This window comes from Plecotus auritus (assembly GCF_963455305.1).
Source record: "Plecotus auritus genome assembly, chromosome: 8".
In the NCBI taxonomy this organism is placed as follows: Eukaryota; Metazoa; Chordata; class Mammalia; order Chiroptera; family Vespertilionidae; genus Plecotus; species Plecotus auritus.
Genome location: NC_137782.1, coordinates 160,880,631 through 161,168,988, shown reverse-complemented (window position 1 = coordinate 161,168,988; position 288,358 = coordinate 160,880,631). Strand labels below are relative to the sequence as shown.

Below are 288,358 nucleotides of genomic sequence, written 5' to 3'. Positions count from 1 at the left end.
TGTTTTGTTCTTATAAAGAGCACTGCTCCAAGCCTCATTTTACGTAAATCTCTGCCTAGTTCTGGTTCGTTTCCTTGGAATAAATTCCTGGAAGTAGAGTTACTGATTCAAAGAGATTCAACATTATTAAGCCTCTTGATTACCTTAAAAACAGAAAACAAATCAAAGAGTTTATCCAAATATAAGCTCCTGGCATTGACGGCTCTAGCAAAGAGGATCTCCCGGGTGTCAAATCTGTAGGGATGGAATAATGGAGGAGCTTTGTGGATTGAGTCAGAAAAGTGCTTGGTTATTTTGAAGTGGTTAGGAGATGTTGTACATCTTCCTCTAGTTTGTTAATTGCTTATTTTGAGCAGAGATGATAGCAGTTGATGATGTTAGGCAATTAGCCAGCATTGCAAAATAGCTGGTGATCATATTCTTGTCCCACAGTGGGTGTGCGGACAAAATTACACATGTTTATTTGTACAGGCCCTACATATCTCCTTTATTCTGTTAATGACATCAGAGTGCCATGTGACCTTAAGGAGGACCAGTGACGTTGCCTCAGCCTGGCGTCCCATGAAAGTTGGACAGATGGATGCTCCGTCCCCTGAGCCATCTTGGTATTTCTGGGGTTCCAGGTCTGGCTCATGAATGGTCATGGTTGAGAAATACGGCTTCCCTGAAGTCAAGCATTGACTGTGCTTTTAGAAGTAGAGCTGAACATAATGGGGACTTGGGCCCAGGGCTCAGGCCCCAGGTGCTTTGCAGCGAGTAAGCAGCCTTGGCCATGGTCCAGGGTCCACATACTCCTGATGGTTCAAAAAGTTCATTTAGGTGTTACACAGACAAACTTTAAAAATACCAGTGTAACTTTATGGTTGCTACCTATAATAAGTAATACTAGTTTCCCATTTGTGTGGTGATAGTTTTATTTTTTAAACAATGAGTAAAGTAGAAATAGAATTGAGCCATATGTGTGCATGGGCGGGAAGGGATAAGGACTTCCTGAGGCTGACATCACCGTTGTCACCACGAAGGAATTTTTTTTTCTTCAAGAGTTGAATGTAATCCTCTTAGTTGGAAGCATTCTTAAAGGTTCGCTAGTCCTCAGTGTTGAATTCTGTATTCCTTTGGTCATTTGCCCCCTTGGATATAACAGTTAAAGGTCAGATCCTTCCTAGCTGTTTTCCTTGGCATCCTAATACTGGAGTTTTCACGCCAGATTACTTTTTAATACATAGAATGTTCTATGTATATATTACTTCATGTTTTAACAAAGTGTTAAAACAGGAGGACAGCTGCCCCTGGGGTTCACAGAAACTTTCCAAGGGATATGACAGCAGAGAGCATTTTCGGAAAATCAATTTCCACATCTTCAACTTCCTTCTGTTGCTTTTCTAAAATTGCATTTCCTGGAGACGGGCTTCATCAGTTTTCTCTTCCTACCTTTCCTATCACAACTGCCCGCCTCCCCCTTATGAGGAAAGGACCTGCCCCTCCCCTTCCCCAATATTTTAAGGTGCTTTTCTCCAGGATATAGAAACCCTGGCAGCATCAAACAAATGAATCATTCAAAATGTTACTGTCTAGGAAGCTCCATAAATCTTCCTATCTATCACATTAAGAAACCAATCTAAATAATGTATCATTGTGCTTAATAACTATTTACGGTATGTTTACTGATCAGTTATATACTAATAGCCGCAATAAGCCAATTCAGAATTTTTTAAAATTAATAAGCCTTAGGGTCATGGGACATAAAACCTTAAGTCATTTTATATACACAAATACATCTTTTTATTGCAGTGAAGTATGAAAAGCTAATGACTTAAAACTTTCAAACATAAAAATATATTAAGGAAAATCCTATAGGGAAGTAGACTGGAAATATAGTTTCAAGTGGAGAAAGGAATAAGATTTGGCTTAAGAGCTTGTTTATGAGTTGTTGTTTTTTTTAAATAGGTGATTGTTGATATCAAATGGCTGTGGCCATCTGAGTGCATTGAAAAGAGTGGTATAAAAGTTTTATTTAAAAATTTATAGTATATCAGAAGTTTCAGGTGTCAGTTTAAAAACACGCGAAAGGAGACACAGTTTTTCAAAATGCTTTTAGGAGGGACCCAAACGAAATTGTGGATGTATACACTGTTCTTAGAACCAGAACTGTGGCACTGTAGTCTCGCGGGGTGGGGGGCACCTGTGCGGTTGTGCCAGTCTCCTGTCCGATAGAGGGATGCACACGGAAGCATGGCGCTGGGTCACGGAGGTGCTCTTCGGATGCTGCCAGTGCCGTGGCGCCCAGACACACTCGGCACAGGGGGATTATGGACCATGAGTCCGGGTAGCTGGTCTCTAATCTTGGCTTTGCCACTGTCTGTGTCAGCTCGGGCAACTCACGTCACCTCGTTGGGCCTTGGCTCCTCTGTCTTTAGGGGAGGGTGGATTGTATCACTTTTGTTATTAGAACACTGTGTAGTGAGGTGAAATCCGCCATCCTGATCCTAGATCAGCCCTGGAGTTAAAAAATCGGCTCTCTTCCTTGTGTCAGCCTTTCTGATACTGAAGGCAGCTTTGGGGTTCCCTTTAAAGCTTTTCCAGTTTTAAAATGTATTGACCTTCAACCTTGACTTATAGGATCCTCCTCCTGAGGGTTCTCTAGGCCAACGGTTCTCACACTCTGGTCTCAGTCCCTTTCACATTCCTAGAAATGATTGAGGGCCCATGGATATTTGTTCATGTGCATTATATATTCTGATGATGTCTTCTGTGGATTATGTCTTTTTAAATTGTATTTATTAATTCCTTTAAAATAATAAAACCATTGCATGTTAAACATAAATACGTTTATCATAAAAACAAATCTGTTTTCCAAAATAAAAAAAGTTTTGTGAAAAGAAAAGCATGGTTTTTCATTTTTGTAAATTTGTTTGGTGTCTGTCTAAATAGAAGATAGCTGGATTCTGATAACTGTTTATGCCTCAATCTGTTGTCGTATGTATTATAGTAAATAAAGAAAATCTGGCTTATGCAAATATGTAGTTATAAAAAGAAGAAATATTTAATAGCCTTTTAATATGTTCTTCTTTATTTCACCTAGACTCAACAAGTGATGGTTTCTTAAAGGTTAGTGGCCAAGTGAAATCTGAAACCTTCACAAATGAACGTTAAAGATCTTCCAAATGTTGACACATTTCATTATATAATGTAAAAAAAAATCATATTTGTTAATGTCTCCACTGGCTTCATCAGAAGTCCTTCAAGTATTAGGAAACTGTCAAGCTTACAGTGGCTGATACATGTTTTCCAAAATTCTGATTTTTGTTTGAAAGCTCAGTTTTTATCATAGGTAACAAAGACCATCAGTCATTTTCTTTGAAGTGAGAAGCTCATTTTATTCATTTTTGAGAACATGTCTGCTAAATAATCAAGTCTGGATAACCATAGTTCGTTGGTCATTTTCTCAAGTAAAAATAGTGTTCTGTGGAAAAAGTGGCTAGTTCAGTTTGCAACTCAATCACATAAGTGCTTTTTTCTCCTCGAGACATCCATTGTGCTTTGCTATGCAGCAAAAGTGTTTTATGCTTTCCATTTAAAAAAACAACATGCACTTAAGAGTCAATATTTAATAAAATTTCTGCTCTGTTGCAAATATTATTATTTTTTAATTGTGAGCATGAGATGGCGAAAAATAGAATGACTACAAGTATAGTTAATATCACTGCATTCATTAATTCTTGCTAAGGGGCAGCAATTTCACCCACCATTGTTTTTCATACCACTAGTACAAGTGTCAACCCAGGAGAAAAGGAAAGTAACATCTTAGTATTGTTAAGAAAATATGTAACTCCATAGACACTCCCTCTCTGAAAGAACGTAGGGAATTGAGCTTTGAGAACCATTGCTCTAAACTGAACAGAATATGTCTGACCAGAGGACAGCAGGGCCTTCGCCTTCCTGTGAGTGTGGACGGCCTCCATGAGAGGAGTGGACCGCTGGGAATATAGCCCTGTTTACTTCGGGTTTTTTTTTTTTAGCATCAATACTGCAGTTATGACCAACTGAAATGTCCAGGCCTCTTTTACAGGACCTACTATCAAGCAAGGCTTCCTGCTTGGGAGGAAAAAAAAAAAAGTTTTAACTTAAAGACACGGAAATCAGCTGATGACCTCAGTGTGGGACAAGGTGGATTGGAGGTGATGGATATCATCCAAGTGGAGATGTTTCACAGAGCGTGGGAAGGTGGAAATGTAGCTGTGGACTGGGGAACCAGCAGCCTAAGATGGACAGGTGAAGCCAGGAAGCTGCCTGAGGGTAGAGAAGTCCTAGAATGACTCCAAGTCCAGGGAGGCATGGGGAAGATGAGGTTGGACAGGTCAGGTGAACCTGGGAAGGGTCTTGAGAACCAGGAGAGTGTACGGCCCAAAGCAGGCTGGCTGGCCAGGTCGTGTGCTGCAGAGGTGGTGCCGACTGAGGCTGAGCGAAGGCTGTGGGCAGGACAGTAACGAGGTCCTAGAAACTAGAAAGAGTTGTTCCCATACAAGGGTGGGTTTGGTAGGGGTTAGGAAGGGAACCCTAGTCAATGATGGGAGGGCTGTGGGACCAGGCCAGGTCTTCAAGATTTTTGTCTCCAAAATGAAAAATGAGGGAATGGTTGGAAATGGGAGCCACATCAATCTGGGCTTTCTGAGAGAAGAGGGTGGAGCTGTGGGACATTTGGGTAGCACCAAAGGAGAAAGAGAGAAAGGGATCTGTCATTCTGCAGAGGCCCAGAGGTGACTGGGAGGCGTGTCTTCTTTCCAAAGGGCAATGATAGTATAGTTGATAGGATGTGGGTATTTTCAATCATCTAAGCCAGATAACTGCAGTCTTTTCTCATTGCCCTGGAGAACTTGGAGAATGTTCTTTAGCATTCCAAAAGCCCCATCAGCTCGCTGGGCCAGTAGAGTTATCAGTAGCAATTAGTGCTAATTAATTGGAATTTGGAACTCTCATCTTGCAGGATGGGTGTGTGTTTGAGAGATGTTTATGAAAGGTGGTGTTTATCCAGAGGATTTCCTTTTCTTTTAAGTCAAGGCTAGAGGCTTAAGCATCTTTAATTCAAAGGAAGGAGATCCAACAGTTGTTATTTAGCCTCAAATCTCTGTTGGAGTCTCCTATAGGATTAGAAACACCAGAGCAGGGTAGGAGAGGGTGAGGTGGCTGTTCCATAGCCGCAGTCCAGGCGAGATCTGAGCCAGGTGAGAGTCTCAAGGATGGAGAAGGAGGTGACTTGCATCTCAGTGGAAGCTGGAGAATGTTCTTCCCTCCCTGAATCCAGGCAGCAGCCCCTCTGCCCCTTTGCTGTAATTTTTCTGTTCTTACCAGCCACATTTCACTTTGAAAAGTCAGTAAAATGTAAATAATAATAATGATGATGACGATAAAATAGCAGGAGGGAAGTATTTCAAAGAACATATTTCTTGCCTTCACTTATTGTTAGGGGGCAAAAAGCAGGGAGTACTTTTCATTTTAATTAGTTGCTGCTGCTCATTCATTCAGCCCTTGGAGAGCAGGATACTGGTAGAGATCTGCCCGTTGTTAGAACCCAGCCCCTTCTAGGAAGGAATAAACACACAGAGCCAATACATTGTTGTTCTGCAGGAGAAGTAAGAAACCCAGACTCTGGGGATCCGAGGGGCAGGAGGGGCCTGACTTACCCATGCAGTAGGCTGAGGGAGAGGCGCAGAATGGAAAGACCTCCAGCTCTAGGACTTCCACCGAGAGACCAGGATCTGGACAAGGCAGTGGCTTCCATCCCAGCTGGCGAACCCAGGCCCTAGGGAAAACGGGGGCTAGGAGGGAAGCAATGAGGTCAAACCATTTCTCCAAAGAACCTGTCCTAGAGTTTGTGAGCACAAGCCCAGGAGTGCTGCTGACTTGCTCCTGTCCTAAGCCATAGCTATTGACTTCCCAGCCCCTCACTTTGAACCAGTGGTTCCCAAGGTGGGGCACATGCCCCCCCAGGGGCAATTTGATTTTTAAGGGGGGCAATTTGAGAATGAGTTATTAACAGTGAATTATTTTGCATTTCTTATGGTTCTAGGGGGCCTCGTATACAGTATATAAAATATATATTGTGACATATTTATGCATTTCAGTTCTCTATTATATGTTTTGAAATTTATTTGCTATTTTTTCATATCACTTTATATTATTATTTCTTAAACAATTTCTTAGTGATTTCTTCCTCAGTACTTCAACTGTCCTTTCGTTCTTTTATTTTTCTCTCTCATGGATGCCATGTTCTTTGGAAGCTTGTTTAGACCAAGTTAATGGCCTCTTAGGCTTCCTCCACACGAATAGGAGTTCACTTTTTGAATAATAAGAATTATATGTCCTGCGGGTGGTGGGGGGGCGGATATCAGGATTTTAGATATGCCTAGGTGGGGCACGGCCAAAAAAGGTTGAGAACCACTGCTCTAAATGGTCCCTGGAGACCCCAATTTTACCTAATAAGAACCATCGTTAGGAATTTAAAGTTTACAGAACATGTTCACAGATCCCTGTATTTTAGTCTTTCCAAAGCCCCATGAAATGGGAATTAGCATTAACCCCAATTTATAGAGGAAGGGCTGGGGGATGGTTCTCCACTTCTTTGATCCTGACAGGTACCATGATGGCGCTCAACATGCAGCATCATGGAAATCTTGCAACAGTACTGTAACATGGAAATTCCCTCCTCATTTTACTCAGGAAGCAGCTGAGGCTCAGAGAAGTTAAAATGATGTGACCTTGGTCATGGAGACAATATGCCTTGGGGCCAGGTCAAAGCCATGTTTTCAGACTCCCGTGGGAGTGGCCATTTCCATAGCAGGTTGGAGGTGACGTTTTCCCGCTCTGGAAGCAGAGAGGGGAGAGGCATACACAGAAGCAGATCACTCTCAGTTCCGTGGGGAGCTACCTGATTGTTTATCTCAGGCCCTCTGCCCTACCTCCCCTTTCCATCCACCCCGGCAAAGAGGAGCAGGGTGTTTAAGCTCCCGAGGTCTCAGCTTGCAGAGCTGGTAATTAGTCCTTTGTGTCCAGTTAGCCACCTTTCATCCCCTCTACCTGCCGGTGTCCGCTTTCCCCGTTAGCATCTCTCAGCTCTTTGCCGAACCCTCCGCCCTCTCTGTGGCCAGCTCAGGCTGTTTGTCAGGGATGATGGCTGAGGGACGCACACATGCACACGGGGACGGCTGGTCCAACCAGAATCACTCACATTTTCCATCCCAGGTGCCAGACATCTCTCTCCTCTCTCTACCCCAGAGACAGCCAGGTTTAGGTCACCTGGCTTCGAGGCAGACAGTTGATAGCTAGGCCCCCAAATTTCAGGCCTTTGGAGCCTGGGTGTTGCCTTACAGGTCCCTCCATGGCTGAAACGGGAGCTGACTGACTGGCAACTTTTATACTTAAGCCAAAAGCCTGCCGACCAGCTCCTCATCTCCAGGGCTCACCCTTAACCCCAGACGTCTCCACTCCAAGGCCACCTGTGTTGGTCCACCAGCCAAACATCCCGAACTGGTCCTGCTTTCATTGTCCTCCTATTTACACGCTTATGTTTGTGCTGTCCAGTGCAGTTGCCACAGGTATAAACGTAGGATATTTAAATATATCCTATACATTTATGTTCATAAAAATGAAAGAAAATTAACACTTTTAGCCTTGCTTCAAGCGCTCAGTGGTCACATGTGACTAGTGGCTACTGTTGGGCAGCGAGGTAGGAAATGTTTTCACTATCACAGAAAGTTCTGTCAGACAGCTCTGATCTACAGCCAGAAATTCTAGTGTCCCGGCATCCAAACCACATCTCACAGGCCGTTTCTTCCTCCTGGAAGGGCCTAAAGTTCCCTTGACCTTTCGACTGAACCGATTTGAGTTCCCAAAACATCAGGGCCTCTTGGCATCAGAGGTCACCAGGCAAAAGATGCCCCGAAGACGTGTCTCCCATAAAATTCACCAGGACCATGTTTGCGTACCTGCTGTTTCTACACAGCGGGATACTTGGGGCCCGGGGTATTCTTGATGTGTTTGATCTTCAACACATCACTTCATTTATAAAAGAGGGAACTTGGTGTCTATTAGTTTAATCCAGACCATCAGCCCCGACAGCCGAGGGTGACAGCTGGATTGTGGAATCCAGCACTGGCAGAGGGAGGAAAGGGCAGAGCTGAAAGAACCACAGCCTGCCCCCATCCCCTGCCCCCAGGCCTTCACCACCCTGTTGTCTGTGTCCATGGGTTATGTATATATGCAAACAAGTTCTTTGGTTGATCTCTTCCTGCCCATTCCTTTTTTTCTTTTTCTTTTTTTGCTTTTCCTTGTTCAGAGAGAAGGGGCGCTTTGGGGTAAGCGGTTTAACCAGAAGCAGTTTCTTTTTGGAACAGGGGCAGTTCCTTATTCCCTGCCAGTTCCTGCAGGCAAACGGCATGCCGGGCTGGCCTGCCGCCTCGACCCTACCTGTCATGTGCTTGGCAAGGCTGACTTGAGTCCTTTTTTCCACTGCCTTCCCCACCCCGTCAAATAGCAGTGGCAACCTCTCATTTTTCTGCTGCCCAGATGATTAAAAAGCATGACTTAGTGGAAAAATCTTGACCTCCTTAGGGTCAGCCTCTTCAGCAGCTGTCGGAGATAAGAGTGCGCTGGCGGGATCCTGCTCTCCGCAAGGCTTTCTGTCTGTGTGCAGGGAAACGAGGAGCTGTTGGTTTCTGGGTGCCTTTTGTTTGTCTTTGGAGAGAGCTACAATTTTCAGGGTCATAAATTGGTATTATCTCCTAATAAAATAAAATCTCTGATGGAAGGGTTGGATTATCATAGTGATTTTTAAAAATGTAATTAACAGGCTTTGTAAAAAAAAGGTTTTATATTGTGTGTTGTTGTTGTTTTTTATGGCGCCTGCTTTGAACAATTCAGGGAGCAAAGTTCTCTGGCAGCTAAGCAGTATCAGAAGTTCACTGCTCAGACTTCCCCCAAGGACGTCAGAGACTTAATTGTGCAGCTGCTGGTATGAAAGGCATTGTGTGAAGTTATGGTAATTGCTGCGTTAGCATGGCTGCCTCTTGTTTGCAGATTGAACGCTTACGGAGTCCTGTTGAAACTGCTCCAGAAAGGACATTCAGATTTGACTTGAGCATGTGTCCTCAGAGCCTTTTATTATATTTGTATTTGCCAAGCACTTGTACCCATCTAGTGAGATACAGAGGTCACTTTGCTTCTCAAAAGGAGAAACTGAGGAACGGGTGATTGAGAGGACTTGGCTGGGGTTATACAAGTGATGTCAAGGACATAATGAGAATCTGGGTTCTTTGGCGGGACACTGTGTTATCCACGTAACACATTACTTTAAGTCCTTTAGGTCTGAGTTTGGGTCCCAGATCCGCTACTTCCTAGCTCCGTGGCCTTGAGGAAGTCGCTTGCCCTCTCTGTACTTCAGTTTCCTCATCTATAATATAGGGATCACACCGCTGCTTACCTCAGAGGACTATTGCGAAGATGGAGAATCTGATCTGGGATGTGCAGATATATGCCTGGCATGTCTCCCATCATCATCATTATTTTAACACCTCCACCCCTGCCTATTTTAGCTAAAGACTTGCTTCCAGCTTAAAACAAACTTACCCTTATTACCCTCCTCCTCCTCCTCCTCCTCCTCCTCCTCCTCCTCCTCCTCCTCCTCTTCCTTCTTGTCCCTGTCACTCTTGCTCAGATGGGTGATCACAGTTAGATTCATATGGGAGTCACAGGGTGGGCACAGCCCTGGGCTTGCGGTCAGAGGGTAGAGGTAGGGGGCCAAGTCTGTCCTGGGCCAGGTGTCCATCTTCTCTTGATATTTCACAGCTCTTTCTCGCATTCTGAAGATTTAGAACAACCATCCGGACTAGGAAGCTCAGCTGCCCAGAGGGTCATCATGGGGCCCCCAGCAGCCGAATGAGCCATGGAAACCCATAGTCTTGTCCACCCTCCCTGGTCAGTTTTCTGTCTGTAAAATTGACATGTTCACCCAGTGGCATCCATTCATTCTTCAGAAGGTACAGGCATTGAAAATAGAAGATCTGGGTTTGAATCCTGGCTCGTCCACGTGGCCCTCAGAGCCTCAGGTTCTCACTGCTCTTGTGGGTGGTGAGGCCGGAAGGAGGTGATGTCTGAAAGCTTCGTAGACTGTAGCATGCTTTCCACTTGTTGGGGCTCCCCTCACGCTCTCTGAGCTTGTGCTTGGAAGGGTACCTTGTATGTCACCCACGGGGAGGGGCTCCCGCTGCACATGAAGAGAAGTGAGGAGCGGCCCAGAGAGGCCCTTGACCCGCTCCCGGCTCAGCACCGGCGGGTCTGTGTGCACAGCACAGTCCGAGGGCAGAACTGCAGGGCTGGCCACATCAGGAGGAGAAGCCCGCAGTTGGGTCAACCTGCCCTGTGCTTTCTTCCAGCCCCACTCCCCCAACCCCTTCCTTGCCTTGTTTTCCTCCTGGCTGCCATTAGGGTACTTTTTATAAGGCTTGTTAAGTCTTTAATGATGCCTGGTTGTGCAGCTGGCTTAAGGCTTAATCCCCAGCAATAGGGCTTTATTGGATAAATGGTTAATAATCACTTGTCTGCAGGGATTGGGGACGTTTCAGTGAGGCCCATGACTCCCGGCAGCCCCGTGTGACCTGTGACATGTTGGTGACTTGACTGGGACAGCATTGCTTGGGGTTGGTGTGCAGAAAGACGGGGCAACTTCATAGCACCACAGAAGGCCTGCGATTGTAGGAGAGCATTTCTGCCTCTAGGGAATGGAGGCCACCTGTCTTTGCCGTGGGCCTGTCTGGATCTGAGCCAGGCATCTCTTCAGATGTGTGTTTCTACCCACTCCTGGTTTTGACTTTCTTTCTTTTGCTATTAACAAGGTGTGTGACCTTGAGCAAGTCTCCCGACCCCTCTGGGTCTCAGTTTCCTCAGCTATCAAATAGAGAGGTTGGAAGAGATGAGATGGCCTTGAAGGTGCCGTGTGATTCTGAGAGCCCTGGGGTCCCAGACAGAGGCTCCTCTCTCCAGCTCTGGGATGCGTCACCGAGGACTGTGAATGGCAAGGGACCAGCAGCCCATCGGATTAAGTACCTAAGCTGCTGGGCAAAGAATTGGGTCAGCTGTAGTCACAGGGCAGTGTATTCGAAGGGAATACACAGAGGCCTCGATTTTATAGTCTGGTTTGGGGTTTCTCCCACTTCTGGGCAGGACACACAGTAGGCATTTTTAAAAAGCCTCGTTGATGGGACTCTGGAGAGAGACGTCAATTCTTTCAGGTGTGGAGCCATCAAGGAGCCAGGAATTGTTCACAGGTGAAAAAGGAGCCTGGGGTTTTGTCCCCAGCCTGCCTGTGGCTGGGAGCCACACCTCAACCCTTGCTTGGCCTTGACTGTTCAGTTGAAAGGAGATCAGGACCCATCTATTGGAGGAGCGGGGGTGGTACTGGGGCGTGGGCACACGAGTCAAACAGACCTGGGTCTGAATCTCCTTCCACCACCCATTTCCAGGCGGCATGGCCTGGGCAGCCTCTTTCTCTAAGCCTGGGATTCTTTACGATAGTATCAAAAACACCTCTTTGTCAGTATGGCTATGTTAGTTCAAAATTATATATGTAAAGCACCTGGTAGCTGGCTCATACAAGGTGTCAGTAATGATCCTGGGAGGAACTGTTTTTTTAATTTAAAAATTGATTTGAGAAAGAGAGAGAGAGAGAAACATTGATCTGTTATTTATGTATTGATTGGTTGATTCTTGTATGTGCCCTGACCGGGATCGAATCCATACCCTTAGCGTATCAGGGCAACACTCTGACCAACTGAGCTACCGAATGAGACCTGTCAGACTGGCAGAGTGAAGTTCTTGCTGTAAACCGATGTGTGGCTTACTGAGGATGACATAGCTTTGAATTATTTTATCAGAAATAAAAGAAAACAAACAGTGCAAACAGAGCTGCCCCACCTTTTAGACTTGGTGCTGCTGCCCTGAAACCTTTCAGCTTCAAGCTGAGGGATGCTTTCCCATGTTGCCCAGAATTCGCTTCCCGGTAGCTGTACCCCTGCTTAGCACAGTCCATGGCATACCGCAGGTGCGCAGCCAGCCCTGCCCGCAGGTGTGGGATGAAGGGAAGGAGTTGCACTTTTTAGATCTGTACATGACCGGGCGCTCGCTCTGCTTTTATTTCAGATCTTCCCCGACCCGTCAGACTTTGACCGCTGCTGCAAACTGAAGGACCGCCTGCCCTCCATAGTGGTGGAACCCACAGAGGGGGAGGTGGAGAGCGGGGAGCTGCGGTGGCCCCCCGAGGAGTTCTTGGTCCAGGAGGATGAGCAGGACAACTGTGAAGAGACAGCGACAGAGAACAAGGAGCAGTAGATTCCCACCGACTCCCTGCGGGTCACACCAGACAGCATCTGTACCTGAACTGTGTTCTTTCCCATTGTGATGGATGAAGAGAGTGGGCCACCATCATTCTGACACGTCAGACGAGGCTTCCGTTTTGCTCCTGCGAATCACTGAGTTGGTCTTCTTTCCCTTTCTTTTCTTTTTTTTTTTTTTTGAACTGTGTCGAGCCCTGGAGCCCTCCGGGGCACTTTGCAAGGCCTTCTGAGAAAGGAAGCTGCTTCGAGCAGGGGTTGGGGTGTGGGGAAGCTTTGGTTTTTGAGATCAGTATCTGAACTCAGCACCTAGAGGCGGTGTTGGGATTCCAGGGGGGTCTGCGGGTGAGGGGATGGGGCGTGCACAGCGAGCAAGGAACATTTGGGCTAAGAAAACAAAAGGGACAAAAGAGAAAATGCGCGGTTTAAGAAAACATTGAGCAGAGAGGTGCAGCCAGGAAGTACTTACTTCTCAGTGAGCGATCTCTCTGCTGCTGGGGCATCAGAAAACCAAGTCTTCATCTCTCTCCAGCTTCGCCCACCGCCAGCCTTTGCTTTCCTTTCAGGTGTGTTGCCTGTTACAGGGGAGGCGGGTAAAGGAGAGCAGGGCACCCTGGCTGCCTGCAAAGCCAGCTGGAGGTGATGCTCGGGAAAGGGAAAGGCCCCCCCATTCCTTCTCCACGGCCCCTCTGCTCCAGGCTGTGGCAGGTTGACATACCTGTGGTAAGCCGGAGTGGTTGTTTTCAAGAAGCAGTGCTTTTGAGCTTCTCTTCCCTTATTTATCCTTTTTGCTCTGTCCTCCCCTCCCCCTCCTCCCCCCCCCCCCGCCCTTTTGGGAGTAGTGAGAGTACTTCCTGCCCCTGTCGATGTGGACAATTGGATGTGAAGGTCCCCCCACACTTGCTCTCAGTCTGAGCAGAGGCACAGAGCGAGTCGGGTGGGGGGGGGGCTCTCCCAGGCTGGCCCTCCTCTCTCCTTACCATGCCCTCCCCTCCCCTGGCCACAGCCAGGAGGCTCAGGTGGCCCCCAGCCCTGCAGGGGGTTCCAGCCAGCCGAGTCAGCGCAATACCCACTCCCACGTGAGCCTGTGGCCTGCTTTCCTGGTGGAAGCTGCGTGAAGAGCAGAGGAGACTTTTTATGTTTCTTGTTGGGTAGGTGAGCTGATGTAGTGTACATCCCGAGAGCTGGCGAAGCCCGGGAATTATTGGGTGGGTGAGGAGGCTTTTGTGCAGCAGCCTGGGGATCGAGTGTGACACTAAAGGGTGTCACGAGATCCCTGGCTTCTCCCCTTGCGTTCCTGGATGCAGGTGGGAGGACGGCGTGGTGAGGGAGCATTGAACAGTGGTCCTCCTCACTCCCCACCTCCCACCTATCCCCTGAAAGGGCACAGTTACCCGAGAAAGTTAGCCTTGGACTTAGAGCTTCTTATCATAGCTCAGAACCACCAGGAGCCGCACGATGCAGGACACTCTTCATCTCTATCTCAGAGCGGACGGTGCCACTAAGAGGTGGGCTCAAGAGCAGCCCTGGGCTGAACTCTGCCCAGCGAGGCACCCCGGTGAGCCCTCAGGTGTCCAGTCAGTCCAGGTTGACCGGGTTTGGACTTGCATAAAGGTTGTATTTAATACCTCAAGGTTCGTGTGGCTCTGGGGAAGGTTGGGCAGGAGGACCAGGGTGTGCTGTTGATATGCCAGCAGGGTTTGGTTCTGGGCAGCCAACACTCTCCCATCCCCCCTGCTCCCTTCCTCTGTGTTGACTGCTTGTGTTACTCACACTGATCGATGGCAATAACTTCTTCCAGCTCCTCGAGGAAGTGGGAGAGCCTGCAGCCTGCACTGGGGGTGTTTCTCTCTTGCTCTCCCTTTCCTTCGGTTTTGGCTGCGAAGACCCTTCCCTCCCACTCTCATTCCCTCACAGCAGCATTTCTCATTCTGTGCCTCCCTTGTGGATGGGGTCTCGCCTTTTAAAATCCTGTGTTTCCCTGTCCCCTTCCAATGTGCTCCCCTGTATCATCTGTCCGTGTGATGGGAACGTGCTTGTAAACTGCATAACAGATCTACTTTGTGTACATGTGTGTTTATGGGGGTGGTTTATTATTTTTGCTGGTCGCTAGACCCCTTTGTACGACCATGTGGAGTCTGAGCAGGCCAGATGCTGACAGCTAAAGTCAGGACCCTCAGCGGTGAGCCTGTTGGGGGGGGACCCAGTCACTCTTGGACAAGTGGCTGAGCTCCTGTCTGGCCTCCTCTTTTTTTTTTTTTTATTTTAAAGTATCTTGTGTGTATTTCTAACTGATCGTATTGAAAAAACAAACTAGTATTTCAGTAAACATGCCTGTTGTAAGATGAACCTCCTGTAACTTCTATCTGTTCTTTTTTGAGGCTCAGGGAGAAACTAGCTTTTTTTTTTTTTTTTTTTTCCAAACTACTTTTTGTCACTGTGACAGTTGTAAATAAAGTTTGAAAATGCTTTCCACTCTGGTCTGGTTTCCTTCTTTCCTTCCTGCTCCATTGCAGCGGAGAGAGTGCGATAGAAACCAAGGTACAACTCTCAGAGGAGGCTGGGTAAGGGGGGAGCCCCATGTGAGGTTCCTTACATATCTCACCTGCTGGACCTTCCAGGTGAGCCCATCCATGTTTTTATTTTATAACTTGGCTGAATGCAGGCAGCCTGTTTTTCTATGCCTGTGTTTCTCAACTCTGGATGCACATCAGAATCACCAAGAAATATTTTTTAAAAATATACCAATACCTGTACCCTACACCCTGGAGGTGGCTTTCAATAGGCTGGCATGAGGCTGAAGCATTAGTATATTTTAGAATTACCTGTGGAGATTTTAATACACAATTTCAAACCACCATTCTAATGGAAGAAAAATACCCAAGATCCTATATAATAAAAGGCTAATATGCAAATCGACTGAACAGCAGAACGACCAGTCGCTATGACGCACACTGACCACCAGGGGGTAGACGCATTATCCCCTGGTGATCAGTGCGCTCCCACAGGGGGAGCACCGCTCAGCCAGAAGTGGGACTCACGGCTGGTGAGTGCAGCGGTGGTGGCGGGGGCCTCTCCTACCTCCGCGGCAGTGCTAAGGATGTCTGACTGGTAGGGAGAAGGCCTAAGCCATCAGTTGGACATCCCCCGAGGTCTCCCAGACTGCAAGAAGGCGCAGGCTGGGCTGAGGGACCCTCCTGAGTGCACAAATTTTGTGCACCGGGCCTCTAGTATATTGTAAGTTTGTTCACAAAAACTAGGGGTGAATGGAAGAGTGTGTATGTAGCTAAAGAAAGTGCCAGCACTTATTAAAACCATTTATTGAGTGCCTACCACTTATTGGGCATTTTGAGAGGTTTGGGCTAAACAAAATAGCAATGGTCCCAGCCCTTATGGCATTGCTTTAGTGTACATTTCAATGACAAGTATGGTTAGTACAAGGCAGGAAAAATAGGGTGCTCTGATAGATCAGTTGGATCTAAGATCAATATATTAAAAATTAACTGTATTTCTATATAATAGCAATAAACAATTAGAAGTTGAAATTTAAAATACAACTTACATTAACCTCAAAAAATATAAACTTTAGTGATAGATCTTCAAAAGATGTGCAAAATCTCTTCAATGAAAATTACAAAACACTGCTGGGATGAATGAAATAAGACCTACATAAACAGAGAGGTATACTATGTTCATTGATCTGAGAACATAATGTTAAGATGTCATTTTCTCCAAGTTGTCCTATGGATTCAACACACTCAAAATTCCAGCAAGCTTTTAAAATTGACAATCTCTGAAGTCCATACGGAAATGCAAAGAACCTAGAATAGTTAAAACAATTTTGAAAAAGAACACAATTTGAAAAAGAACAAAGAATTCAATTTCAAACCTTATTACAAAGCTACAGTGATCAAAACAATGAGTAGCATCTAGACAAACAAATAGATTCATGGAACAGAATAGAGAATCCAAAAATAAATGCACACATAAATGGTCAATTGATTTTGACAAAGGTGCCAAGGCAACTCAGTGGAGAAAGGTTAGTCTTTATAGCAAATGGTGCTGGGACAATTGGATATTCACCTGCAATAGTCCCAGGGGATAGGAACCTGTGTCTTCACTTCTGCTCCCATTGTTTTCATGTAATTTTCTAAATAGAAAAATTATGCATTTATAAATAAATTTCTTTTTCCTGGTAGGCCAATAGCTTCAGTACTGTCCCTATGCCACCCCAGGCTGCTTCCTCTCGCCCCAAAGGGGGAGCATTGGGTGGCAACTGGTGACCTTTGTTGTGTTATTCAGGCTGACTTGCATTCAAGTTCTGCTCTGCCCCTCCATGTGTCATTGGGAGCCAGTTTCTTAATGTCCAGGATCCTCAGTGTCCTTTATGAAACAGACTAGCCCTCCTGTACAGGGGTGTGAAGCTGAACACTCAGTAGGTGCTCCACAAGTCAGGATTTTTTCTCTCTTTCCCTTGAAGATCTGGTGTCTACGAAACTAGCTCCTGCCTTCTCTTCCCACTTCTTGCTCCGGGACATTTGTGCACAGCAGAGTCAAGGGAAACTTCAAGATGAAGACATCTCCCTATTTGCAAACCCAACTCCCTTAGTCTTTACTGGGGGAGGGGAGGCGCGAAAGCAGGGAAAAGAAGGGAACTCTAATGCCTTCTTCCCACCAATTAGTGGGGAGAGAAGTGGGAGACATAACCCACTAAATAGGCCTGATGCCTGGCTCCTTTGTGATCCTTGGGCAGAGATCTATTTGAAGTGATGGTTGGGCTTTGTGTATATTGTTTACTGGGGAGAGCTTTCAGGCAGGGATTGGGGAGAGTTTTCAGGCAGGGACTGGGGAGAGCTTTCAGGCAGGGATTGGGGAGAGCTTTCAGGCAGGGAGGACACCCAGTACGAAGGCTCCACGGTAGAAATTGACCTTTTTGAGGAATATCTGAAGCTGGCATGGCTGGAGTACAGAGAAGAAGGAGTAGCTGAGGTCAGATACCACAGAGAATCACTATTGCCCACTGTGAGAAGCCCCCCGGGGGAAGGAAGCAGGCTCGCCAGGCATCCCAGCCCCTACAAGTCTACTGGTCAGTCCATCCAAATTTACCTGACTCGTGACATATGGTAGTTAGTATTGATGGACCTGAGGCACTACCACATCCTGAAGGGACTTCTGGGTCATCAAAGAAGAATTAAATGAGGTAGAGTTCAGTTGGTTCATCTGTCCTCCAATTACTGAAGGGAGCTTGTGGCTAAGAGAATGGGCTCTGAGATTATACTCCCAGACCTGTAGCTCAGTCCCACCTCTTACTAGCTATGTCCAGTTACTTTTGTTTTTTGTGCCTCACTTTCTTCATCTGTAAAACAGGTACATAGGGTTGTGGTAAAGTTTAAATGCATTATTACAGGTAACATGCTTGGAATTGTACCAGGCACATAATAAGTGCTCAAGGAACGGTAGCTAGAATAATGGTGGGCAGAATAATGCCCCCCCTCCCTAAGATGTACATGTCCTAATCTCAGGAACCTGGATGTTACATTACATGGCAAGTGGGAATGAAGGTTGCTGAATCAGCTGGCCTTGATTTGGGGAGAGCTTGGCTTATCCAGGTGAGCCCAATCTATCACAATTGTCTTTACAATGAAAGGGGGAGGCAAAAGAGAAATTTGAAGAGTTAACGCCGCTGGTTTTGAAGATGGAGGAAGGGGCTACTAGCCAAGCAATTGAGGTATGCCTAGAAGCTGGAAAAAGCTAGGAAATGATTCTCCCTAAAGTTCCCAGAGACACCTTGATTTTAGCCAAGTGACACCCATTTCGCACTTCGGACTTCGAGAACGGTGAGATCATAAATTCATTTTAAGTCATTAATTTTATGGTAATTGGTTACAGACACAATTGGAAATGAATACAGCCATTGTTATCGTAGCTACAGTGATGATGATGATAATCACATAGACGTTTCCTGTGTGGCCTCACAGAGCTGGGTGGCAATGAACAGGAGGGGGTCCCATGCAGGCCCGGGCCACTTTCCAGCAGTTGGGGCCCACACCGTCCTAAGGCTCAGCATCTTCTCTGGGCATCACCGGGCAGAGGTATCTGTCAGATGGGGGGAGGGGGGCACTACCTCGCTGGGACTGTATAAATTTGAGACTGTAAAGCCCTTATTCTGGAATTTTGAAAATTAGTAATTTGTGATATGTTCATCAGTAATAGTCTCTGAATCAGAAGATTCCTCAGAATACTCCCTTCTCTCCATTTACCTTGATAGAAGGTCCTACTTTGAAATGTGATTCATTTGGAATACTTTCTTTGCCATCCCCCTCCCCAAAATTCACTATTTTCAAATATTAGTTACCATTTACAGAGCATTGGCCTTTAGCCGTGGTCGGCAAACTGTGGCTTGGGAGCCACATGCGGCTCTTTGGCCCCTTGAGTGTGGCTCTTCCACAAAATACCACGGCCTGGGCGAGTCTATTTTGAAGAAGTGGCGTTAGAAGAAGTTTAAGTTTAAAAAATTTGTTTCTCAGAAATTTCAATCGTACTGTTGATATTTGGCTCTGTTGACTAATGAGTTTGCCGACCACTGACCTATAGGTTTACCTTCATTTCCTCTAATTCTCACAACAGTTTTGCAGTGTGGGTTTTCATGTATAGAATTTTTTTTTTTTTTTTTTTTTTTTTTTTTTTTTTTTTTTTGCAAAAACTGCATTTAGCAATGATGGAAATCATACAAGATGGTGAAATTTGGGGACTTCATCTTTCAAGTCCCATTACTATAGCAATCAATTATTTGCATTTTTGTTTCTTGCCAGTCATTGTCCCTCTTACTTACCAGAATGTGCTCAATGAATATATTTTTTTCTATAAAGTAGGCATTTTACATGTTATTTTATAGATGAGGAAGCTGAGGTCAGAGGGCTTCAAAATACACCAACATTGGAACCAGAAAGAGCCAGGTTAGAATCAGTGGTGTGCTGGTAAATGTGTAAAAGCTGGCTTCGCAATGGGGGGACAATAGCCCTGATTTGTAGCATTTGCCAATTTCTCTGGTATAGATGCCCTCATCGTGGCTGATTCCATGGGCAAGCTACTCAGCCTGCTGCATGTTAACTTCCTTTTCTGTAAAATGGTTGTAACTCCAAAAACCAGGACAGCGTCTAGTTCAGAGGCCTGTGTACACGCTAGCACCCTTCCTTCATTCGGAAAAGAGAAATCCTCCAGAAAGAAATGTCTGGAACAGTATTTTTCAAACTGAATCACGAATCCTTCTTGGGTTGTAGAATCGATTTATTTGTGGGTTGCAGCTATAATTTTTTTTTTAAAGAGAAAAAAAGAATAGGAAAAAAAAAACACACCCTCAAATAGAACAGAAAACAACTCGAGTGCAGCGGGCGTGGGAAGCGTACGTGTTATTCCCTGAAATCTTTGTTTTACGCCTACATATGTACAGGTGTGTGTACCAGATCACGGCAAAGGTATTCTTCTTGCTGTAGGTTGAAGCCAGAACAGTTTGAATTCACTGAGTTAGTGAACCTAACTTTCTAGAAAGCAGTGCTTTTACCTTACAGAGTGGTGAGGTGAGAGAGAGGCTGGCATTTCCTTCTCTGCAGAGAAAATGGGGCTCCAAGGGCAGACCCTGGGTGGCCAGTGTATAATGTGTGTTTGGGGGGCAGGGGGTTAGGCCCCAACACCCTTGGCCTCCGCCACGGCCAGGGTAGGCTCCAGGCAGCCCTCAGATTGCCTCACCAGCACCAGAGGAGGGAGGTAACCGTGCATGGGGGAGGAGGAGGAAGCTGCACAGGAAATCCTGGCTGCAAGCTCGCTGCTGCTGGAACCCACCACAGCAGCTACCAGACAACCAACAATAGTGCCGTTAGGTAAAAATAACCCCTGGGGTCTGTGGCTCTGCCATGCAGGGGCAGGGGCATGCTGTCTAGAGCTGAAATGTCACCAGGCTACAGCCGGGGTCCTGCTGCTTGGTGCCAGGCTATGCCTTGATTTCCTGATTGTGAATTAGAGGGCAGTTTTCCCGGTGCAGATCACTGGGGCTGGTGCCAGGGATGGGCCCCTTGGCCCAGGGTCCTGGCTCCCCTGCTCTCTTGCACAGGGAGATATGCAAATGCACTCATGCTACGACCTTACGTTCTGAATGCACCACCTCTCCCAGGTGGATTTTCATCTTACAAGAGGGTCCCAGGAGGACCTCCCCAAAGCTTCTCTCACACGGGGTGATGTTGGGCACCGTGAGGACGGAGGCCTCCCCGGTAGTCCTCCAAGCCTCTCCTTGGCTATGGCAGGGTCTGACCCTGGGCTGAACCCAAAGTCCCTGTGTAGGCTGAAGAGAAAGGCTCCCGGGCCCCTCAGTGCCCAAGCTCTGCCAGCTGTCCCTCCTCCAGCACTGAGGACTGGAGGGAGGAGGTGAAGGTCACACCAAATGTTACTTTACCACAACAAAGCCATGAGGATCTGCAGCCAGCTCTGGGACACAGAGAGGGCTCCCCTGTCTGTACTGGCCTTGAAGTGTGCTTACTGACTAGCAATCTACTGAGAGCCTGCTTCTCAGCTTCCCCTGCCCATCCCAGAAGCACCCACATCCCTCAAAGACTCACAGAATTCACCCCAACTCTGTGCCCTCCGTTTGCAACACAAATACACACATCTGATCTTTCATTCACCTAAGCGGCATTTTTCCAACTGGGCGCATGGGTAGAGTTCAGGAGTGTGTGTGAATTTGGATGGGTTAAAAATGGCACTTTTATTTTCATTATCCACCAAGTAATTTAGCATCCCCTGCTGTGAGGAAGGTGAGCAACCAGCCACAGTAGCGTCAGCACACCTTTGATTGTCATCAGTAACAATCACGTGGATTTTCATTCTCTCAGGACACTGTGGCAGCTATCATGAAGGTATGGCCACTCAACATCACACCTCCTGCCAGATCGAGTTAGGTAAAGCATTGATAAAGGAGGACACAGGATTTTATCACAAGTGTGTTTTTAAGAAATCTTTTGATAGCTGTATTGCAGCATGATTGATTTTCTTTGCAACTCTTTGCACTTTATTTTATTCATTTAAAGCATTATTCTAAGAGGATTAAAACTCCCTCAAGTTGCCAAAAGGATCCAGGACACAAAAAGATTAAGAACCCCCCTGAGGCACTGGTGCTGGGGCCCGAGCTGAGCTGGAGAGGAGTGTGCAAAAGTGAGGAAACCTCACCCAAGCCCCAGGGGCTCAAAACCAAGAGAAAAACCCATGAGCAAACCAACAACTGCAAACTCGCCTGGGTGCTGGGCAGGCGGAGGTTACACAGACAAAGGTACACTTGGGGAATACCTGGGAAGGCCACTACCTCATTTCAGACTCTCGGGGGTGGGCAGCCACCTCTGACCAAAGAGGAGGGAGCCCATCGACCTACCCCATCCTGGGCTCCTCCTGAACATCTCAGGGCCCTGGGAGGATGGCTTCTTTCTGGGCCTCAGCCCTTGGCCTGGGAGCAGTCCCCTCTGCCTCTGCCTGAGACGTTTCTCAGAACTTTCGGTGCTAAAACCAGGAGTCCCGGGCAAATCAGTATGGCGGTTGGTCACCCTGTTTGGACAACCCCACCCGCTTTTGACCTAGGACTAATTCAACTGCCTGGAATTTGGGTCAACTTATTCCCATAAACACCTGTTCTGTCCGTTTGTCCATCTCTCTTTGTACCTCTCTGGCTCTGGCTCTCTTCCCTTCTGCCCTGTTTCCCAAGTTGGTCAAAGTCCCCAGCTCCCAGCTGTCAAGTGCTTTGACTTCCAAGGGCCTGTAAAGCACCACTCGCTCTTTGTTTTTAATTGAGGCATAATTTACATAAAGTACTCAATTCCCATGTGAATAGCCCAGTGGAGGCTTACACACCCATAAAACCACCACCGAGGTCTAGATATAGAATGTTGTCACACCCCAGAAGGCTCCCGAGTGTGGCTTCACTGTCAATTACTCCTCCAAGGAGTGACCACTGCTGGGACCCCACCACCTTCATGGAAATGGAATCACGCCCTCTGTACCGCGCAGGTACCACCAGTGGTGCCAGCGTTGACAGCCTGGCTGGGAGGAGCCCTTCTCAGTGGGATCATAAACAGGACTGGACAGAGACTGTAGGGAAACATCAGACCTCGTGGCTGAAGGGAATAAATAGCCTCACTTTCAATTCAGGACTCCAGGGCTCTAGGACTCCTCAGAGAGGGACTGGGCTCAGGAAAACAGCCCTTTTGGGGAAGCAGAATTGAGATTCAAATCCAGAATCCCAGGGCAACGACCTTCCTTTAAACCTTGCTGCCTCCTTAAACCTTGCAAAAGCCAGGGCTGAGTCCTGCCCGCTGGAGGTTTTTGCCTGGGAGAGGCCGAGTGGGCATCCTCTGTTTGCCCTGCTTCTCCTCCGCCCAGGTGCCCCTGGCGCCGCCTGAAACTGCAGGGCTGCAGAGCTGTGGTGCTCAATGCTCGCTGCACATCAGAATCACGGGCGAGCTTTAAATCATGCTCAGAGCTCAGGCCTCACCCAGACCAGTGAAATCAACGTCTCTGAGAGGAAGACCCAGGCGCCACTATTTCTTAAAAGTCCACAGGCGGTTCCAACATTCTCAGCCAAGTTTGTAAAGCAGAAGCACTTCTCAAACCTTACACGTGGGTCCTTGGGGGCTCTTGTTACAAATGCAGGTGTGGTGGGGCCTGATCTTCTGCATTTCTAACAAGCTGATGCTGAGGCCGATCCTGCTGGTGAGGTCCAGGAAACACGCCTAGAGGAGCAAAGATATTCTGCCCCATTCTTCCTGCCTCCCAATTCTTCTTCATAGAAATTGGTATTTTGCACTGATTCATTTTCAGTTTGTCTCCTGAACATAAGGCTCACCCATCCACCCAAATAATTATGTATACCTTTCCTAGGGTAAGGGTACCATGATTTACCATGTGATCACTATGGGCCAGATATTATCATCAACAACTTCGAGGGTAGGGAAATAAAGAGGTTTTAAAAATATGACAATATTGGGTGTGGGGGATGGAAAGAGATTAACCCAAGAGCTTATATGCATCCATGCACAGCCCATGGGCACAGACAATAGGGTGGTAAAGGCCTGGGATGGGGTGGGGGCTGGGTGGTGGGGGAGGAGAGGGGGAAATGGGACATCTATAATATTGTCAACAATTTAAAAATATATATGACAACATCGAGTAGAGACATAGGGAGCAGGAATAGAATACTTAATCACATCTGCTGGGGCTTCCAACAGAGATTAGAAAGAAAATAAAGGTGCATGATATTCAACAAGAAAATGATTGAGAATTTGTCATAAATGATTAAAAGCAACATTCCAAATATTTGAGAAGGCCGTTAAGTCTCCCCCAAAACACACATCTAGACACAACAAACTAAAATATAGAAAACCTAAGACAAGAAGGACATCCTAAAAGCAGCCAGAAAGAAAAAGACCGTTGACTTCAGTGGAATTAACAGTAACGCGATTTCTGAAGCCCTCACCCCTCACAAAAGGAAAACACTTTGAGATGTGACAGTCCCATTTTCGTGATGAGAAACAGTAGCTCAGAGGCCCACAGTGCTGTTGGCAGCTTTAACTCCCAGGTACGAAGGCTCTCTTGGCTAAATCACCTGCCCCTCCCTACCCACCCTTCATAAAATTTGTGAGTACTGTATTAAACTTTTGGATCCAATTAAAAATTGACCTTGGAGGTCCAAATCTCACCTAGTCTTTAGTACAAACTTCTCTAGGAAAGGGTCCTGCCATCTTTCTAATCTCTGCCTCCAATCATGTGTTCACTTCTGAGCCCCCTGAGTCCTTGCCTGGCCCAGTCAGACTTTCACCAAAACTTCTTCCCAACCCCTCTTCCTTCCTCACCACTGCCACTGCCCACCCCTGCCCAGCCCAGTGCCCCGCCCAGGACTATGGCAGGGCTTCTCACCTAGAGGGTTAGAGAGAGCTGTCCAGCTAGAATGCCCTTAAACAGCTCCCCTCAGAACACCGCAGTCCCAGCTTGCCTCTCCATCCTTTACCCAGCACCGCCAGGTAGGTTGGGGTATGGGATACTGCAATAGTCCTGCCACCAAAGAGCATTTCCCTATAGAGGTGAGGGCTATGTCCCCAGCATTGTCATAGCAATTTAAGAAGCCATCCTACTGTCCCTTCACAGAGGGCAGGACAGAAGACAGCCGATAGCAGATAGCAGACAGCAATGACACCCAGCAGGACTTGCCGGCTAGTTTTGCCCATTGCCATTTTCTAGCAGGTCTGTTAATAGGGATCAGAAATGAGTAGAGCAGGTTCTCTTTGGAAGCCTGTGTCTTCGTGGTTGGTGGGAGGGAACCATTTATGAACTCTCTGGGAGGTATGACCAAATCACCACCGATGGGCATACAGGGCCATCATGAGCCAGCGAGGCCAGCTGTCCAGTGGGGGCAGCCTTGTGTGGTAACAAGAGAATGGATTTTAGAGTTGGAAAGCCCTAGGTTCAAATCCCAATTCCCCCAGCACTCACTAACCGGCCCTATGACTTAATTCTCTGTGTTTTCATTTCCTGGCCTGTAATTTGGAGAAAGACAATAATAGAGTAATTATTGTAAAGATCAGGTATGTATCATGTGTGACATCTAACATGCATCAGGTTTAAACAATTCTCTGCCACCGCGAGGGTTGCAGGGACCAGTGCATGTGGAAGGGGTCAGTGAGCTGAGCCTCTGGCTCACAGAAGGTGCTCACCAAATGTGGCCTGTCTTCTGTCCCTTTCTTGACAGCCATCTCTCTGATGCAGACCAAGCCATTTCCCTGCTCTTCCTTTATCCCAGGTAACAAAGGGGTGTGTGGTGGGGCTGAGGTTCCTGGGAGCCTCCCTTGACCATTTGCAGCCTGCACCTTTGCTAAAATTCCTGGGACCAAGGAACTTCTAACCCAGGCATACAGTGGTTCTTGCAGGTGAGAGAGAAGAATGTTGGCCTGTGGACTAGTTCACGGTGGCCCCAGCTCACAGGCTGCCAGGGATAATCACTGTTTATCAACTCAACTTGTTGGAAAAACTGACTACAATTACATTTTACACATCAACAGAAAGGAAAAAAAAAAAAAGCCCCATTGGAATATCTGAGTCACTCTTCAGAGCCTCTAAATTACCCATTCATTCGTCATGACCCTTCTCCTTCCCGCCTCCCCTCCTGTGCAGGGGAAAGTGCAGGGCACTGCATCAGGCTTTTGCCAGGTGCTTGCCGGCCTGGCCAGACGTCCCTGCAGATCACCTAAGATTTGTTCGGGCCCTTTAAATAGCCGCCAAAGAGTTAGTTATAAAGAGATCAGTGGGGCGTGGAGGGTCTTTTACCGGCTCAGTGCTCTGGGCTGCTGGTGACTCGGGTGTATCACTTACACACAGGTACAAAAGCTGGGAGGAATCACGTTGACAAGGAGACTTGGGGTCAGCGTTTGTGCCAAGATGTAAACCTTCGTTGTTTAAAAACCAATCGCTTCACTTAGAGAAAGGGTGAGAGGACTGAGAGGTGTCTCCTTCCCACCCCAAGCCTTGTGCCTCTAATGCCTCCAGAGGTGAGCCATCTAACACATCATTTGAAACAATCCATATGCCCCCTAAAAACTGGGCATAAGTTAAACTCTGGTCTCTAAGATCACAGGTAAAATGTATAGAAACAGTGATAGTAAGAGTATTTTGGGGGTCCCACAAAATAGCTTCGAGGATCTAATGGGAGCTTTGGTATAGACTTTCTCCCCATAAATACTACATATGGCACACACAGGGAATTCACAAGTTGCCCTGAGAGGCAAGGTGTTGGGGAACCCAAATTGACCTGGGCAGATATATTATCTGGAAAAAAACCCGAAAAAAACAAACTTGGCGGTGAATTTGTTGTGAAGTGTCCTTCTGTTCTAGGAATCCCTCTCCCACTTTCCCCCTTTTGTGTGTTTTCTAAGACTTCTCCTCGACAAGCAGGGCCTTTGCTTATAGAAAGAGAAGCAGCTTGGATACTGAGGCCTGTGGGTCCCTGGCCCAGGTCGTAATGCCCCCGGATCTCGCCTTTCAGCTCATTCAGATACCAGGACATTCTTTCCAAAGGAGGAAATCAGATCAGGCCAACCTCAGCACAAAGTGCCTACTGTCGGCGCCTGATGCGTAGCCTGGCCTCTCCCAGGTCATTCCTTGTGCCCTGACAACAGGACTGTCTCTCCACCAAGCCCGTAGTCCCCGGTGCCCCAAAGGGAATGCTACTGAAGGGCAAGGCAAGACAGGTTTTCAGGATGAAAGTGCACACTGTGATCCCTAGTGCTGCCAGAGTCTTGGCTATTGTCCATTCATTCTTGGATTTGGTCATTAAATCTGTGGGCTGCAGTGGGCGGTAAGCAACAGGCCTGGGCTGGAGGAGGCTGTTTGCGAAGCAGTTTTATGCCCGCCAGTCTGTCTGTGAACTTTGGACCGCTTGTCTACCACCGCAATACAGTAATTATCAATAACGATAATAATGATTTATTTCTTACATTTGTATGACATTTTACCTTGTGCAGAGTGCTCGTGAATCTATTTTGATTGTGGTGAAATATACATAAAATATACCATTTTAACTGTTAAGTGTCCAATTCAGTGGCATTAAGTACATTTGTAATATTGTGCAACCAGCATCACTATCCATTTCCAGAGCTTTTTCATCATCCCACCCAGGAACTCTGAACTTCCTTGTCTCTATGAATTTGTCTGTTCTAGGCGCTTCATATAAGTGGGATCATATAACTCAAATCCCTGTGTGTATATGGTTTATTTCATTTAGCAAAAATGTTTTCAGATTTACCCATGTTGTAGAATTTCATTCCTTTTTATGGCTGAATAATATTCCATTGTATGTACTCGTATATGGTACTGCATTTTGTCTATTCGTCGGCTGATGGACATTTGGGTTGTTTCCAGCTTTTGGCTGTTGTGAATAATGATGCTATGGACACGCGTGTGCGAATATCTGTCTGAGTCCCTCCTTTCAATTGTTTTGGGTATTCCCTAGGAGAGGATTTTCTGGGTCATATGGTGATTTTATTACATTTTCCTATTTATATTGCAAGAAACTACTCTTACTTGATTATAACCAATTAAACATGAAGATACTGAAGCTCAGAGAAGTGAAGGAAATGAAGTCACTCAGTGGAGGTTGCTACTCACCCCCACTTCACAAGACAGTCATTTTACGTTTACTTCTCCAGCAAGAGGGCATGTGGGAAGATGGGATATTTTTCTTGTTAATTAGTTCATTCAGCAAATCTTCCTTGATCACCTACTGTATGTTTAAGCTCTGGGGACACAGAAGTGAACAAAATAGCAGGAAGTCCCTGCCTTTGCGGAGCTAACATTCTAGAAGGAGGAGAAAGACAATCAAATAAATACGTAACAAAACGTCTAGTGGGCCTGATAGTGATGTGTAATGGGAGAGAATGAAGCAGGGGATAAGGAATGCTGAATGGGTCTGCGAGTGCCGTTTTAGATTGGGTGGTCATAAGCGTTCTCATAGGGAAGGGAACATTTTAGCCAAGACCTGGAGAGTGTGAGAGAAGGAGCCCCAGAATATCTGGGAAGGGCATTCCAGAGAGAGAAAACTGCCAGTGCAAAGGCTCGAGGCAGGCCAGGAGTGTGCCTGGCCAGGTGAGTCACTCTTGTGGCCCTGGGGGGGTGAATCTTCTGTACAGCATCAAGCAGTCTCTTAGACTTGCCACTGAAGATGCAAGTCCTCAGGTCCCAGCTCCCACTGACCCTCTTCTAGGAATCACAAGGGTGGCAGTTGTGTTTGCTCTTCCTTGGCCTGTCGGGTCCTGTTTTCCAGGAGATTTTCTTAATGGTCTGGTCTGGTCTCAGAGCTGTGGTGTGGCCCCCTAGAGCCATGGGATGGCCCCGTTAGCACTCCCCCCTCACCTATACACACAGAAGTGGAGGAAACGGTTGGTGAAGAGATGGCGCAGCAGATGCACAGAAAGGGGAGAGGAAGGCCTGAAGCAGAGATAGATCAACATGATAGATAGACCAGAGGGACTGACACAAAGACTGGCAATGGGTGTCAGGAGAGAGCCTGCCTTTGGGGTTCCAATAGCTTCAGGTTCCTGCTCTCCCTGCAGAGGCCCCACTGGGTTCCTCCCCTTGGATTTCACCAGCTATCCCCATCTCCATAATTACTAGGACTCCCACCCACCCCTTTGTTTCTCCTAAGTGAGCTCCAGAGCCCACCTTCTGGGATTCTTCTCCTTCTTGCTGCTCGTTCTTCATAGACCAGCAAGCACTCTCTCTTTGGCCATCTGTGTCCCTGGAGGAGTGGGACTCCAGGCCAGCACCCTGCTGGCTTTAGGCACCACAGTGAAACAAAGAGGACACTGGCCTGAACTCAGATGCCCGACTTCACTCTCCAGCCTGGCCACGTACTAGCCACACAACCTTGAACAAATCATGTGAATTCCTTGAGACTCTCTTCGCTTCTAACGTGGAAGTGGGGGCTGTAACCATACCCGCCCTGCCTGCCTCTCCACATTGCTGTGAAATGACTTAGAACCTACGTGGACATGTTCTCCAGTTGTCAAATGCTATGTAAATGCAAATAGTTATGACCCTGCCCAGGTCGACCCTCTCTCCCCCCAGCCCCTCAGCCACAAGCTCATGACTTAGCTGGCTTCCTTGGCCCAGTGCCCTGTCACTCAGCCCTGCGGCTGAGCCTCCACCTCAGACCCACCCAGCCTGGGTTCCACCCAGCTTCTCTCTCCTTCCTGTTTCCTCCTTCTCTTACCTTTTAAGTTTTCCTATTGAGTTGGTTTCTCTGAATCAGTCCACCCTTCACTGGCTTCTCAAAAATCTGCATTTTTTCCCTAAGCTCCTTTGCTCTATGAAAGTCCCCACCTTCCCTGAACGAAGGGGCCCATCTATAACCCCACCCACCCTCGCAGAGGCTCCCCACCATCTCTCTCCACCTGCCTCCTGCAAGCCTGGGTGTCCTATCTGTTCTAGAATACACTCGGAGACTCTGGACCCTATGCTCTTTTCACTTCAGAACCGTCACACATGCTGTTCCCTCTTCCAGGAATGCTTTGCCTGACTAATCCCACTCATCCTTCAAGAATCAGCTTAACTGTCCCTTCCTCAGAGAGGTCTTGCTTGATTCCCAGATCAAAAGGGCCCCTCTCTCACCCCACTCATGCTCCTATAGCTTCCTCTTCCCCTCCACAGACTCGGCATAGTTGTAAGTATAGTTATCTGTGTGATTTTTGTTTGTTTAATGTCTGATTTTCCACTAAAATGAGAAAAGGATCATGTCTATCTTGTTATTTCTACCTAATTACCTGCAACCTAATAGATTTTTAATAAAAATTTCAAAATAATAATAAACAAGCACATGTTCCTTCATACCCCCTAGTTTGGTACATTTTTTCCATTTGCCTAGAATGCACCAACCCTGTCCACAGCCTCCATTCTTTCCCTCCTAGAAAATTCCTACTTATCCTCATGACCCCGTTAAAAAAGCCCATCTCCACAATTCCTTCCTGGTTCCCTCAGGCAGAAATTAGTTTCCTCCTTCTCTGTAAGCTGGTAGTCTTTTCCTTCTTGTGGTATTTTAGTGACTTGCTTGTGGACCTTCTTCCCTCTGCAGCTGGACTCGACGGTCCTGTCCCTTTCTTCCAGTGTTGTTCATTCTTTTGCTGGGTGATCAGACAAATAAAGGAGCTAATGTGAGCACATTACTCAGCTGTAATTTTAGAGTAATGAATGTACATATGAATTGCCCAATAATATGTGCTGAACTTGGATCACCACAAAGTTCTTATGCTGCGCTCCCTCTGGCCAGAGCTTTTGGGACCTTCCTCCTGTGCTTCTCTAGTTGGGTCTGGAGCAGGTCTTTGACGCAGGCTACTGGGTGGGCTTCCAGAGTGGGGAAGGCCATGGTATTCTCTGCTCCTGAGGAGTGGAAAGGGGAGGTGCCAGCCCCATCTCCTCCCTGCCACCCCAATTACTGGTGAGCTGTTTTCCTGGGGGAGCCTGATTTGGCTTAAGGCCCCAACTGGCAACCATGGAACTGCTCACAGCCAGCAGGCCTTAGTTCCAGACTGCGGATGGTAGGTGGAGACCAAGGCCAGAATGGGGCGAGGTGAGGGTCTGCACCAAGGATGAGAAAATGAAGACATGCTGCACAGCCAGGCTCCTGGAAGGCAGTTCCTGGAATTTTCCAGCAGCTGCTCCCTCCTGCCCGAGGCACTGGTCCCCAGGAAGGGCCTCTGCATTCTCAGGACTACCACTGTGTAGCGTGGGTCCCGGCCCCGGGCAGCTGGTGAGGAGCCCTCTGTGTTGGTTCACGTCTGCTGACCAAGTGGAGAGAAGAGCAGCCTGGCAGGGCCAGGGGAAGTCATCTGGGAACGCAGCTGAGGGCCCCCCACCCAGCACAGCCCCGCCCTGCTGTCCTCAGGCCCACTTTCTCTTCCCCTGACCAGCTCCCCAGCCTGAATTATAAGGGGAGTGGGGGTGGAGGGGCGGGAATGGCCTTTGGAAAAGAACCACCTGCCGCGTGTTAGGAAACAGTGCTGGAGAGTGGGCAGGAGACCGCTGTCCCAGGTCAGCGCAAGGTTTGACACTGCGCATAATAGTAACAGTAGAAGCCAGTGCTTAGGAGCACTTCCAAAGTACCAGGCAAGTCACTTACCTTACACAGATTGTCCTGTTAAGGACTACCCCTCCTCACATGTTTCCTAAGCACCCCCTGCATGCAGTGGATGCGGGGCTACAGTGTAGGGGGCTCCTCTCATGGGCCACCTCGGCCCTCTGAGCCTCACTGACGCTGGGGCTCTGGGCTACTGGCTGCGCTCCAGCTGCTTCTGGGGCAACCAGCTCAGCAGCGGTTCTGGCAACTTTCAGGGGATGCAGTCTTCCAATCCCTTCACCTCATGTCCGCACAGTACACCTCTCCTTCCTACCTCTGGGCTTCTATGTTTCCTCTGAGGTGTGGGATGCCAGTAATGGGCCCATACTCACAACCCCAAAGGGTAAGGGTGGGCAGACCTTTGACCAATGGATGCAGGAGGCTGGACACATTCTTCCTCTTCCTCCCCGCTGAATGGACTATCCTGAGACGGGGCGCTTCACACACCTCTAGGAAGATGGCCCCATAATGTCAGGCAATCGGTTTTTTCAATGTGAGCGGGGGCCAGTCCAGTAGCAAACTGAATGTTGGTTCTCCTGGCTTCCTGCCTCTCCCCCACTTTTCATTTGCTCTTGCTTCCCCAAAACTCACCCCCCAATAAAACGTAGCATATCAGTGTGGGCCTCTCGCTCTGCTTGCTGGGGCAGGCTAGTGGGAAACAGATACGAATGCATTTGGCTTATGCTAAGGGGAAAATAAGATTGACAGGGAATTCCAGGCTGAACATGATGAGTTTTGTTCTGTGATAGGAGGGAGCTGTGATTTGCAGAAAGATAAATCTCATGGGTGAGTGGAGGGGAGAAGTGAGAAAATGGAGACAGTCTGGCTGGTAGCTGTGGCACGCATCTGGGAAGAGCTGGGCTGCTCGGACAATTTTGGGGTATTACTTGCGGGGTGGACTGTGGATGACCACTCTATTCTGGAAGAATCTTTTAGGACTTTCTTGAAGCTTTTTAGGTGGGAGCAAAATAAGCCTGAGTCGAGGGCCAATTTTCCCCATTCCTGGGGCAGACAGTGATTTGTAAGCAAGAGAAGGACATGCTAGGATTTGCATTTAAGAAAACCTTTCTGGCAGCCTGAAGGATATGAAGGGAGAAGATGGGGAGGGCAGAGAGAGACCCAAGCAGAACCCACTGCTTCTCCAGGGAAGGGAATGAGGACCAGCTCAGGCAGCAGCCGTCGCAGGGGTTGGGTACACCAGGCTTGGAACCCACGGTGCTTCATGTGGGCAGAGTAAGAGGGAATAGGGCAAGTCTAAAATGATCCAAGATTTCCATTTGGGCTTCTGGCTGGTTCAGAAGAAGTGAGATCCACATGAAGCCTTAGAGGGGTTACCAGAGGCCAGGAGTTTGCAATCACACCTTCTTGAGTCGTCAGAACCAGAGGATCAATTCCAGGAAGGAGGCAGTGCTGGGACCCATACAACCTAGCACTTTCCCTCTGGGAATCTCTTGGCTGGGTTTTTTCCGCCGCTGGCTCAGAAGAACGTCAGCATTCACATCAAGATCCTGAGCATCTGCGTCTTCTCCTGCCCATGACATCACAGACTTTCTCCGGTTCAAGGAAAAGATTTCTCTGTGTAAATGTGCCATCTGGTGCCCTGATGAGCTTGGCATTTTTATAATGTGTTAGGATGCCTCAAATTTACATTAATACCTCTGGTACTGCAATTATATTAGTCTAGGATCAGGTCTGTCTCTTTTGAATGAAAAAATGTTAATGAAGAATTTCATTCATAAAATGTTGAAATAGCCTCCCTAGTTCTCATTGAATGATCCAGAGAAATTTCCTCAAGGCCCACAGAGTCTATGTTTAGTTCCAATCTGTGATCCACCCTCTTATCTATTTTCAGAAGAAAATGTTCCTCCATCAGCTATCTACCACACATATCATTCCCCCTTTCTTTGATGTAGCAACATGTTTTCTTGGCAGGAGATCTAAGAACATTAACCAAGTGAACTGTTGGAACCATGACTTTTGGGAGGAAATGTACTTTGTCCACACCAGGGTAAAGAAAGAGTTAAATTTTTTTAAAATTCGAGCAAGTGAGACTCATTTACTTCCTCTCTCTCCTACCTCCCCAGGCTGTGAATTTGAACCAAGAGTAAACAGTGTCTCTAATGAGCTTGTCCAAGTAACAAAGCGCCTTCCCCCTGCCAGGGGTCCAGGAAAGCCAGCAACCGGGGTGCTGAAAGGGCTCTTGTTTCCCCCCAGGATAATAAATATTTGGGGCCCAACCCTGACAGCTGAAGAAAACGGGAATTTTAAATGTAAACATCACAGTTTATACATTTTGCAAATTGTTGGGGCATTCTCTCATTTCCTCTATCTCCCGTGTGTTTCACACATACATGTACACCAAAGTAAGCCAATTAACTGTACTGGTAAAGTCACATTCAGGGTTTGTTGTAGTTCTTAAAGACACTAAAAAACAAATACCGCCCCACCCCAAACATTAACTGAAGGTAACAGAGATCCACCTCAATATGAAACCCCCTCAATTACTAGGTGAAAAAAAAATCTGAAACAAAGGGTTAAATTATGTGCACAATGAATGCCCTACAAGTGATCTGCAAAGATGCAGGCCCTACCTGCCTTACAAAGCTAAGAAAATGCTAACTCTGGTCTCTGTCTCCTGGCATCAGATAGGCAGCTCCTAAATGATCCCAAATACCAAAACATGCCCAGGCTGTATTTCTTAAGCACTGATGCTGAAATTTCCAAAATAACAAACCCCAAAACAGTTGGTTTCCAGCAGTGCCTGTATATGTTCAAGCCTGATTCTGTACAAATCTAGGGGAAAAGAACAGAAGAATCTAGAAGGAGCAATAAGTGGGGTGGGGTGGGGAGGGGGTGTGAGGGGGAATTGGTGAGGATAGGAGAGCACTGAAGTAGAACAAAATTCAAATGATGGGGTGAAAATAGAAACAGTCTCCTGAAGGTTAGGAAGAGACAATATATTGTTAAAAAATAATTCTCAGAGAAAGGTAAAATCATGACTCGCATCCTATATAATAAAGCGCTAATATGCTAATTAGACCGAGCAGCCGAACGACCTTCTGGACGTCCTTCCGGACAACCTTCCAGACAAAGCCGGGGCTGCAAGGGCCGGGCTTCTTGCACAAATTTTGTTCATCAGGCCTCTAGTACAGATATAAAATTGTACATATTCAAGAATTTATTTTCTTTGTGATAGCAACTGGGCAGATGTTCAAAGGAAAAGTCAAAAACACACAAATTTATATTGGGTGAAGGAATGTTGAGATGAATTGGAGATAAATGGAGATAAAACTGGTTTTAGGAAGTCAATTAAATCTCTATCAGTTCAGAATTTACATACCTGTCACTTACAGAACATTGCAAAATAGCTCAAAGACAATAGAATTTGAGAACCAAAAAGGTACGCTATAGACAATGCATAATTTTCTACAATATTCATAGATGTTTGTTAAGCAGAAGTTGTTTCTTTGGGGGCTTGCAGTGGGCAGGGACATCCCTTCCCAGAGAGGATGAGGTCGTGGAGTGGTTATACCCACAAAGGGTCAGGGTAGGGGTGTTGATGGGGGGCTTCTAAGGCAAGAAGAAAACAATAGATGCAGCCTAGTACTTTCATGATGTATTAAATTTGGCCACCTCTCTCTCTCTCCCCCCCCCCCCTCTCTCTCTCTCTCTCTCTCTCACACACACACACACACACACACACACACACCCTAGCACTAATGTGGACTCAGAATATGAAAACTAGTAGAGACCTCCTTGATCTAGTCCGGGCTCCCCATTTCACAAATGAGACACTAGGCTGGGATTTGCTCAAGGTCACTCAGCGTCTTAGTGGCTATGGGCTTGGTTGTTTAAAGTATGTCAGCCTAGTGGCCATGGCCAGGTGGCTGCAGAGGACCCACCTCCTTCCTCACCCTCCACAACACCCCCCACTCCCACGTGTGCAAAGTTTATAAGCATCATCAAAGTGCAGTTTTCTAGGGAAGAGACTCTAGAATGTTCATCATAACGGTGACCCTGGCTTTACATTATACTCAGCAGTACACAAGATACACATCTAAATCTAGTTATAACAAATGTAATTGTCATGTGGCTACCTTCATAGAATTTTCAAAAAGCTTTTTTTAGAGGAAACATTTTAATAGCCCACATCTCTTAAATTAAAAAGGAAAAAAAAAAAAAAGAGGCTAAGAAATTTGAACAATGCATTCCTTTTCCCTGTAACAAGGGAAGGCATTCCAAATAATTCCCTTGTTCCTTCTAAAGTTAACTGTTTCAGCATTGAGTTGAAATCTTCTGTTGTGAGAATGTGGAGTACAGGAATGTGGTTTAATTACTCAGTTTCTTGTGTGCATTCTCTTTCCACCCCTTCTCCATCTCTTGCCCTATCCCCTCCCACAGCAGAAATGGTACTAGGGGCCTTTATGGGCAGAGTGGGTGGGGGGAGTGAGAAGAAGGCACTCCTTCCCTGTAGCACACTAGCGAGGGAGGTCAACATGATCAAATGGCCATCAGACTGAAGGATTTCTTTTGGGATTCCAGCTGTCCCCAGTCCCCTCTGCCTGCCTAGCTTTTGTTCCCTCCATGAATCCAGGGCTGGTGATGCAGACCTTGCTGTAGAAAGTAAGTCAATGAATAGAAGAAATTGACACGGGACAAACTGAGAATGAAGTGCAGGCATGGTGGTCAAGAACTTGTTTATCTAATGTATGTACTCTACGTTGATGATAATCAGTTCATTCCAAAGCTCCTGTGAGTGGATCCCTCCAGCTGGGCATTTAAAATAAGGGTTCATCTACAAATCACAGGCACTCCCCTCAGAAAGAAGCAGGCCAGGGCCAGGGCAACTGGGAACCAAGCAGGGGTGAGTGGACATTCCTGGGGCAAGGCAGCAAGGACAACAGGGCGGCTGCCAAGGCTCTTCTGTACCCCACTTCAGGGCTACTATCTGCTTTAGGAGTGAACTTTGCATTCAGATGTCCATCTTGGAGCCTCTGGTGTGAGTGCTTAGTGGCTGCTATTATTAACCGAGACAGTGGACATAAGAGAAAGCAGAAACTTTGAGGGAAGAAGATACTGAGAGAAAGTTTGAATATAGTAAACCCGGGGAGTCTGAAGGACTCCTGGATAGATATATCTCAAAACCACGGGATGGAAGAGTCTGGAATTCAGGGGAGCAGGCAGACTGCAAATATGCAATGGGAGTCATCCATGCCAGTTGGGCATGGGTCAGAGTTTTCTCTCCAACAGCTGTGAGGAGTTGGACTGACCCCCGCATCCTGCCTCCACTGTTGTTCATAAGCATTGAGTGAAAGGCAACGGACTACAATTAGCAAGCGGAATACAAAGGCCCCCTGCCCACCACAGAAGGGCTCGCGGCTGTCAATCCTCACTTCTTGTGGAACACTGTGGTCCATGTGGGTGAGTGGGATGCTCTGATTCATCCAGCAAAGGATGGCAGTGTTTGTGAGGCTGTCATCCGGTAGCTGGATTTTCTGTCCATATTAGGCTGGGAGTAAGGGTGTTCTTCTGGGCTGTGTAAACCACTAGTGGGTGATCCGATCCGTTTGCACCTGCCGCATCATTCACCGATGACTTCAAGCAGCTATGGCAGCCAAAAGAAGAGAAGGAATGTGTGGGCAAGACATTGAGTCACCTGTCTATCTGCCCTCTGAAGACTCAAAAATGCCCCCTCTGTGCATCCTGAGTAATTCTGTGCCAGGTTCCCAGACAAACATCGCCCCCAGCTTCCTCCTTCCCTCTTTCTTTCTCTGCGCTCAGCCCTGCCTACTCTCAGTGGACTGAGCCTGCACTCAGTCGTAATGTCCAGTCATCTGCCTCCAGGACTGGGAGTTTAAAGAAAGGGGTCTGGGCTCCAGGAAGCAGTGAGACCTGATTTGTAACGAGCCCTAACTATGGAGGTAGAAGACCTGGGTTCAGATCCTAGGTCGGGTTCTGATGAATTGCATGGTATCTCTCATCTTGTTGACCCTGAGTGTCAGCGTCTGTAAAATGGAAATGATGGAAACGACACTGTTAACATCTAATGGTCTTTTGACAACTAAAAGAGAGGATGTATTTTAAAAGTGTAGCATGTACTGACAGCTGACAGTTCTGAGTGTTTACATTTTATCAGGCACTCTTCTAAGCATTTACACATTTACTCACTCGTTTAATCTTTACAGTCCCTACAACAATCCCAAGGTCCAATTATCCTTATAGGTGAAAAAAGTGAGATACAATGACGTTACCTAAATTGTCCACGCTCCCAGAGCTAGAAAGGGGCAGAGCCATAATTTTCAATCATTCAAAAGCAAGTGGCTGAAGAGCCCACAGGCTTAGTGTTTATAGTATGGGTGGTTCTCAAAGTGTGGTCTTAGGGCCAATAGCTCAGGAAGCAGCAGCAGCAACATCTAGGAACTTGATAGAAATGCAGATTCTCAGAACCCACCCCAGAGCTACAGACTCGGAAATTCCAGGGGTGGGGTTTGACAAGCCCTACCAAGTAATTCTCATTGTCAGGATTGAGACCCACTGGTCTACACTATTCATTCTACCTCCTTAGCAGACAGCTGAACAAATTAAATCCTTTTTCCTCCCCTTCTCTCCTCGCTCCCTGTGTTAGGCACTTTGTGTGTTATTGCCATTCAAGGCTCACAAGAACCTTTCAAGACTTGTTTCCACTCCCATTCCACAGACAGGAAACCCAGACCCGTGGAGGAGCAGTGTCTTGCCCAGTCCATACCACCAGTAATTCCTGATTCTGAAGTCATGCTCCTCGCTGCTCCCAACTCATGACATTCCTCACGCTGGCCATGTCATGTCACCCCCCAACCCCCTGCCCCTCTTCCTCGCTCAGTCTCCCAGTAGGGCCTCTGGACCCCAACTTGCAGGTCCAGCACCATTACTCCAGGCTCTGGGGCCAGTCCTGGCTCTAGGCCCTGATGCACCAGCCCCCAGTTGGCTTTATTGGAATTTTCCTGTGACCTTCTGCTTGAGGGCGAGCAGCAGAGATGCCCCCCAGGTTCCCATGACCAGCCCCCACCCAGCTCCTGATACAGAGATGCTGTATGGTTTCCCCTGGGTTTGGGCCAGCTGATGAGTTCTCCAGTCTCTTAGTGTCTTGAGCTTATCTCTTGGAGTCAATCCCTCTGGGACACAAACAGTTGTTCCTTAGTCCCCACCCACCACTGGCACAGTCCCTAATTCCCTTTCCTGACCTCTTTTTCCTGCCTGTCTCAGGCTTCTGGTCACCAGGCTCCACCATCCTTCACTTATTGCCAGTCTCTCCAACCCATGACATTGACTCTTACTTATTCTCTGCCTCACTGAGGAAATTAGGAGCCTGAGACCCTGCCCTTGAGACCATCTTCATCCAAACTCTTCTCTCCTTTCGAAAAAGGAGACCTTTGCCCAAGGGGTTGCAGCTATCCCATGGGCCCACCCTATTGCACCCAGGCCTGTCCCTTTTGCCCACAGGCCCCTGACCCTGGTCCTCACTCCCAGTGGGACTTCCCAGCAGTGGCTCCTATGGAGGACCCCTGACCGGATGCCTCATATGTTCTCTGTGGGCCCAGAGTCAAGATTAGGTCCACATGCAAAGAGGTCAGGGCCTCGAAAATGTATGCTGAGGACTCTGCCAGGTGAAATTCAGAATGAGACTTGTTGGGGACATCTGTCCATCCATCCGTCTGTCCCTTCACCAATACCACAATACCCATTACTGTGCTGTGCAGTGCATCTTAATGGCAGGTAGTGTGAGTCTCCAACTTTGTTCTTCTTTTTCAAAATTGCTTTGGCTTTACCTCCTCACATAAATTTTAAAATCCACTTCCCTATACCTCCAGAGACTTCTGCTGTGATTTTGATGGGGATTGTGTTAAGTCTATAAGCCAGTTTGTGGAGAACTGATAGCTTAACTCTGGTGAGTATTCCAATGCATAAACATGCTCCCTTGAGGAAGCTGGAGGATGCTAAGACCCAGCCTGGGTATGAGGCGACTCCTGGCCCAGCTCTAGCTATAACATCTGAGTGATCTTGGAAAAGTCACTTCCCCTCTCTGGCCCTCCATTTTCTCAGCTGTAAAATGGAAAGGTTGGGTTAGATCAGTGGTCGGCAAACCGCGGCTCGCGAGCCACATACGGCTCTTTGGCCCCGTGAGTGTGGCTCTTCCACAACATACCACGGCCTGGGTGAGTTTATTTTGAAGAAGTGGCATTAGAAGAAGTTTAAGTTTAAAAAATTTGGCTCTCAAAAGAAATTTCAGTCGTTGTACTGTTGATATTTGGCTCTGTTGACTAATGAGTTTGCCGACCACTGGGTTAGATAAACTGCAAGTTCCCCTTTTAGCTCAGATATTCTGTGACTCCCAGCATAACCTTTAACTGGCCTGCCAGGAACATAAGCAATGTTATTGGGTCTCCTCTCAGGACCTATCTGATGAGATGGCCCTACAGCCACTGTACCAGAAAGGTCAGCTCCAAACGAGAGAGTTCATGTGGGAGCCCTACTGAGTCAAGAGCCCGGGGGCTGCGGCCAGCCAAGTGCCCTTTCTTATTCCTGGGGCACCACTGGTCAGACGAGGAGTCTCCCAATGACAGCCCTGGCAATCTGGTGACTCTGGAGGAACCTATTGTCCCTGAGGACCCCATTGCTTCTGGTGGATGTTGGTGTCACTGTAGATCCAAGCGTCCCTGGAAGACCCAGTGTCCCTAAAGGAACCTGGTGCCACTGGGGGATCCTGGTGTTAATAGAGGGCGCTGGTAGATACTGATGTTCTTAGTAGATCCGGGTGTCCCTCAACACCTGATGTCCCTAGAGGTCCCCAGTGTTTTTTTTTTTTAATATATATTTTTATTAAGGTATTATATGTGTACATATCTTACCATTGCCCCCCCACACCCCACTCCTATACATGCCCTCACCCCCCAATGTTTTGCATCCGTTGGTTACTCTTATATGCATGCACACAAGTCCTTCGGTTGATCTCTTATTTCCCCCACCTCTTCCTAACCTTCCCGCTGTAATTTGACAGTCTGTTTGATGCTTTACTGCCAGAGTCCTTGGTGGACCCCAGTGTCCCTAATGGATCCCAGTGTCCCTGGTAGAGCCAAGTTTCTCTGGAGGACCCCGGTATCCATGTGGACTCCAGTGTCCTTGGTGGATTTGGGAGGCATGATGGACCCCAACCTGTCTGTGACAAAGCAGCAGACATGGGCTTCTGTTTCCCCAGCCCAAGGAAGCAGAACAGACCTTTTCAGGAACGCAGGAGAGAAGAGGTTCCTGCCCCCATCCCACCCTCCTCCTCCTGGCCAGGCGAGGGGGAGAAAAGCCAGGTGGCCCAGAAGTGCTATTTATAGTGTTCAAACACTGGAGGCAACCCAAATGCCCAGCAATCAGGAACCGCTTAAAGCGTGAGACGCACAGACCCTGGAATCCAGTGTAGCCACGAACAATGACAAGTATGCGGGTTATGCATCAAAGTGTGCAATAGATAAAATTATGTCAAATAAAAATTTTGAGAATCAAATGGCACTTGCATACCATTATAGGGATGCTAACATGTTTAGAAATTACATTGACAGATTTGGAAAGAAATCAGTAGTAATGCAAACAGTCTGTGATTGATAGTATAATCCAGCAGCTGCTCGGCTGAGGCACTGTGCTAAGTGTTTTGGGAGATCCAGAAGGGACTGTGGCTTGAAGCTTGTCCCAGAAGGACCTCACAGCATAGTTGGGGGTCCATCACCAAACATGAGACTGTGAGCAAATTCTGACCAGAGGCTGCTTCTGCCGTTTTCTGGAACCCGGGTTCAATGGCCTTGGGCCTCAGGACCAGGGACTGCAGGCTGAGCCCCCTTCAGCTGTGCCTTCTGGAGTTCCCCAGATCCCCGCTGGGGCAAATGGGCCTCCAGCTCTTTGCCACTTGGAGCTCCTGTCCTGCCACCTTTGGGCGGAAGGAGCGGAGAGTCACTGCAGCCTCGGTGGGTCTGCTGTCCTGAGAGCAAGGGCAATCCAGAGGCCCTGCTCAGCCAGCAGCAGTGGGCCAGGCTGGCTGGGCAGGGCCCTGGGTTCTGACTCGGGCTCCCCTGGCCTGCTGGTGGTCTCAGGCGAGTCACTTAATACCCCGACTTCGGCTTGCACTGCCCTACCTGGAGGGCTTGTGTAGTGCTTTACAAAGCACTTTAACTTTCACTAAAATATCGGCTTCTGTGATGTCTGTTTACGGATGAGAGACACAGGGAGCCTCAGGGAGTAACCCTGGGCCACGGCCCTGGGTGCTTCCAAAGCCTGCAGGGGCCCTCAAACTTTTTAAACAGGGGGCCAGTTCACTGTCCCTCAGACCGTTGGAGGGCCGGACTATAGTTTAAAAAAAGAACTATGAACAAATTCCTATGCGCACTGCGGACCCGGGACGAGTCGGCTGCTAAGCAGGACAGGCAGCGGCACCTGGTGGGCTGGATAAATGTCCTCGGCGGGCCGCATGTGGCCCACGGGCCGTAGTTTGAGGACGCCTGGGGCTTGAGGGTTTCTTGAGAGTCAGGTGTTCACTCTCAGGACAGTCCCAGCCTGACCTCTGGAATCAAGAAGAGCATTGTGCCGAAACCGGTTTGGCTCAGTGGATAGAGCGTCGGCCTGCGGACTGAAGGGTCCCGGGTTCGATTCCGGTCAAGGGCATGTACCTTGGTTGCGGGCACATCTCCAGTGGGAGGTGTGCAGGAGGCAGCTGATCGATGTTTCTCTCTCATCGATGTTTCTAGCTCTCTATCCCTCTCCCTTCCTCTCTGTAAAAAATCAATAAAATATATTTAAAAAAAAAAAAAAAAAAGAAGAAGAGCATTGCCTTGAACTCCGCAGAGTGACCTACGCTGGCACCTGCAGACATCGTGTTTAACTCAGCCCCCTGTGGATTCTAGGGGCTCAGTGGGTCCTTTGGGTAGGAGGTTGAAGAGCCAGGCTCTGTGTCATAATTACATCACCCCCTGGTTGATAGTTAATTAGTTAATTACTGTGGGAGAGGCAGAAACGCCAACTCTAGGCTGGAAGCAGCACTTAAACCATGAGTAACTCTTGTTAATTCTGATACCAGGTCTGTTCTGCTGGGAGCACGGGGGCGAGTGAGGCTCCCAGGAGGCCCCTGGATTCCCAGGGCAGCTGAGCACTGGCCAGCTTCCAGGATGAGGGGGCAGGAGAACAGGCATGAATGGCCCCACCGTGCAAGCCCTGACCCGGCAAAAACTGGGGTTGGAGGTTTGGGTGGTGCCTAACTAGGTTAGGTGGGTTTACACACCATCCCTCCCCACCCTGGGCTGAAGGAAGACCCTGCCTGCTTCCTGCCTCTCTCCTGAAGGAAGTGCTCCCCAGGCTTCTGGGATTCTTCCTCACTGACCCTTCAGAAGCAAAGCATTCCAACTTTAAGCCTCTTTGGGTGGCTAGCAGAGCAGCTGGTGGTCACAAAGAAGCTATGAGACTAGGTAAGAACACAGTCACTTCTGATATTTACAAAATAGTTATCGTAAAGGCAGAAATGATCCCATTAATGTTGGGAGACATGTCAGGCTGTGCCCACACCCCTCACATCATAAAGGATCGGAAGATCTCTCCCCCAGCCCCCAGCCACTGCCTCCTCCACGACCTCCCCACCTCCATAAGTAGAGGCGACCTTATTTATCATCCAACCCTGGCAGTGTTGGAGAGTGAAGGAAATGGTGCTATTCATCACTCCCTCAGGCAACAGGCATACACCATGACCAGCTCTAGCAGACTGGTCACCTTTCCTCAGGAGGACATCCAAACTGCTCTCTATGGCACATGGAGTCCTTCAGGACAGGTCCCTGCTGGCGCTGCAACCCCTTCTCTGGACACATCGCCCCTGCCCTCCTTCCCCCTGACCCCAATTTCTTTCTTTTAGTTCCCACCCACTCTCTCCCCACTGCACCTTTGCATATGCTGTTCCCTCTGTCCCCCCTCCCCCACTTTTTTTAAATCCTCACCCGAATACATGTTTGTTTTTTTATTGATTTGATAGAGGAATTGAGAGAGAGAGAGAGAGAGACAGAAACAGAGACAGAGACAGAGACAGAGAGACAGAGAAACATCGATTGCCTCCCAGAAACACCCCAACCAGGGATTGAACCCACACTCTAGTATGTGTCCTGACAGGCAACCCTTCAATGTACAGGGGACACTCCAACCAATTGAGCCACACTGGCCAGGGCAGGAACCTCTTTGACTCACACTCCCACCCCTTCCAACTTATTTCAAAGTATCTTCCAATTACCAGTGCAAATAGCACTTCCCCCCAAAGCATTTACCAACCTCCACTTCTACCCTCAAGTCTGGGTGAGATGCTCCTGATTGGTGCGTCCATGTCCCCCTGTCCACCCCTTATCACTGCACTTCCTCCCTCTCTTGCTGGTCCAATGTCTCAGGTCTCCACTGTGGCTCCATGAGCACAGGGGACATGTCTGTTTTGACCACCATTGTCTTCCAGAGCATCTTCCCATACAGAGTGATGCTTTGGAGTGAAACAGCTTATCAGAACTCGTGCCCTTCTCAGAATTTATACCCCACCTTGGTGAGAATGAGGGGTGTTTTCACCAACGTGGGGTATTTTCATTCAACAGGTGGCAAAAACCCAGCTGGTTTAAGCTGAAGTGATAACATTTTGATTATAGGTTTCAAATGTCAGCAGCCAGTTTGGAAATCACTTCCCTGTAAGTGGTGGCAAATTCCACTTAAAACTGACCCTCGTCTGGCTGAAGGTCATAGCTGGAAAATTGCCCCTCTCTTTTTGACATGGATGCACTTGAGTGTGCTTGTCGCTGTTTGAACTCTCTAGTCCTTGGGAATCCTTGGAGCATTTTATTTTTTTAAATACTGACCTTTAGTCTCAAGAATAATAACAACATTTTAGTACTATTTCTAGGTTGCAAACTATTTGCATGTATATTAACTTATCTACCTCACACAACCTGGCAAGGAAGCCAGGTAACCCTCTTACACATGAAGAATAGAGACCCAGAAAGGGTACAGCTTTTGCTGGAGGCCTCACAGCCAGCATACAGCTGAATCTGGAAGCCCATCTGGGGGACAGTGTGGGGGGTGGAGTGCTGAGTACAACCCCAGAGCTCTCTCCACTATATGTCCTTGTCAGCTCAGACGATGTTCTCCCATGTTTTATTTTCCCCATTCAATTATAACTCCTTAAGATAGGACACTTATTATTTTCACATTTACATATTTTCATATTCCTACCATAGTTTCACATGCTTCTAGAATGTAAGTTCAGAGGAGGCAAGGACTTGCCTCTTGTCCGCAGACACATTCCTACACATGGTAAGTACATGATACATATTTTTTGAAGGGGATTATTTTTGTGTTGCAGGGAGAGGCCTACCACAGAGCTTGTGGGCACAGAGGGTCCTCAGTAGATGCTTTAGAACCACACAAAGGCAAACACTGGCCCCTCCAGAGAGTGATTCTGTGAGGTAGGTGTTCTGTGAAGAAGGCTGGCTACTGAGACTGATGAAAGAGCCTAGATATTTGGGAAGCAGCTGTGCCCTCATCTGTACATTCCACCTATTGAGAGAGAAAGGTTTTAATAACAGCAAATGGTAGGAGCAGAAAGGAGGCAAAGCCCAGGGCTCAGGCTTTGGAGCACTTAAAATGCCCTCTTCCAGGGCAGAACAATTGATTTCACAACAAGATTGCAGCTCAAAATCCTCCCCTGTAAGAAAGTGTATCAGGACCATGAGAGCTGGGCATGAGAGGGCAAATCAAGACTGTGAATCAGGGGTAGAAGGCTTGTGTGCTGACCTGAGAGTCTAAAGACAGGAGTGTCTGATTGGGTCAGGCCCATTGTTGGTCAGATTACCTGGGCTATGTCACTCCCCCTCTGCAAGTCTTAGTATCCTATGGTTATGTCATCTTGGTTCCATCAGAAGAAGGTGCTGAGCTGGTGGTATTAGAATAGATACTAGTTTCCTAAACCCTGGCTGATTCGGGGGAGGCAGGAAGAAATAAGAAGACCTGAGCCCAAAACACTCAAACATGAAATATTTTTCTATAGACTACCTGCCCACAGTGTCCCTTCCTTAAATAATAAACCCTGGGCCTAGGACAAAGGGCGAGTCAGTGCCTGGTGGCAGCCAGCAAGCCTCCCTCCTGTGGCCTGTGATCATCTGTTGGCAAGGAAGGAAGCCTTGGCCCTCATGTCAGAGAAGCAGCCAGCTCACTCAAGTGGATCTGAGCCTCGGCCAGGCACTAGGAATGCTAGAGTTTCTTTGCTTCCACAGGTGACTCATGGTCTGGGCTGTCATTTGGACCTCAGATATGGGTAAAGCAGACCTTGAAAACCATTTGGGGTCAGGAGCTGGTGGACTGTGACCCAGGACAGAACCGGGAGCCTGAGCACACCCAGTGAGGGGGGTACCTGATAGAAAGGGGTGTCATGTTAGAGGAGTAAGGTAGGGAATTCCCAGGAGTGAGGCCTAGGGTAGGGAAGGGAAGAGAAGGTGGGCATACTGGAAAGTTCAGGGAAATGCCACCACTCATCACTTCCTCTCTACCCTGACACCATGTTGGAAAGTTGGGCTCAGTTCAAAAAATACCTAAAATTAAAGGACTTCAAAGAGCATCTGATCCTATTCTTTCTTCTACAAATGTGGGAAATGAGTCCCCATAACATTAAGTGACTAGTCTAAGGACTTCCTGCTGTCAGAGGCAGAGCTGTGGGGAGAACTGGCTCCGACTGGTCTCAGGGCCCCTCCTTTACCACACTCCAACCTGACAGGATGTTGTGTAGCCAGTGCTGAATGGAGCTGGAGGGCCGCCAAGTCTAGGACAAGAAAAAGCATGTCAGAGGGTATCAGGTGAAGACAAAAACACAAACACCAGCATCCTGGAGGATGACAAAAGATTGTGGGAAGAGACAAGGAAGGGCAGACTCTAAGAGTTGGTTATACATCAAGGACAACTTGATGAATAACTTGTCCAGGACCTTACTGTAGTACTCATCGTGATTTAATATGAATATTTGTTCTTGCAGGTGTTTCTCTCACTAGCCTGTGAGTTCCTTGGGGCAGGATCTATGGTTTTTCTTTTTTTCTTTTAATTCATCATACAATCCATGACTCAGTTAATGTCTGGTGGGGGAATGAATTAAAGCATGCATGCATGCATGCGTGAATGAATGTCAGTAGGGCTTATGGGACAGGATTTCCAGAGTTCCATCCTCAACTCTGCCACTTACCAGCTATAAACCTAGGCCAAGGAACTGAAAAATAGGAGTAATGACAGTACTCACTATATAGGACTGTGTGAGGATTAAAGGAGATTGGGGATATGAAGTGCTCAATAAATATTAGCTATTTTTATGATGACTCTTTTCAGGAAGCAGAACCAAGGGGGAAATTGAATTAGATGAGCCTGGAGGAAAAGTTTAGGCTTAGGTGCATTGTGTATCTTGGTTTCCCTCATCATCTCCACTTTCCTCTCCCCTTGCAACCATAATTTTGAAAACCACCTCATCTTTATTTGAGATGATCTTTATTTGAATCGGCCTGATCTTTGTTTAGGAAGATCTTTATTTGAGGATCAGGGCTACCTTCCCTGTGTCCAGTTTATATGTTGCCATATAAACACTTGCTTTAGAGGATAACATCCTATATAATAAAAGCCTAATATGTAAATCGACCGAACAATGGAACGACTGGTCGCTATGATGTGCACTGATCACCAAGGGCAGACGCTCAACACAGAAGCTGTCCCCAGCCCTCAGGCCCCAGGCCAGTTAAGGTGGGTGCCAGCAGGGCCCCTCCCCCCCCCCCCCATCGCCCCACTGGTCGCTCCGCAGAGGGAGGCGACCAACAGCGGCAGTGGGGGAGGAGTCCGCAAGTGGGCAGCACCCGCAAGTGGGCGGCGCCAAGCCGGCCAAGGCGTGTGCCAGTGGGGGCCCCCTGATCACCCCACAGATCGGCCCTGATTGCCAGCCTAGGAAACCCTACCTGTGCACGAATTTCATGCATGGGTCTCTAGTAAACAATAAGCACCCCTGCTTTTACGATTTGGCAAATGATGACATTCAGACTGCATGGCACCTAGGAGCAGCAGGTCATTGGGGGCCTTACTCTTTTTGAATCAGATCATAAAATGATGATGGGTGGCTTCACTGTATACCTGCTTCTAAGGCTGTCTGAACAGGATAGCAAATAGGCCAGTGAAGGTCAGTTTCCTGTTTCGGACCTCTTCTCCTGCTAAGCTCTGGAACCCTACCTAATATACAGGGAAAGCGTCTATTTCCTTTTGGCCAGGGATAGGAATATGACAGCTGATAATGGGGCAGAAAATAAGAAAGATACATTAGAACTAATACCACATGTTGGCGAGAACGTTGAGAAACTGGAACTTTCATGTTGTAAAGGAGCAGTGTGAAATGGTACAGTCACTTTAGAGAAGTTTGGCAGTTTTCTGTTTGTTTTGTTTTTTGTTTTTTAAAATATGAAGTTAAAAATATTTGTACCATATGACTCAAGAATTTGACTCCTGCCTGGCCAGCATGGCTCAATGGTTGAGTGTTGACCTATGAACCAGGAGTTCATGGTTCAATTTCCAGTCAGGGCACATGTTTGGGTTGGGGGCTCAATCCCCAGTGGGGAGTGTGCTGGGGGCAGCTGATCAATGATTCTCTCTCATCATGGATGTTTCTATATCTCTCTCCCTCTCCCTTCCTCTCTGAAGTCAATAAAAATATATATTTAAAAAAAGAATTCTACTCCTAAGAGAAATGAAAACACGTGCCCACACAAAGACATATATACTGTATATTCATCACAGCTGTATTCATAATAGTTCCAAAGTGGGGAGAAAAACAAATGTCCCTTAGCAGATGAATGGATAAAATATTCTGTGGCATATCCATACAATGAGATCCTACTCAGCAATAAGAAGGAACGGACTATTGACACATGCAGCATCATGGATAAATCTCTAAAACATTGAGAGAAAGAAGCCTGATACTAAAGAGAACATACTCTATCACTCCTTTTAGATGAAATCCTAAAACTGGCCAAACTAAATTATAGTGAGAAAAAGCACACTCGTGGTTTCCTGGGGCGGCGGGGGAAGGGGCGATTTGAGGTGATCGAAATGCTCTGTTTTCTGATGGATGGCATTTGTATGGGTGTATATACATTTGTCAAAACTCATAGAACTGAACACTTAAAATGGGTACAATTTTTGTATATAAGCTCCATCACAATACAATAGGTTTAAAAAGAGAAAGCAACGCAACTTGCTTGCAGTCGCCCATATCAGCAGGGGCTGCTGGGGCCTTAAAGAGGAGTCTGTGTGCATCAGCTTAGGTGAGCTGGCTTGGGGGAGTAAGGGAAAGGATGGGTGGGCCCCACACAAAGAATTCAAAGGCCAAATCAGCCACCGGCGAGCAGAAACATAAACCAGCCAGAGAGTAACGGCTTCTAGCAGCAAGTGGCCGTGGAAGGGAGCAGGGGTGAGAGAGGGAGATGGGAGGTTGCAGGGCAGTGGGTGGTGAGTGGAGGCCGCTGCCAAAGAGCTCCACGGAGGAAGCAGCTTCTCTTTCTGGAGGCTGGATCCAAAATGCTGCCCAGTTTCCTGTAAGAAAAGACCACGGTCCCTGTAAACTGGATTTTTATAGCAAGCTCAAGGGGCCGAGGGAGAAACATGGTTTTCACCCAGGGAAGTGAGGTGCCCCCTCCCTGGCCCTACCCCTGCAGGCTTGCTTGATTTCATTGGGCTCCTGGAGGGCAACTGATATTGGGTTGTCTGAATCCCACATGATCTTACGGTCCTCTGAGTCTGACCATCGTCTCGACTTGTCATTTGATTTTCAGGGCTGTGATACCATAGCAAAGTGCCAAAGATCAGTGATTTCATTGCTGGCTACCATGCACTTACCAGGCAGCAATAGTGTGCAGTTCAATTATTAGGAATGTCCTGGGGAGAAAGATCAGTAGAATGGTTCCTTCCCTTGAGGCCTTATGATCTATTTAAGACACAACTATCTTGGGCAAATATTTGAGAACTAGAGGCTCAGTGCATGAAATTGGTGCACTGGAAGGGGGGTCCCTCAGCCCAGCCTGCGCCCTCTTGCAGTCCAGGATCCCTCTCGCAATCCAGGACCCCTTGCTCCTTACCACCCTGCTCACTGCTCCTTAGCGCTGCCCTGGAGGTGGGAGAGGCTCCCGCCACCACTGCTGCGCTTGCCAGCCGTGACCCTGGCTTCTGGCTGAGCAGCGCTCCCCCTGTGGGAGCGCAATGACCACCAGGGGGCAGCTCTTGCTTTGAGCGTCTGCCCCCTGGTGGTCAGTGCACATCATAGCCACTGGTCGTTCTGCTGTTGGGTCAATTTGCATATTAGGGTTTTATTGTATAGGATAATTAGAAGGAAGAAAAGAATGGATTAATGACTATATATTCAAGATCTTTGACAATAAAGACTTTTGCCACCTCATGGGAATCAGAATATGAGGAGAGGAGGACTATGACATTAGGTCACTGCATGTTTGGGATTTCAGCATGTAAGTGGTTGGGCTACTTCATATATTTAGGAACACTGGCCCCAGATACAGCAAGGCATTATTTTTTTTAACTTTGTTATCTTTAAAAGAAATGTTAGGTAGATTTGTTATTGATATATCTGACCATGATAACATTGAAAGACAAGGGTTAGAGAAATGAACACCTGGATATGACTCTCACATCAGCCACCAGCACAGAGCTGTTGTGAATCTCGTCAAAGGTTGACCTCTCCCCTGTAAGTCACCCACCCGGTGCTCTGAGAGGCCCAGGCTCAGGTCCAGGCTCAGGGCTTTGCCAGCTCTGCCAGGGGTCAGAGCCTCACGTCCAGGGACTGAAGTTCATAGCCCATAAGGCCATGCATGTTAGCTTTTCAGAGGGAAAGCCCTGGGTTAACTCCTCCAAGGTACATGGGAGCATGATGCCATGGAGACGAATTTGCTTTACCCTCTATCTACTCTTCTATTTTCTTCTTTGAATGACCTCAATCCAAGCAACCACTACTTTTCCAACCACATCTGGTATAAAACATGCAGTTACAAAAATCTCAGCTTCCACCAGAAACAACTAACATATGAGTCAGTACAGAAAAAAAAAAAATCTATTTAAGGACCAACACATGACAAGGTTATATGTTGGCTAATATAAAAAAACTGTCCAATAGATTTGTTCCTCATTTTGAATTTTTCTTGTATTTTTTTCCTTACAAAAATGTCATAAAACATAGTTACCTCACTTAAAGAAATAAAATATAAATGACATTTATTTAAAATTATGATTTCACCAACTTGATGTTCATTTCTTACTTGATTTCTCATTACGTACAACACTGAAAATGTAAACTTTTTCATATACAATGTTTTCTTTTATGGTAAATTTAAAAAAGCTTTTTTAAAAAAATTAATAAAAGTGCTAAGGCTTTTTGCAAGAATTGAGCAGATAGGGCTAATTTTTTTCAAAACAAAAATTGCTTTTTTTTAAGATTTAAAAAATAAAGTACGCACTCAGCGTAAGGAAAAGATACACACACACATGCACAGGTTCAGGTTCTCAATGCTGGTGGCGTGTCCCAATCACCTGGGAGTTTTAAAGAATCCTGAAGCCTGGGCCCCACACCTAAGAGATTCTGATTTAATTGGTTTGGGCTGCGTCCTAAGTGGTAATAGTGACTTAACAGCTCCCTGGGTGATTTAAATGTACAGCCAGGGCTGATCTATAGAGAGGCATAAAAAAGAGACGACCACGCATACTCCCATTCTCTGGAGCTGGCTCCTTTTGATTTTCAGTGAGGTCAACCAGACAGGTCATAGATGCGGGCTTTGGGAACTGGATCAAGGAATGAGAACATTGGTGTCTATACCTGTCAAGGAGCATCAGCTAGGGTGCTCCAGGTTTCCTGTACCAGAAGAGATCATCACCCCATTGTCCTGCCTCAGGAATCAGGTTTTTAAGACCTGTGTGGCCCTATTTGTTTTTACCTCCTAGGAGCCCAAAGAAGCCAGAAAACGCAAACATCTAGGTGGCATTTAAAGTCTGTGAAACAAGACTCCGGGAGAACTGAAATGGGAGATGTGGGAAATTCCACAGTGACTCCAGGGCACTGGGCATCCTCCTAAGCTCACCCAGCCACCAGCAAAGGATGCTTCGCTAAACCCAGAGCTTCTCCACTTGGTTGACGACTAAAAGCAGGGACACGGGCTTGGAAACACAAAGGTCTAGTGACGTGGAGAGGACTGACATCAGAGGAAAGGTGGTAGTGGTGGTGGCGGCGGGGGGGATTAGAGATGGATTCTAGGAATGGAAGAATCTGAGAAACCCCCTGTGCCCCCATGTTCCTGGCACTGCCTGGAGTTAATCAACTGTTCCAAAAAATTGGTCCACCACAAGCCCAGTTCCAGCCCTGAACTTGGGTAGCAGACCTGGAGAGTGAGCACCGAGTCCCACTGTATTTATAGAATGAGGAGATCGGAGGCCAGATTGGTGAACACAGGGAGTCCAACCACCCACTTCCCAAGATGTTGAGGATTATTCAGGGAACAGAGCAAGGCGTTGGTAGTCCTGGGAGCAGAGCCATTGTCTCCTGAGCCCCAGCCCAGTGGCCTTTCCTAGCACCCTGGGGCTGTAGCTCATTTGTCCTTACCTTGTGTTGTGCTGGAGTATCTTGAACTATCATTTACATTTGCTATCATTTAATTATACATTGGTTATGAGTCTTGAGGTTTGTTTTCTGTTTCTATTCTAAGACGGTAAAAATTTTTTTAAAATCCTCACATGAGGATATTTTTCCATTGATTTTTAGAGAGAGTGAAAGAAAGGGAAGAGGGGGGAGAGAGAAAACATCGATGTGAGAGAGACACATTGATTGGTTGTCTCCCACACACTCTCCCAAGCCTGCAACTGAGGTATGTGCCCTTGACCGGGAACTGAACCCAAGACCTTTCAGGTCATGGGCCAATGCTCTAACTGGGCAACAGCAGCCAGTGCTCTGAGACTGTAAATTTGGGGAGCGGGGAGTGAAGAACAATGAGGCAGTAGCAATATTAATAATGGTGACAATAATAATGAGCAACATGTATTGAGTGTCTCATATGAACTTGTGTATTTTTCTGTGTGCTTTGCGTGTTCAGTTCATTTAATCACACAGTGACACTGAGATGTAGGTAATGATATCAATCCCTATGTTACAGATGAGGAAGCTGAGACTCAGAAAAATCAAGCACGCCAAGTTATACATCTAGGAAGTGCTGCAGTCAGGGTTTGAGCCCAGGCAGTCTGAATGTGCCATCGGGAAGGCTGGCACTGGTGTTCCAGCCTCTATGAAGGATGTGGGGTGCAGTCTTCCCAGGGACTGGAGGCCAGGCTCCTGGGTTCCCAAGGCTGGGGAACAGCTCAAGACCGAGCAACAAGCAGAAAAGGGTGGAGAGAAGGAGGAGGAGGCTAGCTGGCTACTCTTTTGTTTAGGGCACACACATACCTTGCTGATTAGCAACGATGGGAAAGGAAACACACACAGAGGGCCCTTGACAGCTTAATGGGGTTTTAGAAAAATACACATCTATATTTTTAAACTTTTTTTTCCATTCAAACATTTTTAGCTTCAAGTTCTGGTCTGAAATAGCAACTATCTTAGATAACTCTTCATCTTTAGGCTCCCACATTTGGAAAAGGTCTTGGCTCAGCTTGGGTAAGAATGAGAGAGAGCAAAAACACAAGCTTAGTACAGCATCTGGCATACAGGTAGTAGATGTTTAATTGATACTGCATGAATGCATGGATCATGGATGGATGGATGGATGGATGGATAGGTGGGGGGAAAAATATGGTTATCCATGAGACACTCTGAGAATTTAGAGTAGACCCTTCTGGGGAGATATACTTGGCAATGACCAAATCCAGGGTCACAACTAAAAAACAAGGGCCTGACCCCTTAGAAACAATTTAAGCTAAGCCTGGAAAAAGAAGGGCACTTCCAATTCGGTTCCCATCTGCTGTCACTTTCACAGCTTCTGACTACTCTGGACCTCTCAGATCTTTCCTAAACACACTGTGGCAGATTCCATAGTTTGGTTTGATCAACATCCATTTCAATACCCTTCTGCCTTGCCTTCCTGTACTATAGGAGGTAGAAAGAGAAATACTCAAATTCTTGTCTTGAAAATTAGGTACCAGGTTAGCTATCCCATCCCGGCTGGTTCAAGGTAGGTAAAGGTCTTGGAGGAAGGCTGCCCACCGATACAAATGGACTAAGCTTTGCCCATCATTTAGCCCTTCTTCCTGACTGGAGCTATGATGCAATGTTTGGAGGAGCAGCAACCATTTTGTGATAAACAGGGCAAAAGCCTTGAGCTAAGGATGTCAGAGCAGGAGGACAGAATGAGTTGGATCCCCAATGGCCTCATTAAATTGCCACACTAGCCCCGTGCTCTCTCCCACTGGTCTTCCAGTTATATGAGAAAAGTGAACCCCTTACTTATTTAAGCCACAGGGTTAGGGTTTTCTGCTACCCCCTGCCAAACACAATCTTAACTGACACACAGATCGTTCATATTAGGCCTGCATACCTTTGTGCATGTGACCCTCCCTGCCTGAAATGCCATTCCCTGTCTTATTCAGTGAACGCTTATTTTCCATTCATCTTAAATCTCTGAAGACTTCCCTGAGCCCCTCCCTTCCCTCCAGGCTGCTCTCTTTTGTATCCCCATATTACCTAAGGCAGTGGTTGGCAAACTGCGGCTCCCGAGCCACATGCAGCTCTTTGGCCCCTTGAGTGTGGCCCTTCCACAAAATACCATGGCCTGGGCGAGTCTATTTTGAAAAAGTGGCGTTAGAAGAAGTTTAAGTTTAAAAAATTTGGCTCTCAAAAGAAATTTCAACCGTTGTACTGTTGATATTTGGCTCTGTTGACTAATGAGTTTGCCGACCTCTGACCTAAGGAGACCATTTCTCCTCATCCATAACATCCCAGCCAGAATCTCTCATTTCTTCCCATCTTGGTGTTTCATCCACATTGTCTAAAGAAATGCTCAGGTCTCCCCAATCTTGAACAAACCTAGGTTTGTTCTTGTTGCCCCTGTAAGCTATCAGATTCTCTTTACCCTTGCACTCTGACCAACTGTCCTTGGTTTTCCTCTGATAGGGAATATGGTGTAAAGGAAGTGGAGTTGAATCCACTAGGATTGCATCTGATCTCCACCATTAACTGCTCATTTGTGTACATTTGGGCACCTGACTCTGAATTGTTAGGCCTTCATCATTAGCATGGGAATAGTCATCTCAATTTTGTAGGATTGTAGGGAGAAGTTAGCATGGCCATGTACACAAAGTGTGTGGCACAAAATGGGTACTGGAGGATTCATTTCCTCACCATTTTGATTTCTTTCCTTCCTTCCTTTCCTCCCTCCTTTCTTCCATTCAAGGCACCTGACTGGTTTAACTAGTCAACAGCAAGTTGACTTAAGCATGATTTTCCTCCTTCTGTCACTCCTCAGCGTGATCTACTCCAGGCTTTCATCCATAGCATATTTTCAGTTCCAATAGTCTGTTTCTCAAAGAGCTCATCTACTTTCACAGCTTCACGCTTCTGCTCATAGTGAATCAATCATCCCTGATTTTGCAAATCTAGGGCTGACTCTTCTAAACCTCATACCCATCCCCTACTCCCTGGAGACATCTCCCCCCGGAGGTCCTGCACTCGGCTGCATTCCTCTTTCTTCCCAAGCAGGAAACACTTGATAAACATTGACCTGTCCAATGTCCCTGAAGGTGATAAGGAACAGGCATGATGAATGGCACCACCTCATCAAATCATGACAGCTATGAGACACAAGACACTCTTAACAAAAATGATGTAAATTGGTACGGTGTCCATTGTAATGCTGTGTATGAACCAGTATAATGGAGTTGGATCTCTTGTTAATATTGTAAACCTTGGCTCACAGCAGGAAGAAGGATGGGAGCAAGGTGGAGCTGAGCTTGCATGTGTGGCCTTGAGCCTATTAGGGGGATTCTGGACTGCCATCTTGGGAGAGCTCCATCCCTGTGCACAGAGGGAACACATTTATCCCTTCCCTTAGGGGTGAGCCTTAGGCCTTGGCAGTGCTCACAAGCACCTCTCCCACACCCCTCTTGGACTTTTTCAATGCCTAGTTTGCTCCAAACAGTCCCAGTTCTCTGCAGCAATAACCCTGGAGCCCCCATAAAACACTTGGAGGTTTTGTATGGAAGGCCCCACCCCCACCCCTGGGCCTTTTTCTCTTCTTGGAGGACAGGACTTCTTGCCACTGGCCAGGCCCCTTGCTCAGCTCCCCCAGCTGACCCACTAAAGAAGGGCAGAGGGCAAAAAATAACTCATGAGAACCAAAAACAAAACCCCATTGGAACCACAAATGGAAATGGCTTAGGGAAACAGGGTCCTGGGATGCTTGGGCTATTAATAAAGCCATCTGTGCCTCAGCCCTCTTCTCCCAGGGAGCAACCCAGGCCAGCTCAGGGACAGGCATGTTCATTCTAGGAAAGACCCCAATTGATCAGATGAAATGTGCTCCAGACCCTGTTCACTCTGCAAGCCCCTCCCAACACACACACATGCACCTTTCTATCAGTCTTCTAGGCACTACCTTACCTTTAACCCCTTCTTGGCCCCAGTAAGGGAAGAAGGCATGGGAACCAAGGGTAGTGTACAAGGGCTTGGAGACCTCTGAGGACTTGGTCGGAGGTAACTCTGTCTTTGTATTTATTCTCTATGACTCTGGAAAGATTGAACCACCAGGTCTTGTTCTATATTCTCATCAAGGACAGACAGACAGACGACACATACACTTGCTCACAGATTAGTAGGGGATAAAAAAATCCCTAGAACTTTCTTTCCCCAAAGTTGTCTGCTGTGTGCAGCTTGAGTAGCCAATAGAATAATAATTTCTACTCCTGGCTTGAATTGTCTACCACTTCTCTCTTCCTCACTACCCCTCCCCCATGCCCTGCCCCAAGATCATGGGGAACCCTAGGGAATACTCTGGAATGGACTGCTGCCTGCAGAGCTAGCCCTTCCCAGCTCACATCTAGGAAAACAGCATGTGAACCAATTAGCACCTCAGCCATGAAGAAGCTCTGAGTCACAGGCTCTAACAGAGGTTCTGAGAGGGAGATGGGACCACAGGGGGCCGTGCAGCCAGCCCCCTGCCCTCAAGCAGAGAAGGTGTCAAGCCTGTGGTATAGATGAGGCTACTGATACGGCATGGAGGTCTACATGGCTGCTGGATCCACCTGCTTCCTGAAAGTGTCACAGCCTTGGACTTGGTCCTGGCTTCTCACCTCCTGATATCCACTAAACCAACCTGGGAAAGGGAGGGGGGTAGAGGCATGCCATCCCATCCATCCCACCATCCCCACAACATTTAGTGTGGTCAGGAAACCCAGAGTTAGCCGCTCTCAACCTGATTCAGGAATAGTGTGTATTTTTATTAACATAGTCAGGAGATTAAGTTCCATTCAAACCACCCCATGTGTGGGAAGAGAGTGTGGGATAGAACAGTGCTGGACTGACCTGGGTATGAGTTTCTCTTCTGTCCCTTACAAGTGAGATGGTTGACCTTGGGTCACCATCAGTTTCCTGATCCATGTACTGTAATGTAGATACTATTGTTAAGCTCCAGATTCCTCAAACAGCAAAACAGATGGCAGCAACCGCTCTGCTTTGTACGTTTTTCTCACCACTGGACACCTGCGCACAGCTCTAAACTCATCATAGGCATAGAAAATTGTTTGTCAAAGAAATGAACAATGAACCCATATCAACCTATTATTTCAATAGAAAATGCCTTCAGCATAGCTCCCTGTCATGTTAAAGCTGGTGATTTATCTCACTGTTGGTTGGGCTTTGGTGGCCTGGAGCATAAGAAGGTTTAAGCTTTGGTTCAGGGCTGGCTGTTTGGATCAGAAATATCAGACTAGGCCACTTGGTGTAGTAGGGTGAGTGCAAGCTACCTGTGTTGTGAGCGCTGCTGTGTGTTGGTGTGGGCACCTCTCATGCTTTATCACAGCAGACATTATAACAGAAGTACCTTGGCCAGGCAAGTTGCAAGTCCCTGGTGGTGGGCAGGGCCACAGTAATAATGCACATTTAGTAGGTGCCAGGAACATCGCATGCCCTGTCTAATTCAATGTGCACAAGAGGTTAAGACACTTGCTAGAGGTCACCCAGCTATTAAATGGAGGAGCCAGGATTTGGAGTCCAGACTCTGACTTTAAAGCACTTGCTCTTTAACAGCTGTGCCTATTCTGAACCACACGCAGAGCCAAAGAACCAGCCACAAATAGCCAGCACTGGGTGGACCTCACCCAGACCCCTATTTTGTGGATGAGGCCCAGAGCCATTGGCCTACAATCCATCTTCAAAGTTTGCTTTTTGTGCAGCCCGCCCCATTCCTTCTCCATTCTGCTGGCTGGAGCTAGATTCCCTTCACCCACCCTTCCCACTGCCCCACGGTCCTTCCCAAGGCAAGAAAAGTAATTTAGAAGAGACTGAGATTCAACGCGTCCTGAGCACACCATCATTTGTGCTGGAGACTGAACGATGACTCACTCACAGCACAGAAACTCGCAACAGTAGTAATGTAATAAATGGGTTGCCATGAGGGATAGTAGAGACTCGTCTTGAAAGTTTAAAATTTCGATAGCTTGCATCCTTCAGGGACAGCTGAGACAAAGCTGAAAAGACAAACTAGCTCCAGGATTCTTAACCTCATCAGACCCCACACCTCCTTTTGTAGCAAATAGTTTATAACACCCCATATATTATCCTGAAGTAAAATTCATGAAAATATAAACCACCTATATACTATATCATTTCAAAATTTCAATTTAATGCTTTAATTATAACACAAAAGAAGAAATAAAACAATATTATATATACATATACATATATATGTGTATACACACACACACACAATTCAGTATGTGATTGCCAACCACCATTACACTAAAAGACATACTGAGAGATGTCTAGATCTCTATGTGGAATCACTGTGAGATAGCAGCTACACATGCAAACTGATAGCCGTGTGTTGTCTTCTTGGTGACTCTAACACCAGGAGCAGAGTTGCCCTTGGTGATGTGATTTTCCAAAGTAATGAACAACTCTTAGAGTACTGATCGAAATCAGCACGAATTCCCCTCCATGTTCACAGTAGTTGTATTTCTGGAATATTCAATGTATATTAAAACCACACAAAATACTTTGCTTTTATATGTAATATGGAATTAGAGGTTCCAAGCTCAGACACCCGGGGTTTTCAGTACATGAATGTCTGGAGAAACATTGGAAAGACAGGTGGGTTAGAGAACAGTTGTTTGTACAGGATTGGCCCATGCATGGCAGGACACCTAGCATTTGTGGCCCTGACCAGCAAACAGGAGCGGCCCACACTTTTCTGGAACACTCCTGGAAGCTGAATTGCCCCTTTCGGAAGAACTGGATTAGGTAAGCTTTCAGGTCCCCCCTTCCCAGCCCCTACCTACGGAGAGTCCATGGGATGCAAGGCTTTGGGCGGATGATGGGGCCTTTGTGAGGTTGAATGAGGGGAAATTCAGATATAACACACTGTCCATGCCCTACAGTGTGGTGGGGGACAGGAGTGAAGGGAGAAGGAGTAAGAAAATGAAACATGTAGTTCCCACCTGGCTTTGAGCATCTGGAGACAGGAGCTGTGAGCTTGACTCCCCTTTTTAACCTCCCTTTGGCCCTGGTATGGGGACTTGCTAAGTCCATGTTGCCTGTAGAAAAGTCAGTAGACTGGAGGCTAAAGAGGCTGAGCCTCTGTTTGTATTATGTTGCAGAGATGATTGAAATGAAAAGTGGGTTTTGGTGAGGGGGAAACATTCTCTTGGTGACAACTATTGACCAAGAACACACTACAGCCTAGTCCTAAGAGTGAAAGGGAGACCAAGAATCAACCCAGTGACTGAAGAGTCAGAGGGTCAAGGAAACCAGGAAGGAGCTCTAAGGCATCCCCCTCCCCCAACATGCATGCATGCACACACTGGGTTGCCTCCTCCACCTCCCAAGGGGCATGCTCTTCAATTCACACCAGTTTGTCCTCTGGGTCAATTGTCCTCCTATTTACAGATTGGGGCCAAAGCTACTGCCATTCCAGCCAAGAAGCACCTTGCTTGCCTCTCAAGAGGCAGCAACCTATCCTAGGCTTGACCAACCTTGAACTTTTCAGGTAGAGGCTGTTCTGGCCAGAGGGAGGAGAAAGCAATGCTTAGATTATCTGCTAGGCTGAGCAACCCTTGCTTAGGGCACCAGCCAAGCAGGGGAGAAAATGTATTTTTGGAAAGATATTTTTTAAGCAGTAAAGTAGTCATCAGGGGAAACAATCAGAAATCTGCTGCACCTCTCACATTCTTCTATGATTTAGTCCTAGTTTTATTTTTGAACTACGTGTGTGTGTGTGTGTGTGTGTGTGTGTGTGTGTGCGTGTGCGTGCGTGCTATAAGCTTTTCTGTGCTTAGAGTGAAGCACCCTGCAGTTAATGGTTCAGCCTTTGGAGTCAGACTGGCGGCCTCTTACTAACCACATGACCTCGGGCAAGTTACCACTTCTTTGTGAGTCAGTTTCTTTCTGTGTAAAATGGGATGATTATAGTACTTATTTTCTAAGATTGTTAAGAGGATAAAAAAGAATTAATATACAAAAAGCATATAGTACAGTACTAAGCATGTTGTAAGTACTATGTAAGTATTTGCTATTAGTGGTAGCATTACTATTAATGCCACTAAAGGTCTTATTCTGGCCCTAGGAGAGAACATGGGAACAAGGCCACGCTATATGCTCCCACACCTGCCAAGGAGTCAACAGCTCTTGAGTTTCTGAATTCTGTTACAAGGATTGAGAAGAAAAAAACACAGGGGATTTATGGGTAGGAGGAGTTTAAGAACATTGGTTTATACCAAGTGCCTGCTCTCCCTCTTCTAAGGAGGACCTCGATTTTGGGCACTGGAAGTATAGAAATGGTTTGTGGACTAGGAAAAATCATTAAAAGAATCCCATTTCTGGAAAGGTAGGTCAAACTTGGCTAGGAATCGCTGGAGTGGTAAAGAAGGTACTTGATGACTATGGCCGGACTACCTGAGGTTAGCCTTCTGTGTGTCTGCATGTATGTGCATGTGTGTGCATGGGTCTATCAAAGCATTGCTGAGGTGATGGGCTTCAGCTACAGGGGCCATTGAGCTGTCTATCCCTTTGGCTTTAAGGAGCGAACATTAACGTTGGGCACACCCAGACTGTGATGACTTTGCTTATCCTAACTTCCTAGAAAATTGGATCATTTACTCAACAGGTCAAGAGACCCTACCTTGTGCCAGATGCCATGCAGAGGAACTAAGATATGGACATGTACTGATGCCAGGCTCTAATCGGAGCACATTTGATCTTCATAGTAGTCTTATGAGGTAGCTATCACTATTTTCATCATTCTAGGGGAAGAAAATGAGGCACAGTTCTTTAATAACTTGCCCAAATATACACAGTTTATGACCAGAGCTGTAATTTGAACCTAAGGAAACTGGTTCCAGAGTCCAGAGTTTATGGTCTTAACCCCCAATCTTTGCCACAGGGCTTTGACCCTCCAGGTGCTTGAGGTGGGTGTGTGAGTGTGAACATTTAACAGGTAACTCAAAGAGGAGCTATAGCTGATATCCAACAATGAAGCAGAGGGCCTCACAGGAAAACAACCAGTTTTAACGTCCAGGTCTCTTCTCTTTGCAACTCCAACAGAGGATGCTCTTACTGTTCCTACTACAGCTTCTTTAGACGCCTGCCCCTCTAGGATTTTACCTTTTGCCATTTCCTGCTGTAGGTATAATAATCACCTCCACTACAAAGAGAACTCTCCCTACCCATAGACCCCATGGGAGCAAACCTAGCCCTTCTTTTGCTGTGTCTATGTTGATTGGGGAGGAGGGAAAGACCAGGGATTGATGTGGTTGCTTCTTTAAGTTCAGTCACTTGATGTTTTCTAGAACTGGCAATGGCAAGTGTGAAGCCACCTGTCCATCTAGCCCTATGTGGCAAAGAAAAGGACATCATTGGTGGTGAGTACAATGTAGACTCGTCCCATCTGCCACTGTATTTGCTCTTGGGACTTGAATCTAGCAAAAGAGGTAAATCGTGAGATGAGGTGCTAAGAACTAGCTTCAAAAAGCCAAGCCTTAAATACAAGTGAGTCTGTCCCTGTAGGAATGAGCTTCCAGTCTTTAACAAGATCACTGGCACAATAGCCATCCAGGAAAATTGCCTTGGTGGCCTTTGGGTCCTGCTGGCTTTGATTCCAATCTGCCTCTCCTAAGCCCCTTAAGAACTTGGAGCATCCCACTTGCTTTCTGGTTTTCCATCCTGCCTAGATACCCACTCCAGCTGCATTCGCGAGAATTTTGGTTGCAAGCAATAAAACTCAACTCTGGTTAACATTCATTGGAAGGGAACGGGGTCACTCACAGAATCAACAGAAAGGCTAAAGATTAGGGCAGAGCCAGGAACCAAGGGTGGCAAAGGCTCAGCTAAGTCCAGTAGCTCAAGCTACTGCTGCCACAGCCACAGCCACCACTGCTACAGGACCCCCTGCTGCCCTGCTGTGGCCCATCAGCCCTGAACACTTAGCAATCCCCCAACCCTCAACCGCAACACTGCTCCCAAGAATAATCCCTGATGGGCCCTTGAGACTTTGCATGGTGTCTCTAGATTTCAAGTCCCAGGCAGGCGCCTGCAATTGGCTGCACTTAAATCCCTGCTAATATTCCAAATATCAGGGCTGAGAAAAGAGCTCTCTCTCCCCCACTTATTTTCCATAGTTGGGAGAGCTGCGCTGTTCATCTGTTTGATTAGTTCCCTCCAAAAAGAAAGGGTTAGGAGGAGGCAAACATATGGAAAAACCTGCCCTATTGCAAATTCCCCTGAAGGGGCGACATCCTCTTTGTTGCTTGGAGAAAGGTAGTCAAGCTTCTCCCATGGTTTCTCTAGCACATAAACGAATAGATTTCCATTTTAGCTAAGCTAATTTAAATATAATCGTTGTCATTTGCAGCCAAAAGAATCCCCAATCGTACTTTCATCCCCCTACCTGTGGTTCTCAGCCAGGGATGGCATGGCCCCCAGGGATGTTTGGAAATGTGTGGAGTGTTTGTTTGCCATTTAGTGAATGTTGGCTAAGGATGCTGAGCATCCTGAGAGCCACGGCACAGTTAAACACAGTAAGGACTGCTCTCACCCAAAAGCCAATAGTGCCGCTGTTAGGAAACATGGCACCTGCAACAGAACATGACAGATGGCACCGATCAACCTCTTCAACTCGGAGTTCCCACTGAGGTTGGCTGTGGCTTCATTTTCCTCGACACGGTGCAGAGCTGTGACTGATTCCGCACGGTTGGCAAAACCACACATGTGCCATCCCTGATGAAGACCAACTTCTTTTTTTTTACAGCTGAAGAGACTGAGACAAGGAGAGAAAGCCTGATTTACCCCAAATCACACAGCTCAGTCCAGAGCCAGTTCTCTGGCCCCGCTGCGTGCTCTCGCTGTAACACTCAGCGGCCCCTTCCTCTTTTCACACAGGCAGGCTTGGGAAGTCCAGACTTGCTTCAAAGTGTTTCCAGGAAGATTTCAGGGAGGTTCACTGGCTCAGGGCAGGGCCTTGGGTGCCAGGGTGCCACCTGCAGAGGCAGACAATAAGAGGGAGAGAGGCTGTCTGCGGAAGAGGCTGAACTTTGTGGGCAGAGCTGGCACCCAGCAAAGGAATAAACAGGGAGCTGGCCTCTCCCCCAGGGGAGAGTAGCGCTGAGGATGATATGCAGAGACTTGGAGCAGTTGTTTCAACCAGATAATCACACAGGAACTAATTAGCACCGTCCTTCCAAGCACAGCCTTCTCTGGGCTGCAGGATGCTCAGTGGAGAAGAGAAACCCATTAATTACTTTATCAGGAAGCACTGGTAAGTACCCGAAAAAGGTACCTGTCCCAGGCTCCCAGCTAATTAAAGAGGGCTGCAGGGTGAAGGGATGTGCATCTCACGGGGGAGAGCAGAGCGCTCCTGTTGATCCTGAGCCTCAGCTGTGGCCAAGACGAGAGCAGCTATAGGGGCTTCTGCCCCGCCCCTTCCCCCAGAGACTCCGCCCTCGCAGTTCAGCAACCCTAGCCTGGGTCTTTGGGAACCAGGGAGTCTGCTGACTACAGTGCCCACTTGACAAACTGGGGGCGGAGGGGTCCTCAGCAAGGCGTCTGGTCTGTTTCCCGAGACTCCACACAACAGCGCCACTAGGATGTGATGTGCTTTGTGCATCTTCTCCCTGGCATTATTAGCATGCCCATCTTGTGGGGGCAGAAAACAAGGCTCAGAACATATCGTGTTGATAGTCAGGGACCTCTCAGGTAAGGAGAGGCAGGAGACCAACTTGAATCCAGATCTCCTGCTCGAATGTTACTTGCACCATGCTTCATTATTCTGCAGGGTTTGAGGCACAGCTTCCAGCCAGCAGACCTGGGTTCTAGTCTGGGGCTCCTTCCTTAGCTCTTGGGGTCGATCCCTTCATTTCTCAGAGCCGTGGTGACCTCATCAGTGAAATGGGGCTAATACTACCTGCTCAGTTGGTTATAAGGAGGAGCACTATGTCACAAGATTACACACTCAGATCACCTAGAACAGAGCCTGTGGGCCATTAACTCTCTAATGCACCGGTTTTCACACTAATTTCTAGCTGCAGAAATTTTAGTTCAAACGCCATCTTACAGAAATGACCAACATTCAATGAGCTAAAAGTGGGACTTCTCTGGAGGGAGCCTGACCCCCTCCCCCCCGAAGAGACCCTGCTGAGCACCCACAAGTTTTCAGAGCAGTTAAACAGGCCAGAGCTAATGGGAGCAAGATACCCTGAGATCTCAAGGGCCTCAGAATAAATGCCCCGCCTTAAAACAAGTGGTGTCCTTTTATCTCACAGAGGACCTTAATGACCGAGAAGGGCTAATGGATTTATATAGGTCCCTCTTGCCTTATTCCCAGATGGTCACCTGGCTAGGAAAGAGGGAGGGAATATAATGTGCATAAACAGGACCAAACTCATGACCTTGACATCCACTGCTCTACTCTAACCCTCCCCTCTCCACCCCCGGCTAGGCAGCCAGTGGTCGATTAAGGCAATAGTGACATTTTGTGTAGACACATTTGTTTTAGGCCTTCCAGGAAAGTAAAGAAAAAAAATCACATTATTAATAATAGCATTGCTCCACCTTATAATTATATGGTAGCTTAGAGAGGTTGGAATGCCTTTTCTGAGGACACATCTGAAGATAAGAGTGGGGTCTAGAAATCCTGAAGCCTGGATCCCAGGAGGTGAAATGTTATGAGAACACATCCTGATTTCTCAGAAGACCTGGAAAGGTGATGCCGCTACCCTCCCAGCACCTGCACAAAGCTCTGCCCTCTCAGGAGGTAATTCTTTTGTTTACCAAAGGTGGCCCAGACTCACAAAGTGAATTTGCCTTCTGGGAGGTCAAGATTGAGGTGCTGGGACAGGAGCATTTATTGCAGATTCTTCCTTCTGGGAATGTATCTGTAATTATTATAGAGGACATTTTAACCCATGGATATTTGATCTCCTGCCTCTGCCCTCTTCTCTGTCAAATCGGCTGCTCAAAATTCAACTACTATCCGTTGAACGGCCACATCTCAACTCTGGGCCTGGTACTTGCTAGGCACACCTCAGGTGTTGCTTCATTTAATCCTCAAAACTGCCGGCAATTCAGGACGCTTGTTCCAATTTATGGACATGAAACTGAGGCTCAAAGAAGCTTGGGCCCTTAGCCTTGGCCTCACAACTATTGAGTGGCCAGAATTTGAGCCCAAGTCCGTCTGAGGTTAAGTCCAGTGCTCTCTAAAGCCTTCCCCATGAAAACTTTCCAGAGAAATCCTACCTGTGTCCATCATTCTAGATGTTGCCCATAAAAACAACCTGGAAGCACTGAACAGCCTAGAAGATTCAGCCTAGAAGGAGATAATGAGAGAATAACTGAGCTCTAGTTGGTTCTAATTTTAATCAGCTAGCCAGCTCCCTTCTCTAGATCTTGGTGTTCTCAGCTGTAAAGCAGAGGGAGTGGCCTTCTGAGCCACTTCCTGCTCTGACCCCTCCACCGATGACTGCCTGTGGGTGTCTGAAGGCAGCTGTGCTTGGTTGTGTCTCAGTCTGACGTGTTGACATACCCACAGGCTTTTCTGCCCATGCTCAGTCTGTCCCCTGGAGGGATGCCGGGCCTGCTTCCTTCATCCCCCTGCGCTCACCTGGTTTCCCAGCTCATGGAGCCTGACTTCTACTCTGGGGAACTTAGAAAGGAATCAGGACCCTGGAAGGTGGCACAGCCCCCTGGTGGCTGTGGAGGAGGCAACGGCAAGTGCCCTAGCTGAGGACTTCTCCCTCAGCCCTCTGGTGTTCCCAACAGAGCAACTCTTGGGCTGGTTTTAGTTTGGTTGTTGTTAATATTTTTATTGTTGTTGTTAATTTTTTAAAATATTTTTTAATTGAGAAAGGGAGAGGGAGAGAGAGATAGAAACATTGGCTGCCTACTGCATGCCCCCCACTGGAGGCCAAGCCCACAACCCAGGCATGTGCCCTGACCAGGAAGCCAACTGGCAACCTGCTGGTGCATGGGACAATGCTCAACCAACTGAGCCACGCCTGCTGGGCTCTTGGGCTGTTTTAATAAAAAGGTAATGCATGCTTTCCTATGCTCATTTTGTATTTTCTGGTGTGTGTGGAAATTGTAGAGTTGTTAAAAAAGAGTCAAATACATTGTGAGGTGCCATCACAACTCCCCGGTGGGTGAGAATTTTAAGAACTCCAACACCATCATTCAGGCTCAGTGCTTGACTCTTCTCTGGAAACATCACCCATCCCCAAGGGGTTCACAGCAGAAGCAGATCACTGGATTGTTGTACAGGCTACAGGGTGGTGAGGAGGGGGAGAACCACTCCAAAGGGGTCAAATGAACTTATCCCAGTAGTTCATTAGCAAAAGAAGACACGGGGAGGTGCTAGGGTACAATACGAACAAAACAGACCTGGCCCTTGTCCTCATGGAGCTTAGCATCATAAGGGAGGAACAGACAATAAATAGGTACAGTAATAAATATGTAATATCAAATTGCGAAAGTGCTAGAAAGGTATGCAGAGTGGTGTGGTGGAGAATAAAGGGGTGTGTGAGGAGAGGTGTGAAGGAAAAGCTTCTATTAAAACATGGCTGGAAGCTCAGTTTGAGGTGAAAGTCACGGAACCACTGGGTTAAGTGAGGGGGAAAGAGCCTGAGGCAAGGTCAAAGGCCCTAGAATAGGGGCCATGAACTTTTTCTATAAAGGGCCAGATAGTAAATATGTGAGGTTCATGCCCCATAAATCTCTGTATTGCCTGTGTTCCAATAAAACTTTGTTTACAAAATAGATGCAGACAGCATTCTGCCAGTTTGTGCCCAAAACAAGAAAGCACTGGGTATGTGTCAGGAAAGAGCATGGCTGGCTAACAGGGAGCAAGGAAGGAGTGTTTTGAGGTGAGCTAGAGCACCAGACAATAGTAAGGTTGTGGAGGGCCTTGTAGATCAAGGTATGGAGTTTGGGTTCAATTCTAAATGCCCTGGAAAGCCACAGCAAGGTTTTAAAGCAGCAAAAATTACTCTGGCTATTGTATGGAGTTGGAGAGAAGAAAGGAAGCAGGAAGACCATCTTAGTCCAGGGAGAGAGCTGGAGACCTAGCCATTGGGTGGACATGACAAAATGTGGATGACGGAGATAGGATTTGGAGGTAGAATCGACAGGATTTGCTGATGGAGGCATGTGGGGCTGGGGAGAAGGAAGCTCAAGATTTTGGCTGGAGCCAGTAGGTAAATTTACTGAGCTATAGAAGATAAGAAATGGAGGGTCTAGGGTCAGGGATCAGGGGATAGATTTGGAGATGCAAATCAAGAGTTTAGTCTCAGACAGGCTAAACTTGAGATGCCTGTGAGACATCCAAGGATTTCAGAGGAGGGTGTACCAGGGCTCCATGATGTACCTCCCTCCCTGGTTCCACGTGGCTCCATCTGCCCTGGGCTTGGCCTTTGCCCTGATTCCTGGGTGGACCCACCCCAACCATAGGATGACCTCCCCATAGTCACAAAGCTTCGCGGCCACTGCTGTTGCTTCATCTCCTGACACTGCTGACCGACCCTCTAGGGATAAGAGTCAGGCTTCATCAAGATTTCCATGACACCTGCTATGTCAGGGGGCTCAGTGACTCCAGAGCCCAGGTCCAGCCCCCCTGGGCCCCTGCAGCCTCCAACTTCCCACTGCTGTTCGGGTTGGGGGCGGGGGAGTGACATAACTAGAAAATGCAAAATGGCAAATGTTAATTAATATAAGACAGGTGATAGGGAGGAGCTGGCAGATAAATAGTTTGCCTTCTGCCCTCCAACAACTCTTTCAAGATGTGGTGGTTCCATATGGCCTCACTGGATGGCTTACATGGTCAGCCAACCAGCTACACATTTTCTTGAGAAGCTGTAGCCAATTCCACAACACCCCACCTTGTGTTCCTTTCCTTCCTTCTTTCCTTTTTTCCTTCCCTCCCTCCTTCCTTCCTTCCCTCCCTCCCTCCCTCCCTCCCTCTTTCCATTCCCCCTCCCTCCCTCCTTTCTTCCCTCCTTCCTTCCTTCCTTCCTTCCTTCCTTCCTTCCTTCCTTCCTTCCTTCCTTCCTTCCTTCCTTCCCTGCTTCATTGCCCCTTTCCCTCAGTCCGGCTTCCCTGGTAGTACATCCTCCAATAAAACATTTTGCCTTAAATTCAGTGTTGCAGGAGACTGGGCTAATATGAGGGGTTTAGGTGTTAACTATGGTAAGAATCATTTACTTATTCCACAGACACTAAAAAGGACTTGCTATATGCCAGGTATTGTTCTGTCCCTCAGATAGTAACTCCTTTTATCCTCATAGCAAGCCTAAGAGGAAGGTATTACTGTCATCCTCATTTTACAGATGAGGAAACTGTGACATAGTTTAAGCAGCCATTTGGATTAGTGCCATCCAATAGAAACATAATGCAAGTCATATAGTTTGAAGTTTTCTAGCAAGTGCATTAAAAAAGTAACAAAAAGTGGTAAATTTATATGTAGTAATGTATTTTATTTAGCTTAATATGTACAAAATATTATCAATTTTACATGTAATCAACATTAAACATTTTTATTGGGATAGTTTATTTGTTTTTATTTATTTAGGAAAAATGAAACCTTTTTTTTTTTAAGACCAGACCACAAGAAAAATATGTCACAGTCCTGAAACAGCAAACAGGCAGGTTGTGTTATCATTTCAATAATAAGTTGGTAAAAGACAAGAAGGTCTTATCAAAACAGTAAGGTGCCAAAGTTGGGGTAGGAACACTGCATGTTGCAAAGGCTCCAAACAAAAGTGGTTTTAATTTAATTTAATGTATTTCAATCACAGTTGATATTCAATATAATTTTATACTAGAGGCCTGATGCACGAAAGTTCGTGCAAGAGTAGACCTGCCTTCCCCTGGTTGCCAGCACCGGCTTCCCTCCAGCACCCAGGACCTGGGCTGGCTTCCCTCCAGCTCCAGCTTCATCAGGAAGGATGTCCTGAATGACGTCCGGAAGACGTCCGGTCTAATTAGTATATTACCCTTTTATTATTATAGATTATTACAGATTAGTTTCAGGCGTACAGCATAGAGGCTAGACATTTATATAAATTACAATGTGATCACCCCAATAAGTCTAGTACCCGCCTGGCACCATACATAGTTACTACAATATTATTGACATTTCTTCCCTATGCTGTGCTTTGCATCCCCATGACTCTTTTGTAGCTACCAACTTGTACTTCTTAATCTACTGGGAAAGTTTACCTTCTTTCGTTCATGTGAGTCCTTGAAATCCAGTGTGTATTTTAGACCCACAGCACCTCTCACTGTGCACTGGCCCCATTTCAAGTGCTTAATAGCCACTTGTGGCCAGTGACTACCCGAGGGGACAGTGCAGAAATAGAGCGTTGTCTTCGGAGTGGATGAGGATGTAGAGAAGGAAGAATGCCCTCTAATTGGAACACACCAGGTATTCCAGAGGGTGACTGGACAAAAATAGTTATCAGAAACCACTCTCCAGATCCTACACATCCATAGCCCTCTTTCCTAAAATGGGGTTACCTGGGAATAAGACTGAATTCACACACTAGGGCTCTCCCCACTTCACGAAAAAAGGCGGGTGGGGTGAGGGGGGAAGGGCACCCAACATACAGGTCAAGTTCCTGGGCAATTCCATACCCATAGGGTCTGCTGCACTCAATTTTCACTAAATGACTTTGTTCTTGCTCCTACTCTCATCAAAGAATGCAAACGCTTGAGGCAGAGGCCTGTGAGAGCAAAAAGAAAAAGTATTAAATGCTAAAAATGGCTTTTTCCATTTTAAAAAATGTGATCAATAAATTACTTTGAAACATAAGAAATGATATGGGATAAAAATCTGTGGAGGAACTAGGAATAGTAACACACCTTCAAAGAGATAAAAGGATGGAACATTTCTAAATGCTAAGTGAGCTCTTACATTTTTAAGTGAATCATGGTATCAAATCATAGATGTTATATAGTTCATTGGATACATTGAAAAGTGTGATGTAACAGTTTTAAATGTCAATATTTACAATATGCCAGAAATTATCCCTCTCTGCAGCTATTAAATTTAAACTCTGCAGCTATTAAATTTAAACTTAAACTTTAAATTTAGATTTCATTTTTAAAATATACTGGAGGTGGGAGTGGATAGTTTTAGGAAATTATGTTAGGGATACATACATAAGCAAGCAAGGGTGAATGTCTATGCTTTTTCTCACTTCTCTACACTGGCCCCCTGGACCTTCTCAATATTTGGGTAATGAGGACATCAAGAGGCAATAAAGACGGGGGAGTGAAGGAAATGGGGAGGTGTTAGTACACATTATCAGTTCTGAGCTGAGCAAGTTCTGGGGATCTAATCCTATCTAATAAAAGAGCAATATGCAAATTAACCATCACTTTGCTACACCCACCAGCCACGCCCACCAGCCAATCAGGAGGGAATATGCAAATAAACCCAACCAAGATGGCTGCAGCCACAGAGCAGGAGGGAGGCTTGGGTTTCCCCGGCGATGGAGGAAGCCAAGCTTTCCGCACACTCTGGCCGGCCCAGGTCTCTGCTTAAGGCTACAAAGTTTCAATTATAGAAGATAAACTAATCCCAACAAAAATGGCGGCAGCCACAGAGCTGGAGAGGGCAGGAGGCTAGGGTTGCCCCCAGCAATGGAGGAAGCTAAGTTTCTGCAGCCCTGGCCTGTTTTGGCCTCCCCTTAAAGCTACAAAGTTTCAATTATGGAAGATAAATAAATCCCAATAGAAATGGCTGCCGCCACAGAGCGAGCAGAAGGCTTGGCTCCGCTCCAGGCTACAAAGTTTCAATTGTAGAAGATAAATAAATCCCATATACCAGGGCCTCTGCTTGGGTTGTCGGGGGGCGTGGCCAGCCTGCAAACCACCACAGGCCCCTCGCTCAGGCTGCCCCACGCCCCAAGGGAACCCCCACCCTGATCCGGGACACCCTTCAGGGCAAACCAGCTGGCCGCCACCCATGCACCAGGCCTCTATCCTATCTAATAAAAGAGTAATATGCAGATTGACCATCACTCCAACACACAAGATAGCTGCCCCCATGTGGTCAAAGATCCTGCCCCCATGTGGACACAAGATGGCCACCACAAGATGGCCAGCAGAGGAGGGCAGTTAGGAGGAACCAGGCCTGCAAGGGAGGGCAGTTGGGGGCGATCAAGCCTACAGGGGAGGGCAGTTAGGGGTGACCAGGCCAGCATAGGAGGGAAGTTGGGGGCAAACAGGCTGGCAGAGGAGCAGTTAGACATCAATCAGGCTGGCAGGGGAGTGGTTAGGGGATGATCAGGCTGGCAGGCAGAAGCAGTTAGGGGCAATCAGGAAGGCAGGCAGGCGAGCAGTTTGAGACCAGCAGTCCTGGCTTGTGAGAGGGATGTCCGACTGCCTGTTTAGGCCCAATCCCACCAGGATCGGGTCTAAATGGGCAGGTGGACATCCATTGAGGGGTCCCAGATTGGAGAGGGTGCAGGCTGGGCTGAGGGACACTCCCCCACCCCCATGCACTAATTTCGTGCACCGGGCCTCTAGTAAACTATAGTTGATAACGCTGTATTGTATACCTGAAATTTGCAAAGAGAGTAGATCTTAAATGTTTTCACTATAAAAACTGGATTTTAAAAAGGCAATGAAGAAATAAACAACCTTTCCTTCTGAACTATAGAAAGTAGGTGGGAAGCCAATATATAATGATTGAGTGCCCACCATGGCTTTGTGTCCATCAGTCTTTATTGTTCACAGTGGGCACTATTATCCCCATTTTACTGATAGGAAAATGAGGGCTCCGAGGGGTAAATGAGTGGCTGATGCAACTTACAGCTGCCTTATGCCTTACAGCTGGTAAGCACTAGAGCCAGGATTCAGCCCAGCTCTGTCTTAATTCAAAACCAGTGCTTCTCCATTGTACTATGATGCCTCTAAAAATCAGAGAAGTATCTGAATCCACCTTAGGGTTTTTTCCTTTCTCTGACCAAAACAAAGGCTCTGTCTAATTCTTTTCTCCAGTCATAACATCCCCTAAGGCCAGGGACATAGCGCCCTCTAGCGATGGGGCAGACAGTTGGAGGTGAGTTGGTTGGCTTCCAAGAGAGCTTGTCAGGCCCCTCCCATTTCCCTCTCCCTCCAGGCTCCACAGTGAGCCCGTCCCAGGCTCCCACCCCTCCCCAACCACAGGGCTCAGAGGAAGGGAGGAAAACAGAGGCAAAGGGCTTGATGCTGAATGGGGATTTTGGCCAGATGTTGAGTTTACCTGGAATGCCCCAGGCTATTTTGGGAAGGCAGACATCCTAGGGAAACAATGAAGTGGGAAAGAAAACAACTAAAGCAAAATCCAGAGTCCAGTTTTTGCCAAATCAGCCCCATGCAGCCCCCACAGGCCCTGGAAGTCCTCGGAAGTCCAAGTCAGGCGTGGGAAGGGCTGAGGCCTCAGGTGTCCGGGTTACTAGCAGGAATGTGAGATGTAGGAAAAGGTGGTGATAAAGGGAAGATCCTGGGCGAGGTGAGAGGGGAGCGCAACCTGGCCCGAGTTGGAGGTTCTGCTCCATCATTTGTTAGTGGGATGACCTTAGGCAGGTAGCCTCATCTAGAAGATAAGGAGACTCATAGGGTTGCCTGGGATTTCTGTAAGAAGGCAAATTAAATGCCGGGACCATAACATGTTTGGTTAGTAGAATGCTGACAAATACTGGCTGTTCCTGCTTGAGCTCCAAGGGGACTAGTTAGTACTATGTAAACCAAGCATGTCAAACTCAAAGGTTAACACGGGCCAAATAAACGAGGCATGCGGTCCGCGGGCCACAAGTTTGACATGCTTAATGTAAACTGCGACTGTCCTTAAAGCTCACATTTCTGAAAGGAACAAGGAACACATCCATCCTTTAATGCAGCTGCTGGAGGAACCAAGAGCAAAAGCATTTTCCATGTTATTCTCTTTTCCACCACGGTTGAGGGACACGCCCCTCTTCTAGGTTCTGCCACCCCTCTTTCTTTTTGAGTTTTGAGAATTTCTGTTACTGTACTATAGGGACCAACTTAACCCTCCTTTTGTCCGGTTCTCTCCTATCCAGCCAGGGTACACTGTGCCTGGTGTGGGGGGTGAGGGGATGTGAGAGAGGGAGTTGTTTTCCAGAGCTGTTCTGACCGTGGCCAGCTGGTGCAAGCATTACTTCCCAGCCATGAGCCACCTGTCCTCCAAGTTCAGGAGCCAGGTAAGTCATACCCCCAGGGTAGCCAGCAAGCTTGGCACCTTGGTCAGCCTGAAATTCCCAACTGAGACATTTGTGCCAAGGAGGCTACACTGCTCCTCAGATCACTCCCAGGGACCTAGGGGAGGAGAGAAAGTCTTGCCTTGGTGGATTAGTGTCCCTGGGCAGCCATAGAACCACCACAAACTGGCTGGCTAACAACAACAGGAACCTAATCTCTCACAGCTCTAGAGGCTAGAGGTCCAAAATCAAGGTGTCCCACACAGCCACGCACCCTCTGATGGCTCCCGCGTTCCTCGGCTTGTGGTGGTACAAGGCCAGTGTCTCTCTCTGTCTTCATATGGCCTTCCTCTCTGTGTGTCTGTCTCATCTTCCTCTCTTTTCCTTTGTAAGGACATTATCATTGACTTTAGGCTTCACCCTTGAGATCCTTAACTTAAATCTGCAAAGACCCTATTTCCAAATAAGGTCACCAGGTGTTAGGTCCTGGACATATCTTTCTGGATAAAATTTAATTCATCACACCTGGTCTGGGGCTACTTTAAAATCCTGGCTTGTTAGCTTTGTGACTTAAAAAATGCTAGAGCCCTAGCTGGTTTGGCTCAGTGGATAGAGCGTCGGCCTGCGGACTGAAGGGTCCCAGGTTCGATTCCAGTCAAGGGCATGTACCTTGGTTGTGGGCACATCCCCAGTAGGGGGTGTGCAGGAGGCAGCTGATCGATGTTTCTCTCCCATCGATGTTTCTAACTCTCTCTCCCTCTTCCTTCCTCTCTGTAAAAAATCAATAAAATGTATTTTAAAAAAATAAAATAAAAATAAAAATGCTAGAGAGGGGGGTTACAGAGGCAGTAAAGGGGAAAGGCTTGCAGGCCAAGGGTCAAGACAGAAAATGATAAAAAGCAGAGGCAGGAGAATCTTGTGTCTGGAGTACCTTGCTCCCATCCTGCCCCATTTCTCACCCTTTCCCTCTTTGCAGCACCCCAGACTCTTCTTTTCCAGATGAGGAATGAATGAGCCATTTCCTTCCTGAAACATCCAGTGGAGCTGGCGAGAGCACATGCAAGAACCCGGCGGCCCAGGAGCTTAGCCAGCCCATCCTAGAAACAGACATCTGTCTGTGCCTTTGTCGGCCGAGCCCCTGGCCCTCACCGCGATGGGAGAATGTGACACCTTGACCCTGCACAGTCCTTCTGTTATTCAGAAGTAGGTTAGCGCAGGTTGCTGGGATGAAGTGGGTGAAAGTTATAAGCTGGAAGTTTGGAGTGTTTGGGGTGTTTTCCCAATACCTATTTCCAGGCCCAAAGAACTGAACATGCACCTGATTCCAAGGAGGGAGGAAGAGGTTGTGGCTAAAGGGCAGGCTCTGGAGTCAGACTGTCTGGAGTCAGCACTACCTCCTGGCCACTTGCAACTTCAGGCAGGAGAAATGGGCTTACCCTCTCTGAGCCTCAGTCTTCTCATCTGTAAAATGGGAAAGGTGAATGTACCTGCTTCACACAGTTGCAAGACTTGAATGAGGTGAGGCATGGAAAACACAGTGCCTACCACAGGCAGCTGCTGTAATTAAAGGAAAAATAATCATAATGGTGTTGATTAGAAAAATAATGAAAGACCCCAGTTGCCTTGTTCAACAAGGTACTCCAAGGAGCAAAGTTTTTAAAAAGGGGTCAGCATTGAATCACGTCGGTCCCGCAGCCACAGCAGTGCTGACAAGGCACCAGGCTCCTCTCCTTTTTGGTCTTTTTGGTTTGCAGGCACGCTCCTCTGTCTGAGAAGGAGCATTCCAGCTGCGAGATGAACACAATGGAATCGGAGGTGGACATTGTTCTCCAGCAGCCTGGCCTTAGCCCAGCTGGGGAGAGCATTTCCTTTCCAGCATTCCAAATGGCAACTGTCCCAAAAGATGGTTAAAAATCAGCTTGCAGTGGCAGCCGAGTAAAAGGCACTGAGCTCCCGTGTGTGGGGCGGACAGGGCATCCGGGGCTATTACATAAGCACGCTCACATTGGCAGGGGGGTGGGTTGGGGTAGAGGGTGGGGGACAATCGTCAGGTTGGTAGCTGTCAGCTTTGAATGGTATTTGTGCATCTGGACGACTTGCTGGCGATGGGGCTCAGGAAGGCCCTCCGAAGCCAATTCCCAGGTGCCTGGAGGTATGGCTGAAGCAACTCGCCCTTCCCTTTGTTTTACCCTGCAACTCCATCGAGATTCCAGAAAGTCTGGGTTTAAATGGTTTCTCAACATGGGCCTGTGACATGGGTCATATCTCACTGCCCCTTCCATCGCTGGAAAAATCGAGAAGCAGAGAAACAAAGCACTTGACACAGTGTCGCCAGGATCCAGGGGTCCAGAACCTCCCGGCTGTGTGCAGCTGTGTGTGGACAGCTGGATACAGTCTCTGTGACCAGTCGGAGGATGACTCAGATCTAGGCCAGAAGTAAGGAATCAGGATGTGATTTACTTCCATCCCTGGGACCCTCCAGGGACAAGGCTGCTGGAGAAGATCAAAGCCACTTAGGTGGGTAACTGGCTGTGCCAACCTCCACCAGGGTCAGAAGGTAGCCAGCAAGCCATCTGGATCTGGTCAAGGTGAAGTTTTCCTTCTCATCTACCTTTTTTAAAACGTTATAGTTTTATTGATTTCAGGGAGAGGAAGGGGGGGGAGAGAGAGACAGAAATATCAATGATGAGAGAGAATCATTGATTGGCTGCCTCCTGCATGCTCCCAACTGGGAATCGAGCCTGCAACCGGGCATGTGCCCTGACCGGGAATGGAACTGGGACCTCCTGGTTCATAGATCGACTAGAGGCCCAGTGCATTAATTCATGCACAGGTGGGGTCCCTCGAGGAGGCCTGCAGAAATTGGGCCCCAGCTCGCACCCCCAGCCTTGCAGCCCCGTAGCCCCACCTAGCACCCTGCCTTGGCCTGGCACCACCCCCTCACCTGCTCCACCGTCTTGCGTATGGGATCATCCATCAGGGTTGACCCCATCCCTCTCCCCCACCCAGGCTCCCTCAGCACCTGGGAGCTGGGTGGTGGCCCTGCCTCCCGCCACCACCACTGGTCACTGTCTGCAGGGCGATTGGTGGGGTGATCAGTGGGGCGATCGAGCCCTCACTTGCACCTGCTTTGGCCTGGCACCACCCGCTCACCTGCTCCACCATCCCACCATGGTCCCGCTCTTGTCAGGGCCCATCGGGGCTGTCATTTCCTCCACTGCTGCCCGCTGCCAGTACCAGCGTCACGTCGCCGACGCCCGCCATGTTCCACGCCATCCCTTGGTGGTCAGCGGACATCATAGTGAGCGGTCGAACGACCCTCTGAGGGGACAATTTGCATATGAGGCTTTTATTATATAGGACTAGAGGCCTGATGCACGAAATCGTGCAAGAGTAGACCTTCCTTCTCCCTGGCTGCCGGCACCGGCTTCCCTCTAGCACCCATACCTGGGCTTCCCTCCGGCACCCAGGACCCAGGCTTCCCTCCAGCCACCAACAGGCACCCGTGACCTGGGCTTCCCTCGCAGCCCCAGGCTTCATCCAAAAGGTCATCCGGAAGGACGTCTGGAAGGAGGTCTGGTCTAATTAGCATATTATGCTTTTATTATTATAGATACTCAATCACTGAGTCACACTGGCCGGACCTCATCTACCTTTTAAATGTCACTCTTGCCAGTTACTCCTCCTAATGAGGGGTAGTCCACAGTGGACACAGACTAATCCTGTCTCCTCCACCTCCACTCCCATCCCACAGGTCAGAACAGAAGCTGCCAAGTTTGCACAATGCGGCCCTGCCCCTATGGCCACATTTGGTTGGTCCAGATGCAGAACTTGACCCAAGACAGGGATCAAGTTAAGAGAGGACTTATTTTCTCTTCAGGTGTTCCAATAACAGGTAAAACTGAGAAGCTGTGAATAGCCATCTTCTGCCATGTACATTGGGAACAAAAAAAAGCCTATAGTGAGAACAAAGTCAAATCATACTGAACTCGAATCCCAGCTCCACTACTTACTAGCTGTGTGTCTTTGAGCAAATTACTAAGTCTCTCTGAGCCTATCACACAGGGCGGCTGAGAGGTTTAAATGAGAGGATATTTACCAGGAGCCAAACACCAAGAGATGATCAATATATGGTTATCCTCCCTTCCCCTTCCTTCCATTGTTTCCCATATGAAGCAAGATCTGGGCAGCCAGGGTGATGTGGTCCTAATCCACTGTCTACATACAAGCTGGGATCTAATAGAGCCCAAATATATTTAAGATTTATTTTACCATGTGCTTTATTTTACCCTGTGAGATTCATGTGAAAGTTTTACTGTGATTCAAGTGTGGAACCACTTATTGAGGACCACAAAGGTGAATCCAATGAGACTTACACTCTCACGATAGCTGCACGTCTCACACACACACCACACCACACACACACACACACACACACACACACACACACACACACACACAGCAGCTGGCAGAGCCCACGCCCTGGTTAACGGGATGGGGCATTGCCAGCATGGGGCTTCACTGGCCAATGAGGACCCCATTGTCTAGGCCCTAGACTCTAGGGTCAGGGAGGACTTGTGTCACCCGAATTCTGCTACCATGGGTCCTGTCATGGGCTAGGTCTTAGCACTACATGTTTTCTTTGCATAGTCTCATTTATTCCTCAGACAACCTGTGGATCAGGTGCTATCAGTATCTCAACTTTATAGGTGAGAAAATGAATGCTCAGGGAGGTCAAGAGACTTGTCCAAGGACATACTGCTGTTCAGGGGTTGGGCCAGGACCCTGACCCAGGTCTCTATGAGCCTAGAGCCCTCGAGTCACCATTTCTACACAACTTCCATATTGAAACTGGAAAAAAACACACCTTAGAAATCAGTCCTCTGGACTCAGTGTGTGGTCATTGGACCAGCAGCATGGCATCACCTGGGAGTTTGTTAGAAATGCAGAGTCTCAGGCCTGCCCCAGCTCTGCTGAATTAGAACCTGCATTTTCACAAGAGCCCATGCTATTTCGTATGCACCTTTACATCTGAGAAGCCCAGCTCTAGGTTAGATGTGGTCCGATTACAGTGTCCAGCATGTTAATAGGAAAGAGAAGTTTTTATGGTCAAATGAGTTTAGGGAAGAACAAGTTGAACAAAGTCAAACTGGCTTCCCTGTTACTGGATCTCTTGGTGCCTTTAACAAGGCGATGTATACATTACGATGTGCTAATTGGGGGTGGAGTTTACAGTATTCCTCCAACTTATCTGACCTTAGAGACCTTTCTTTTCCTTTTGCTTTTTCTTTTTCAAGCAGCATGCAGAGCTAGTGTACCAAATACGTAGCTTTGGGGAATGACTGATTCAGACCAGCTGCCTTGTAGCACAGCTGTTGTAAATGAGGTTGCGAGAAGTCGTTTTGCCCAAGGTGGCAGTCAGCTGAGTCAGCTGGCAGCTGTGTGGAACTGCGTGTCAGGCCTGCAGACTTTGTATACTGTGTTCTTTCCAGGGTCTGGCTCTGGGAGGCCCAGAAATTTAACTTTGATCCTGACCCATCGCCTCCCAGTCATGAGGAAATCACCATGCCCCGTGATCAAGCTCGGCAAGAGGAGGTTGGAGTCAAACAGGTTAACGAGCTCCGCTCCAGAGTCCAAACCACAGGCCCGAGATCACAGAGCTAACAAGTATCCAAGCAAAGGAGGGAACACAGGTGTGTCTGGTCCCAGCGCTCGGGCTCCCTCCTTCCCTGGAGGCAGGGATCCTTCTAGCTTGGCAGCCACACCGGGCAGAGCCCAGATTGTGTGAAGGCTGAGTCCTGAGGAAGTTAGCTGGGCCTCCTCCTGGCAAGCCCTCAACCACAGGATTACAAAGAACAGTGAGTCACAACCCAGCGCTTGGGAGATAAAAAGGACAGCATGTGTGTGTGTGTGGTGGGACGGGGACGGGGGGGAGGCATTTCTGGATTTATAAAAGGGGGCAGGGATTGCGAGGTGCCTACCACTGGCTGAGGCTCTCAGATGTGAAGGGCCTTCTCTGGATCTCAAAGAGGCAAGTCTTGCAGCTGATGCCAGAGATTGGGTGGTTGGGTGGGACAAGGCCATTTCCTTGTGGCCAAACAAGCCCTGCATCTGGGCATATCAGGGGCAGGACCAGGGAGAACCAGTGAGGTCATGGAGGCATCCTCTTAATCAGCCAAAACAACCCTCCATGGTTCACCTCCTCTGGCTGCATCTGCCTGTCTTCCCTCGGGACCTTCTCCTGGTTTCCCTTTGCTTGGACGTCCACGACTCCTCAGTGTGACCCTTGAACCCAGACTTGTAGGTACAGAGTGCATGGAAGTCAGTCCACGGAGCCACAATCGCTGGAGAGAGCTTCTTGGAGGAAGCAGGAAAGGAGACAGAGAAAGTGCCCTCCCCAGTGCCAGAGCTTGGCACTTAGCACGGTATCTCATCCTCGCAACAGAGAAATAGGCGAGCACGGTCTATCCCCCCTTCATTGGTTAGGAAATGGAGTCACCGAGGGTCAAGGAGTGTGCTGGAGGACAGCAAGCGAGGGACCTGGGGTGTGAACCCTCAGGTTGTGTGCTCTACCACACTGTTGCGCAGGGGAGGTTTTAGTCTGAGGAAGCAGATGGAGGGAGAGGAAATATCGGGGGGCAGTCCAGCTCTGGCCTTCCCATGCTCGGCCCCTCAGACCCACAGTGGAACCATCGAAGGCAAGACTCTCAGACCATATCCTAACTCAGTAAATCTGAATCCCCGGCTGGAACCCGTGTATTATCAGGTTGTTGAAGCTTGTCCAGTGATTCCAGTGCGGTCAAAGTTGAGAGCCAACCTCCTCACTTTATAGATGGGGACACTGAGCCCAGGGAGGGGAACCATAACACCAGTAAGGACCCCAGCAAGGGGGCTATTTCTCCTTCAGCCAGGACTGGCTGTTAGGACCATCTTTCCCACTGAATAACTGTGTAGCCTAGAGCGAATCATTTAACCTCAGGATGAAATACTTAAATGTATTTAAATTCTTTCAATGGTGTAAGTGTTCAAGAAACACCAATCTGCTCCCTACCCAACCCCCTTCCCAAATTCAGCCCACTTTCTACTATACAGTGATAGACAGAGATTATGAGCAAGGGTGGGACTGAGATTCTGACCATCCTTGAGCCTTAAGGACAAGGCAGGACTTGGGATGCCCTGGCGGTGTTGCCTCTCCAGAGGGGTCCTGGGGAAGGACCCAGATGCCATATGTTGACTAGTGAGAGGTGACTCGGGGAGCAAGTGGGGAGGAGGACACTGGGGTGAGATGGCTGCTTCTGACCAGACAGGCAGCCCAGAGTTGGTCCAGTCCCTCCTACCAGGAAATGCAGGTGGAGCCACCAGGTGGACAGTGGCACTTTGTCTTAAAGAGCCCGGCAAGGTGCCCTGCAGGCAGGGACAGCTGAAAGGCAGGGTGAAGCACGCACTTCCCCTCCTGCCTGGGCCTTTTCTGTATAAACAAACGGTGATTAAAACCCGGGTATAAATATCCTAAACTGTTCACGGTGCTTGCTTCCAGCCCGGAGGGATTAGGGGGGACTTTCACTTCCTTGGTCATCTGTTTCTTTGATATTTAGCTTGTTCCTAACAACCATTGTACTACTTTTTGTCATTAAAAAAAGAATGAATTTTTAAAATGCTAGTGTAAATATTTGCAGAACACCATTTACCTGTGCGCTCACATGGACTTTCGGGGAAAAAGTCACTTGGAGGAAGATTTCCAAATCATAGCAGCCCAGGCACAATTTGGTGCCTCCTCTCTTATCTGAGCTGTTTTAAAGCACAGCTTCCTTCATCCTGGGGTTACCCTTCACTCTCCCAACAGGAAGCATTTAGGTCAAATCAGCTCTTCTCTCCCTACTGTTGCTTTGCCATCGAAAGCACCCCTGCCTTCTTTCCCGCGCATGCCCAGGTGCTCTGTCAGCCACCATCACATCAGAGATCTCTTTTCACCCCTTGGTCCTCAATAGCAAGAACACCTGCCTCAGGGTGCAGGATTACTTGCCCCCTTAGCAAATGGTAGCTCAGTGCAGGAGTGGGTAGTGGGAAGAGGCTCTAGAATATGAATGTGCTGGAGAAACATCATCGACTCATGCCCCAAGCCTGGCTGTGCCCAGGTGTTAACATAGCGAGGAGACAGCAATAGGGAGCATTTCAAAATGAGAAACTCTGAAAAGCAAAGCAGGGGCGGGCTAGGTGCACAGGGTCCGCCCCTCTGGGAGGTGCTCACCCCCATCCTGCTCCTTTGCCCAGCCTGACACACCAGGCATGGGAGTACTGAGCAGAGTACTACTGTGATAGCACATCACGTTAGCTTAGGACAGGGGTGGGCAAACTTTTTGACTCAAGGGCCACAATGGGTTCTTAAACTGGACCGGAGGGCCGGAACAAAAGCATGGATGGAGTGTTTGTGTGAACTAATATAAATTCAAAGTAAAGGAGCGGAGGGGAGAGCAAGAGAACCGGATAGAACAGCCGGATTCGGCCCGCGGGGCCGTAGTTTGCCCAAGGCTGGCTTAGGAACAATCGTGGGAGCACTGGGCCTGCCGTCCACTGAGTGGGCAGAAGTCTGCCTAAGTCACGGGTGAGCTTGAATCTAGTCTAGTGCTTAACATTACACACTTTTCACACAATATGGTCCCCAAATGTAAGACAGTCAGCTCACTGCATATTCACCCAAAGTCACAGCACCTGTCCCCATGCTGGTGGGGACACCAGCTGGTGGGACTTAATGAGAGAGAGTTTGTCAGTCTCCAGCATGGTATCTTCTTTTTTTGTTGTTGTTTTTATCATATTTTTATTGATTTCAGAGAAGAAGAGAGAGAAACATCAATGATGAGCGAGAATCATTGATCAGCTGCCTCCTGTACCTCCCTCCCTCCAACTGGGGGTTGAGCCTGCAACCTGGGCGTATGCCCTGACCAGGAATTGAACCATGACCTCCTGGTTCATAGGTAGATGTTCAACCACTGGGCCAAGTCAGCCTGGCCAGCACAGTATCTTCTGAAGGAGAGGTCGAGGAGATTTTGACCATGCACACTCCTTCCTTGTGCCCTGATTTTAGAGAAAGTAACCCCTAAGGGTGGGATCCCAGCTCCGGCTTCATTGGCTGCTAGCATTCCTTTGTTCTCTTCCCATCCAGCTCCAGACTCTGGTACCCAGCTTTTGACACCACCACAGGCCTTTGCCTGGGATGGAAGGCCAACTGCCCCATCACAGGGGTTCCCTGGAGTATCTGGGTTTGATCAGAGGCCACCAGAATTTGGGGGGTTCTTCCAATCCTGCAATGGCCACAAGGACTCAAGGGCCTGGTAGTTAATGGAAAAGGCGTCAGCTTTCTCAGGGAACTCAGCTGGAAGGATTTGTGTTCGAGGGTGCCAACCCCTTCCTAGTCACAGGAATCTGAACTATGAAGACACTGGATGGGGGACAAGGCCCTGGGCTCGGAGACAGATAAGTGTTTCTCTGGAAAGGAATCTTGGCCTCCTGCAGACCTGGGAAGTGCCAGGGCTTAACTCCTGCGTGAAGATTGCTGGTGCTGACAGCTGGGAGCCAGGGCTCTGGGGCAGCTTGCAGCGCAAGAGCCCAGGAGCCTGAGGTCCTGGTGCGGGAGGAGCCCTTCCAGCGGTGGGCTCTGCGTTCTGCAGATACCCACTGGCTGGCCCCTCTGAGGGCTCCCTCCTCTGGTGTCAGAGCCATTTCCCAAGCACCTGCCACAGTTATCAGCTCAGGCTGAGTGTTGCTGGAGTGCAGAGAGAGGGCAGAGGGAGAGAAGCAGCTGGGGGCTTCCGCCCTGTCAGCTCAGAGGCCCAGAGGAGCTCGGAGAGTCATGGGACACTGAACATTCACCACAGAGTTGTCTCCAGGCTCTGAGCACACGCCTGGGGTCTGGAAGGCTGAGACTCCAATCCCATTCTTGCTAGATTTAGGCTGAGGGCTGCGGACAACTCACACTTGACTTCTCTGAGCCTTAGTCTTCTCACCTGTCAAGTGGGGATAATAAGACCATCCTCACGAGGTTGTGGCAAGGCTACACGAGAAAAAGGACAAAAGGCCAAGAGCATGAGCCTGCTGGGATAGGCTGGGCCCCCTGGTGTGGGGGCAAAGAAGGACAGGTGAGGACCCCAGACAATGGAAAGGATCTTTGCTTCCTTAATGATGTCTTCTGTTTGTTTCATTTCTAATAGAGACTTTGAGGAAAGGAGAGGAGCTCCCTGTGAGGAGAGGAAGGCTCTAGAACACAGGGTGGTGGTGCAGGGAAGAAGGCCAGGAGGAGCTGGGACCCCTCCTCCTTGGTGACCATGGGGTCTGCCTACATATTTTTTATTTCTCGCATATCAGGCAAAGACTCCTATTAATAAAATCAACTGTTTCCCTACTCATAAAGTGAAGGGATTGGATGGGCTGCACTTCAAGCTCTGTCCGACTACAATTTGGTGTCTCTAGACACACGGAGAAACACCCTACATATGCACACATACATGTACACATGCACATACACATTCACATGAATACACAGATGCTCACACTGACATACATTCTGTTCCATGGGTTCAAGTCAGAATAAGGCGGTCTTTGTGAAAAACCATGGGCTTGAGTTCCAGGCATGGGTGCACCTGTGCTGCTGCTGGTAGGCCTTTCCCCAGGTGAGAGAAGGACCAAGGCCTGCGACCACTCTCCTGTCTGGTCTCTGCATTATCCCAGTGGTGAGGGGAGCAGTGGGGCCAAGGAGAATGCGGCAGAAAAGAATATGAGTATCCACCCTGAGGCAAGCCAGGAGGCAAGGGTATAGGGACTTGGCTTTACCATACTCCCAGGTGCACCCAGAGAGGGCAGAATGCCAGGCTTAGCCCAGGAAGGCCCTAGAAGACTAGCCAATGCTCAGATCACACCTTCATGCTTGGGGTAAAACCAGGGGGATTCAGGGTAACAGTTACAGTCATCTTCCATGGCTCTCCTGCTGCAGGGCCATGCAGGGTCGCTCCTGAGGATGGCAACATTGAGTCGTTAAACGATTCATCCAGTCACCTAACACCTGTCTAAAGCAGACCTATATCCTGCTTTGGGGGAGCTCAGAGCTATCTGTTCTGCACTGCCTGCCGACTTCCCAGCAATGAAGGAGGCCTTCTCCTAGCCTTTGAGCATCATGTGAGTAGGCCTCCGTGTAGCAAAGTCCATTGGAGGACTGAGTGTCCAGCCTCTGGGTTTTGAGTCTCCTTCAGTGCCTTGGAGTAGAGAAGACCTCTTTGCCCAGTGCACCCCACACCTTGTCTCTACCTGTGCCTTCCCAAGCTGATGCCAGGCTGGATCACAGCACCCCAGCCTTAAATGGCACCCATGCTTCCCAGCGTCCATACCACAGGCCAGAACCAGACAGATGCTTCAATACAGGGCTTAATGAACAGCCCCACTGTAGGAACATGGAAGGAAGTGGTAATTCTGGCTTGGGGAATGGAGGAAAGCTTCATCAGAAAGAACTAGCACTGAGAGATGGCTAGAGCAGTGGTTGGCAAACTCATTAGTCAACAGAGCGGCAAACTGCGGCTCGCGAGCCGCATGTGGCTCACAAGCCACAGTTTGCTGACCACTGGGCTAGAGTATTGACAAAAGCCTGAGGGAATATTGTCAGCCAAGACTTGGAGGCAAGAATAAATGAGGGCTGGAAACATTTTTGGTAGATATGTCACATGGCCCCCCGGCTCAGAGCCAATCACTTCCCTGTACATGGTTGAAGGAACGTGAATTTTGGAATCTAAAAGATTTGATTGTATACAAACCATGTGATCTTAGGTAAATCATTTAACCCCTCTAAGCTTCCATTTGTTTTTCATCTTACTACCTACATTAGCCATCTCACCGGGTCCTCTGAGCTTCAGATGTGTTATCATGTAAAGCAGCTCACCAGTGCCTACTTAGCACACAGTAGGCAGTAGGTAATGTCTCCTCCTATTTCAACTTCCCTACATTGCCAAGAAGCTGCTCTGCCCCCACCTCAACACCATCCTTCTCAGGAGACTGGTGGGTTACTGAGATGTCCCAATTCCTCAGAAGCAAGCAGCACAGAGGGGAAACTAGCAATGGGCTAGGTCGGCATCACATACACACATGATTTCCCCAATGAAAGGTGGCTTCAGATGGCATCAGGAGAGGAAGCTTCCGAGGAGAGCCACGGGTGGAGGTGGGAACCGACAGGAAGAGGGGAAAAGGGAGAGAAGAGGGAGGGCCACATTGTTTTTCATTTGCACAACTTCCAGCTCGTCCATTGCCATTGACACGACAAAGCCAAACTTCTTGGCTCGGGCTTGATTTTTTTTCTGCTCTTTATAAAAAGTCCCAGAGTGAAGAATGTATCTCCTTTAGAACTTTGTCTGTCAGCACAGTCTTTTCTGTCTGTGAGGGTCTAGCTCAGAGCTAGTCTGCTTTGCCAAGGTCAAAGACTGAGGACATTGGCTCTGGCAGTGCGCACTTGGGAAATGGAATGCTGCAGAAGGCCAGGCATGGAGGGTTTCTCCTGGTGGGAGAGCGAGCCTTCTAGATGCCTTTCTTGTCAGTCTTTTAAACTCCTGTCCTCCTTCTCACTTCTGTGTGTGTGTGTGTGTGTGTGTGTGTGTTCACTTCTGTGTGTGTGTGTGTGTGTGTGTGTGTGTGTGTGTGTGCGCGCGCGCGCGCATGCGTACACATGCATGCCTGCATGCTGTGTCCACTGTAGGGCCACATTCTTAACAGGGAAGCATGTCTACATCTATCTGCAGCTAGAACTGCAAGAATCACATGAAATGGATATATTAGGCAATTATTCCAGTTCTTCAGGTTTTAAACTACTTCTGCCTAATATAACCAGGAAAGGAAGGTTGAAGTAGGTGGTTCATTCTGCTCAAATTACTCATATAATAACCGTGATTTTCCCATTCACTCTGGGTGTATGAGACAACACTTATCATTAATATCAGCCGGGTCAAAGAACATAGGTATTAAATAAACCTTGTAAATAAAGATAGAAGTTCCCAGCCCAGTCTCTTCACAGGTGGCGTGTTTAGTCATATATTCAACAGACATTTTTCAGGCAACCAATATTTATTTTGGCAGACACTGTGCTAGGTGTTGGGGATACAATGATAAGTAAGCAAACATGGGTCCTTGCCCAGGTAAAGCGTTTATTTTGGTAAGAAAAAGAAGCAACAATAACTAAATGAACAAATATGATGATTGGAAATTATAGCAAGGGTCAGAAAGAGTAAAAACTTTCCTATGCTTTTTGTAAACAAGTTTTGATAACCATCCACAAAATTAATTGACACCTGTGTGTGAAGTCAGAGTGCCTGTGATGATACTTGATGATTTACCTGGTCATCACCACTAGCCTCTGCCAAGGCCAAGTGCTCACCTCCGGCTAACTTAAACCAACAGGTTTGTAGGGAAAACCATTGGCTCTGGCACGAGAAGCCCTAAGCCCACAGCCCAAATAGCTGAATGAGCAAGTCACTTTAGTCATATATATAAAATGGACATCATATTAACCCTACCAAACCCAAGGGTTCTTGTGAGGATCAAGGAGATTGTGGGTGAAAGTGCTCTGCAAACCATAAAACTCTAGATAAAGGAAGCAGTGTTGGTAAAATTTCTCCACAAAGAAGTTTAGTAAATCCAAGAGGGAAGGGAAGGGGAGAAGGAGCAGAAAGAAGAGGAGTAGAGAGGAGGTGGGAAGAGAAGAGGGAAAGGGGAGGAGAGGAGTGATAAGGATTGTGCTGCCTTTATCCTATTTAACACCCATAACAACCCTATAGAAGTCTCATCCTCATCTACAGATGAGTAAACCGAGGCACAGAGAGGCTAAGGAAGACACATTGCTAATCCGCTGGGAGCTGGGTTTGATCTTCCCACGTCCAAAGCTCTGCTCTTTACCACAAAGCCATAGCTAGACCAGTGGAGGGAAGATGCCAGCCTCTCTTCTTTTGTTTTTTTTAACTTGAGACTTTGAGTCCCACATTGGGCTTTCCAGGGAAATGCCACAGGTGATTCTAGTTACAGGAAGAATGTGACAAAAACAACTTCAGAAAATCAAGAGATTATTGACCAACCCTGTTTTTTATGGATGAAAAAGGGCTCTGTAAAGTTTAGATGGCTTGCCCAAAGCCAATAACTGATTTGTGACAGCATCAGAGAAAAAAAAAAAAAAAAAAAGGAAGAACAGATTGATAGTTTTTCAAACTGTGGATGCTTCTCACTAGTGGGTCATTAAAAAAAAAAGTCAGTAGTGAGTTATAACCAGGAGTTTTAAAGAATAAAATAGAGTAGGGTAGGAAATAGAGTACCTCATGAAGGGAAGTACCGCTTCATGATACTTTTCAGTTCCCTCTGTACAGAGCCTGAACATAAAATCCCTGTGTGCCATAGTCAAAATCTCTGAGTGTCCCAGGCTGGAGAGCGAGCATGGAGGAGGAAGATACCCATGGGACTGACAGGATGTTTGAGCAAAATCCAAGATTTACTCCTCTGATTCAAGCAAAACAGCTCTAAAATAACCACAAGGCTTATTTATAGCCTGGGCCAAAATTACTTTTCCTTCATCTCTGGCGTTGACCAGGAGGGCTCCTCCACAGCACACTGCTCCGAGGGAGATGACAGGGGCCCAGAAAGGCCGTCCTGCAGGAAGGAGGCCAGGGGCCAGACTTTTATATAAACCCCCAAGCTGTTTCCCTCGCCTTACTTCCTCTGCCTGCCTGGGGATAAGAGCAGGGCCTCGGAAACAGGGAACAGCATCCTTCACAACAGGATGTAACAGGGGGACCACACACTGCTCTCTGAGTCAGGCCACCAGGGAGCCAGGCTCTGGCCCCACTTAGTCACTACAGGGCACCTTAACCCTTCAGAGAGCAGGAGCTGACACAGTTGAAGGCCTGAATGGAGGATGCAGGGAAACTTTCCAACCTGTGACCCTATGGACAGGCCTTCCACGGCCTTGGGGCCCAGGTTCCTGCACCTACACCTGGAGCCCACCCAATACCCAGAACTTGGCGGTGGAGAATAGACATCATTTCAAGGATTACTCCCATGTCAGAGGCATGGTTGGGCTCATGCACGTGTGTGTGTGTGTGTGTGTGTGTAAAATGGGGGAGGATGTAGTGTAGAAGAAACTAGAATAATCAGGAACCTCATCCCTGGACCATGGGAGGGGTTGGTGAGAGCCCCCAGTGTTGGTTACAGAAGGGCCAACCTCTATCTTTTCTTTTTTTTTTTTTTTTTTAATAAATCTTTATTATTCAGATTATTACAGGTGTTCCTCTTCCCCCCCCCCCCCATAGCTCCCCTCTACCTGATTCCCCACCCCACGCTATGCCCTTACCCTCCGCCACTGTCTTCATCCATAGGTATAAGATTTTTGTCCAATTTCTTCCCGCACCCCTCACACCCCCTTCCCCCTGAGAATTGTCAGTCCACTCCCTTTCTATGTCCCTGATTCTATTATATTCACCAGTCCATTCTGTTCTTCAGATTTTTTATTCACTTGATTTTTAGATTAACTTGTTGGTAGGTATGTATTTGATGTCATTTTGTTGTTCATAATTTTTATCTTTACCTTTTTCTTCCTCTTCCTCTTCTTAAAGAATACCCTTCAGCATTTCATGTAATCCTGGTTTGGTGATGATGAACTCCTTTAGCTTTTTCTTGTCTGTGAAGCTCTTTATCTGACCTTCAACTCTGAATGATAGCTTTGCTGGGTAGAGTAATCTTGGTTGTAGGTTCTTGCTATTCATCACTTTGAATATTTCTTGCCACTCCCTTCTGGCCTGCATAGTTTCTGCCGAGAAATCAGCTGATAGTCGTATGGGTACTCCCTTGTAGGTAACTAACCGTTTTTCTCTTGCTGCTTTCAAGATTCTCTCTTTGTCTTTTGCCCTTGGCATTTTAATTATGATGTGTCTTGGTGTGGTCCTCTTTGGATTCCTCTTGTATGGGGTTCTGTGCACTTCCTGGACTTTTAAGTCTATTTCTTTCACCAGGTAGGAGAAGTTTTCTGACATTATTTCTTCTAATAGGTTTTCAATATTTTGCTCTCTCTCTTCTTCTGGCACCCCAACAATTCGGATGTTGGTACGCTTAAAGTTGTCCCAGAGGCTCCTTACACTATCTTCATATTTTTGGATTCTTTTTTCTTTTTGTTTTTCTGGTTGGGTGTTTTTTGTTTCCTCATATTTCAGATCTTTGGTTTGATTCTTGGGGTACGTTGATCTACAGTTGAGTTTCTGTATATTCTTTATTTCAGACAGTGTATGCTTAATTTCTGACTGGTCCTTTTCCATTTTTTTGCCATTCTCATTAAGATCCTTAAAGGTCTCACTAAGTTCCTCAGAGGTTTTGAGTAACCTTATAAATGTGGTTCTGAACTCTATGTCGTCCAGCAGTTTGCTTTCCTCCATTTCTTTCATTCGTGACATGTTTCTTTGTCTCCGCATTTTGGCTGCTTCCCTGTGTTGATGGAGTGGCTTTGTGTGGTAGGTGACCTATAGGGGCCAGTAGCTCAGCCTCCCCAATCACCTGAGGTGGACGCTCTTGGTACACCCCTTTGTGGGCTGAGTGCAAAGTCTTGGTGTAGTTAAGCCTTGATTGCTGTTGGTACACTGGGAGGAATTGACCTCCAGGCCAATTGGCTGTGAGGACCCGCGGTGTCTATAATGGAAGAACTGCTGCGCTGGAGACACGCTTATGGTGCAGGACTTGTTTCAGTGGGGCTTTGGTGTTCACTGAGTCTGCCTCTTGAATGTGTCACTTATGGATGTGAGGAGTTGAAATCTGGTGTCTCACACTGACCACTAGGTACACTGGCTTCTGGATCTCTAATGGGGTGCAGGTCAGCTACTGTCTGAGGCCACCCAGCAGGCGCTACAGCGAGAACTACAGTTTTCTCCTCTTTGCTTGGGGTTTGGAGGTTTTGGAGCTGTCTGACCTGGGCTGCAGGTTTGCTAGGTTAAGCTGCGATAGGGCAGGCTATTCATATGCTAAACCTGCTGCTTGGAGCTTGGGTGGGTTTGTAGGTTGTGCGGGGCGGGGGTTTCAGGGCGTCACTAGGCTAGGGCGTGGCAAATAGCAATGGCTGCCAGTTAGCCGGCTCTGTGTCTCCGACCGTGACCCCGGGTCCCACGCCCCAGCGCAGTAAACAACTATTCCTGCGTGCAGCTCTGCAAGCAAGCCACCTTCACTTTCTGACATGATGGCAGACAGTCCAGCTTCTCCCCGTAGGAGTTTGGGTCCCCCGCATCTCCCCAGAAACTGGATTTCAGAGTAATCGGGGGCTTGTCTCCCTTCGGGTTGAAAAAAGCAACGCCTGCTGCCAGCCCGGATCGGGGCGCCTCCGTACCTCAGCTTTTCGGCGCTTGTGCATGTCTCAATGCTATTTTCTCTTTCCTTCTAGTTCAGGGGTGGGCAAACTTTTTGACTCGAGGGCCACAATGGGTTCTTAAACTGGACCGGAGGGCCGGAACAAAAGCATGGATGGAGTGTTTGTGTGAACTAATATAAATTCAAAGTAAAGGAGCGGAGGGGAGAGCAAGAGAACCCTCCGCTCTTTCGGCTCCGTGGGCCAGATAGAACAGCCGAACGGGCTGGATCCGGCCCACGGGCCGTAGTTTGCCCACGGCTGTTCTAGTTGTAGAACTTCCACTCAGCCAGCTTTCCCATGGTTCTGGGTGATAGACATTTTGTCTTTTAGTTGTAGTTTTAAAATTGTTGTGCAAGGCAGCAGTTTAGGTGTTTACCTACGCCGCCATCTTGCCAGACATTTCCAACCTCTATCTTTTCATATGTACAGGGATCAGTGTATATATGGGTATGAGGAGTGGAGCAGAGTGAGAGTAAAACTATTCATGACACCAAGGAAAACTTTCAACCTTGATGATGGATTATAACTAAAGAGCCAACCAAGTGAGAATAGAAAAAGTAAAAATTGAATACTACAGTTAATTTCATGAGCTATTCAACATTTAGGTCTAATTTCCATATTGATCGGTGTTGATTATGCTTGTCATTAAATTTCATGTGAGACTGACTTTGTTGTAGGTTTATTTGATTGCATGAAGCTCTGCTCATAGGTGGTCAACCTTCATTGAGTGTTGATCCTGATACAGAGCTGCTGTGCTCACAACTTAAAACATTCCTAAGGGAATCCTGAGAACTGGTTCCAATCTCTGCCCAGAAATTGCCTCCTTGGGAGAGAAGTGCCTGCTCAGGGCACATAGCCAGTGAGAGGTAAAGCCAAATGCCTGAGTGTGCTGACGCCCAACCCCTAATCTGCAAGGCTGGGCTGTTCACAGTCCCCCTGTCTACACCCCAGATATTCTGGTGGGAAGGACTCCTAGGAAACAGATTCCTGGGAGAGATTCAGGGCGGCTCTGAAGCATGGCCAAGACTGTCTTGCAGCTGGAGACATAAGAATCTATCTTAAAAGACCACAGTATCCAATGAGAGAGACACACCTGACTTCTAATCCCAGATTTTCTCTTAAAAAAAAAAAAAAAAACAACCTGTGTAACCTTGGCCAAGTCACTTAATCTTTCTGAGCTTCATTTTTCACATCTCTTAAAAGGAGATCATTGTACCTGCCTACTGGACTGTGAGGATTAATAGAGAACAGTGAGCAAAAGTTCCTAGCCCAGGGCTAGTAGAGTAATCTCAGCACTGGAACTTTCCTTCTTTGTAAGGCTGGCATTGATTTAGAGCTGACCCTCAGGGCAGGAAGGCCCAGAGCTGTCAATGTTCAGGGTGGTCTCCTAGCAGCTAGTGCTCCTGACTCATTGAGTTCTAAGACTCCTCTTCCTTCTAGCATGGCCTGGGGGGGAGCTAAGGCAGAGAGTTGCTGCCATGGCTGCAAAGCAATTGTGGCTTGGAAAGAATCTCTGGCATGTGTCATGTGTCCTCCACAGCCATGATCCATGGTGTGTTGGAAAAGTGCTTTGTTCCGGTACCAAGAGGTCAGTTTGTGGGAGGGTCGCCCATAAGTCTGCATGCTGGGCAGCTAACCCATCCCCAGAGCCATCTGCTCTGGATCACAGATCCAGCCAGAGAGACTGGGTGGCTTGTGCCTGAGCTTAGAGAGGGCTGCTAATGGGGGAGGGGGGAGGGTGCGGGGGGCGGGGAGGGGCAAGGCCAAGGATTGGTGAGGAGGGGCCATGGAGTGGTTTGCCTACCTGGGTGACCAGTAGAAACAAAGGTTGGTTTGGGACACCTCAAGAACCAAGTTTCCTCAGCTCAGTCACCCAACTTCATTGGGACCCATGCAAGTCATGTCCTTTCCTTGGATCCCACTTTCCTTATTGGTGAAATGAAGGGGTTGGACAATCTCAAAGTTCTAGCTTTGCTATTTTTAGGCAATATATTCCTAGTTTTCTTACAAGGCCCACAGTTCTCCTATGGACAGAAGCCATAGTTAAGCAAGTTGAAGTGGATGGGATGGAGTGCAGAATGGGAAAGGGGGTGGAGAAGACAAGAAGTAAATGCAGAGGGTTTAATTTTCCCAGTCAGATGACTGGTATGTACAATGTCAATTTCTTTATTTTTCTGCCATCAGATTTGTTTTGTATCTCAAGCCCCTATTCTGGCTGATAGAGGAAAACTAGTGTAGTTACTTCCAGGGTAATCAGTCACTTAAATCATTTTCTCAATCATTTTAGTTCTCAGCTCTATTAAATTCAGAATTTTCACTTTCATTTCCCTTCACCCCATCCGTGGAGAGAGGGAGGCCGTACCTCTGCTCCATCTGCCCTGAGTCCTCCTTTGATATGTTACATGTCCCTGTCTGGTCTTCACAGTGCCCCCACCCACCCACCCACCACACCTAGGCCTGCCTCTAGCCCAATGCTCCATGCTCCCACATTGTCTTTGCATTGTGCCCTTGTTCCTGCCCAAGTTTCTCACTGGGCTCATTTCTACTCCCCCTAGAAGAGCCATGGGAAACCTGGGGGGTGAGATGAGAGGGTGGGGGTGAGGTGTTCTTTGTCTAGGCATACCATCTGCCACTTCCACTCTATAGCTATGTAGCACACCATGGAGGCTGAGGGGACTCCCTGAGGTTCACCAAAGATTTCCCATGCCCATCCTTGTAAAAGTGCTCTGTCATCCCTCCACCCAGGACCCAACAGGAGATGAGACCCAGGGCTCCATAAAGCCCTGAAGGTACATTTAACTCTCCAAACTGCCTTTCTCTTCTCCAGCTTAGAGTATTGGTCAGGGATGGAGGGGAGTGTTAACTTTTTTTTTTTTTTTTTTACATATTTTCTCTTTATGTTTCCTAACTCACACTGGATGGAGGCCTCGGGCCTCAAAAGCCAAGCACTTGGTGTCTTTGCTCTCTAGTCATTTGAGAATCCCACCTATTACCTGCCTAAGTGGAAAAGAATCAGAACAGCATCAACACTTCACATATCAAAGCCCCAGAAAGGGTCCATGCCAGTGCTAGGCTCTGAAATGTTTTAGATAATCATGTGGGATTGTTGGTGTCCTTAAAAAAATTCAAAAGCCCCTACAGTAAGTATATACCTCTCACCTGGACTTTCAGGTCTTGCTCCTTATGGTTCACCCCAACTTTCTTCTCCCCACCACTCTCTTAACTATAACGTCACAGGCCTTTGGGCAAATTTCCTTCATCTCTCTGAGCCTCAGTTTCTTCATCTCCAAAATATGGTAAATCATTCATTTTTCATTGTGTTATGGTGAGAATTCTAAGAGACATCTACCTAAGAAGTACTATAAGCAAATCAATTTTAATAAAAACTTACCAAGAAGTGAGTTCTATCACAGGACCTGGCATATAGCAGGTTTAACAGGCCTTAGTCTCCTCCCAACCTGATCTGTAGCCAATTGGAGCACTTGCGTTTATTTAGATCCACTAAAATGCTTCCCCCCTCACCCAGATATACTTTATTCAACCTCTACCACTAAGGTGCCTCTAAAATGCTATCACCTGCGGGAATCCCCCTGAACCAAGATGGCGGTCCCCTGGTCCTTCTCCTATGATAACTACTTATGCTCACAGCTCTTATACCTATGCTGTTTTAAGCTTATTGGAGGCATGAACATTATCCTATTTTATACACTTTACCTGTATCCATTGAAACCAGCCTGATCACCCATGGACTATACCCATGCTGGATCACCAACCACCACTCAGTGTTCCAGGCAGCTGCCCAGGGCCACTCCTTTACTCCCAACCTGATTTTGCCTTGGTCCCATTTTACCTGACTCTCATTCTTGGGTCTGTGATTCTGACCTCAGCCCTATCTCTGGCCATCTGAGTGGTAGTTATTTGCACTTTGTAGCTTGGCTCACATCTTTGGCTCCTACCTGTCCCCATTCCTAGACGTGACCCAAAAGACCCCAATCCCTACCCTGGTGTCATATGGCCCTACTGTCCAGGCCTTTGTAATCAACACCATAATGAACATTCGTGTGTGTGTGTGTGTGTGTGTGTGTGTGTGTGTGAAAACAAATTCCAAAATGGTTGAAATGTCCCCAAGTAACAATGGCAGAGAAACAAGGAACAAGGAGAGCCAGTATCTGCTGGGTTGTAGTCATCTCACCATTTCCTATCAGCCACATGGTAATTGCCCACCTACTTGGAGAAAAGAAGGCAAGAGTTGGACAGTTGGCCCTAACTGCCTCAAACAAGCTAGTGGCTGATCAATAGTGAGGGGCTTGCCTGAATTTTGGGAAAGCAGCAGCCAGGTAAAGTCCCCACACTCATCAGACCTTGATCAGCCCACAGATCTAAAGATCTGAGATCTCCACAGCCTTGACCCAGCCAGGCTTGAGGAAGATCTGTGTGGGACTCCTAAATCCATGGGGTGTGGAGGGAGAAATGTGTTATCACCATCTTGAAACTAAAATGAGTAAGATAAACATGGAGGCTTCCTTTAAAGTAGAACAGGCCATGATGAGCTGCTATAGAGCCTTTCTCCATCTACCTTGGGAAGAAGACATTTCTTCCCTCCTTCAACATATCCTTATTGGATCTCTTCTATGGGATCCAGGCACTGTGCTGGGCACTGGGGGCATGGTGATGAATGAGACAGAGACTAACCCTGCCCTCCCAGAGCTTGTAAGAATTACAATGAAACAAAGAACTATGAAGAATGTGGATATTGTGACCCACCTGGGGAAGCACATGGATGTCTAGGAGCACTTGGTGGGAGAGGAGTGGTTAAGGTTAGTCAAGGAAGACTTCCTGGGAAAGGTGAAACTTAAGGGGAGACTGGTGTTTTAAGCCAAGAAAACAGCAGATATGAATGATAAATCCCCTGCTGAGAGATGTTGATGGTTGGAGCACAGAAGGCAACAGGACAGAGGAAGATGAGGCGTGAGAGGTAAGAGGGTACCAGTAAGCAGTGAATGAGTGCACCTGGTTTGATGGCATCAACTAAGTACTCCCTTCCTCACTCCCTTCCAGTCTTAAATCCTGAGTGCAGATTCTAACCTTTTTCATGTCTTCATAACATCTAGCATGGGGCTGTGCATACAGTAAGTGCTCAATTAATACTTGTGAAGTCATTGACCAAGGATAGGGGTCAATGAAAAGGTAAGGACCTAGTTCTACATACAGACCCTTAGAAAATTAAAGCATGCACTTCCAGTCACATGACCTGTAAGTTTATGGCCCTGTAGTTGCATTTTAAAAACTAAAACAAAATACTTGTTAAAAACTAATAGGAATGTGTAAAATCAGCACTGGCAAGTCTCCATTGGCAGGCAGGGAAACCTGGTTTCTTGAAGGCTGCCCGGCTCCATGGCTGAAATATGCCTTGGGTAGAGATCCAGAGGTGAAAAGTCATTTGCTTCTGGGAGCAAGAAATGAACTCAAACTCAAGGTAGCAGGTTTCAGCTCTCTAGGGCAAAATGACATTGTGAGTCTCAAAGTGTTAAGGATTGCCAGCTCACAAACACATTCATTGCAATGGGAATTCAGAAGAGGCAGCCAGTCCTAGCTGGAGTCGTCAGGGGAAGGGAGAGGTTGCCAGCTCTCTCCTATGCTGGGCCTCAGCCAGGTCAGAGGAGCCCACGGCCTCCCAGAACCCATCCTCTCTGTCTTTCAGAAGCCCACTGGCCCCCTAAGTCTTGTCCCTTCCAGCCACCCTCTTCTGCTTGGGCCTTAGCACTCAGCTGTCCATGCCTCCTCAGTATATGTTTGCTTTCACTTCTACGCACACACAGGCCATCTTCAAGCCCAACGTTAGCCCCTATACCAAACCCTTAGTTAATTTCTCAGCAATTTAGATATGCTAAATGCAGGAAGTCTGGTTTTCTGGTTAAACATCTTCAGATATTTTCTCTTCTCAACCCAGATCTCCTCTCCAGGACTTTCTTCCCAGCCCTCATGCCCTCCGTTGTTTAGGAGTTGAATGAGTTTTCTAGAAACACACCACAGAAATAAATTCCTCAGAGGCAATGCAATAAATTATCTGAGATATGCATGAGTGATGGAGCCTTTTGGTAGGAGACGCTGAAGAATGCTAATCATGGAAAAACACAATTCAAGAGGCCAAATTTTACAGGGAGCAATTAGTATTAAATGAGACCATGTCAGAGGCACCGGGGCATTGGAAACTGGCTGCCCTGCCTCCTTTTGTGAGTTGGGTTTACTAAATGGAACAGAATGATATGTAACCAAAATACTGGAAGACCATTTCTTTGCTAAGGAGACCCAGCCAACAAACACAGTGGAAAAATAGGAGATAGCTCTCTCTCTCTCTGGGAGTATATTTTTCAATCTTCTGTTAGAGGACAGAACCGAGAGCCTTGAAAAGTTCTAGGAGTCAAAACCATCAGTGAGCAAAGTTCTTTGACTCCCCTGAGCTGGGGGCAGTTAAAATGTCACTTTTAAAGAAAGAAGGAAAACTGGAATTGTTAGGTCAAATGTTCGTATTTGCGAACCATCTGTCCTGTGTTAAGAAAAGGATTTTTTTTTTAAATATATAAAATAAAAATCTGTGTTGTCATTTAAATGATTGGCTGGTTTGTGCCCTCATGGGGAGTCTAAAGAGAAAACTATTTGGGTTTAAAAAAATGGGAAAAATTAGTCACTAGTGATTCACAGAGACTATAAATATGTGGCTATGTTGTTCACTTATGTATGATCCAGCTGGGATGAGCTGTTTGGGAGGAAATAGGAAGATACACAAACAGCGCTGAAAGGCAGCCGAGGCCCTGCTCCACGAGTGGTGGAGTAACCAGACCTCCCTTCAGAGCCTCCCCTCAGAGCCTCCCCTCAGAGCCTCTTTGTATCAGTACTCAGTCCTGCCTGCAACAGCCAGTAGCTGCCTCTGTTAACTTGGGTTTTTCCTAAGTCACAGAAAGCTACTCTGAGGGGATATGGATACATATATAATACCTCAATCAATAAAAAAAAAAAAAATCAATTAAAAAAAAAAGAAAGAAGTGCTAGAAAAAAATTCAGTATATATATAAAAGAAAGCTACTCTGGCCAAGTCACACCGGGCTGATAGTGCTAGGAATCCGCATCTCCCAGGAGCCGCACTCAACCAGTGCCGGAGGAGAGTGTGCGTGATATAGCCCAGCATCCTCACCCCTGGGGCGGGAGAGAGCCCAGGCTCGACACCTTTCCCAGAATTTCCCCATAGGATTGATTCTGCTCTGCTCACCCACAGGAGTAGCTGCTTAATATCACACCCTTTATTAGCTGCCCCTGCCCCTGCCCCACTTCCTCCTTCCCCTACCAGTGTTTCCTGCACTTGCCATAAAAACTCCTTGCCCTTGAATACTTGCCTCAGGGCGTGCTTCTGGGGGAATCCAAGCTGAGACACTGGGCTACATTTTTTTCCTCCCTGGGGCCTAATGAGCCTTGTTATTATTAACTTCCTTTGCACCTCTTTCCCTGTACAGCATCCTCGGCCTTTCTTCTCCCCACAAGCCGCAGCCCTTCACCTGCCTACACATTTCCTCCTGCAGAACCCTCCCTGCTTCCCCATCTGAGTCGGTGCAGGACTGAGTCACCAGTAGGTTGGAGTGGAACTGGGTCTGGGTGGCTGAGGCTTCCTATTGGTCATGCCCTCACCCTGGGCCCTAATACTCTGCAAGTTTTCTACTCAGGTGCTGTGGGGTCGAATTCCAATAGCAGATCGATAGCACCCTGACGATCCACTCCTGGATCTGACTGTAAGTGTCCACCTCATTGTCCATTCTACCAGGAGTGGAGCCCCCAGGGGTGGTCAGGGCTGGTAGGAGAAAGAACACTGCCATTTATAGGGTGCCCAGTTAATATGTTCTAGGCTCTGTGCAGGGATAGCCTTCTAGCAGTTGGCAACAAGTAAATAGGATTCTCATTTGATTTTTAAAACTAACGATTGTATCCACAATAAAAGGAATGACCTTTATAGAAATTTCAGAAAACATAAAAAGAAATGAAATACCACCCATATTCGTACCATCATGAAACTACCTGAGATACTAGTTTTTCTCCTCCTGCCCCTTTACCCTTGTGTAAGTAGTAGAAATCACACTGGCTTCCTTTTCCACTCAGTATTAAAGTAGGGGAATTTCTCCCATGTCACTTCAAACTTTGCAAACTTTAGGACAGAATGGTTGTCTCTTTCACATTCTACATGGTGGAGAGAGAACACCCAGTCCATTCCCACGGGCACTTTGGGGAAGAGTTCTTTTAGCATCGCCGATTGATCGGTGAGATCAACGAAAGAGCAGAAGGGGAAATTTTTCTGATTTTTAAAATCAAGAAGTAACTATAAAATTGTATTTTTTAGATAAAATATACCAAATAATCAGCTAAGTGAGTTGAAAACAGTTGCTTCTGGAAAGAAAAAATGGCAAGTCTTATTGAACTGCTTGCTTCCTTAATCCTTATACTAGTATAACTTCGGTGAAAATGAAACAACTTCAGTGAAGGGGGATGAGACATGATTTATCGACCTACCAGTAAACACAGGTTTTGTTATAAACTTTGCAAACACCATTTTTAATGGCTCCGTATTATCCCATTGTGTGGCTGTACTACATTTTGTTTATCTGTCTTCCTGTTGTTGTACATGCCAACTGCTTCCCAATTGTGTTTAGATAGTACTGTGGTGAGCAACCCTGTGCATAAAGCTTTTTTTTTTTTCTTTTGGTAAATTTGAGATTTTCTTTGTAAGAAAATGAGAGTGCTCACAGTATATAAGAGTGCTCATTTCCCCATACCCTAACCAGCTTTGATTAAATTTATTTTTAAAAGTCTCAATTAAGTAATGAGTGTAAAAATTATTTCCAATTTCCAACAGCTGATTAATGAGCTCAGAGACCTCCAGCCTGCCCCGGAGTATGCAAGGTTAGGAAGTGGTGGAGCTGGATTCTAAGCCCAGTCTGTCTGCCTGCCAAGTCCTCATCTCAGTAGAAAGGCCTGGTGGAGAGCAGTTATCAGAGGAGCTAGGTCCTAAGTCCAACTTTTTCATTGACTAGGTAGTACTCTTTAGTCTCAACTTCCTTGTCTGTAAAACAGGAGTGCCTCACCAGCCCATCCCCTTTGACAGAGCTATAAGGACCAAATGAGATAATGAATATCAACACTCTTGAGAAATTCTAGAAAGTTCCATTTGATTATAGACTTCAAAAGGGCATGGACCCAGCATTCCATTTCCTCTCAAATATATATCTGGATCTCATGTTTGTTTAGCATTCGTTTATGGCAATTATTACAGGTTAAATGCTTTAGATGAATTATCTCCTTTAATCTTTCTAACAGCCCAGTGGGTTCGGTATGATTGTTTCTGTTTTTGAGATGAAAAATTGAGGCGGCATCCCATAGCCTGGAAATGGTCAAGATGAGCTTGAACAAGGTGATCTGACTCTAGAGCGTGGGCTCTTCTTGTTTTGAAATGTAGGTTTTATTATTCTTCAGACATGACAAGGCCAACAGATTGGGAGATGATTTCTACTGAAAAGAGAGTTTGTTACAGTTCTCAAGAGGAGGGGGCACTCCATGTCACATAGCCACTGGGGGATGTCCCAGGGTCTGTCAGGAGGCAGAAGGAGTGAGAGAAAAGCATGAGCAAGAGCTTTTATTGTAGTTTTCCTGGGAAGGAATGGATTTGGCAGGGTAAACAGGTTACACAGGTTTGGGATTGACTAGTTTGAATATTTCAGCAGTCCCCCCCGCCCCCCCCCCCCCCCCGCTTTCCTGGGGGTTAGGTGAAGGTGCTTAATAAATATATCATTTTCTTCAGGTAAGCAAGAAGGAAAAGAGACCCTTAGCAACGTTAATAGCCAGGATCTAGAGCTATGCTGCGAAGAGCTCTTCTTAGAGGAACCTACGGAGTTTTCAGATTCTGTCTAGTGAAGATTTCATAAATGTTACCAGGATTCCTGACATTGTCTTCAGAAAATACATGCTTGACTCCTTACCTGACTAGGAATCTGATTTTAATCCTCTCTCTCCAGGGCCCAAATGTCTGCCTTATTCAGGCTGTCAGTCACCTGAAGAACACAACCAGGAGATTTGGGCTATTTTTCATCCTCACATTTCTGTCCTCATCACCAAGGTCATCCCAAGCACCTTTAGTCATTTACATGTATGCACACACATAAGAGTGTTTATTGTGCACCATGACTTGGATTGGTCTAGTTCATAGTTTATAAATGTCTTCCAGGAGGACCTGAACAACGGAATCCTATTTACCACATTTCAACACATTTGTCAGAATTGGGGATTCTGGGAATTGACAGGTGGAGGGCTGAATACACCTTTTGGGTAGGCATTCTGAGCCCTAAGATAGATCTATGATGCTGATCATGCAAGCTACACTGACTGAATGGAGGAGTGTCCTTGTGTTGTGTGGGAACCTAAAAGAGAATTCTCTGCCCTCAAGTTTACAAAGAATAAAAGGCAATAGAAAGAAAAAGATCCACAACATTGAATATTGTTAACATGAAATGAAAATATATTTTAAGGGGATCATTGACAAAGGAAATATGCAAACAGCAAAATAATATAGTATACATTTGATTCTGAGCTACTGCATTCTCCAGAAGTTCCCAAGGCTCACCCATCCCACCTGCTCATGCCAGTGGGATGTCCCACCCTACTCTCTATCTCCTCTCCCAGTCCAGCTCATTGGGAAGCTATCTTTTCAGAGAAAACAAGAACCAATGACTGTACAAAATTAGAAGGGCCAGAAAGTAGGAGAGAAAGATGAGGCTTCAACTCAAGGGAGGAGCAGAAGCTGTCAGGTCCAGAGGCTGCCAGGTCCACTTCCTTCACCAGCCCCATTCCAAAAACATCTCTCTACAGTTATTCAGGGATGCCTGTTGCCATGGCTACCGGGTGACAGATGCTTTTTGAATCTGGTATATGAAGAGCTCTTCCAATTTGGAATTCGACCCGGAGCAGGTGGCTATTTTTAGCCCCACATGCTGCTAATACATGCTTTAGCAAAGTCAGTTCTTTGCCTTGTACTTAAACATCATCTTTCTCCACACCCTCCCAGTTCACTGCCCAAGTGGCTTGCGTCATGGAGAGGAATTCTTGTTTACCATTATCACAATGTGAAAGACACAACTAAGACCCCAAGATTCGGGCTATACGAGCTGTATTTCAGACTCAGGATACTCACCAGGAAGCCAGCACAAGCCCTGGGCAGCGCGTGTTGGCTTTCTCTCTGAGATGGAGGGCTGTCCTCTCCAGGGCAACTCTGAATGTTGATTTCCCACTTGATGCTCTGAGTGGCTGGCACCACCTTGCTCAGGGACTCTTGTTTTTGGCCCATCTTTCATTAGGGCAAGTTCTCAATCTCATGTGTACAAATCTGTGCTATTATTTGCAAAACAATACTTAGGATTCTGTGTTTTTCCCATGCACATATAAAGGCAGCCTAGTCTAAGGAGATGAGTTATAGACTTCTTCCACCTCCAAGTTAGTTTGACATTGAAGTGCTCACATGATGTGACCCCAAGTTATCTCTCGAAACTCGCAGACTCCAAGCCTGAAATCTCCAGGGTATTCTCCAAACATGCAGTGTACTCCCACTGGAATTTCTACATGGTTTTTAGTGCCTGTTATCAAACTCCACATGCCCAAGAATTCCTCCCTCCACCTCTCTCCCTACCTCTTAGTTAAAAGCATTCAAGCATAGCATTCTTTCCTTCCTGTAGACCAGTGGTTCTCAACCTTTCTAATACCGCGACCCTTTAATACAGTTCCTCATGTTGTGGTGGCCCCCAACCATAAAATTATTTTCGTTGCTACTTCATAACTGTAATTTTGCTACTGTTAATGAATCGTAATGTAAATATCTGTGTTTTCCAATGGTCTTAGGCTCTACAGTAGTGGTTCTCAACCTGTGGGTCGCGACCCACAGGTTGAGAACCGCTAGCAGGGTCGCCTACTTCACTTCTCTCACAACTTTATCATTAGCACCAAACTAGCTTTGCCTTGTAAATGGTACCTTCTAAGATAAAAACACGTGTCCTCTAGAAATGACAAAAAAGAGTGAGGAAACACTATAGGAATGCTGGAACTATTCCAATTAGATACGAGAGCTATAGAAAACCTCAGGACAATTCAAGCAGGCTACCCAAGAAGAAAAATAAGGAAAAGTGGGGTTAAGGTGGAGGACAAGGAGGAAGGAGAAATAGAAGGAGATCAATTTGAGAGTGTGGTGTGGTTACAAATCATACACAGTCCAGTCAATGGCAGAGGGCAGCAGAGTAGAAATTGTCACTGATATGAATGCAGTGTGGAAAGGCAGAACTGAAATCCACTTTCTCACTGCTGGCCTTTGTTAGAGACAGAGGTTTCCCAGTCCATAAGAATGGAAAATAGGAGAAGGGCCCCAGGCCAAAGCAGAAGAATCACTCAGAGATGGAACCCAGAAATCTAAATGTTAGTGATGGCCACAGAGGGTTTTGATTCAGCTGGACTCTGGGCCATTCTTTGAGAAATGGTGCTAGATAAGACAAATTAACACTAAGACGCCTATTGATTAGCTATTTCTGGAACTAAAACCCCAGAAGTAGGAAGTGGCAATAGAAGTAAAGCATTGTAGAAAGTCTGAGAAGTAGGGAAGAGACCAACAAAGCAATTTAAGAGAATACAAAATGTCTTGAAGGGGTAAAAAACATTCACACAATATCTGTAGAGCAGGATGGAAAGCAGATGCACATGGGACAAGTGGCATATATATGCAGAAGGCCAAAGAGAAAAAATAGATGCAGCTTGATTTTTGTTTTTCATTATTTCTCACGGAGGTGGGTTCACTCCTGGAACCAAGAATAGCAATATGTAGAAAAAAGTGTTTATGGAGCATGTATGGAACTCTGGACCAGTAGACACTGCTGATCCTGATGCTTGCTGAAATGCAAGAAGAGAAATAGAGACAACACAAGACAGAACTGTCAGTGAGATTCTAACGAATAAGTGCTGCAATAATGACCAAGTAATTAACAAGTCTGTTAGGCGAGAGCCCTAGGGGTCAGCCTGGGCTCAGGACAAGTGATCTCAGGACCATGGATAGCTCTGTGCCTGCTCTGTGACTGGGATAAAGGTAGCCTATTAACACAATGCTACCTTCATTGGTAGCACTGCCTGGGTCCCATTTTGGATATTGAAAAAAATCTGCTTGCCCAGTTAAGGTATAAGTCTTTAGATCTGGGGAATAGTTGTTATCTGTCTGGTGGCCTTCGATAACTCTATTCAGAGGTGGATCGGATGGTAGAAAGAGAGTACGGGGCTTGGAGTCAGGAGACCAATGTTTTGCTCTTAGCATTGCCACTTGCTAGATGTATGGCTTTAGTTAAGTCTAACTTGGTGAAGCTCAGGTTTCTCTTCTGTAAAATAGGTTTCATAAGTTTTTTCGCTACTTTCTATAAAGACCTACTGGTAAAACCAAATAAGATTAGTTATGTAAAAGCATTTTAAACTGTAAAAACCTATTTGAGAATGTGCAGTTGTTGGAATTGGTCTCTTACAAAATGAAGAAAGGGGTTCTATAGAAACTCTTCAGACTCAGGAGACAGGGGTGATAGACCAACGGTGTATCAGAGCTCAGCATCTCCAATAGTAGAAGTAGAGCGCTGAGAGGAACCTGGATTTCCAAAAGTTGTGGGATCCACTTGGAAAGATAGATAAATGTAAAAAAGAAAGTGAAAGGATAAAGGGGGGAAAGAAAGGAAAAGAACAAACTTTCAAATATTCATGACTTTTCCCCCAAAAAAAGCAAAAAGGAAAGGTTGATTATTTTATGGCAATTTATGGATAATACCTGAAACAAGTTAAAATATCAAATAGGTGAAATAAATTCCTCAGAAATTTAAACCCATTTTAATAATATCAAACCTCTCTGGAAAAATCTCCTTTTTGTTATTTTTAAAGCCTTAATTTTAACCTTATTATAAAAGTAATATATGATTATTATAGAAAAAATTAGAAGAAATAAGCCCCAAAGATAATATTTTAAAAATACTCTTAATCCTATGAATCTAAAGACAATCTTTAACTCTTCTTCTAATTCTTCTATGCACATAGAAAGGAACCACCTTTTTAAAAAACAGATAAGGGACCAACATAATACCATTTTGCAATATGTCTTTTTATATAACCATCATGTCAAATATTTTGTCATATAGGAAACAGTAAATAGATTTGGTTAATATAATTTTAACAGTTACATATAATACTTTGTATAGATATATCATATTTATTTAAGCATTCTTTTATGGTGGGATCGTTATTTCCAACATTTCTTTATTGCATACTGTGCTATAGGAAGTATGTGTAGTGGTTAAACTTATACAGTCCAGTGACAAATTCACTTCAGCTCCCAGATTCCCTGCATAGTGACTGTATATCTTTGTGAAAGGTTATCTCTTTAAGGCTCATATTCTTCATTTATGGAATGAGTTTAATAATATTACCATTACCAAACCCTATTGTTAGAATTAAGTAAGATAATATATTTAAAATGCTTTGCATATAATAGGTACTTAGTAATAAGGTTCATAATTTAAACAACCCTTATAGCTAATTTCTATACTCATCCTTAACCCTTTCTATAAGATAAATTTCCAGAATGAGAATTTTTATATCAAAGGAAGGACATATATAATTTAGGTCAATGCCATATTTTAATTGTAGAGATGATTCAGTTGTCATGAAGAAGAGAGAGAGAGAGAGCCAAATGTTAAAAAGAAAAAGTAGTGTATAGGTACAAAGATGCAGGGCTCATTGCTATTAAACTAAGAGTAAGCATATCCTAGAAGCAATAAACCTATCTCTAGGAAAATAAATTAAATAAAAAAATTGCATGAATATAAATACACAAACACATTCAATGCAGTATTATTTATGGTAGCAAAAATTGAAAATAACCTAACTATCTTATTGATAGGAGAATGATTAGATATATTATGGTACATCCATACAGCTGAATATTATGCAGCCATTAAAAAGAATAACTAAAGCTACATATGTTAATTTTGTAAGGAGTTCCTGATATAATGTTATGGGAGAAAGTGGAGTGACAGAAAGAAGGCATACCATAATCATACATCTATGTAACAATTTTTAAGGCTGCGGGATTCAAGGCTTATTAGTTACATGTGCTAGCAATAGAACAAAGCTAGATACTGCATATGAAAGGTATTTGAAAACTGTAAAGTGCTATACAAACTTTATAATCTCAATAATAAACCTACTAAAAGAACGTGAGGGAGAAATAGGCTAATAAAAAGAACAGGATATGTATGAAATAAAGGTTATTATAAAGTAAAAGCCATCTCTTCTGATCTTACAAGTCCAGGTGTTAAAGCAGTAAAGATGCTGAGAAATTGTCTTATCTATCACTTTGCCTTTCAGTAAAACATGTTTATCCTTGTACGTAAGTGTAAAAGCAGAGGTACACAGAGCCAAAAGACTGACCTAAAGTCGCATGGCTCATGAGAGTGGAGGATGACCAAGATTCTCCCTCCTAATCAAAATGGAATTCTCAAAATCTTAGAAGCCTGACAAGATCAAATAGAGAATAGGCACATTTCTATTGGAACAGGAAGAAATTAGAACTATACAAGGGCTCATTAAAGGGAGAGAAGACCCTTTTTTCAAGATGCCATGAAGAAATAGGACATGTTAAAAATACACAAAAAATGCCCAAAGGGAAGCATGAAGCCAAAGTCTTTAAATAACAGAATAGCTCTCCCCTTGCTCAGGAGTGACCAATGCAGAGTGAGTTTTTTTCTCCTGTAAAGGTGAAGAAAGTAGGGCAGAATTAGCACAAATCAAAGAACAAACCAGGAACATCTCCATAAAGAGGTCTTGGAGATTAGTGAAGATAGAGAAGGCTAATCAAGAAAAAGGACAATACCTATAGGTACCTCAGAAGACAAGGAGAAGGATGGAGTGTGGCCCATGGGAGGGAGAGGTCCATCATGTGGTCTGCCTCTTGAGAGCCACTCACAGGACAGCCCTGCAAATGGTCACCCAGACGTCACTGCTCAAGGCAACAGCACCGTCAGCCTTATGACAGGGACTTGCTCCGGAGCATATAACCTCACTGCTGAAGACCACACACTTTCTTACAAGTGTAGCAAATGTAGAAAAGTGGCAAAATGGCCAACGAGTGCAGCGAAGTGGTGTTCATTTAAAATGTAGGAAAGGAAATGATGCTGGGAAGGAAATCAGTGGTTCAAGGAGGGAGAGTTTGTGAAACCTCAAGGTGGACACAGAATCTCCGTAGCCTTTCTATCCTTTGAGTTTCCCCTTCTTTGCTTCAGCTCAGCTGGCTTCTCCCTCCTTCTTTACATGGGAGGGTCAGTAGCAGCACTGTGGGTATCTTCAAAACATGGATTATGCTCTTCGTGCAGACAGAAACAACTGGTGTTTTTCAAATGGAACCTACAGAGAAGGCCAAGAGTGCTTGGGAAAAATAAACCCAATCTCCATTCCTCAAATACTCAAAATACATTAATTATGAAAATAGAGTCCCAAAGCTTAGATGGATGTGGCTGTCACCACTTAATGCACATGCAACACCCTGATTTATCTATGGCTCAACTCAACTCCATCTTGTCAGATTTCTCTGAAATACATTCAGGAGTTGGTCAGTCCCACCGTTGCTCTGTGGATCCATTGTTCTACACTTGTTTCCTGGGCCTATTCTCACAAAGGGTATTATTGGTCATCTTCCAAGGAGCATCTTGTCCTCAACTTAACTCCTGCATGAGACACAAACTGCTCATCTTCTTCTAAAACTAACAGCTTCTGGTCGAACAGAGTGTTCTTGGTTCCAATCCCAAAATCACCTGAGTTCTTTTCTGCTCAGATAGCTAACTCCTCATCCATCCCCAAGTACTTCAAGGGAATGAACCCGTTCTCAGGGGATCATTAACTTTTTTTAAAAAAAATTTAATATCCCTGCTCTTCTACAAGGATTGAAATCAACTGCAAAATAAAAGTTCAAGAGATTGCACAAAAATGAATATACTTAACAATACTGAATTGTACACTTAAATATGGTTAAGGAGTAATTTTATATTTGTATTTTACTCGTATTTTTTAAAATCTCCTTGGGAAGCTACAGGACATTTTATTTTTTTTATTTTTTAAAAAAATATGTTTTATTGATTTTTTACAGAGAGGAAGGGAGAGGGATAGAGAGTTAGAAACATGGATGAGAGAGAAACATCGATCAGCTGCCTTCTGCACACCCCCTACTGGGGATGTGCCTGCAACCAAGGTACATGCCCTTGACCAGAATTGAACCTGGGACCTTTCAGTCCGCAGGCCGATGCTCTATACACTGAGCCAAACCAGTTAGGGCGCTACAGGACATTTTAAAAAGCGGACAACACAGTACTGTCCGGGATGTGTTATTAATAATTGTGTTGGCAGAGCACCTTTTCGTTTGGAAGGCACTTTTACACACCTTCTGTTTGATCCTTATAGCCGTGTTGATGAATGATTACAGATGTTTATTATCCCCGTTTTATGCACCTGAAAAATGAGTCCAGAATGAATGTCCAAGGAGGCAAAAGCTGGAATTAAACATAGGTCTTGTGACTCTATAGGCATGTCTTCTGATACTAGGCTCCTAATTGGTGGGAAAAGGGGTGCAAGTGCAATGGAGAGCTTAGGAACTGACATTTGTGGGCCCCACGCCATGCCAGGTACATGCAGGTATAAAGCGCTGTAGTACCCAGGCATCATTATCTCTTTGTCTTAACCATAAACCTATAAGGTCAGTTCTACAAGTATCCTGATTTTATTGTTATTTTTTATATTGGTTTTTAGAGAAAGAGGAAGGGAGAGGGAGAGAGAGAGAGAAACATTGATGTGAGAAACATCAAGAGAGCAAAATATGAATGGGCTGCTTCCTGCACACCTCTTCCTGGGGATTGAGCCCAGGGCCCTGACCGGAAATCAAACTGTCAATCTTTGGGTGCTCAGGCCAAGGCCCAACCAACTGAGCCACACTGGCCAGGGCTACAAGTATCCTGATTTTCAAGTTGAGAGAACTGAAGCTCAGAGAGGTTAAGTAACTTTCCCAAGGTTAAGTAAGTTACTTACTGCCCACCTAGTAAGGAAAGAGCTGGATTCAAGACAGTATAATATTTAGGAGCAGAACTGCCAGGAGAGAAGATAGGGAGGCAGTGATTCTGCAACACCTATCTCTGTGCCTCTAATTGTCCTCTGGTCATGAAAGAATTTGAAGATGTTTGGCTAAGTTAACAGAGGAGGAGGAGGTAAAGGGGCAGCCACATGTACAAAGAACAAACCCTTTTCCGAAGGTAAGCGGAAAAGGGAACAAAGGGTTACAATCTCAAAGATGTAGACAGGAGAGCAAAATTGCAAAAAAACCCAAAAAACACACCTATAATTATGGTGTCAAGAGCACTGGCCAGAGGAGGAAAGGCTGCTTTAGAAAAGACAGAGACAAAGATCAAGGTCAAACAAATTTTATTTTCTTGCATGTGCTGCATTTATAAGAAAGTGATAGACAATGTTTGTAGGGAAATATGTGAGTTAGGTAGGAAAAATTATAAACACAATTAATATTTCACTAATTTTTAAACAATTTTAAATGCTAGATGATCCAATGGATAATGCATGGGAAATGCTTAAATTATAAAGTGTTATACAAAAGTGGAGTGGTACTTATTTTTATACGAGTGTATTTATAATAAAAGTGGAAGGAAAACCAGGCCAAGGGGCTGAGCTGAGGCTCAGCGGGGCTCTGTGGCGGCTCTCACTGCGCATGTCTTGCCCTGGAGGCTCCTCTTTATCTTGTTGGATTACAGCTCCACGCCCCCTCTGGCGCTGAGTGCTGATGTGGTACAGCTGTTCAACAACTGGCCCACGTGTACCCCAGGTGTGGTATGTGAGGAATCAGTTGAACAATTGCTCTGCTATGTGTTGTTTGGGGTTTGCAAAATCCCACCTGAAAGTCCTAGTCATCTCAGAGGTCTCCCCAAAGCTACTAACCTGTGTTGGAGAAGTGGGTTTTGCTAGTGAATGGGACAGGGGGAAACGCAGGTGTTGGGGTAGAGTAGGAATCTTACAGTTGCAGGGAAGGCACCCTTTCCTTTCCTGGGGGTTCCTAAAAGATATGGTTTGGCCCTGTCTCTCTCATAGACCTTATTGCTTTTCAGGTGTCCTAGTCATGCTCTCTTTTTTCTCACCTAACTACTCTTTTTCCCTCTTTTACTTTCTTCCCCTCACTTTTCTCCTCTTTTCATTATCTTCTTCCTTACTCTGCACCTCTGTTTTTCTTCTTTCTCTTTTCTTTTGGCCAATTACCATTTTCAGAGTAGATCATGTGGGGCTGAGAGATGGGCTAAGATGTGGGATTTGTCGAAAGATGAACTGCTCTTGAATTGGATGCCAACTTGAGGGTCAGGCTGTGCGATCAGAGTCCAGGGTTGCAGAAGGTATATTTGCAAGAGCCATTCAGTGATCACCTCCTTCAAATAAAAGCCATCAGTCTCCCTCCAAGAGAGCCTCTGGGAGCTCCACGCTGGGAGCTTTGGCACCAGGTATGTTTTCTGCTCAATCTAACCTACTGTCTTCAAACTGCTCCCTCCTGGCCCTGGGATCTGCTCTGCTCCTGGACAGGCAAATCCTTCTGGAGACTGAAGATTTAAAGGAGAGATTCCCATTATTTTTGCTTCCAAACATGTGCTTTTGAAAGATTTGCTCTCCAAGCAATCAAATGATTTTTTTAAATGACCCATTAAGATGACTTTGTTTCTCCATGTTCTAATTAATCATGGATGAATGTGTTTGCCCGTCAGGCTTCTCATGAGCATGAGGTACTCAGCGTTCCCACATGGGCAGGTACAATTGAGCCTGGTGCAATGCCCGTTGACATTTCAGTTGACCTTTGAGGTCTGATGACAGATAAATGTGCTCCTTCCCTCAGCTTCCCAAAATGTTTGAACACCCTTGGAGACCCCAACACCCACTACCTTCCTGGGGAACATTGCTTTGAGGTGCAGAAGATGATGATTAAAGTGACTGATGATTGGGACACTCAGAACCAAGGAACCTGACATTTAAAGGTGCACTTAGGAATGGATAGCCTCAGGAAAAGGGGAGGGACAAGTCTTGCCTTTAAGAGAGAAGAAGTAAGAAATTCTGGATGGGGTGGATCCAGGTTTGGTGGAGTTTGAAGCTAATGCCATTTGGAGGGCCTTCTCCAAGGTACAGGTTACAAAAGTACAAATGCAAAATTAGGTACCAGGCCTTGAGAGGCCCTGCTGCTTTAGGGCTACTAGCAATTCTGCTCTGGCCATGTCTTCTGTTCCTTTTGAGGGAGGCCCATGGCCTAAGTCTTCACCAAGCTCCAGAGTGTCAACCTGTGGCCACTGCAGACAAACTGGTGATTTGAAAACCACATTTTGTGAACAGCAGCCTATGGCATAGCTTTCCTCTAAGGAGTTTCCCCCAAATTAGAGAAATTCAGAATCTAAGCTCAGAAACTTTTCTAGAACAGCTCCCATGTTATCTTTGGTTCTCAGAGGCAACCTAAGGCAGAAAATGAGCTATGAACAGAATGGCTTTGGATTCACATAGACTTGTATTAAAATCTCCAGCTCTGTTGCTTACTAGATAGGTGACTTTGAACCCAGTTACTCCATCTGATTCTCCCCTATAGGAAGAATCTTCCTATGAAGATTACATAATAAAATCTATGTTAAGGACTGGGCTAATTAATGAATATAAGTTTCTTTCCCCCCTAATCTAGAGTGGGGCTGGTTCCCATCAAACACACCCAGACAGGATTTTACATGAGGCAGGCTGAAAAAACAAGACTGAAATATGCTCAACATTGACTGGGAAGAGCATGGGGAGACCAGACCACCCCACTTTAGACCCTGCCCCCAGGGAAACCAGAGAAGGTCCCCTGGGTTGGGAGTTGGGTGGAAGCAGGATCCTGGAAAAATCAGTGGACTGGAGAGCTGTGATATACTGGTAGGGTGAAGACATGGTCCTGGGAGAAAGTGAAGTCAGCAGTGAGTCTTCTCCCTTGACAGGGGCTGCAGGTTCCCAAAAGCCATGTGTAGGCTGCATCACCACTTAAGTGCACACAGCCTATTGAATGTATTGAATAAGCATGGATACCAGTCTCTGTCCCATGAGGGCCTTCCTCCCTAGTAACATGCTTGTCACTGGTGGATGTGTAAGTGACATTTGTCTATACCCTAAGATTGTACTGAGCCCAATCCCAGCTGCCCCAATCGCCTAATGCCATCACGCCCTTTCTCAGTAGCCCTAGGCATAGAGAGAGGAGTTCTGTAAACACTGAGCACATTTTGCAGGCAGAGAGACATGCCCTGCCTGGCTTCCAGCAGCAACTAAATATCTACAGCCATGCATGGGTCTCCACTGAGTGCTTTTCCTAAGTACTTTGTGTAGGGGAACTTAGCTATGGTTGGTACTAGTATCTTTTTACTAGTATCTTTTTGCTCAACTCCTACTGTGTCCAATCCTTGCATCAGCCACTGCTCTGCTCCTTGGCACTAAGTGTGAAGCATGAAGAACCCATTTAGGACACTTTCTGAATTATTTGACGTTTTCCAGATTCTCTAGCCTAAGGGTAGCCAAGAGGAGGCGGAGACACAGGACTATGACCCATATATGATTTGTCACCTCTGACTTGACTTTGTCAGGAAAGTTTCCAGCTAGAAGAGTGGGAGAGTTGAAAGGGAGGACAGGGAAGGATAAGATTCTTGTCCAGAAAGAAGAAAGCAGGATGCCTGGGGGCAGGAAGGAGAAGTCATTCTGCCTCTCCAAAAAGCCCCTGTTCTAAGCAGTACCCCTCTCTCAAAAGCCTTCACAAGAGTGTTAATATTAAGATCAGGAGAAGATAAACAACTCAGCAAGGATCCAGGCTGAGCTGAGTTCAGAGTTGGCATTGATATCCAAGTCCAAGTTAGACCCTGGCTTACCAAACGCAGCCAAGCCTTGAATTTTAAAATTATGGTGAGGTTTTGTTGTGATTATTTCCAGAGGAAGAGAAAGATGAAGAGAGGCAGTACTGCTTTAAATATTCTTTCTTCATCCCAGAAAATCTTCCTTGCTGTTGGAAAGGGACAGATCTAAAAGCAAAATCCTGAATATACAACACCTCCACTAAGAAAGGATGGGGACCAAGTGCCTTAATGATAATTCATGAACAGAGGTTCCAAAGGTGTTACCTGAGTGCCAAGCAGCTGTGTTAAAGCTTCAGAAAGGCATGTGCCTTCAGGCTGGGGCTTTCATTAAAAATCAGGGCCAGGAATATGGAGATTGTCCCTTTATGCCCCTCACTGGTTGGACCATGTCTGAAGCGCTGGGATGACTATTGACAAAGAGGAAATCTTCCAGCTGGCAGACACCCTCAACTCATTGCCACTGCCAGCTCTTCTCATTGCTCCACCCCAAGCCTGGTGTCCCCAAATGCAGAGCTAATCTGACGGGTCAGAGTGGTGAAAACCTACCATCTATGCTTCTCCAGGATCTAGCTGCATTTCCCTCTGAAAAACCACCTCCATCATTCTCTGCCTTACATGGTTCGATGTCTACCTCTGAGCTCTAGAAATATGCACATGACTCAATTCTGAGAGTTTTTGTTAGAATTCTTAGGAAACATAGGCTCATTTTTAGCTGAAGATGAAGCCGAGAGGAAGTGAACCAAAGCTGCTAGAAGCAACCCCTTGGAAACATTTGCCTGAGAGGGACATCAACTTAGTCACTTGGGTCCACCAGTTCCTGAAGCAGGAGCTGCCCTCAGTCCCAGTACCTTGGAGTTATATGAGCCAGTAAGTTTCCTTTGTGCTTAAGATAGGATAGGTTGGGTGTCTGTTCTTCCAAGCAGAGGAGTCCTGATAATGCAGATAAGGGATAGGTCAACATTCCATTGGAGCTTACAATTAAATAACTTTTTTTCAAATTTTAGATCTATTTTTATTTTACATTTATAATAGTATTTTTATATTGACCTCAACTGTCAAAAACATTCAAAATAAAAAAAGCCTGGATGGGGGAAGTGGCGCAAGTCCTCTGAACAGCTAAAATTGGGATTATAATGTTCAGGTTTTCATAAGTGAGACTCTTGGACCCACAGTCATTGTGTTTATCTAAGTTCACTTTTCCTTTACTAAGCGTTTTTTTTTATTTTTTATCCTATCTAATAAAAGAGTAATATGCAAATGAACCATCACTCCACTACACCCACCAGCCATGCCCACCAGCCATACCCACCAGCCAATCAGGAGGGAATATGCAAATAAACCCAACCAAGATGGCTGCAGCCACAGAGAGCAGGAGGGAGGCTTGGGTTTCCCTGGCAATGGAGGAAGCCAAGCTTTCTGCCTGCCCTTGCCAGCCCAGGCCTCCACTCAATGCTACAAAGTTTCAATTATAGAAGATAAAATAAATCCCAACAGAAATGGCAGCAGCCACGGAGCTGGAGAGAGCAGGAGGCTAGGGTTGCCCGCGGTGATGGAGGAAGCCAAGCTACTGCACTCTGGCCTGCTTTGGCCTCTGCTTAAGGCTACAAAGTTTCAATTATAGAAGATACATAAATCCCAACAGAAATGGCTGCCGCCACAGAGCGAGCAGAAGGCTTGGCTCCACTCCAGGCTACAAAGTTTCAATTGTAGAAGATAAATAAATCCCAGATCCCAGGGCCTCTGCTTGGGTCGCGGGGGGGCGTGGCCGGCCTGCAAACCACCACAGGCCCCTCACCCAGGCCACCCCACACCCCAAGGGAACCCCCACCCTGATCCGGGACACCCTTCAGGGCAAACCAGCTGGCCCCTACCCATGCACCAGGCCTCTATCCTATCTAATAAAAGAGTAATATGCAGATTGACCAACACTCCAACACACAAGATGGCTACCCCCACAAGATGGCCAGCAGGGGAGGGCAGTTGGGAGGGACCAGACCTGCAAGGGAGGGCAGTTGGGGGCGATCAAGCCTGCTGGGGAGGGCAATTAGGGGTGACCCAGCCGGCAGAGGAGGGAAGTTGAGGGTAACTGGGTCTGCAGGGAAGGGCAGTTGGGGGGGACCCAGGCCTGCAGGGAAGAGCAGTTGGGGGTGACCAGGCCTGCAGGGGAGGGCAGTTAGGGGTGACCAGGCCTGCAGGGGAAGGCAGTTAGGGGCAAACAGACTGGCAGGGGAGCAGTTAGGCATCAATCAGGCTGGCAGGGGTGTGGTTAGGGGGTGATCAGGCTGGCAGGCAGAAGCAGTTAGGGGCAATCAGGAAGGCAAGCAGGCGAGCAGTTGGGAGCCAGCAGTCCTGGATTGTGAAAGGGATGTCCGACTGCCCATTTAGGCCCGATCCCACTGGATCGGGGCTAAACGGGCAGTCGGACATCCCTTGAGGGGTCCCAGATTGGAGAGGGTGCAGGCTGGGCTGAGGGACAACCCCCCCCCCCCCCCACCGTGCACGAATTTCGTGCACCGGGCCTCTAGTTGATGTATAATTGACATACAGTATTCTATTAGATTCTAATACAGTATCCTAGTATAGTACATCATAATGATTCGATATTTATATACATTATGAAATAATTCCCAAAATAATTCTGACTCAGACTGCTTCTCCAGCCTCTTCCCCAAGCCTCCCACATGTCAATCTTATCCAGGCCCCAGTGTCCCCAGGGCATGAGGATCAGGAATCTGAGTTGCTTTCAGGTATAGTGACCTCTCCCTCCTGATCCCTGTCAACATCTCTGTGCTTTGTCCTTGATTCTGATTCTGTGGCCGAAAGCCCCTTGATTGCAGTGGATTCTCTAGTCTGGAGCTCTGACTGCCTGATTGGATTTCACAGAGGTCTGAACTTGACAACTTGGAATACACTCTGGCTACCCCTGAAGTGCCTCCCTACAGCCAGGTCCCTTCATCCTGAGAACAAGGGTCTTGAGCCAGGCAGTCTGAGGTCTACCCCTAAAGAAGCTTCTTAACCCCAGTGTGATTTAGATACACCCAAATGGGAACCTCTAAGGGGACCAACCAGGATGGCAAGGAGTCTGGAAACCAGGTTCTCTTAATGTCAGGTTCAATAGAGTGGGGTGGCATTTGGCCTGGAAAAAGAGTTAGGTTAAAGGAGAGACGTGATTTCTTTCCAGTATTTATAGGAATGTCACATGGGACTAGAGCCAATGGGTGAATGTCCTAGGGAGATGAATTTGGGGGCAATAGAAGAAGGAACTACTTTGGATTGTTTTTGTGCACTTGAGAATTGCCCTTGACTTTAGCAGAAACATCCTTAACATCTTTGTCAGCTCTCAAATGCCTCTCCCTGTTTAGGTTAGCAAACAATTGTGGATGGATTCCTAGGATTGGCACCTAGGGAGACTGTAATGAGCTTGGGGTGACCTTCATAGAGAACACCCACTGCCCAGAGTTGGAGCAAATGGCTGGACTTCACAAGGCTGGGATTAAAAATCTTTCCCATAAACCAAGCTCAATTCCAGGGAACTGAAATATTTCCTCACTGGGGGACAAAAGAGAGAGCCCCTCTGGGCTAAATCGGGAGGCAGCCATCTTCACAAGGCTGGTGGGAAATGGGGGCCCAAGTTTAATAATGCTAAACCTATCAAAACCAAACGGACATAGCTCACATCCTGTGGGCAATAAACATCCACAGGTGAAATTTTATGAGGTTTTAAAGGGAACTTTATGAGTTTTGAGGGAGCCTTCATATAAACTGAAACCAGCCATGGAAAAACAATATAATGTGAACTGTGGAAGGCAGTATCTGAAAATTCTGTCACTGTTACCAAACCAAAGAAACTGTTCAGGGGAACAAGAAAGATATGCTAGACTTTATGTCTCTCCCATGATTTCTGGTGAGGTAGAATGTTCTACCAGCAACATTTTTAGCTCCTTGAGAGCAAAGGCTATATTAAAGGTCTCCTGTTTCCCACACAGCACCTCGTACAATGTAGGTGCGCATGTGCACATATAAACACATGAAATATGTCCAAGAGATGGGGAATATTTGTGAGTACTTTCACAGGAAGTCCCCAGTGTTCTTGGGGCTTTTCATACCACAGGTAGGAAACTTGAACTCTGGATGTTAAGAAGCTTTCCCAAGGTCACATGGTTAATAATAGCTGAATCCTAATTTGAGCCCATATCTGTCTGTCCCTAGAGTCCATGCCCTTTCAACCACATCTATGGTTGCCAGACTTTTGGATTTCATCAACCAATTCAGTTTCAAAAACACTTAAGGGAACCTCGATTGAATTGCCAACATTTTATTGAAAGGTTATTGTTAAAAATTGAGAATGTTGTACTAACAGCCCCAAAAGACAGAACATGATCTCAAAATAAAAAGAAAATAAATGTATGAAATACTCCATTCCTTAAGGCACATGTGCGTATGTGTGAACCTGAAAAATATTGTCATTGACAGGCGCCAGACTAGCTCTTGGAACCGCTCTTTCCTGCCACACTTTACCCTTCTGATCTCTTGTAGCACCGAACACAATGTCCTACACAAAGGATGTACTTTGAGTATTGTATGATTAACATTATTTGCTCTTTTCTGTTTGATCCTCTAAAAAGACCTCAATAATACAGGTTCTTAGCAATGTCACAGACCTAGACGACTTGCTTCATCGTGTTTAACTTTGTATTTATGGCTTAAATACAAAGTTAAACATAAAATACCTCTTCCTTCTCTTGGCAGATTTCTCCTCTTGGCAGACTCTATCAATACAGCTTCATCGTTGCCCCTCTGACCTGGAATCTCACCCTCAGAGGTTCTTCAGGAATGGGGTCAAGGAGGGCTGACTCTTCTACTGGGTGACCTTTGGAAATTCTCTCTTCTTTTTGGATCTCAGTTTTTTAATGTACAAAATGAGGAGGATTGGGCCAAAACATCTCAAAGGGTGCTCCCAATCTTGGCGATCTCCACGCCTCTCCCATCTGGCTGATTGCAGCTCCCTCTACATCAGGGCTCCTTTTGTTTGAGAAAGTCTGGAATTCGGGGATGGATTCAATGACAAGTTGGCTCTTGAGGAAGATTCTGTAATATGATCGCACAGCTGTTTAGTGATTCTACATGAGTGTAAGATCACTTCGGGGTGGAATGTCAAAGTTTACCAGACATTATCTTGGACCAGTTCTCCTTTTTCCATGAGACCAAATCATTATCCTCAAAAGCATTACTAATTGTGCACATCCACAAGATGCCGGAAGGCCCCAGCTGGGAAGCAGAGGACCCGTGCTGGGGGTCATCCACCTTGCTCAGGTTTCTCCTTGGCGGGGCTTACACCGGAGGGCCTGGCAAGTAGCCAGGCTGTGCCCTGGAATAAATGATGTGTCAAGGAACCAGCCCCAGCCCCAGGAGGTGCTCTCACACGCGCTTGGCCTTTCATTTATCTTTACAGCAGTGAAACCAGGATAACAGATAGGCTATCCTGGGAGCCTACCTCACTGAGAGGGAAAGGTTAAGTTACAGGGCCCACGTTTAAAAACATTTTTTGAAAAGACTTCTTTGCCCTTTAATTTTACAATAGTTACTCTCTGACACCAATCAGCACAGGGCTATTTGGATGTCATCTAGAAACAGAGAAGAAAAGGAGAAGGCTAGCCTGCTGGATTGATTGTGGTTGCTTTTTCACACACAGATCAAAAGCCTCCTGAGCAGTTAACCCCCAGCCAGGGAGTGACTCCTACAAATAGAGAGGATTTAGCAGAAGCAAGAGAGCACAGCGTGCAAATGCTGTGTGCACTAATCAGGGCTGGAGCTTTCTGGTCACCTCTGTAAAAATATATTGAAAAATACCCATTCTGCTAAGGCCCTGAGATCTATTAGCCATCTTAATGTGCAGGAAGTAAGTTTCCCCAGACCCTTGGAGATTGCATGGTGATCCTTTCTCAAGAGAGAAACTGTGCAGGGTTGTGGGGAGCGGGGGGAGAAGAGTGTCCAGGTATAAATGATCTCTTTGTCCTTGGTGATACCTTTCTATATTACCTCTGGTAATTAGTATAAAAGCAAGAGTAAAAGTAGAAAATATAAGTTTTGGAGAAGGGGCAAGACCAAGAAGACAGAGATACAAGGAGTGGTGTGTTCAAAGGAGAAATATTGGGAATGAGTAGATTCAGCAAAGGCCTACAGGGAGTGGCCACAAAAGAAGTTTGGAGAGCAAGCAAGAGCTCAGCGAAACTGACTTGGGGAAGGGATGCCCCACTCTAGGAACACACCTCTGAGGGAATGCCTGTGAGTGGGAGATGGGGGAAGAACACTGCTCGGGTGGCATGGGGACGTTCTGAAGTCAGGCCACACCTGACCTCTACCGAGGGCCCAGAGAACCTAGAGGAAGGCTCCCCAACCACTCAGCAACCAGGGAAATCGGAGGGAGAAAGCCAGTCTAAAGGCAGCTGGGGAGGAGGAAATGGGGAAGGAGACCTGAGAAGGAAATGTTAGGTGGAACTTAATGGGGTTCTGACCACCAAAGTGGAGTCCAGGCAACCTAAGAAAGCGCACTTTGACCCATTTCAAAGGGCTATGGAGAAAGAGTCAAAAAATTGAAAGGGCAGAGGAAAGACTTCTATTTAGGAACCACATAGACCATCCCACCTGGTGAGCCACAAAGGCTGTTCTTTTCTTTCTGTTGACAGATTCTTTCCACATCTGTAAAGACAAGAGTGTCTTGTGTCAGCTTCACAGAGTTAGAGACGCATCCTGACATCTCATTTTACTCATGAGGATACTTAAGGTCACCCTGAGAGCTGGTGGAAGAGCCCTAACTGGAGCTCTCCTCCTTCCCAAGCCCCAATTCCTGCCACTCCCCCGTCCATTCCTGGCATTCAGAGAGCGTGCTGCCCTATGCCCCCATTTTTGGAATCCGAGAGTCTCCTGTGGTGTCTGCCTGCCTCTCTGCCCTAAGGATCCTCCCACCTCAGCCTCTTGCTCACCTGAACCTGTGTCTCCTCCTGCCCTTGGGCTCACAGTGACGTCAGGCTCTGCTGGTGAGTGTGGGCCTGTCTACTGCCATCTTTCCCGCCAGCTCAGGAGCCTCTCCTGGCCTCCTCAGGGGTATGTGCCTTTGGTCTCAGGCCCACATGTTCCCCTTCTCCTTTCAGGACAGGCATGAGTGAGATTCTGGGGGGGAGAGGGAGGGAGTGTGGATGTGCAGGGAGCAAGAGAGCGTGCAGGCAGCTGCTAAGAACCATCTCCAGCCTCCTCCAACATTTCCAGACACACAGATGGGAGAGATGATCACATGTGGGTCTATGGGTAACACATGTGTGAGTGCAGCCTACACTCTCTTCTAGTCCAACAATGAACAATGAGACTCTCTGGAAACTGAGGAATGTGAATTTCCTAGGCTTCTGATTATGGGTTCACTGCGTAAGCCCAAAGCTTCTGTCACTTTGAGAACTGGTTAAAAGGTACGAGGATCTGTTCTTTCGAGGGACAAAAAGGTCATTTAAAACAGGTTCCCTTAAACCAAGACCCCATACAAATCCAAGCAGAAAAATAGAAATGAGAATTAGGGACAAGAAGAGAGGCTTTACAGGAGGAGCTGGTTTCTGTCTGAGGGGGGTGAGCTGTCAAATCCTTTGCTCCAGAGAATCACAGGCTCCCCAGTGGCCTTGAGCTGGGATGGACTCAAGGCTGAAGGACAGGCTATGAGAAATGATCCTTCTCAAGACCCAGCATGTGAGCTTTGCCCATCTCTCTAGATACCGGAAACCCACCCTTTGTTCTCTTAAGGTCAACGACCCCAGTTTCCCCACTGAGACTCTCCAGGTGCTATCTGTTTCTTTTAAACCGAAAGAAAAAAACCAACAACTTACTAACCACCTGTTCTGAGCCAGGGCTCAGATAAGCTGAACAGGATCCTTGGCCTCCCAAAACTTAGAACAAGGTCAAACTTTCTTTAATTTGGGATGTTTCAAAGTGTTTCCCAAGATGCTTCTGCTGCATTGCTGAGGTGTCTGCTCCCCAGCAAGTCTGATTGCAGGTGACATTAGAGCCACTCTCTGATGAAAGCAGGTGGCTATGCAGTCATGTCTGGGTCCCTTTCACTTTCCTTTTTATACTCACTTCCTCTGTGGCTACCTGAGCCAGGTGCTGAACTGAGGCATTGCTAGTGCTCCGGACCTCTCCTGGTGAGTCTGAGTGGAGGCGTGTCTGTGCCGCAGCACATCCTTAGCATCCCCCAGGGAGGCCCAGGATGCTTCTCTCCATTTCTGTCTACAGCTTTCTTTAACATCCATGGATGGGGGTGTGGAATGGACTGCCAGGGAGGCTTTAAGAATTGAAAGCCAGTCCTGACCAAGGCCCCCACCGGATGGTGAGAGAGCATGGGAGGAAACAAAAGTGCTTGTGTTAACAGAATGTCATTTCCCAACATGATTCAGGCCCTACGCTCAGGCAGGAAAAGGAGAGCAAATGCCTTGCCATTCATCACATCGGACACAGTTATTTTTAGAGCACACACCAGCTCGGCACTGGGCTCCAGGGCCCTGCCATGGAAGGAAATGAGGCTGGTCTGATAGAGTCAGTCAAGAATGGAGATCTTGCAGGCCTGTGAGTGTGTGTGTGTGTGTGTGTGTGTGTGTGTGTGTGTGTGTGAGTGAAAGGAGGAGTAGGCAGGTGGCTTTCCTCCCAAACTGCAGGCCCTGAGTCTGGTCCCTTATGTGAGCAAGAGGAGGGAAACTGAGCATGGAGGTGGTCATGGGGGGAATCCTTAAGGGAGAAGAGAGGGCCCTGGCTCGGGAAGTATCCCTCCCATCCCCAAGGTGGCCTGCCCTGCCCTTTCATATGCACACAGGAAGTCCTCCCAGGTTGAGGGCAAGGCAGCCTCTGTCCTAGACTCGCTAGGATGCCCTTGGCTTTGCTATCACAACCTTGAAAACATCTGGCCAACACAAAGGCCTCCGTACCCAGGTGAAAAGGACAGACCATCTGGACCCTGTGAGCTGTCATCAGGAGATAACTTCTGCCCCAGTCAGCACCCAAGCATCCATTTTTCTAAAAGGCAAAGTCTTACCTGGGCATGGAAAGAGACCCTCTTTTTGCAAGAAACAGAGAAGAGGTTTCCCTTTATTTTACCCATTTCTGGCTCTCTCCTCTCTCTAGTGACTGAGGGGAGAGGGAGGCCTGTGGTGGAACTCAGCCCCGAGGCAAGACTGAGCGCAGGGGTTGGCTCCAGGCAGTTTTCCTCGCCTTTTATCGTGAATACCCTGCCCTCCTGACTTCTACCTCCAGAGATCTCTGGGCCCTGGACAAAGATGTGTAAACGACCATCCCTATCCTGACTCTAGCAAACAGCCAGGGTGAGCGCATCGCCCTTCCTTCTTTGCACAGGGCTTTCTGGATGTGCTTCAAGGTCTAGGGAACTGTACTCTAGACTCCATGGGGCTTTCAGGGCCGCAGAGATGATTTACTTTCCATTAATAGCTCAGCTGGCCCTGAGGTTCTGGCCAGTTTTGAACCTTCTTACTGGCAGAGAGGGTTAGAGGACTTCCCACCCAACCATTGGACAGCCTCCCATAGGCCAAGGCTACTGGACCAAGCCTCTCACCGTGGCAAGTCCCTGCTACCGCCTCCTCCCAGGAAGCAGGAAAAGCTCACGTGAAGGCTTGAGGGAGCCAGCAGCACACTGAGAACAGGAGTCTCTGTTGCCCATTAGCACCCAACAGATGGTTTATCGGCTTTGTACCATGACCTGGGGTGGTACGGGGATAGGAAAGGACTAAGGAGGGTAAGTGTGTGTGTGTGTGTGTGGGGGGGGGGTCATCAGGGGAATCTTTAAGGCCACACACACACATACCACATTGTACACACAGAAGGTTGAGATCCCCTTCCCATTTATGTTACCTGTATCTTTTCTTCTGAAGAGTTATCACAAGGAAGTGCCATCCGGCTGTCAGTTTAGCAGCAAAAACGCACTTGACTGTGTTCAAGGACTCTCAGGATGACCAGAACATAGGCTGGCAGGGGAGGGCTGCCTGGGAAGCCAGGTGTCGAAATCTCATCTCTGTCTCCAATTTACAGCCATTGTGACCTTGAATCAACCGTTCACCTGTCTGACCGAAAAAGGAATGGCTTTGACCAAAGCACCTCAGGATACATTTAACTGGGGAGGTGGGCTTCTAAGAAATACGCTGCCTGGAGAAGTTGTCCTTATGCTGCTGGTGGAAGCTAACAGAGTAGAAAGATAATGGCTGAAAGTTATTGATCTTCTACCAAATGCCAGGTACCGTACATGTCACCACCAATCCTTACAAAAGGCCTGCATGGAAGGTATTATTTTCCCATTGTGTAGACAGATAAATTGAGATCAAAGACGTTGAAGCAATTGGTCAAGGTCACCGTGTAGCAGAGGCAGGACATCTTTGTGATGCCAAAGCCCAAGTGCTTTCTGTCACACCACATGCTTCTCAATGGATCAAGGAGAACAATGCCGGTTCGTTGGTTTGTTTTTCTCATACTGCACATCTTTTTAAAGTTTGTCCCTTCTCTGTACTTCATTTTTCCTGTCCATAAAATTACTTATTATAACAGAACTGTAATCCTACCCACCTCAAGCTGTGCTGAAAACAGTAAAGAATAATGTTGATAAAGCTTCTGGCCTCATAAGCCACCATATTAGAGTCTTTTGCAAGTGATGGGCAGATGACCTCATTTGAAAGCTTCTGTGGGTGCTGGGTGCTTGGAGCTGAGTAGGATGAGTCAGATTCCAGCCCACTTCTTTTCCAAGGAACCAAAACCAACCAAGTTCCTGCTTCCCCCCCTTTGAAACCCTATGTTTGCTCGTGCTTGAATGTCCCTGGGAGGGTTAGGCTCTTTGTCCCGGTCCATCACGAGGTCTTTGGTGCAGTAAGCAGAGGTGCCGGTGTATGCTACGTACTCTCTGCTAGACCTTTTCTTTTTCTCTCTTTGTCTTGCCCTGTGACTTTCAAAACCCATTGCCTGCCTCTCTGTTGCAATCTTCTCCATCTTTCTTTCTCTTCTCTCCAGTCACTCTCCTTCGTAGCTCTCTGCCCTTCTCCCTCTGGCCTCTATGCCATTCTTTCTTCTCCTTGATGTCTGAGTGGCTGACAACTGGAGAGACACCACATTGTATGCACAGCAGGTTGAGATCACCTTCCCACTGACTGCAGCAATTTCCATGACACTGCAGTGCAGAGTGAGGGCCCGGAGGGTTGATGCAGGAGACTTCCCCTTGATACTCAGCATGGGCTGAAGCTGAAGGAAACTGACTCTGAGCCCTCTGCCTACAGGGGGCGACTATGAGAGTTCACACTTCTGCTCTTTCTCTTCCCTCCTCACTGATACCAGAGTGACCTATGGAGATTTTTGGTCATAAGGGCCACAGCGGAGTCCCGGAGACACAGGACACTGGTGGCATTCTGGAATAATCTGGCGCTGTTCTCTTGCTTCCGATCACACCAAGGTTTACTTTTAGAGGAAGTTGACAAATGAACTCCAGCCTCAAAGACTGGTCCCAGTTTCCTCTGAGCCCAGGAAACTCTTCAGGCTGAAACGCCAATGAAATTGGCCTGCTTTACTGCACGCTCAGCACAAATAGCTTCTTGTGCTTGGTACATAGGTGAAAGGCGAGGAGAAAGAATTGTGGAAATAAGTGCTAGTAGAGGCTGTGTCTCGATGCATGGATCTGTGGGGTAAAGGCTCTTGGCATATTCCCAGTTCCACCTCGGACTCTCTACGTGACCCTACCATTGTTTTCTTTTTCTGTGTCTTGGTTTCTGTATTTATAGATAGGCTTGTACCAAGAAGAAACCCATACATAACTGGAGAAGAGAAATGCTATGTAAATAATATTAGAGATTCCCCTGCTGTTTGCTTGACAGCAGTTCGCTTAGAAGATCCAAGATCCTTTTGATCTGAGATGAGAGGGACCAGCTGCTGAGAGATGGAGTCTGATTTAGTCCAGAGTTAACCTTCCAGACGATCTGTGTAGATAATTTGTGATGCTTCTTTGTAGTCTAAATCCAGGACAAAGGTGGAGAATATGATCTGTGGAATGGTAACAACCATACACTATAACTGCTGATGAAAACATTTTTTTTTTTATTTCTGTCTCATTTACATTTCTCACATTGGTCATTCTGTGCAGTCTCAAGGACCAGTCCCCCTGGACAGGTACTTTTGACCTCACAAAGGCCTGTATTTTTTATTAAAATTAAGACACGATAGCCTCACCTATCAAGAGCTATATAAAGTTCAGGATGAAAAGTATCCAGCATTTTTGACTCCCTACTTTGAGGGGTGTTAAGACAATGTGGCTCCATATGGCCAATATGGAAAAGGGCTAGTGTGTATGTGGGGGTGAGAGGGTTGGGGGTGGGTGGGAGGGCGGGGGGTTACACAATGTACTTACTGAACTGCATACAACTGTCTCCCTGCAATCCTCCCTCACGTCTCCACGGCCAGATTGGAGCAGCCTGTGGAAAAAATTCCTGTCTATTTTCAGAAACAGATAAAAGCATTCAGATTATGCAGTGCAAATCTCAGCCTGAAAGCGGCTGGAAAAATCTGTTCCTTGCCACTGTCATTGACCCCCCGACCCCTCCAAGTAATGACATTCAGGCCCGCTTCCCCTCCTCTCTCCTCACCCCTACCAGTACAGACTGACCCTGCACCACACATCTGGTCCTTGTCTGGACTGTCAGAGCATTCGCTCCTTGGAGAACTGGAGACAATGAACTAGAAGTTGATAAAAATTATTATCAACTGGTTCAAGGAGAAGTCAGTGTTAAACCCATGTGTGTTTTTAATCTGGATTTTTTTTGGGGGGGAGCATATTTACAGAGCTGCCTGGTGGTCCACTCCCTGCCCAGGGGTCTCAGGGCAGGAGGCCCGGTCTCCAACCCGCAACCCCCCCCAACCCCTATCCACCCCCCCCCCCTCATTTGCTAAGGAGACCCGCCCTGGGGAGGACAAGTCTCTCCGGAGCAGAGCTGCCTGAGACCAGATGTCTGTCTCCCTGTCCTGACCTCCCCTCAGCATCCGAGGCTTGGGATCTCTGGTGCAGGGGATTATTCCTGGCTTTAGGGAAAAGCCTGTTCAGAGACGCCTCCACTGTCCAGCGCACTCATGTTTGCAATAAATCAGTCATGCTCTGAAGACACGGAAATGTAAACACAATAAACCAGGCTTATGCTTAGTGCACCGGGGAGCAAATATCAGTCCAACACACTCTGCAGGACCACTCCTTCAGCTGTATCATCTGGGAGGCACTGGGGTCTCAGTGCTCCATCCTGAAAGTGTCTTTCCTCCCAGAAGCACTCCTCACTGAATAATTCATTAAGCACCAAACTCCTCCTACAAGAGCGCTCGGTTTAAGCGCTTGTTTTTCTTCCTCTGCTGGAGGCAATGGGTTCACAACCCAAATAGAAGCCGGAAAAAAAACAGCTGCCCAAGAAGCCAAAGGAGCCAGACCGGATGACTCTTCCCGAGCGAATGGGATGAGCTTCTCATCCCCTCCTCCCTGGCTTTCCCCCCCACCCCCGGGGTCACCAGCAGGAAGGCGGGGCTAGAATCGAGAAGGCACCATCAAGCAAGAGACTTTTGAAGAGGGAAGCAGGGCCATCCATCCGGCAGGTGGATGGAGCCAGTGGTGGCAGCAAAGGCGGTTCCCGGGCTGGAGACACAGAGGGCAGGAGTAGAGCTGCAGGCCAGATAGGATGTGGACAGAGCAAGGGGATGCACTGAACCCAACGAAGGCTCAAGATCCACGTTTCTGTTTCTCTACTTTATTTTTAAAGTTTATTTTTGTTGATTTCAGAGAGGAAGGGAGAGAGAGAAACATTAATGATGAGAAAGAATCATGGATTGGCTGCCTCCTGCATGCCCCCTACTGGGGGTGGAGCCCACAACCTGGGCATGTGCCCTTGACGGGGATCAAACCCAGGACCCTTCAGTCTGCAGGCCAACACTCTATCCACTGAGCAAACCACCTAGGGCTGCTTCTCTACTTTTAAACTGAAGACTCAGAGTCTTTGAGGCAAGAACCAAGGAGCAAAGTGGAAATGGTGGTGATATTTAGTAAAAAGCAATGGCAGAATATTGCAAGGAGAGAGAAGCCATAGCTCAAATCATACCCTCAGGTATATCCGTGAATGTTTTCTATACCTCCAGGCCTTTGCTCGAGGTGGTCCCTCTGCCTGGACTGCACCACCTTCTCCGCCTGTCAGACTCCAACTCATCCTTAAAAACTGATCCATGTTTCCTCTTCTGTAAGGCTTTCCAATGGTCCTTCAGTCAGAACACACCACTCCTTCCCTTGTATCCCCGCAGAGCCATCTCTCTCTGTTGTGATGTTGCTTGTCTTTGGTTGTGTTCCAGGTGGTGAGTGAAGTATGTGTCTACCCGTAGCCTTGAGGACAGAGCCTGTGTTTTATTTGTATTGTTTCCCACCCACTCCCAGAACCTAGCACAAAAAGTTTTTGTCTAACCGAATACTATCATTTATGAGTCACAGTGGAATCCCAAATGCCAGCTTAAATGTAGTGCAGTGATGTGTATAGGACCCTTCTCATTCTTTTTTTTTTTTTTTGAGGGGGGGGGGGAATAAAATTCACATAACATAAAATTCCCACTTTAATAATTTTAAAGTGTATCATTTGGTGGTTTTTAGTATGTTCACAATGCTGGGCAACCATCACCAGTAATTCTAAACATTTTCTCTCCCCAAAAAGAGACCCTATACTCATTAAATTGTTCCTCCCGTGGTCCCCTCCCCCAGCCATAGAGGACCACTAATCTAGTGTCTGTCTCTATGAATGTTCTTGTTCTGGACATTTCCTATAAATGGCATCATCCTATACATGACCTTTTGTATCTGGCTTCTTTCATGACAATGTTTTCAAGGTTCATCCGTGTTGTAGTCTGTGCCAGTACTATTTCATTGCATGGATATACCACATTTTGTTTATTCATTCATCAGCTGACGGACCCGGGTTGTTTCCACTTTTTGGCTACTGTGAATAATGCTGCCATGAATATTTGTTTATGTGTTTTTGTGTGGACATAGGTTTCTAATTCTCTTGGGCATATATACAGGTAGGAATGGAATTGCAGGATCATATGGTAACTATATTTAACATTTTGAGGAACTAACAAACTTTTCCAAAGCAGCTGCAACATTTTGCATTCCCACAAGCAACATATGAGGACTCTAATTTCTTCACATTCTTGCCTATACTTGTTACTTTATGTGGGGTTTTTGTTTTGTTTTGTTTTGTTTCATTATAGCTGTCTCAATGGGTGTAAAATGGTATATCATTATGGTTTTGAATTGTATTATATCTAATAATTAATGAGGTTGAGCATTTTATTTATGAGCTTTTTAGCTATTTGTGTGTCTTCTTTAACAAAATATCTATTCAAGTCCTTTCCCCATTTTAAAAGTGGGCTGTTTGACTTTTTTGTTATTGTGTTGCAAGAGTTCTTAATATATTCTGGATACTGGACTCTTATTTTTTTCTCATCTTTTCACTTTCTTAGAAGTGACCTTCAATGCACGAAAGGTATTCATTTTTATGAAGTTCACTTCATCTAATTTTTTTGTGTTCTTTGAGCTTTTGGTGTCATATATGAGAAACCATTGCCCGCCCTGACCGGTTTGGCTCAGTGGATGGAACGTTGGCCTGCGGACTGAAGGTTTCCAGGTTCGATTCTGGTCAAGGGCATGTACCTTGGTTGCGGGCACATCCCCGGTAGGGGGCATGCAGGAGGCGGCTGATCGATGTTTCTCTCTCATCGATGTTTCTAACTCTGTATCCTTCTCTCTTCCTCTCTGTGAAAAATAAATAAAATATATTTTTTAAAAAAAGAAAGAAACCATTGCCTAATCCAAGGTCCTATGTTTCCTTCTAAGAGTTTTATAGTTTTAGTTCTTACATTTAGGTATTTGATTTGTTTTGAGTTAATTACGTAGGAAGTGTGAGGTTGGGGTCCAAATTCATCCTATTGCATGTGCATATCTCGCCGCTCCAGCACCATTTATTGAGAAGACTATTCTTCCCCCCATTGCATGGTCTTCACAGCCTTGGTGGAAATCAATTCCTCATCCATATTTTATGCCCTTACTTTCTTGAATTCACCACTTGAAATAAGTGATGTGACATCCAGTGCTGGTCATTGTATTAGTTACCATTTTTTCATTACTTTAGAGCTCTTAAATATTTACTTGTGCCTGTCAGTCTAGATTATTTATTATATTGCTTCAACATTGAGAAAGCTATTTCTCCATCGATCTGGAAAAGCTTCCATGCAGATTTTTAGTTTTGCCCTATAATTTTTCTGTTTACCTGTAATTCTTAGCCCAACTGGAGTTTCCTTTATGATATTATATACAGTATTGATCAAAATCAATCATTTTCTAAATTCGTGACTAAATAAATCTTTACGTACTCTCATATATCACATATTAAATAGTAAGATTGAGTTCTGGATTCTCTTTTCTGCTGTATTGATCCCTTTTTTTCAATTTTGGGATGAAAATCACCCCGTTTTAATTATTCATGTTTGTTTTTCTTGGTATCTCTGATGTCAACTGGATTGACTTGCACATAGTATGTGCTCAATTAATCTTTACTGACTTGTATTAAATTGACAGTATATACTAATACCATCCTAAGTTTCAATCCAGACTATTTTTTTAATTTTTTAAAAAATCAACTTTTACTTTTATTTGCTGGCTGATTGAGTTACATACACTTAGGAGTTTTTTTCTCTATTATCTCCAGAGCATCTCAACTCCTTCCTACATTTACTTCTTGCCACATTCTTCTGAGAAGTAGGATAAGTTGAAATGATGGAATATGAAAGTAGGGGAGTTTCCACAGTACTTTCACACATGCATGTTCTCATTTTAGTCCTTGCAGCCTCCCCAGGAGAGAGGCATTCTCTTTGCCTGGAGCAAAGGGAAGCTCAGAGCATTCCACCCACTCGCCAGGGTCACACAGCCTGGAATTGTGGCTCAAACCCCGGATACCTGCTTCTAAGTCCAGTCTTCTCACATGCCCCTGATCTTATAGATCCTAAGGTTTTGTGCCTTTATTATCTAGCCATACAGCTTGTGAGCAAGTCCATATTTCTAGGCCAAAGGCTGACATGATGAAATGTTTAGAAGGAGCCATCTGGTAGATCAGCCACAATAAGGTCTGTGAGACACAGCACAACTCCCCACCCAGTACTAATTCTGACCACAGCACAAGCTGTGGGTATAGATGCATGGCAGGGTTGAGGAAACCAGACCCCCAATCTGAGACAGGGCATACCAGACGGTGGGAAGGGCATTTGAGCATCAAATGCCTCCAGTTTCAGATCTTAGATTGCTAAAGGGAAGCCAGCGTGGTGGGCTGGCATTTGAGCATAGAATGCCTCTTTTTAAACGCAGGCCTTGAGCTGACCACAGGGCTCACAGGCAGAATGGCACACAGAGATGGGACTATAAATAGCAGCTGCAGCTGGAAAGCAAAAGACAGGCCTGACCTGTGCATAGTATAGAAAGGACCTCAGGCAAAGCATCAGTCTTGCCTGGTGCCCCTCCCACTGCATTGAGCACCCTTCCTCCAACAGGCATCCTCCTCCAGCAGACAGAGACTGCGCAGTCCCACTGGGAGAGCTGCGCGCCTGAGTAGCTTTCTCCATTCCAGTCTCAGGCGTTAGAACGGCGAGCCAGCTGTGGATTTGGGGACAACACTCCACTGGGTCTGTCTTGCAGGGCCAGGAGCTGATCCTTTATTTATGCTGGGGTGTCTGTCTTTGTCCAGTTCTGTCTGCTTCACCAGATTGGAAATGGTTTGCTGGAAAAAATTATGGCACTGTCTGACATGATGTAACAAGATGTCATCTTCTAACTCTAATGCATAAAATGGATTTACAGGAAGGAGGAGCAGGGAAGACAGAGCCCCGGGGAGCACTTGAGTCAGATAAAAACCACTGGGTTTTGTTTGAGAATGCCAAAAAGCTGCATGCTATTTTACTTAGAAGAACATGAGAACAGACTGGCATTTCAGGGGAAAGCATAAGATATATGCTCTACAGTGTAGAGGAAATGTTTGCTAAGAAAACTTTAACATTAATTTCACATTGCACACACATACAAACATGCCACAAACTCTACATATGAATCACACAGAAGCATAAAATATGCCCCGGATACTGTGCACACACACAAACACATGCCGACCACCCGTCTAACCCTCACCCAGGCACAACACATACTCACCACCCACACGCATCCGTCCATGCCTTCCAACATCATCCCAACAACGTCGCCGCAAAGGCAAACACACATGATTTTTTTGTCAAGAATTCTGTAATGCCTTGCCCTGGCTGGTGTGGCGCAGTGGTAGCGCATTGGCCCACACGCCGAAGGATTGCAGGTTTGATTCCCGGTCAAGGACATGTACCTAGGTTGCAGTTTCGATCCCTGGCCCCATTCAGGGTATGCACAGGAAGCAACCAATTGATATGTCTCTCTCTCTCTCTCTCTCTTTCCCCCCTCTCTTCCTCCTCCCTCCCTTCCACTCTCTCTAAAAATCAATGCAAAAAAAGATCCTTAGGTGAGGATTAACAAAACAAACGAACAAACAAACAGAATTCTGTAAATGCCTATACCACTGAGCCACGGGAGTGAGCATAGACTCTGAGCTTAAACTTTCTGATGAACATCTGTAGGTCTGTCATGAGCTTCACAGAGCTTTCTTTCATGAAGAAGCATAATGGGAAAGACAAAGTAGAAAAAGGGTCAAAGGTTTTGTGGTTCTTTTTAAATATACCATGCTTCTAGAAAGGCACATTCCAACCCAATCCCAATATAGAGCAGGGAAGTAACATGAGGAGGCTAGGATACGATAGGGTTCCTCGGTCATTTGTGTTTCTTAAACACTATTGCCTTATTTCTGCATTCAGAGCAAGTTCTGGTGTGGCCTCTGGGGATGATCAGTCCACCCCCACACACTTGACCTGGAAGGAAAGGGACCCATAGACCAACCCATAGTGTTTTGTTTTTTTCTTTTTCCCTTTTAGTCCTTCCTTACTCAGCAGTAAGCTGAAGGTAGGGAGTGTTGGTAAAATGTCATGTATCAAGAAATGAGATAAAAATAATTGAATTGGCTGAATGCAGCATTTCCACTGTCCTAGAAAAGCTAAGTAGATATGCAAGTAAGACCTATGAAATACTATGTGATTTCATGATTACACATATGAGTGAATTGCTCTTGTATTTAAAACTGGCATTTCACAGTATAGAGACAAATGGTAAAATTCATGCTGACAATTTTTAAATTGTAATTTTCTTAGAATGACCTTAAATAGTAAATTGAAAATGTCATGACAAGTCCAGAGAGAGATTGCAGGAAAAAAAGAAAAACTTTATATTGAGTACCTCCAACAACACTTTTTTCTACTACTTGAATGCAAGGTCCCACATTTCTGTTTTGCACTGGGCCCCTCAAATTACCTAGACAGATCTGATTGTGTGTTCCCCTGCTAGAATGTAAGCTCTCCCTGGGTGGGATTTAATCCCTGTCATATCCTGAGTTCTTATACAGTGCCTGGAACATAGCAAGTAGGCTTTCAATAAATATTTCTTGAATAAATAAATCAGTGAATAAATTAATGTAAGCCCAAGATGCCACACCTAGTCATCTGAAGGCAGAATTAATTAGAACCCATTTCATTCTACAACCTATTTCATTCTGGAACCAGCCTACTTATTCAACCTCACCTCCAACAATGTCCTCAGTCATTCATTTACTCAACACACATTTACTGAGCATGTTTTATGTACCAGGCAAGGACAGATAAGCCTTTAAGGAGATTAGTATCTAGAAATGGGGAACACAAGTTTAGAGGGATAAAAGCAACGCAGTGTCAGAAGTAGCTTGAGATGAGTTTGTGCAGGATACATGGCAGTGCTGCTCAGTAAAACCTCGAGGGCTCTGGAAAGAGGCTAGAATGAAGTAACACTGGCTTTCCCGACATTACCCCCGGGCTCTGATACAGCCAGTCTTCTTACTGCCCAGACTATATCACAGAGGCCTAACCTCCCTCACTCTCCTGACTCTCTGCCACCTCCATCCCTTTGTCCATGTTGTCATTCCAGAAAATGACTTCTCTAAATTTCTTCCATCCTGCAAGAACTTTTCGGTCCAAAATGAACTCCTCTATTTCTAAGTGACTATAAAGGAATTCCCCCCTCCATCATACATTGGTTTGAATTGTTCCACCATTGCTTCATGCGATAAATCATTCTGCAGTCCCCCCAACACCACACACACCAGACCAGGTGTAAGCTCCTGAAGAGCAGGGAGCACCTGTATTATGTCTGCATATCATGCAGGATGTGCCTGGTCCAGCATCGGTGAAATCATCTGAGCAGCAGTGAGAGACACATGTGGGCCCCTCTCCCCAAAACCATAGGCTACAAAGGCCTGCAGGTCTGAAGGAAGAATAAGTCAGCTCAACAGATGCGAGGTCCTCTTCTTCTAAAGGCCCCAGCCGTCTGGGAGCTAAGAGGGCCAATGACCTAACCGCACTACCCACCAAATGGGAAGGAGTGAATCCAGGCTCCCAAGCCCTTGTGTTCAAGCCAGTGCACTGAAATGGAACCATCTGATGCAGATGAAAAAGCTATTAATTAGCAAACAAAAGCTGTTTCCTTTCTGACCAGTCTGGGCAGATGTTCTTTCTGGACTCAGCTTTTCCACAACGATCACTAAGAGTGCCAAGACACCAAGTCAAGCTGGCAGCCTCCTAGCATCTGAGCCCTAGCATTTGCCCTCCCATTTGGGGTAAAATACTGAATGCCAAGAATGGTCATTTACCTTGTGCTTCTTCCTTCACTGGGTCCCAGGGGCCTGGGCTTGAGCCTTGAAAAGTGTTGCCTCACACAACACAAGGTTGGCCAGCTGATTGAAGGGAATGAGCTGATGGAAGAAGTGGCCACACCCTCAAAAGCAGAATCTGTGGGGTCATAATATAACTATGAGCACCAGTGAGCTCAGGACTCACTGATGTCAGTTAAGTTGAGTATTTATTGAGCATCTACTATAGGCGTAGGCCAAACCTGTAGGGGAATTCATAACATTTTTTTCACTGGAAAAAAATAAGACAATAAGGAGAAGAAGAAGTGAGCAGGAGGATAGCCTAATATATAAGGTTTAAGTTGCCAGAACTACCACTCCCCAGATACTTAGCCTTGGGCAAACTAAACCTCAGTTCCCTCAACTGTACAATGGGAATGATAATAGTGCTTTCTTAGTATTATATTTAATACATCATGAAGATTATAGGATATATTAAATACAAAGCTCTTAGCTAGTGGAGCCACAGGTGTTCAATATGTTTGGAGGACAATGATGATGATGAGGAGGAGGAGGATTAAAAGAGGAGGTCCTTGTTTTTTTGTGGAACATGGGAGAAATATCTGTTTGCAAGTATATCCTTTTCCCAAACTTGTCATTTTTTTCTATCTCAGAGTGCAAACAGGAAGGTCTTGTACCTTGTGGTCAATATTCATTGGTGATGGAGATGCTGAATTGATGATCCTGGGTTGGGACACCAATGGTTCAGCTGAGAATAGATTCTGGAAAGCAGGATTAGAGCATGGGGTGAGGGCCTGTGTGGGAAAGCTGTGGCCAGTGTCTAGCCAGAGGCCCAGCAAAGACCTAGATGAAGAGGAGATGAGGGTCAGAATCTAGAAAACACCAAGTCAAGTGTATACAGAGTTCAAGCTTGTGCAAAATCTCACACATTCAATTTCCAGTGATTAAAATGGACAACTTTTAAATTCCACACTGCTGAGATTGATCAAGTAATTCCTTGGTGTCCTCGCCCAGGAGCTGCAAAGCTTTGGGATCTCAGAAGCTGCGGTCCTCTGTGACATTTAGCAGGGCTGTTATTGGGTCCTCTGGTTCATCTCTGGCTTCTGGGGCCCCACATATATTTATAGATGTTAGCCTCTGCTAACCCTAGTAACTACATAAAATAAATCCTTTTTTCCAATTTGATTGCTTTGTCCTTTATTATTGCTTTGCCTTTGTTGTTGCTGTATGGTCAGGAAACTTGGATATGATACATTGGCTGTCAGCATCCCAAAGTAATAAATGCTCTCCCAAATTTCTTTCCGGCAGTTCATCACCAACCATCTCTTCCTACCTTGAAATGTTCAGTTTTATTACTCCCTTTGTTTCCTGCCCTTGGGTCAGCCCGTGTTCTGCTGGTACCAGTTTATCTCTTACCCCTCAGACCTGACCTTGAAGGCCATTGTCATTTCAGGCCCTCATAGGTGAGTCCTGTGGTTGTTGCTTTACTGAGTCTTGTCTGCTTTCCAGCAGAGACCCTCAATGGACTGCAATATCTTGCTGGCAATTTCCCCAGTGTCCCTGACAGCCTTTATCTTGACGGCCAGCCGAGCCCAGGCAATAACTACTCTGTCTTCCTTATCTAGATCCAGAGCTGTCTTATGATGTGAACACTCCTTCACATGCTGTCTGAGTCCTCCATCTCTTCATCACTTGTAGAATTGCTTGCTTCTCTTCAGTGCCCTGTCTCATGTTCAAATTCTCTCTGGTAGACTTTCTCGGTTTTGGTTTTGCATGCGTCAAAGCCTGATGAATCAGGAAAGAACTGTTTGTTTTCTACTTATCAATAGAGATGACGAGAAATGACGGAGAAATTCCATAGCTTGCTGTCACTCACCGCTCCTCTCTGGTTTGATTTTCAGAAGCAATGCTTCATGCTTTTGTTTTTACACATGAAATCTGCAAGAGTTCCAGCCTACCTTTTGCTACATACGCCTTTTAATCTGAAGTCATTTCTTGGATCTCAAGAGCTAGCCACCAGACAGCATCTGTGAAGTAATTGTATCACATTGGAACTCAAAGTTCCAGTTCTCTCTCCCCATCCCCACGAAGGTGTTCTGACACACACTGGAACTTTCCACTTCTCTAAATTAAAATGAAGTAATGGTAAAAGATGGCAGCCCTTAAATACACCCTCCCTCCCTGAATCTCTGTGTGCTGGGGTGCGGGGTGTACTTCCTGTGGACCAGTACCTTTAAGGAGCAATATTGTGCTCACATGTTTAAACCTACTCCATGGGCAACTTGCTCTCAATATGAAGAGTGTGTTTCCAGGACCCCCTGAAGGTCATTGTACTCTGTTTCAGTCTCCCTGTCTGGTTTGGAGGAGTGACCCTGGAGCGCAGGTGACTCGCGGAGTTGAAATGAAACCAGTAAGTGATCTTCAGGAGTAGGTGTTTTAAAAACCTCAAGCAGAATGGCGACCTCTAAAATTCCACACAGACTTCATCAGCAAGGAAAGAGGTTTCCTGTGGGGGTTCTCCCTGCCCCCCCCCCCCCACCAAATAAAAAATAGTGTTATTAATTTTGGTGTCTCCAAAGCAAGTAAGAAACAAAAGAAACCACCTTCCTGCATTGCAGGTGCCCAGTGAAGGGCCCCTCTGCAGGCAATGCAGGCCTGGGGGCTGCACTACCGGTTCTTTTAATTTTTTTATATTTTTATTGAGGAATGGATAGGGAGATAGAAACATCAATGATGAGAGAGAATCATTGATCAGCTGCCTCCTAGATGCCTCACACTGGGGATCGAGATTGGTCAATTTATTTACTGATATTTTTATTATCAAGGTTAATATCAGATTCTTCTTATCAGACATCCTGGGCTGAAGTTCATTTATTTTTTTATTCACATTTCATTATCTTCTTAACTGTTTTTTTTCAATTTTCTGCAAGATTTTACTTACTTTCAGCTTTCTATGAAAATTTTTTTCTGACTCTTCTGAATTTTAAGAATAGTTTCTTGTTCTATGACCTTATTTAATTGCATCCTATTCTTGTTTTATAGATAAAATATCTATAAGTGCAGACTTGGCAGGGGATCACCTGAACACCTGAGCAGCCAATACCATTCATTCAGCGAATGTTTTCTGACTTCTGGTCAAGACTCTGTGCAAAGAGCTCATAGGTCTGGAGGGATACAGAGGTCATGAGATGAAGTAGTTTCCTGCTTGGGAGGGTCATTTGCTCCTTGGAGGGTGGAGGTAGGAAGTAGCATAGGCACAGATGAAAAGTAGAACAGCTGGCCAGACTGTGAAAATGTGTTGGTGAAGATTTAATGGCCCTGGCTGGGTAGCACAATTTTGAAGTTCAAAATTTTAGATAAATAACAAAAAAATATTTAGGGTAAGTATATCCCAAATATTGCATGGAATATATTTATACTAAAAAATATTGCACAGAATATATTTATATTAAAAATATTTGTTGATTATCTGAAATTCAAATTTAACTGGGCATTCTGTATTTTATCTGGCAATGCTACTGGTAACAAGAGAACAAATACATTTAAAAAAAAGAAGTTATTAACCAAATAATTCTATAAAACTTTTCAGAACTGAGTAACATAAATGCTCCAATTAAAAAGTCCCATTGGGTATTAAGAAAAATGAATGTCAAAGAATCCACAGAATGGCATTGGATTTCTCAAGAGGAACTTGGGAAACTAGACTACAGTTAATAAATTTCACAAAATTTCGTGAAAAAATATTTTTCATCCTAGAATTTGCTAATCAAGCAATCTACTAGACAAGTATGAAGGCAGAATAAAGATATATTCAGAAATGCAAAAATTCAGAAGACTTACCTCCTAGGTGCCCTTTGTTGGAAAGTTACTAAAAGATGTGCTCCATCAAATTCAAGGGTAAGCCAAGGAAAAGATAAACACAAGATCCAGGCAACAGTGGGCCCACTTCAGAGGAACAGCCAAGAGAAAAGTCGGGAGGAGGCAGGCTCTGTGACAGGGAATGGGTGGGGAATAGAAACTGGTGACATGCTTTCCATGATGGGCCTTTTGGTTCTGTCTGATTTTTAAACACTGGGCAGGTAGTATTTGGTTTTCATAGCTGTTAGAAGAGAGCATTTCACACAAGAAAGTATAAAGTTAAATTGTGAAATTTACTCTGGTGGCATTCTGGTGACTGGATCGTGAGGAGTGGCATCAGGAAACACAGGAGCCCAGTTCAGAGACTTCGGAGATAACCTTGCTGACAAGGATGAAAGCAGAGAGTATCTGAATGCAGCCCCTCCGTGCCTTTTTATTTTATTTTATTTTAAAATATTCTTTTATTGATTTCAGAGAGGAAGGGAGAGGAGGAGAGAGAACGAAGCAGGTTACAAATCCCTGAGAGAGAATCATTGGTCGGCTGTCTCCTGCATGCCCCCCACTGGGGATGGAGCCCGAAACCTGGGCATGTGCCCTGAACAGAATGGAACCGTGACCTCCTGGTTCACTGAGCCATGCCGGCTGGGCGCCTCTCTGTGTTTTGGAGGCGTGATGCCAGTGACGCCTCCTGGCTTCTCTCTGACCGAATCGTCACTCTCCTGGCTAGCCTGCAAGCTCTTCCCTCCGCCAGCCATCACACTCCCCATTCTGCGGCATAGCCCTCTGTAGCAATCACGAGGTGACCAGGGGTGTGCACATGTGGGCACTTGCAAGAGGCGTGTTGTAAGATTGGAAACTAGTCGCCAAGGCAGGGGGTGGGGGCCTCCCGGGTTGCTATTACCTTAGTTACATCGCTGCCAGAACCTAGCCTCAGTGTCTAATAGCTTTATTCTTTACCCAAACACAGGTTACAGGCCTGCTCCCTTACCCACTTCAGGGAAGGCCAGTGCCTGCAATCAAATTTCACGATGCCAGTGCTGGAAGCCGGCGCCTGCTGGTCATTTTCATAGAATTTTTGCCAGTTACCCATAGTGTCTCTTAATCAAATTCTTCCCTTCTTCTGAATTCCTGCATTCCTTTCTTGCTTGTGCTGTTGATGTTGGCTATGGGGATGGAATTTTCCAGTTTCATAGAAACAGCAGCAGTTTTAAGGTTATGGCTGCTCAGTAAACTGTTTCTATTCCAGCCTTAGCCCTGGAGCTGCTGAGGAAACAAACATTTTATAGGATATAAGATTTCTCTCTGAGCACTCTGCTGGTCAAAGCACAGATTACCATCACATCAGTTAGCTAGAAAAGCCCTCCATTACGGTTGATGTGGGTTGTTCTGACTAACGTTGCTCATTTTGTAAAGACCTGTAAGAAACTAAGGACAAGAGAAGTGGACACTTGGGGGTGGGGGCAAATCATAGTGCAAGATGGCCGTGTAAGGCAGCAAGTCATTGTCAAGTGAGCAAAGCAGGTTACAAATCCCCGAGTAAGGAATGGCCCCATTTTTCTAAACGTGTGTGTGTGTGTGTGTATTCTCATGTGCATGTACATGTGTGTGTATGCATACACAAAACTAGGAACATTCAACAACGATCCTCTAAGACTGGGGGTTTGATGAAAGATTTATATTTCCTTCATTTTTGCTTGCCTGGTTTTTCCAAATTTTTTCAAGTGAACATGTGTTATTTTGTAATAAAAAAAACCCCAAGTTATTTAAAAACATAAATAAAAACAGCAAGATCCTTGGCAAACACCATATGTTACTGAATTCCAAATACCCCAACATGAAGGGCCAAGGACTGGCCTGGCTGGTTGGGGGTCCTCAGAACTGTGGGTGGGAGAGAGAGAACTTTTCCCAGGTGGCAGCAGGGGATATCCAAACTGAGGAGCCAGCAGTTTCACGTCCCTTTCAAGAAGTCAAGCCCACAACCATCAGATGGGTGGCCAAACATTTGACAAAACAAAAGAGACAGAGGCATGTATAAAAGTTGCACTCAGAGCCAGAAACATCCAGACACATTCATAAGCTCATCCATGGAGCACCCACCCTGGGCCAAGGCTGTGCTGAGAACCAGAGCGTTAGGAGCAAGGGCCACCAGGGTGGCCCCTGGCAGGGCTACTGTTCAAGTTTTGCTGGCAGAGCTAGGATGTAGGTTAGCCTGCCTGGCTTCAAGGTCCCCAAGAAGAGGAGCCATATGCTAGGCTCTACCTGGAGGGAAGGGGGACAATGCTGCAGCAGAGAGGGTCTGTCCCACCCGGACCCTCGATCCAGCCTCCACACTGCACTTTCTGCATTAATCCACGTTCCCAGGTTTGTTAGAAAAACCCATTGGCTAGGATGACTGTTACGCTTCATTTCTAAAAATGTCTTAAAACTATAATGTACACAGACACAAAGCACTTGTATATACATTATCTTCACAATAATGTGAGTAGGATAAAGCAGGTCCTGTCACCACAGGAGAGTAAATTGAGGCTCAGAGAAAATAGTCACCCCTATTTGGATAGTGGTTGGGTCAGGGCTGGTCTGATGTGTTGTTCTCAACGCCTCAACTCTGATGCTATCCACCTGGAGATCATCAGATCCCACAGGTTAAGGGTCTCAGTCAGTCTCACAAGGTTAACTGCCCCTCATTTCAGACGCCAGTCTTCAATAGCAAGTCCAGGTCATTACCTGTACTTCTGACCAACTGGCTATAAGTCAGAGGCTCCCACGACCCCCTCCTGGAATTCGATTAATTTGCTGCAGTGGTTCACAGAACTCAGAGGAACATTTCACTTACTAGATTATTATAAGGGGTATGATTCTGGAATTGCCAGATGGAAAAGAAGTAAAGGGCAAGGTATGTGGGAAGGGGCTTGAAGCTTCCATGACCTCTGGGTGTGCCATTCTCCCCACATCTCCACGTGTCCCTCAACGGGAAGCTCTCTGGACCCTGTCCTTTTGGATCTTTGTGGAGGCTGCATTACGTAAGCAAACTTGATTCAATCATTGGCCATTAGTAACTGAGTTCACTTCCAGTTTCTCTTCCTTCCCCAGAGGGGTGGGACTGAAGATTCCAATCCTCTAATCACAGAGTGGTTCCTCTGGCCACCAGCCCCCATCCTCAGGTTACCTTGGGGCTTTCCAAGAAACCATGTCATTAATAGAAAAAGACCCCAAGGGTTTTAGGAGCTCTGTACCAGGCCCAGGGAAGAAGACCAAATATATATTTCTTATTATAAATCACAATATCATAGCCGGGAACATGGTTTTCTGGTCCTTAGACTAATACTCTTCCCACTGTTCTATCTCATACTTGTTTTTTTCATTCATCCACTTATTTCCCCAACAAACATTGATTAGTACCTACTACGTGGGAGGCACCAGGCTAAGTACTGGGGATTCAAATACAAAGTCATTTACACGTTCAACTCTCCTGTGTTCCGACAATCAAGTATGAGTCCCAATAATTACACTCCAGTCTCTGACCTAGATCGATGATTCTCAGTCTTCAATGCACTTAGGTTGCCTGGGGAGCTTTCAAAAATATTAGCGCCCAGGCCCCATCCCCAACCAATACAATTATGATCTCTGCTCTTTTAAAAGCTCCCTAGGTGATTCTAACGTGTAGTCAATGTTCAGAACTGGTTCTTGAGAGTAAGCACAAAGCGTGACCATTTGAGCCTCCTTCTAGGAAGCAGCAGAAGCTGCAAATATTTGTGAACCACCTCATTTTAACAGGATAGTTCTGGACACTGGTTTTGAACTGCCTGAGATCAGAGGTTCCTCTTGCCATCAGGTACTCCTTGACGGGTGGGAATTAAGTTGAGTGTGGTGGGGGATGACTTTGAAATAGGATGGTCCAGAAAAGCCAGTTTTCTGGACAGCCTCCAGAGGCCTGATCTGTGCCACCACCACAGGCTGGAGAGAGCTTGCTTTCAGGATAAGGGCTTTCCTTGGCTCTCCATCGCCATTACTGTTTTCTGAGTTTTTATTGTGCAAATAGAGAATATATGGGTAGAAGAAGGAACTGGGAAGAGCTAGAGGAGGCTTAAAGAGGATCTTATCCAAGCTCCTGCTTTTACTAGGAAATTGAATCCCAGAGAGAGGAAATGACATGAAACAATTAGAGAACAGTGCAAAACAGGACATGATTCAGTGCCAGAATGTGGCTGCAGGCCAAACTGCCTACTCTCAGTGCTTTTGAGGACTAATGGTTCACCATGGGTCATAGTGTACTAGCACTTTCTTTCTAGGTTGATTGACATTCACATTTTCATTTCCCCAGGGCACTTAGTTGGAGCAAATTCATAAGCCAAATTAGATAAAGGTAGGCAGGAGAGGAAACAGGGAAGAGAAAGCCATTTCCATCTGCTAAGCATTTACTGCATGTAGTGCCTTACAACAAACAGCTCCACAGGCAGAAACTACTTACTACTCTCATTTTACAGACAAGAAAACTGAGGCCCAGAGAAGTTAAACTAATTTGCCTCAGATCACAGAGTTGATGAGTAGCAGTGGAACTCTACTGAGCCTATCTCTCTCTACCATATTTACCATTTAGGAAACCACGGCTATAAATCTTAAATTCACTTTATATTGGTAACTTGCCTGTAGGTCTGTGAACTGGATTGTATTTTATGGTGACAAACTGAGGATTGTGGCATCTGCTATTCTTTTCATCCACACTTTTGATCTATTTATTTCTATTTCCCTCATTTGATTGCTGTGACCAACATAAGCTGAATATGATCATCTAACATGCATGGCCTGGGGTGGAAGAGGTAGAGAGAGAAATCAAGAACTAGGAAATTAATCTGCATCAGAAAAGACCATCAAGGATGGAGCAGCCACAGTAGACAGTGTCCCACGAAGAATTGCAGGGAAAATGGAAATGTGGACTTTTTCCTCAAGACAGTTTCACTTTATCTAGGAATCAAAGATACTATCTTCTAAATACACAGACACATAGATGATGGCTATATGGGTACATTTCATCTTTTGAGGAAACTCTGGAAACAGGCTTGGGCTTCTTGACCAGCAGGAGTACGGTCTGTTTTATTTCACCAGTATGAACCAAGCACGGTACATCAGTCAAAAGGGCTCTGTGACCTTGGGTGCAACCATCATTGTTCATGGTGTTATTTGTAACAATAGGGCCGCTTCCCCATGCTTGCCTCTTCTTATTTGTTCATGGGCATTGTCTCTCAATGCGAGTCAACAAAGTAAACCAGCCTAGATTTCTGAGAAATCTGAGTAACACTCTTATGTCTGTGTGTTGGTTTGCATTTTAGAGTCTGGGACATTTATGGCTGATAATCATTGATGATGAGGCTTATGTCTACCCTGTTGTCTCCATTTGGAATTTTTCTCAGATGCCTTTCTCTCTCTCTGGTGTAGAAAATGGTGATTTTCAGGTTCTATAAAACAGAATATACTCTGAGATACTCAGAAACCTTGGCTTGTCAGCAAGTCTAAAAGGGGGGAAGGGGAGCACATGATTATTTATTGGGCAACTAACAATGTACTCCCAGCCCTGAGGGGCAAATATTATCAACCCAACTACAGAGAAGAGAGGATAAAGGAAAGAACACTCTCTCGCAGGCACAGGTTTCAGTATCGGATGAACTGACCTGGGTGTGCATCTTGGCTCCCCCACGGCCAAGTTCTGTAAACCTGGCCAAAGCCTCTGAACTTAACAGTTTTATTGAGGCATAGACATATAGCATACTTCACATATTTGTGTAAAGTATGCACTTTGATAAGTTTTGATATATGTGTGTACCCATGAAACCATCACCCAGTCAAGATAATCACAACCACGACCCACCCCCAAACCCACCCCGCCCAACGTTTTCTCCTTTGCAGGCCGTCCTTTCTACTCCTCTTCACTGTTTTCCCCAGCAACCACTGGGCTGCTTCCTGCCTGAGTGCAGTAGACAGAAATAATGGGCCCCCCCAAAGATGTCCAGGTCCTAATTCTCCAAACCTATGAATATGTTGCCTTACATGAAAATATGGGCTCATGTAAGGGAGAGGGGGAGGGAGGCAGGAGGGTCAGAGACAAAGGAGATGTGATGATGGAAGCAAGGATTGGAGTCAGTGAGAGATCTGAGGAAGGAGGAAGAAGCCATCAGCCAGGAATTCAGGTGGTCTTTAGTACCTGGAAGACGCAAGGGAGACACTCTTTGGCCACGCCTTTTCTTCCCCCACATCTTCCCCCTCCAGGCGAGTTACCTTTGCCTTTCTCTCTCCTAAGCTCCAAGGGCCCTTCTTCTGCCTTGGTTACTTGTTTCCTGAGCCTACATAGCCCAACTGGCTCACTTCTACTACTTCTGTAACTTTCTAAAATTTCCCTGATAATTTGAAAAAAAACCCACAAAACACACACAAAAAAATGAAAGAAAGAAACTGGAAGAGGCAAGGAAATGGATCATCCCCTAGAAGTTCCCGAAGAATGCAGCCCTGACAGCATACAGGAGTGCTGACACCATGGTTTAGCTCAGTGAAACCCAGCGTGATAGGCTGAATAATGGTCCTCAAAAACACCTAGGTCCTCATTCCTGCAGCCTATGAATGTTCCCTTAGAGGCAAAAAGGGACTTTCCAATGATGTTAAATGAAGAAATTTGATTTTGAGGTGGGAGATTATTCTGGATCATTTGGGTGGGCCTTAAATGTAATTACAAGTATCCTTTTAAGAGAGAGGCAGAGGGAGATTTCACTGTGGTAAAGGAGGTGATGGGATGTTGGAAACAGAGATTGGAGTGGTGTATGTAAAGACAGAAAAACGAAAGAAACAAAAAACACACACACAGAAAAAAACAAACAAAAAACCAAACACACACACACACACACACACACACACACACACACACACACACACACCGGCAAGGAAATGGATTCTCCCCTCACAGCCTCCAGAAGGGACCAGGGCTGCCAACACCTTGAGGTTAGCCCAGTAAAACTGACTCTGTATTTCTGACCTCTAGATCTGTAAGAAAATGAATTTAAGCTACTAAGTTTGTGGTAATTTGTGACAGTAGCAGTAGGAAACTAACACACTGAGCCTCAGTTTGACATCTGTAAAATTAGAACAATATATCATTTCTGCGGTTATAGTAAAATTAAATAATTGAGTTTGTGGCAGATGGAGTTCTTTTCCCGTAATGTCCCCTGTTCCTTTCTCTTCAACCCTGAAGCACGAGGTCTTTGACGTAAGTCATTGTAGCAGCGGAGGGCAATGTTAGCAGGGAGATGTATTTGTTTGTAGGCGCTCTGTGGACCTGTGAGCTCATTCTGGGGAGGGACAGTAGGTCCTAACCAATTGTAGTTCAGGACCCATAACCCTACAGAGTGGGTCCCTGGGTAGAGAGGGCAAATAGGTAGAAAACCACCAAGGGAAGTAGAATATGGAGAAGGGTTTGGTTTTACACTGCAGGTTTTATCATCATTCAGATAAGGTGAGGCCAACTGATCAGAAGATTGCCATTGAAAAGATAGCTCTTTACTCAGAGGGAAGGTGGGGGTGGTGGTGGATGGGAAGAGATTAACCGGGAATTTATATGCATATATGCACAGCCCATGGACACAGACAATAGTGTGGTGAAGGCATGGGAGAGGCAGGTGCGGGGTGGAGGGGGGCAATGGGAAAATAAAAAAGAAAAGGGGATATCTGTGATACTTTCAATAATAAAGATAAATAAAAAAAGAAAAGATAGCTCTTTACAGTTCTGAGGAGGGGGCATACTACACCACTGGGGAGTCCCACAGGGAAGCCCCAGGCTTAGTCAGGAGGATAAACCAATAATGCCTCACAAGGAGAATACCTTTTCCTCTGTTTATTCTTTCCTATCTTTGATATGATTGTGATAACCATGTTGTGGCCATGAAGCAATGAGTGTGAACTTTTTGCTGTTAATCCTCACTCAAGGATATTTTTTCCATTGATTTTTTAAAACATATTTTTATTGACTTCAGAGATGAAGGGAGAGAGTGAGAGAAACATCAATGATGTGAGAATCATTTATTGGCTGCCTCCTGCACGCCCCCTGCTGGGGATGGAGCCCACAACTCAGGCATGTGCCCTGACTGGGAATTGAACTGTGACTTCTTGGCTCATAGGTCAACACTCAACTGAGCCACACCGGCCGGGCTCCATTGATTTTTAAAGAGAGTGAAAGGGAGGGAAAAAAGGAGGGAGGGAGAGAGAGAGAAAGAGAGAAACATTGATGTGAGGGAGACACACTGATTGCTTGCCTCCTGCACATGCCCTGATGACTGGGGCTGCAGAGTGAACTCACAACCCAGCTACATGCCCTTAATTGGGAATCAAACCTGAGACCCTTTGGTGCATGGGCCAGCACTCTAACCACTGAGAGCACCGGCCAGGGCACAAGTGTGAACTTTTAAAGTCAACATGCTCAGTCACAGGGAGTTGTTGTTTTTATTTTTATTTTTTTTATTTTTATTGATTTCAGAGAGGAAGAGGGAGAGAGAGATAGAAACATCAATGATGAGAGAGAATCATTGATAGGCTGCCTCCTGCACACCCACAATCTGGGCATGTGCCCTTGACTGGAGTCAAACCCAGGATCAGTCCACAGGCCAACGCTCTATCCACTAAGCCAAGCCAGCAAGGGCCACAGGGAGTTTTGAAACAGGGGTCTGTGAGAAATGGGAGCCCTGGGCCTCCAGGTAGGTGTCTGTGGCCTCTGCCAGCATTGCTCCTTCCACTCAAAGCCATCGAAGAGAGTTGTTCCAATTCTTGTGGCAGCGCTTCCTTGGCTCTCTGCTGAGATCTGTTATTTGAGGACACCTTTCACCTTGTTACTGTCACATTTTGAAGAGGAGGAAGTAATGACATGGGCATGGAGAGTACCCCAGTAATCATGAAAGTACAATAAGAACAAGGACTCAGGGATTCCTGCTTGTCACAGTGTCTCTCTGAGCATTGCAGAGAGTGCCCTATTAAATGTGACTATTAAATCAATGGCTTATGAAGTGGAACAATTTATCAGCTGTGAGACTCTTGTAGGAGTCGGGAGGTTCAGAAACGTGTGGGAAATTAGCCTTCTGAGCAGCAGAGCATGTTAACACCATCTCTTAAGCTCATTGGCACATCAAAGAAGCTTTTAATTTTTCTCTCCCCCAAATTAAAACAGTAATACCTACATCTGGCTAAAGTTTGGACAGTACAGAAGGAAATACATTAATGTGGCAGTTTACTGGTGGCCAATTCCTCTTCCCAGAGGCAACTACTGCAATGGTTTCTATGCCTTCCCAGATGTTATAGGCATATACAACCATATATGCATTGTTTGAAAAAGTGAAAGTTTATTAGCATTTATGTTGTGCCTGTAATGGATGCTGTTGATGCCCCTCCCAGATGGGGGACCCCTCCCCCTCCCTCTGCTGCCTCGAGCATTTGTGGCTAATGGTTCACAGCTGCCCCCTTTCTCCAAGGACCTTACTTACACAGGAGCTACTTTGCCCAGCTGTTTATGCATCCCTACTCTCAGGCAGCCTGCAGCCAATAACTGACGGATTACAGATATAAGAGGTTGGCCCCTTGTCCCAAGGTTGAATAATCCAGTGGTGTAATTCATGCTCCAGAGCTTCCCAGAGATCAGGCTGAAGTTAATCTCCAGCTGACACCATAGCCTTACCTAGTTTCTCTCTCTTGTCACTCGCCTTCTTTTGAAAGCATTTCCTCAAAAAATCCATCTAGACCAGGGTCCCTGCTTCAGTTGCTGCTTCTAGGAAGCCAACTGTAAAGATGGGATTCTGAAGGAAAATCGTTTGATGGCAGGAGGGCCATGAGTATCACCCCACTGCTCCTGACGTGCGGGCGGATTACTCCCGGTGAACCAGGAAAGGATGCAGACCAAAGAGGATGCACTAGCTGGTGCAAACTCGCTGGGGTTTGAGGGGTCTGGGGGAAATTAGTATTTATAAGGATTGTGGAACTAGGTGACTGTGGCTAAGCAAGCACTGTGTGGGTGTCAGAAGGCTTCTTTAGCAGCATTTAAAGGGAATCTGGTCTGCAGGCAGAGGGCAGCCAGAGCTGAAAATCAGGCCTAGGGCTTCGCTCGCTGGAAGAGTGGCAGAACTTCAGAGAAGGCTGACCTGTCAGCTTAGGCAAATCTCCAAGGCCAAAGTCATAGCCCAGAGAGGGAAGAAGTAGAACTCGAGAAGACAAGAGATAGCAAGTGTTAGGGCTGTGGAGAAAAGGAACCCTCATGCTCTGTTGGTTGGAATGATTTTGTTTTTTTTTTCCCTTTGTTTGTTTTGTTTTCTTTTCTTTTCCCTTTTTCTTTCTTTCTTTTTTTTCTTCTTTTTGCGTGAATGTTAATTGGTGCAGCCACTATGGGAAATAGTATTGCATTATTGGAGTAGCCAGTGGCAGAATTGAATTACATTGTAGGGACACCCAGTTGGTGTCCATAGAGAACCGGAGAATTCCTTGGTGTGGAAAACCCACACATGTGGTGGGTGTCAGGAGTACTTGGGGTAAAAAAGAGCTAATACCCTTGGACCCCACAGTTTTCTTCTTTTTCTTCAGGTTCCACCACTTCACCTCAAGAAAGGCCACAGGCTAAACGGTGAAATAAAGAACCTGGGATAATTCATTCCAAGTCAGTTAACCTTCACTCAACATCCACTGTATTCAAATGTGTGGAGTTCTTTTTCTCAGTTGGCAGGTCTGCTCGGTTACAGAGATACAGAGATAAACTATTACATAATTCCTGATTTCAAAACCCATCTCCAGTGCCTTCAGGGGTTCCCCGGTCTCTCACATCAAGAAATTTAAAAATGTGTAGGAGTGGGGGAAAGAAAAGTTAGAGATCTTTTATTCTAGCAATCTCATTTTAAAGATACAAATGTGGCTTAAAAAATAACAAAAAAAAGAACAAAACATGAAAAATGAAAACAACAAAGGAAACAATATTTTAAAATGTGGCTCAAGGTCACAGAGGTAACTAACTGGTGTTTCCCTATTAGAGTTTGTATTCCGTTTCTAACACAATTTGAGCACATCTTATCTAATAAAGAGGGAATCTGCTAATTGACCCTCACGCTGTTGCAAAGATGGCGGCGCCCACAGCCAATAAGGAGGGAATATGCTAATTGACTGCCACGCCTGTGGCGGGCTGGCACGGACATGGCATACTTAGCCCCAGGGCGCCTTATGTGCCGTGCCAGCTCTGCAGCTGGGTTCAGTGACCCTGAGTGGGGGCGGTGAAGGATTAGAAAAGACAGACAAGAGAAGGCTGGGTCTCGGTGGGACGCTACCCTCTCTCGTGTAGTGAGACAGCGCCACGGACTACAAGCCGTGTCTTTATTTTATAGCCAGATGTCACGAGGCAAAGTAAGGGTGTGGTCAAGATGTTTACAACATTCTCATGTGTTTCAATCCTACTCCATTACATGCACCTGAACTCTATCAAGCCCACATCACTCAGGCACATGGGGCCACGTGTTCGGGCCATAGGTTCAAGCTTACAACTATAGCTGTTGGCTATCATTGTGCTGGGAGGGCTCTGCCCTCCAAGCTGGGACTAGCACGGGGCCATGAGAGCACTGTGTCCTCTCATTAGTCCGAGGCTTGAACCTGTCCAAACACTGTAGCTGCTCTCCACACACGCCCTCAAAGATGGCGGCGCCCACAGCCACAAGATGGTGGCACCCAGTCCCCTCAGCCCCACCGGAGTGGCAGGCACATAGCCTGGGGGCGGGCCCAGCCGCTCCACGCACCTGCCTCCAGAGTCCCCCAGTCCCCTCAGACCCCCAGCCGCCCAGGGCTGGTCCGAGGCGCAGGCAAGCCTCGGATGGCGGCTGCCCAGCCACCTAGGGCTGCCCAAGGCTCAGGTAACCAGGGCCGGCCGAGGCTTGTGCTGCAGGCAGTGGCAGCAGCAGAGGTGTGATGGGGCGTCGCCTTCCCCTGATCACTGTGTCACCTCCCACCCCTGAGGGCTCCCAGACTGTGAGAGGGGGCAGGCCAGACTGAGGGACCCCCCCTCCAGTGCATGAATTTTCATGCACTGGGCCTCTAGTCTTAAATATTTCAGTATTTCTGAACACAGTTGGAGAGGTTATGAAGCTGACTTAGGAAAGGGGCACAGCAATTTGGCTCCCAGGAACTTGGGGATATAATTTAGTTATATTGAAGCCATGTTTCCCTAACCTAGGTATTCATTATTGTCACACCATAAATATTGTGAGGACAGGAACCTTGTACTTCCACCCCCTTCCCCATGTTGAATGAACAAATAAAATTCACAAACACACACGAATGACTGAGAGGCTATGTGTGTGATGTGTGGCTATATTTCATTCTTTTTAAGGTTTTAATCAATAAATATTTGTTGAAGGTCAGCAGGAGGAAGGCATTGTTTCGGAAAAAAAAAAAAAAAAAAAAAAGGTTTAGCCCTAGCTGGTTTGGCTCAATGGATAGAGCATGGGCCGCCAACTGGCCCATTCCAGTCAAGGGCTCATACCTGTTGTAAGCTGATCCCAAGCCCTGGTCGGGGCACGTGGGGCGGGGTGGGTGTGAGGGGGGACAACCAATTGATGTCTCTCTCACATTGATGTTTCTCTCTCTCCTCTTCCATTCTCTCTAAAAAACATTGGAAAAATACCTTTGAGGGAGGATTAACAACAACAAAAGAGGCTTAACCGGTTCCCACCATTACGGAACTTTCTGTCACAGTGGTTGGCAAACTCATTAGTCAACAGAACCAAATATCAACAGTACAACAATTGAAATTTCTTTTGAGAGCCGAAAACCGTCTTCTGCGCATGGGCCACGTGCACGCCCGCACGCGGTATTTTGTGGAAGAGCCACACTCAAAGGGCCAAAGAGCTGCATGTGACTGGCGAGCCGCAGTTTGCCCACCACTGGTCTAGCAGGTTAGGGCCAGACCTGCCCCGTAGAAAGTGATGAGCACTTCTCACCAGGAGTAGGTGAAAGGCTGCTGCGCAGAGGAGACGTCCCTGCTCTGGGGAAGCACTGCACCTGCTGGGGTCTGCTTCCCAGGACGGCTGCTCCCTCTGCTTGGCCCCGCGACTCCGCCTTAGTAAATTGGCTTGTAAATTAAATTCCTCAGATTTGCTTTCCATCTGAAACTCTAGAAGCTGACGGGCCGTCAGTCCGTTAGGGCCGTGCCCTGTGAGATTTCCCATTCCAATTGTTTCTCTTCCCCACATCCCTCTCTCCCTAGGTCCCTCCTCGAGGCCAGGCGAGGAAAAGAGCGCGGGTCCTTTAAAGGAGCCCTCGCGGACCGGCGCCAAGGTGCCCCCCGCCGTGGAGCAGGGGCGGGGCGCCGGGGACCCGGCTTCCCACGCAGCCGGGGACGCCGCCGCGTCACGGCGTTCGCAGCCAATCAGAATAAAGTCTGTTGGGACGCCTTACTAGGGCGACGGTCTGGACGCCTCCGGCTTCGGGATGAATTAGCGGCGGGTTCGCCCGGAGGTTGTGACCCTCACGGATTCCCCAGCTCGCGCACGCGCCGCCTGCGGTGTCGCGCGTCATCCCCGGCTGGTCACAGGTGGGAGACGGGAACTGTCAGGTGGGGGTTAGGGCGCGGGGAAAATGGCGGCGGCCGCTGGGGGATCCCTGAGGTGGTGAGGGGGAGAGGCCCTGCGGGCTCTTTTCCCTGAGGCGCGGGCCTCTCGGGCTACGGCCCGGGTAACGGGCACCTGACCGGGAATCGGGGCCCCGACGCAGCAGGTAAGAGGAAGCGGGGGGGAAGCGACTCCCGGAGGCAGGAGGAGGCATCGGGGGGCCGCGCGAGTCGGGTCGCGAGGGCGAGGTGGCCGCCGGGATGTGGAGGGCCTGGTGACTTGTCCTTGTTTACAAGTGAGCATCAACACCTTCCTGCGCCAGACCTGGGCGGGCCTGGGAGCTGCCGGCCCCGAACACAGTCGGAGCTCTGCCGCTTTTAAATCCCAGTGCAAAACGTCCAGGAAGCCGCCTTGTGCGAGTCCTGGGCGTGAGCTGTCGAAGTAGGGTCTGGAGCTGCCCTATCTGTGTATCTTCCAGGTACCAGACACCTACCTGTAGATTCCAGAGTGGCAGGGACAGGAAAGGAAAGGTAGGCCTTACTCGGGCCCATGTCAAGTCTGATCATTAAGGTATAATCCCAACTTAACGCTTGCCCGTTTGAAGAGAAGGAAGATAAAGGTAGGGCACTTCGGTGTGCTTTTTGTGTTTTGCAGCCTTGTCCCTGGTTCAGGTGGGTTCATTGCATCTGCCTTCCAAGCGCATTAACTATATTCCACGTGACTGTAATTAAGGCTGAGGATTGGGATTCAGGTTAAGCCCAGGAAAGTATTGAAAATAAAGTATTGGTAAAGGTCTTAGGGAGGTGAAATATTGTCCAGTCATGTCATGAAATATCAATAGTTGGGTTAGCTTTCAAAAATCTAGAACTTGTCCTGATTAAAGTTCTTTTTGAAAAACTTACATTTTTTAGAGTAACAGAAAATTACTCGTTTTAAATTTTTTCCCCTTTTTAAAGTTTCTATGGCCTCATTGTCCTCTGATGTGACAGATAAGCATAATATTAAGGGACTGTTCCTTTTGGTAATAGGCTTGATTTTGTGGAGTGCCTCCTTCTGTTACTGAGAAAGCACAGTGGCACCGTGCGTTTCAGTCTTCAGTAGCTGTTTGATGACTGCTGTGTGTGCCTGCTTTAGAGTGTCTGCTATGTGTCAGATACTGTGACAGCGAGGCTTCTCCTACCTTTTCACTTGAGCAAATGGGGTAGGTCATGTGTTCCCACCAGGTGTTTAGGCTGGCTGTTGCTGACAAGAATAAACCATGCCCAAAACCCAAAAGAACCTTCCTGACTCCATTTGTGGAGGTTTGCTCCGTTTGACTTGGGGTTAGGTATGGTTTCCAGTTCCTACGGTGCCACTTAAAATAGCGTAGGGACGTCATAACCTCTCTGTTGGTACCTTACCTCTGAAATGGTATAGCATTTTTGTCCAAATGATCTCATTGTACTGCTGTGAGTAAAAAAACGACGATACGTTAACAGTTGACATTTATCACTACACTTTTACTCTGCTAGGCACTGTCCCCAGGGCCTCATATGTGCTAACTCAGTTACCCAGAAACATTGTCCAGTGGCTGGTTTTGTCATCTTTGTTTTACAGAGGAGAAAACTGAGGCACATTGAAATTTAGGTTATTTGGCCCAAGTCACACAACTAGCATTGTGATTCCAGCTTATGTTCTTAACCACCATGCAGATATGTTACGTGTTAAGGGGATATATATGAACAAGTTTTTCATTGACGTAATTTTGTTTGTGATCTTTTAGTTGTATAAATAATAACTGTGACTCACTCCACTGGCATCTAATAGTGATTTATATGGTGATGACTACAGTTACTTTAGTTAAGTGGCATATTCATTCTACCTTTAATATCCATTATTTTAAAAGGTATTTTGAAACAGCTGTGACTAATTTCTAACAGGAAGCACAAATCAATAAGGGATATTTTAGTTTTTATTAAACTTTTTTTTTAAAGATATATTTTATTGATTTTTTACAGAGGAAGGGAGAGGAATAGAGAGTTAGAAACATCCATGAGAGAGAAACATCGATCAGCTGCCTCCTGCACACCTCCTACTGGGGATGTGCCGGCAACCAAGGTACATGCCCTTGACCAGAATCGAACCTGGGACCTTTCAGTCCGCAGGCCAACGCTCTATCCACTGAGCCAAACCAGCTAGGGCCGTGGTCGGCAAACTGCGGCTCTCGAGCCACATGTGGCTCTTTGGCCCCTTGAGTGTAGCTCTTCCACAAAATACCACGGCCTGGGCAAGTCTATTTTGAAGAAGTGGCGTTAGAAGAAGTTTAAGTTTAAAAAATTTGGCTCTCAAAAGAAATTTCAATCGTTGTACTGTTGATATTTGGCTCTGTTGACTAATGAGTTTGCCGACCACTGAGCTAGGGCTTTATTAAAAACTCTTTAAAATAATTTGCTGGTGGCTTTTAAAGGAAAACTGAATTTTTAAAGTTTCTATTTAAAGAAAAAAAAATTATATGAATAAAAGAGGCAGGGACATTCTTTTTTTTTTTTTTTTTTTTTTTTTTTCATTGAGTCTTCATGGAATTGCCCTGCCAAGTCTTTGGGATGTAAAGATTAAATCCTGACCTTATCCTTCAGGAGGCCAGGGAGAACCCCCAGGTCTAGAAGTTTGTAGACGAGTGAATGAGACAACAAATAAATGATTAGCTAATGCAGTATGATGTAGTTGTGGTGGGTACAGAGGGCTGTGGGAACACACTCAGGGAATAGTTGCTTTTGCTGGAGTGGCACTGACCAAGAAAGGAAGAGAGCTGACTGCAGGAGAAAGGGTGAAAGGGCTTCTAGCCGAAGGAGGAAGCAATGCAGCCCAGGGGGAGTAAGAGTGCTGGAATGTCTAGGGGTCAGACCAAAGTTTTGCAGGAGTTGCTGGGAGAGAAGCCAAGAAAGGAAGGGCCAAGTTGTGAATTCTCAGCTAAGAGAATGACTTTATCCTAATGGCAGTGGGACCTGTAGAAAGATCTTAATCAGATGAATAACAGGATGACAGGGTGAAAGACAATGTAAGGAGGAGACCAGTGAAGGAGGACAGTTTCCATACTCCAGACCAGAGATAGTGAGGGAGTGAATCAGGGCACTGGCTGTGTTCAGCGTCCACCACACACATTTTGAATGGAAGATAGACTGGGTGGAAAGAATAATGAGGTGGGGGAGGGGAACACCTGCTGATAGAAAAGAGAAAAGTGAGTTGTTTTTTCTCTAACTGTGTGGTTACAGATGGGAGATATTGTTAACTGATTTAGGAAAAAGGATGGAGCAGGCATTTTTTTGTTACTGGGTTTTGGGAGTATTGTAAACCCTTTAAGGTTGTTGGGTCAAATAATATGTAACAAATCCAGGCTTATAACTTCCTCTAAGTCTCTGATTTCTGAGATTACAGAAAATGTTAATTATATGGTAAAAAATCTGCAGTGTCTAGCATAAAGTTGGCTCCATTGGAGATGGGAGAAAAGCCACACAACAGGAGTGGGAAGAATTGTCTAAGTCATGTTTGGGATAAAATGCAGGAATAATGGGTATTTGAGGGTTTTCCTTTTTTTTACATTGTTTTTATTACATTTATGCAGAAGTTATTATAATATGGAACTAATCACAAATGAATTCTCTAGTTCTAAAGCTAATCTCCACTGTAACATTCATAACACTAGAGTTGTCTAGCACCCAACAAACATGCATTCCAAATCGACTGGAAGGTGAAATTGCAAATCTTGCAAAGATGCAGGATTTTATTAATTCAGAGCAAGGTCAAGAACTGCTCAGATCATAAGCACTAATGATTCAATTTAGTTGAAGTTCAAAAAACAGGTACAACTATTTCCTGGTGGTAGATATAGTCAGAATAGTGGTTCCTTTGGGTGGTGGTGGTGGTGGCAATGACTAGCTAGGAAGGGACATGAAGGAGCCTTCTGAGATGTTGGAAATGTTTTATATCTTGAGATGACTGGAGGTTACAGGGGTGCATGTACATGTGAGAATTCTAGTTGCAAACCTAAGATTTGTGCACTTTACTGTTATAGTTTAATTTAAAAAGAGGCATTAGTCTAGTGAGGATTTGGCAATGTTAGGCCAATTAACTTTTGATGAAGAAAACCAGCAGGGTAATGATGAGAGAGGTGTTTATAATTTTTTTTAAAGGTGTATCAGAGGCTCTGGAGGAATAAATGATGAAATGTATCTATTTAGTTTTTTTTTTTTTTCCAAAATGACTTATTTTTATTTTTTAATTTTTAAAAGTTTAATTTTTATTTATAAAAGCAGAGTCTAAATTGTTGAGGGTAAAAGTGACTTTTATTTTGTCTTTTGTTTTGCAAAAGGCAAATGTGAAGTTAAGGTTGTCATGTTGTGCCGTTTTTACAACTTTTCACAAAATTACTCCCAAACTCTACCACTTGATTAGTTTCTTGTCTTAAGAATTAGTGCATAGTTGCAAGTGTAACCTACACTTTGGTAAATATAAGATACATTATGAAAATAAATTTACATTTTGCTTCTCTTTTTGGGAAAACTAATCAAATCTCTTTCTCATCATTAGGAAATGTGGTCCATGTTTAGGAGAAATTACTGTGTGGACTTTTCTCCTACAATGCTGATTGCTCTCAGATAATGAGGACTAGAATTAATTCCTTTGGCTGCAAGATTTTGAATGTTATAGTAGAGCTAGAAAAGTCTTTGGTGAGCTGCCTGTAGCAGTGAGGTAGAGCTCAAAGAAGGCCTTTGTGGGCCTCAGTCTGATTTGACAGAAAGTGTTCATTGTGCCTCCGTACCTGGTCCTCTCCATCTGGCAGCAGGGCCATGGCGATACTCCTGTGATAACTGGGCGGCTGATGGAAGGACTTCTGAGGAGCAGCCATCAGTGAAAGCTGTCTGGAGATGATTAACCAGCAGTCTTTCACAATTCAGGTTTCTAAAAGGATAAATTGTTCCCTTCCCCAGAGGAAGTAAATTACTGTTCTAAGGATGATAAAGGAAGACTTAGGCTACGCTTAGTTTTCCATCTCAGATGGAAGATCCACCTCCATTTTATGTTTATAAGTGTACTAGAGGCTCCGCGTGCGATTGAAATTGCGTGAGGAGGCACCCCTCGGGGGGCCAGGACCCGTGTCTGACTCGTGCAGCACCGGCCGCCATGGGAATCAGGCCGGACCGGCGCCGCGGTGGGCCTGGACCCGCACCTGACTCTCAGCGTCCCCCGGCCACCCTGCCTGTGTCCGCTCCGGGGCCGCCCGAGCCGCTGTGCTGGCTCAGGCAGGCCCCCCTGTCTCTGTCTCCGTCTCTGCTCTGGGCCTCACCTGCGCACACAACCTCCTCCTGCCCGGTTGTGACCCGTTATGGTGTCCTGGCCTAATTTGCATATTACCTCTTTTTATATATCTCTATATATCTATCTCTATATATAGATATATATAGATATAGATAATTTATCCCTTTGGGAAAACTTGTGGAGCAGGGAGATAGCATGTTGGTGAGCTGGTGTCCAGTGATGTCACAAAGCAAATGTTGGATAAAAGATAGGAAAAAGGGAATGATGAGGGAAGAGGAGTGAGTGAGGGCACCCATTCTTAGGGCTCTGTGTGGCTAGAGCAGCCTTGGGCAAACTACGGCCCGCGGGCCGGATCCGGCTGTTCTATCCAGTTCTCTTGCTCTCCCCTCCGCTCCTTTACTTTGAATTTATATTAGTTCACACAAACACTCCATCCATGCTTTTGTTCCGGCCCTCCGGTCCAGTTTAAGAACCCATTGTGGGCCTCGAGTCAAAAAGTTTGCCCACCCCTGGGCTAGAGTGAAAGTATTGTGTTTAACTCTTACCGTGACTCCTCCCCCACAAGAATGTTTAGGTATCTTGGGGGAGGTAGCTTTGTCTGTGGCTTACTGTTTCTGCTGTCTTATTGTAATACAAGCACTTCCTTAGAATTATTATTTTTTAAAATATTGATCCCGATAATAGGGGCAGTGCATTATGCATTTGTCTTGTATCAATAAGTGTAATAATATTAGTTCTAGGTTTTTTTGTAGATACTCCTTGGCTAATTGAAAAAGTTCCCCTTTATTTCCTTTTTTTTCTTGGGAGTTTTTCTCAGGAACAGGTATTGAATTTTACCAAATAGTTTTTCTGTATTGATTCTTATGATCATATAATGTATTTTTTTTTCAGTTTGTTAATATTGTGGATCACATTAATTGATTCTTGAATATTGAACTAAACTTGTATCCCTGGATTAAATTCAGCTTTTTATGTATTGCTGAATTCTATTTGCTAATATGCTAAGGAGTTTGGTGTCTATATTCATGTATTGGTCTGTAATTTTTGTGTTTTTTTTTGTACTGTCCTTTTCTTGGTTTTGCATCAGGATAATACTACCTTCATAAAGTGAATTGAGAAGTACTCTTTATTCTTGTGTTTTCTGGAAGAGATTGTGTTAATTCTTTGTTAAACATTTGGTAGAATTCTCTAATGAAACAATGTGGGCCAGGCGATTCTTTTCTAGGAAATTTTTAATTACAAATTCAGTTTCCTTAATAGTTACAGGGCTATTCAGATTATCTATTTCCATTTTGGGTAAGTTGTGAGGTTTTAAGGAATTGGTCCATTGACACACAAAGTAGGACTCCTCATGGCTGCTAGGCAGGGGTGGAAGTTTCAGTTTCTTTCTAGTCCTCTGATGCTACCTTGCTTCCGTGCTGTTCCCCACATGGTCTCTGCTGACACCCTTGGGAAGAGTGAAAGTCCTGACTGTTCAAGACCTTGTCTCATACCATCTCCATGGGGATAAGAAGGCATGCTTCATTACTGTTGTGGGAGTGAAGTTCAGGCTCTCTAGGTGGTCCTCATAGATGCGGTGGCAGGGGAAGTGGGTCCTACTACCTACCACCTGGCAGGGAAGAAAGTCTGGCCTTTGGTATTACCCCTGCAGGGTTAGGAGGTTGGGGTGGGTCATGCCAAGGCACAACATTACAGCCTGGTGAGAGTGAAAGTTTAGGTTCTCTCCTTGGCATTTGCTGTCATGGGTCAGGTGGGTCAGTTTTTTCTGTAGGTGTGTGTGTTGTGCTTTTTTTATTTTATTTTTCTGAAGTTCAGTGGTTATTGTATAAAAGTTATCTGCTTTGCTAAGCTGTTTTTTTTTCTTGGTCCTTTGGAAAAACAGGTGCTTTTTTGGTATTGGCCCCCTTTAGCATTTCTGGATTACTGGCTTCTTCAGCTCTGTCCATGTGATATATGATGCAAAAGGAAAATCCAGGGAACTCAACATTGTGTTGTTCCATGAGTCCCAAGGTCCCTAGCTAGTTCACCTTCTCTCCACCTTCACAGTCTTCTTAGGGAAAAGTACATTTACTTGATTTTACTGGAGGTGTAAATTAGATTGGGATTACTTTTGCTGACTTTAAACAAAAAGTCAACCAGGTATTTCTTTGGAATAATTGATTTATTCAGGAACAACAAAGAATTGCAGTCTGGAACATGCAACCATGGCAGGCTATGTGCAAATCTGCTAAAATAAAGTAGAGGAAACTCTTATAGAGGGGAAGAGGATGTTGGGAAGGCTGCTACAAGGAGTTCTTCCTATTGTGCTTTACCATGACGTAGGACGTGAGAGCTCCCACTTATGGCCTCCCTACTTCATTTTAAATGAGGTTTCTGTTCAGTAATTTTTTATGCTTGCTTAGGGAAGAAAACAGAGTGGAAATTAAGGCACTTAATGAAGTTAAATTTTTGGGTCAGTTACTTGGAAGTGACAATTTAACTATGTTGTTATCAGAGAGTAATTCTGAGGGTCACTGTTCAGTAAAACCAAACTCTTACTAGTTTTAGATCTCTTAGGAATCTTGACTATCTAATGAATTAATTTATTTCTGCATTTATTTATAAATTCATAGTAAGCCTAAATTTCTGGCTTAGTCTGTGATAGAGAAAAATTTATCTTAATGAAAGATTGGTTTTATGGAGGGGACTAACTCAGTTTTTCTAGTGGTTGTCAGAGATCTTGAAGCTGTGGATTATTTTCTAAACAAAGAAATAGGCATGTGCATAGTGATTAAGAGCTATGTAAGGAGAATTTGTGAAAATCTTTGAAATGTACCAAAAGGATTACTGCGTGTCTTCTATGGAAATGAGTTGATATCTAGAGCACTTTTCCTGGAGATCTATTCTAGAGTGTCTGCAGCTTTTGCTGTTTTTTAATATATCTTACAACTTTATTAAGTGTGAATAACTGACAGCAATGCAAACAATTCTTATCCTTAGACATGCAAATGAAATTTGTAGGTTGGAGGAACAATTGATTTCTTTTCCTCTTTTGTGGATGAAGCCCTTTTTGGATCTATTAAGCAAACCCATATCCTCATTCCCCATTGCTTCTATGTTTGCGCTCTTCGCATTCGCTTTTGAATGAGATGGCACATCTTATTTGTTTCATAATTAATTAATGAGTTAAGTAAAATCATAGATAGGTGTTCATTTATATTTATTTTATTTATTTATTTCTCTTTTTTTCTTTGTTTTTTTTTCAGTTATATGGGAGACACAGTGTTACCTTTTTGTTTGTTTGTTTAAATTATCTTTTAACTTGAACTCTGAACTTAGCCTAATGGGCTTGCATAGCATTTACTGTCATTGTGACTTGGAGAAGGGAATTTTGTTTTTTAACCTATGTCAGTTTACCCACTATAAAAAGGGGTCCACGGTGCTGTTTTTCTGCTGTGGTGGTTGTGAGGATTAAAAGAGATGTTGCAAGTAAAACACTTCTACAGTACCTCATACATCTTAAGAACTCTGTTTTTTATTATTAGAAAGCTGTGAGCACCTAATTTTATCTTCCTGAGACTTAATATCTTAATCTGTAAAAAAATAAAAATAAAAATAAATGAGGGGACTTTTTACTTGGTTGTTAGGTTGTAAAATGTCCCTGGCACTAACTGGAAAGAATGGAAGAATGTAACTGACAATAGTTACTTTTGGAAAGAAGAATATTTTTAAAATGCAAGTGACCTTGCTGCTCTGAGTAAGGGAAATGTAGAGTTTAATCTGGTAGGAAATGTAGGGTTTGATCTGGTGAGCAATTAGTTTAGAAGAGCAGCCTGCTAATTCAGTTCAGTAAACATTGATGGAGAAGATCCTGCTCTGCCTGCCTTCCTACTAGGAAGAAACATTAGGACTTGGAAATGTGGCTCAGCAGGGTAACAGAATTACCTTTTTGCCTTAAAAAACTTGGAGGGTGGATCCTGTTAGATGGAAGGCTTTAGAGGTGAGTACCTTGATAGTTGTGGGCATGCTCACCAGGGAGTAGGAACTGGAAAGGGCTGAATTTTGCTTAACCTAGGGTTGACCATTTGGATTTTCAAAGACAATTTCTGGGTGAGTAGGGATGTGGAGTAATTGAAGAAGAGAGAGGAGCAGGAAAAATGGCTCAAGGATATAGCTGTTTAAATTGACTATTCCCTCTGACCCTTAGTATTTACAAATGTTTTTACTTAAGGATTTTTTGGAGGGTTTGAGGGTGAGAATGGACAGGAGCAGGGTAGAATTGGTGAATTGGTTGAGTCAGTTACTTTGTTCTCTCGCAGGGGTCCTCAAACTACGGCCCGCGGGCCACATGCGGCCCGCCGAGGACATTTATTCGGCCCGCCGGGTGCCACTGTCTGTCCTGCTTAGCAGCCGACTCATCCCGGGCCTGCAGTGCGCATAGGAATTTGTTCATAGTTTTTTTTTAAACTATAGTCTGGCCCTCCAACGGTCTGAGGAATAGTGAACTGGCCCCCTGTTTAAAAAGTTTGAGGACCCCTGGAGAGAATTTAAGCTCCTCAGAAATTAGCAGTGATTTGGGGAAGATCTGAGCCTTCTATGGGTTATGTAATTGGAACAAGTTAGGGAGTGGTTCAATCCAAGGGCATCCTCGGCTACTATTAGTTTAGGATAATGAAAATAAGCCTCAGGCCGGAACCGGTTTGGCTCAGTGGATAGAGCGTCAGCCTGCGGACTGAAGGGTCCCGGGTTCGATTCCGGTCAAGGGCATGTACCTTGGTTGCGGGCACATCCCCGGTGGGGGGTGTGCAGGAGGCAGCTGATCGATGTATCTCTCTCATCGATGTTTCTAGCTATCTATCCTCTCCCTTTCCTCTCTGTAAAAAATCAATAAAAAATATATTTAAAAAAAAAAAAAAAATAAGCCTCAGTGGAAAATGTCTATCTTGTGAACAACAAGGAGTTTGCACATAGGTAGATACCTATAGTTATAACTGGTTTATATATTCATTTTGACATAACTAAATTAAATACTATAAACAAAAGCAGCAGTTTGCCTAATACAGTAGTCAGCAAACTGTGGCTTGCGAGTCACATGCGGCTCGCGAGCCGCGGTTTGCCGCTCTGTTGACTAATGAGCTTGCCGACCACTGACCTAGACTCTCGATTCCAATAATTACAGGCTGTTGTTCCTTGTGATTAAGCCCCTATCCCAGTGGTCGGCAAACTCATTAGTCAACAGAGCGGCAAACTGCGGCTTGCGAGCCACATGTGGCTCGCGAGCCGCAGTTTGCTGACCACTGGCCTAATACAAACATTTTTTAAAGTTTTATGCAAAATAAAATGGTCCTTGTAATTTGTGTTTAGAATCAGAGTAAATTAGTAGATGCATGCCTGCTTTCTTTAGTTAGGAAGATCTTTGAGTTCCTATAGCTATCTTTGGAACTTGAACGTCCCAAGTGTTATGTAGTGTGGGGAGGGGAGCTGCCCCTTACTCTATTTCTTTTGGAGATTGGGATCTAGGCCCAGATTTTGTCCTTTCTGTCCATATTCTAGCTAGGGGTATTGCTATTAGGGAAAAGCTGAAGCTTCAAGGACCTGGCCAGTTTTAACATTGCTGTCTCCTGCTCTTCCTGGACCGGGAAGGGGAATGAGGAGGATGGATGGATGGTTGGGACATAGCCTGGGCTCTTAGCTTTACTCTTCCGGCATTCCCATATTAAGTATTGTGACCATTACCACCCTCCTGGATCCCTGAGTTAATAAGCCTGTTAATTAAACCAGTTAGTAGTTGAATGTCTCAGTTTCATGGCCCATGATAGCCTTTTTATACTGTGAATCATCTTAATAGCCCAGTATGCTGTCCCAAACTCTATCTTCCCTTTCTTCTCCCATTTGTCATCTTCACTGGCTGAAAGACAGAGTTGGGACTCTTTTTCTGAGAAGCTAGGAACGAAAGGATGAGATGATGTGTGCAGTGTGGGGAAAATAAATTGTGATGCTTCTGAACTATGGACCATTAACAAAGCAGTTTCTAGTTATTGAATGTGCTTTCTAAAAGCTTTGAGTAAGTCTTTGTAATGGTTTCTATGTCTAGAGTATTCATCCTGCTTCATGAATCTGAACAGGAAGCTTCTGTGAATAGATCATTCACAGTTCTGTTTGTATTGCTGTTGTTGAAGTGTTCTATAGTTGTTTCATAAACATTTCTTTGAAAAATAAACATTTCTATTAGAGAGATGCATTGTAAGTTTCCTGTTGATAGAAAATAAAATGGTACGTTTTGGTCAAAGAACAAAACCTGGCATTTCTGTTTCGAATTTGGTCATGTGATTCTTTTTGAATCTTTATGTTAAAAATGAGGTACCATTTTGTTTAAAGTCCAATGTTCTGGAGTTCAGCCCTTACTTTTGATGCTGTGTACAATACCTTGTTTTTATTTAAATCAGATAGATGCTTATGTGGGACCATTAGCTGGTATCCTTTGAGTAGTGAAGGCTTTGGGGGTAAGTGGGGTGTGTCTTAACTATGTGGATAACTCTGACTACTAATTCTGGCCATGTCCTCTCTCATCTCTAGATTCATATCTGTCCCGTGTCTGTTTGAAATCCCTGGTCATTGCCTTTGGTCTCAACTGGGCTAGCATTAAATTCATTCTCAATTCCAGCTTCATTTTCCACCTGGATATGTCTGCTTTTGTCTATTTATTCATCTAGACTTGAACCTGCATACTCAATTTGTTCTGTTGCTTCTTTGGTGATGCTTTTGATGTTTTTCTCTACTCATCTTTATGCTTGTGTTACTTTTATAGCAAACTATTTGTTTTCTAAAATAACAACTTTCATTTATTGTGTATGTGATAAAATAAATATATCTGGTCATTAACCCTGGCTCCAATCACAGAGCTTCAAAAACCCTTGGAATTTCTCAAGTGGTAGGAGTATCTTTTGTTCTTCATAATAAACCATACCTGAGTTTAAACCATACCTGAGTTTATGCTACTGAAGTGACTAAAGGTGGTCTCTACAGTAGTTTCCAGGGTAGGGGCTAGTCACACCAGAAAGACTTAGCTCTCCATTAGAGGGTTGGAGATTTTTTTTAATTAATTTTTTTTATTTAAAAAAATCTTTATTGTTGAAAGTTTTACATATGTCCTCCCCCGCCCCCCCATTGACTTCTTCTAGTGCACCCCAATCCCCCATCCCAGGCCTTCACCACCCCATTGTCTGTGTGGGTTATGCATATATGCATACAAGTTCTTTGGTGGATCTCCTCCTATCCACTCACCCACCCACCCACCCTCACTTTCCCTCTGAGATCACCGCCTTATCTCTGGGCTGGGAGAGGGACTGGAGTTTGGTCATGTAGCCAGTGATTTAATTAATCATGCCTATGCAATGAAGCTCTGTATATATAGTCTGGGACAGTGGAGTTTCCGGTTGATCAACCCATTGATCTGCTGGGAGGGTGACATCTGAATACCTAGACCTTGCCCTACACATCTTCCATTTGGCTGTTCCTGAGTCTTATCCTTTATAATAAAATTATAATCATTTACATATAGTGTTTTCAATGAGCTCTGTCTATCCTAGCAAATTAGTGCACTTGTAGGAGGGTTGTGGGAACCCCAAATCGCAGCCAAGTTAAATAGAAATTCTGTTAGCTTGTGGACATCAGAAGCAACAATAGCCTTGTTGGGTACCTTGCCCTTTAACTTGTGGGATCTGATGCTAATCCAGGTGATGACTGTCAGAATTGAATTGTAGGACACCCAGTTCAGATGCACTGTGCTTACCCTCTGTCAGGGATTGTGGTATGGTTTTTGTTGTGTTGTTGTTAATCCTCATCTGAGGACATGCTTAGAGATATCCTGATTATGAGAAATAAGCTCACATGATTATGAAGTTTGAGACATCCCATGATCTGCTGTCTGCAAGATTGAGAGTCAGGAAAGCCAGTGGTGTAATTCAGTCTGAGTGCCAATGGTGTGAATAAATCCAAGTCCAAGGGCCAGCAATGAGATGTCCCACCCACCCAGCACAGTGAGGTGGGAAAAGGGGGTGAATTCTCCATCCTCTGCCTTTTGGTCTACTCAGGTCCTCAACAGATTGGATGATGCCACCACACTGGAGAGGGTAATCTGTTTTTCTAAATTCATCAATTCAGATGCTAATCTAATCCTGAAATACCCTCACAGACACACCTAGAAATTATGTTTAATTTGGGTATTCACTAGTCAGTCAAATTGACACATAAATTAGCCACTACAATGTGCCTCTTTAGTAGTAAGAGGAATTGAAATTAGCGAGGTAGCAGTGAGGGAAGTCAGTAGAAACCCCTACCTGACAGGATAGAATCTGCATATCTCTGTTACCTACAACAATCTCACAAAGAATCGGAATGCGATATGGTGGAAGTGTGTGCTATAAACAGTGCCAAGTTTTTCCTGTATATGTGACTATGAATTACAAGTGGGACTTAGAGGATATTTGAGAACAAAGAGTTCTGCTGGACATTCTTGGAGCCTGATGAACCTTTACAGTTGTATAATCACTTTGTAAGTGAATACAGACATTTTAAAATAACTTGGTTTTTATTTAAATAATTCGTTATACACAGATTCAGGTTTGAATTTTGTTATAGAAGCTGATAATTTCTTTTGGCCACTGGGTATTTTTATGAAAAGCTGTTGGAGTATGTCACAAGGTTTTATATGCTTTGCTTTTGTAAAGATAAAATAAAGTTGCTTAAAATTATTGGGGTGACTTATTGTGCAGTTGGAAAGAGCCCAAGCTTTCTGATAATCTGAATCACTTACCTTATACATAAGAACATGTAAGTATTATGATTTTACTAGAGGCCCAGTGCATAAAATTCATGCACGGGGGGTGTGTGTCCCTCAGCCCAGCCTGCACCCTCTCCAATCTGGGACCCCTCGGGCAGTCGGACATCCCTCTCACAATCCAGGTCTGCTGGCTCCCAACTGCTCGCCTGCCTGCCTTCCTGATTGCCCCTAACTGCTTCTGCCTGCCAGCCTGATCACCCCCTAACCACTCCCCTGCCAGCCTGATTGATGCCTAACTGCTCCCCTGCCAGCCTGTTTGCCCCTAACTGCCCTTCCCTGCAGGCCTGGTCACCCCTAACTGCCCTCCCCTGCCAGCCTAGTCACCCCTAACTTTCCTCCTCTGCTGGCCTGGTCATCCCTAACTGCCCTCCCCTGCAGGTCTGGTCCCTCCCAACTGCCCTCTCCTGCTGGCCTGATCACACACAACTGCCCTCCCTTGCAGACCTGGTCCCTCCCCTGCTTGCCATCTTGTGGCGGCCATCTTGTGTCCACATGGGGGCAGCCATCTTGTGTGTTGGAGTGATGGTCAATTTGCATATTATTCTTTTATTAGATAGGATAGAGGCCTGGAGCATGGGTGGGGGCTGGCTGGTTTGCCCTGAAGGGTGTCCTGGATCAGGGTGAGGGTTTCCTTGGGGCGTGGGCGGCCTGGGCGAGGGGCCTGTGGTGATTTGCAGGCTGGCCACGCCCCCCGGTGACCCAAGTGGAGGCCCTGGTATCTGGGATTTATTTATCTTCTATAATTGAAACTTTGTAGCCTTGAGCGGAGCCAAGCCTCCTGCTTACTCCGTGGCCACAGCCATTTTTTGGGGGGATTTATGTATCTTCTATAATTGAAACTTTGTAGCCTTGAGTGGAGGCCAAGGCAGGCCAGGGCTGTGGAAACTTGGCTTCCTCCATCGCCAGGGGCAACTCAAGCCTCCTGCTCTCTCCAGCTCCATGGCTGCCACCATTTTTGTTGGGATTTATTTATCTTCTATAATTGAAACTTGGTAGCCTTAAGTGGAGGCCAAGGCAGGCCAGGGCAGGCGGAAAGCTTGGCTTCCTCCATTGCCAGGGAAACCCAAGCCTCCTGCTCTCTCCGTGGCTGTAGCCATCTTGGTTGGGTTAATTTGCATACTTGCTCCTGATTGCCTGGTGGGCATGGCTTGTGGGTGTAGCGGAGGTATGGTCAATTTGCATATTACTCTTTTATTAGATAACCTAACCTACTTTTAATTCCTTCTGAATATTTTAATGTATGTTTAAACAAAATGATTTTTTAATTAACATGCATGGTTTATACAACTGGATGCAGTATTTCTCTATTAGCTGGAATACATGTTAAGTAGTGCTTTCCTTTTCATGATTCTTTCTGATACATGATTTCTCCTAATATTGTCATGCACTCTAGTGAATTCAGTCTTGTAGATAAGAAGTTTTTGAGAGGCAGTAATCAGTATAATAAAATCTTTAAAAGGAACATTCTATTAATTAGAACTTTTCCTGTATGCATTGTTGAGATGGCAAGTTTCTCTCTCTGGAAATGTTTAGGCATAGATTTAATAATCTCTCATGAATCTCATTATTGTTGAATTAAGTGTAATTAATGTTCCAGAAACTTTTAAAATCTCCTTCAGCTTCAAGGTTCTAGATTCATATGAGCCATTAGTCATCAGTCTGAGGTTTGTGAAGGTTTCAAAGGTAGTGTTAAGTTATGGACGTGACTTCAAGTAACTTACTGGGTGTACCGGTTAATAATAGCAGATTTTGTAATCAAAGAAAACACCATAATTTCAAGAGAAACATCAAAAGTGCCTTATTCAAAGTAATGTCCATCGCTAGTTTACACATTTCCCCATCTTTCAGGTAATTTGTGGATACCGTCCCAATAGAACTTTTCTTGTTTTGAGGCAAACCATTCAGAGACCCAATTTTCCACTTCTTCGTATGTTTTGAAGTGCTGCTCAGAAAGTACCATCAATCGAACAAGTGGTAATCTGGAGGAGCAAGGTCTGGTGAATATAGTGGTGGGTTAATACTTCCCAGGCAAGATCTTTTAACGTGTCTTTAACTGGTTTTGAAGTGTGTGATGGTGTGTCATCATGAAGCACAATTACTTTGCCGTGTCTTCTGGAACATTCTGGTCGTTTCATGATCAAAGCATGGTTCAAATTGATGATTAGTTGTCGATAGTGATTAGTACTAATGGTCTCACCTGGTTTTAGAAGCTCACAATCCACCACACCTTCCTGATCCCACCAAACGCAGAGCATTGTCTTCTTTCCGAAGCGATTTGGCCTTGCAGTTGATGTTGATGGTTGACCTGGAATCAATCCATGACTTTGTGCATTTGGGATTCTCAAAATAAGTCCACTTTTCATCGCCAGTCATAATTAAATGCAAAAAAGACTTTCGTGCTGTTGAAGCAACATTTTACTGATGACTTTTTGGTTTTCCATTTGTCTTGTTCAGTTGATGTGGCACCCATTTTGCTTCCTTTAAAATCTTTCCTAATGCTTGTAAACGATTGGAAATTGTTTGCTGAGCAACGTTTAATCTTTCTGCAAGTTGTTTTTGAGTTTGACATGCATCTTCATCCAATAATGCTTGTAATTGTTGGTCTTCAAACTTTTTCGGTTGACCTAGATATCTTTGTCTTTCACATCGAAATCATCACTTTTAAAGCGTTTAAACCAGCTTCAAGTATCTTGAGATGGAGCATGTCCACCATAAACTTCCCAAAGTATTCAGCAGCACTTTTCTTCAAAATAAAGTAATGAATTAAAACTTCCCGCAAATGTTCTTTTTTTGACATGAAATTGGACATTTTTAAGTGTAAAAATATCTATGATGTTAACACCTTCAGCAAATTTGACATATGAAGTTTTGAAGCTTGTTGTCAATACAACAAAGTAGCTTACATATCAAATCGCATATATATCAACATATGTGTAACTCCATCTATTGAAAAAAATCCGCATTATTAACCGGTACACCTAGTATTTGCATCAGTTTGGAGAAAACAACAGTAGCTAGCCTTTACCGAACATTTATTCTGTTTCTGCAGCTGCTCAAAACATTTTACCTTTATGTCATTTAATCCTCACAATAATTATGAGGTAGTACTATCTTTATAGTTCCACTAGAGGCCTGGTGCATGAAAATCATGCACTGGGTGAGGGGTCAGGGTCTCTCAGCTCAGCCTGCACCCTGTCACAGTCTGGGAGCCCTCGGGGGATATCTGACTGCCGCGGAGGCGGGAGAGGCTACCACCACTGCTGCTGCACTCGCCAGCCATGAGCTCGGCTTCTGGCTGAGCAGTGCCCCCTGGTAGTCAGTGTGTATCATAGCGACCGGTCCATTCCACCATTCAGTCCATTTGCATATTAGCCTTTTATTATATAGGATGTTACTAGGACAGCAATTGAGACCCAGAGAGTTAAATAATTTGCCCAAAGTCAGTAAGTGATGGCACCATGACCAGCTTATATCAAGCAATAGTGGGTAGGTTAAGGTCATTTTTAATTGTTTACAGATTGGTAGTTCTCTGATGGGTTATTTACTTGTCTGTATCAAGCTAATTACGTTTGGCTACATTATTTTTACATTGCTGCATTTAAGTGTATGGTTTCTCTTGAGTTTCAATAACAGATGTAGTAGTTTAATAATTTGTACCTAAATGTTTAGTCTATTTAAGATTTTTGGCCCATAAGGTGCTTACTTTAAAGACTTATTTGACAGAATGATACAGCCTTACTTTCCTAGTTTACTTACTGTAAAACATCCATTCTTTAAGGTTTAGAGAATCTACTGCCCTTTTCTGTGTTAAAGAATTCTTTTGAGGGCATTTATGACTTAGGTTTCTTTTGGCTTTCAGAGTCATTTACCATCTCCATTGGATTTTAAGATTAGTATAGCTCTTTTCCTTTTGGTTTTCATCACCTGTAGAAACAGATTTCTCCATTTGTTGGTAAGTTAAGTTCATCAGATCAGGAGCTGGCTTTTTGATATCCTGGGATCTCCCTATTTGTGGTGTACTCAGGTCAGTGTTGGTTGTACAGAGATAATAAAGGATACATCTGCAATCTAATTATTAGAAAGCTAAACTATAAGCACAAAGGAATGCTGTATTGTGAGATATAAGGTAGTTTCTTTTTTCATTGCTGGATACTTGTCTGGTGTTAGTTTATGAAATTATTTATTTGTAAAAAGCATTTTTATATAGTTCCTAATGTGTATATAGTAAGTTACATATTACTGGTGACCACATTAATGGTTACCATTGAGGGTAGTTAATTGGTGGGCAGCATGAATAAAGGAGACTTCTGGGTTGCAGGTAATGTTCTGCCCTGATCTGGGTGTACTCACTTTGTAAAAATTTATCAAGCTATACACTTAGGATTTGTATACTTGACTCTGTCCTCCAGTTTTAAAAAGGCGGAAAGTGTCATGTTCTCCTTCCTGGGAGTATGCCTATGCCTTTTCCTTCTCCCTCTTAGTCCCCCAAAGGTGTGCACCTCCTAAACTCTAAGGGACCCCATAAGATTTGCAACTCGGGGAGCAGTGGGCAGCGACAGCTTGTCCAGGGCTAATTCCTGAACCTATCCCCAAGGTTCCCTTTCTCTGACTCTCCATTGAGCTGACAGCATCCTCTTCCAGGCTCACTTCTTTCCCATAAAGTTTCCAAAGAGCCAAAGCAGCCCCGCCTAAGCGCTCTCCTGTTGCTTCTTCTAGCCTAGGCTCGTCCTTGTTTCACTGTCCCCAGCTTTAATAAACGTACTCTCAAAATAAAAAAATACATGTAAAAGACAAAAAGACTGAAAGTATGCACCAAAACAAAATAGAAAAAAGTAAAAGAAACAAGGACTGACTGGATTGGGAGCCAGGAGAACCGGTTCAAGCCTCAGCTATACCACTAAAAACTGTTATTTTAGGCATTTCATTGACCTCTGTGAACCTTAATGATTGTATCTGTAAAATGGAAATAATGCCTGCCTTCTGTATTTCAATTGCAGTTAATATTTGAAAGCACACTGGAGACTAGGAAATGCTCTTGGAAGCAGTATTTTTGTTAATACTTTTACATTTGTTGTATTGTTACTCTCACATAAAATGGACCCATATACATTTAAAAGTAATTGAAAGACATTTTGATAAACTGAAGCAGTTTTGTTCCTACCTGGTGTTGAATTCCTAAAAAAATATAAAATGGTAGAGCAATTTAGTTGACTTTCCTCCTTTCTAATGCTAAGCCATTCAACAAGTAGTAGTCGAGTTCTTTCCAAATGTGCTGGGTCTTACTTTGAGGCTATAATAGTGAACGATATCAGCATGGTCCTCACAACTGTGGAGCTGTAGAACTAAAATTCGAGAGGGAATGACAGGCCAAGAAACAGACAAACGAATAAAACAACAAGTTGTAATGAGAGCCATAAAGGAAGTAATAAATTGAGGCAGAGAGGAACTACAAGGGGAACTTGCTTCCAGTAGTGGGTCAGCCTTAGTGAAAGCTGACACCTGAAAGAAAGAAAGGAGGGTAGTTAAGCAAAAGTCTGTGAAGACCATTCTAGGCTGCCTGGACAATTTCCACAAAGCCCCGAGGCAGGAAATGACCTCTTGGATTACTTGACTGAAGAGAGTGGTTGGAATGTCAGTGAAGGGGAGTGGGAGATGTTACACTTAGAAAGATAGGTGGGAACCAACTTTTATAAAACTTGTAGATTTTGGTAGAAATTTGATTTTTACTCTAGGCTTAATGTAAGACCATTAAGGAGTCTTAAACAGGGAAATGATATAATGAGATTCACATTTCAAGATTTTTATTTTTATTTTTTTCCCACAATGTGGAGAAAGGACTGACTGTGGGTGGGTGGGGTTCTGGTTTGGCCAAGAGTGAAACAAAGGAAGTCAGTTGTAGTTCAAGCAAAAGATGATGATGGCTTGGATAATGTGGTGGCAATCAAAATGAATGGAAAATGTTAGCTTTAGGATATATTTTGGAGGTAAAGTTGACAGGTCTCTTGCTGATTTTATTGGATTTGGAGAGTGAGGGAAAGGAAAGAATGAAAGGTGACTCTTAGGTTTCTTGGTAGAGAATCTGAGTGGATGCTGTAACCCAGTGGTCGGCAAACTCATTAGTCAACAGAGCCAAATATCAACAGTACAACGACTGAAATTTCTTTTGAGAGCCGAAAACCGACTTCTGCGCATGGGCCACGAAGTTTCAATCACATTGTACGTGCGCGCGCACGTGGTATTTTGTGGAAGAGCCACACTCAAGGGGCTAAAGAGCCACATGTGGCTCGCGAGCCGCAGTTTGCCAACCACTGCTGTAACCATTTATGGAGATGGAGAAAAACTGAGGGCTAGTGGGGGTAGAGGGAGAGGGAGGACTAATTATGACATTTATTCTGAATATGTTCAGTTTGATAGAACTGTTAGACACCAAGTATCAGGTAATCAGCTGAATCTGAGAGTTTGGAGCTCAGAGGAGAGGATTGTGTTGGAGATATATTTTCGAAAGGTCAGCATGGAGATAGATAATGTAGAGGAAGGATGGAGGAGGAAAAGGACTGAAAGAAGACGACCAGTGTCTTGAGTGGTAGGAAGCCCCAGCAGTTAGAGGTCCAGTAGAAGAGGAGGAGCCAACCAAGGAGTGCCTGAGAGAGGGACTAGTGAGGTCAGAAGAAAGCCAGGGGAGTGGTGTCACAAAAGCCAAGAGAGGCTAGCATTTCAAGGAGGACGAGGTCACTCGTGTGGGAAGCTACCAAGAGACAGAATAAAATGAGAACAGAGAAGTGGCCATTGGACTTGGCAGTGTGAAAGTGGACTTTTTTGCTGAAGTGGTTTCAATGGAATGATAGAGGAAAAAAGCTGGACTATAGTTGATTGAAGAGGGAATGGGAAGTAAGAAACATTGTGTGTCCTTATAGTGCATTCTTTGTTGGGTAGATAATCAATGTATATGAGGAGTCTAAAAAATGCATTCAATAAGCTTGGGGTTTGCATTGTCCATAAATGGCCATAGGAAATTAGCATTGGCTTTTGCCTCTAAATAAGTTTTCTTTAGGTAGCATTTGATTGTTAATTTAAAATGTCCTGAATTTCAAAGGTGGCTTCTATTTTAGAGTAAAGTAGAATGTTCAGTCTGTGTTAACTTCTACAGTTAGTATTATATTAAGTTGAAACTTGGAGTATTTACCTTTTCAGGAAAGTAATTATAAGCCTTGAAAATCATGCAAGGACTATTTCATTTTGAAACACTTAAAAATTCATTTTGGTTTTGTAATTACAGTGTTTCAGTAAGAGAGACATCTAAACAGGGATTGCATTTGGCAATTATGTGCATGTTCTTGTTCTAAACTAAGTAATGTTTCTGTGGTTTAGATTCTTCCTTTAGAAATAGAATTTTAATCAGTATAGGTTAAACGTTTCCCCAAGCATGTTATAATTAGCACTGGCTACAACTTAATCCTAAAATGTATATAATTTAATATTTTATGAGTACTCCTGCCATTAAATAAAAGCAAAAAGGAATTATTTGGATATTCAAAAAATTCTCTAGTTTGTTTTTCCATAATATGGCTACTTAAAGAGAATTAATACATTGCCTGTATGGTCCTGTCACTGGGAATGATATTACTTATTTTAGAGTTACATGGTCTTAATATACCATGACAGCTTATTCATATGTTCTTTTGAGTATACTGTGTATTAATGCAGTTACTGGGAAAGATATTGTAGGATCTACTTTCCAAATGTGTTTGGTCTGCCAACTCGAAGTCCACTGCTCTGGCCAACACATAGACTTGTTCAAAATTCTAAGGGCAAATAATTTAGATTATAGCAAATTGTTTAGGAAAGTTGTTAAGAAGCACCTTCTTTGGAGTAAGACACATTTAGGGTCTCAGTTTTTTAACTTCCTAGTTTATAAAAAACAATAAAAAGTCTGAAAAACAGTTAAAGCCAAGAGGAGCCTAGGGAGACATGATGACTAAATGTAACATGGTATCCAGGAAATGAAGAAGGACATTAAAAACACTAAGGAAATTTTTAAAAATTTTAAAAATATTTTTATTGATTTTTAGAGAGAAAGGAAGGGAAAGGGAAAAAAAGATAGAAACATAGATGAGATGAGAGAGAAACATCATGGGTTGGCTGCCTCCCACACGCCTCCTACTGGGGATCGAGCCTGCAAGCCAGGCATGTGCCCTGACCAGAATTGAACTGGTGACCTCTTGATTTCTGGGTTGATACTCAACCACTGAGCCACACTGGCCAGGCTAAGGAAATTAAAATAAAGTAAGGAAATTTAAGTAAAGTATAGACTTTAGTTAATAAAAATGCATTAGGGCATTATCTTAGAACTGTAGATAGCCTTAACCACTGTTTAAAAACATTTTTAATGTAAAAATTAAATCATGAAGTTTTAACTTTATGATATCACATTGTATGTAAGTCATAGAAAATTGAATTTTAAGTATAAAGCAATAAAATTTACTTAGCGTTCTTAATACATTATCAACTTGTACTATTTTTCTCACTTCATTGTAGACTGGTAGAAACCTTGACATATAGGGGGATTGGTCTTCAGTTTACATTGGGAGACCATTGACCTAACCAACCTCATCTTCTCTCACTATTCTTCAGAACATAGCCAGATGTACTTTGCTTAATTTTGACTTACTTATTTTCATCCGTGTGGTTCCCTCATTCCTGGTTACATTCTACTCATCCTTCCGGGTTCATCTCAAATCCTCCTTGTGTCAGGGACTACTAGCTGTCTGCCAAAATTTGTTCTTTTTTCCCCAAACCTGGAGGTAGCTCTGTTGCCCATGTGACTGAATTCTAGCCAGTGGAATGTGAGTAGAAATGGCAGGTTGTGGTTATCTATATTTTCTGCTGGCTGGCTGGATACCAGAGTGTGGAACTAGGGGAATGCAGAGCCATAATGAAGCAACCTGGATTCCTGAATAACTGGGTGGAAGAGAGTTGTCCACCAACCTGAATCTTCCTCCCTATTGTGTTAAGTTGGGTTCTAAAATTTGTTACCTAATTATTACCTACTGTAATAATATTACTTATTCTAGGAAGCAGTTTCTGACTATTCCAGTTCACTTAGATTATCACTTTTTCTCCCCAAATTCTATGGTACTTATTAGATACTAGAGGCCTGGTGCACAAATTCGTGCACGGTTGAGGTCCCTCGGCCTGGCTGGAGATTAGGGCCGTCTCGCCCAGTCTCAATCAGGGCCAATCGGAGCCGGCCAGCTGGGGGATGGACCGCGGGAGGTTGGTATGGGAGCGCAGTGACCACCAGGGGGAAGCTCCTGCATTGAGCGTCTGCCCCCTGGTGATCAGTGCACATCATTGCGACCGGTCAACTGGTCATTCAGTTGACTGATCGTAATGATCGCTTAGGCTTTTATATATATAGATTTGCTATTCACATAAAAAAAAAACCTGCAAAAGCAGAAAAAGAAAGCAGCATGCATTGAATTTGTGCATGATTTGAGTTACTTCGTCTATTTCTTTTGTATCTTCTTTGGTACACAGTTTAGGCACTCAGCAAAGAGTGTAAGGAATAAAAAGTTGGGAACAAATCTTTAAGGCGTGTCTTTATTGGTGTCTGCAATGGTGTTAAATTTGATTAACTTCATTTTAGTTTTCTCTGGGTAGGTTTTCATTCTAAAGGAGAAACGTTATAGAAAACGCATAATTTAATAAATTAGAACTAAGATCTTACAAACTAGTGAAATTTGTAGTAACAAAGCCACTTCTTTTTCTCTATGCTCCCTTCCTTTTTCTTTTCTACAAATGTTAAACTTTTATAACATGTTATGTTCTAGGCCAGTGGTCGGCAGAGTGTGGCTCTTCCACAAAATACCACGTGCGGGCGCACACGTACAGTGCAATTGAAACTTCGTGGCCCATGCGCAAAAGTCGGTTTTCGGCTCTCAAAAGAAATTTCAATCGTTGTACTGTTGATATTTGGCTCTGTTGACTAATGAGTTTGCTGACCACTCTTCTAGGCCCTGGGGATACAGCTGTAAATAAAATGACAAAAATTGTCCTCTTTGAATTTACAGACAATAAACAAGTAAAACATTTGGAATGCTAAATATAATTGGTATCTGGGAAATAAAGTGGGGGATGAAGGGTGGTGGTGGCAGGTGATATGATGATGCTTGGAGTGTCTGTACATAGGGTTGGTGTTACAGTTTTAAATATGATGGCCAGAGAAGGCCTCTCTGAGAAAGTGACTTTGGGCTAAGACCTGAATCAAAGTATGTGAATAGAAATATGTGGCTTACTGGAAAAAGAGCTATTAAATAGAAGAGACCACAAGTGCTCTTCAAGCAGAGGTGAGAGTGATGAAAATGTACTAAAATTGATTGTGGTGATTGTTGCACTACTCTGTGAATATACTAAAAAAACAACTGAAATGTCTATTTTAAATGCGTGAAGTTTATGGTATGAAGTTTATGGTAGCCTATCTAATAAAAGAGTAATATGCAAATTGACTGTCACTCCAACCCACAAGATGGCTGCCCCCATGTGGTCAAAGATCCTGCCCCCATGTGGACACAAAATGGCCACCACAAGATGGCCAGCAGGGGAGGGCAGTTGGGAGGATCAGGCCTGCAAGGGAGGGCACTTGTGGGCGATCAGGCCAGCAGGGGAGGGCATTTAGGAGGGACCAGGCCAGCAAGGGAGGGCAGTTGTGGGCGATCAAGCCTGCAGGGGAGGGTGGTTAGGGGTGACCAGGCCGGCAGAGGAGGGAAGTTGGGGGCGACCGGGCCTGCAGGGAAGGGCAGTTGGGGGGGACCCAGGCCTGCAGGGGAGAGCAGTTGGGAGGGGACCAGGCCTGCAGGGGAGGGCAGTTAGGGGTGACCAGGCCTGCAGGGGAGGGCAGTTAGGGGCAAACAGGCTGGCAGGGGAGCAGTTAGGCATCAATCAGGCTGGCAGGGGTGTGGTTAGGGGGTGATCAGGCTGGCAGGCAGAAGCAGTTAGGGGCAATCAGGAAGGCAGGCAGGCGAGCAGTTGGGAGCCAGCTGTCCTGGATTGTGAGAGGGATGTCCGACTGCCCGTTTAGGCCCGATCCGAGGGGTCCCAGATTGTAGAGGGTACAGGCTGGGCTGAGGAACACCCCCCCCCCCCCGTGCACGAATTTCGTGCACCAGGCCTCTAGTATCTAAATGAAGCTGGTACATGGATAACCATCAGAGCTTTAAAGGTCTTCCACATTCACCGAGGAAAAACTCTTCCTTCCCTTATGCTCTCCTTAGAAGTGTTTGGTTGTGTAGTAGAAGTTATTATAGCAAATCAAATGAATTATGTCCATTTAGACCCAGATACAATGAAGTACAACAATCATTATGAATATTAGTCAATTTCTAACAGATTACTTTGGCTGTAAGTTTTTTAAAAATTCCAACACTAAAATCTGGTCATGTATATACAGTTTTCATAGCTTGCTGCTAAAGTAACAGTATTATATACTAGAGGCCCAGTTCATGAAATTCGTGCACGGGTAGGGTCCCTAGGCCTGGCCGGCAATCAGGGCCAATTGGGGCCTTCCGGTTGCCAGCCAGGGTCTGTCTTCCTCTGGCTGCCGGCTGCCTGCCAGGGCCTTTCTTCATTTCACGCCACCCCCTGGTGGTCAGCGCACGTCATAGCAGGTGGTCGAATTCATCCCAGTTGGTCAAACTCCCGAGGGGACAATTTGCATATTAGTCTTTCATTATATAAGACATATATAAAAGCCTAAGTGACCACTGACCGACTGGCCAGTAGCTATGATGCACACTGACCACCAGGGGGCAGACGCTTAACGCAGGAGCTGCTGAGAGACAGCAACTTGGCAGAGTGCCCTCTCGCACTCCCAGACCCCTTGGGGGATGTTGGACCGCCGGTTTCGGCCCGATCCCTGCAGGCCAGGCTGAGGGGCCTCTAGTGTCTTTATAGGTTGGGGGAAATAGGTAATGTTAGCTTCATGCTCAATAAATGCACAGTCTCAAAGATTGAGACTGGTGACTTTGCAGCTACATTGCTCACCAACATGGCAGTTGCTTTAAAGCATTGCCCTTAGAGTCATGCTTGCTTTGTTTCCTTTTAATGGTTTATATTCAGAACAGCTTGGCTATCTAAGGCTGTCTTCCTGGCTCTTGCGTTTTCAAATTCTGCTCTTCGATATTATCTTCCTTTCCCTCCCTCTGGAACCAATCTTTAGCTCCCAATAGTGTTTCTTTTGTACCACAAGCCTACCTAGATTCACCCACCTAGGCCAGATAGGCTTAGATTCCTCTTCCTAGATACTTAGAATTTTAGAACTAGAAAGGGTCTTAGAGTTTAGAGTTATATAACTAGTCATTGCAAAGTTGTATTAGATTCTCAACATTCTGAATTCTGTCTTCAATGCCTTTTTCTAATGCCGTTACTGTATTTCCTTAGAAATTAAATAATGTTCATTAAAGGCAGTTTCTTATGGACCCCAAGGAGATTTTTTATTTTTTTTAAATACATTTTTATTGGTATCAGAAAGGGAGAAGGAGAGAGAGATAGAAACATCAGTGATGAGAGAGAATCATTGATCGGCTGCCTCCTGCACGCCCCACACTGGATCAAGCCCACAACCCGGGCATGTGTCCTTGACCAGAATCGAACCCGAGACTTTTCAGTCTGCAGGCCAGTGCTCTATCCACTAAGCCAAGCTGGCTAGGTCCCAAGGAGATTTTTTTAGATTCTATTATAGTGTTTAAAATTATTGACTCTAAATTTATATCTTATTAAATATACCATGAAATCATTTTATCTTAATCTGTAATTATTCTTTGCCATATGACCTCATGTAGTTTGGAGTTGAGAACACTAGACTTTGTAGTTCTAGGCCTAGCTCTGCCACTTACTTATTCTGTAACCTTGGAAACTATATTAGTCTGTCTGATTAAAGAGAAACTTTGTATTCTAGAGGTAGACATGATAAGCTGAATTTTTCCCCCTCCAAGTAAATGGATTTTGTACAGAGAATATAATTCATAAGGTGTGAGTAAAATAAAAACAAATATGATGTTCCTTCTTTACCTTCCTAAGACCCAGAGGGGGAGAAAAGGGATGGGTTTCTACTCCATAACGAAGTAGAGCTTTACAGTTTCTTACCACATAGGCAGGATACTACATAGGCAAGATGCAGTGGGGAAGGAACTGTCTGTGTCATGGGCTCAAAGAAGAAAGGCTAATTCAGCCTGTAGGTATTTTCAAGTTGGGGTTGAGGAGTGCCTTGTGGCCTCAGCCTGGCCCGAAGTGAGCCAGCTGTTTGTGTACAAGAAACCCACCCTTACTCTTAAAACACTGCAAAAGCTGGTGACATTCTTACCTTTCAGATGAAGCATTTTTATCTAAATTCATGTGGTGCATCTTAACCTAGCTATACCAGTTTGTTTTTAATAACAATAATCACAACCAATATTTACTAAGTATGTGCTATGTACCAACCAATTTCTGCTCCAAGTACTTTACATGTATTAACTCATTTGATTTTTACAACCCCTTGACCGGTGGTACTGCTGTTACCCCTATTTTTATAATTGAGGCAGTAGCAGGTTGAAAATATCACAGTTATTAAATGGCATATCTGGGAATCAAACCCAGATAATCAGGCCTTGGCTAATTTATTGGTGAGTCTGATGTTAAGTTTCATTCTAGGAGGCTTAGGAAAAAAAAGGAGATTTTCCTGGGAGTTCCTTACTGATATACCAAGTTTCTTTATTTACTTTTCCGGGTTTCTTCATCAGTAAAATAGAGTTTCAAGAAACTAGGACCTTGAAGTGCTCCCTGTTGCAAAAGACTAAAATTTTGAACTCACAAATTTTAACACCTAAATTTTTATTATTACTACTTTTCAACAAATTTATTTTACTGCAGCATGAAAAATTTATCATAGATTTAATCTTACCTGTAGTCATCAGTATGCACTAAACACTCTTGTGTTTCAGCCACACTATCCAGGATGGTACCCACTAAACGCATATGGCATTGAGCACTTGCAGTATGTCAGTGCAAATTGAGATGCGCTGTAGATTTAAAATACATGGCAGATCTCACAAATGTAGTATAAAAAAAAGAATGTAAAGTAGTTTATTAAACTTGTTCTTATTTTAATAAGCAAAGTTTTGCTTGTTAAACTTTTCTCTGGTTTATCTTGGCCCCACAATCTCATTAGTCCAGGAACTGTGAGCTGCATTGTTTAACCTGGTGAATTCCATGTTCTTTCTTCGTAAAATTGGGAAAAATCTCTCCCTCCCAAGGGCTGGGGAGATTGTCCAGTGAGATAAGATGGTTTCAAAAGAGTGCAGTAATAGTATTTGACATATTATGGAGGAAGATACTCATTAATTTTTTCTTTTCTAATTTTGAAGTGGTTGTTAGTAGAGACTTCTTATTAATTTAAATATAGAGTTTTGTGTAGTGTAACTCATGAAGATATTTGGAAGGCAAATACTTTTGTAGTCTTTATTTGCTATAATAACTTGATTTTTAAAAAATGTTGACATATCAATATTCATATGATTTTAAAAAGATAAGTTTGCAGTTATTTCATTAGAATCTCCATAAAAAGTGAACTATCAAAGGACTAAAGTGTTTCTACAAAGTATTTTATTTCATGAGCTAAAAGCATACTCTGATTGTGGCATTGAAAGGAAATGAAGTCTGGGAGGAATATTTTGTACCTACCATTTTCTATATCATGTTGTTAAGGAAATGCAGTTAAACATTTTTTAATTGACTTTTTTATTTTGGTGTACATCTGTGAATATTAAAATACGTATAGATTTGTGTAATCCCCACCACAATTAGGCTATAGAATAGTTTCATCACTCCAAAAAACTCCCTTGAGCCGGCCGGTGTGGCTTAGTGTTGGAGCATCGACCTGTGAACCAGGAGGTCATGGTTCAATTTCTGGTCAGGGCACATGCCTTGTTTGTAGGCTCGATCCCCAGTGGGGGGCGTGCAGGAGACAGCCAATCAATGATTCTCTCTCATCATTGATGTTTCTATCACTCTATCCCTCTCCCTTCCTCTATAAAGTAAAAAAAAAAAAAAAAAAAAATCACACAAAAAACCACACACATGCACAAAACTTCTTTGTGCTATCCCTTTATAGTCATACTAGAGGCCTGTTGCACAAAGAGATTCGTGCAATAGGCCTTCTTTCCCTTGGCTTCTAGCACCAGTTTTCCTCCGGTACCCAGGACCCAGGCCTAGAGTCTGCCATCTTTGTCTTCGCTGCAGACTCTGGAGTCTGCAGTCTTGTCTTCGCTGCGGCACTCTGCTCCTGTAGATCCCTTCGCCCCGCCCTCCCTCTCATAGCAGGTGTCCTGACCCCCCTGGCCACTCCGAGCCTGGAGCAGCTGGGCAGCTGCCATCTTTGGCCTTCTAATTTGCATACTCACTCTGATTGGCTGTGGGCATAATGGAGGTATGATCAATTTACATGTTTGTCTATTATTAGGTAAGATTCTCTCTCTCACCCCAAGCAACCACTAGTCTATTTTCCTTTATGGTTGGATTAGAGGCCTGGTGCATGAAATTCGTGCACGGGGGAAGGGGGGGTGTCCCTCAGCCCAGCCTGCATCCTGTCCAATCTGGGACCCCTCGAGGGATGTCCGACCGCCGATTTAAGCCCGATCCCCGTGGGATTGGGCCTAAACGGGCAGTCGGACATCCCTCGCACAATCCAGGACTGCTGGCTTCCAACTGCTCGCCTGTCTGCCTTCCTGATTGCCCCTAACCACTTCTGCCTGCCAGCCTGATCACCTCCTAACCACTCCCCTGCCAGCCTGATTGATGCCTAACTGCTCCCCTGCCAGCCTGTTTGCCCCTAACTGCCCTCCCCTGCAGGCCTCGTCACCCCTAACTACCCTCCCCTGCAGGCCTGGTCACCCCCAACTGCTCTCCCCTGCAGGCCTGGGTCCCCCCCCAACTGCCCTCCCCTGCAGGCCTGGTCACCCCTAACTGCCCTCCTCTGCCAGCTTGGTCACCCCTAACTGCCCTCCCCTGCAGGCTTGATCGCCCACAACTGCCCTCCCTTGCAGGCCTGGTCCCTCCCAACTGCCCTCCCCTGCTGGCCTGATCGCCCACATGTGCCCTCCCTTGCAGGCCTGGTCCCTCCCAACTGCCCTCCCCTGCTGGCCATCTTGTGGTGGCCATCTTGTGTCCACATGGGGGCAGGATCTTTGACCACATGGGGGTAGCCATCTTGTGTGTTGGAGTGATGGTCAATCTGCATATTACTCTTTCATTAGATAGGATAGAGGCCTGGTGCATGGGTGGGGGCCATCTGGTTTGCCCTGAAGGGTGTCCCGGATCAGGGTGGGGTTCCCTTGGGGCATGGGGCGGCCTGGGCGAGGGGCCTTCTGCTTGCTCCGTGGCAGCAGCCATTTTTTTTGGGATTTATGTATCTTCTATAATTGAAACTTTGTAGCCTTAAGCGGAGGTCTGGGCCGGCCAGGGTATGTGGAAAGCTTGGCTTCCTCCATCACCAAGGGCAACCCTAGCCTCCTGCTCTTTCCAGCTCCGTGGTTGCCGCCATTTTTGTTTGGATTTATGTATCTTCTATCATTGAAATTTTGTAGCCTTGAGTGGAGGCCTAGGCCGGCAAGGGCAGGCGGAAAACTTGGCTTCCTCCATTGCCGGGGAAACCCAAGCCTCCCTCCTGCTCTCTGTGGCTGTAGCCATCTTGGTTGGGTTTATTTGCATATTCGCTCCAGATTGGTGGGCGTGGCTTGTGGGCATGGCTTGTGGGTGTAGCGGAGTGATGGTTAATTTGCATATTACTCTTTTATTAGGATTAATGGAGGCTACCAAAGGTAAAAATTTCATCAAATATGTTATCAACTAAGATAAAATATGAGAACTATCAAATAAAATAGTATATAGGAAAGCACTTAGCATATAGAGGCACCAGGTACTAAATACAAAACAGTTTCATACATAAAATTAGGTCATTGGATAAAGCTTAACTGCATTCTTCTATAGAGTCAATTTTGTGCAATCATTGATAACTTTTCTCCTGATTTAGAGCCATAGGCTTATTTTTGAAAGGCTTTTGTTATACCTGGTCCTGATTGCTGGAAATCCGTGTTATTTAATGCCTTTTAACCTCTTGTTCTTCATGAGAAAAAGTGGTCAATAAAATCTTTGCTCAGTTGGTTGGAGTGTTGTTCCATACACCAAGGGCTGGTGGGTTTGATTACCGGTCAGGGCACATACCCAGGTTGCAGGTTTGATCTCTTGGGCTGGGCCACATGTAGGAGGCAACCGATGGATGTTTCTCCTACTCCCCCCCCCCCCTCTTTTAAATCAATACAAACATATCCTCAGGTTTACACTAACTTTTGCAGTAATGTGGTTAATGAATATTATGTTCCTTTGACTATCTGGATCTTCTCTTCCCTACTTCCTACCCCAAGCTCCCAGAATGGGAAGGTTGATCCTTAAAGCTTCACCTTTCTACTTTAATAACTTTTGATAAGTGTAATTTGAAATGTATCACCAATTTCTCTGTTTTGGGGTGGAGGGGAATATACCAGACCTATTTAACTTTTATCTTAATATATCAGGATTTGTTTCACATTATGCCCATTTCATTAAATATGATTTTTTAAATTGATAATTGGGACATGTGGGCTGAATCTTTGCCAACCTCAGTGATTCCTTTTGAACTTGTATCCCTAAGCTCCTACTATAATAGTGATTTTCTTCTTTTACCTTTTTATCTTTTAAAAGTACACAGTGTTCTAATAACATCCTAGGTGAAGGGATAGAATTGTTGTTCTACAAATTTAATTATGTAATCAAGTGCAGAAGCAGATTCAGTATGCTTTTGTTCTGGCTCACAAATCATCATGTACACTGACCTTTATCATTCATTATTAGTGTTCAGAATATTAATAGAATCAGTAAGTTATAGGACTGGAAAGAATCTTTGACATCTAGTCAACTAATTCTTAATTCTATCTAACCCAAAGCCCCATTTTTATAATAAATATTTTGTAATATTCTTTTTAGTACCCTGGAAGGAAATTCATTGTTAATGAAATTTTTTACTCACATAATTAAAATAAATCAATATAATTATCTAACTGTAATATACTAGTAAAGGAAAATGTAATACAGTATGAGGTATAACTATGCTAGAAGACAAAAAACAAAGAAAGAACCCAACAGATTTCTAAAATGCTAGTTTAGGGGGGGTACTATTCCATGGATAACCATCAACAAGATTCAGCTTTCTTATTTTCTTAGTAAAGAAGGAAGGGATGGGGATGAAAGGGCAGAAGAGAGGGTGCTGGATGGGGGGCTTGGTGTTACTTTCTCAGAATTAATACAAGTGTGGTTAGTAGTAGGGTTTGAACAGAGAGCCCAGGTTTATAATCTGCTGTGCTGCTCTTGTGCATGCTTCTGAAGCCACTCTTTATAAGCAGAGAATGAATCCAATGGGTGATGAACCCAGGGATGTTATGTAAGCGGTCAGTAGGTATAAAACTTGTTTCATGGTTTTTCTAAAAAGTTATATGAAATAATTTTCATTTTTAAATAGGATAGTTAACTGGATATTATATTTGACACATTGCTGGCTGTGGAGATACAGATACTATATGGGATTATTCTTTTGTAATTAATCTGTTGGCTAAGGGAAGTTCTGTGATGTAGTGACAGCACAACTGTATCTTAAACCTTTGGCACACGGCAGCCTCCCAATTAGTAAATGAAGATACTTGGGGTCTTTCTGCTGGATACCGTGTAGGTGGTAGATATGTGGACATGTGTAATACTCTGGAGGACATCCTATAGGTTTATAGCCACCTCCTGAGCTCCCACGTTCTGACTTTGTGACCTTGGGCATAAACTCATTTCTTCATCTGTAAAATTCCTACCTTTTCTTTCTCACACATTGCCACAGTGTCAAATAGTGTAAAGTGGTGTACTGTACTGTGTGATATGCAAATGCAATGGATTTGTGTTAACTAAAAGCCTAGTATTCTCCCTCTCCAAGATTATAAAGTCCTATTTTAATACTCTACAGTTTATATATTATTATGGTTATTATTAATTAATTTACTTTTCAATTATAGTTGCTATACAATAATTATGTTAATTTCAGGTGTATAACATAGTGATTAGACATTTATATAACTTTCTGACATCATAGTTATATTATTATATTTATAGGTATATTATAATGAAAACTCTAAATTGAATCTTATTTCATTTCTTGAACCCAACAAATACTTCCTGTCTTGGAGACATGAGATGGCACGCATATTGTCCTTTCCCCAGCTCCTGTCTTCACCTGCTCAGCCCCCATCTCTGCCTGATCCATCCCCCTGTAAATATGCAACCAAAAAACCAAAACCAATACAAAACTCTTCTGTTTTAGTTTCACTACTTTACCTGGTCAAGGAAGACTTGTCTGGCCTTTCTAGTATAGTATACAGTCTTTATGACATTCTTTCATAGCCTTCATTATAATTGATTTCATATTTAAGTATGTAGGTTCCATGAAAATTCTGTAATCTACCTATGTACTTGTTGAAGGTAAAAGTATTATTTCCAAAATACAGTAAAATTGACACTCAGGGGAGATGTACTGTGTTGATCCTGCAGTCTAATCCTCCCTGATAGTCTGGTGTTTCCAGAGGTGCTTGGAGTAGAATACAATATGAAGCAACCCCAGCACCAGTTCAAGTTTCTTTTTACTTTTCAACATTTAATTTCTTGAGGGAGCTTTGTCCTCTATAACTTCTGGAACGTTGCTTCTGAAGTTTATCAGTTATGTGGAATTCTGTAGTAACTTAACTTTGATACTTTTGACTATAGCATATACATTGAATTTGTTTTTCATCAAGGTTGCAGGTAATCAGGGCAGTGATGTTTTAGAGAAAAACTGAGATATGGCTTTGCATTAAGAACTGATACTTCTGTGGTGTTTTGTTAAACATGTGAAAGACATTTTATGTTTTGTAAATATTTTTATTTTAAGAAGAGTGTAATTTACTCGCTTGTGCAGCCTTGTGACTTTGTTATTTCTTTTTGGACTTCATGCTTTTGCTTAATTATTGATTTCTTTTTCTTATTATTGTTTTCTTGAGTATATATTTATGAAACTTTCTTTACATTAAGCAGCTATGCCTCATTAATGTAATCCTGGCTTTGCTTTGTGGGTCTTATGGTTGCTTTATTTCTTCTTTTTTTTAATTATTAGCAATCATACTCTTTATAATCCCATTTCAATGCTGTAATAGGCACCTATCACCTTGATACTATTTTCCTCTACCTGGATCATGGATTCCCCCTTTCTTTTATAGTCTGGTATTTATGCTACCCAAAAATAATGTGTTTTATTGGGAAGAGTACAAGCTTTGGAGCTAAATGGATGCAGGTTTAAATCCTAGCTCTGCTGCAACCTTCCAGTTATGTAGTCTGGGCATGTTTGAATGTTTCTGAGTTCACTTTCTTCAACTGCAAATGGGTATGCTTTTACTTACTTCCAGAGTTGTGAGGATAGGAATATTTTATGTAAATCACTTTATATAGTATTTCTCACTCTCCTATATTTTGAAAAGAGAGGCAGAGTGGACTAGACTGAGAATGAGAAGTCCAGGTCTGCCCTAAGGCCCCATTTATCTCAAAAAGTGTGTGAGTTGTGATTTTTGTGAAGATCCATCTGAGGAGTAAAACTACCAGGCAGTCTAGATATGGAATTCTCTTAGCAGTAAGGAAAAGTGAATCTGGACCTCCATTGCATCATCTGGGACTTGAAGGGTTTGTCTAGGCCACTGGTTCCCAATGATGTTCTTTAATCTCTGAGGTAGGAGGGATCTAGGTCAGGGTGAGGAGTCAGGTCTGGGGGCAGAGGATAGGTCTGAACGGATCTGCTCTGCTCTTGTTTTATATATGAGACTTCTTGGGGAGATTTTTAAATGAAGGGTTTGATGCTCAAAAAGGTTTATAAACCAGTGCAATAAGTTATTTCTAAAGCTCCTTTCAACTGACTTTCCGTTGTAGGTGATTTTAAAACAAAATTTTAGAGATCACTTTTATAATGTACTAGAGTCCAGTGCATGAAATTCGTGCATGGGGTGGGGGGGGCGTGTGTCCCTCAGCCCAACCTGCACCCTCTCCAATCTGGGATCCCTCTCACAATCCAGGACTGATGGCTCCCAGCCGTTCTCCTGCCTGCCAGCCTGATCACCCCCAAACTACTCCCCTGCCAGCCTGATCGGCGCCTAACTGTCTTCCCCTGCCAGCCCGATTTCCCCTAACTGTCCTCCCCTGCCAGCCTGGTCACCCCTAACTACCCTCCCCTGCCGGCCCGGTCACCCCTAACTGCCCTCCCTTGCCAGCCTGGTTGCCCCCAACTGCCCTCCCCTGCTAGCCTGGTAGCCCCTAACTGCCCTCACCTGCTGGCCTGATTGCCCACAACTGCCCTCCCCTGCTGACCATCTTGTGGCGGCCATCTTGTGTGTTGGAGTGATGGCCAATTTGCATATTACCTCTTTATTATATAGGATGCGTTATACTGTTGTGAAAACTACCTCCTTTTGTTCATCAAACAGAGTAATTATTGTAAGTTCTATAAATAATTTAGAGAGAGCAAAACATTGATTGAGAGAGATACATTAATTGGTTGCCTGCCGTACATGTCCTGATGTTCTTTCACTGACATTTAGAACACTTTTTTTTAACTTCCAAAACAAACTTCATATTCCACCTGCCTCCAGTCCTAGTCACCCACATTCCACCTGCCTCCAGTCCTAGGGAACCACTACTCTACTTTCTGTCCCAATAGATTTTCTTGTTCTGGCCATTTTATGTAAATGAAATCATACAATATGTGGACTTTTGTGACTGGCTTCTTTCACTTAACGCAATGTTGTCAAAGTTAATCTATGTTGTAGCATGTATCAAGTACTTCATTCCTTTTTTTGTTGAATGATATTCACTGATGGCTGTGCCACTTTTTAAATTCATTTTTCAAATGAAGGATATTTGGGTTGTTTCTACTTTTTGACTATTAAGAATTGTGCTGCTATGAACCTTCACGTATATGTTTTTGTGTAGCTATGTATTTTCATTTAACTTAGGTAAATGAAGTGGAATTGCTCGGTTATATAGTGCTCTGTATTTAACACTTGGAGGACTATAATAAGTAATTCAAATAAGGGAGGTAGTCTTGAATAACAGGTAGGATGTATAATAGAATTATACTAACCAGTCTTTCTGAGATGGGTTTCATATAGCAGTGTTCCACTTACTGTAGGTGTATGTGGTTTTAACTTTTACATCTTATAAGGAAACTTTGTGCAATAACAGGAAATTGTTGAAATGTAGTGAGTTTGCTCGCCATTTACACAGAAAATAAATGGTGACTTTTCATTAAAAAATACTTGCTGTTAATAATTCATATTGTTGGAAACAATTTGGAAGTAATAAAACTGAACAGAAATCCTGAGACCTTGGAAAAACTTCCTCTTAACTAACTAATGACTGTACAGTGTGCACTATAGGGAATAAATAATGTTAAGAGATCAGCCTCTTTAGCTTGACTGAGTACTATTCTTCCAGGCCCAGGTCTTGCTTGCATCTTAATTCCTCTGAATGTTTTAGTTGATTGACTTAGCCATCTCTGATCCCTTCCAAATGGAAAGAACACTAAGCTAGTAACTGGAGATGAGAGGGCTTAGCCTATCACTGGCTGTGCCACTGTGAGCACAAGTCAGGTCCCTCAACTTTTCTGTTCCCCACTTTCTTCATTGGGGTAATGAGAGAATCATCTATGAAACGAAAAGATGTTTAAAGCTCAGTGATCTTTTTAAAAAATATTTTTTACTTTTCAATTACAGTTGACATACAATATTATATTAGTTTCAGTTGTACAACCTAGTGATTAGACATTTATATAACTTACAGGGTAAACACCCTGATAAATCTAGAACTCATCTGACACTACATAATTATTACAATACTAGAGGCCCAGCGTGCACGAAATCGTGAGCGAGTAGCTCACTTCCACTTGCTTCATCTGGCTGCCCCGCCCATCACCGCTTGTAGCTCGTGCCCCACCCTCTGCCACTCATAGCTCTCCGCCACTTGTAGCTGTCCGCTGCTAGTAGCCGTCTGCCACTAGTAGCCCTCCGCCGCTCATAGCTCTCCGCCACCAGTAGCTCACTGCCCCGCCCTCCGCTGCTTGTAGCTCTCCGCTGCTAGTAGCTTGCGCCCTGCCCCACCCGCGGTGAGAGCTGCTGCTTGTTTGGTTGTGACGGTATTACGGTGTGATGGCCACGGGCCTTTTATTAATATAGATTACTAGTAGCCCTGCGCACGAATTCGTGTGCCAGTAGGTCGCTGCCACCCTCCTGTAGCTCTCCGCCTGCTGCCCCGCCCTCCTGTAGCTCCCCCCGCCCCCCGTCATGGCTTGCTGCCCTGCCTCCTCCTGTAGCTCTCTGCCCGCTTCCCCGCCCTCCTGTAGCCCCCCCCCCTTCCCTGCCTCATAGCTTGCTGCCCTGCCCCCTCTTGTAGCTCTCTGCCGTCCACTTGTAGTTCGCTGTCCCATCCTCTTGCAGGTCGTTGTTATGCCTCAGGGCGTAAAGGATAATAAGCATATTCCTCTCTTATTATATAGGATGACTATATTCCCTATGCTGTACTTCACACGCCCATGACTATTCTGTAACTATCAAATTGTCCTTCTTAATCCCTTCACCTTTTTACACATTCTCCCAAACCCCCTCCCATCTGACAACAAACAAAATGCTTTCTGTATTTATGAGTTGGTTTTTGTGATCTTAATTCTAGCTCTAGACTTATAATATTTTACAAACTGTCACACATACTGATTTTCCATGAATTTGACATTTAATATATGCTCTCTCGTATTGCTTCCCTCTCTCCCTCCTTTTCAAATTTGTTCTCTCTCCACCTAGATGATAAGCCCTAGCATGGTAAAGACTCTTATTATTCTTCGTAGTATCTGAAGATGGTTACTTTTGAATGGTGCAAATGTTATATGAGTGTGTGTGTGTGTTGTTTTTGTTTTGTTTTTTTTTGTGTGTGTTCTTTTACACAATTACTTTATTTCTTTGTGATTATATTTTCTCTTCAGTATACTAGTATGAGTTTTTAATGCCCATGGAATGACTCTAATTGGTAGTCATTCTTTGTTTCGATGAAATGATTGAAATAACTTGGTAAATTTAGACAGATATTTTAACTTTTTCTCTTTTCTCTTTTTTAAAAGTATGCTTTTAACTAAAGTAGACAATGGTATAGTAAGAAATGAACATTCCTGGGCTCTTACTTTACATATAGGAAGAGTTTCAATAAACTCATTTGCTTTTTGACAGTCTGTGTACCTTTATTACTCCGTTCTTTACTTATAAATTTCATTCGCTATTTCTATGTCTCATGAAGGGAAAGTAAAACATGAGCTTAAACTTCAAGTTGACAGAGATAAATGCTGTGAAGTAAATTGAATGATGTTTTTAAGTAACTGTTTTTAGGCCAAGGATCCTTGGGGGTGCTGGTGTGTTTTAGTTTACCTAGGGTACTTTATCATTCATATTTCAGTTTACATTGTCAGTGGTTTTTAATTTGTAAAAATTTACTTTGAGTTCAAAGTATGGCAAACAGTAATTTGGTCACAAGGTAGGATTATTTCTTCTTCAACATTTAATAATTTTATCTTTGACTAGAGGCCCAGTGCACGAAATTCGTGCATGGGGGTGTGTCCCTCAGCCCAGCCTGCACCCTCTACAACAAGGGTGGGCAAACTTTTTGACTTGAGGGCCACAATGGGTTCTTAAACTGGACCGGAGGGCCAGAACAAAAGCATGGATGGAGTGTTTGTGTGAACTAATATAAATTCAAAGTAAACATCATTACATAAAAGGGTATGGTCTTTTTTTATTTTATTTCAATAGTTTTATTCATTTCAAACTGTGCTCTGATACTGTGCTCTCCAGGGTCGTGTCTCCCTACATCACCACGATAACGTGTCTACGCATTCCCAGGGTGATGTCGGGGGACGCGTCCTCAGGCATTACAAGGAGCCTCTGGAAGATTGAGAGGTTGTTCCTTCTACTGAATGGGTGGATATAAATCTGCCCACTCAGAAGAAGGAGCTGCGGCCGTGTTTCCCGACGTTGCCATGTTAACACTGCTGCTGGTGAAGGAGCGGAGGGGAGAGCAAGAGAACCCTCCTCTCTTTCTGCTCCGCGGGCCGGATAGAACAGCCGAACGGGCCGTAGTTTGCCCACGGCTGCTCTACAATCTGGGACCCCTCGAGGGATGTCTGACTGCCTGTTTAGGCCCGATCCTACCGGACATCCCTCTCAATCCAGGACTGCTGGCTCCCAACTGCTCTCAGCCTGCCTTCCTGATTGCCCCTAACTACTTCTGCCTGCCAGCCTGATCACCCTTTAACCACTCCCATGCCAGCCTGATTGATGCCTAACTGCTCCCCTGCCAGCCTGGTCACCCCTAACTGCCCTCCCCTACCAGCCTGGTCACCCCTAACTGCCCTCCCTTGCCAGCCTGGTCACCCCAAACTGCCCTCCCCTGCAGGCTTGATTGCCCCCAACTGCCCTCCCCTGCTGGCCATCTTGTGGCGGCCATCTTTTGTCTACATGGGGGCAGCCATTTTTGACCACATGGGGGCAGCCATCTTGTGTGTTGGAGTGACAGTCAGTTTGCATATTACTCTTTTATTAGATAGGATTATGGAGTCATGGAAAAACAGGCATAACTGGCATTGCTGGTAAGCGGATAAAGTTTGACTATGCTTAAACTGCTTTTCTTCCCCTCCTTTTCTCCCCCTTTGTCCCTTCTTTTTCTTGTGCTATGTATCATATGAAAATGTTCTCTTTTTAAAATATTACAGAAAGATCTGTTTCCTCTTTGACCACCATTCTTAGTCACAGCTCTTACATCTTCATAAAAGTGGCCATAGTACCATGGGTGTGAATCCTTCTACGCAGTCTTATGTGTATTTACATTTATCTATATAGTAAATCATATAGTATAGGGTAGTTTTTGGTAGTGGGGGGATGTGGTTCCCCTTTCCAAAATGATGTATTTTTAACCTAGCAATGTATCGTGGAGAGCTGTTCATGTTAGAAAATATAGCTTGACCTTATTCTTTCCAGCTGCTGTGTAGTGTTTCATAATGTTGAATGTACCATTTATTTAGCTGTTCATTTATGTTTCTGATTTTTTTGTTACAGACAGTGCTGTAATGAAACTTCTTTATACTTGCAGTTGAGTATTTCTCTAGGGTAGATGCTGAGAAGAAATTCATGATGTTCAAATTATAATAGCTACTTATCTATCAGTTTGCCCTCTAAAGTTTTACTGCCTCCAGCTGCGGAGGCAACGACACCAACAAATGATTTTTAGAATATCAAAGACAAAATTGAGACGTATTTTGCTAGGCTGTGAGAAAAAATGGTGCTTTGTTGTTTTAATTTGCATTTTCTAAAAATAGGTTGAAGATTTCATAAATTTATCAACCATTTGTATTTTCTTCTCATAAACTGCACATATCAAATTGTATTGCTCATAAAGTATCCAGTTTAAATTATTATATACATAACGTTTTTCTGTATTTTTGAAATAGAACATATTTCAAAAATTTACATATAGAAACGTGCATAAATCACAAGTATACAGCTTAGTGAATTTTCATAAAGTGAATACACTATGTGTAACCATAACCCAATTCAAACAAAGCATTACCAAAATCCTTGAAGCCCCCTGGTGGCCTTTCCAGTCACTACCCTGACCCATCCCTTCCTGGGTAACCATTATCCTTACTTTTACCTTATAGTTTCTCTGCTTTTGAACTTTAGATACATAGACTCACACAGGACATATTCTCTTCTTTTATGTGTTAACTTTTTAAGTACATTTTAAGAATTGCATCACAGTTTAGAAAACTATAACTATTTATACAGATAATTTCTTCTCTCATTATAAACTTCAAGAGCTTAGTGTCATTTTTATATAACCCTTGATGTCCTTAAACAGTTCTAAGAACTCTTCCGAGTGGACTCCCTCCCCCTCAGCCCTGGGAGTTAGCCATCTTGTTACTGAAATCCCCTTCTTTATTTTGGTTTTGACTCCATTTTGCTCTTTAACTGACCCCTGTGTTTTATCAAAATAAGTAAACTGTGGTTTTATTTTGTCTAAGTTCTCAGGAGAATGCCTGCTTACCTTGTACTTTTTCTTTTTTTTTTTGTAAGGGGGAAGGTGGTATTCTTGTACGGCTTTAGGAAGCATGAAACTATCTAGTTGGTCCTTTCCTGTTACTGTTTGGGTCCTTTCCCCAAACAGGTAAAGGTGTCAGAGCAAACTTTATACATTATCATTTCAGCTTCCCTTGCCTGCCTTATGAATTCTTAATTGATCCAGAAAGATGTTTTAAGTTCTGTTTGGCTTACTTTTTAAAAATTTCTTTTGGTGTTTTGCTTATTAAAGGAGTACCCTTTTGTCATCAGAATATCTTGAATATAAATTTTAAAATAAAAGTTTTAGCAATTTTCTGACATTATACTTTAGCAGAGACTTTTATAAAATATTTAGCAGTGACATTCTTTCAAATTTACTTTTAATTAATGATCTGCTTCCTAAGAATTTCAAATGATTTACAATAAGACATGTGATAATGCCAATAAGAATACAAATAAAAGATTGTAAGAGGAGAAGAAGATAATTATGACATAATCTTTGCTTCTGGAATTGAATGTTAAATTTAGCTATGAGCCTGTCTTTTGAGACTTGAAAGGAAAACAAATTCAGTTCTATTAGGGAATGAAACATACCATTTTATCAGGCGAGACAGATGTGTTTATGTTATTAAATTCTGAAAAATGCAGAAATGTTCATCAGAATCAGGTCATGCAAATTAACATGCATTTGGGGATTTAAAAATGTATTGGAGCCCTAACCAGTTTGGCTCAGTGGATAGAGCGTTGGCTTGCGGACTCAAGGGTCCCATGTTCGATTCCGATCAAGGGCTTATACCTTGGTTGCGGGCACATACCCAATAGGGAGTGTGCAGGAGGCAGCTGATCGATGTTTCTCTCTCATCGATATTTCTAACTAGAACTCTCCCTTCCTCTCTGTAAAAAATCAATACTATATATTTAAAAAATAAATAAATAAATAAATAAAAATGTATTGGACTCGAAAGAAATTAATTAGCTCATAAGTATTTAACATATTCATCTAGTTTATAAGAATAGTACACAAAGAGCATTTGACTTAAATTAATTAATGAACACAGTTAAATTCTTTTACATTGTGGAATAATCTCAAGCTGTGATTATTTTAGCTATATGTTAAAACATTTTTTTGCCCTAACCGGTTTGGCTCAGTGGATAGAGCATCGGCCTGCAGACTGAAGGGTCCCAGGTTCGATTCCGGTCAAAGGCATGTACCTGGGTTGTGGGCACATCCCCAGTAGGGGGCAGGCAGGAGGCAGCTGATCGATGTCTCTCTCTCATCAATGTTTCTAACTCTCTATCCCTCTCTCTTCCTCTCTGTAAAAAATCAATAAAATATATTTTAAAAATACATTTTTATTTTCATTGCTAAGTGATCATTTTGCAATAATCTATCCTATATAATAAAAGCCTAGGTGGCGTATTGCCCTCACGCCATGCCCTTGTGTGACATCGTCACAAGATGGCTGCCACAAGATGGCCGCCACAAGATGGCCACCACAAGATGGCCGCCACAAGATGACCAGCAGGAGAGGGCAGTTGTGGGCAATCAGGCTGGCAGGGGAGGGCAGTTGGGGCGAACAGGCCGTCAGGGGAGGGCAGTTGTGGGCGATCAGGTTGGCAGGGGAGGGCAGTTGGGAGCAAACAGCCCAGCCGGGGAGGGCAGTTGGGGGCAATCGGGCTGGCAGGCGAGGGCAGTTGGGGACGATCGGGCCGGCAGGGAGGGCAGTTGGGGACGATCGGGCCGGCAGGGGAGGGCAGTTGGGGGCGATTGGGCTGGCAGGGGAGGGCAGTTGGGAGCAAACAGCCCAGCCGGGGAGGGCAGTTGGGGGCAATCAGGCCGGCAGGCGAGGGCAGTTGGGGGCGATCGAGCCGACAGGGGAGGGCAGTTGGGGGCAATCAGGCCGGCAGGGGAGTGGTTAGGGGGCTATCAGGCTGGCAGGCAGAAGCATTTAGGGGCAATCAGGCAGGCAGGCAGGCAGGCGAGTGGTTAGGAGCCAGCAGTCCCGGATTGTGAGAGGGATTTCCGAATGCCAGTTTAGGCCTGTGGGATCAGGCCTAAACTGGCAGTCAGACATCCCCCGGGGGTCCCAGATTGGAGAAGGTGCGGGCCGGGCTGAGGGACCCTCCCATGCACGAATTTCATGCACCGGGCCTCTAGTCCTATATAATAAAAGGGTAATATGCAAATAGACCAAACGGCAGAACAACCAACAAAGTGTAATGTGCTAATGATATGCTAAGGCTGCTCAACTGCTCTCTATGACATGCACTGACCACCAGGGGGCAGACAGTTAACTGGTCAACCAGTCGCTATGACATGCACTGACCACCAAGGGGCAGATGCTCCGACCGGTAGGTTAGCTTGCTGCTGGGGTCTGGCTGATCAGGACTGAGCGAGATGGGCCGGACACACTCTGGAGCTCTCCCATGGTCCCTCCCTGGCCCGATCATGCACCGAAGGGGTCCCACAGCCTGACCTGTGCCCTCTCGCAATCCGGGACTCCTCAGAGGATGTCAAAGAGCTGGTTTCAGTCTGATCTCGCAGGCCACTCCCCTTGGGAGGGTGCCAGATGCAGGGCTCATGGCTGGTGAGCACTGCTGCAGCGGCGCAAGTGTCTCCTGATCAGGACTGATTGGGCACGAGCCTGCGGCAGGCACAGTGGGGCCAGGATGAGCGGGAGCGGCAGATGGGAGATGCAGGTGGTGTTGGACTGCAGGTTTCGGTCTAATCCCTGCAGGGCACCCAAAGGGACCCCACCCATGCACGAATTCGTGCACCGGGTCTCTAGTATATATATATAAAAGCCTAACTGTCTGACCAGTAGCTATGACATGCAATGATCACCGGGTGGCAGATGCTCTGACCGGTAGCTATGACGTGCACTGACCACCAGGGGGCAGATGCTCAACGCAGGAGCTGCCAAGCTGCAGTGACTTGGCAGCTGTGGTTCTCTGGTGATGTACCCGGAACCAGAGAGGAGGGATCCCGATTCTGGGGTGCATCACCTGAGAAGTGCCCTTTTGAAATCTGGGATCCCTTGGGGGATATTGGAGAGCCAGTTTCGGCCTGATCCCCGCAGGACAGGCCGAGGTACTTCACTGGTGCATGAATCCATGCACCGGGCCTCTATTACATAAGCAATAATTGACATTCGTTTTTACACTTTTATTATATGTATTTGATTTTGGCATCTGAATCAAAACCAACATGTTGCTTATTTATTTTGGAATAGTATTGGGAAACTCATAAACTTGTCTCATATATTTGTCTCAGCTGATTCCCAAGGATTGTTTTTTTCTGATAGTATTTAATTTGGGATTAAAACAAAGGTAATTTTAATCTGGATTAATTATGTTCTTAAAATTTTTATAATTAAAACATTTTAAATTATAAAGTAATGCATGTTTATTCTTTATAAAAATTAGGCTAATATAATAGTACATGAATTAAAAAGTAAAAGTTCTGTTTCTATTGAAGACTGGAGAGAAGCTGCCTATGTCCTTTTTTTTTTTTTAATCTTTGTTATTGAGACATATGTTTCCTTTTTTCCCCATTGACCTCTCTCACCCTGGCCCCCCTATTCTCTGTGTCCATTGGTTATGCTTATATGCATAAAAGTTCTTTGGTTGATCTCTTACACCGCCCACCCTCCCCTGCCTTCTCTCTTGAGGTTTGACAGTTTGTCCCATGCTTCTATGTGTCTGGGTCTATTTTTGTTTATCAGTTTATGTTCATTAGATTCCACATATGAGTGAGATCATGTGATACTTACCTTTCTCTGACTGGCTTATTTTGCTTAGCATACTGCTCTCCAGGTCCATGACATTATAGAGGTACATCTATAATGTCTTTTAATCCAAAGAGGCCTGAGCCTCAGGAAGCAAAGCTGAGGGTGGTAGGAACACAGACAATTCTTGGCCCTGTGTAAACAAACTGTTAAGCACTTATGGTCTTATTCTGTTTGTACTTTGAACCATTTTGTACATATGTGGTTAAGCTGTAAGTATTGGTAGAGATTTGGTAATATAAGTATTATCCAGGTAAACTTGATTTTGTGTTAAGGCAGTGGTCTGGAAACTGCGGCTCGTGAGCCACATGCGGCTCTTTGGCCCTTTGAGTGTGGCTCTTCCACAAAATATCACGGCCTGGGCGAGTCTATTTTGAAGAAGTGGCATTAGAAGAAGCTTAAGTTTAAAATATTTGGCTCTCAAAAGAAATTTCAGTCGTTGTACTGTTGATATTTGGCTCTGTTGACTAATGAGTTTGCTGACCATAAGGGATTTGACCTGTTTTGTTGTTTGTCTGACATTTTTTTAAAGCACTATGACATTTGAAATAGTATTTGTTTTCTGTTGTGATTATTTTAAAATATTCAGAGGTCTTGATCACTAGAATATCTTTTTTTAACATATACATTTCAGGCCATTATCATTTTCATAGTTTAATAATTTTTCCCATAGCTTTATTATCCTGAGGTAAACCATATATTTTCTCTAATATAGTTTAGGTTGTAAAATCAAATGTTTCATTATTTTAGACTATGTTTCCAACAGTTTAGTTTAAAATATCAGTATTATGTTCTTCTGGTTATGAGGACCCATGAAAGTACAGCTGTCCCTCGGTACCCATGGGTATTAGTTCTCTGGACCCCTGTGGATATAAAAATCTGAGGATCTCAAGTCCCTTATATAAAACCAGTGGCCTGGTGCATGAAATTTGTACATGGGGGTGCAGGGGTGTCCCTCAGCCCAGCCTGCACCCTCTTCAATCTGGGACCCCTTGGGCAGTTGGACATCCCTCTCGCAAATCAGGAATGCTGGCTCCTAACTGCTCACCTGCCTGCCTGCCTGCCTGATCACCCCTAACCACTCTGCTTGCTGGCCTGCTCACCACCTATTGCCCCCACCCCTGCTGGCCTTCTCACCCCCAACTGCCCCCCCCCCCCCGTCCAGCCTGCTTGCCCCCAACTGCCCCCCCTTGCCAGCCTGATCGCCCCCAACTGCTCCCCACTGCCGGCCTGCTTGCCCCCAACTGCCCCCCTGCAGGCCTGATCACCCCCAACTGCCCTCCCCTCCAGCCCTGATCACCCCTAACCGCCTCTGCCTCGGCCCTGCCACCATGGCTTTGTCTGGAAGGACGTCTGGAAGGTCTCTTGGTCTAATTAGCATATTACACTTTTAGTAGTATAGATAGCTCAGTATTTGCATATAATCTGTGCACATTCTCTCATATGTTTTAAATGTTTTCTAGATTATTTATAATACCAAATGCAATTTAAATGCTATATAAATAGTTGTTACACTGAATTGTTAAGGGAATAATGGCAAGAAATAAAATCTGTACATGTTTGTACAGATATGACCATCATAGGCTTAACTACATTGTACACTTTAGAAATAGAGCAACATTATCCCATCACCCCTGAATATTTTCTATCCGCGATTGAATTCACAGATATAGAACCCACAGATATGGCGGGCTGACTATAATCCTTTGGCAAATTAGGAAAGAGAGTGAGGAGTCTGACTTCTGTTTAACCTTTCAGCTCAGAACAAGCCATTTTAAGAGTAATTGACCAAACATATTACTTTCAGGTTCTAATGTAAATAATTAACATTTCTAGATTAGAAAACTTAAGTACACTGTAAAATTGTCATCATTTTTAGGCATAGTCACCCTTAGGAAGCTGTTCTGCAGTTCTTAGTTCATTAAGTCTGTTTGTTATAGTAGAATATAAAAAACTTTGGAATATTTTAAGATTTTGTGTTGGATAATATCCTGGAAAAAAAAAATATAGGTTTTTGTTAATACTGATAAACAATTAAAAAAGAAGGCTTTATAAACTAGACAGCTTTATTTTTGGAAGTTAGACATTTACTCTTGTGAAAGTATCAATTTTGAATGTACTGAAAACTTGTTAGACCAGTAGGGTAAGAGGGTCACCTCTATGGTATTCAGGCTCTTATATCCTTTATCAGAGAGCCTATTCTGTAGCCCAAGCATGTCAAACTCTCGGCCTGTGGGCCGCATGGGCCCACAACGAATATTTTTGTAGCCCAGGTAATATAATGATATATAAGAAACGTTTTAATAATTTTGTGACTTAATTTTTACAATATCCTGTTATACATAACTAGAGGCCCAGTGCATGAAATTCATGCATGGGGTGGGGGGTCCCTCATCCTGGCTTGCTCCCTCGGGGGATGTCTGACTGCTGGCAGTCGCAATCCAGTATGCTGTATGCACCAGTGACCATACTTTTCATACAGGTGAAAGACATCTTGCTGTTGCATGGGCAGTTACATTTTTTTTGCCCTGATTATAAAAAGTAGTACATAACATGATCCTTCTGAGGCAGTAGTACCATTTTCCCCATCTTATGGGTGGAAAAACTGAAGCAGAGAGATGTTAAGTAATTGGCTTTGTCACACAGTTATAAGTGTCAGAATCAGGGCTGACCACAAAAATGTGCAAGCCAGAGTCCATGCATGTCATCACTGCATCATCCTGTTCTTTTCAGTGTTAGAGTAGCCTTGCCAGGTTTTAATTTTTAAATCTAAGAGACTATTCCCAATATACAGGGTAGGGTCCCTAGGCCTGGCCGGCGATCAGGGCTGATGTGTTGGGCGACGGGCGGGCAGGGCGATCAGGAGGCCCCCTGCTGGCACCCACCTTGGCTGGTGGCCTGGCACCAACCGCTGGCCAGCCCTGCCCCCTGATTGCTGCTGTGGGTCGCCTCCCTCTCGGGTGGTGGGGGGGCAGATGCTCAGTGCATGTCATAGCGATCAGTTGTTCCGCCATTCAGTTGATTTGCATGTTAGGGTTTTATTATACAGTACTAGAGGTCCTGTGCACGAAATTCATGCACGGTGGGAGGGGGGGGGGGGCCCTCAGCCCAGCCTGCACCCTCTCCAATCTGGGACCCCTTGGGGGATGTCCCAGCGATTGGGACTAAACCGGCAGTCGGACATCCCTCTCACAATCCGGGACCACTGGCTCATAATTGCTCACCTGCCTGCCTGCCTGGTCACCCCTAACTGCCCCTTCCCTCCCCCCCCCCGCCGGCCTGATTGCCCCTCACTGCCTCCACCCCCACCGGCCTGGTTGCCCCTAACTGCCCCCCCCCCGCCCCCGCCGGCCTGGTTACCCCCAACTGCCCCCCTCTGCAGGCCTGGTTGCCCTCAACTGTCCCCCCTGCCGGGCTGGTTGCCCCCAACTGCCCCACCTGCCGGCCTGGTTGCCCCTCATGTCCCCCCTCCTGGCCTGGTAGCCCCACACAGCCTGCTGTTCAGTTGTTTTGTCTTCCCTCATAATCCCCCTGCTGATCTGGTCATAGGCAGCCATCTTGTGAGGGCGTGACGGTCAATTTGCATATCGCCTATTTATTATATAGATTTATTATTAATGAACTACAATGTTCGCTAATGACTGATTACTATAATCATGTTGCATTCGTTTCCCTTACGCGCCGACGTACCATTTCTCTCCACTAATACTAGCAGCAAATATTTTAGCCACCCGATTGCCATGTCATTAGTTTTGGACTGACTTGTTTGGTGTGTGCAACAGGAAATATTTCGCTTTCAGAGAACAAGAAAAATAGGTTTATTTGCATCACGCTTATTAATTTGTGCAGTTATTCATTGTCTGGTAAGTTAATGTTCAAGAAAAAATATTTTTATTAAAATGTTCTATTTTATGTGAACGATTACTCATTTCAGCCCTTTGTATTCAGCGTGTCTCTATCAAAATAAACCTACGTTTCTATGAAAATTGAAGCTTTTTTTTTTTTTTTTTTGCGGCCCACATACACTTACACCTTGTTTATTTGGCCTGTGTTAGCCTTTGAGTTTGGCATGCTTGCTGTAGCCCTCTCATTAGAGATTATATGCCTCATTCTGAAATTGAATTTGAGCAATTACATATATAGTAACGAAATATACCTTTCCTTTTTATATCTTTCAGAATCATGGTGTCATGGAAAGGGATTTACTTCATACTCACTCTGTTCTGGGGAAGCTTTTTTGGAAGCATTTTCATGCTGGGTCCCTTTTTACCTTTGATGCTTGTAAACCCATCCTGGTATCGCTGGATCAACAACCGCCTTGTCGCAACCTGGCTCACACTTCCAGTGGTAAGTTACACACTAGAGAAGGAAACTATCAAAGTGGCCCGATCTATAGATTTTTACTTTGTTAGATTCAGATTTAGTCAAATGTTAGATTTAAGTCTTTCCTGTTATATAAGAGGTGCATTAGAATTAAAAAAAACAACAACACAAAAACTAGAGAGAAAAATAATTGTCCTTTGAAGTAAAATATCTAATTGAGACATTTATATTTTAATTTCAAAATTTTTTTCATTGAGATATGCTTTAAATATAGCAAAATACACAAATCTAAAGATACAGATTGAAGAATATTTGTATCATCAATTTTGCATCATCAACTTTGCATTTCCATTTACTTTACAAAACAATGACAAAAATTAAGATTTAGATAAATATTTTTTAAACTCCTGATATTGATGTGATTGCTTTAATTCTTCCCAGTAACCACAAAATTTAAGAATAAAGTGGTTTCCTATCTGTGGGCTAGGTCAATAACATCTGTAAGGTGAAAGTACATACAAAACATGTAGTGGATTCTTGGAACTGCCAGGTATCTCTGCAAGGTCAGTGCATGCTGCTGTGAGCGCACTTCCTCTGATCCTGAGCTGGGGACTCCCAGTAGGATTCCAGTCCAGACTCCTCCCTTCTCTGGGACTGCAGAGGCTTCAGCCTTCTCTGAAAATGGACATGTATGCAGTTGTCCTTACCTTGAATAGGCTGTCTACCCTTTGTGAATGTTATGTTCTTTCTTTTTCCTGAGCAACACCTAGAACTTACTATTACTGGTTTACTTACTTGTTATGGTGGGTGTTATACTCAAACAGGACAACTAGAAAGGAATCCTCTTCCTTCATTTGTTGAAGGGTCTTCTTTACCTGCTTCTTTTGAATTGAGTTGTCTATTTCTCCTCAAGCAGATGCCGTTGCTATGTTTGTAGAGAGGAGAGTATCATGCTGATGGTATGGACCTCTCAGGTAGAGATTGATTGGGAAATATTCCAGACGCAGTGGTGGTGTACCTAACTTGATGGAGCAGATACTTCTTAAAAGTTTCCTGTAAATTTAATTTTAATAAATCATTTACAGTGTGCCCTTTTCATATTTAAAAAGGAATACTTTGATGAATAATTTTTGAAGTTAATTTGTTCCTTGTTTACAAGATTAATTTGTTTTAAATTATAGATATTTGTCTTATGAAATGTGATACTGTTTAACTAGAAGTAGCCTCCTGCCTCTCTGTTCTTCCTTCCTCTTATCTCTCTTCTGTATTTGCACTTCAAGCTGTCTGTTTTACAGGCACAGGGAAAGAGACAGCATACTTGTAGATAATAAACAATTGTGGTATGGTTGCATATTTAATTCAGTTATAAGGAGAAGAATGAGAAGATTTTGTTGAAAGGAAAAGTCAAAGCAAAAATTCCAGGATAAGGATGATCAGAGCTGCTGACCACTTTTGTGGCAGATACTGTGTTTAGGAGGATGGCTTCATTTCAGATGCCACTGTTGTCCCCATTTTATAGAACAGGATATAGAAGCTTTGAAAAATTAAATGATTTGCCCAAGTTCACACACAGAAGCAAATTATTTAAGCACAGATAAGATTAAATCCAGACTGTCTGCTGCCATTAGAGCCTTAAGTGATAGGATTCATCAGACTCACATGGAGCCTTAACAACTTTTCAGTGGTAAGAAGTTCACAGGTACCTCTTGATTGTTTCAGAGGGGGGTTTGGAGTTATTTTGAGCTGGGGAATGCCTGACTAGAGGAAAAATATCTGAGAAAAGGATAACTAGTAATAAAATCAGTCTCAGTAATGTGATGAATCCCTCACAGTGGAGAGGAAAGTTGACAAGAAATAGTCGTAGAAAGCCTTCTCTTTTGGCTGAGAAGCAAAAGACATAGGTTGCTGAAATACCTGAAACAAGTGATTTACAATAAGACGTGATAATGCCAGTAAGAATACAAATAAAAGTGATTTACAAATAAGCGAGTGATAGTGGCTACGCAATACCAGAAGATGAATATTTTATATTAAATGTTATGTTTGAGGGCTATAATGAAATACTGGACTTCGTATTTTTAAAGCTGTTTTAAAAATCCAACTCTAAGAATTCATGGCCTGGAAAATCAACTTCTGTCCTCTAACAAAGGAAGTAGTCTTCAGCCAAATAAAACTTTATGTACTTTTCTATATGTATTAAAATATTTGTTGGATGAGTAGACAGACATAAACAAGTTTCAAGGCCAGACTGCCCAAACTTTGGTATCAGAGGCTTGATACCAGGATGGCTTAGGTATGGCTTCATAAAACGAGTTGTGCAACGTTCTCTCCTCTATTTTTGAAAGAAAATTATATAATTTTTTAAATTATGGTTTAAAAATTACCTAATGCAACCTTAGTGTATCACAGTCCACTTAGAGTTAATATTTACTGCATCTTATGAAATGTAAGAACCTTGTAATAGTGTAGTGCATTTATTCTTACATCCTTTGTGCTGCGTTATCATATTACATCAAGCATGTCAAACTCGCGGTCCGTGGGCCGTATGTAGCCCACAACAAATATTTTTGCGGCCAAGCCAATATAAAGGTATGTAAGAAACGTTTTAATAAAAATTTCATGACTTAATTTTTACAATATCCTGTTATACATAATTATTAATAATGAACTACAACGTTTGCTAATGACTGATTACTATCATCATGTTGCATTCATTTTCCTTACGTGCCTTATGCACAGGCACACCATTTCTCTCCAGTAATACTAGCAGCAAATATTTTAGCCACCCGATTGCCACATCATTAGTCTTGGACAGACTTGTTTGGTGTGCGCAACAGGAAATATTTCGCTTTCGGAGAACAAGAAAAATAGGTTTATTTGCGTTACGCTTATTATTTTGTGCAGTTATTCATTGTCTGGTAAGTTAATGTTCAAGAAAAAAATACTAATTTTTATTAAAATGTTCTATTTTATGTGAATGATTACTCATTTATTTCAGCCCTTTGTATCAGCATGTCTCTATCGAAATAAACCTGCGTTTCTATGAAAATTGAAGCTTTTTTTTTTTTTTTTTTTTGCGGCCCACATAAAGTTAAGCCTTATTTATTTGGCCTGTGTTAGCCTTTGAGTTTGACATGCTTGAATTACATCTACTTACATAATTACCTCCATAATGCAATGTTATAATTTCTTGCTTTAAATAGTCATGTCTTTTAAAGAAACTAGAAGAAAAAATATAGCCTCTATTTAAATATTTTTCATATTTAGTGTTCTTTATTTTTATGTATATTAGAGTTTCCACCTAGTGTCTTGTCCCTTCAGCGTAAAGAACTTCCTTTAGCTTTTCTTGTAGTGAGGGCTCCTGCAGCTGAATTGTTTTCATTTAATTTAAATTTTTCTTATTTTGCCTTGACTTTTGAAGCATAGTGTTGCTGGCTATAAAATTTATTTTTCTTTTCATACTTTAAAGTTCTGTCTTATGGGTTATTTATCTCTGATTGCTTTTAAGATTTCTCCTTGTTTTTATTTAGCAGTTTGATCATGATACATATATCTAAATGTATTTTTCTTTATGTGTAATTTGTTGTGTTTATTTGGCTTCTTAGATCTGTAGGTTAGTTTGTTTTTTTCCAAATTGGCCCATTAATTCTTCATCTAGTTTTTTCTGCTCAATTCTCTCCTTCTGGGACTACAGTTATATATATATTAGATTTCTTGTAGTGTCACACAGGATAACCAAGGTCACTAACCCTTTCTCCTGCTTTTCTTACATAGTGGATTTCTGTTTAAAACAGTGTACATTAAAATCCTAGAATTCATTGTTTCTTGTTGGTTTCATTACTTTCTTGAAGTTCGTCATCTATTTATTTACTATATGGCCATATTTTTCTTTAAGTCAACTGGGTGGTAGGTAAGTCTACTACCATTTCCTTTGTCTGGGCTGGAAGCAGCAGTCACCTCTTTTTTTTTTCTTTCCTGTAGGAAATACTTTGCATTTAATATTTGTATGGATTCTCCTTATTCTTTCAGGCAAATTTATTTTTCCTTTCTTAATAGAAGGATTTTTGTTTGTTTATTTTTATTTTAGAGAGTGAGGGAGGGAATCATCGATTGGTTGCCTTCCATCTGCACCTTGACAGGATCAAATCCACAATCTGGGTATGTGCCCTGACTAGGAAGTGAACCCGTGACCCTTCGGTGCACGGGACAACACTCCAACCAACTGAGCCACACTGGCCAGGGAAATAGAAGGATGTTTTGTTGTAACTTTTGTTTATTGCACGTCATCAGCAGGACCCCTGAAGATTCACCCAACAACTATTAAGTGTCAACCATGTACCAAGCATTTTGCTAGGATGTAATGACAAGCAGGATAGATATGACCTCTATCCTTGTGGTGGTAATAGTCCTTATACCTAAGATTTTTCAAACTGTACATTTACACAGCTACCTTCTTTTCTGGCTTTTAATTGTCTGAAGACTACTTCCTTTGTTAGAGGACAGAAGTTGATTTTCCAGGCTATGAATTCTTAGAGTTGGAATTTTAAATCAGCTTTAAAAATACGAAGTCCAATATTTCATTATTAGCCCTCAAACATAACATTTAATATAAAATATTCATCTTCTGGTATTGCGTAGCCACTATCACTCGCTTATTTACAAAGTGAGTATTTCTCCATAAAATATATCAAATAAAGTACGCATATTTTCAGTTTACATAAAATTATCACAAGTAGATTTTTCTAAAAAGTCATCTACAAACTCTAATTATTCAATAATCCCATTTGTAGTCATTAATAAAACTAGAGAAATTTCATTTTAACTTTTCTCAGGTTTTATCATCTGTAAAATAAGGAAGTTAGAGTAGATAATCTCTGAGGTCCATTCCAAAGTCAACATTGTATATAGGATTCTAAAAAAAAACATTTAAGTAAATAATTTTTTTGGTAACAGTCATATTTTTCTACTACACTTCATTTTCTTTAATGTCATCAGTTTTCCACAGTATATAATCTTTTGGTTGTGAATATCATGATTCTGGCAGAACCTCTCTACCAAAAACTTAAGACTCTTGGGGATTTTCTTGTAGTTACAACCTCGGTAGAAATCATTGTAATTGTAATGATTTACAGTGTCAATCAGATTTCCTTGGGAAGCCAATATAAGCAGAGTGCTTATTGGTACACACATTTGGTTTCAGGATTGGCCTTACAACTTCCTAGTCATTTAAACTTGGCTAAGCTCCTTAGCCTCTCTAAATTTCTCTTTCTTCTTCTGTAAAAAAGGGGGTTCTAATTCTATCAACATGTCTCACAGAGTTATTGTGACAACTAAATGAGGTGTTAATACAGGCTTTGTAAATTATGCAGCAAATGTTTGCTCCTATATTCATTTTAAGGGGTAGGCTAAACTATCAAAGGAAATTCAAAATACAGTGGCTTTGAATAAGGTAGAACTTTATTTATCTTCAGGTCCAGGTTGACAGGGTAGATCTGCTCCCTAATGTCATTTAAGGGCTGAAGATTCCTTCTACCCAGCCTGGCATAATATCCTCCACTTTATGGTCAAGTCTGGTCACTGCCATTTTTTTGTCCCACTGTATTGTCAGTGGGGATGGGGAGAAGTCCAGAGCATGTTTCATTTAGATCAGTGAATTATAAGGTGCACATATCTCTCTTGCTCACCCATTGGTGAGAACAGGTAAAATATGTAATAGAATCTGGGAAATGTAGTCTTTTTTTTTCTTTTTTTCTGAGCAGTCATGCACATAATTAAAATGTATTGTTCTGGAAGAAATGCTGGATTTTACTGGACAAATTCTGTCATAGCTGCTGCTAACTACTACCAGTACCATTGCTATTACCACAGAATTATATTAAACAACTTCCAATTACATATACTAGGATGGGTGAGGGAAAAGTGGAGAGAGAAGAATTTTTTAAATATAGGATTCCTCCCGAACCTCCACTTCATGTGAGATGAAATGGAAAATGTGAGTGGTCCTGTGCTGAGTGTGATTCATGTGTTTAAAACAACAAGTAAACTAATCACTTCATCTGGTGGTCAGCAAACTAATCTGGTCCAATATTCAAAGGTACTGGTCATTTGTGAGACACCTTCCTATGAGATTTTCAAATGTAATTTCAACTGTTCCTTACTTTTGCCTTATTACCTGATTCAGGAACTTAACATATAGGCAAGATTCAACCACCACCGTAGTATTATATTGGTATATATTTGAAAAAACTTCTATTACACAGCTGTTTAACTCAGTGCCTTGCTCACTAGTAATAGCCTATCAGGCGGAGAGTCTACTAGTTAAGAAATTTATTGACGTCAAATCCCCTATAGGTAGGTTACAGAAAACTGATGTTATAGTTTTGAGATAGTAAACATCTCTGTTCAAAGAAATGGAGAAAAACTGTCAAGGTGTCTTTTATGACTGTTTATTTCATATTTTTATAAGGTACTAAAGGAGTTTTTATTTTGAAGCAAATAGGTCATTTTTTATCTAGGAGGAATTTAGTAATTTTCCCCCATAGTAGGTATACTTTATTTTAAGCAATCCCAAACAGTTAAAAATAATTTTTTACTAAAAATAAATAAGTAAATTAGGATAAATGCACTTAGACTAATGATTGTTCACAGAAATAATCACAAAATGATTTCATTGGCAAGGCTTTTTTCCCCCCTGTACTTCTTCTTTTTTTTTTTTTTTTTAAGGAGCACATTTTCTAAGTTAAATGAGGTACTGCAGTAAAAACTTTTCGATTCTTAGATGAAACTTAGCAGTAAACTAGCCTAACTTACCTGTTGTGCAAGAATCCTTCCTGGAGCAATCTGTGGAGTGAACCTTTCAGTCTCTCTTGGAACATTTGTATAATAGGTAGTGCATGTCTTTTGTATATTTCATTTTTTGATTATACCATTTAATGTAGTACTATTGGAGTCAAACTTTGCATGTGCCCAGAGCAGTTTTTAAAAAAAAACATATTTTATTGTGTTTTTTTTTACAGAGAGGAAGGGAGAGGGATAGAGAGTTAGAAACATTGATGAGAGAGAAACATTGATCAGCTGCCTCCTGCACACCTCCTACTGGGGAGGTGCCTGCAACCAAGGTACATGCCCTCGACCGGGATCGAACCTGGGACCCTTGAGTCCTCAGGCCGACGCTCTATCCACTGAGCCAAACTGGTTAGGGCTCAGAGCAGTTTTTGCTTTTCAAAATTAAGTCTTTTCAATAGTCCAATTGTTAGAGTTCTGTCCTTTCACCATAAATCATGACTTAGGAATTTAGAGGTCATTTTCTAACTACCCACCTAGGATACAAGTCTCTTCCACAGCCTGCGGATTTCATTCCAGTCCTAGAATAAAACAGGTGTTCAACAAACACAGACTAATGGATATAATTTCTGTCTAGACTGCTTCTCTTAAGAAAGGGGTGCTCAATGTTTGATGAATGACTTGGGATTGCAAGGCCTTAAGTAGCTAAGGATTTAAGGAACTGGGCTGAAGCTCTGTCCGAAGACAAAGCAGATGAGGAATGTCACATAGTTGTTCTTACCTCAGATTTAATAAAGATCTATTGGAATGATAAATGAAAGCATAGGACATGGCAAAATCTATTCTGTGATCATGAGGGGAACCTCTCCTTGTAATGTTTTATACATGGTGGAACTCTTAGAGGTAGTAAATGGTACATAAAAGATCCTCAGAAATTGTTCCTATATTTCTAATTCTAGGAGAAATATTTGCCCAATTAGGTAAAAGTCATGAGAGTTGTAGTTCTTAGTTCAACAGAAGAAATACAGCATTATAAAATTTACAAGATTAGTTTCTTATTGCTGAAGAAATAGTACAAATATGAAACAGAAATAGTACAAGTATGAGAATAGTGTCTTTTTGTTTTATCATTTAATCTGGATTATTTGAATTCTGGAGTTCTTTATACACTTTACAGCTATATCTTTGTGTCGTGTATTTGTTATTCTGCCTTGAAGGAGCTATAAATAATGTTGACTAGATATGTCTTGTCTGGTATTAAAAATGATTAATGTGAGCTTGAGATCTAAGCTGCCCAAAAGGTTATATATAACTTTCAGGCACATTCTGATAGAGTGCTCGATGGTAAGGGAGAAAATGTCATTGATATGCTCCTGGACAAACAGTCTGGAATTTTGTATTTTGACATTTTTCATAATTAAAAGCAAAAGATTGTTTTTGGGATCCATAGAAAACATATGTTAGAAATTGCACATAAAAGGTTAGAGTTGAGGTTTTGAGTTTATAGGCTTAAAATGTGAAACTCTTTTCTATAGTACAACACAATTAATAGTCCGCTTCCTCTTTCTAACCAGTTAAGGAAAGGATATCCTGCATTTCAGTTCTTTGCAAAGCAGGGGGGAACTGATCCAAATTAACCTTGGATGGTGAAGTCACATATATACTCTTGGCCAAGACTTACAATTTAGTGATTCATTTTGGTAGTTGATGGTCCTTTATACTTACAAGTAGAAAGAGATATTTCTTACTATGGGTCCAAGCCTACCAGTAGAAGTCTCTGCCATGATTCTCTCTACCATGAAGTCTTCTACAGTTAAGACTTAACTTCCCAGAGACTTTGGAGTTATAATTATTTGAGTGCTTATGGACCCTTTTGAAAATCTGATGAAAACTATAGGCATTTTGCCTAGCAACATACTTGTGTACAATTTCAAGAAAGGGTACATGTTTATTGACCTCTTGAAAGCCATCCTTCTAGAGTTTAATGAATGCCAGGTTAAATACCTAGGTCCTAATATGAATCTTAGTCAAGGAAAAGTAACTTAATGGGGACCTGTGGGATATCTATAGCTGTGTTACCTCAAATGATCTTTTGTTTTTGTTGATCCTCACCTGAGGATATGTTTTTCATTGCTTTTCAGAGAGAGTGGAAGGGAGAGGGAGAGAGAGACATCTACTGGTTGCCTCCTCATGCACCCTGTGTTGTAGGGTAGGGAGTGAACCCCATGACCCAGGTACTTGCTCTTGACCAGGAATTGAGCCCATGACCCTTTGGTTTGCAGGCTGATGTTCTAACCACTGAGAAACACCTGCCAGGGCTGATTTTTTTATTTTTCATTTTGTTAAGATCTTAACACTGTACTTCTTTGCACATATAACATTTCTAACTTTTTTTTCCCCTTTAGCTAACATTTAACCTTTTTTTAAAATCCTATTTATTCTTATGTTGAAGTCCTAGTGTTGTTTTGTATCGTATTCTTTAGAAAAGTAGCTTTTTGTGTGAAATGTAGCAAACATACTGAAAAGTTAATAAAACATAAACACACACAGTTTAATAAATAATTTTAAAGTATAACTATTAACCAGGTCAAGAAATAAAGCATTGCTAGCCCTCCAGCAAGCTACCTACCTAGCTTCCCAAGCACAACACCCTCCTACTTGATAGAAGTAGCCACTAACCTGACTAGAAAGGTAGTTATTTCCTTGCTGCTTATAATTTTACTACCCATCTATTTACCCCTAAAATTTCTTAGTTCCTGTTTGTTTTAGAAAGTTTTATGTAAGAACACTTACTGTATATATTCTGTTTTGTTTGCTTTGCTTCTCAACATTATGCTTGTGTGTTAACCATATTATTGTTATGGTACTTCATTTATTTTCATATTGTATTATATTCCATTTTATGACTGCACCATAATATATTTGCTACAATTTGATCAAAGTTTTCATGATATTGCCAAGGAACTTTTTATTTTCTTATCTGCATTGGACCAGTTTACTGTCCATTAATAGGGAAGTCAAATAATAGTGAAATCATATATTAGCTAGTAAATTTATTACATGTAAATTACTTGAAAATTTAAATGGGGACTAAAATCAGTAATCAGGTTTTCTTATTACATGTTGTGTCTCTTTCAAAAACTCCAGTCTATAGTATAGTATACTTTTCTACTAAATATTTTATATCTACTACATGCTGGCCATCAGAAAAGTTAATTAAAATATACAGCAACTATTTGAGTATTTCCTGTGTGCCAGGCACTGTTGTAGGTGCTACAGGTGCAGCACTCTAGTAAAAATAGTTATATTTTATTCTTTATATATTGTTAAAATAAACAGATATGTGCATTTGTGTGAAATAAAATGCTTGACTTTTTGTCCCTTTATCCAGGGTTGACTTTTTTGACTATCCTTTCTATAAAAGAAGTAATAATCTATAATAATAAAATTAGCGTAATATGCTAATTAGACCAGACAGCCGAACGACCTTCTAGACAAAGCCGGGGCTGCGAGGGCCGAGCCCCTTGCATGAATTTCGTGCATTGGGCCTCTAGTCTTATATATTTATAGCCTTAAAAATTACACAGTGGAATCTTGTATTCCTTTTTCATTTTAACATAGTATCTTCAAGATTCTAATGAAAGTTAACATTTTTTAAAAATTCTTTATTGCTTAAAGTATTACATATAATATTACATATGTCTACTTTTTCCCCCATTGACCTCTCCCCAGCCATCATCACCCCCCAGCACATGTTCTCACCTCCCTAGTGTCTGTGTCCATTGGTTATGCTTATATGCATGCATACAAGTCCTTTGGTTGATTTCTTACCCCCTCTCCCTTCCGCTGCCTTCCCTCTGAGGTTTGATGGTCTGTTCGATGCTTCTATGTCTCTGGATCTATTTTTGTTCAGCAGTTTATGATGTTCATTATATTCCACAAATGAGTGAGATCATGTAATATTTATCTTTTTCCAACTGGCTTATTTCGCTTAGCATAATGCTCTTCATGTCCATCCATGCTGTTGTGAATGGGTATGAGTTCTTTTTTACAGCAGCGTAGTATTCCCTTGTGTAGATGTACCACAGTTTTCTAATCCACTCATATGCTGATGGGCACTTAGGCTGTTTCCAAATCTTAGCTATTGTAAATTGTGCTTCTATGAACATAGGGTTGCATATGTCCTTTCTGATTGGTGTTTTTGATTTCTTGAGATATATTCCTAGAAGTGGGATTACTGAGTCAAATGGGAGTTCCATTTTTAATTTTTTGAGGAAACTCCATACTGTCTTCCACAGTGGCTGCACCAGTCTGCATTCTCACCAGCAATGCACAAGGGTTCCTTTTTCTCCACAGCCTTGCCAGTACTTGTTGTTTATTTGTTGATGATAGCCATTCTGACAGATGTGAGATATCTCATTATCGGTTTGATTTGTGTCCCTCGTGTACTTTGAGCATGTTTTCATATGTCTCTTACGAAAGTGGGCCTTCTATATGTCCACTTTTGTAAAGTGTCTATTTAAGTCCTTTGCCCATTTTTTGATTGGTTTATCTTCTTTTTGTTAAAATGTATGAATTCCTCACAAATTTTGAAGATTAGGCCCTTCTTGGATATAACATTGACAAATATGTTCTCCTATGCAGTGGGCTTTCTTGTTGTTTTGTTGATGGTTTCTTTGGTTGTGCAGAAGCTTTTTATTTTGATGTAGTCCCATTTGTTTATTTTCTCTTTAGTTTCCATTGCCCTAGGAACTGTATTGGTGAAGTTATTGCTTTGGCATATGTCTGAGATTTTGCTGCCTGTGGATTCCTCTAATATTTTTATGGCTGCCCACCTTACGTTTAAGTCCTTTATCCATTTTGAGTTTATTTTTGTTTATGTTGTAACTTGGTGGTATAGTTTCATTTTTTTGCATGTATCTGTCCAATTTTCCCAACACCATTTGTTGAAGAGACTGTCTTGGCTCCATTGTATGCCTCCTTTGTGAAATATTAATTGAGCATAATAGCTTGGGTCGATTTCTGGGTTTTCTGTTCTATTCCATTGGTCTATATGTCTGTTCTTGTGCCAGTACCAGGCAGTTTTGAGAACAGCGGCTTTGTAATTCAGCTTCATATCTGGTATTCCAATTTGTTGTTCTTTCTCAGGATTGCTGCAGCTATTCGGGGTCTTTTTTTATTCCATATAAATTTTTTGGAGAGTTTGTTCTAGGTCTGTGAAATATGCTGTTGGTATTTTAATGGGGATTGCATTGAATCTGTAGATTGCTTTGGATAATATGGACATTTTAATGATGTTGATTCTGCCAGTCCATGAACACATTCTTCCATTTGCTTATGTCTTCCTTTATCTCTTTTTTCAGTGTCCTATAGTTTTCCGAGTACAGGTCTTTTACCTTCTTAGTTAAGTTTATTCCTAGGTATCTTAATTTTTTTTGGTGTGATGGTAAATGGGATTGATTTTTAGTTTCTCTTTCTGTGAGCTCATTATCTATAATAATAAAAAGCTGGGGCTGTGAGGACCGAGCCCCTCTCACGAATTTCGTGCATCGGGCCTCTAGTTGCTGTATAAAAAAGTCATAGATTTCTGGGTGTTAATTTTGTATACTGCTACATTGCCGAATTCATTTATTAAGTCTAGTTTTTTGATGGAGTCTTTAGTGTTTTCTATATACAATATCATGACAGTTTTACTTCTTCTTTTACAGTTTGGTTGCCTTTTATGTTTTCTTCTTGTCTGTTCGCTGTGCCTAGCACTTCCAGTAGTATGTCAAACAGGAGTGGTCAGAGTGGGCATATCTGTCTTGTCCCCTGTTCTAAGGGGAAATGGTTTTAGTTTTTGCTCATTGAGTATGATGTTGGCTGTAGATTTGTCACACAGGCTTTTATTATGTTTAGGTATGATCCCTCTAGTCCCACATTGCTGAGAGGTTTTATCAAGAAAGGGTGTTGGATTTTGTCAAATGCTTTTTCTATATCGATTGATGTGATTATGTGATTTTTATCTCTCATTTTGTTTATGTGATGTATCACATTTATTGATTTGCAGATATTGTACCATCCTTGCATTCCTGGAATAAATCCCACTTGGTCACAGTGTATGATCTTTCTAGTGTAATGCTAGATCTGGTTTTCTAGGATTTTGTTGAGTATTTTAGCATCTATGTTCATCAGAGTTATTGGCCTATAATTCTCTTTCTTTGTAGTGTCTTTATCTGGTTTTGGGATTAGGTTGATGCTGGCTTCATAGAAAGAGCTTGGAAGTGTGCCTTCCTCTTGAATTTTTTGGAATAGTCTGAGGAGGATAGGTTGTAGTTCTTCTTTGAATGTTTGGTAAAACTCCCCTGTGAAGCCGCTGGCCCAGGGCTTTTCTTTGCTGGAAGTTTTTTGATTACTGCTTCAATTTCCTCCATAGTTATTGGCCTATTCAGATTTTTTTATTCTTCCTGATTGAGTTTTGGAAGGTCGTATTTTTCTAGGAATATGTCCATTTCTTCTAGGTTGACCAGTTTGTTGGAATAGAGTTGTTTCATAGTATTTTTTTTTACAATCCTTTCTATTTCTGTGGGGTCTGTTGTTATTTCGCCTCTTTCATTTCTGATTTTATTTATTTGGATCTTCTCTCTTTGCTTCTTGGTAAGCCTGCTAGAGGTTCATCAATCTTGTTTATCCTTTCAAAGAACCAGCTCTTGGTTTTATTGATCTTTTGTATTTTTTTTGTCTCTATGTCATTTATTTCTGCTCTGATCTTTATTATTTCCTTCCTTCTGCTCACTCTGTGCTTTTCTTGTTGCTCGCCATCTAATTCTTTAAGTTGTAGAGTTAGATTATTTATTATCAGTTTTTCTTGTGTTTTTTTTTTTAGGTAGGCCTGTCATGCTGTGAATTCCCTCTTAGGACTGCTTTCACTGTGTCCCATAGATTTTGGATTGTTGTGTTTTCATTGTCATTTGTTTCCAGGATGTTTTTTATTTCTTCTTTGATCTTATTGGTAACCCAATCATCTTATATAATAAAAGGCTTATATGCAAATTGACCAAACAGTGGAACAACCAGTCGCTATGACATGCACTGACCACCAGGGAACAGACACTCAATGCAGGAGCTGCCCCATGGTGGTCAGTGTGCTCCCACAGCGGGAGCGCCGCTCAGCCAAAAGCTGGGCTCACAGCTGGTGTTGGGAGCCTCTCCCACCTCCGCGGCAGGGCTAAGGATGTCCGGCCTAAGCCATCAGTCGGACATCCTCTGAGGGCTCCCGGACTGCGAGAGAGTGCAGGCTGGGCTGAGGGACAACCCGCCCCCCCCCCCACACACACACACACACACAGTGCAAGAATTTCGTGCATTGGGCCTCTAGTTGTTTAATAATATGCAACTTAAGCCTCCAAGTGTTTGAATTATTTTGATTGTTTTTACTGTAGTTTATTTCTAATATTATGCCATTGTGATCTGGGCAGATGCTTGATATGATTTCAATCTTCTTGAATTTGAAGAGACTTTGCTAGTGTCCCAATATGTGATCTATCTTTGAAAATGTCCCATGTGCACTTGAGAAGAATGTATATTCTGTAGCTTTGGGGTGAAATGTTCTGAAGATGTCGATTAAGTCTATCTGATTTAGTGAGTCATTTAGGATTGCTGTTTCTTTGCTGATTATTTGTCTAGAGGATTTATCCAGTGATGTTAATGGAGTATTAAAATCCCCTACTATGATTGTGTTGCTGTCGATCTCTCTTTTGATATCTTCCAGAAGATTTTTTATGTATTTGGGTGCTCCTGCATTGGGTGCATATATATTTACCAGAGTTATATCCTCTTATTGTATCGATTCCTTTAGTATTATGAAGTGGCCTTCCTTCTCTTGTTATGGCCTTCACTTTGAGGAAACTTACCCCAGGAAAGTTAGCATTTTTTAATTAGGAAACTGCCAGAAACTTAAATTAGTAAAACTAAAAATAGAAACAGTGTCTTCATATTCTCATTCTTCTGGATCAATATAGAAGATTCATGGGAAACCATAACTTTAATTTGTTATGTATTTTGTTTTTGCCATAGGCATTGCTGGAAACCTTATTTGGTGTAAAAGTGATTATAACAGGTGATGCATTTGTTCCTGGAGAAAGAAGTGTTATTATCATGAATCATCGGACAAGAATGGACTGGATGTTCCTGTGGAATTGTTTGATGAGATACAGCTACCTCAGGTTGGAGAAGGTGTGCCTCAAAGCCAGTCTCAAAAGTGTTCCTGGATTCGGTAGGTTATTCACAAATTAAGTTGTTCATTCATTTTATATGGGATGGATGTACCCGCCTAAAAAAGAATAACTTACTGAATAAATTCCACTGATGCATTAAAGCCATTCCCATTTTTTCTTAGTGGATCATAACAGATTACTTTATTTGAATCTCTTTTTGAAACATCTTATGTAGAAAGAGAGAATAAGATTATTTTCAAGAAAGTATATATGGTTCCAGAGGGACCAACAGTAACTTTTTTATTTTTTTAAAACCTCACTTGAGGACATATTTGATTTTGAGAGAGAGAGAGAGAGAGAGAGAGAGAGAGAGAGAGAGAGAAAGAAACATTGATTCATTGCCTCCTATATAAGCCCTGATGAGGGATCAAATCACCAACCTTTGAGTGTCTGGAACAAGCTACATCAGCCAGGATGATAGTTCAGTAACTTTTTATTGCATGTCATGCTTGTGGTAATTTAAGCTAGAAATTAGCTTGTGCTGATGATAAATACATATTGAATATCCATTGATTTTAAGCATTATATGAGGTACTGGTATTTTCTTTTTATATATTTATTTTTCAATTACAGTTGACATACAATATTATTAGGTGTACAACATAGTGATGAGACACTTATATAACTTATGAAGTGATTGCCCTGATAAGTCCAGTATCCACCTAACACCATACATAGTTATTACAATACTATTGACTATAATCCCTATGCTGTATGCTATAGCCCTGTGCCCAAATTTGTTTCTGTATTGTTGTTCATTTATTTTTTAGATTCCACATATAAGTGAAATCATATGGTATTTTCTTTTTCACATAGCCTCTAGGTCCATCCATTTTGTTGCACATTACATTCTTTTTTATGGTTGATTCATATTCTTATATATATGTACCACTTCTTTATCCTTTCATCTATAGATAGACACTTAGGTTGTGTTCATATTTTGACTGTTGTAAATAATGCTGCATATATCTTTTCAATTAGTGTTTTAAATTTCTTTGGATAAATACCTAGCCGTGGAATTGCTGGGTCATATGGTGGTCTCTTTCTAACTTTTACAGTAGACAAAACATATAAACAACCTAATTGTGAATTGATAGATGAATTGATAAGTAAAAGTGGTATATACACTCACAATAAGGAATATTATTTAGCCATAAAAATAATTAAATCCTGCCATTTGTGACAACATGGATAGACATTGAGGGTGTTAGGTGGAGTCAGACAGAGAGAAACAAATACATATGATCTTACTTACATTTGGAGTTAAACAAAAAAACACTAAACTCATAGATACAGAGAACACATTGGTGGTTGCCAGAGGCCGGGGGTTAAAGGGTAGGCAAATGGGTGAAAGTGGTAAAAAAGCACAAACTTCTAGTCATAATAAAGGACTGGGAATAATGTACAGCATGGTGACTATAGTTGATAATGCCATACTGTATACTTGAAAATTACTGAGCTAGTGGATCTTACACATTTTCATCATAAGAAAAGAAAAGAAGTTGTAACTGTGTGGTGTGATGATAGATGTTAATTAGACATATTGTGGTGATAATTTCACTATATACCAGTGATTTTCAGCCGGTGTGCTGCAAGAATATTGAAAACCTGACTATTTAGTCAGGGACATTGACCTCTTTTCCCTTAGATTGTCAAATTAAAAAATGACAACACAATAGCTATCTGGTATGAATGAACCAAAATTATGCCTATTTTTTGTCAGATGGGCAAAAAATATATTTTTTGGTGTGCTGCAGGATTTTAGTAATTAGTTTATGTGTGCCATGAGATGAAAAACTTAAAAATCACTACTATATACAGGTGGGCAAAAGTAGGTTTATAATATGAGTACATGAAACAGAATTTTTTCTTACATTATTTTCCATACAACCAACTATAAACCTACTTTTGCCCACCTGTATATGGAATTGTTTTGTCATATACCTGAAACTAATACCACATCAAATTACATCTCAATTTTGAAGAACTTGTATTGTTTTATTGGATGATTGTAAGGATTAAATTAAACACCAGTAGAGTATTATTTGCTGCTGCCTTTTATTTCTATAGTTCCATCTGGAACATTCACTTCTTGTCTTACAGAGATTCATATTAGATCTCTGATTTTTCCAGTGCCTCACAGACCCATACTCTCTTTCCCTGATCACTTCATGTTTATTTCCACCTACTCTGCACCCCTATAGCCATTTTTATCATTGCAAACCTGTCTTTCCTCTTGCCTGTGTTCCTATGTAAGTCTGTCATTCTTAGCTTTTCCATTTCCCTATTTTCTTTTCTCACATGAGTTATAAGCTTCTCACATATCTTACATATTGTAGGCTCTTAAATATTTGCATACTTAATAGGATTTCATGAAAATGCAAACCATTAATGACAACAGATTTTGGATTGGAGAGAAACAAGATTTTAGTATTTCTATAGTGACTAGAGCAAAGTAAATTGAGCAGGGCAGAAGTGTAGGCAGCAAACAACAAAATCAAAACAGAACTCGTGCCCTAACCGGTTTGGCTCAGTGGATAGAGCGTTGGCCTGCGGACTAAAGGGTCCCAGGTTCGATTCCGGTCAAGGGCATGTACCTTGGTTGCAGGCACATACCCAGTAGGGAGTGTGCAGGAGGCAGCTGATCGATGTTTCTCTCTCATCGATGTTTCTAACTCTCTATCCCTCTCCCTTCCTCTCTGTAAAAAATCAATAAAATATATTTTTTAAAAAACAACAGAACTCGTTTGCAAATGAGAGTATTACAGTTGGAATTTGCAGGAGGAAATGAAAGAAAGGGAAAAGAATGAATGCATCTTAGTGGTCACAGCTATATCTGGCTTCAGACTATGCTAGACTTAGCTTGTTGACAATTTGGCATGACTTTAGGGAGTATTTAATATTGCTATTTATAATTATTTTTAAACAAATGTTTGCTTACCAGATGTTTGGAATATAATGACTAAAGGAAAATAATATTTTGTATCTATAGTGCCAGGTTGGAGAATGTGTGAGTTTGGAATTTTTAAGTTCTTTTCTTAAAGTTCTTGTCTTAAATTATAAAAGTAACAGACTTATGCAGCAAGCCAGGAAAGAAATCATTAAGAGTGTTTAGATTCTAGGTCAAGTTACAGAGTTTGTGTGAGTTAACTAAACTGTCTAGAGTTTGCTAAGATATATGCAATTAGATTTTAAGAAAAAATGTCCTATGGTTAGATGTCTGCTGTTTCTAATGGTGATGCACACATAGATTCTAATGTTTAACCAACTTTGAAAACACTTAGCAAAATCTAATGAAATGAAAAATTAAACCCAAAGGTGGCATAAAAAGTCCATTTGCTTGGTGAGTTTGTACCAGGAAATGCTTGTGCCATATGTGCCCACCCAGCTCATGCTTCTTGGTTTTTCTGGATCATTAATTAATCACACTAGAGTAGCAGAAGAGTTTGAGGCTTTTAGAAAACATAAAGTGGTAAAGAGATTTTGATTTAAAAAGTGACCAAATCATGCATTGAACTAAAAATCTCCGCGACAAAGTAAATTGTTGTATAACTCAATTCTAAAACTGCAACATAATGTAATGGTGAAAGCTAGGAAAGTCATCAACTCTGAAATATATCTAGGGTGTTTGGAATGAGATCAGGGAGAAGTCAGAAGTGACAAGTTGGCCTCTGTGAATCTCATTTTGCTAAAGCCATCCAGAGCCTGTGAATGTGTGCATGTTCAGAAGGTCCTGTTGTGTTTGCTTTAACAGGATATTTTAAACTGGGTAGGAGGCTATTCATAAGTTCAGTCTACCAAAATACTAAAAATTTCTTGGTCAAATTTGATTTACAGAAATAACTGGAAATTTATTTTAAATGCCTTTGGTATTTTATAAGCATTTCTCTTTTTAAACATCATGAGTAAAAAACCGGTTGGATCAGATCTGTTGTATACTTTGCCAGGGCACTGGAGAAATGATGATAGTGCCTCTTGCTATTAAAGATGAAAATGCTGCAACACAGGGACCATATGCTTACTGGAAAGATAATCCATTTTGTGTGGTCAAATTTGCAGTTTTAGCTGTATTTCATAAGTGTATTTATAAGTGTTAGTAAGGTATAAATTTAAAGATGTCATTGCTCATTTAAGAAGTACTAAATTTATTGAAACACCTTAAATTTATTATTTATCATGTATCAAGTACAAAGAATGAATGTTTCTCTATTTGACATATTTACAGTTCTTAATACTGGACTTTATCTCCCGTGAGAAAGAAAATTCTCCCTCTTCTGTCCAGCTTCCTCCTGCTTGTGGATAAAACTAGAACTATTTTTAAGCCATGAAGGTCTTTGACTTCATCCAATTTGGTGGACCCTTTTTTTATTTAACAAAATTTTATGCTGCTGTCCTGCTTTATAACTCAGAAAAATAAGACCAATACATTTCTAATTTGGAGAAAACTCTCCGCAAGACTCTGTATCAGTAACTAACTCTTTGGTGCAACCAAGGTATCAGTTTTGTCACTTACATTAGGTTAATGATCCTCATCACCACTGACAACTGCTTGGGCCTTTCTGGAAGGACTCTCTACAGCAAGCATATTTGAATGCTTAACAATGAATCTCTGATACACACATCCCAAACTGAGGATGAAAACACCCGATACTGCCTTTCCAGCCTCCTGTTGGCCAATCTCACCAAAGGGACTTAATGTAGAGAGTCTGGCAGGAGGCTCTAGGGAAGATTTTCCTCCTTACTAAGAGGAAAGGTTGATTGACAGGCCGATGAGCTCCCTTTCTGCTTTGGGACGTTATTGTGAGAGCACATCATACTTGGAGCTGCTGCAACTGCCTAGCGTTCAAGAGGATGGCAGAGTAGAAAGGGAGAGCCTGGTGTCTGAACAGCCTTGGGGCCAGACTTCATTTTATGTGAGAAACATAAGCCCAGATTGTATGACTTTCATATGGTATTCTGTTATTTATAGCCAAAAGCATCCTGTTATAACTTGCTTTCCCCATTTCACCCATCTGTAAAGAAAAGTATCTAATGATTGATTTACTCATTCAGTAAATTTTATTAAATGCTTATGAGTCAAGATTTTAATGAAAACTGTCAAATGAAATATAGTAGACAGTATATATAAACATGTTTTAGTTGGGTGGCTGAATATCCCATACACATCTCTGTGTATTTTCAGATATGTAACACAGATCAGTTTCATCTTAGCAAGTCTACTGCTAGGTGAAAAATAAGTTCTTATAATTACTGATTTTGCAGTTTCAGTTGCCAGAGTTGTTTGGCTGAGATGAGTTTGATGATTTTTTTTCCCAGGGAAGGAAACACATTGGGAACGAAGGTTCAGTTCAGCTAAATCATGTGCCAGGCAGTATACCAGGATTATACTTCTTTCTAGAATTACATTGAGTTCTAAGTAATTTAAATGAAGCTTCTGTTTTGAATGTGTTAGCTGACTTCTTAACAAATCCCAAGCCCTGAGCTGTGCAGAAGTTGACAGTTTCTTCAGCTGAGAGAAATGGCTCTGGATTTTAAGGTTATCCAATCAGTCACTTACTGAAATGAATACAGTTGGTTACTTAGGTTGGATATCACATTGATGTGTACTATCTCTAATACTTTAGGCTGCTAGGCATCCCAAATGTGAACTATTAAACATATTTTGACTCTAGGCCTTTCAATACTCTCAGGTCTACTGTAAATTAAGGAATCCCTTTGCCTAAATTAATTTTTAGATCCTAAAAATTATCTAAAAGGAATGCTTTTATATCAGGGTGATTTTAGGAGAAAGCAGTAAAAGAATTTGGAAAGAGTTTTAGGGTTTTGTTTGTGCTTTGCATTTAGTGGAGAAGCACAAATCAAATAAATCTTACAATGATCAGTTTGAGCCAACTTTACAATAATAGTAAAAAGATGGGAGAGATGGACCCAATGTACCTTATAGTTTGTTTTTTCATCTTAATTTCAACTGGTAATTTGACTACAGTGCCTTCAGTTGTCCTTTCACTTGTGGCCAAGTAAGATACCTCTAAATTGTAATGGCATTTTAAAAGAGAAAGCAACATTGCAATACTGGGGAAAACTGAATTAGCTGTTGTATTTATTATATGCGTCATTTTCTCTTGGTATAAGAATCTTGTATTTTCCCTGCCCCAGTCCTAGGCTCAGCATTTCTCTAAGGAAGCCTAGTTCCTTTTATTAAAAACTAGAGGCCCGGTGCATGAAATTCATGCACTGGGGGTGGGGGTGTCCCTCAGCCCAGCCTGCACCCTCTCCAATCTGGGATCCCTCTCACAATCTGGGACTGCTGGCTCCCAACTGCTCACCTGCCTGCCTGCCTGCCTGATTGCCCCTAACCGCTCTGCCTGCCAGCCAGCCTGATCACCCCCTAACCACTCCCCTGCCAGTCTGATTGATGCCTAACTGCTCCCCTGCTGGCCCAATTGCCCCCAACTGCCCTCCCCTGCCAGCCCGGTCGCCCCTAACTGCCCTCCCCTGCCAGCCATCTTGTAGAGGCCATCTTGTGACCACATGGGGGTGGCCATCTTGTGCGAGGGCATGACGGACAATTTGCATATTACCTTTTTATTATATAGGATGGTTTTAGGGGGACTTGCAGTCAAGATGGTGAAGTGGGTAAACACTGTGCTCGCCTCCTCCTATATCAAAATTGCAACTAAATTATAAACATCCACCATTAAGAACCACCTGAAGGCTAGCTGAACAAAAGTCCTATAACTAAGATGTAAAGAAGAACTCACATTGAGAAGGGTAGGAGAGCGGCGGAGAAGTGGAACATCAGGTCCCACATCCATGGTGTGGCAGTTGAGTCAGGAGGGACATCTTGGCTGCAGAAATGTCACCAGTGAATGAGGGATCCTAGCCCCACATGAGGTTCCCAGCCCAGGGTTCCAGTGTCAGGAAGAGGAATCCTTATAACATCTGCCTATGACAAACAGCAGGGATTATATCCCAGAGAGATGGAGGGCTTTTAATGACCTAGACCAGGGGTGGGCAAACTTTTTGACTCAAGGGCCACAATGGGTTCTTAAACTGGACTGGAGGGCCGGAACAAAAGCATGGATGGAGTGTTTGTGTGAACTAATATAAATTCAAAGTAAAGGAGCGGAGGGGAGAGCAAGAGAACCCTCCGCTCTTTTGGCTCCGCGGGCCGGATAGAACAGCCGAACGGGCCGGATCCGGCCCGCAGGCCGTAGTTTGCCCACGGCTGACCTAGACACTCCTCTTGGGCACACATGGACTCACCTGCTCTAACCCCCAGTACCAGGGACATAGAGGGAGGAACTTAATAGACTAGTTTCAGGGTGAGGGCTACAGGGGCAGCTTTCTCCCAGAAAGAAGTACTGGCAGAAGCCACTGTTGAACTCTCTTCCCACCCAACCTACCAGTAACAGGTGGGTGCTAAATCTGAACTCTCCAATAAGGAGCTATCAGAGAAATTAAGAAAATAATTCCATTTACAATTGCATCAAAAAAAATAAAATATCTAGGAATAAATTTAACGAGACAGGTAAAAACTCCAGTTTACTTGCAGTTGGAAAACTATAAGATTGAAGAAGGTACAAATAAATGGAAGGATATACTATGCTCATGGAAAGAAAGAATTAATATTGTTAAAATGTCCATACTCCCTAAAGCAAGTTATAGATAGATTCAATGGCTTTTTTCACAGAAATAGAACAAATAATCTTTAAATTTAAAACCACAAAAGACCCTGAATAGCCAAAGCAATCTTGAGAAAGAATAACAAAGTTGGAAGTATAATGCTACCCGATTTCAAACTATACTACAAGGCTATAATACTGAAAACAACATGGTACTAGCATAAAAATAGATCAGTGAAACAGAACTGAGAAACCCATGCCTATGTGATGTTGAGAAAACCAGATATATACATGCAAAAAAAGAAAAAAGAAACTGATCACTTTTTTATACCATATACAAGAATAAACTCAAAATGGATTAAAGACTTAAATTAAGTCCTGAAACCATAAAACTCCAGAAGAAAATAGGCAGTAAATTCTTTGACATCCGTCTTAATTTTTTTTTTTTTGGAGGAGGTATGTTTTCTCAGGCAGTAGGGGGAGGGGGATAAATGGGAATATATCAAACTAAAAGTTTTTGCACAGCAGAGGGAACCATCAACAAAATGAAAAGATAATCCACTGAATGGAAGGAAGAAGATATTTGCCAGTGATATATCTTATAAAGAGTTAATATAAAAAAAGTAAGGATATTACAACTTAACACCAAAAAAACCTCCAAACAATCTGATTTTTAAAATGGGCAGAGGACCTGAACAGATGGGAACATACAGATGGCCAATAGACATGAAAAGATGCTCATCAGGAAAATGCAAATTAAAACCACAATGAGATATCATCACACACTTGTTAGAATGCTATCATCTGTAAATCAACAAGTGTTAGGATGTAGAGAAAATGGAATCCTCATGCACTGTTGATAGGAATGCAGATTGGTGTAGCCACTGTGGAAAAGAGTATGGAAGTTCCTCAAAAAATTAGAAATAGACTGCCATGTGAGCCAGCATTTCCACCATTAGTATTATCCAAAGAAATCTAGAACACTAATCAAAAAGATATATGCACACCTATATTCATTGCAGCATTATTTACAACTAGAAGCCCAGCGCCGCCCACCCTTAACTCGCCGGTCTGGCCCTGCCTCGCTCCCCGGGCCCCACAGCAGCCACTGCCAGTCCGGCCCTGCCTCCCTCTCCAGCCCTTGAAGCAGCCGGGGCTGCTGCTCATCAGGCCCTCCCCCAGCGCAGGCGTGCGGAGGCCCCTGCTGCCCCGCCCCTGACACTGCGTGCGCAACCGCCTCCTGTCCTGTTGACCTGTTTTGGTGTCCGGTTAATTAGCATATTTCTCTACTATATATATATATATATATACACATACATACACACACACACACACATATATATATATATATATATATATATATATATATATATATATATATATATACATATATATATACACACACACACACACACACACACACACACATAGATAACCACGATATGGAAGCAGCCTAAGTGTCCATCTGTAGATGAATGGATAAAGAAGAGGTGGTACATATATATAATGGAATATTAGCCATAAAAAATAATGTAATTTTGCCATTTTGACAACATGGATGGACCTAGAGACTATTATGCTATTGAAATAAGTCAAAGAAAGACAAATACCATATGATTTCACTTATATATAGAATCTAAAAAATAAACTTAATTGATGGTAACCAGATGGGAGAGGGTCCAGGGATGGGTGTAAAAGGTGAAAGGATTAAGAAGTACACATTGGCAGTTATAAAAACAGTCACAGGGAGGTAAAATACAGTATAGGGAATATAGTCAATAATATTTAATAACTGTATGGTGTTAGGTGGGTACTGGACTTATTGAGGTGATCACTTTGTAGTTATATAAAAGTCTAACCACTATGTTTTATACCTGAAACTGAAAATATTGTATGTCAAGTGAAAATTAAAATAAATTGAATAAAAATAAAAAAAATTACTATGTTAATTAGTATAATGCAAATTAAAGTTTTGGAATATTGAAACAAAAATAATAAAAACAAAAATAATAATAAAAGCAATGAAAGCGACACCATCAATTGCTAGCAAAAATTAAAAAAATAATACTAGAAACTAAGACCTGGGCTCTGCTTATTCTCTGTATCACTTTCCTGTTACTGCTTATAATAGAGTGGCTTCAACAGCACATCTTTACTGTCTCACAGTGCTGGAGGTCAGAATTCTGTCTGCTTGAGAAGGCAATGCTGATAACGTAAATGGGTTTTAGAAAGAAGATAGTAGTAGCATTACCACGCCAGCATGCACAGAATCTGTCTTTATCAACTTGCCAGGCTCCTAGCCCTTGTCTGAGAAATTGAGGTGATAGAGGGAATGTCCTTCGATGGAAACATATGGAAAAGTCGAGTTAATAGTATATAGCCTAATTTTAAATGACATGATCATTTATCAGCTCATAGACTTACTGAAATAAATATCATAAAAATGTACATTTGAAGATTTTAAATGTTAAGAGATATCTGGATATTGCTTTAAACTTGAATAAAATATGCCTTGATGGCAATGAAATGGGGGGGAGAGGGACTTTATAAGGTGTTCCTGTGATTTTTATGAAAGGGAGAAAATGTTTAAGCTAAAAGCAGTAAAAATTCAAAAGCATTAGTGATGTATAAATGGAACATGACAAGGCAAAGGCACCCAGGGGAAGAATCATATCTTCAAAGGAGAGTCCAAGAGGCTGACTGATTCAGCCATTTGTCTTCCCTTTGAGATTCCTGAAACAAACAGAGCATTAGAAGAGTTTTATGGCACAGCTCCACAGATCTTGCTACTACTCCCTCCCACAAGGGAGCAACAGATACCCTCACTTGGATGGAGAAATATATTCTACCTGCCAGTATTGTTCAATGGTAGAACATCCTTTACAAAGACAAAGACAATTCAGAACTGACATTTGAGGAAAATGCACAGCTTTAAAGATAGTCTAGTACTAAAAAAAATGCCAAGTTTAGCTGGAGAAGCTAATTCTCTGAGTAAATGATGTCACTATGTTTAACTAATAGTACCCTTAGACCCTAAGGCTTAGAGATATTCAAGTATATATTGCTGTTTAGTGCACTGGTTAAAAACATCAGCTTTGGAGTCAGACTGCCTACATTTGAAACCTGGTTTTACCACTTGGTTGGTTCTTTGAATCTCAATGTGCCTCAGTTTCCTTATCCATAAAATAGGAATGATGATTTTACCTAATTCATAAAGCTGTCTTAAGAACTAATTGAATTAAAGAAAAATGCTTCGAACAGTACTAAGTATATAGTAATCATTCAATAAATATTTTTATTAAAATTGTTACTGTTGTATTTGTCATAACATTTTTTTGCTATTTGTCCATAAATTTTGGCTACTATGAAAAAGAACCAAGTGTAAATCTTGAAAATTAAAGAGATGATTGCTGCAATAAGCTCAATTAGTAGGGCATCACAACTAAGATCAAATTAGTGAGTTGGATGATGAAGCCAAGGGATTTTTCTTGAACACAATGCAAAATGAAAGGAGATGAAAAGTATGAGAGGACAGATCCAGATGTTTTAACATCTAACACAAGCTCCATACAGCAAGGTTGAGAGAATGAAGAGGAAAAAAATATATTTAAAAATTAATCATTAAAGCTTCCAGAGGAAAGGAATTGGGTTATCTACACCAATCAGGATGATTTCAGACTTTTTGTGAGCCTTATTAGATGATAGAAAACAGTGGGAAGTAGCTTTGAAATTCTGAGGGGGAAATGATTTGGGATTTTTAATTTTGTTTTCAGCTTTAGTAGCCTCCAAAACTGAGAACAAATACATTCCAGGCATGCTAAGACTCAAACATTTCTTGAAAGAATTTCCTTCAGGAGGACTAATAGAAGGACATCCTATATAATAAAAGGCTAATATGCAAATTGTCCCCTCAGGAGTTCGACCAACCGGGAGTTCTACCGCTTGCTATGATGTGTGCTGACCACAAGTGGGCGGCGCAGAAGGAAGGAAGGCCCCAGCCGGCAACCGGCAGCCGGCAGCCTGGGGAAGGAAGGCCCCAATTGACCCTGATCACCAGCCAGGCCTAGGGACCCTACCTGTGCATGAATTTAATGCACCAGGACTCTAGGAGGATATAAGAAACACTGATAAGCAAAGAAGCCAACAAACTTTAGGCACCTCAGCTGCAAGATTTTTTTAGATATTTACTACAGTATACTATCTTTATTTTGCCCTAGCTGCTATTGTCTCTGTTATCTGCTTTTTTGTCCATCCATTTGCTTTTATATATACTACTAGGAGCCCAGCGCACACGGTGCTGCCCACCCTCGAGTTGCCTAGGGATGTTTTCCCATTGATTTTTAGAGAGCATGGAAGAGATCGGGAAAGACAAACAGAAATATCAATGTAAGAGGGACAACGGATTGGTTGCTTCCTGCATGAGCCCTGACCTGGGCCCACAGCGCAGCAGCCCCTGCGGCCGCTGCCGGTCCAGCCCTGCCTTGCTCCTCGGGCCCTGCAGCCTGCTGGTCCGGCCCTGCCTCGCTCCCTGGACCCAGCAGCCTGCTGAGCCTGCTGGTTTGGCCCTGTCTCGCTCCCTGGACCCCGCAGCCTGCTGGTACCGCCCTGCCTCATTCCCCAGACCCTGCAGCCTGCTGGTCCCACCCTGCCTCGCTCCCCAGGTCCCACAGCCTGCTGGTCTGGCCCTGCCTTGCTCCCCAGGCCCCACAGCAGCCACGGCCACTGATGGTCCGGTCCTGCCTCCCTCTTCCACCTTTGAAGCAGCCGCGGCCGCTGCTGATCAGGCCCTCCCCCCAGCGCAGGCACGGGGAGGCCCCTGCCGCCCCCGACCCTGACGCTGCACGCGCAACCTCCTCCTGTCCAGTTGACCCGTTACAGCGTCCTGGCCTAATTTGCATATTACCTCTTTATATAGATATTACTGGCTTGTTTTATCCATGGTCCCAGGCAAAATTTCTGAGAACATTCTATTAGCTAAGATAGTTCATGTGCTTGGACTAAGCATTTCATGTTCCATAGACTGTTGAATAGACTTTAGATGGGCTGACTTAAGTTAGGTATTTACCACAGTATTTCTAGTAATTTCTGGCCAGGGAGGGATGGCTGGTGGATAAAACACAACTCTTTGAGGGCTGCCTCTTTGGTGACAAGGTTGATTTGCCTAGAGCAGTGATCGGCATACTGTGGCTTGCGAACCACATGCGGCTCTTTGGCCCCTTGAGTGTGGCTCTTCCACAAAATACCACGTGCGGGCACGCACGTACAGTGTGATTGAAACTTCGTGGCCCATGCGCAGAAGTCGGTTTTCGGCTCTCAAAAGAAATTTCAATCGTACTGTTGATATTTGGCTCTGTTGACTAATGAGTTTGCCGACCACTGGCCTAGAGAAAGGGAATGTGATCACAATGTATATATTATGATGAATATGTTTATAGCCACTGCACATTTTCTCTTTAAATAAAATCTAAAGAAGTGGCTAGCAATGAAAATAGCTGTTGAATTTAGAGATTGAGTAGTACAGAAGTGGAGTATTAAAGTGTGCTCGTATACATGATTTGAGAACAATCCTATAGTCTAATATCTCTTGTAGGTAGCTTGGTTAAAATATCTATTTAATTATGATTGTTAAAACTTTGGTTGAGTTACTGATAAATATTAGGGAAGGTTTTTTTTTTCTTTGATATTTTAATAGCTAGGTTTGGCTTGAAAAGAGGTTTTTGAGAATTTAGTAAACCCCAGAATTTAACAAACTCCTTTTAAGAATATTTTCTGGTATGTGTGTTAATTTAACTCAAGATTTGTGCTGAGTTTAAAGTATGATATTATTATTATTGTAGTAAATCATAATAAAATAAAAACTGAAATATTATATTCAATAATATGGATGTTGGCAATAAAATTGTATGTAAATGCTTGTTAAATTGATTCTAGGTTGGGCCATGCAAGCTGCTGCCTATATCTTCATTCATAGGAAATGGAAGGATGACAAGAGCCATTTTGAAGACATGCTTGATTATTTTTGTGATATCCGTGAACCACTTCAACTCCTCATATTCCCAGAAGGGACTGATCTCACAGGTAAGGTAGCCTGGGTTTGGATTACAGAATTTTAAAAACTGAAGGAACTTAGGAATCATCTAGTCTAAACCAGCGGTTGCCAACTGGTGGTCCGTGGGCCACTCTTGGTCCGTGAGGTCTGAAAGGTTGGCGACCACTGTTCTAAACTTCTTTCTTAGATGGAGTAACTGAACACCAACAAGATTAGTGTCCCCACCCGTAAGGTCACTCAGTTCTTTGGTAGCACATTAGAACCCAGCACTTCCTATTCTCCAGCCCCCAGAATATGTGATGGACAACCCAAGAGATCATTATTACCTATACTTGCTATCGTATAGCTTTATATTTTGAGTCTCAGTATATATTGTAGATACCAGCCCTTTTATAATGTGTATGAAACCATAAAAGCTCTGAATAGCCAAAGTAATCTTGAGAAAGAAGAACCCCCTTCCTGTTCTTTATATTTTCTGTTCTGTTCCAAGATATACTTACCCATTAGACTTTTTTTTTTTTTCTCAACTTCCTTCTTGCTAGAAAAACATCTGATAGTAACCAATTTCACTTATTGTTGATTTAAGTTATTTTGAAGCCTTATCCCTAATATAAGCAAGAAAGGCTTTGTTCTTTCTCAGTAAAATTCAGCCATAATTGAGTTGTGGAGGGGACACAGGAAGACATAGTTAGGACTTCCTACCTGCCCAGATATCAAACTACATAGGCCAAGAATACTATTGGATTTCCACAAGTTCTTTAAAAGGTTAAAAATAAAATGTATTCTTTCATCTTTGCTAAGCCAGTAGTTTTCAATGTTTTAAACCACGGGTGTTTTTTGTAGATGAAGCCTTCTATTATAGGTTAGGATTTAAGACAGATTGAAGCAGCGGTCGCCAACTGGTGGTCTGTGAGGTCCGAAAGGTTGGTGACCGCTGGGTTGAAGAAGTGCTCTGATTTGAATGTGGGTGGGGGTTGAGGGGAGGTAAGCTTGGACAAGGAGCAGTTCTATAGAATTCTTCCATTCAAAAGAGCAACATTTACAAACTGTTAATACCCTGGTTACTTCAAGAAAGATACAGCAGAATTTGAGAAGAATCCAGTGGATGAAGGTCTGCTGTACAAAGGAAGACAGATTTAGGACAGAACTAAAATCTAAAAATCACATAGTATGGAGAGATGGCAAATGAACTTGTCTTCCGAATCCTCAACACCAGATCGAGGGAACTAAAAGCCACTAAGAGGGGCAACTTAGAGCTTAGAGGAGAATATGTAAATGAACCTACTAATTCACTCTCTGGACATAGTAATGTATGGAACTAGTACCAAAAAGAATTCAATGAAAAATACAAATTAGCCCTAACCGGTTTGGCTCAGTGGATAGAGCGTCGGCCTGCGAACTGAAAGGTCCCAGGTTCGATTCTGGTCAAGGGCATGTACCTTGGTTGCGGGCACATCCCCAGTGGGGGGTGTGCAGGAGGCAGCTGATCGATGTCTCTCTCTCATCGATGTTTCTAACTCTCTATCCCTCTCCCTTCCTCTCTGTAAAAAAATCAATAAAATATATTTTAAAAAAAAAGAAAAAAAGAAAAATACAAATTACACAACTATTTAAGGAAGTGAATGGGTGATTAAGCCATACTTTGTCAATACAGGAAATGAAAGTATTTTGGGAAACAGTGATAGCAAGGAAGAACTCTTTGACTCATCTATTGCAGATGGAACTGAGCTACATGAACCATGGCAGTTTTAATGTACTAGTATTATACACTAAATATATGCTTACTGTATAGTTGTATTTGATTTTTATAGCTAAAATTCTAAAAGTAGTTGGATCACTGAGGATAATATTGTTTAAGCTTGAAAATATATTGTAAGTTGATTGATTACCAGAGCTAAACTATCACTGGAAACTTAAAATGGACAGAGCCATATTGAAATTTTGTAATACTTAGAATGTATAATACTTAAATTAGTGTATCCTTTACTGAAATGATAGATTGATGATTAGTTTATACTTGTGAATGCCAAAATGCACTAAGAATGCGGACTTTGGAAGTTATTTAATAATTTAATAATTAAAAACTAATGGAGTGAGAGCTCCCGGGTTGCTGCTACTTTGGTACATTAGATTTAAATGTCATCCATTAGCCAGGGGTCCTCAAACTTTTTAAACAGGGGGCCAGTTCACTACCCCTCAGACCGTTGGAGGGCCAGACTATAGTTTAAAAAAAAAAACTATGAACAAATTCCTATGCGCACTGCGGGCCCGGGATGGAGTCGGCTGCTAAGCAGGACAGGCAGCGGCACCCGGCGGGCCGGATAAATGTCCTCAGCGGGCCGCATGTGGCCCACGGGCCATAGTTTGAGGACCCCTGCTAGACCTTCGGAGCCCACACAATATACATTTTAAACTTTTTTCAGACTATATTTTCTCAAGTGCCTTTTTTAGGTTATGAACTTAATTAACATCTAGTTGCATATTTTCAGGGTCCAGAGTACTCACCATTACATGATGTAGTTGCATATTTTTAAGGTAAAATGGCATATACATTTGTAAGGCCAACTTGCAAAAGCGAAACTGTTTGCCAAATAGAGAAAACAGACCAATTCTGAAACTTTAAAAAGCTGTTTAAAAAACAGTATTATACAGATAATTTGAAGTTGGGATAAATGTATTTTTTCAAGTAGCTACCAAAATACAAAATAGTTTCAGTTTTGAAAAATTGTCTGTTAATTCAAAGGTGTTTTTAGTTAACCACAGTTAACTCGAAATTTGGGGTTCTTAAGCCCAAAGAGAATAATGTCTTGTAATCCTCTTGAAGTTCTGAATCCAGCTTGCTTGCACATTTTCAAATAAATATATTTAACATGTATTCTATCTTCATATGTTACTGTTGGTTATAACTTGTTTCTTGCTTATGGAAGTAATTTATGTTAATTTGGAGAAGTTTAGACATATAGGAATACAAGAATTACTCTAATCCTACTGCCCATAAACACTATTTTGAATTTACTCCACTGCTTTTGTGTCATTTGGTTACACACAAACACACATAGGCATATGAATGGATATATAAACATACATATACTTTTTAAACAAAATTGGGAAATTAGAATTATAGTTTTCCTTGTACTTATGTTATATTGTAATCTCTCACATCATTATTCATTCTTTGAAAACATATATTTTAAAAATTGGCTATTTTTTTTTATTGTATTGGTTACTAGAGGCCCGATGCATGAAATTGGTGCAAGGGGCTCGGCCCTTGCAGCCCTGGCCGGCCCTCGCAGCCCTGGCTTCGTCCCGTGTTCTGCTCTTCAGTCTAATTAGCATATTAGCTCTTTATTAAATAGGACTAGCAAGTGTTGTCCTGAAAAACAAACCAAAAGGATATGTGTGTGTGTGTGTGTGTATGTGCGTGCATGTAGAGAAAGAGAGAGAAGTGAGGCCCACTCACATTATGGAGGGTACTCTGCTTTACTGAAAGTCTACTGGTTTAAATATTAATCTCATCAAAAATACCTTCACAGAAACCTCTGGAATGTTTGGCCAATTTGACACATAAAATTAACCATCACAATTGGTATACCATAATTTTGGGTTCTGTTTCTCTGATTTGGAAAGATTTTCTAGGTTTTAACAAATACAACATTACATGCAATTAAACACCCTTGTACATAAAATTTCTTTATTTATATATGAGTGCCTGGAGCTTTATATACAAAACTAAGTTCCTACTTACATGAAGCTTAAATTCTATGAGGAAAGTTATATAAAAATTAATAAGTTAATAAAAATATGTTAGGCATTCATAAAGCTGTGCAGAAAAATAAAGATAAGAACAGAGTGATAGAAGATGGGGCGTAGTGTGCTATTTTATAAAAGGTGGCTAGATTTAAGTAGAAACCAAATGAACAAACCAGAAAACCATGCAGACATTGGGGTAGAAGGCATTCTGGGTAGAGGGAAGCACAAATGCACAGACCCCGAGGTGGGAACATGCCTGGCTGGCTTGAGAACAGTAAAGTGGCCAGTCCACCCATTGGAGTGGAAGCAAGTGCTGGCATTGGAGTGTTACAGGGAGTGAGCTGACAGGACAGGAGGCTGTGGTCAGAAAGAGGGGTGCTTGTGCAGTTACCAGTAACCCCAGAGTCTGGGCCTGGGTAGCTGAAGCGGGGATGGAGGGAAAAATCTGCATCTCTAATCTCTCTGTCTCTCATTATTTCTACCTTCTCACATTGTGACTGGATGTTTTAGAACTACTTGGATTTGAATGAACATTCTACAACAGAATTCAGTTTGGTCTTCAGTTCCCTAAAGTCTGTGACGAGCTGGAAGAGCAAACTGAAGAGTAGTTAATTGCTCATCCTTTTAGTGCCCTGAGCTTCCTCACCCCATGTAAGCTGTCAATAAAATAGTATTTTATACTCCCGTGCCCAGGATATTCTCAAATGAATGTGAAAGGAGCTTACTACTTTTCATGTTTTGGCCTTTACTTTTGATTTGCTGGGAATCTCTGGGTATTTAGTTCTTTGACTCAATTTCTCATTTATTTAAAAAACAACAACACACCTTTTATAGGAGTGTTCTTTGAATATTTTGAATCCATCTGTGGTGTTTTTAGGTTTGGGGGACTCCATGGTCTTAAATTTACTCCCAGGAAAGTTGTGTGTGTGTATGCCGTTTTCTTGAGTCTTGGAATAGTCTATACATTTCAGGATGCAGCTGAAGATTGCAGGTTCTAACATCTGCTGTCATCAGAAGCTATCTCATGATCTCCTCCAGGGGTTGAGGCCAGATTTCTGAACACTTTACTTTTTCCAAATATATTTGCTGAATCATGGGTTTGGTTCTTCTTGGAACTTATAAAGTTACCTCATGGAATGGAAAAAGAAGTTTTTGCCAACAGTTAGAACACATACTTGACTTTGTAACTATACTCAGCCAAACCATGTTCAGATGTTTGTACAGGATGTGCTAATCATGTGCCCAATCTGTTGTGGAGTGGTTTTGGTTAGTAATATTAGCATGCTCTGTGCCTGAGCAAGGAAGATATTTCACTTTGCATTAAAGCCCTATATTATTGGGTTGAAAAAAAGTTGATATAGGTTTGGCAGATTGCCAGTTATTTCTTCTGCATATCTAAATCCCTTTATGTTTTATTAGCATCTTATATTTTAGTATTTCAATTTTTATTATTTAAAGACTATCTTATGAAAATTTTCATTAGGATTTTATTTTAGTATTCACTGAATATAGACTTTTATGAAATCTCTTAAAGAATTTTAAAGATGAATCTAAATCATTATAAAAAGGTTATTAATACCTTATAAAATTTTCAGAATTCCAATAAATACATAATTCTAGGATCTTTGTTAGGATCTTTGGTAGGGATTTACTAAAGTGTTTATATCTTCTCATTTGATTCACTATTACTATACTATACTCAGTAATTACAGAAAAATTAACTGCCATTTTTATTAAAGAAATTCTATAGTGTTTCCTTACCTCAGATTATATCCTTTTATTTTATGGCTTCTAATGGTCTCTTGTTTTGTTTAGAAAACAGCAAGGCTCGAAGTAATGATTTTGCTGAAAAGAACGGACTTCAGAAATATGAATATGTCTTACATCCAAGAACTACAGGCTTTACTTTTGTAGTAGACCGTCTAAGAGAAGGTAAGTACCCATTTCAAAGTGGCAAAAATTGCTAACCTTTATATATACATACTCCTTTAGAATTTACAAGCACTTCTTTATATTTATAGAGATACTATAATGAGATATTATATTTTTACACTAAGTTGACCCCATGTACTAAAATATTATATATTCTTTAGAAATATAAAAGATGTCTTTATAAAAACAAAAATGTTTCCCCCCTTTTTAGAATAGACAGAAAATGATATCTACAGTTAAGCTATCATTCCATTTTTAAATGTTCTCAAAGCAGCAAAACTGTCTTGAAAGTATCTTACTTATACTATAATTCTTTATAGCTTAAAAATATTTTTACATTCATTAATCCACTCCAACAAATGATTGTGGTTGGTAGGAAGGCAGTAATGCTACTTCCATTTTATAGTTAAATAAAACTGGCAACTAGGGTGGTTAGTAAAGTTTTGTAGGTCAGAGATAGAACCTCATTCGTCTGCTTCCTAGTTTGTGGCTCGTACTACTAACTACCTCACACTAGCTTCTTCTATCTAGAGCCTTGTCTGTGGAAGCAGCGGTTGCCAACTGGTGGTCTGCGGACCACTGGTGGTCCGTGAGGTCCGAAAGGTTGGCGACTGCTGGTTTAAGGAAACCTTTGGAGCAGCGGTCGCCAACCAGTGGTCCAAAAGGTTGGCGACTGCTGTGTTGAAGGACCTATGGGGACAAGGTTATTTCATTGACGATACTATACCCAGCACCCATTTAAATGCTTATGTTTTGATGTTTTTATGTCAAAAACTAGTTGTAGCCCTGACCAGTTTGTCTCAGTGGGTAGAGCGTCAGCCTGCGGACTAAAGGGTTCCAGGTTCGATTCCGGTCAAGGGCATGTACTTTGGTTGCGGGCACATCCCCAGTAGGGGGTGTGCAGGAGGCAGCTGATCGATGTTTCTCCCTCATCGATGTTTCTAACTCTCTATCCCTCTCCCTTCCTCTCTGTAAAAAATCAATAAAATATATTTTAAAAAAAACAACAAAAAACTAATTGTACATTTTACTATAGCTGCAGATTTATATATTTATGTATTCATACACAGGTGTACATATAAATAGCACACATATTAATGTGTTTGTAAAAGGAACTATCCAGAAACATGCTGAAGTGTTAATTAATTTTACAAGAACAATTCAAAGCCCAGAGTCACCTAGCAGAAGAAAAATCTTGTTTGCATGTTTCTGCTTTCCACTCTGATTTCTGGCAGACCATATTGTATAATGGTGACATCTATGACAAATTATCACTTTAATCTGGCAATTGCTTCCTTGTCACAAAACTGCTTGTTCCTAACATGAAAGGCCTTGAAACATTATGTAAGTATATGTAAGTATAAAATTTTGTCTTCTTTCCTTAAAGGGCATTGTTGTTTCATTAGGATTTAATGTGCTTTAAGATATTAAGTCTAAGCTCAGTTAATGCACCCTCTCAAAATGAGGCATCTTTACAGCTAAGTACCCATGGTTTTAAAGAAGTATACAGTCAATCTGAAATTACAGTAAAAACTGTAAATGTGTTAGTTTGGCTTGCTTTTGGAATTCTGTGTTTATAGATAGTATGAAATGGATGTGTGGACTTGACAGTTGTATTGTGTATGAAGAGCAAGTGTCCATCCACTCATAGAATTCATGGAGAATGCAGCTCTTTGTTCCCATGAAAAGACACGGGGAGGCACAGAGACATTAAAGCAGTGATGCTGTTTTACTTTTTCTTCTTCTTTTTTTAATGTACCACTTACTGTGGCTTCCAGTTCAGAATCCCTCTTCTCATTTGACAATATGTTTTCTTACTTCTTCACATAATCTGATATTTTATAGTATTTAATGATATCATTAAAGGTATTTTTGACATCATGGAACACATTCATCTACTGGATTTCTCTGTTAATACACATATGCTGTTAGAACACATCTTTTGCTAATAAAGATCTTTCTAAATGTAGGCAGAATCATTGAGAGATTATTTTATAGTGGATGAGGATATATCTATAGTTCTGAAATCTGGAAAAAAATATATATATTTTGTCTTTTAATTTTTTTAATTTAATAAATCTTTATTGTTCAGATTATTACAGTTGTTCCTCTTTTTTCCCCTCATAGCTCCCCTCCACCCGGTTCCCACCCCACTCTTTGCCCTTACCTCCCCCACCACTGTCCTCATCCATAGGTGTACGATTTTTGTCCAGTCTCTTCCCGCACCTCCCACACCCCTTTCCCCCTGAGAATTGTCAGTCCACTCCCTTTCTATGCCCCTGATTCTATTATATTCACCAGTGTATTCTGTTCATCAGATTTTTAATTCACTTGATTTTTAGATTCACTTGTTGATAGATATGTATTTGTTGTTCATAATTTTTATCTTTACCTTTTTCTTCTTCTTCCTCTTCTTTAAGAATACCTTTCAGCATTTCATATAATACTGGTTTGGTGGTGATGAACTCCTTTAGCTTTTTCTTATCTGTGAAGCTCTTTATCTGCTTTTCAATTCTGAATGATAGCTTTACTGGGTAGAGTAATCTTGGTTGTAGGTTCTTGCTATTCATCACTTTGAATATTTCTTGCCACTCCCTCTGGCCTGCATAGTTTCTGTTGAGAAATCAGCTGACAATCGTATGGGTGCTCCCTTGTAGGTAATTAACTGTTTTTCTCTTGCTGCTTTTAATATTCTCTCTTTGTCTTTTGCTCTTGGCATTTTAATTATGATGTGTCTTGGTGTGGTCCTCTTTGGATTCCTATTGTTTGGGGTTCTGTGTGCTTCCTGGACTTGTAAGTCTCTTTCTTTCACCAGGTGGGGGAAGTTTTCAGTCATTATTTCTTCAAATAGGTTTTCAGTATCTTGCTCTCTCTCTTCTTCTGGCACCCCCATAATTCTGATGTTGGTACGCTTGAAGTTGTCCCAGAGGTTCCTTACACTATCTTCATGTTTTTGGATTCTTTTTTCTTTTTGCTTTTCCGGTTGAGTGTTTTTTGCTTCTTTATATTTCAAATCTTTGACTTGATTCTTGTGTTCCTCTAGTCTGCTGTTAGGTCTCTGTATAATATTTTTTTATGTCAGTCAGTGTATGTTTAATTTTTAGTTGGTCCTTTTTCATATCCTCAAGGGTCTAGCTAAATGTATCGGCCTTTTCTAGGAAATTCTTGAAAAATCTTATAACCGTGGTTTTGAACTCTATATCCAGTCGTTTGCTTTCCTCCATTTCTTTCGTTTGTGATCTGTTTCTTTGTCTCCGCATTTTCACTGCTTCCCTGAGTTGGTAGAGTAGCTTTGTGTGCTAGGTGTCCTATATGACCCAGTGGCTCAGCCTCCCCAGTTACCTGAGGTGGACACTCTTGGTGCACCCCTTTGTGGACTGTGTGCTCAGCCTTGTTGTAGTTAAGTCTTGATCGTTGTTGGTATCACTGGGAGGAAATGACCTCCAGGCCAATTGGCTGTAAGGATCAGCTGTGTCTACACTGCGAGAACTTCTGTGCTAGAGACACCCTTATGGGACAAGACTTGCAAAATTGCAAAAGCCTCTGTGCTCAGCTTAGATGGGGCGGAGTCTCAGGGCGGAGCAGACAGCCTTGGCTTTCCCTCAGCCCTGCCCTATGAGGCCATAGGGTCTCAGTGTCCCTCGGTAATCGCTGTAAGCACCTCTGAGAGAAAGCCGCCCTTGAGTTTTGCCCGTTGCCAGACAGTCCAGTTTCTCCCCGAATGAGTCTAGGTTCCCAGTCACTCGCCCAGAACTGGAGTTCAGCGCAGTCAGGAGCTTCCGTCTCCCTCCCGCTTTAGAAAGCCAGCCGTGCACTCAGCCGCCTGTGCACTCAGCAGTCAGTCCTCTCTGCGCGCACGTGCCTCTGGACCTCTGCCTCAGCAGCTCCCCTGAGTCTCAGTGTGCTTTCTCTTTTCCTGACAGTCCAGCTTCTCCCCGAATGAGTTTGGGTTCCCAGAAACTCACCTGCAACTGGAGTTCAGTGCAGTTGGGAGCTTCCATCTCCCTCCCGCTTTAGAAAGCCAGCCGCGCACTCAGCCGCCATGCACTCAGCCGCCCGTCCTCTCCACGGGCTTGCGCGTCTCCGTACCTCAGCCTTTTGCAGCTCCTCTGAGTCTCAGTGTGCTTTCCTCTTTCCTTCTAGTTGTAGAATTTCCAATCAGCCAGCCTTCCTGTGGTTCTGGATAGTGTCAGTTTTGTCTTTTAGTGTAGTTTTGATATTGTTGTGCGAGGCAGCAGTTTAGGTGTTTACCTATGCCGCCATCTTGGTTTCTCCTTCTGGAAAATATTTTAGTAGCAAACTGATTTATCACTGTGCGGCATGTGATTCACTTAGTCATCACTCGGAGTACTAGTCTATAACCACGGTATGCCATTTTCTTGCCAGAAGTGGCAACTGATGCCCCGCCCCCCACTACCTATCTAATAAAAGAGTAATATGCAGAATGACCATCACTCCAACACACAAGATGGCTGCCCCCATGTGGTCAAAGATGGCTGCCCCCATGTGGACACAAGATGGCCGCCACAAGATGGCCAGCAGGGGAGGGCAGTTGGGAGGGACCAGGCCTGCAAGGGAGGGCAGTTGGGGGCGATCAAATCTGCCGGGGAGGGCAGTTAGGGGTGACCAGGCTGGCAGAGGAGGGAAGTTGGGGGCGACCGGGCCTGCAGGGAAGGGCATTTGCGGGGGACCCAGGCCTGCAGGGGAGAGCAGTTAGGGGTGACCAGGCCTGCAGGGGAGGGCAGTTAGGGGCAAACAGGCTGGCAGGGGAGCAGTTAGGCATAAATCAGGCTGGCAGGGGAGTGGTTAGGGGAGTTGTTAGGAGGTGATCAGGCTGGCAGGCAGAAGTGGTTAAGGGCAATCAGGAAGGCAGGCAGGCGAGCAGTTGCGAGCCAGCAGTCCTGGATTGTGAGAGGGATGTCCGACTGCCCGTTTAGGCCCGATCCTACCAGAATCGGGCCTAAACGGGCAGTCGAACATTTCTTGAGGGGTCCCAGATTGGAGAGGGTGCAGGCTGGGCTGAGGGACACACACCCCCAGGCACAAAATTTGTGCACCGGGCCTCTAATGTACCAATAAAAGACACATGTCAGGCCCTAGCTGGTTTGGCTCAGTGGATAGAGCGTCAGCCTGGGGACTGAAGGGTCCCAGGTTCGATTCCAGTCAAGGCACATGCCCGGTTACAGGCTCGATCCCCAATAGGGGGCATGCAGCAGGCAACCAGTCAGTGTTTCCCTCTCATCATTGATGTTTCTCCCTTCCTATCAGAAATTAATAAAAATGTAAAAAAAAAAAAAAAAAGACACATGTCAGATGATTATATTTGCTGCAGTTAGAAAAGTAGATTGGGACCTATTTACTATAATAATAATAGAAATAATAAATATGATGACAATAATTATTTTAGGAACAGCAGTTAACATGTATTGAGTATTTGCTAAGTACCAGGCATTATGCTAAATATTCTGTCAATTAACCCTCACAACTCTACATGATAGTTACCACTATTGATATTTAACTTGTAGAGCAAAAGTGAAACAGAAATTGAAGTGAAGCTCATCAGAGTTATTGGAATATGGTTTGTCTGACTGAGTAGCCTGCTCTTTCTACTATAACATGGTGCCTTTCATATTTGTAGCATGATTTTGTTAATAAAGCACCTTTGTAATAATAGTGATATAGATGGTTTTCTTAAGAAAACATTTTTAAAAAGGAAAAAAAAAAGCCTAAGTGGTCAGATCATAGAGGGATGGTGGTCACAAGGGAGGTGATTATGATGCTGCCTGAAATGACAAGAGGAGATGACAAGGGGAGCTGGCACAACCTAAGGAGGTGTCAGGTGGAGAGTGAGGGCAGCTCTGCTTTAGGCAGGGGTTTGGGAAGGGCCGGTGTCAAGTAAACAGAAAGAAAAAGTTTCATCAAGAATCAGGAGTGAAGGGGATCTTAGAGGTCACCTAGGCCCGAGTATCCTTTTAGAAAAGGAATCTGACTCAGAAAGGGCCCAGCACAATTTTCTGGTCTTTAGGGCCCTGAGATCTGCTTCTGATCATTTGAAATAGAATTGTACACCTGAAACTATATAACTTTATTAACCAATGTCACCCCAATAAATTCAATAAAAATGTTAAAAAGAAGCTGCTGTTAAAACAAATGACCATTATAAATAAATACACTAATGGAATCCTGGAGACCACATACTAAATCCAATTACCATTAAGTAACATCTTTATTGCTCACACATGTAACTGAATTCAGTGTTGCTGACATCCAATAGTCAGCACAAATGGGAAGTGAGAGGTTTATGACATTAAGAAGTTAAGGATAAAAAGTCTTACTAGGTAGGAAGCATTGAATAAGAAAAAAATGCAAATTCTTTGTCTGTTTAGAATATATTTTATCAAGATGAAGAGCATTTAGAAAATAAACACCCTGAAATATAAAAGCCATTATATAACTTTATACAAATGTGTTATTTTTGGAATAATAACTCCAAAGAGTTTACCCTACCCCCCACCCCAGTACCAGTACCTTGATTTCCATAATCAGTGTACTTGCTTTATACTTTTACTAGATCATAACCATCTTAATGTTATGGAATGTCCTGCACATAATAGAGACTCACTCAGTATTAGCTGAATTGAATATTATTTTCTTTTATCTGAAAAGTAAGACAAGCACATAGTGTCCTACATCAGTATTTGTCATGGATGATTTATTTCATTTGTACCTCTAGTCATAGGGCATTTCACTATATAATTACATAACTGTTTCCAGTAATAGATTAACCCAAACCTAAAAGGAAATTGCTAACTTAAAGAGGCTTTTATATGACAAAGTTTTTGTTGTTTTTGCACATTTAATAATAAACTTTTAACTCATTGCACTAAAAAGTAGTTATGTTTATTTCATCGCTGGTGCTTCATCCTTTTCAGCAATAATAGTTTTATTCTTTCTTGATTTAAGACAAATAATGATTTGGTCTGACCATTATTTTGTTTTGCTGTTTTATAAGCTAATTAGAGTTGTAACCATGCAATAATTACTTTCACCATTAGGCAGTACAAGTGTGCACATTTAATACAACTTGAAATTATGTTCAGGTAATTGGGGGTAAGGATGAAACACATCATATTTGTTTGAAGGCATGTCTTGTTTAAGATTGACCTTGCCTTGAAGAAGTTTATCATCTTCATGAATTGATAATACACATGGGAAACTTTAAAAAATAATATAAGACAGTATTATTACATGCTAAGTTTTTGTGGGTTATAATATGTAAATATTATGCTGAATAATTACAGGAGTGTTTAGTAATGAGAGATCGTGGAATGTTAAAATAGGTAAGGCGTTATCAATAAGTTGAATTTTCCTTGGACCTTAGAGACTTAATGTGATTGGATAGGCAGAAAAACCAAGCATAGCTGAGGGCAGAAAAAAAAGTATAAGAAAGGGCACAGAATATGGGCCATTGTGGAGCTGGGCAAAAGCAATCTCCTTGAGCTGAAGACTTGTGTTGCAGAGTAACAGACAATATTTAAGAAGGTTGTGGAGCCATTATTATTGAAAAACTTAATTCCTGCCCCCAAATAGTCATGTTTTTAGTTTATCTATTTCCAGTTCAAGTCACTCAAGTAAATCAGCTCATGTGCTAAGACTCTAAAACATCATATGGATCTATTAAGTTTTGGGTTTGAAATAAATAAAATGTTTTTTGAATTCAAAGTAGAACAGCCCATATTTCATTCCATATTTACTTCATATGCCTAAATTCTAAAAATGAAGGAATGAGGACACTATCTTCCCACTAAACGAGGGGATATAGGGTTAACCACTAAAGAAAAAATAAATTCCCACTAGGTAATTTGGATCAGCACCCTTGATCAAAAGTCTTCAGTCTATATCCAGGGAGAGAAAAGTTCTAACACCAGGTTACAGGTGCAGTGTCTTACCATTTTCCTTGGCTCCCTCATTTTGATCTACAGTAGTTCTCATCTGCTCTGAGAAAGTTGGCGATGACCTAAGAAGGAAACGCAGTATACTGATCATAGACAGCTCAGTCTTTAGCAGCATGGTTAGACTATTTAATTTCTTGAACTTTTTGCTTTGTACATAACTATCTACTGATAATCCATTCTGTGTCTTGCCTATAGTGGCTATACAGTGGGGAGTAAAGATGGCCAGCAGCCACCACTCTCTGTGGCTCGGTTTTACTTACCTTAGTTGGTGTGCCCCCTCTCCCCCCAGGATTGCATTTCAAAGATCCTTTCTAATAGCCAGCATGTTCTAGGAGGCCAGGAAGAAAGACAGACAAACTATTAAAATATTGGGTGCACTAAATGCCATGTACTCTGACCTTTTCATGTGACTTTTTATTGCTGGAGACTATTTATGAAATAGGATAAGACCTTTCCCTTATGTTAAAAAATGTAATTGTAAAGTATATCTTTGACATTTGCTAGAATATTTTTGGAGACCTTTTACATTTCCCCAAATTTGCAGATATCTTTGTAGCATAGCAGTTGACCCTCTTCGGGGCCATTTTGCAAAGAATGAAGCTTTTCTCTGTTTATGGTGATGAATAGAATACAACAAAACCTAAGTGAAATTTGGATACTGATCAGTGGGGAAAGCATACAGATCAACTAAATGACTTGGTTCTACGCATCATGAAGCAGAAATGATTCAAATTTGCTTCAGGACCATATGTCAAAGACCTTTGGAGTCACTCATGTTGAATTTCTGAATGCCATAGTACTGCTTTAGATCATAAATGGCATTTATATTGGTTTTTCTTCTCATTTTAGTTCATTCTCTGCCTCCCTTCTCTCATAGCAAAAAAGTCTGAGATATTTAAGACAGATCTTGTCATTGTTTTAATTTAAAAAGTTGTGACAGCCTTAATGAAAAATGATAGAAGCCCTGTATTCTGTACATAAAAACAACCATCTAACATTTACTAAGTACCTACCTGTGCCAGGCATTGAGTTGTTCACATGTTTCTTTCCCCTACCCATATAGTAGACCCGCCCAGGACCAGTCTCAGAACTGCTGAGTCACAGACTGGTGGTGGGGTCCTGGGCTCACAGCTACCCCAACAGCCAATTTCACACAGATCGCTACCCCTGGATGGTGGTTTGCATCGCACTACACTCAGGAGCTGACTCACTTAAGCAACTTGTCCAGGGTCACATGGCTGCTAAATACAGGCACTATGACTTAAATCCAGGTCTGTTTGATGCCAAAGCCCACGTTTTTCACACTTTGTAATAAGTTAACAATTTTTCTATTCCAAATGCTGTAAAAATGTCATCTTGTAGGGTTTCCCCCCCTCTCTTTCTAAGATTTCTCCTTGGTATTTTTAGCTGTACTGTGCATTTTGTTAAATGGAAAAATACATCCAGGATATCCTTTTGGTAAGCTTATCTTTTATTTTCCTGGATCCTCTCTTTACCAGCCTCTCCTCCATTTTCTCTAATCCTTAAAGTAAAACAAAATAAAAAAAACTTGCTCCTCAAACTATCTGTCCTTTCAAATTTTGGTTCTATTTTTCCCCCACCAACTCTCAGAAAAAAATAGCCTGACAACTTGATTTTCTCATACTACCTCACTTCCTACAAAAAAAAAAAGGATATTTAATTCTTATTATAAAAACAACATATTTATTGTTTTAAAAGAAAATTAATTACAAAGAAGAAAAAGGCATTCATAATCATTTCAATCACTTCTCAGAAATATCCAGTGCCTGCCTTGTGACACATAATTTTCCTGTGTTTTTCCACGTTTTTATATAGGTCAAACAAAATTGGGGTCAAAACATGTATTTGGTTTCATAAAGTTTTTTATAACTTACTATAATGTACACATTTTCTTGCTATCCTTACATAATTTTTGTAAGTGTGATATGTTAATGTATGCATGATAGTAGTTCAGATAGAGTGACCACTGTTTAATCCTCTGTTGTTAAAATTGTTTCCACCCTTATGAAAAATACCAAAGTATGCATGAATCTTTGTAATAAATGCCCACGAGTGTGAAAGGTAGCCCTGGATGATGATAAGTGCATGTCTATGGCACATTACTAAATTCTCAAAATATACGTTCTATTGGTTAGAAGATTATCATTTTCATAGATGAGTGAAAATTATATACACCCATTTTACTCATTCAAAAAGCTTGTCTGTGCTTAAATATTGATGTCCTGTTACAATGTTCATATTCTTTTCTCGAGTAACCTGCTGAAAAATGCTGATAACTGATACAAAGTATGTTTATTTTAAAATCCCAGAATTGTGGAAGAAGCTTTGTAAGTAAAATTTGTTGCACTGCCTTTGAGTGATAACTCTCTGTAGACAGTAGACTGACTATAAAGAATGTTGTTACATACACTAAAATGTTCTGTCAGATTTCCCTCTGAAGACAAAAGGGAGAGAGATGACACAGCCAAGGATGCCCATAGCTCTGCTGTCACATGTTACCATACTACGTGACAGCTACGCACTAAATTTTATGTCCTTATAATGTTGTTTTGGAGCATAATATAAGCGTTTTAGTGCATATGCAAAAATGTATGTAACAATATACTTTAGCTTCCTGTTCACATGAAAATCAAAATTTATTCTCACTGAAGTTGAAATGTTGGCCTGAATCTACTAGTAAACCCTGTGGATCCTTGAATCCAGAAATTCATCTTAACAGGAGCTCATGCTTGCCTTTGGTTTTCTCTAGTGTACAATTTCATTGTGCATATATTACATTTCTTTTTTGGGTTTGTCCAAAAAAGCTTTACCTTGTTTCTCCTTTATTCTGGGCATGTGTCCATTTCATTATTTATAGAGGTTGTGCCTTTTCTCTTTTGGCTTTATAGTTTTTTTTTCTTTCTTATTCAAAATAACTTTTCTGTATTTTTTTTCCCAGTTGCTAGGACCTTTTCTCATTTTAAAAAAGTAATAAATTGGTGTTTGTTTTGTGTATTGCAAGGGTATAGTTTAAACAATATTGACCTTGCTGGGGTGTGTGTGTATGTGTCTTTACATTTTAAAAATATATTCCCATAAAAAATCAATACCCAAGTTCATGTGTCTTTACATTTTTAAAATATATTCCAATAAAAAAATCAATCCCACAAGAATATGAAACTAAGTACAGAAATTGTTTACTTATTAATGTTGAAAATCATTTGAACAGCTTTCTAAAATGAACCATTTTTCCATTTTATTCTGCATAATTATATTTTATATAGAATATTATAAAATCATAATATAAAATTATATGATCTATATATGTTATTGCCTGTGTTCTGTAACATGGGAACCCTACACTGATCATCTGATTGCTGGAAACACCCAAACTCACTTTGTCATAGAACCTGGGCTAAGTAGAACAAGCCCTGGTACAGTTGTCATAAGCTGGCTGCAATGTGCTGCATGTAGCACAGGATGTTGAAAGTATGTTAGTGACTTTCCAGTTCGCCTGCTTTCTCCTAACTAAGTCATGTAGGAGAGGAATGCATACATGTCCTCAATGGCTTTCATTCCCTGCACAGAAACTATTACACTTGACCACATGGAACAAATTCCAAGTATTGTCCTGCCTGGTAAGATGACTGACTTAGAGAAGCTGTCAGAGCATACACAAAGCATGCTAAACACACAGCATGCCTATGTTAGTATATTTATCTTGTGACAGTTATAACTTAATGCAAATACTTTTCATTGTGGCTTAGTCATCTTTTTCATAGGGAATGATAATTGAAAGAAAAATTAAAGTAATATGACCACTAATATACATTTATTTCTTAATCTTTGTTTTGTCAAGTACCTTTTCTAGTTAGAGTCTCATTTGAATGGAATGAACTAACAGTAATCTACAAAGTGTTGGATTCTTTTTATCCTAATATTTTACATGAAAAAATTGCTCTTACATCTGATAACAAGTGTCATGTTTGTGCTGTTTGTCTTTTATTCTCTCTGTTTATGTTTCATGTCTATTTGTGGTGACCAAAATACTTTTCTAACAAAAACTTGGGCCCTGGCTGGTTTGGCTCAGTGGATGGAGCATTGCTCTGTGGACTGAGGGGTCCCAGGTTCGATTCCGGCCAGGGGCACATGCCTGGGTTGCGGGCTCGATCCCCAGTGGGGGGTGTGCAGGGGAGGCAGCTGATCGGTGGTTCTCTCTCATCATTGATGTTTCTATCTATCTCTCTCTCCCTCTCCTTTCCTCTCTGAAATCAATAAAAATATATTTTTAAAAAAACTTGGGTGATTCTTTTTTATTATATACTAGTGGCCCGGTGCACGAAATTCGTGATGGGGAGAGGAAGGAGGGTGTCCCTCAGCCCGGCCTGCACCCTCTCCAATCTGGTACCCCTCAGGGGATAACCGGCAGTCGGGCATCCCTCTCACTATTTAGAACTGCTGGCTCCTAACCACTCGCCTGCCTGCCTGATTGCCCCTAACTTCTTCTGCCTGCCAGCCTGATTGTCCCTAACTGCTCCCCTGCTGGCTTGATTGCCCCTAACCACCTCTGCCTTGGCCCCGCATCTGGGACCCAGGATTCCCTCCTCCAGCCAACCACAGGCACCCGGGATCCGGGCTTCCCTCCCTCTGGTCAGCCACAGGTGCCCAGGCTGGCTGCAGCCGCAGGGGATGGTGGGCAGGTGGCTTCGCCTGTGCTGCAGCCACAAGTGCTGGTGCCCGGGACCACAGGGTGGGTGGCTTCTCTGTCTCCGGGGCCACAGCCAGGCACAGGTACTGGTGCCCGGGACCGCGGGGTGGGCGGCTTCTCCGTTTACCAGGCTGTAGCCAGCTGCAGTTGCTGGTGCCTGGACCGCAGGCAGGTGGCTTCTTCGTCTTCCTTGGGATGCAGTGCTGAGTGAGTTCTCTGGCTGGCTGCGGCCTGGGATCATGGGGCAGGCGGCCTCTTCGTCTCCCAGGCCGCACCCAGCCTCAGCCGCTGGGGCCCAGTTTCTCCGTCTCCCCCAGGATGTTGGGGCAGGCGGACGTGAGGCTTCTGCTGCTGTCTGCGGCCTAGGATCACGGGGCAGGTGGCTTCTTCATCTCCTGGGCTGCAGCCAGCCTCAGGCGCTGGCGCCCAACTTCTCCGACCCTCACAGGCCTGGAGCACAGGGGGGCGGGGCTGCTGCCATGGTTTCAGGTTAATTTGCATACTCACTCTGATTGGCTGGTAGTGTAGCGGAGTGATGGTAATTTGCATGTTTCTCTTTTATTAGTGTAGATAACACATTTTAAAATGCTACAAAACATTGAGGATTTTTAGAATTCTAAAACAACCAGCCTTGGATACTGTGAAGATGCTACACAATTTCTTAGAGGCTAAATATGAGAAATTTGTGTTGAGCATTGTTTGCTGTATCTCCATGTTAATAGCTGCTTTCTTTGAAGTGATTGATTTTATCTGCCAAAACTGCCCATTCTTTGGATTACTTTTGCTTTGTATAAATGTAGTCTGAAAGTAGTTTGGGATTCCATTTAGAAACTTTGACAAAACTTTTGAGAATGTTTTACAAAAGTTTAAAAATTCTGTATTCATAGTTTATTTATGATCCACATCTTCCCTGTTTCCTCATAGATTTGAAATAGCCTTTAACAGAAGATAAAATAAGGAAAACTTGGCTCACTGTACCAAAGCCAGGTGTTCAAGTATGTGTGCATAGGGCTTTATTATCTAAGCTAAGAAAAGCTGCTGTAGTCAAACATGAACCTTAGCAGTGACCTTCTTAGAAGTCAAGGTCTTCCTATATTTTACTCACTGTGTTGTTTCTGACTGAGTTTGGTCAACCACTTATTCCTTAAATCTGGACAACAAACTATTCCAGTCTTTGCAGACTGCTCTTAGATGTCATTCTTATCAAAGGTCTATTACTTGGCCATGATATGCTTCCACTCAGGAGAGGAACTTGATACTGTTGGTGTGAGTACATGGAAAGTACAGGAAGTTCTCATTTAACATTTCCAGTAGATTCTTGGAACTGTGGCAAAATGATATTTAGCAAACCAATTTTATCATAGGCTAAACACAAGGCTGTAACAAGGGTTAAGTTCCAACAGCCTCCTATCAATGTCATAACAAGACAATAAACAAAATGACATTGTTCGAGAACCTGCTGTACTTGGAACATTTTTTTCTCGGTCATACGACTTACTTTCATCTATAACAGAATTTTAACAACCACAATTGGTTCATAATAGTAAACCGAAACAAAGTTTTCAAATAATTTACCAGTTAGTTTTTGTTAGACTAATTATTAATAAATAACTTTTCTGATCAGTAAAAACATCACTAATATATTGATTCCAATATTAGTTCCTTTGGTAATTCAAGTAGTCTGTAGCCACCTCTTATGTAACTAAACAGTCATAATGAAGGCTTTTTTAATACAGAGGCTCCTTGACTGTTGATGGGTTTATGTCCTGGTAAACCCATTGTAAGTTGAAAATACTGTAAGTTGAAAATGCATTTAATACCCCTAACTTACTGAACGTCATAGCTTAGCCTAGCCTACCATAAACATGCTCAATACACTTAGATTAGCTGATAAACTATCTACACTAATAAAAGAGAAACATGCAAATTAACCGTCACTCCGCTACACCCACAAGCCATGCCCACTTGCCAATCAGGAGCAAGTATGCAAATTAACCCAACCAAGCTGGCGGCCGGCCATGGAGCTGGAGCAAGCAGGAGGCTTGGGTTGCCCCCGGCGATGGAGGAAGCCAAGCTTCCCGCCCTGGCTGGCCCTGGCCTCCGCTCAAGGCTACAAAGTTTCAATTATAGAAGATAAATAAATCCTAGATACTTGCTTCCAGCCGGCCCTGGCCTCCGCTCAAGGAAGTGCTGGGAAAAAAAAGAAAAAAAGGAGGGGCTGGGTCCTTGGTTCGCTGGGGGTGATCAGGCCAGGATGGGATGGCAGGGGCAATTGGGGGTAAGCAGACCAGCAGGGGGGCCAGTTGGGGGTGAGCAGGCCAGTGGGGAGGGAAGGTGGGGGCGAGTAGGCCAACAGGGGGGGGCAGTTGGGGGTGAGCAGGCTGGCATGGGGGGCAGTTGGGGGTGATCTGGCTGGCAGGGGGACATTTGGGGGCGAGCAGGCAGGTGGTGAGGGGTAGTTGGGGGTGAGCAGGCCGGCAGGCAGAGTGGTTAGGGGCAATCAGGCAGACAGGCAGGCAGGTGAGCGGCTGGAGCCAGCAGTCCCGGATTGTGAGAGGGATGTCTGACTGACAGTTTAGGCCCGATCCCTGTAAACTGTCAATAGGACATCCTTCGAGGGGTCCCAGATTGGAGAGGGTGCAGGCCAGGCTGAGAAATACCGCCCCCCCCCACCTCCCGTGCATGATTTTCATGCACCGGGCCACTAGTTTTATAATAAAGTGTTGAATAACTTATTTATTATGCATATCACTTTTGCCCAACATAAAGTAAAAAAAAAAATTGTAAGTTGAGCCACCTCAGGGATGGACATTGATGAGAATTGAAATTAGGGAAGACTTTATAGGAAACACTGAATTCTGTTTAGACTTAAACAGAATTTAGGCAGAGAGAAACATAAAGTTTGTCCTCAACATATTACCATTAAAATTATGCTTATTAAAGGTGTTTATTTAAACATTCTAAATAAAATGTCTTCTTTATAAATGCATATATTCTGAATGTTAATACTGTACAATCAAGGCATGCTGGTGGCAGCATCAGAATAAAAATTTATGATGAACCCATTCCTATGCCCACATTAAGTACCACAGAAACAATATACTAGCTAATAGTAGAGAAGATTTGTAGTGGGCAGCAGAGTAAGGGGGAGAGTGCAGGGGAGGACTTTGAATTAGATCTTGAGGAATAGTAGGATTCAATTTGGTAAAGAAATTGGGAGAGTACAGTCAGTGTTGCAGATCCAACAGTGGAGACGGGCCTGAGTGGAGCCCAGAGTCCATCTTTTCAAGTGGTAAGACCTACAGTTAGAGAGGTAGTCTAACAAAGTAAGAAAAAAAGGAAATCAGAAGTGGTGAGAGTTGTGAAGATATCATTTATGACTCTGTAAGTACTCTGGAACTGGTGAGTAAATTGTTCCCTGCTTAGTATACCAAGGGAGTTGATTATCTTCCGAAGCAGTTTACTACTTTGTTCTCAGATAAAATAAGATCTGTTGGCTTTTTCACCATCGTAGTCATCCCAAAATAGTCTTCTTTTGAGATTTCTGCATTAATTATGTTCAGAGGAAGACTCAGTAAAAGTAATTGCATCTCATGTTTTTTTATATCTCAATCCACAAGTGAGGTATTTACAGACTGTATAATGGCATATAGTAGGGAAAAGTATGATTCATCCTAATTATGAAACTTTTTCCTAGGAGAGAGTCCTTGGGGGAAATGTCTTAATTCTGTTTTTACAAATGGTTTTGAGACCTTTTAAAAATATCTTGCCTTTTCTGTATATGGCTGCAAATGGTCATAATTTTATATTTGCAAATTTTGGTTTGACATGAATTAATCTTTCAGCAATATTGGCCTGTTTGCAAGGTCAGATACTCATGGACTTTATGGATTTATTCTTGAAAACATTAGCTCTGTATCTGAAATAGAAGAGTCACTGAGTGCAGCAACCTGGGTGTATTTGTTGACCTTACAGAGAATAGGGTCACAGGAATGGGCGTGTCGGAAGCCAGATTTGAGTGGTGGGAACACAAATGTGAGTAAGTAGAGCTAGAAAGTGTAGATGATTCTTGCAGGGAGTTTGCTGATAAAGGGCTGGAGAGAGTTGGAGTAGTGAGTTCAAGGAAGCCACCCTCAGGGATGACTAGGGGAGGTGCGTATTTTTAAAGGTTGAGCTGGAAATAGAGGGAAAAGCTGGAAGTGAAATGAATTAATGATGGAGCAGATTTTCTGAAGAATTAGGCGGGGATAGAAACAAAGTTAAGGGAATTCCTCATTTTCTAAGGCAAGGCTGGACATGAATACTTGGTTTAGGGAAGTAGGTAGTGAGGAATGAGGGATTACTTGATTGGAAGACTGTTCCCTCTCTCAGATCAGAGGTTACATATTCTGATGATGATAGTGAGGTGGGGAGAGGGCAGGTTGGTCAATGAAAGTTCCGAAGAGTCACTGTGAAAATGAGAAAAAGAAGCTGATGAAAACAAGTAAAAGCATTGCTGAGCTCTCTGACCTCCAGCCCTGCCTGACTTCCCACCACAGCTTTAAGCTCCATGCAGAGTGGTGGCTCACATTACCTGCACTGGCCTCACTCCTTGTCACCACCTGCAACATTCCCAGTCCTTCTGCCTTTGATCTAGTCTGCCTGTTTTTTTATGCCCAGCTTGGGTACATTGTCAGCTGGAAGTGCTGTCGATCCCCCTCCAGTCTTCTATAGCGATTGAACCACTCTTAAGAATCATACAATTTGCAAATGTATTTTATCTTCCTTCATAGATTATAATTCCCTTTGGGGCAAAAATCATAGGTTTGTCAGTGTCTGTGTTTCTGTTTCTGTTCTCTGCTTAGGGCAATGCTGCTATATTGTTCAATAAACAGTGAATGAATAAATTAATGAATGAAGCAAATCCACTACAACCAAATTGTATGAGAGCCATAGACCTCTGTAGGAAGGTAAAGGATTCTTTATCAGGATTCTTTATCAGTTTAATAACCTACAGGCATCAACTTGAGAATATTATTTTGTGTATATATTTAACTTTCCTTTCATAATAGCAGGGAAATATATTGTGTCTGTAGATGGTTACTCTAACTTGGTGGCTCAAGTTTTTTAGTATCTGCTTTATTTATATTCTAGGTATGAAGAGCTCACACCAAACACAGTCTCTTTTGTGGCCAACTTTTTAATTATACAGCTCTTATGTGGGTTTTTCTAAGGGTAAAGATGCTAATGCCAGTAATGCACCACACACCCAAAGATTAGATTTCCTTTTTAAATTCCTTTTTAGTTTCTCAGTCAGTGACTCTTTGTGCTGTGCTGAAGGAACTTTGGGTACCAATGTGAGTATCTTACACTGCTGGCCTTACAAAGTTTGGCTGGGAGAGGAAAACCCATGACGAAAACAACAAAGAGGCAGCAATTATAGGAAATGGCAATGCTCGACTTAGCAAAGTATGATGGAGCATGCCTGAGAATTCTTAGTTTTATGAAGCCTTGATTCCCACTATTCAGGAGTGCATAACACTTGCATAAATTGAAGATTGCTATTCTCTTATAAAAGTCATCTTTTATATAACTTCAGAGTTTTTAATAATTGAGATTTTTGTATTCTGCTAACCATTTTTCTGCCCTGTAAACTAGTTCATTTTATTTATCCTCTAATTGTTTCTTTGCTGTTTTATCTAAGGTGGTGGCACACACAAAATTTAAGATATAGCTAAATTAGCCAACAGATATAATTAGCTATTTATTGAATATTAATTAGAAGAACATTATTGTAGCTTATTGTTAAAATAAAGCTCAGTATTTAGATCTTAATTTGCATTATAGAACTTTATTTGGCATTATTCATTTGGGTAGCTAAACCAGAAGTTTCTTAGATGCTTCTAAATGTCTCGCTATTTTGGATAGAGAGATACAGATAGCAATCTTAACTCAAATTCCAGTTCTACAAACTCCAGGATCATGGGCTTCCTTGTTTCAGGGAAGGCAGTAAAGAGTCCTCTTCCGCATCTCCACTGCAACAGCAGCCTTGTCCTCTGACTGCCATTGCCCCTATCTGAGGTCTGGAGAGCACAACCTGAATGTTTTCCTTGTCTCACTGATACCAGTCCATCCACTTATATCCAGGTTATCCCACCTCAACCCGAGTAGTCTCTGGAAAGATATTACTAAAACATATTCTTACCTTGGGGACAGATAATAAAACCCTCAAATTCTAGGTTTGTCTGCTAAAATTGTCTAGAGTAGGACCGTGTATTATCAAGTGTAGTGAATAAATACAGAGAAAAGAGGAAAAGGAATCCTAACAAGCAAACTGCCATAATTTCTGTGGCATTTCTGCCTATGCTATTAAATCTCCACTCATTGCCTTTCAGATTCCTGTGTATTGGTATATAAGTAAGATAATTTCAGTAGGAAAAAAACAAACCCAAGCAACGGCAAAATCCTGAGGGATTTTTCAAACAAAACACCTTATAGATGTAGGGATATTTGAAATGAGCAAGGAGAGAAAAGGGATAATTACTAGTTGTAGCCATTTCCTCCATGATGCTTACTTATGCTGTTGGTTAGAAATAGTTTCTCCTTTTCCTAAATCCCTATAGCAGTTTAATGTACTTCTATTAAGACAGCTCAGTTTGTGTTGTAGTTGCAGACATAGACCTCACTTTTCTACACTATTAGCCTGTTGGATACCTTGCTCTTGCTTCTTTTCCAGCTCTCAATACATATAGCCAAACAAGAGCTTTGTGCTTGCAGTTCTTGTTAATTATTCTCATTAGTTCTTATGTAGAATGGTTTTAGTAATATTAGAGTGGACTTCTTGGTGATTATAGTGAATCAATTCAAGGTATGTTTAGTAGGAATAGATGCTACAGTCTTAAAGAGGATTAAAGACAATCACTGCTTTGTATAGTGTAGAGATCTATAGCATATGGCTGTACAAAAGGTGACAGAATTCTGGACAGTGCTTCGGATTTCTTGTTGTAATATTCTAGAGTTCTTTCCAAGTAACAGAATTTGGTCATAGTTGTTGGTGCAGCTTAGAAAAAAAACTTTCCATGATGATAATTAATCTGACTTTCTATTTTAGGGTCATCAGACCTCTGTAATGATTAGAATTAATTAGAACTGGCTATATTCTAGACTCTAATATAAAGATTTTTTTAGCTCTGCCTCAGCATCATGATCTTTTCAACATTGTTATTTGGTATCCATGAACTGGGGGTTGGGAAATGAAGAACTAATTGCTGTACCAATAAGGAGCCAACATCACTGTATTACTAGAACTCTAAGCTTCCTTAAAAGACATGAATAAAGGTAAAGTTTTAGATATCAGAGTGACTTTGTAATAGCTTAAGTTACAATATCTATAGAAAAAATATGGGGTAAAATAAGAAATAATCTCAATCATCAGGGGATGGGTCATTTTTCAAACAACTGCCCCTGTGTTGACCATCCTATCTGCCTTATTGCCTTTATTAAAACATAACCATCTCCTGATCTCATGCTTCTTCCCTGTTGCCTTCACTGAAAGCTGTTTATTGTTAAATTAGAGGCCCAGCATGCATGAAATCATGCACGAGTAGCTCGCTTCCTCTTGCCTCAGCTGGCCACCCTGCCATCACTGCTCGTAGCTCTCCGCTGAGCTGCTGCTTGTTTGGTCGTGACGGCCACGGGCCTTTTATATAAGAGATCTTATTACCTTTTGATCTTCTTAATTATACTTCAGAGTTAAAAAAAAAAAAAAGTCCTGATTTCTTTGAGCATTTTGCATCTAATAACTGCAACTTGTACTCCTCTCAGATATCAACCGACCCTTTTCTCCACCCTCTGCCTCAGCCCTCATTTCACTGGAGAGAGGAGACAGCTCTTGGCTCAGCCTTCCATTCCATCCCTGGTCTAGCCATCTTCCTACATAACTTCACCATCTACATGATGACATATTTAGCCCATTTCCTTGCTCTCCCCCTTACCCATGCTACTTTATACTTTGAGTTTTGTCTTCTGGAACTGATCTACATGTTGAATGTTAAATTTAAACATCTCATTCTCTGACCACAGACTCTTATATTACAATTGTCAATAAATTATTTCCCTTATAGCTGTTCTTTACTCCCATTAAGATCTCTCTTCCCTTAATATTTATATTTTTGCTCCATTCATACTTATTCTCCTGCATTCCCTCTTTCCTCCCATCCCAGTTATACTCTGTGGCCCATCCTTTATTTATTTTTAATCCTCACCCAAGGATAAGATTTTGCTGATTTTAGAGAGAGGAGATGGAGGGTATGGGTGAAGGAGAGAAGGAGGGAGAGAGAGAGAGGAACATCGATCAGTTGCCTTCTGTAAGCACCCACACTGGGCATAGAACCTGCAATCTAGGTATGTGCCCTGACTGGGAATCGAAATTGCAACCTTTTGGTGCATGGAATGATGCTCCAACCAACCAAGCCATGCCGGCCAGGGCAGTAGCCCATCCTTTAAAACCATACTCTTGACAATATCCTCAGCACCTTAGCCCTATTGCCCACAACCTGGTAGAGGTTCCTAAGTTCTGCCAGATGCTGCCTTGTCTATACTTGCACTAGCTTTTAGCTCTGCTGGAGAAAATTCCCCATGCTGTGCACATCACTGCCAAAACCCAATTCTTAGTTGCTATATTAGTTTTCTAGGGCTGTTGTAACAAATTACCACAAACTTGGGTGCCTTAAAACAATAGAAATTTATTCTTTTCACAGTCTGCAATTTTGAAGCCTGAAATCGAGGTGTCAGTAGCCACACTCCCTCTGAAGTCTCTAGGGAAGCATCCTTCACTGACGCTTCTAGTGGTTGTCAACAATCCTCAGCATTCTTTGGCTTGTGGTAACATAACTCCAGTCTCTGTGCCTGCATCTTTCATGGCCTTCTTTCCTGTGTCTCTCTTGTAAGAACACTCATGCTGCATTTAGGGCCCACCTTAATCTAGTACAGCTTCATCATAACTAATTACATCTAGATCCTATTTCCAAATAAGATCACATTCTGAGGTTCCAGTGGGCATTAATTTTTGCGGTAGGGGTGGGGAGACAATGACACTTTTCAATCTAGTATAGTTGCTGATCTCAAAAGGACCATCAGTGCTGCCCATCCTCAGCACTTCAGCCCTCTCCCACCTGTTTCATTTACAAAGAAATCAGACACCATCAAACCAGAACCCCTTCTCTTTCTCCAAACCTTCACGTGACCTGAGTCTGCATTCATTATTTCTTCCTGTTTTAATGAAAGAGATCATTAGAAATAGGGTCTTTGCAAATGTAATTACTTATGATGAGGCTGTATTAGGTTAGGGTGGGCTCCTATCTAAAATTTCCTTTTTCTCTAAAAACACCAATCAGAAAGACTATATGCACCCCTATGTTCATAGCAGCACTATTTACAATGACTAAGATTTGGAAACAGCCCAAGTGCCCATCAGTAGATGAATCGATATTAAAGCTGTGGGACATCTACACAATGGAATACTATGCAGCTGTGAAAAAGAGGTATCTCTTACCCTTGGGGACTATGGATGCTAAGTGAAATAAGCCAATCTGAGAAAGACAAATATCACATAATCTGACTTATTTGTGGAATCTAATGAACAGAATGAATTGACCAACAAAATAAGACCTGAAGCATGGAGGCATGGAACAGACTGACATACCTTGATGTGGGGTTGGGGGGACGAGAAGAGATAAACCAAAAAACTTATATACTCATATGCACAGCCAATGGACAGGGGTAATAGGGTAGTGAAGACATGAGTGGGCGTAGGGACTGGGAGGAGGGGGGAAAGGGGATATATCTGTAATGTTTAAAAAGAAAAGACAAAAAACTGCAACTATATGGAAATGGGTTGTTTTTAATCTCTACCCCTACTCCAGCTTTCATCTGCCTTTCTTCCCCGCAGACACACGCTCCTCAGAAGAGCTGTGGACTCTGTCACCACATCCTTATCCCCTAAAACTTCTCAACCCTTTGCAGTCAGTCTTCCACCCCTTGTCTTCTACCTGAACAGTCCTTCAAGTGACCGCCTGCTTGTAAACCCAGCTCTATCTTGTCCCTTCTTGCCCTGTCACTATCACTTGACCCTGATGGGTAGCCCCTCCCTCTAAAAACATCTCTTGCCTTGAGGGGAATTTAGGGAAAATTGGAGGAGAATAACTGAGGTAGAACTAGAAGATTTGATGATTTTCTGAGATTTTAGGAACTTCAGTTCTCTTTGTTTATAAAATGTTTAGGCAATTTGTGGTTATTTCAACATGGTAGTGCTTTAAAAAAATAATGTTGAGACTAGAGAATGCAACATCTTTTGCATGTGGTTATTGTAATTTCAAAGGTATTATTTTTAGTAACTGTATTTGTTATTGTAAAATTTCTCAGAAATAGAAAACACACTAGGGGAACTTGAAATAGAATCTAGCTGTACTGAATTTAAAATCCTAAGATCTGAAGATACAGACTTTGATGTATAAAGTTATCTTTTGAAGTTCTGAAGTCTGAAAAATTCTCTTGTAATATAAGGTTTTTATATCTATAAAAATATGCTTATTATCCAATGTAACTTTTCAAAAAGAGTAAGAGAAAATGGAAACTAAATGGTATAAAAGAAGTAAGTAAAACTTGAATATAGTTTTCTCCCTTTCCTAACAATATCAGTTGTCTGAAGAACTCAGTTGTTAATGGTAAACATATTTTTTTTTCCAAACAGCTCTTCTTTTAGAACAATAGTTTACCTCTGTTAGAATTGGAGCAATTTGATTTTACCCAAAAACAGTGTTTAAGAGATAACTGGCTAGTCTTCAAGTTGTCGTAGTCATTCCAAATGTTCCCAGTCTTCCTACCCTAAAGATGCTGATGAAATCATATTAACACAAAAGGTCCTGTCTTGGAGCCCCCTGCAGCCTGGCTGCAGAACTTCAGCATCTCTCCAAGTGTCTACCAATACTTTCCAAGTATTTCTGTCCCACTGGTTCTGACCTTCTGGTAGAAGTCTGCTCTGGAATCCATGCAGGGAAGCCACCTTGACCGGTCCTCTCATGCTGGCACTGGCCAGGAGACACTGCTTCCCTGCATAGGGCATGACTCCATGTGCTCCCCAAGCTGCCACCACCCAAGGGCTAGGTGGCCCTGTCCTTCCTCTGTCCTGTGGAAGTCCCTCCGGGAAAGAGTTCCTTCAGTTTTTAATTAGAATCTTCTCTCCTGGGATTCAGACCTACTCCTTGGGGAAAAAACACCTTGCCCTCCTCTTCTGCCTCTTTTACCAATTTCTGCTCCTATGTCTGGGCCCCAAAGGTCATCTTCAAAGGCCTCTTTGCACTGCCCTATTATTCATGCACATAATGGGGGTGAGGAGGAAGTGGGAGAATGAATGAAAAGTTATTGGAGACAGCAGTGCAGCCGTCTGAAGCCAGAGCTTCGGGATTCTGAGGCTTCCAACTCTCCCTTCCTTTAAGTCCCTCTGCACACTTAGTTTTGTCCAGCTGCTGCAAGTTAATAAAACACCCAATGAATCCCGTCAAATAAAACCACAGAAGTCTTCAAAAGTTGTTACAAAAATCTTTCCTTTCCAAAGTGAACTGCTACAAACTTGACAATTAAACAAGATTTTGGTAAATAGGACATTTTTTAAATTCTGCAAATTGGTTATTTGGCATTTAGATCCTTTAGCAAATTGGCCTGCTTTCCAGTTCATCAGATATTAAATCTCAGCTTCACTTGGGACTTCCTATTGCCATAGCTCTTTCATGGGTGTTTCAGAAAACTCCTCAAATATTATGTAATGTCTTCCCATTGAAATAATTGTTCCACATTTAGTTTTATTGAGAACAAAATGTTGTTATCACGCTGGGGTTTATAATCAGTGTATGCAACACAATTACAATAGTTTCTTTAGGTTATAGTGTTAGAGCACTCTGCAACATAGCTGGTTTTAATCTATGTTTAATTGGATGAATTGAGGAAAGGGTGATAACTAGAATATGTATTTATCCTAAGCCTGGAGAATAAGCAAGGGGTTCCATGGTGAGGAGGAAAACATAGCTACAACTATAAATAAAAGCTATTTTATGTTTTTATTCAGAGCATATTAAAGTATCCAACTATGAAGGATGAGCTTTTACCCAGTAATTTTTTAGTGCCCTTTGGCTGTTGCTGTTGCTCTTACAAGTTTGTGTCTTTTTTGTTGTCTTTGACAATTATTTAGTCAAGGGCCAGGATTCTTTTTTTGCTGCTCATCCAGCATTTGAAAACGGTCCCTTGTAATAAAACCCAGCATCCAAGAGGTGACTCAGACTAAGTGTTCTGCCTTCTGTATGACATTTTCACTTTTATTAAATTGTTTGTTTTGAAACAGGTGATAATTATGTTTCCTCATGAGCAAGAAGAGTTCAAGGGCATCTGCCTTCCGTGCTGCCTTTCTGGTGCATTTTATTTCACTTATATAATCATTCTACTCGGTGACTACCTAAAGATGATGTTTGGAACCTGCTGTGTCTATAGAGTTATAAATTCTTCTGCATAGGAAGGGCTTTCATCCAAACTCCTAATGATTCCAGAACATTTATGGCTGAAAAATATGTGGCTTAAAGTATCACTTATTAAAAATAGTTTTTGCCAGCTGTTTACTTTAAACTTCCATTGTTGACCTTATAGTACTCTAAGGCTTTTGAGAGATTTCTTTTCAGATAAGAAATAAGATAGTTGCTTAGTTATTTTTTTACTAAGTTAAAGTTATATATAGGTGGCAAGGAAGTCACTTGATTTATTAAAAGAAGTGAAGAATGCATTAGAAAGAATAAGAGATTTGATTTGCTCTACCAAGAGGCAGTACACCTATTTATTACCCACTCTTATGTGAAGGTGGACCTAACATATATTATGGGAGTGATGAGGCATGGCTCATACACAGAGGAGGGAAATTAATAGGCAAATTAGAGATTGACTTCAGAATGGAAACTTGGCATTCAAACAAATCATCTTATGTTTCACTATTTGAAACTCAGTAAGAGTTTCAGGAACTAATTATCTAGCAGCAGGTAGTGACATGGAAATATATTAAATATACATAGAAAGCTCAGATATTCAAGGCCCAAGTTAATTTATTTTTACACCATAAAACAAGGTTCAAGGGTGCCAGATATATTAAAATAAGAAAAAATAGAACTAGTAAGCCATCAAGGATAAGTCAGGCCAAAGCTAATTAATATGCCATCCATTACTTATCTAGATATCACAAATTAAATACTCTATGATTTGTAACATCAGTACTGTGATGTTACAAGTTTAATGTGTAAATTTTCCCCTTCTTTTTAGTCCTTCAACTTAGAGGTAAAATTGGAAAGCTGATAAGTAATTTGCTTTGCATTTATCAATCAGCAGGCAGAAGAGTGCTACTTTTACATTTAGGGTATTGTAAAAACAGTTTGTATAACTAAATATATATATTATAACTATAGGAGAAAAAATGTTACTTTCCAAACTAGAGTGGTAATCAATTTGCTAAACTATCCCCATCACATCTGTAAAATGATGATACCTGCCTCATAAGATTATCATGGAGAACAAATGACATCATCTGTGTAAGGGCTTAGCTCAGTAACTGGACCACACTTAGTGTCCCATAAACACATCACCATAATTATTACTAACTAGAGGCCTGGTGCACGAATTCATGCACCAGTGGGGTCCCTCAGCCTGGCCTGCGGGATCAGGCCAAAACGGGCTCTCCGACATCCCCCAAGGGGTCCCGGATTGCGAGAGGGCGCAGGCCAGGCTGAGGGACCCCACCAGTGCACGATTGGGGCCGGGTTGGGACACGGGAGGTTGGCCAGCCAGGGAGGGATCACAGGAGAGCTCCAGGGCATGTTCAGCCCATCTCACTCAGTTCTGATCTGCCGGACCCCAGCAGCAAGCTAACCTACCGGTTGGAGCGTCTGCCCCCTGGTGGTCAGTGCACATCATAGCGACTGATCGACCGGTTGACTGCCTGCCTCCTGGTGGTCAGTGCACGTCATAGCGAGTGGTTGAGAGGCCTTAGCATATCATTAGCATATTATGCTTTGATTGGTTGAACAGACGACTGGACACTTAGCATATTAGGCTTTTATTATATAGGATTATCTGTTCAAGGACAGATATCAGCTGCTGAGTTTTGAGTTTAGCATTGAATTTAAGTAGAATATTTATGTTGCATTCTTTCAGGTTATCAAGTGAAAGTCTTTTTGGAACTATTTTTGCATTCAATAAATAATGGGTTTTATTAATTTTAAAATTTAGGTTATCTTCTACAAACATGGACAAACAGGTATTTTATATTCAGGTAATATATTCGGAATGTTAGGGTAACTGGTAGAGGAAATAATCAATTCTATGAAAGTTTTATTGAGCACTTGCTATAACTAGGCCCTGAAACTATAATAATTAATAAAACATAGATATGTCTTTCCTAATAGCCTAAAGCCCACAGGCAATTAAGGGAGACAAACATGTGAATAATTAATAACACACTACACCATTTCACCTTTTTCTTTTTGCCTTAATTACCCCATTTAGCATGGAGATAAATACCTAAACACCTAGAAAACTGAACGTGGTTTTCTCTTCTTAGAAATTTTTCTTCCTCACCCCCTTCACCGTAGTTCCTTCCTTCCTTTGAATGTTTCTATATCTTATACATTCTTACATTGATAGCATAGTAATTTGTTTCTTTACATGCCTATCTCTTCTACAAGACTGTTAAAGTCATGAGAGTTATCATTCATCTTTGTGATCCTAGCTGCTAGCACAGGGCTTACTACTTACCAAGCACTTAATAAATGTGGATGAATTTTACTGTCTACTACTCTTCCCTCTCCAGTCCCTTTCCCATATTCTAACATGCACCTTGAAAAGAAGTGACAGAACATCACAGAAATGAACCAAAACTCTTTAACAAAAAGGAATAGCAAAAATCAATTTGATTGATAAGAAAACATTATTTTTTCCTAGATTAATAGTTATATTCATGCATAGTGAAGCCCTATTAAAGTGACTTTCTCAATTTATAATGAATTATATTGTTTATAGACCAGAACTGAAATATATCATTATTTCTTGTATGAAGAAGGGGCTTGCCAAGCAGAGCTCAGTGTGAATAAAAATGCTGGAGGGTTGTTAAATTATTTCATACATTTTAATAGCATCCATTTAAAAATATTCAGTTACTTGATTGATTATAAATGTAATGAATAGGTGATTATTTTATTATAAGTACATCCAATAGGAACTGTTATTTGTCAACCAGCTACTACCAGTTCCTTTAACAAAATACACTTAAAGCAATAAAATGCCATTCTTGAAGAAATCTGAAGTGGAAAATACTTCTTCTTCCCAGTTAATCCAGATTAAAGAGCTCTTGAATTCCCTTCCCTCATTGATGAGTGGCTATAGAGTAAAAGCTTAGTTGGAAACTCTATTAATTTATAATAAAATCCAATATATCATTATATTGTGGCATATGGATCATAGATTCTGTATATCCCTTCAAAACTAATATTCAATATTTATGATAAAGCATTCACTGGTGGTTAATTTTATAAGGATTATAGATCTATCACATAAAACTTATTATTCAAGAATTATTCTCAACACTTGGAAAGCTACTTTTGTGAGTTTAAACTAATTAATGACCTAGGTCTAAGCTCCTTTAGGAAAGATAATTACTTTTACTACTAATGTTCATTGTTATTTTAATGTTTCCTGATTTGATCTCTGATTCTATATAACAAAATTAAATATTTTAGGGTAATGTTCCATGTCTCTTAAGTTTTTCCTGGTCAACCATATTTGTTATTTGAAAACTAAGGTATATAAAATGAGGTTTAGTTTGTGTGACAAAGTTGGAGTAGATAAAAACAGTAATAGAGCTGCCATCTATTTTGTATCTCCTGGACTTTTGTGTTATTTAACTTCATATCACTCTTCCTGCTTAACTATCATCTCCTCTTCCACCTTTCTATCTTTAACTCCTTCAGTTCATGTAAGTGTATAGCCAAGAAATACAGTGCTTTTTTCAGTTGTCTAAATTATCTAAGGCAAAATGAAATGTCTTAAACTTGATTAAGAGAATACCAACACTACTAAGAGAATATTATACTGAAACTTGAGTAAAATATCTGATTGATTATATTTTGCTTTTCCAAAGGAAATCACATTAAAGAAAATATTTTTCCTATGCTTGGTAAATTGTTCATTATGATTATTGGCAGGATGAATTAGAATTTAACAATTGCTTTTTAAAAAGAGTGTCCCTGGCTAGCTAATCAAGAATTTGACCATACTACTTAAATCGTAGTATGTCTGCAAACTCCATTATGGAAAAAAAAAAAATTAATTCTGGCAAAATGGCCCTTATATTTTACCTGGGACTGATCCAACAAGCATCTATCTAGTTGGAGAACAGAAAATTTTGCCTGAAACAAATTTCAAAGAAGTGTAATCCAATCCAATATAACCCAGTCCTCTCACGTAGTATTTCACTCAGGTTGAGCTCTTAATCGGTGGATTGGACAATGATATACATTTTCTGGTCTCAGTTCTTAAATTGATTTGGCTTCTTAATCAGCTGAGCTTTCTCCTCTTTCCCTTGCCTAAGGTGTCAATCAGCAGCACCACTAAGAGACCACTGCCATACCAGGCTCCTTGGGTTTCCCTGTGACTCCTTCACTCCTACTCCAGTCACATGCAGAAGACATTTCTGTGACATCATTTTAGAAGACAGTTTTGTGTTTCATCAGAACATGTAATATTCTAATTCTAAAATTTTAATCATTCCATGACTCTCCAATTGGTTTTATTCCCTCCTACTTATTTAAAAAAGAAATTACACAAGAAATGGAATAGGTTTTATTTTTGAATAAAGTTTCAATGATTTCACCCTTGTGTTTCTAGGAGTTGAGAACTTGGGAATATGGTAGGGGCCTGCTGTTTTTCATTATGTACTTTATTGTACCATATGACTTTTTAATCTATATGTATATGTTATTCTAATAAAAAGGAAACAAAAACCCAAAATGTTTCATAAATATGTTCATGACAGATGCATGCTTTTCAAATAGTCTTGTCAGTTCACCTAGTTTTTACCCCACATTTTATTATGAAAAAATTCAAGCATAAGCAAAGTTCAAAGAAGTTTACCCTGCACACCCTCCACCCACCATCTAGATTCTACCCTAACATTACTCTTCTTGATCTGTTAGATCCGTGGTCGGCAAACTGCAGCTCGTGAGCCACATGCGGCTCTTTGGCCCCTTGAGTGTGGCTCTTCCACAAAATACCACGGCCTGGGCGAGTCTATTTTGAAGAAGGGGTGTTAGAAGAAGTTGAAGTTTAAAAAATTTGGCTCTCAAAAGAAATTTCAATCATTGTACTGTTGATATTTGGCTCTGTTGACTAATGCGTCTGCCGACCACTGTGTTAGATGATAATCCCCTATTAGATATCTTTTATGGATTCCTTTTTTTGGCTTACTTTCCTTAATTTGTATCAAGTTGTATTGTTGTTTCATTTAGTCTTATTTCCAAAGATCCCTTTAATCATTTGTGTGTGCACATTTATAGGTATATATACACTTTACTTCTATGAATTAACCAGCATGTGTGAAGGTCTTATTTCTCAGCACAATGTATTAAAATTGTGATCTCCCTTCTATTTCTACTCTCGTCTCAGGAATTCCATTTTAATAGAAATGAAACAGTACATAATTAATACTTCTCTAGGAATAAAAACAATGAAGCAAATTTTACTGGATATTTTTAAAGGCATCTCTAAGAAGTTTATGCTATTTTGGTATCTCGTTATATAATTCTCAAGTATTTTAACCAAGCATAAAATAAGCATTATATACATGTATAGTTCCCCCATAAACCATGAACCTAAAGGTTATCACCTTGATTATTCTAATTTTCAGAAATAATTGCCTATAGATTTTATTAGTTTGTTTGACCTTTTTTCCCCTTCTATGTTCTTTGAAGATAAGCTTAATAGTCTTTTTGTGAAAAAGAGGTTTATTTCATGTCTTTCTGATATTTAAAGGAGAATCAGTTTTTTTAAAAAAAAATATTGATTTTTTTACAGAGAGGAAGGGAGAGGGATAGAGAGTTAGAAACATCAATGAGAGAGAAACATGGATCAGCTGCCTCCTGCCACACCCCCCACTGGGGATGTACCCGCAACCAAGGTGCATGCCCTTGACCAGAATCGAACCTGGGACCCCTCAGTCTGCAGGCCGACGTTCTATCCATTGAGCCAAACCAGTTAGGGCAGGAGAATCAGTTTTTATTTTGTTGTCTGTTATAAGAAATTCAGTTTCTTACCACTGAATTTCTCTCACCTTTCATCTGTTTTCTTTCTAGCTGCTGCTCTGTAACACATGACTGGTATACAGCAAGCAGCCCTCCGCACCTTTTTCCTGCTTGTGTGGTTTCCCATTCCTTGTCTTTCACTTAGGTCCATCCTCATCCTGATGTTCAGGGGAGACCCAGCTTTAGTCATTCAATCACTGATGTATAGAGTGCATTTATGTGCCAGCACTAACTGGAGCTGCACAAAAATGCCTCCACCTTCTCTCCATTCTGCTTAACCTTGGATTCTCAGTGCCTCCTGAACACATTGTGCCCACTCCCACCTGGAACATTTGCTCTTTCTTGCAATGGTCATTCTCATCCATACTCCATATTTCTCTCTTTCTTTTTTAAATAAAATACACTTTTATTGATTTCAAAGAGGAAGTAAGGGAGAGGGAAAGAGATAGAAACATCAATGATGAGAGAGAATCATTGATTGGCTGCTTCCTACTGGGGATTGACATGTGCCCTGACTGGGAATTGAACCACAACCTCCTGGTTCATGGGTCAACACTCAATCACTGAACCACACCAAGTGGGCCCAATTTCTTTCTATTCCATCAGCACCCAGCTACTTTCAGTTTTTACTGACCTTAATAGGTATATTTAAAAATAATGTTAGAAAGCTTTATTTATTTATATAAGGTGATATTTATACCGAGGGTTTCAAATAATAGGTCTGCATAGTTTTCCAGAAACAAGCCTGCATTTTAGGATTCTAAATTTGAATATGGTATGTTATCACTTTTCAGATATTTCTTACTGCATGCCAAGAACTGTTGTAATATTTCTGGGCAATTTTTCAACACTGAGTTGCTCTGTGAGCAAAGATAATTACTGAAGTGGTAAAACAACCAAAGCAGAACACTAACTTTACCTCAGTATATTATTTCTTTTGGTTCAAGACCAACAAGACCAAGATTGTGGGTTTAATCCCATGTGGGCCAGTTAACTTCCCACCAATAAATACTTTTCCATATTCACATGAATATGACTAGCGCAGACCCATTTATCATTGTCAGTGGTACAACCTTCATATCTCAAGGTTAGCAAATGCAGAAAGCAGTACATTTCAATGAAAGCATTTAAGTTAACTGGCAAGGTTACTATTATTTTTTTAAAGCAGTCCCAGAGACATACAAAGTGATATGTGTTGCATGTAAGTTCTTTGTAAATAGTATAAATTCATTTGGTATCTCTCTCTCTCTCTCTCTCTCATATATATATATATATATATATATATATATATATATATATATGTGTGTGTGTGTGTGTATATATATATATATATATATATGACCTAATAAAAGAGAAACATGCAAATTAACCATCGCTACACCCACAGCCAATCGGAGTGAGTATGCAAATTAACCCAACAAAGATGGAGGTTAATTTGCATATGCAGGCGCAGAGCGGTGTGAAGCCTGCTATGAGGGGAAGAGGGGTGGTGAAGGGAGCTACTGGAGTGGTAATCCAGACAGAAGTGAGGACTTGCCGGCTCCAGGTGGCCTGGGAACAGGGACATGCCGGCTCCCGGGCAGCCAGGGAGTGGGGACTTGCTGGCTCCCAGTGGGAGTGGGGACTTGCTGGCTCCGGCGGCCTGGGAGCGGGGACATGCTGGCTCCCGGGCCGCCGGGGAGTGGGGATGTGCAGGCTCCGGGCGGCCCGGGAGTGGGGATGTGCCGGCTCCCAGGCGGCTGGGGAGTGGGGACTTGCTGGCTCCCGGGCAGCTGGGATGAAGCCAGGGACCTATTCTTGCACGAATATCGTGCAACAGGCCTCTAGTAAAACCTAAACGACTGTCACAACCAAAACAACCAGTTGACTGAACAGGCTGCCTGGGGCAACCAGTCTGGCAGGGGGGTTAGTGAGGGACGACCAAACGACTGAGCAGCAGGCTGCATGGGGCAACCAGGCCGACAGGGGGGTTAGTGAGAGACGACCAAACGACTGAGCAGTGGGCTGCGTGGGGCAACCAGGCCGGCGGGGTGGGGGTGTGTAGTGAGGGGCAACCAAATGACCGAATAGCAGGCTGCATGGGGCGACCAGGCTGGTGGGGAAGGGGGCAGTGAGGGGCAACCAAACAACCAAACAGCAGGCTGCATGGAGCGACCAGGCCGGTGGGGGGGGGCAGTTAGGGGTGACCAGGCCGGCAGGGGGGGCAGTGAGGGGCAACCAGGCTGGTGGGGGTGGACATTGAGGGGTGACCAGGCCAGTGGGGGGGGGCAGTTGGGGGTGACCAGGCTGGCAGGGGGGCAGTTGAGGGTGACCAGGCCATCAGGGGGGCAGTTAGGGGTGGTCAGGCAGGCAGGTGAGCTGTTAGGATCCAGTGGCCCGGATTGTGAGAGGGATGTCCCGGATTGGTGAGGGTGCAGGCTGGGCTGAGGGGACCCCCCCACACACCCCTGTGCACAAATTTTGTGCACCGGGCCTCTAATATCACATAAAATAATTGTCAAAATATGAATTTCAAAACTTCAGAAGAAAGAAATAGGATAACGTTTAGAACAAGAAGACATATTTGGGGCCAACTTCAACAGTAAGCTTTGGGGTGAATATAAGTGATGAGGGAAAGGGGGCAGCTGCCAAACCTCTCTTGTTAGGGGACTGGTTGGTTGTTATTCATCCAGTTCTTTCTCAAAAGGATTTCTCCAGTAGTTAGATGCTACAGTAGTTAGAGTCAATCAAATAGACAAATGAAATAGGCCTGTCGCCAGGAAATAATGGGCTGATAAGTGTGTTTGAGAGAATATCCTTGCAGCTGTGTTAATAGCACAGCAGAGTAGATTGCTGAGCTTTTAAAACTATGGTCACTTCCCTGTAACTGTGGATCCTACTGATTTTTCCAGCAAGTTGGAAAATGCCCCTCAGAAGAGAGCATAGTTTGTTCCTTCGGCATAAGACAACCAGGTCCAAAGTGTTTCAGGTCCAAGAGTTAAAGAGAACTTTGAGAAGTTCTTTCATGATGTTGGCTTTTGGTAAATGGTTAAAGAGGTGAGGTTTGTTTCAAGCCCACCACCTGCCCTTTCTGTCCTCCCATCCTTGACAGAGATCCTGCTGTTCTTTGGCCATCTTAGGCTTCTGCCCAGACACAGTGTTTTGTTTCGTGGATTGTTCCATCCTCTAGACTTACCCAAAATCAGACTGTGTGTCTCATTTCTTTCAGTGCTTTTTGCAACACAAATCACCCTGTCCATTTTTCTCCCAAGAATGCCTTTCTTTTCCTTCCTTTCTATGTATTATGTACATTCAATAACGAGTGCTTCTATTTTAATGCTCTGAAATGAAGGAGTGGTTCTAATGGTGGAAAGTTTAAGCCTCATGGCCATCTACTTGAGAGGCTTTGATAGCATGCTGATCCTGGAGTGGTGTTCTTCCAGTCACTCTAACTCAGTGTAAGGTCAGCTCTGGCTCCCCATCCCTTGTCTTTAAATTGATCACATATAAATTTAGAGAAAGATAAGATCTCTAGAAGTGGAGACAGTAAAGCATAATAATTTACAGCATGTCAATTAAAAAATTGAACTAGAATGGTAATTCCATGTCTTCCTAGCTGTGTGACCTTGATAATTTATCATTTCATTGGTAAATGAGGATATTAAAGATTTACCTAATGCTTATTGTGTTGCTTCACAACACAATAATATATATAATAAACAGTAATAAACATATATAAGAAACTTAGCACTAATACATAATTCAAACTATATAAGAAACAAAATATGTAAGAAATAGTGCCTGGCAGAGTAAACATGCAAAATAATAATAATAATTTCCTAAAACTGCAGTCTTTGCCACAGGGAATAAATTATCAAAGTAAATGATCCCATTTTTTTTTTTAAATGTGAATGTCTAGATAGAGAAATCCAAGGAGTACACAATACAATGAAAAACACACTACCAGAAGTTGTAATCATCATTAAATTTCACAATGCCTGATATAAAAACATATATCCTACAAGCGTCCAAAGAGGGGAAATAACATTCAAAAGATAAAAAAATTAGAATAGCATCACATTGTCCAAAGAAAAAACGGTAGAAAAGGTGGAGGAAGTCCTTCAATTTGGGGAAGGAAAATGGTTTCCAACTATGAATCCTGAATATACCCGATTTCTCAATCAGAACATTTCAAACATTTGAGGTCTTAAAATTCACCTCTCACATACTTTTCTTTGAGAGCAACTGGAGGATGAGTTCTAACAAAAAAGTAAATCAAAAGAGATGAAGATAAGAGGATACAGGAGACAAGGGAACCAGCACAGGAAGGGAATGTCCAGGAATGTGCTGGGAGGTCAGGACGATAGCTGTGCAGCAGGCCCTGGCTATCGACTGTGCGGGAGCGTGGAGGGTTCCCGGAAGAATGCCTCCAAGCTGATGCCACTGTCTGATGTGTATGGATGTGCTGGGAGGAGGTTTACACTTAGCCGAGTTTGGGGATGAACTAGTAGCATGCTGGTCATTAACTCTAGGGAGAATTATAGTGCAAAAAAAAAAAAAAAGCAACTACACAGTTCTGTGAATATCTGCCTTGTTATATAATGCAAACACTAAATATTAACCTTACCAAGAATTATGGTATAACTAAATGTATGGTATAACTATGGAGGAAGGGGGTATGGGGAGAAATGTTGTAAGAGCAAAACCTTATTTTTTTGTAGTAGGAAGTTGATAACAGGAAACATGAAAAAAATGACATGTCCGTGTAGGTATTTTTTTTTTAGCTATATAGATAAAATATGAGAGTAAATGGCTTAAAATGTTGGGAATGGTTATCTTGGGAAGTGGCTTTACAGAGTAGGGAGGAATTAGGCAGGTGATTGCTTCCTGTATTGATTAGAAACCACAGCAAACATTACTAATGCTCATCATATGGCTCTTCTCTCATTCTTGAGCAAGCGGAAGCACATTGTTTCCAAGCTCCCTTCCAGCTTGTCAGGGCCAAACAAGCAGCTCTGGCCTAGACAGAGCAGAAGTGATTTGTGTCATTTGTGGGCTACAGTGGTGTGGCCCTTCAGCACCTCTTCCTGTGCCTCAGCAACCTGGAAGGGACAGGACAAACTGCAGGGCACCCAGTAGTCTGGAAGCCTTTCCTATGTTCTTGAACTGTGACTTCGCAGCCTAAAGAAGGGAAATTTGGCAACCTTTTTTTTTTTTTTTAAATGTATCTTCATTGATTTCAGAGAGGAGGGAAAGAGAGATAGAAACATCAATGTTGAGAGAGTCATTGATTGGCTGCCTCCTGCACGCCCCCTATTGGGGATGGAGCCCACAACCCAGGCATGTGCTTTTGACCGGAATTGAACCCGGGACCCTTCAGTTCACAGGTCGATGCTCTATCCACTGAGCCAAACCATCTAGGGCCTGGCAAACTTTTCTAGATATTCTAGGCCGTGTAGGCCTTATGGTTACTTTTGCAGCTACTTAACTCTGCTATTGTAGTGCAAATGAGTGAGTGGGTCTGTGTTCCAATAAAACTTTATTGAGGGACACCAAAATCTGAATTTTATAACTTTCAGATGTCATAAAATATATTGTTTTTACTTTTCTTCAAACATTCTTCGCTCACAAGATGTGCAAACACAGGTAGAATTGGCCCTTAGGCCTTAGTTTGCTGACTCTGCTTTATTTTGCCCCCCATATATTTTTATTGATTTCAGAGAGGAAGAGACAGGGAGATAGAAACATCGTTTATCAGCTGCTTCTTGCACGCCCCCTACTGGGGATCAAGCCTGCAGCCTGGGCATGTACCCTAACCAGGACTCAAAGCTGCTTACCCTGCTTTAAATATTTGAAGAATTGCTGTGCAGAAAAGCTAGTATATTGTTTGTTTTTAGAGGATAGGCCTAAACTAAAGAGTGGGAGTTGGGGGGTTTCTACTAATCAGAGCTGCCTGTGCAGAATAGGCTGCCTCAAGGTGTCTCTGTGTTTGAAATGTTCGCATAGTGTTAAGAGGTTGCTCAGCTCCCTTTTAATTCTTATATTTCATGGCCCTATAACAATTAAATTAGATCATTTAGATAAAACTGTTTTAATGTTTTCCAAAATACAGTCACTTCCCACAGTTTTAGGACAGTTCTTAGAAAAAGTTAGATGTGTGTGTGTGTGCCTGTGTTCCCTTAAGTATTTTAAATTAAGAATCTGTGGTGCCAAGATTTGCAAAGACTACTTGCTAGCCTAAACATGTTTGCACACAGCAGTATTTCCTAAGTTAAATTCAATCATAATCTCCAAACATCCCTAGCCTAGACTAGCTGAAGGTATAGACTTCATTTTCATCTCATTAGGCCACCTGGAAGCTGCAATCAGTAAGTAGTCTTGGTGTTAATAGTCTTTCTGCTTCATTAAAATGTTAATTTCATGGATTTAATTTCCTTTGTAAAATGTACCACTGCAGGACACTATATGCAAATTTATTCTAAAGAAGACCAATTTGCATGTCGCATTTTAGTATATTTATTTCTCTAGATTTCTGTGTATTGCTATTCCTAGATATTTAATATCTTTAGATACTTAAGGCAATTTCAGCCTAGCAAAATGAGTTTTAAAAGTAATTCTGAAAGCAATTTTCTCATCAGTGATATAACTTCCACTTCTAAGAGTGAAATATACATCCCTTTTTTCTCCCTGCAGCTCTGAACCTCCATCTTTAAAAAGAGATTCAATTGCAGTTTCAGTGAATGATCAGAATGAATCTGGATAGTGCGAGGTCAGAAAATGGATGAGCAGAATCTTCTGTCCTATGGTGTCCTCTCCATTATCTGTGCCAGTTTAATACCACATTCACATTTTTACTCCCCAAATCTTAAATTCTGACTGATTTCCCAAAAGGGAAGGTTAATCAAAAGATCTACCCAAGAGACTGCTACCTCCCTGATAGAGACTTGGGCTCTCCCAATCAGTGCCCTGAAACCAGTGATCAGAATGATTGTGCTAGTGTGCCCAGACCCTGTGGGTATCTTGGACATTTTCTTTCATGTATTTGCCAGTATCTTTCCATCTTGCTGATTCTCCTCCTAACTGCTCTCTCCTTTCAGGTCTCCTGTGCTGCCTTCCTTTGCTTTTCTGGTCTCCAGTGGAAAAGCCATTCCCCAAAGTCTGTCCTCTGTTTGGCTCTTCTCTCTTTATATTATACTAGAGGGCCAGTGCATGAATTCGTGCATGGGTGGGGTCCCTCGGCCTGGCCGGCGATCAAGGCCTATTGGGGGGCCAGCTGGTGGGGGGAGGGACCCCAGGAGGTTGGCTGGCCGGCCCCCCAATCAGGGCCTATTAGGGGGGTCGGCCAGCAGGGGAGAGGGACCATGGGAGGTTGGCTGTGGGAGCACAATGACCACCAGGGGGCAGCTCCTGTGTTGAGCGTCTGCCCGCTGGTGGTCAGTGCACATCATAGTGATTGGTCGACCAGTCGTTCTGGTGGAACAGTCGCTTAGGCTTTTATATATATATATATATATATATATATATATAGAATTCATTTCTCCCTTAGACTCTACCTCCACTTTTCTGTCTCCTGAGGTCTGACCTGTGTCTCCCATAGGTGGATGGGATCATTTCATTTCAGTCTATCACCTCACCTATGTCTATACCAAACTCCTACTTCCTTCCCAATTTAATTTCTATTCATCAGCGCCACCATTTTTTTGTACTCTCCAGCTAGAAATGTTCTAGGAGGTGGCTCACAAATACTTAGTTTATTCCTTTTGATGAATGCCAAAAATTTGTCTTGGCCTAGGTAAATTGAATACAGTTGGGTTCTTCTCAGCCCAAGTATAACCAGAAAAATCTTTTCCTATTAATAATGGCCCAGTGAGATTATTGTTAGTACTCAGTCATGTACCCTCAACTTCCACCACAGCAGCATGCAGACATTTATGTTGCTCATCATTAGGCATGGAGGGTTGGGGGACAAGCCATTATTATGATTAAGAATTGCAAATCATTTGAAGTTTTTATTAAAATGAACACAATTATTCTGAAATTACTCTGTTCTCAAGCTTTATAATGAATGGTTGGCCCAGGGCTATTGGCTGCAAATAGACCTTCCCTAGTTACTTTTAAAAATAGGAGTTTAGCAAATAACATTCCACTCTATTTCTTGGATGAGTGCAACTCTTTTTTTCATGTATATGACTGAGGTTCAAATACAACTGGGCTAATAATTCAGATGCAATAAAAAAAATAGAGCATCCAACTTTCTGGCCAACCTGATACCAATTTCACTAATTGATAATGAGTTTAAAGTCACATACCTTTAAATTTGCCATTTTAAGATATAATTTACTACTGTCTCATTGATGTTTTAATGAAAAGGAATGTTAAGGCTAAGACATTTTTATTAAGCCAATTATGTCAGTTATCCATTTAGTCAGAAGATACTTATTGGTTGCCTATAATGAGAGCATTGAACTAAGTGCTATCGGACATACAAAAGCATTATGATACCTATTACTCTTCAGAAATCTATATGATCTAGTAAAATTCCTGATTGAGTTGATAAGTTTTAAATAACAATGAAAAACTATGAGAATAAAAGCTTCCTGTTGCCCTATGATTCAGTGACGAATTACTGAGGTCTATGACAATTTTTAGAAGTCTCAAGTGTTAATTTTCATTTGTATTCTATTTCCATAGGGGTCTAGAGCTGATTCTGAGACTACTTTTAAGTCATTCTAAATATTTAATAGAATCAAGAATGATGTCTTTTCAGGGACCCCACTCCACCCCTAAAGCAGGGACAGCTTAGTTTGATGTTGAAACCGACTTTGACCTTGGAACTTAGAGCAGGATCACACACACACACACACACACACACACACACACACAAGTGAGAATAAGTTACATCACAACAGCATATGAGACAAATTAGCCTTAGAATGATTGAGCTGTTTTCTAGGCTGAGAAATACACCAGAATGCAAGTTAAGCCTTCATTTTGAATGGCAAGTTAGTGTTTCTGAGAGCGTCTTAGTGAATTTACTTTTGCTATCAAGTTGCCTTTCCCAGTGTGGGCAATGTTTTATATGTATAGCAGTGGTTAAGAAAGATGGAGGTTACACCCAGAGAGAGACTTAGAAGCTAATCCAGCCAGAGAGACTGGAAGTCATACTGTGACTCTAGCTGAACCAGCGATAACAGAGTATTTCTATTTCTGTAGAGAGACAGGGAAATATTGCCCCAAGAGTCACTGATGAATTTTCATAAGAATGATGGATAGTAGCACCACCATAAAGAAAAAGCTATAGACAGAGATAAATGAACCACAAGAGAATATTTGTTTATATGGTCATTCTACTCACTTATAAACCTTCATTTTCTCTGTCAGCCTAGATACTTACTAAAAGAAAGTTTATTCATATTATTAAATAGCAAATTTACTGTAAGCAATGTAAATTCATTGGAATAAAAGATAACCTAGTTCAACATAGGAATGTGATATATCATACCATTTCTCACTTTATTGCAGGTCAGTGAAGGAACTGTTTAAAAATTCACATGTGGGCCATAATTCTTTCAAATATAATTAGGTTTTCATAGTCATACCTAGAAGAATAATGGAAAACTTTTCCATTTCAGAACCATATGCAGAAACACACCATAATTCAGTCCTTTTCCATTGGACACATTCTCAATTAGAACAGTGTGTTTCTTCCACTGAGGGTAAACGTTGATTAATTGATGTTTTGTTTGTAATATGTTTCAGAAATGGAAAGAATTTCAGTTATGTTTGCAATATAGTTAAATTAAGATATTTAAGTTTGTCTAAATGACTTTTGCTCCCAAACTTAACATTTTGAGATACTTTAAAAAAAAGATAATGTAAAGACCAATTGTATTCTTCCAGATTCTAACTTTTTAAAATGGTGCCTATTGAGAATACCAAAGTACAATTTGGGGGCCTTTGCTCCAGTTCTTTTATGCAATGGAGTGAGCTAACTAATGCTGAGAGGCAGGAAAACTAGCTTCTAAATTTAGTCCTTTTATTCAGCCAACTCTAAGCCTCTTTGAAAGAGTACTTAATCTCTCTGATCTTCAGTTTACCAAACTGAAAATGAGAAAGTCTTCAACTGTCTCCCAAAATTAAATTCTTGAACCTAATCACCAGGGCTGTAGAATGAGGATGACCTAGGTTAAATCATCCCTGCCCCTTACTGCCTTTGCAACCTCAGATAGATTACTTAACCTAGGTCTTAAGATCCACTTCATGGGGTTATTGAGAGTATTGGATAAAATAACATGAAAGATTATCTACATACTGTTTGGCATTCCGTGTGTGTCTTTTTTTTTCTTAGTCTTCGTAGTATAGAGGAGTCATTTCTCTTACAGGTGTTTCTATGTTCAGAGCCATGTGGAGAATACAAAGATGAGAAAGACCTGCAGCTTTCCCTTGAAGAATATATATAGTCTAATCCAAGAGATATGATTTTAACAAACATTTAGTATAAACTAGAAAAATGGTAAGTGCTGTAAGAGAAGCTCACATAGAGAGTGGTGGGATTTAGAGAAGGAAGACTATGTGTACATTCTCATCAAATCCCAGTGTCCCAATGACCGGGAGAAAATAAAACATAACCTTGGCAATGTTACATTATTAACACAACCATGGTGATGTGTATGTAAGAAGCGGCTGTTAACCCTTTCAGGTTGTGTCAATTTGTATTGAAAAGATAACAGATCCCCTTTCAGGTTGTGTCAATTTGTATTGAAAAGATAACAGATCCTGATAGGATTCACTGAGAAGGGCACATCTCCACTTCATGCCAAAATGCATCACTTGGTTTTAATTATGAGGAAACACCAGACAAACCAAATTGAGAAACATTCCACAAAGTAACTATCAACATTAGTTCCTGGATTGATCTGGAACCAAAAAAAGGACAATAGTGGAACAGTTGGCAACATCTGAATAAAATTTGATATATAGATTAACTAATAGCAAAATGTTGATGTTAATGTGATTTTGTTTAAGTGTACTATCCTATATAACAAAGAGGTAATATGCAAATTGACCCTCATGCTCTCGAACAAGATGGCCACTCCCATGTGGTCAAAGATGGCCACCACAAGATGGCCGGTAGGCAAGGGTAGTTGTGGGTGATCAGGCCAGCAGGGGAGGGCAGTTGGGGGGTGGAACCAGGCCTGCAGGGGAGGGCAGTTGGGGGCGACCGGGCCAGCAGGGGAGGGCAGTTGGGGGCAATTGGGCTGGCAGGGGAGGGCAATCAAGCCGGCAAGGGAGTGGTTAGGGGATGATCAGGCTGGCAGGCAGGCGAGCGGTTGGGAGCCAGAAGTCCCAGATTGTGAGAGGGATGTCCCCCGAGGGGTCCCAGATTGGAGAGGGTGCAGGTTGGGCTGAGAGACAAGCCCCCCCCCCAGTGCACAAATTTGTGCACCAGGCCTCTAGTCATATCTAATAAAAGTAATATGCAAATTAACCATCACTCCGCTACACCCACCAGCCAATCAGGAGCGAGTATGCAAATTAACCCAACCAAGATGGCTGCGGCCACAGGGCGAGCAGGAGGCTTGGGTTTCCCCGGTAATGGAGAAAGCCAAGCTTTTCACACACCCTGGCCAGCCTAGGCCTCCACTCAAGGCTACAAAGTTTCAATTATAGAAGATAGATAAATCCCAACAAAAATGGCTGTGACCATGGAGCAAGCAGGAGGCTTGGCTCTGCTCAAGGCTACAAAGTTTCAATTATAGAAGATAAATAAATCCCAGATACCAGGGCCTCCGCTTGGGTCACCGGGGGGCATGGCTGGCCTGCAAACCACCACAGGCCCCTCGCCCAGGCCGCCCCAGGCCCAAGGGAACCCCCACCCTGATCCAGGACACCCTTCAGGGCAAACCAGCTGGCCACCACCCATGTACCAGGCCTCTATTCTATCTAATAAAAGAGTAATATGCAAATTGACCATCACTCCAACACACAAGATGGCCACTACAAGATGCCAGCAGGGGAGGGCAGTTGTGGGCAATCAGGCCAGCAGGGGAGGGCAGTTGGGAGGGACCAGGCTTGCAAGAGAGGAAAGTTGGGGGTGGTCAGGCCTGCAGGGGAGGGCAGTTAGGGGTGACCAAGCCAGCAGAGGAGGGAAGTTGGGGGCAACCGGGCCTGCAGGGAAGGGAAGTGGGGGGGGACCCAGGCCTGCAGGGGAGGGCAGTTAGGAATGACCAGGCCTGCAGGGGAGGGCAGTTAGGGGCAATCAGGCTGGCTGGGGAGCAGTTAGGCATCAATCAGGCTGATAGGGGAGTGGTTAGGGGGTGATCAGGCTGGCAGGCAGAAGCGGTTAGGGGCAATCAGGAAGGCAGGCAGGCATGCAGTTGGGACCCAGCAGTCCTGGATTGTGAGAGGGATGTCAGACTCCCCGTTTAGGCCTGAATTTCATGCACCAGGCCTCTAGTCTATATATATAAAAGCCCAGCTACCGTATGGTGGAACAACCAGAACAACCAGTCGCTATGATGCACACTGACCACCAGGGGTCAGATGCTCAATGCAGGAGCTGCCCCTTGGTGGTCAGTGTGCTTCCACAGTGAGAGCGCCTCTCAGCCAGAAGCCGGGCTCACAGCTGGTGAATGCAGTGGTGGTGGCGGGAGCCTCTCCCACCTTCATGGCAGTGCTAAGGAGTGGTGAGCCAAGTGGTAAGGAGCGAGCAGGCAGACGGGAAGGAGCGAGCAGGCGGGCAGTTAGGAGCGAGGGGTCCCGGATTGCAAGAGGGCACAGGCTGGGCTGAGCACCGCCCTCCCCCCCCCACCCCCACCCAGGGCACGAATTTTGTGCATTGGGCCTCTAGTGGTTGTATAAGATGCTAACATTTGGGGAAGTGCGTGAAGTTTACTGGAAGTCTTTTTAGTACTTTGCAACATTTTTTTGTAAACCTGAAATTATTTCAAAGCAAAAGTTAGAAAAGAAAGATAATGGATTCTCATATAGTATAAATTTTTTGCATTTTAAGGTAGTTTAAGAAAAGACCTAAAAGTTTTAGATTTATATGTGAGAATTAAGGAAAGCTAAGTGCCACTGCAAAGCACTTAAAATTTAAAAATATTTTACAGGTTTCACTCGACTCACAACCAGAAACTATGCACACAAATACGAATACAGATTACTTAGATCTCTCTTAGAGAATTGCTCAGTCTTCTGCAGCAGGACTGTTTTCTAACAGTTAGACTTTTTGTTACATCTGAATTTCCCCATGTTAAAAAAAAAAAAAAGCCTAATTTACCAATTCTTTTTTCTTCTTTCCCAGTTTATTTTTAGTAATTGCATTTTATTTAGTTTTCCGTAATGAACCAAGTGAAAAGCAGTTGTGGTAAATAAATCATGTGCAGGGGAAAGCAATACATTATCATTAGGATTCCATTATCATTTAATTAGGCATTCCATTATTGAATTGGTGTCTGGCTTCTCCTGGTCTCTGACTAATCCTGAAACAAATCCTTCTTTGTGGACAAATATTAGCCTGTAGTAATTAGAGTATTCTTCTAAGCTGAAGCTTTTCATTAAATCTCTTTCTGATTAAGATAGCTCCCCAAGTACAGACTGATTTAATTTCATGTGATTTATCCACTTGTGTATCAATGTCTGGTGGAAATTGTTTTTAACATCAGAGGATTAGAAATATTAAAATCATCTTTATAGTCACAGATCTTGCTGTTTGAATGGTTCTATAAACCTACATTTGATGTCACTTTGCTAAATTTAAGAGTATAGCAAGTGCTGTAACAGGCTGTCGTAGAAAACAATACACTGATTCTATTTTATATTACAATTTTGAGCTTAGAGTTAGTACATTCTGTGTTCCTTGGGTTTAGGAATCAATTTTCATCCCAAATATTTCAACATATTAAATGTGCTGTTCTCTTTTATCAAAAGTTCAATGTCACCAGAAACAAGCAGATTATAGATAAACATCCTGAATTAGGGGCCGCCATGGACATGAATGTTATTTGTTTTGTTTTGTTTTTAACTCCTTGGACTTGACCATTATTGCCTCTTGACCCTCTGTCTTCCTTCTGCTTTTCCTCTAGTTTCCAATGATGAACATTTAATTTTGTCCCAAGTCTGTTTATGTAGTTATTTTCAATTTTTATAACAAAGCCCTTATTAAGGTCTAATTATCTTTACTAGAGAGTTATGACTCCTAATTGAAACCCAGTCCTTACCCTTAAGTAAATAGGATGGTCAGTAAACGTTGACAGAAGACTTAAACACTAAAATAAAATGAGCAAAACCTAACAAGTTCAGTAGAAAGGGTAGCATGGTGGGAAAGTTGCTGCATCTCTTTATTATTGTTAATATTGAAAGAAAAATAGAGTGAAATGCATAGACTTTAAATGTACGATTTGATGTAATGCATACCTAATCTAGATATAGAATGTTTCTGCCACCCAGAAAATTGACTCATGCCCCCTTCCAATCAGTGTGCATGCCCACAGCCCACTAGGATACCACGGATTAATTTTGCCTGCATCATATAGTTCTTTAATTAGTAAAAGTCCACATCAAAAGTCTATCACTGACAACAACATGGAACAGAACAAAAGGACATTCAGACACTGCACCAACATGCTGTGTGCCCTTGGCCAAAACACTTAACCTCTCTGGGCCCTGTCTACAGTGTTCCATTAGGTGATCCTCATGATTCCTTAAAGATCTTACACTGCATACATTTGTAATCTCAAAGGCCCCCCCATCCACTCGGTTCCCTGGGCCAGCAACAAACCTGGGCTCTGTTCACCTTTTCACTCTGTGACATCAGTTCTTCCTTATAACTTTGTTGGGCATGTCACTTCCTTTGGCTTCTACCTTCCATTTCTTGTCTTTCCTGCCTTACAATGACCATCAAATACTCTTCCTACCTCTCTTGCCCTTGGTCCTCTCCAAACAATTCCTTCATTGCCCCCAAGGTAATTCTTGCTAAAATGAAACCATGGATCCCTTCCTGTTAAAAATCCTGACGTGGTTCTCCACCACTTGAGCTGTTTCTCCCACCTGCAGAACTGAGTTCCAATTCCCAAGTTTGACAATGAGGACCTTCACTGCCTGCTTCCAACCTGCTCTTAGTGCCACAGCCCCACCCTGCTCTCTGCCAGAGGTTCACTCTGCCCCTTCCCCTTCCCCTTCTCCCCTCCCTCCACCTGCCTTGCCTGTTCCCTCCCCACTTACAGATGCACCTCTGGTCTGTTTAGGGCACTATGCATGCCTGTCTCCCTGGTTCTGTTGTGAACTCATGAGTGAGGTTAGGGCCCAGGTTTTACTTATCTCTTTGTCTTCAGCATCTAACATATGACTCTGCTGAAAACAACCCCAGAAAAATTCATCACAAAAGTGCTAAGGCTGGTGGTAATACTGGGTCACAGTCTTATTAGGACTTCAAGTTGATAAGTTTTTTTTAAAAAAAATCATATGGACGTTTTCATGGGTTTCTGGACACTTTATCAAGTCTGATTCTGAGTTTTTGTCATGGTAATATTGGGTTAAAGGTGGACAGTTTGTGGTGTATTTGGAGAGAAGGGTGTATTAATAGGAGGCATCAAAGCAGTGAAATCCTGTTGGTATAAGAGGGCTGGTCCTGTGCCTTTTCATTTCTGTCTCAAACCTGACTTGTGTGCTTATCTTTTTAGTTCTAGGATGTAGGTTACTGTTTCTACGAATGAAGGTCATTTCTCTCTAAAACCAAAAATGACTGGTAAATATTGACCCGAGTGCCTAGAACACCAGTATTTATAGCCCTGTTTGTTCCTCGTGGTTCACTCTGTTCTGATTGTTTTCCGGGTTTTGGCTCTGCCTTGCATTGTGAGTCAGCGTTGCTGCCCAAATTACATAACTCAACCTGTACTTTCATCTTTCCACACGTAGGGAAGAACCTCGACGCTGTCCACGACATCACAGTGGCGTACCCTCACAACATCCCTCAGACGGAGAAGCACCTCCTGCAGGGGGACTTCCCCAGAGAGATCCACTTCCACGTGCACCGCTACCCAGTAGACACCCTGCCTGCGTCCAAGGAGGACCTGCAGCTCTGGTGCCACAAGCGGTGGGAGGAGAAGGAGGAGCGGCTGCGCTCCTTCTACCGAGGGAAGAAGGATTTCTGCTTCACCGGGCAGCCTGTCATCCCTCCGTGCAAGTCTGAGCTCAGGGTCCTCGTGGTCAAATTTCTCTCTATACTGTATTGGACCCTGTTCAGCCCTGCCATGTGCCTACTCATATATTTGTACAGTCTTGTTCGGTGGTATTTTATAATCACCATTGTCATCTTTGTACTGCAAGAGAGAATATTTGGTGGGCTGGAGATCATGGAACTTGCATGCTACCGTTTTTTACACCAACAGTCACATTCAAATGCAAAGAAAGAAGAGTAAGATTATAAGGTCCACAGTGTGACAACCTAGGAAATATTTGGGAAATATAAGCCTTTGTAACTGAGATGCGTTTTTGCATGACTAGGTCGAATATTTCCTACTACCATCATTATTTGTTAAAGGTATTTTGCACTTAGTTTTGTGGAAAAATATTTCCACACACGAATTTTTTTTTTTTTAAATCTCTGAATGTAATTTCAACATGCATAGCAGGGAGCAATTGCTGTGAATTAACTCGGGCCAGAGTATTCTTAAACAATCATCAAGCCTTTCACAGACAAGGTGCGCACAAGGTTTTCTCAAAGGCTCAATCCCATTTTCTAACTGCATACAAGAGGCAGATCTGGGGCCTGCAAGCACTGGCCCAGCTCAGCTGCTGGCACTTCCTCCTGGCCCCTCCCTCCCAACTCCTTTCTGTGCCAATCAAACCACTGCTTCCTTCCTTCAGACCAGAAAACAGAAAACTCTTGTCCTTTAACTGACCAAACATTTTGATAGAAGCCCTTCATTATTCGTAAGACCGTGGCAGTTAGCCTTGCGCCGACCTGGGCGTCAGAAGACCACCTGTGCTCTTTTCTCCTGGGGAGAACGAGCCCTGGGCTGTCTCAGGGCAACCGCAGGCTCTCCACTTAGAAACCTTCATTTACTTTTTAATGATAGGAACTGATACAGTTTAGTTCTTCACTTCTACTAATTGCGCATGCTTAGTGCTGGTTTCTCTACAACGTGTCAGCAGGTGTAGCCTCTTGTGTGTTAAAAACAGTTAAAAGTCACTTTTTTAAAGGAAAGTGTAGAACGTTCCATTGCTGCAGTCAGAAACTCTCCTTTGAAGTTGTCTCTTATGAAATATTTCTCCAAAACCTGCCTACAAAAGGAAGGTTAGTGTATTTTCTACATGTGCATGCGTCTCTAACTTTTTCCATTAAAACAACAAAACCCTTGGAGACAAGGCAGTAATGGTTTATCCTAAATTACTGAACCCTTGTAGCCTTGACAAGCTCTCTTAAAACCAAAATAACACAAAAATGAATCCTTTTTTTTTTTTTTTTTTTTTTTTTAATAACAAGAAAGGGATCTCATTTTCAGTCCTAGGCTTCCTCTTTCAATAGTAAAATTTAAACCCAGATTTGACCAGTTGTTCACCCAAATATTCCAGTCACTCGGAGTCCGTGGAAAACCCAGTAAACCAACAGCACCAGCCTCCTGAGGCGTGAAAAGCACATGGTCGTGTTTCCCTTTCCTGAAGCCACCACTGCTCTTTGTTACATAATGAGGATGCTCGTTAGAGCAGCAGAAAATCGGAGGCAGTTAAAAGGCGTTAGCTGTTAGCAAACCTGTCAGCTTTACTCCTGCCTCCAACCAGCCTCAAAAGCTGTTTATTGCTCCATGTACTCTTTTGGCATGAATGCCTTCCCCTTACTTCCATCTCATTTCCGCTTGACGGTGACTTCTACCAACAGTTGAAACATGAGGTACACACATTGTGAGCTGAACTTACCGAGCGGTTTCTTTGAGAAAGTCCTGTCTGCGCAGAGCACTGTGGACACCCCGTCCTCACTGGGGAGGACTAGCTAGGCCTCCACCAGACGCACCAGCTGTATGTAACAGCCCTCGAGGCTGCTAAACCGCCAGCAGCGCCTCATCAGTTACTGTGTGCATCTGCTGCAAGCCCAGCTGTGGGTCGTTTTTAGGGTATTTTTATTTTATTTTAATATTTTTTCTAATAAAGGAGGTTTCTAATTTAGGTTTCTCAGTCTTCCTTTGGGTATATTTGGAAACACACAACTAGTCTTAACAATGAGGATGGCGATTGTCCTGGGCGTAGGGGAGAGGTGCTCACACTGCAGCCCCTCTTCCAACCTCACCGCTCACTGCTCCTGGGGCATGTCCTCCTCCACGCTGCACCGGTGGAAGGGAAGTCCTTTCCTTTCTCTGTTCATGTTTTTTCTCATAAAAATAGCACGTTTAAGATAAAATGCAAACTTTTTTTAACCTGTCCAAAATTCATAAGCACTAAAACTGAGGTGTAGAGACTCTGTACTTCAGAAAAGAAAGAGTTGCTTATTTATGTTTTCCAACACACTTGTATTTTCTCTTATTTAAAGAAATTAAAGAAATATATGGTTTCTGATCTGGAACTTAGAGCCATCTAAAGTTGGCAGGGAAATGTCAAGTAGAAATTAATTTAACTTCTGTGTTGTGGTTGCCTCAGGAAGGACCCCTCCACACCTTCCCACGTCGTCTCTGTGGACTCAGAGCAGCTGGTAGGCACCCACTCATCGCCCTTTCAGGCCTTTGCAGGTAAGCTCATTGGCCTTTGAAGTATTTAGAGTGCTGTGCGTCCAGCTGTTCAATCGTTACCACCCGGATACGCTTTCAGTAAAGTGCGCGTGGTTTATAGAGGCCGGGCGCGTTCCACTGAAAACGGAAGCCCAGGAGGAAGGCACTCGTTCCTCCACCAGAAATCTTTCACAAAACAGCCAAAGGAATTGTGAAATTCAGGGGAAGAACGTGGTAAAAGGTTAGAAGAAAAACAAGTGTTAGAGCCCATAATTTAAAACTCCTAATAAAACCCTTCCTTGTTTGTAATACTATTACACACAGATTAGGGGGAAATAACAGCGTCCACTTGAGTCACTTGGAAATGAGTGAATTCCCCCAGGACTGGACTCTGCCGAAAGGACTTGGAGCTCTGGCCTCCCCGCCCCACGCCCTGGCACTTTCACAAGAGACTGATGGGGGGGAGGGGGCTGTTGGTATTCAATTGTTTACATTTCTTTATGTAAATAATGTGCTTTCAGTGCCTTAGTTACAGGTCCCTTTCTTTTTCTTGTTCCAAGAATTTTACAAGGTGTTTTTTTTTAATTTCTTTATTGATTAAGCTATTACATATGTGTCCATATTCCTTCATTACCCCCCACCTCCCATTCATGCCCCCACGCCCCTGTTGTCTGTGTCCATTGACTAGGCTTATATGCATGCATATAAGTCCTTCGGTTTCTTAGGTAAGTCTCTTCGCTACTCACTGGGCGTGGTTCATAAGCCACTGAACACCATGGTAAACGCGACTCAGATGCCACCAGGAGAGCCTGGCGCTAAGGCTCCGGGTGCCTGAGAACTAGTATGCCAAGGAGAACACGCATGGTCTCGTCATAGGTGCGCTTCAGATTGGATGTGGCCCAAAAGGTGTCTTGTACCGACCTTAAATCTTTATATCAGAAGAGAGTCTTGGTAATTTATTTTTGAAAGGGTCATTATGTGCAAAACACCAGGTTTTAAAAGTAACTCACAGAAGGCCTTAGTTTTCAGTGTGCACTGGTATCTTTGTGAGTTGTGTTATCTGTAATGTAAACCCCAGAATAAATCGGAGTGAATTAGAGTTGACACGTGGGCTATGTTTCCATTTTTGCAGGAAAGACAGGGTTCTACTTTGTTTCTACATGTAGCTCTAGTCTTGTAATATGTAATAGTCAAGAAAGACTGGTCAACCTTTTCAAAGGTGTTCAAAAAATGACTGAGCAAGGAGGGGATAGATTGCCTCCCTAACTGGGAGTCCAGAGGCCACAGTTGAATTCAGGGTTAGGGACTGTCTTCCCTCAGTTCAGCCCTGAGGGCAGGTGTGGGTTCTATGCCAATACCAGCACCAACAGCTGGAAGAGGTAAAGGGGACTCCTACTCGCCCCACCTCCTACTATCGGGGTTTTTCTATGAAGCCAATCTTAGACCCAAACCTGGAAAATGTAAAAACTTCCCTAAGCAAACAGACATGCACGGAAATCATGGAACTGAAGGGTAGCAGAATATGCCATCCCAGAATGTCAGTAGGCATTCAGGACGCACCACCCCAAAACATGCCACTTTGGTATATTATTCTGAGCTGTAGGCACTTGGAACAGCAGATGCAGGGAGAGGCTTTCTTTGAACTTCCCTTCTCTGCCTTAAGACGATCTCTATATGTACTGGACCTTGGTGGGCTGGAGATCATGGAATGTGATAAATAAAATTTATCAAGGAATTTTATTCCCATAAATCCCCTCCCTGGGTGTGTCATCAACCAGGGAAGACTGCCTCTTGTCACAGAAGACCAGAAGCCGACACCACACCCAGACTCATACCTCCCATCCCTTCCACTGGCCCATTCACCTTTCCTAAAAGTCATTTACTCTCCCCTAAGAGCCCTCCCCCTCCCCTTTTCCTATCTAATCCTCAATTTGAAGCCACCATGGGGAGTTGGTTTTTCCTGGGTTTCTCCCATGTATAACAAGGAACACATATTAGTAGACTTTTGTTTGTTTTCTCTTGTTAATCCTGTTTATTACAGGGGCCTCAGCCAAGAACTCAGAAGGGCAGGGGAACAATTATTTTCCTCCCCTGCAGAACCTACTTATAAGCTCTCCAAGGCTCCACTGGCTCCTGGTTGTGCAACAAGCACTCAGCTTGGAAGAGTCCCCTGCAGGGAACCCACAGCGCCATCCTCTGGGAAAGAGGCGACATGTGGGGCCTCCGATCTGGGTGGGAGGGGTCCCTGCTGGGGGTGTGGCCGGCCTGGGCTTGGTGCCACAGGGTTCACAGGCCGGCCATGCCCCCGAAGAGGTGGCGGTTCCCACTGGAGGGCGGGGCCAGCCTGGGTGAGGGGCCGCTGGGGGTTTGCAGGCCAGCCATGCCCCTGCTAGAGGTGGGGGTTCCCACTGGGGAGCATAGCCGCCCTGGGTGAGGGGCCACAGGTGGTTTGCAGGCTGGCCACACGCCCGGCTTTGTCAGGAATGACAACTGAATGACATCTGGTCTCTCTGGTCTAATTAGCATATTACCCTTTTATTAGTATAGATTACTGTGACAAATTGTGTGCTCCCAGCCAAGCCGACTTGATTGGCAGGATCCACGTGGGGCTTGGAGCCTGCAGTCGCTTCAGCCCTATATCCTCTCAGGTTCAAGACCAGCTGGAAAGACCCAAAGAGTCTGCTTCCCATGTGGCTCAACCCAAGTCCTAAGTTGAGTTCAGTGCTCATTCCTGAACCACTTGCTTGCCGAGAAATATGATGGGGTTACTCGCTGCTCAGCCCCCCTGACCCCACACCCCGGGGCAGGGGTGAAGCTTGTGCCCCTGGAACATAGGGGCCTGGTGTAGGGAGGGATTTTAAGACTAGGATGAGAGAATAGGATGAAGTGATGCAGGTGGCCAGCTGTCCACCTCACTATGGAACTTTCCAAACCCCCGGGTGGAGTCGGGAGAAAACCAGGTGGCTTCCAGAGAGGGTCCCGGCCCTGCACAGTGGGACACACAGAGCCGCCCAGCAGCTTCCCAGCAGCACCAGGGACACCTGGGAACCAAGAGTCCCCCGGCTGTGCACAGGTAATCTCATCAACAGTCCGTCTATCTGAGTTCTTCAGTCATCACCATGCAGCTCACTCAGACAAGCCACTCAGTATGGGAGCCTTTTTCTTCCTGGGAAATCCGTTGGACACAGCAGCTCCACGCCTCGCCCTGTCCTCTCTCCCTGTCACCTGCTGCACTTTTTCTCCCAGCAGCATCTTGCCATATCACCCCTTCCTCCCTCGCCTGCCTGGACAGTCAAGGTGTCACCCTACCCGTCCCCTCCCCTGGGTGGCAGCCCTTCCTGCTGCCTTAGTTCTGCAGGTCTGCCAGCCTCCTATCCACTCTCCCTGCTCCAGGCTCTCCACACGCCACTCTCGGCACGGGACCCGGCTTCTCACACCCTCAGTGGTTTCCTGCTGGCGGTCAGACAGCCCAGACCCTCCTCGGCCAGGGACTCCCCTAGGCATGAACCTTTCTGTATCAACCCAACTGGTTGCCCAAACCTCATTGGTGCCAAACCTCATGCACCCCTCACCTGTCCCACCTTTGTTCATGTTGAAAGGTGCTTCCTTCACCAACCCCATCCAGTCACATCCCACTTTCTGCCTGAAGCTGTTTCTGATCCGTGTAGTTGAAATGGCCTCCTGCCGTGGTGATATTTCTCAGCAATGCCCGCTGGACTGGATCCCTATCTTGTGTTAGTTATTTTTCAGTCTTATCGCCTCAGCTGGATTAGAAGCTTCTGGAAAGTGAAGATAAGGATGTCTCATATTTCGCTTATCCCAAACAGCGTTCAGCCCAGCATCTTATCCATTCTTTTTGCCCAATAAATTCTTAGCAGTGATTCCCTGGAAGTCATTCAGAAAGGATCCTGTTCTAAACTAAGGCTGGGTGCAGAAATTAACAAATTTAAAA

At 43.5% G+C, this 288,358-nt stretch overlaps 2 protein-coding genes across 9 annotated transcripts in view; both read left to right on the top strand.

The window, feature by feature from the left end:
- LBH (LBH regulator of WNT signaling pathway) overlaps window positions 1–14,855 on the top strand; it is a 24,567-nt gene extending 9,712 nt beyond the window's left edge. The window contains exon 3 of the mRNA XM_080685434.1: window positions 12,190–14,855. Within this exon, the coding sequence (XP_080541560.1) occupies window positions 12,190–12,378 (189 nt within the window). The 3' untranslated portion in view covers window positions 12,379–14,855. The remainder of the gene's footprint in view (window positions 1–12,189) is intronic.
- Window positions 14,856–150,622: 135,767 nt separating this feature from the next.
- On the top strand, window positions 150,623–285,503 carry LCLAT1 (lysocardiolipin acyltransferase 1). Of its 8 annotated transcripts, none has more exons than XM_080684685.1 (7): window positions 150,623–150,798; window positions 200,166–200,334; window positions 215,149–215,347; window positions 228,905–229,051; window positions 234,588–234,704; window positions 244,990–245,007; window positions 281,624–285,503. In XM_080684685.1, the coding sequence occupies exons 2-7, from the start codon at window positions 200,170–200,172 to the stop codon at window positions 282,124–282,126; spliced, it is 1,149 nt and encodes a 382-aa protein (XP_080540811.1). In that variant the 5' UTR covers window positions 150,623–150,798; window positions 200,166–200,169; the 3' UTR covers window positions 282,127–285,503. The 8 variants fall into 8 exon arrangements, with proteins under 8 accessions (XP_080540811.1, XP_080540813.1, XP_080540818.1 ...); XM_080684692.1 differs by lacking the exon at window positions 244,990–245,007 and adding an exon at window positions 151,293–151,344 and having other exon boundaries at window positions 150,626–150,798; XM_080684691.1 differs by lacking the exon at window positions 244,990–245,007 and adding an exon at window positions 151,293–151,433 and having other exon boundaries at window positions 150,687–150,798.
- The last annotated feature ends 2,855 nt before the right edge of the window (window positions 285,504–288,358 follow it).

Bases quoted from the DNA above. Each gene is read 5' to 3' on its own strand.
- LCLAT1 (XM_080684685.1), top strand. From the start codon at position 200,170: ATGGTGTCATGGAAAGGGATTTACTTCATACTCACTCTGTTCTGGGGA. The intron at 200,335-215,148 runs GTAAGTTACACA...TTTTTGCCATAG, and splicing joins CCTGGCTCACACTTCCAGTG to GCATTGCTGGAAACCTTATT. The intron at 229,052-234,587 runs GTAAGGTAGCCT...TGTTTTGTTTAG, and splicing joins AGAAGGGACTGATCTCACAG to AAAACAGCAAGGCTCGAAGT.